The 288,358-nt window shown below is 42.2% G+C and overlaps 2 protein-coding genes across 5 annotated transcripts in view; both read right to left on the reverse strand.

The window, feature by feature from the left end:
* Positions 1–25,023: 25,023 nt before the first annotated feature.
* Positions 25,024–195,538, reverse strand: OCA2 (OCA2 melanosomal transmembrane protein; the record flags this gene model as incomplete). Of its 2 annotated transcripts, XM_082630807.1 has the most annotated exons (24): positions 25,024–25,745; positions 26,486–26,579; positions 40,393–40,486; positions 64,713–64,817; positions 65,455–65,514; positions 79,986–80,113; positions 109,743–109,851; positions 112,253–112,310; positions 115,045–115,192; positions 123,619–123,751; positions 133,191–133,329; positions 136,102–136,226; positions 139,384–139,440; positions 142,052–142,117; positions 143,353–143,424; positions 155,378–155,531; positions 156,988–157,070; positions 158,846–159,006; positions 160,375–160,447; positions 162,512–162,569; positions 165,788–165,976; positions 167,365–167,463; positions 169,042–169,128; positions 195,291–195,538. In XM_082630807.1, 24 exons carry the CDS (start codon positions 195,536–195,538, stop codon positions 25,661–25,663), a joined length of 2,625 nt encoding a protein of 874 aa, XP_082486933.1. In that variant the 3' UTR covers positions 25,024–25,660. The 2 variants fall into 2 exon arrangements, with proteins under 2 accessions (XP_082486933.1, XP_082486934.1); XM_082630808.1 differs by lacking the exon at positions 169,042–169,128.
* Positions 195,539–231,210: 35,672 nt separating this feature from the next.
* Positions 231,211–288,358, reverse strand: part of HERC2 (HECT and RLD domain containing E3 ubiquitin protein ligase 2) — a 226,554-nt gene continuing 169,406 nt past the window's right edge. For all 3 annotated transcript variants that reach the window (XM_082630800.1, XM_082630799.1, XM_082630798.1), the window contains 28 exons: positions 285,999–286,170; positions 284,952–285,141; positions 283,780–283,920; positions 279,627–279,818; positions 276,832–276,985; positions 269,545–269,652; positions 267,924–268,055; positions 267,324–267,482; positions 267,124–267,239; positions 266,401–266,526; positions 265,795–265,950; positions 265,273–265,388; positions 264,982–265,180; positions 258,725–258,939; positions 249,998–250,175; positions 249,317–249,478; positions 247,183–247,274; positions 246,831–246,970; positions 243,316–243,503; positions 242,379–242,576; positions 240,042–240,125; positions 236,404–236,545; positions 236,080–236,274; positions 235,313–235,425; positions 234,488–234,678; positions 233,528–233,633; positions 232,995–233,207; positions 231,211–231,858 (listed from right to left, as the gene is read on the reverse strand). In XM_082630800.1, coding sequence (XP_082486926.1) covers positions 231,586–231,858; positions 232,995–233,207; positions 233,528–233,633; positions 234,488–234,678; positions 235,313–235,425; positions 236,080–236,274; positions 236,404–236,545; positions 240,042–240,125; positions 242,379–242,576; positions 243,316–243,503; positions 246,831–246,970; positions 247,183–247,274; positions 249,317–249,478; positions 249,998–250,175; positions 258,725–258,939; positions 264,982–265,180; positions 265,273–265,388; positions 265,795–265,950; positions 266,401–266,526; positions 267,124–267,239; positions 267,324–267,482; positions 267,924–268,055; positions 269,545–269,652; positions 276,832–276,985; positions 279,627–279,818; positions 283,780–283,920; positions 284,952–285,141; positions 285,999–286,170 — 4,451 coding nt within the window. In that variant the 3' untranslated portion in view covers positions 231,211–231,585. The remainder of the gene's footprint in view (positions 231,859–232,994; positions 233,208–233,527; positions 233,634–234,487; positions 234,679–235,312; positions 235,426–236,079; positions 236,275–236,403; positions 236,546–240,041; positions 240,126–242,378; positions 242,577–243,315; positions 243,504–246,830; positions 246,971–247,182; positions 247,275–249,316; positions 249,479–249,997; positions 250,176–258,724; positions 258,940–264,981; positions 265,181–265,272; positions 265,389–265,794; positions 265,951–266,400; positions 266,527–267,123; positions 267,240–267,323; positions 267,483–267,923; positions 268,056–269,544; positions 269,653–276,831; positions 276,986–279,626; positions 279,819–283,779; positions 283,921–284,951; positions 285,142–285,998; positions 286,171–288,358) is intronic.

Consider the following 288,358-nt stretch of genomic DNA (forward strand, 5'->3'; position numbering starts at 1 on the left):
TTAGTTATATTTTTATATATAGTAATGGGTATATGTCAATCCCAATCTCCCAATTTATCTCTCCCCCCCTTACTCCCTGGTAACCATAAGTTTGTTTTCTACATCTGTGACTCTGCTTCATAAATAACTTCATTTGTACCATTTTTTTTAGATTCCACATATGAGCAATATCATACTGTATTTGTCTTTATCTATCTGACTTAACTTCATTCAGTATGACAGTTGCTAGGCCCATCCATGTTGCTGCAAATGGCATTTTTTTGTTCTTTTTTATGAGTGGGTAATATTTCATTGTATATATGTATCACATTTTTATTCACCTGTCGATGAACATTTAGTTTGCTTCCATGTCTTGGCTATTGTAAACAGTGTGGCAATGAATATCAGGGTGCATGTATCCTTTCAAACCATGTTTTTCTCTGGATATATACCCAGGGGTGGGGTTGCTAAAGAATATGGGATCTCATTTTTAGATTCTTAAGGAAACTCCATACTGTTATCCCTATTAGCTGTATCAATTTACATTCCCACCAACAGTGTAGGAGGGTTCACTTTTCTCCACACCCTCTCCAGCCTTTATTGTTTGTAGGCTTTTTGATGATGGCCATTCTGACTGGTGTGAGGTAATATCTCATTGTAGTTTTGATTTGCATTTCTCCAATAATTAGTGATGTTAAGAATCTTTTCATGTGCCTCTTGGTCATCTGTATGTCTTCTTTGGAGAGATGTTTATTTAGTTCTTCTGCCCATTTTTTGATTGTGTTGTTTGTTTGTTTGTTTGATACTGAGCCACATGAGCTCTTTGTAAATTTTGGAGACTAATCCCTTGTTGGTCTCATTTTTTGCATATATTTTCTCCCATTCTGTGTGTTGTCTTTTCATTTTGATTATGGTTTCCTTTTGCTGTGCAAAAGCTTTTGAGTTTAATTAGTTCCCATTTACTTGTTTTTCTATTTCCATTACTTTAGGAGAAGGCTCATAAAAGATATTTCTGCAATTTCTGTCAAAGAGTGTTCTGCCTGTGTTTTACTCTAAGTGTTTTATAGTATCTGGTCTTACATTTAGGTCTTTAATCCATTTTGAGTTTATTTTTGTGTATGGCATTAAAGAATGTTCTAATTTCATTTTTTTTACTTGTAGCTGTCCACTTTCGCCAACAACATTTATTGAAGAGACTGTCTTTCCTCACTTGTATAGAAAAGAAGATATGGGTGGCATGCACAGAGAAAATGGCCATCTGCAATCCAAGGCAAGAGCTCTCAACAGAGACCAATCCTGCTGGCCCAGGGGTCTTGGACTTCTTGTCTCCACAACTGTGAGAAGATATTTCATAGAAATGGAATCATAAGAGGAACCAAGATGGCGGAATAGAAGGACGTGCTCTCACTCCCTCTTGCGAGAACACCAGAATCACGCTAGCTGCTGGACAATCATCGACAGGAAGACACTGGAACTCACCAAAAAGATACCCCATATCCAAAGACAAAGGAGAAGCCACAATGAGATGGTAGGAGGGACGCAAACACAGTAAAATCAAATCCCATAACTGGTGGCTGGGTGACTCACAGACTGGAGAACACTTATACCACAGAAGTCCACCCACTGGCGTGAAGGTTCTGAGCCCTATTTCAGGCTGCCCAACCTGGGGGTCCGGCAATGGGAGGAGGAATTCCTAGAGAAACAGACTTTGAAGCCTAGTGTGAATTTATTGCAGAACTTCAACAGGACTGGGAGAAACAGGGACTCCACTCGTGAAGGGAACACACAAAGTAGTGTGTGCACTGGGACCCAGGGAAAGGAGCAGTGGCCCCAGGGGAGACTGAACCAGACCTAACTGCTAGTGTTTGAGGGTCTCCTGCAGAGGTGGGGGGTGGCTCTGTTTCACTGGGGACAAGGACACTGGCAGCAGAAGTTCTGGGAAATACTCCTTGGCATAAGCCCTCTCAGAGTTTGTCATTAGCCCCACCAAAGAGGCCAGGTAAGCTCCAGTGCTGGGTTGCCTCAGGCCAAACAACCAATAGGGAGGAAACCCAGCCCCACCCATCAACAGTCAAGTGGATTAAAGTTTTACTGAGCTCTGCCCACCAGAGCAACAGTCAGCTCTACTCACCACCAGTCCCTCCCATCAAGCCTCTTAGATAGTCTCATCCACCAGAGGGCAGACAGCAGAAGCAAGAAGAACTACAATCCTGCAGCCCGTGGAATAAAAACCACATTCACAGAAAGATAGACAAGATGAAAAGGCAGAGAGCTATACACCAGATGAAGGAACAAGATAAAGCCCCAGAAAAACAACTAAGTGAAATGGAGATAGGCAACCTTCCAGAAAAAGAATTCAGAATAATGATAGTGAAGATGATCCAGGACCTCAGAAAAAGAATGGAGGCAAAGATCGAGAAGGTGCAAGAAATGTTTAGCAAATATCTAGAAGAATTAATGAACAAACAAACAGAGATGAACAATACAATAACTGAAATGAAAACTACACTAGAAGGAATCAATAGAAGAATAACTGAGGCAGAAGAATGGATAAGTGACCTGAAAGACAGAATGTTGGAATTCACTGCTGCAGAACAGAATAAAGAAAAAGACTGAAAAGAAATGAAGACAGCCTAAGAGACCTCTGGGACAACATTAAATGAAACAATATTCATATTATAGGGGTCCCAGAAGGAGAAGAGAGAGAGAAAAGACCCCAGAAAATCTTTGAAGAGATTATAGTCAAATATTTCCCTAACATGGGAAAGGAAATAGCCACCCAAGTCCAGGAAGCACAGAGAGTCCCATACACGATAAACCCAAGGAGAAACACACTGAGACACATAGTAATCAAATTGGCAAAAACTAAAGACAAAGAAAACTTATTGAAAGCAGCAAGGGAAAAATGACAAATAACACACAAAGGAACTCCCATAAGGTTAATGGCTGATTTCTCAGCAGAAACTCTACAAGCCAGAAGGGAGTGCCATGATATACTTAAAGTAATGAAAGGGAAGAACCTACAACCAAGATTATTCTACCCAGCAAGGATCTCATTCAGATTTGATGGAGAAATCAAAAACTTTACAGACAAGCAAAAGCTAAGAGAATTCAGCACCACAAGATCAGTTTTGCAACAAATGCTAAAAGAACTTCTCTAGGCAGGAAACACAAGAGAAGAAAAAGACCTACAATAACAAACCCAAAAGAATTAAGAAAATGGTAATAGGAACATACATATCAATAATTACCTTAAATGTAAATGGATTAAATGCTCCAACCAAAAGACACAGACAGGCTGATGGATACCAAAACAAGACCTGTATATAAGTTGTCTACAAGAGACCCATTTCAGACCTAGGGACAAGTACAGACTGAAAGTGAGGGGATGGAAAAATATATTCCATGCAAATGGAAATCAAAAGAAAGCTGGAGGGCCTCCCTGGTGGCGCAGTGGTTGAGAGTCCGCCTGCCGATGCAGGGGATACGGGTTCGTGCCCCGGTCTGGGAGGATCCCATATGCCGCGGAGCGGCTGGGCCCGTGAGCCATGGCCGCTGGGCCTGCGCATCCGGAGCCTGTGCTCCGCAACGGGAGAGGCCACAACAGTGAGAGGCCCGCATACCGCAAAAAGAAAAAAAAAAAAAAAAAAAAAAAAGAAAGCTGGAGTAGCAATTCTCATATCAGACATAATAGACTTTAAAATAAAGACTATTACAAGAGACAAAGAAGGAAACTACATAATGATCAAGGGATCAATCCAAGAAGAAGATAGAACAATTTAAATATTTACACACCCAACATAGGAGCACCTCAATACATAAGGCAAATACTAACAGCCATAAAAGGGGAAATCGACAGTAACACAATCATAGTAGGGGACTTTAACACCACACTTTCACCAATGGACAGATCATCCAAAATGAAAATAAATAAGGAAACACAAGCTTTAAATGATACAGTAAACAAGATGGACTTAATTGATATTTATAGGACATTCCATCCAAAAACAGAATACACATTCTTCTCAAGTGCTCATGGAACATTCTACAGGATAGATCATATCTTGTGTCACACATCAAGCCTTGGTAAATTTAAGAAAATTGAAATCATATCAAGTATCTTTTCCGACCACAACGCTATGAGACTAGATATCAATTACAGGAAAAGACCTGTAAAAAATACAAATACATGGAGGCTAAACAATACAATACTTAATAACCAAGTGATCAATGGAGAAATCAAAGAGGAAATCAAAAAATACCTAGAAACAAATGACAATGGAGACACGAGGACCCAAAACCTATGGGATGCAGCAAAAGCAGTTCTAAGAGGGAAGTTTATAGCAATATAATCCTACCTTAGGAAACAAGAAACATCTCAAATAAACAACCTAACCTCCCACCTAAAGCAATTAGAGAAAGAACAGCAAAAAAAAACCCCAAAGTTAGCAGAAGGAAAGTAATCATAAAGATCAGACCAGAAATAAATGAAAAAGAAATGAAGGAAATGAGAGCAAAGATCAATAAAACTAAAAGCTGCTTCTTTGAGAAGGTAAACAAAATTGACAAACCATTAGCCAGACTCATCAAGAAAAAAAAAGAAGACTCAAATCAATAGAATTAGAAATGAAAAAGAAGTAACAACTGACACTGCAGAAATACAATGGATCATGAGAGATTACTACAGGCAACTCTATGCCAATAAAATGAGCAACATGGAAGAAATGGACAAATTCTTAGAAATGCACAATGTGCTGAGACTGAACCTGGAAGAAATAGGAAATATGAACAGACCAATCACAAGCACTGAAATTGAAACTGTGATTAAAAATCTTCCAACAAACAAAAGCCCAGGACCAGATGGCTTCACAGGCGAATTCTATCAAGCATTTAGAGAAGAGCTAACACCTATCCTTCTCAAACTCTTCCAAAATATAGCAGAGGGAGGAACACTCCCAAACTCATTCTATGAGGCCACCATCACCCTGATACCAAAACCAGACAAAGATGTCACAAAAAAAGAAAACTACAGGCCTTTATCACTGATGAACATAGATACAGAAATCCTCAACAAAATACTAGCAAACAGAATCCAACAGCACATTAAAAGGATCATACACCATGATCAAGTGGGGTTTATTCCAGGAATGCAAGGATTCTTCAATATATGCAAATCAATCAATGTGATACACCATATTAACAAATTGAAAGAGAAAAACCATATGATCATCTCAATCGATGTAGGAAAAGCTTTTGACATAATTCAACAGCCATTTATGATAAAAATCCTGCAGAGAGTAGGCATAGAGGGAACTTTCCTGAACATAATGAAGGCCGTATATGACAAACTCACAGCTAACATCTTCATGGTGAAAAACTGAAAATATTTCCACTAAGATCAGGAACAAGACAAGGTTGCCCAATCTCACCACTATTATTCAACATAGTTTTGGAACTTTTAGCCACAGCAATCAGAGAAGAAAAAGATATAAAAGGAATCCAAATTGGAAAAGAAGAAGTAAAGCTGTCACTGTTTACAGATGACATGATACTATACATAGAGAATCCTAAAGATGCTACCAGAAAACTACCAGAGCTAATCAATGAATTTGGTAAAGTAGCAGGATAAAAAATTAATTCACAGAAATCTCTTGCATTCCTATATACTAATGATGAAAAATCTGAGAGTAAAATTATGAAAACATTCCCATTTACCATTGCAACAAATAGAATAAAATATCTAGGAATAAACCTACCTAAGGAGACAACAGACCTGTATGCAGAAAATTATAAGACACTGATGAAAGAAATTAAAGATGATACAAATAGATGGAGAGATATACCATGTTCTTGGATTGGAAGAATCAACATTGTGAAAATGACTCTACTGCCCAAAGCAATCTACAGATTCAATGCAATCCCTATCAAACTACCACTGACATTTTTCACAGAACTAGAACAAAAAATTTCACAATTTGTATGGAAATGCAAAAGACCCTGAATAGCCAAAACAATCTTGAGAACGAAAAATGGAGCTGGAGGAATCAGGCTCCCTGTCTTTAGACTATATTACAAAGCTACAGTAATCAAGACAGTATGGTACTGGCACAAAAACAGAAAGATAGATCAATGGAACAGGATAGAAGGTCCAGACGTAAACCCACGCACATATGGTCAACTTATCTTTGATAAAGGAGGCAGGAATATACAGTGCAGAGAAGACAGCCTCTTCAATAAGTGGTGCTTGGAAAACTGGACAGGTACATGTACAAGTATGAAATAAGAACACTCCCTAACATCATACACAAAAATAAACTCAAAATGAATTAATGACCTAAATATAAGGCCAGACACTATCAAACTCTTAGAGGAAAACATAGGCAGAACACTCTATGACATAAATCACAGCAAGATCCTTTTTGACCCACCTCCTAGACAAATGGAAATAAAAACAAAAATAAACAAATGGGACCTAATGAAACTTCAAAGCTTTTGCACAGCAAAGGAAACCATAAACAAGACCAAAAGACAACCCTGAGAATGAGAGAAAGTATTTGCAAATGAAGCAACTGACAAAGGATTAATCTCCAATGTTTACAAGCAGCTCATGCAGCTCAATATCAAAGAAACAAACAACTCAATCCAAAAATAGGCAGAAGACCTAAATAGACATTTCTCCAGAGAAGATATACAGATTGCCAACAAACACATGAAAGCATGTTCAACATTATTAATCAGTAGAGAAATGCAAATCAAAATGACAATGAGATATCATCTCACACTGGTCAGAATGGCCATCATCAAAAAATCTAGAAACAATAAATGCTGGAGAGGGTGTGGAGAGAAGGGAACACTCTTGCACTGTTGGTGGGAATGTAATGTGATACAGCCACTATGGAGAACAGTATGGAGGTTCCTTAAAAAACTAAAAATAGAACTATCATACGACCCAGCAATCCCACTACTGGGCATATACCCTGAGAAAACCATAATTCAAAAAGAGTCATGTACCAAAATGTTCATTGCAGCTCCATTTACAATAGCCAGCACATGAAAGCAGCCTAAGTGTCCATCAATAGATGAATGGATAAAGAAGATGTGGAACATATATACAATGGAATATTACTCAGCCATAAAAAGAAACGAAATTGAGTTATTTGTAGTGAGGTGGATGGACCTAGAATCTGCCATACAGAGTGAAGTAAGTCAGAAAGAGAAAAACAAATACCGTTTGCTAACACATATGTATGGAATCTAAGAGAAAAAAAAAAAAGGTCATGAAGAACCTAGGGGCAAGACGGGAATAATGACACAGACCTACTAGAAAATGGACTTGAGGATATGGGGGGGGAAGGGTAAGCTGTGACAAAGTGAGTGAGTGGCATGGACATATATACAGTACCAAACGTAAAATAGATAGCTAGTGGGAAGCAGCTGCATAGCACAGGGAGATCAGCTCCATGCTTTTTGACCACCTAGAGGGGTGGGATCGGGAGGGTGGGAGGGAGGGAGATGCAAGAGGGAAGAGATATGGGAACATATGTATATGTATAACTGATAACTGATTCACTTTGTTATAAAGCAACACCATTGTAAAACAGTTATACTCCAATAAAGATGTTAAAAAAATGCAAAGGAAGAGAAATCTGTTGGTTAAAAGAACAAAAAAAAATAAGGATTGGAAACAAAGCAATGTAAAGTGCTGGGGTTTTTTTTGTTAATGGCATAGTTATTATGTAGAAAATACAATAGTTCATTCAGATACTTCATTGGTATGAGCTGACTTTACAGCAAGGTTGCTGGGTAGAGGGACAATATTCATAAATAAGTTACTTCTTTTTTTATCAGCAATATTTAATTAGAAAAGGTAAATTTGATAATGATTTTGATTCTCCCCAAATTTATTTGTAGATTCAATACAAATTCAAATAAAATCACAGCAGGTATTTTTGAGGGAAACTGATGAACAATGTATAAAATTTATATGAAAATGGAGAAGGCAAATAGTCAAGACAATCTTGAGAAAGAACAATGTCTGAAGACATCCTTCATCACATCTACACTAATTTTAAATCTACAGTGATTACAACAGAGAGTGTTAGTTCAAAGATAGCAAAGTATATCAATGGCACTGAATAGACCACAAACAGAGAAAAGATAGTTTTTCAATAAAAAGTGCTTTGTCAACTGAATACTCAGGCAGAAAATCATGTCTCTTACTCCTACTCATACCATCATAGAAGATCTATCCTAAACGAGCTAAATATGAAAAATACAACAAAATTTCTAGAAAATATTATGGGAAAATATGTTTTGGGGTTGGCAAACATTACTTGTTTAAGGCACAAAAGGCACTAGCTATAGGGAAAAGATTCATAAATTGGACTGCCTTAAATTAGGAACATGTGCTACATTCAAATATGTCATTTAGAAAAGTAATAAAGCAGTCACAGAGAGGACCAGATGGTCTCTCCATGTGCCCAACAGAGGACTCAGATCCAGAATACATAAGCAACTTCTACAAAAACGCAGGCAACATAATAGGAGAAAGAACAAAAGGGGGATGTGCTCAACATTGCCAGAAAAGTGCAAATTAAAACCACAGAGAAGCACCAATATACACTCACCAGAATGTCTAATAAAAATACCCTAAAGGGGGGCCTCCCTGGTGGCGCAGTCGTTGAGAGTCCGCCTGCCGATGCAGGGGATACGGGTTCGTGCCCTGGTCTGGGAGGATCCCATATGCCGCGGAGCGGCTGGGCCCGTGAGCCATGGCCGCTGGGCCTGCGCATCCGGAGCCTGTGCTCCGCAACGGGAGAGGCCACAACAGTGAGAGGCCCGCATACCACAAAAAAAAAAAAAAAAAAAAAAAAAAGAAAAATACCCTAAAGATACCATGTACTGATGAGGACGGGGAGCAACTGGAATCTAATATTCTGCTGGTGGGAGTGTAAAGGAACATAATCACTTTGGAAAATTATCTACTAATGTTGAACATTAGGACTAAGAAAGTTCATCCCTAGGTGTATATCAGTCAGAAATATGTATTTATGTACACCAAAAACAAAACCAGGAACTATGTACAAGAATTTTCCTAGCATAGTTATTAATAATTATTATTATTAGGAAATTACTTTTCAGTCCAAATGTCCATCAGCAGTAGAATGGGTACATGAACTGTGGCACAGTCACATAATGATACTCGCAGGAACAAAGTGAGCAAATTTTGCTACTTACAACACCATGGTTGGGTCACAGAGTATAATGTTGGGAAAAACAAGACAGGCAGACTCACAAAAATCACATGATGTGTTTCTACTTAAGAAAAGTTCAAAAGCAAACAAAACTGTCTATGGTGTTAGAAGTCAGTGGCTTCCAGAGGGCATGGAAGAGATTCGGCTTCTGGGTAGTGCGATTGTTGTGAAAATTCATCAGGCTATGTATTATGATTTATGACATATTTGCATATGTGTCTATACAAATGTTTATTTTAAAATATGAAGTTGCCAAGGTTAAACATTGTAGCTATAATATTTAGCATCTGGAGGAACAGTTCAGAAGCATCTTATTCAAAGGTGCTGTTCTAGGGGTTGGACACTAAAATGCAGTGACTAAATGGAATGTCTGTGGTTGAATCCATGACAGAACTGGAGTGGAACAAGGTCCCTGGGGTTTTCCAGTACATGGAGCACCTTTCAGCTTTCCCTGTCAACTTAAACCACTTGTGCTCTCTTCAGTTTTAAATGCCTTTTCCATAAATGATGAGAGGTAAGAAGTCCCAGCAATTGATATAGAAAGGTAATTCCTTAAAGAAACTTGCTAGCCTGTGCTGTCATTTATGGAAAAGACTAAAAGAAAATCCTCTCATGATTCATTCAACTCCGACACTCTGAAGTGTGATCCCCTGATACACATTCATCCTACCTATGTGGGAGATGAGCAGCACAAACATATTATCTCGAGGTTTACATTGTTCCTCAGAGAAGCAGTGATGATGTGACTGCACATTGATCCTTATACTTACTAATAATAACATTAATGATTTCTAAGTATGTGAATCTCACATCTTTCAGTTGGAGGCTTTCTCATGCATAAAACCTGAATTTTCTTGTATCAATCCAGCAGTGATGAAGAGCTCAACTAAGGGAGCCATTTCTCCCAGACAGTTGGTGAGTGCCCAGAAATCACTGCCTGCAGAGGATATGATTCAGGAGAGTGAAGGTATAGGAGAGATTTGCATTTCAGGTAGTTTTTCTTAGCATGTTAATATTTAAGGTATATGTTTAATTACATTCTCATTATCTTTTGTGGTTGAGTAATGAGATGATGAATTGCTATTTTGAGAACCATTTTGTTGATAGATAGCATTTCTATTTATGTCTGCTTTTACTAATGTGATTCACACTACCCAGGTTTTTGCACTACACATTTCTTTCAGTTATTTCAGAACAAAATGTCATTAAGAGTGGAATTTACTGAACTCTGTGACCAGTGCTGTGCTTGGGCATGACCCATGCCCATTTCCAGCAGGACCAGCTGAGAGTGTTCCTGGGCCTCAGGGGACAGGAAAAAGGATAAGGAGCTTCAGTTGTCTTCCCCATATTCCAGCCCCCACGCCTAATTTCCCAATGCAGACTACCCAGGAGTCTTCCTGACCTTCACCATTGTGTAGGAAGATGAAGAGTTTCCAAATGGCCCTGAGCCCACCAGTCCAGGTGGTCTTGTCTTCTCATAAGTCCACATGACAGCCAGGCTGCCACCTTGCTGCCTTTTCCCTAGGAGAGAGGAAGGAGAAGTAGAAGGTAATTTAATCTATTCATCAATTGAGTCAACAAAAACATTCAGTGCTAGCTATGGACTGGGCATTTCACCATGTGCAGGAGACGCAAAGTTAAGTCATAATAGTACTTGCTTTCTAGATCCACAGCTCATGGAGAGGACATATGGAGAAACAAGGGCTTACCAAATATTTAATCATGATGAGTGGAATCAATAGATTATTTCAGATCCCACCTGATCAAGCTGAAGTCCTCCTCCTGAGTGCAGCGGAGCTCAGCACAGAACAGAGGCTGGTGCCAGACCATGGTCAGCCATCGTCTTCCCAGGTGGGCATGCACCCCTCACTCTCTGCCCCCTACATGAAGCATGAACCCCAGCCTGAACTCAGTCAGCAGTTCACATACAAACTCTTGCCCTCATCCTGAGGGTTTCCAGTCTCCTGAAATAGGTTCTGTTTCTCCTCATCCAGTCCCACTAGCAATCTCCAAGCAGAGGAACTGTAGGAGGCCTTGGAGCTCACCAAGTCACATAACCCTAGCAATGGAGGAAATGGTCCTCTAAAGGCTAAAGGGCATTGCCAGAACGGTGGTTACCAACAGAGTCAGAGTAAGAAGTGAAGATTTCCAGGTTTGTTATTTACAGCACAGCTGTTCTCTTTTACTTATTTGTGTCTGACTGTCACCAAGACAACACATTCTCTATTTTAGATTATGGAAAATATAACTTCTGCCTCATCAGCGGGACCCTTCAAAATGGAGGGCATTTTGTACACAGCATATAAGATTTCTATAGTCAAACAAAAAACACACCCACGTTTAGGTGAGGAGAGACTTCATTCAAAAGGAGTATTGCAATTAGTGTTTCTGAACCCAAGTTCATGTGGTCAATGCACAGTGAGACCAAATAAACCAGAACGTCAGCAATTAGAACAGAAAAATGTTTATTGATCAAGAGGGCACCAACTGAGAAGATGGGAGACTTAAGCTTGTCTCAGATTCATCTTGCTGGCTGGCCAGGGCTTAAGGTTTTTAAAGGCAAAAGTGGAAAAAAGGGAAGGTGGGTCTCGGAGTGCATGATCAGCTCATTCACAATTCTCCAACTGGTGCATGATGAGGTAACAGGTTGATGTTTCAGGAGTCAACATCATCAGCCTTCTGATCCCAACAGGTCTGGGGTCTCCCTACATGCTTGTGGTCAGCAGTTTCCATCTGGTAGGAGTCTTGTTTCTTTTCCTTTTTTTTCCCCCAACATTTTGTATCCTTAATAACATACACAATGGTTACCAGCCATATTCATAACAAAAGTTATTCATAAAATGTATCTATAAATAACATTTTTTCCTTTTTGGTGTGAAAAGCTTGAGAATGTCCCAGTGGAGGAAGGATTGAGGGGGACGGGGGCTGGAATAGAGAATCTGGCTTCCCCAAAGCCTAAACCCCCAAATCCCCTCACTCCACCTTGGCCCCAGCACAACCCCTCAGTAGGAACAGGGATCAGAGGGTCTGTATGACTCTGGGGCTGGGACGAATCTCTGGCTTATGATATAGTGTTCCACTTAAGTGAAGTCATGACAGAATGGGGGAGTGGGTGTAGATTAATGGTGAAAGAAAAGGGGATAGGGGTGGGGAAAGAAACCAAAAACCATCCCCTTTCCTTTATTCCTTACCCTCAAGTCTTTCAGCAACCAGACCTGGGAGTGGAGAAGGGTTTGTGTCGGTGGAGGAAGGAGACGTTAAGGCAACAGACTTCCTGACCTCACTGGCTGCCCTGGCTCCCAGCCTTCAACCTCTGCATCTGGGGAGTCAGGGCTGGGGGGGAGTCGGGGGAGGGCTAGAGGGGTCTGGAGGAGGAGGCTCTGCCCTCTCCCCTCGTAAAATTCAGGCTCCCCCTGCCACTTTCTTGGCCCAGAGAGAGGTCTGGGGATTCTAAAAATGAGAGGGAATGATCAGAGAGAAAAACAGTTAAGAACTACGTAAATATGTATCTTAAATAGGCCTAAGGAATTAATTGCAGAGAACCTCTGATAAACAGGGCAAAAGGAGGTGAGGGAGAGGAGAGTGGCTCCTGTCCTCGGGGAATGATGGGAATGGGGAAGGAGAAGAAGGCGACAAGGAGGTGACGGGGTGGGGAGGAGAGAGAGAGAGAGAGACAGAGAGCATGCCAAGACAGACACGCTCCTCTCCTCACCCGCCTTTATCTCAACTCCTCTCAACGTTCAGGAGAGCAGATTATCTACCTCACTCATCTCTCCCCAAATGTCAGATGGTTCTGAGCAGGCCCAACAAGATAGTGGGTCAGGGAGTCTCTGTTTCCTTGGGAGAGGCAGGTGGCCGGCAGTCTGGAGGAGGCAGGGGTGGGACGGGGCCAGGTGGGGGATGAAGGAGGGAAGGAGGGGGCAGGCAGGCTGGCCAATCCCTGCCCCCTTTATCCTGGCTGCCCCCTACCTCCCTGGGCCTCAGCAGAGATCCCTCGACGGGCCCGGGAGTGAGCAAGGCGTGTGCCAACGTTAAACAAAAGTTAAAAGGGTGAGAGAGTAGAAAAATATTAGAATGTATAGCTGAGCCAGCCCACCCTCTCATTGTCGCGGAGAAGCCCATTGGGGGTTACGGATTACGGATTATGGATCCATTAATGGGCCACTCTTTCCCTGAATCTGGGTAGTATTGCAGCCAGGCTGTATTACAAAGGAAAATCATCTTTTTACATTTCATTTGTTTGCAATTGGAAGTATTCCAATTCTGGAAAATGCACCTCAAAGGGCTGCACTGAGGAAATGAATTCGAGTTTCCCATAGCTGGCACACTTACACACAAGACAAATACACACGTACACACAAAGAACAAAATACAACTCCTGCAGGACAGAAACAAAAGAATGAAGTCTAACAATTCCCTTAAGTCTCCCAAATGATGGTCTCTCTTTTCAACAATGAACAAAATGCAAATGAAAAGATAGGGAATCATGACCCATGTGTTGTGGCAACTCACCTGGCAAATGCAAAACTGAAAATAAAAGTTGGAATAAATTAAGTTTACTCACTTGAGTTTAAAAGTTTTTCTTTTTGTTTTAGGTTCTACTAATTAAGCCAAGGCTGTAGTCTCAGGCAATGTGGGCTGTGTTTGCATCTCAAGGACACATTAAGAGTTGTAACTTCAAGCTTTATCCTAGGAATGCTTTTGTTCTCTCAGGGTTAGAATTTTGAAAAAAAAAAATTATCAAACCAAGTCTCTCTAACTGCATATGCCAAAAGAACCAGTTCTGGAATGTCAAGAGAGTTTCATCTTGGTATCTTTCTCCAGAGTCTAAAGAATATTGTGGCCATGTCGTGTTATTTTTTTAAAAAAACATCTTTTGTCTTTTCATGGGAGCATAGCTTAAGATTTCCTAATTTTGTAAAATACACCCTAGGGGACTACAAGATGGAATAGAGCCCTGACTTCCCATTTTGTCAAAATACAAGTACTTACAAACACACACACACACACACACACACACACATAAACAGCAGTTATGGCCACACAGTTAAGATCAAACAATTCCAATCTCCTTCACAAATGGAGGCCTCCAGAAAAACCAAACTGGCCTGATTCCCAGAAGAGAATCAAACCCGAATCAGCTCAATTCTCAAAGAAGAATGAGCCCAGACGGAGGTGGAGGGGGGTATTCCTAGCTTCTGTACCCCAGAGCAATCTACCCAAAAACAAAACCAAAGGCTTGCTGAGGTGGCTGGCTCCTGTTGGGAATAGTGCCTCTAAGTTCCCCGTGGCAAAGTGGGGCCCTGGAAGCTGCTAGGGACTCAAGAAAGAGCTGCCCCCTGGTCAGGGTCAGTTCGCCATGGGCACAGACTCCTGGCTGGCTCACCAGAAAGTGTTGTCAAACCCATGTTCATGTGCCTGATTCACTGTGAAGCCAAACAAACTGAAACATTTGAGTATGGAGCAGAGAAAGGTTTATTGATGGAGATGGCACCAACCAAGAGGATGGAAGACCTAGGTTTGTCTCAGATCCATCTTGCTGTCTGGCTGGGGCTGATCTATTGTTTAAATTGTTACCAGTTCTCCTGGACCAACTGCTATTCTTTGTTACTATGTGTTCACATTCTTCCAATCATTAACTCTTGATCCAGCCTTTTGAGACTCAGGGGAGGCCTAGGAGACTAAAGCAAAAGCTTTTTACTTCGGAAGATGGGGACATTGGGGCTTGAATATGGTTCCATTAGGAGGAAGTGACTTTGCAGTAGAAAAAAGGGTTAGTGCAATAGTAGGAGCACTTTGACTGTCAGATCTCAAGACTCTCAAAAGTCAGTCAGAAGAGGATTTTCTGTCACAAGGAGGGGTGACCAAGGCTAGAAAGAATAGGGTCAGGGAGACGGGTGAGTGGGTGGCATAATCCCATAGTTGAGCAGGAAATATTCCCAGGTGGGTGTTAAGGAGGGCTGTTTTGTGTTGCAGTGCTCATGGTGGGCCCATATTGAGGGGTCTTGGAGGAAGGCATTTTGTCTGGATTGATGAGTGAATACAGTTAGTTCAGCTGATCATTTATGAGGCAAAGAATGGGAATTTGGAAGGTCCATGTCTGGCCTTATTCTAGATAAACAATGGGAGCATCCATGAGTCTTGTCTAAGTCACATGGGGCGGGTAGGGGGGTGTTTCAGGAAGTCATTTCTAGGAACATAAAGGAAGTTTATTAACCTCCACTCTTTCCAGGAACACTGACTCAGGGAAAGTTTAACATCATCACTATGAATTGCTTCAAATTACATTTATTCAAACTTCTTACACAAATTGTTTTGAATAGCATATTGCTCATTATTGTTACATGATACACATTTATCATCATGTGGAACAGCTCAGAGCCACATAAGCAGCATCTGGACCAAGCTACATTTTCCAAGGGACTGGACATTCAGCGATGATTTAAACTTGTTTTTATTGACCATTTCTTTTGCCAAAAATAATGATTTTAATAAATACACACCAAAGACTTACCTGAGTTGCCTGTGTATAATAAATTCTGCAATGATGTATTAATCCACAAACATTTATTTTTTTTCTTTTTTGAGGTCAGGCCACATGCAAGGGCCTCTGAGTAGTCTGGTTGTATTAAAGAGCTCGCCAACACTTAGTAGCAGCCTCAGGGAGAGATTGAGTAGGGAGGAAGTGATGCAATATGGGTTTCTCTGTGAAAGCTCCTGGAGGGCAGGGGCTGACCATCTCCTGTTTCTTCTGTACACACTTCATGGGGCTGTGTATTAGATTAGGCACTTAATTAGAAAGCTTCGTTTTAATTCATCCACAGCATAAAATGTCCTCAAAATTGACATTCCGAAAGAATTCATTTGGCCACCTCTTAGTTCTGTTTCTTCCAGTTGGCAGGAAGAAATCCATACTGCACACACACCCGGTCTTGATGGGCTGCAAGTGGTGTGCAAGGTGAGGACTGTGCTGCTGGTTGCTGCAGAGGCTAACAAGAGGAATTAACATTCTGCCACATTCTTGAGAAAGAGGCAGGAGCAGACTTTATTCCAGTTGACTTCAGGCCACCTTGAAAAACATCAACTATAATCCAACAAAATAATGTGCTTATCAATCATACCTGTTCCCTGTGTCCTGAGCACCAGAGCAGAGGGCCTTTTGAAGGACTTAGTTGAAGTTTCAGCTTCTGTCCTCCTCTGTCTTTCCACAAAGCTAATTTCGGAGCAGGAGCAATAGGTCTAGGACAAGCCTATATATGTCACAAATGGTCTGCCTTTGTGTCAGGTCTAAAAGCACTGCAGGCTCTAGAGGCCTATGAATTGGCGAGTTCAGCAGCTAAAAGACTGCTGTTCATAGGCAAAGACCAGGAGTTCTATCACCATACAGGCAATGGATTTCAATCAAAAACCCTTGTTCTTCAGGCCCACTTTATGTCCTGATAGTGCCTGGTAAATGAATTCCATTGACCACAGCAGGGGAAGGAGGCTTCGTCCGTTTGGTCTTGGTAGGACTCCTTCCCAACACCAGCACCCCTCTCCCCCTCTAGACCTATCAGCCTCTCTCTCTACAGCCAGCCCACTGATGCTGCCTTTCCACCTGCACACAGATGAGGTCTCTGTTTTTATCTTTTACTAGCTTCTTCCCCTTTCACAAATGCTTCCCTGGAACCATTTCCCCCATGAAAGTTTTCATTGATTTCCTATGACTGTAGGATCCATAAAAGACCTTTTCACTGAAGGTCAGTGAAAAGCCAGTACCCCTGCAGCTGGCTGAGCCCATTCACAATACAATGTCTGTGCCTTATTTTAGTGTCCCTTAGTACTAAAGAAATGCTGGTGTAATGGGAGAAAAAAATAAAAACAGTGATTAAAATCTAGTGTTCTAGCCCTCTTCCTACCTCACTCTGGGCACCTGAGACTGTTTGCATCTCTGAGAGAGGGACCACCAGGGAGGGAGAAGGTGGTCTTTTCATAATTTTACATAAATAAGGTGTAAAAAAAAGAGCAACATTTAAAGGAAGTAAAGGCAGGATTGTGGGAATTTTACATTGAAAATGTAAGACTGGCAGGGGCTAGAAGATGAATCCAGGGAGGCTGGAGGTGGGTGGGGAAGGGATGGGCTGAGGGCGGGGCATTTGGGAGCCTTAGAGGAAGACAGAGCTCAAGGGCCAGCCGGTGATAAAGACAGGGAGAAGGATGGAGAAAAAAGGATTTGCTTCTTACAAGTTCTGCTGTGGATTTTGCACTAGCTCTTTTTTTCTCTTAAGAAGCTGGTTGGGGAAGCAATTATTGTGGGACATGTCGCCTCTCCCTGGGATTGCACCTCCAATGCCATAGGTTGGGAACATTGTCCTGGCCCTAAAGGCTTCTTCCTCATTAGAATAAAGCTTTCTCTGTCCTGGGGTGCATTTTGTGTGGATGAAGTTTGCAATGAACTTCCTTGCTCTGTTTAAGCGTGTGTGTCATAACACACCTGGCCAGGCTGCTAGCTTATCTGCCTCTGTGGGAAGGGGACAGGGTCTTTGCCTGCAGCAGGAGAGGGGATCATTCAGTCTGTCTCCCATTGTTGCTATCTGGAGAGACCCACTGGCCTGGGAGACCATTTCACACCACAGACCAGACCTAGATCTTGCTGAGTCTCTTCTCCATGAGTAAAGTGTTGTTCCAACAAGTGCTTAGCTTTTTGAGCTCTCTTTAGCAACTCCAACCCCACAGGAGAGGCAGTGGGTGTGGCCTGCAGTGGGGAGATCACTACTGGTGGTGGGCAGCCTTGTACTCCTCACCTCCACGAAATGGGGCCCTCTCCAGGGCTCGGCAGCTGGAGCTTCCTGTGGGACAATGCAGGTAAAGATTTATATCTTGTATTCAGATATTTGTATTTATATTGAGATATTCTCAGTTGCAAGATGTGTTTTACTTGAATGTTTTTCTATTTAAAACAAGGTGACCTGAGGCCCTGTGGTTATACGATTGCAATTTCCAAGGGCAAACACAGACCCTCCAACTTCTTGTTCTTCATCTCATGATTGATTAGCAAAGATTAAAGCTGTTTCTCATGACAGATCAATTAAAATGATAACTGAGACTTCCACTTTCATCAAACAAGTCTAATTGCAAATCACTCCATCTGCGGCTTGTTTACTCCTCACTAAAAACAGCAAGTCCACCGTTATGAGACACGCTGATCTGTGGATCTGGGGTGGTCTTCCCATTGCAATAGCCTAAATAAAATCAGTCTCCCTACTTGCCCAACTTTTGTCTTTGACACAGCGAAGGAGATAGAAACATGTTTCTAGGACAGCTGGGATGTGACCTTCTCCCTTCAACATTCCATTCATCCATCTAGCTTTATCTTCTGATGAACCAATATCTGAAGTCCTCCCCTTGGCCTACAATCCTTCAGCATCAGACCCAGTGTTCCTCTTCCCGTAGCTCACTCTGCTGTGACAAGAACACACCAACATACCCTTGCCTGGGGGGTCCACTTCCTGAACACTTGGCTGCTCCTTCCTTCTCCAGACATCTCGACATCTGGTCCCTCACTGTGTTTCTGCCCAGATGCCCCCTCCCCAACCGATCTATCTAGAACTGCTGACTGCATTTTTCTTACCACCACTGCCTGAACATATCTATTTAATCTGTTCTCTGCCTCCCTTGAAGATAAACACCTTTAGGGCAGGTGCCTAGAAAATTGTCCAGCACAAAGAACAGACTCAGTAAGTACCTGTCACTCACCTGCAGAGAGGAGGACACCCCCAGTGCAGCTAATGCACCAGCACAGGTAAGGAATGGTGTTGACAATGACATAGGGTCAAGACCCGGTAATGACATGGGAGATTTTGATTTTATAAAGTAGAGCAAAACCATCAAATCTGTGCTTACAGTTACCTCTAGTGGTGGTGGGGGGATATTATTGGGAAGATAGAGAGTAGTCTTGGGTTATATGCAGTATTTTTTTCAAGTAAACTGGGTAGGGCATACACGGATATTCATTATATTTTCCAATTTTTCTATGCCTGAATTATTTATAGTAATAAAAAGAGAGTAAATTGGAAAAGAGAAGATGTAAATGACACAGAAGAAAACTGTTTCAAAAAGTTTTAGGAATAGGGTAGTGGCTAGAGGAAGATGATGATTTTTAAGATGGGACTAAATGGAAGTTCCATAAAATTAAAGTCTTTTGTTTCTGTGTTTTTACTTTCCCACCTTTAGAACCTAGAAACTTTGCCTACAACATAAAAAACATTAAATACCTTTAACTGAATGAATGAGTAAATGAATGGGTGAATGAATGAAGCCTATCAAAACATGTCTATTTGAGGGTGGAAGTGGTGTGGTAGATGATGCAGAGGAGAGCAGTTTCTTATTAGAAAAAGTGAAGCTTATGAGAAAATGAGGGATCAAGATTCAGAGCATACATGGAGGCCTTTGAGAAAGCCAGAGGCACTGAGTTTATTCTGTAAGACAGGAACTTGGATCTGGCTGCAGAGAAATTTGTAAAGTTACTAATGACAATGTTCTTCTTTGAAGGTTTCCATGTACTTAGTGAAGTAAAATTGGGAGTGGGGGTTGATAAATTGTGAGGGCTTAGAGGAGAGAAGGCCTGGAATCTTCCCAGAGCAAAGGAACATGAACTTCCTAGGTGAGCCGTAGCTCTTCCCTCTGACTCAGTGGCTGACCCCTCCTTTCTCCATCCTGCTTTCAGCCCAGAAGCTGGCTGACAGGCAACATAAATGGTTTCCCACAACATGAATTCTGGTTGGGGTTGGCCAATGGAGATTGCTGGCAGGAGCTAGAAGAAAAGGAGATTGATATTGGTATTTCTTTTCCTCTTTCCTGCAGACTGGCAGGCTGGCTGCAGCGCTTGGCCACAGGTTGTCTAGAGACCCTCTCCACATAGCTTTAGGGGTGATAATGCTGTTTCATTTTTACTAACTCTAGGCACTTCTCTCCCCTTTGTAGTTTCTTAATACTGTGCCCATACTTTGCAAAGTCCATCTTCATCAAACTCTTCTCATATTTTGCAGTTTGATTGTGCTCTCTGTTCCCTGTCTAATCCATAACCTAAATGGCCCCAGGAAATAAACTCCTATATGAGAATTGGAATTGTTTTCCTCACATCTCTGAGGGAGGCAGGGATAACCTCCATTCTGGGGGGGGGGGAATAGAACTAAGACCACTCATGTGGTCTTAGCAGCATCACTATCCTTGAAGGTCATCGGGAGGGCAAGACATTGGACCCCCAGTTGTCATTGTGTCTGGGATATGCTGGCTTCTCCTGACAGCTTGGGAGACCATAAACAAGACACAGGACAGGAACTGAAAGTCATGGGTATTTGTTCAACTGAGAACATGAGGGGTTGATCAGAAAGCTTTGAAGGCAGCTTGGAAGGAGCCAGCAGATTTGGGTGAGGCCCAGGCCCAGAAGCTGACTGTTAGGATTGGCAAGGATGCTGGTGGGGAAGTAGGACACTGATGGTGGGCCACAGATATGTGATCAGACTCAGACCCAGCTGAGAACTCTCAACCAAAAAGTCCTGCCTGGGCCTCCCTCGGGAGTATGCAGGAGAGCGGCCTTCTCGTGTAACAACCATTTTGTGGCTGTACTTGGGTCAGTTGCCTCCCAAGATGATATGAATTTGCCTCAAGACTCATCCCTAATACCCCTCATTTCTCCAGGGATCTAACAAACTAGTATGTGCCAGATAGAGACGTATAAAGTCTACTTCAAGAAAAACTATCTTGCCCGTTGAAAAAGTTACCACTCTGTGTAGGGAGAACATAGGGGATTGGCGTCTACAGATACCACAACAAGCAGGATGAAATATATGGCTACAGCAAGCCAAACCCTGAGTCGTTGCACTCACCTGGAATTTGAGATTCCATGTGATGGCTTGAGCACTTGGAAGAGGTGTTAATTCTGGGTACAGCTGGTTAGTTCTTGGCATATAGGAATCCAATGGCTCAGAATGATTGTGTGTGACCTACTCCATTGCCCCATGCATTCTCTGCAAGAGAATCCAGAGGCCTCCTCCTTCATGGAGGCATCAGGAAGTGCAGGGTGTGGAGGAGGGCACAGTGTCCTTGGAAACACTTGTGATGGCTGTCCTCTGGAGACTGTTGATGAGAGTAGGGGACACAGTAATAGAATTGAGTCCTCTTTCCCCAATGGTAATAATAGGATCCCGAGGCAGGAGAGGCCAGGGAAGCAGTTCCTTGCCACAGTCAAGGTGGGCACATTGACCACAGTGAGCTTCAGAGACCTATGTCAAACAGCAAGTTGATTGCAGACTTCATAGTAGTGAATTATATGGGCAGCTTCACATATAAAACTAGAAGGAATCTGGATCTGATAAGACGTATCAAGGGTCTTAAGAAGGACTAACAACCTCAGCCACTTCCCAGACCTAAATGTGTTCTTTGAAGGGAGGCCACATCCCTTTGAGAAAGAATCTTGCAACACGTCTGAGGACGGGCTTATTCTCTCCCCTCACACCGTCTTCAGAGGCAGGTGCAGTGAAACAGCACAAGCCATTTGCAGCCATTTAATAGGAAACTTGTACATTGGTGAAAAGAAATTTTCTTTTCTGGTGTTAATTTTCTGCAATTCTCGGTGACCCAAAAATACCCTATGGTTCACTTAGATGCTCATGTAATAGCTGATCCCATGGAACAGTGGACCCAGCCTGAGGTTATTTCCCCAGCCCCAGAATGAGTCCTGGGATAGATAATATGTTGAATAATGTCAGAATCTCCAAGTTTATTCTCTACTCTATTAAGAAGTTTCTCATTCCATACCAAGATTGTAAAACAAAAGAAATACAATATCCTAATGGACATTTTAGGGGCTAGTGTTAATTGGTGACTTAAAATTACCCTACAAAGTGAAAGATAGGTTGTTGAACTAATCACACACAAAAACAAACAGGTACTATTCTTGGTGGTCCACTTTCAACCTTGCAGGCAACATATAACACATTGAAGAAGCTACTACAACCCATTATCAGGTGACCTCCTGAAGCTGCAAGGTTTGAGGGTCACTGAAGCAAGTAAAGGCCCTTCAGCAGGCCCGGGCTGTCCTGCATGTTGCCCTGCCACTTGGGCCTTCTGCAACATTACAGAAGTCCCCAGTGTCTGTGGCAGACCTCAATGGGAAAACCACAGTACAGACCATGAACGGTTGGATAAGGTCCATGCCCTCCCATTCTACTAGTCTCCATTTTAAAAGCAGCTCTTGGCTCCCACTGGGCCCTGTTACAAATTGAGGACCCTATTGTGGGAAACAGTGTCATCAGGCAAGTTGAACTGCATGTCGTAAGTCAAGTATCATCTAACCAACTGATCCATAAAGTTAGACATGTGCACTGGTCTTGTGTTATGTGGCGTTTAGGTCTTGTGTTATGTGGGCTTGAGCCCAAGCAGGTCTAGAAGGCACACATATATTACAGGAGGAAGTGGTTCCAATTCCCATAGTAGCTCTGTCTGCTGCTTTGTCACCTGTTCCTCCACGCTTGCCTACACATGGCCTTATCTGGGGTGCATGGCCTTTATTTTGATGTGCCTGTCAAAGCTGTACGCAGCTACTAATGCAACTCAGGAAGGACAGGATTGTCATGTGCAACAGAAGAGCAAACAGACTCTTCATGTTGAATTCAGACTGTAAAAGTGTGTCCTCACGGTCCCTGTGAACTTTCGGGGTTTACGCATGAGGTGCCAGAACAATGCCTAACCGTGGTAGTTCAATATTCATAGCAAAGCTACCATTTGTTCCTTCAGTGTGGTCTTTTTCTATCATCATGAAACAGGATTTAGTAAGCACTGGGTTGTTTACCTACTAATTCTGGAGACAGTATCAGGAGACAGAATTGACAAATTTGACAGAAACTCTGATGGCACTTTCATTGTTTCCTTTACTGCAGATATGAACCTTTTTTCATCTGCTGAAAATGGTGGACAGAGCTGAGTATCTTCCATCTGCCCATCAGATCCACTCTCCTTCTACTTGTCCTGCTCAGTGTCCACAGGAGCTTACCTACACGGACATCAACATTTCCTCTCACCCTTGCCTTCTGGCTGGCTTCAGACAATGGGAAGGACAGTGAAAATCAGAGGGAGGAAAAGGAGTGAAGTCAGACAATTCTCACAGCCCCTTCCCTGCAGAGTGATTCTTGATGACCGCAACTCTCCACAGAAGCTCCTGTCATGGGTCCCTTTCCATACTGCTCCCTGCATCTGCAGGTCCTGGGGACCCTCACCCTCAGGCCTACAAGTGCCTCCTCTGACTAGTTCCAAGGACTGCACCATCCCTGATTAAATTCCCTGTAAGCTACCCTAATCGGACAGCCATCTGCTCAGCCAGGGCTCTGACTGCTGCACTAGGGAAATGTAATAAATGAGCCAGGCAGCCTTGAGTGCTTTTTTGATGTTTGTAATCTTTATTTTAAAGTAAAACAAGTCATCCCAGTCAAATGATTTACCTCAGTAACATTTAGGTGTTTAGGCGCCAGAAAAGGTAGAACAGTGCCAGTTTATCAACAGAGTTTTGAAGTTAAGAGCAGAAATAGAAAACTGAGCTAGGAGGGAACTGGTGTGGGAAGTCAGAGAAAGGGATGAGTTGGAGGCGTCGCTGGAGGGCTCTGTTGAGGTGATAATCTGGAGGAGAAAGCTGGGAGTATCGGAAGTATCAGAGAGAGACATTTGAGATGAAGAATTAAAGGTGCAGTTACTGGTGATCCAGGCAGGGTGTAATGAGGCCTGAGTGTCAAATCTTAGGGAATTCTGAGAAGGTTGAAGGGGTGAGGGAGAGAGGAAGAAATGAGCCAGGAGCTCAGGTATTTAAGAATGAGATGTGGTAACTGAGGAGCTGAGATGGGAGGAGGAGAAGTTGTGCACCACAGGGGAAGAGATACTGTGGGAGAAGAGAACAGACATGAATGAGGAGCAGCATCTGGGCACAAGGAAGGCACCAACACCACCTCCAGGCATGGAAACATGTGGGAAAAGAGAAAACAAAGCCTTTTGGTAGAAGGACTCAGGGCATCTAAGCTTCAGTGAGGCAACATGAAAAGGGAGCAGAGATGGAATGCTGGCAGCGCTCCTTTCCTGGAAAGACCGGGGAGCGAGGGCTTCACTCGAGCAGTGACTCAGGTGCACATGCAGTTTCTGTGACTTCCTCAACCCAGATTTTAAAACAAAAATGGGGTTTTTTGTCACTTTTGCTGACAAGGAATTCAAAGATAGCTCGTGAAGCTAAAGGACATATTTTCATAAACTTTCTCCTCACCTTTCTGGTTGTCACTTTACAAATATAGACTCTAAACTGTAGAAAGGGTACACCTACTCTGAGGGTTCCAGGGACAGAAATGGGATCTCCTACGTTTTAGTTCCTGCTGCCCTGAGGATCTTAAATCTTTCGAAATCAGAAACTTTATGCAACTACTGCTTCTGAGCAGAGTCCCCAGTAAACATCTTTTTCTTCATTTCATCTCAAGGTATCACACACAGTAGACCGAAACTGAAGAAGAGGTTTGTTGTCTGAGGTATAGCCGTGGTATTGACCAAGCAGAGCAGATGAGACCTCAGCTGCAGCCCAGCTCCCTCTTGCTCTTTGCTCTCATTGTCCTTGCTTCGTGTTTAATGTTCCACAATAGAATAGCCTTTAGTAAGCGTTGACTGCACCACTGGAGTCCAGCAGGTGTGCAGAGCTGAATGTATTGACCACACTTTGGGGTAATTGATAGAAGTAGCATACACCATCTTTAAAACTGAAGATTATTATTCCAGGTCGGTAAATATTTAAAATGTTATTTTTAGAAAGCACTTACGATTTCTGCAAGTCAAATATATGGACTTTTAATTGATGACTTAAAAACTCCAGAGAAAAACATGAATGAATAAAATGCAATTTTATATAATGTAAACTACTAAAAAGTAAGAGACTAACAAATTCTAAGACCCTTTGTCAAGGGGCAGTATTTTTTTTTAATACGTACAATGTTTCCTTACAAATTGTATGCCCTTCCCAAGAAAAGTGTGCATTAAGAGGGTATACAATTTGAATGCTCATTATTTTAACATGAAAAGTGATTACATGAAGAAAAACTATTGATAGCCTCAGGAGAAGTGATATTTAAACAACACAAGCCATTTGGAGTAAATTATTGAATTTGTGTCTTTTCCTACAGAGCATAGCTAGATATATTTTGAGATATACAGATTTTCCTGTAGTCGAATCTTGTGTAAGTTATCTTGCATTTACCACAATTTGCCAGCTTCACCCAAATTAGAGTGTGGATAGCAAAGGTGTCCATTCCAGAGCACCCCCATGGTAAGCACCTTTTCTTCTCCAAAGAGTGGTTTTGGGGTAGTATTCTACTGATGTTGGTGATGGGTCAAGTTCCCCTCAGTCTTCACACATTGTATATCTACTAATTCCATCCTATCACAACATGAGCAACAAGGAGGTAACACATCCCAACCATGCAGGAGACAACCATCATTGGGAAGCCCAACCTGAAACACAAAGAGAAGTGGATTATGGTGTCTGGTGTCTGCAGAGTACTGTGAGATCTGGACTCATTATTATATTATGTTATTGCAAAAGAATGTAGCCTTACAAGCTTTATATATCCATAAAGGTAACTGTCTTTTATTTCTAGAAATCAAAAGTTGGGTTCAGCCTAGATGATATGGATGTGTGCCTCCATTAGATATCCCCCATTGTATCCCCCAAATGAGTGTCAGTTCATTTTGGCAGCAACATTTTACAGGCACCACCAATGTCTATTCTGCCCAGTTCCTGCATCCAAAATGCAGTGGTGCCATATGAACACAAGCACATAGGGGCCAGGACCCCAGAGTGGACTCGGCTCCCTCAGAGCAGGTCCTCCTTTGCAGGAGCTGGCATCAGCTGCTCTCGCCCATCCAGGGCCTCCTCTCTGCACTGTCCTCCTGAGAGGTGCCTGCTCCCAGGCTGCCCCCAGTCTGCAATATTCCTGGGTCCCTTCCGTCATAAAATTTTTTGCTGGGCAATCCCGTAGGGGGCTGTCAGACTCTCATTATGTACCCTCATCATGGGTAGTCAAGGCACAAATCCCCACTGGAATTTTCAAGGGAACAACAACATAAAACATCAACGTCTCTCTAATTATTAAAACATGCTTATATTAGTGCTTAGCGGTATGTGTGGCTGATTTTTTAAATTAAGTTTAGGGACAATATAAACAGAAATTTTAAATGAGTTTTTAAAGTACCTGAAAAATTCCATGAAAGAGAATCCATATCCATGCTGCTCTGCAATTCCTGAACAAACCACATTTGCTGATGCTCCAATCAGGGTCCCATTACCTAGAATCAAAATTCAAAAAGTAAAATAAAATCTCAGTTTATCTTGGTGGTAGGCTCCTGTTCTCTTTTGTTCTATGATACTTTGATCATCTCACAGGCTTTTGATTGATGATTACTTTACTGTTCACTACCAAAGTGATTGCTGTGCAAATATCTGCAGGAACAAAAAAAAAAAAAAACACTGGCAAACAGAAAATAAATTCACTGCTTGTATATATAGTAATTCATTTATGAATAGGGCTACTTCTGTTGGATGTGATAGGGAAGAAGAAATGTTAAGGAGAATTGGCAAGTCACTGTGGGACGTGGTGACATATATCTTTCAGAGGAAAATGTAAGTAGGGTCAACATCCACAGGAGAGACCATGTGTCTTCAGAGCAGTAGGATCTCAGATGAGAACCACCATCCTTAGGACTCTAGGTCTGGACACCTACCAGCAAATCCTTCGTGTGGATGGAAAGATGGATATAAACAACCAGGATAATAAAATGCCTCTTCGGTTGGGCCTTTTTGACAGCACACATGATCTGCAGGGAAACTATATGCATACACGTACACAAGTGCGGCCTCACAGTGAAGGATGTGACTCAAACCCAGCCCCCAACAGAGAGATAGGTTCAGGGAAGGGTAAATTTACTTGGTGAAGCCCATTGGCATCTTTCAGCCCCCACCCGCAGAGGTCAGTGTTTGGGGATGGGTGCACGACCCAGGCTCAGCCAAGTTAGTTCAGTTCTGGCATTGTGCGTCGCTGAGGACTATGAACTGTGAGACACAAACCTGTAGCTTCCAACAGCCCTCACGGGCCTGAGGGGCTGGCCTTTCTAAGACTCGACAGCAGAGCAGGAGGGCAAGGACTAAGGAAGCTGTGCCCTTCAGTGCTACACTGGCCCAGAACTCCATGCTGGAAAACTGAGGACAGAGAGAAGTAAGGAATAAATAACCTCAGAGCCGTGTGACCTATGAGGTTTCTCCATGGAGGAGGACCATGGCACCCATTCCGTTACCCATGAAAGGCCTTTGCAGGTGTGGTGTGAGTGCTCAGCTGCACACATGTCCCCCCTCCACTCAGTCCTTACACTCTCCTGAAACACACAGGCATCCAATCCGGTAGGGGGATGTCAGACTCATTATGCACCAGGCCCACAGGCTGCCAGCACAAAGCATCACGAAGAGCCTCATCTCACTCTCCCTGCCTTTACTCCATGTAAAAGTTTGACTAGGGGGGTTTCGGTGAAAACTTCTGAAATAGCACGACACATCCACTTACATGCTTTCTCTAAGAATGAAATATATTTGACATGTCAATAATATGAATTTAGGGCTTCCCTGGTGGCGCAGTGGTTGAGACTCCACCTGCCAATGCAGGGGACATGGGTTCATGCTCTGGTCCAGGAAGATCCCACATGCTGCGGAGCGGCTGGGCCCGTGAGCCATGGCCGCTGAGCCTGCACGTCTGGAGCCTGTGCTCTTCAACGGGAGCAGCCACAACAGTGAGAGGCCCGCGTAACACACACACACACACACACACAAAAAAGGAGGTAATAAAAATGCTAAGACTTAAGAAAGATTATCGATAGAAATGCAGATCAGTGCAACAAGGAAATGGAAACTATAAAGATGAAACATTCAAATAAGACAACACAATTGCCAAGATAAAAGTCAATCTAGAAGCAATGAAGAGCAGACTAAATAATGCAGAAGAACAAATAAGTGATCCAGAAGACAGAATAATGGCAATCGCCCAATCAGAACAGCAGACAGAAAGACAAATTAAAATATGAAAGCAACATACAAGATCTAGAACTAAAGAACAAAAAAACAGAGATGAACAATACAATAACTGAAATGAAAAATACACTAGAAGGAATCAATAGCAGAATAACTGAGGCAGAAGAGCAGATAAGTAAGCTGGAAGATAGCATGGTGGAAATAACTGCCATGGAGCAGAATAAAGAAAAAAGAATGAAAAGAAATGAGGACAGTCTCAGAGACATTGGACACAACATTAAAAGCATCAACATTCAAATAAGTCCCAGAAGAAGAAAAGAAAGAGAAAGGGCCTGAGAAAATATTGAAGAGATTATAGTCAAAAAATTCCCTAACATGGGAAAGGAAATAGTCATCCAAGATCAAGAAAGGAAGAGAGCCCCATACGGGATAAAACCAAGGAGGAACACGACAAGACACATATTAATCAAACTAATAGAAACTAAATACAAAGGAAAAATATTAAAAGCAAAAAAGGGGAAATCAAGAGAAATTAAGGAAACACTCCCATTTACCATTGCAACAAAAAGAATAAAATACCTAGTAATAAATCTACCTAAGGAGACAAAAGACCTGCATGCAGAAAACTATAAGACACTGATGAAAGAAATTAAAGATGATACAAACACATGGAGAGATATACCATGTTCTTGGATTGGAAGAATCAACATTGTGAAAATGATTATACTACCCAAAGCAATCTACAGATTCAGTGCAATCCCTATCAAGCTACCAATGGCATTTTTCACAGAGCTAGAACAAAAAAATTCACAATTTGTATGGAAACACAAACAAAGCAATCTTCAGAAAGAAAAATGGAGCTGGAGGAATCAGGTTCCTTGACTTCAGACTATACTAAAAAGCTACAGTAACCAAGACAGTATGGTACTGGCACAAAAACAGAAATATAGATCAATGGAACAGGATAGAAACCCCAGAGATAAACCCACGCACATATGGTCACCTTATCTTTGATAAAGGATGCAATAATATACAATGGAGAAAAGAGATCCTCTTCAATAAGTGGTGCTGGGAAAACTGGACAGCTACATGTAAAAGAATGAAATTAAAACACTCCCTAACACCATACACAAAAATAAACTCAAAAGGGATTACAGACTTAAATGTAAGACTAGACACTATAAAACTCTTAGAGGAAAACATAGGCAGAACACTCCATTACAAATCACAGCAAGATCCTTTTTGACTCACCTCCTAGAGGAATGGAAATAAAAACAAAAATAAACAAGTGGGACCTAATAAAACTTAGTAGCTTTTGCACAGCAAAGGAAACCATAAACAAGACGAAGAGACAACCCTCAGAATGGGAGAAAATATTTGCAAATGAAGCAACTGACAAAGGATTATCTCCAAAATATACAAGCAGCTCATGCAGCTCAATATCAAAAAAACAAAAACCCAAGCCAAAAATGGGCAGAAGACCTAAATAGACATTTCTCCAAAGAAGATATACAGATTGCCAACAAACATGTGAAAGGATGCCCAACATCACTAATCATTAGAGAAATGCAAAACAAAACCACAATGAGGTATCACCTCACACCAGTCAGAATGGCCATCATCAAAAAATCTACAAACAATAAATGCTGGAGAGGGTGTGGAGAAAAGGGAACCCTCTTGCACTGTTGGTGGGAATGTAAATTGATACAGCCACTATGGAGAACAGTATGCAGGTCTTTAAAAAACAAAAAATAGAACTACCATATGACCCAGCAATCCCACTACTGGGCATATACCCTGAGAAAACCATAATTCAAAAAGAGTCATGTATCACAATGTTCACTGCAACTCTATTTACAATATCCAGGACATAGAAGCAACCTAAGTGTCCATCATCGGATGAATGGATAAAGAAGATGTGGCACTTATATACAATGGAATACTACTCAGCCATAAAAAGAAATGAAATTGAGTTATTTGTAGTGAGGTGGATGGACCTAGAATCTGTCATACAGAGTGAAGTAAGTCAGAAGGAGAAAGACAAATACCGTATGCTAACACATATATATGGAATCTAAAACAAAAAAAGAAAATGGTTCTGAAGAAGCTAGAGGCAGGACAGGAATAACAACACAGCTGTAGAGAATGGATTTGAAGACACGGGGAGGAGGAAGGGTAAGCTGGGATGAAGTGAGAGAGTGGCATGGTCATATATACACTACCAAATGTAAAATAGATAGCTAGTGGGAAGCAGCTGCATAGCACAGGGAGATCAGCTCGGTGCTTTGTATCCACCTAGAGGGGTGGGACAGGGAGGGTGGGAGGGAGATGCAAGAGGGAGGAGATATGTGGATATTTGTATATGTACAGATGATTCACTTTGTTATACAGCAGAAACTAACACACCACTGTAAAGCAATTATACTACAATAAAGATGTTAAAGAAAAAAAATCCAATCCCAAAAGTTACACCTTGTAAGATTCCATTTATATAATATACTTGAAATGACAAAGTTGTAGAAATGTAGAATAGGTAAGTGGTTGCCAGGGGTTAAGTAGGGGGTGGGGATGGAAGGAAGTGGGTGTGGCTATAAAAGGGCAATGTGAGGGATTTTTTTAGTGATGAAAATGTTTTGTGTCTTGACTGCTTCAATGTCAATATCCTGACTGTGATACTGTAGTATGGTTTCACTATATATTACCATTGAGGGAAACTGGATAAATGGTACATAGGATCTTTTCATATTATTCCTTACAACTGCATGTGAATATACAACTATCTCAAATTAAAAGCTTAATTAAAGTAATAAAAAAGGGAAAACCAGAGGGAAAAATGTTCTCATGACTAAATCCATAATTACTAAACTAAATAAATGTATATAGATAGACAGGTTGACTGAAAAATAAAGTTGAGGAAATATCCCCGAGTCTGGAGGCAAAAGTCAAAGAAGAAAATGCAGAGGAAAAATAATATACACATAAGTTCAATATGGGAAACCCCAAATTCCACTACTAGAAAAATTTCAGAAAAGACAGAATGAAATGGAAGGCAGCAATTTATCAAATAAATGATAGGAGTGGATTCTCCAGAATAGAAGCAGCACATGAGTAAATACATACCTAATCCTATGTTTATGAAATTTTAGAACCCCAGGGAGCCTTAGAAACTTTCCCAGTGTCATACAACTAGAAAATCCCACAGCTGGGAATCAAATTCCTGCAGTCCAGCTCCAGAGTTTCTCCTCCTTAGCTCTCTTTACGTTGAAAACAAGTAACTAGAAATACTAGGTTCAACAAAAGTGGTATGAAATTGTCACCAAATTTGAAGTAAATTAAAATGACGTGATTTTAAGCAGATGACGAAACATAAGAAAGAAGCCTTGATTGGACCTTGATCCTGGTGCACATCTTAGCCCTGCAGTGTGGCATTTACATAGTCAGGGTAGCATAAATGTTGCTGATGGGTTTTCCCAGCTGGAGTGAACCTATGACCAACCCGGTAGTCTCTGTTGCTTGTAGAACACATTGTGGTTGTTAATTTCCTTGACAAATCCGAGCTGTTTTATTTTACTTGTTGCCAAATCCACGTATTAGTTGGATAAAAACAAACCAAAAATAATTTAAATATCTACCTGTAGGACACAGAAAACAAATAAAAATGAAGACTGCTTTAGGTCCAGGTATGCATGGCGTCCTTGACAAAGTTGTCTAGAGATTGTGGGTGATCCAGGCAGCACATGGCTACATTAAAACCTGTTGCTTCCTTTTGGTTAAGTTCATATCCTGAGTGGCAGGTACTTCTATTAACATTTTCCAAAGGGAATGCCAGTGCATAAGATTAATTTTTATGTTTTCTGTCAAATGAAAAATTACTTTCCAAAGGGAATGCCAGTGCATAAGATTAATTTTTATGTTTTCTGTCAAATGAAAAATTACCACTGGTCTGAGAGCATGGTTTATTTAACTCAGATTGGATTGGTTGACATAGGACATTAGATTGAAGATTCTTTATAAACATTTAAAATGGTCATCAAGAGCATGGCAGAGAATCGTTTTGGAAAATGTTCTTGTTCTGCCTCTAGATCCATACATTCGTTTTCATGTAGGATTACCCAGACATGCCAAGACAGGCAGCAGCTCTTCGTGTGCACAGCCCAACTTCTAATTCACCCCTCTGTAAATGGAAACCGGCCAGGTGGTCTGAGCCAGAGTAGTGACACCTAGGACTTCTTTCTCCCCACCACACGGAACCAATGCCATGTGGGGTACGATCAAAAGCCTGTTAGCATCTTATTAAACTACTGAAACAACCATTGACATCTGAATGGTACTCTCACATTCATAATCTTAAGTGAACCTCAGGACTATTGGGTGAGATGCCCAGGGAAAGTTATCATTTAACACAGATGTAGCTGACTCCCCTATACCTCCTCCCTACCAATGATGGGGCAGGGAAAGTCAGATGGATTCCTGCCCCTTGCCAGTGACCAACATGAGTGGGCCAGCCAAAGCTATTTGGTGTCAAGGAGACATTGTGAGGTGTCTTCCTGGGGGAGAGGCAACTTCTGGTAATGATTTCCCTGATTTTGAGAAAAAACTTTACAAAAGAGAGTAGTCCTGCTGCTTTTTCTGGATACCATCCATTGTTGTGTGGTGAGGAGATGCCTGGAGCTGTTTCCAGCCTGAGTGTGGGGCCAGCTCTAAGTGTCGTTGATGGGTGGGAGAGCATGTAGATGGAGACACCAAGAAGCACTGTGACACCTCTAGACTTGCTTCACTACTGACTGCCTGTCACAGGAGATACTCTTCCTGGTGCTGACACCATCTTGTTTTGTATCTTCCTTTCCTTATAACCCAAACCATCCTAATCAATATGATAGAAATGTTCAGTGGTTTGCTCATGGTTTGCTCATGGTTTTCTGCACACAGATCTTTTGTCTCCTTAGGTAGGTTTATTCTTAGGTATTTTATTCTTTTTGTTGCAATGGTAAATGGGAGTGTTTCCGTAATTTCTCTTTCAGATTTTTCATCATTAGTGTATAGGAATGCAAGGGATTTCTGCGCATTACTTTTGTATCCTGCTACTTTACCAAATTCATTGATTAGCTCTAGTAGTTTTCTGGTAGCATCTTTAGGATTTTCTATGTATAGTATCATGTCATATGCAAACAGTGACGATTTTACTTCTGCTTTTCTGATTAGGATTCCTTTTATTTCTTTTTCTTCTATGATTGCTGTGGCTAAAACTTCCAAAGCTACGTTGAATAATAGTGGTGAGAGTGGGCAGCATTGTATTGTTCCTGCTCTAGGTGGAAATGGTTTCAGTTTTTCACCATTGAGCACAATGTTGGCTGTGGGTTTGTCATATATGGCCTTCCTGATGTTGAGGTAAGTTCCCTCAATGCCTATGTTCTGGAGGGTTTTTTTCTTTTATCATAAATGGGTGTTGAAGTATGTCAAAAGCTTTTTCGGCATCTATTGTGATGATCATATAATTTTTCTCCTTCAATTTGCTAATATGGTGTATCACATTGATTGATTTGCTTATATTGAAGAATCCTTGCATTTCTGGGATAAACCCAACTTGATCATGGTTTATGATCCATTTAATGTGCCGTTGGCTTCTATTTGCTAGTATTTTGTTGAGGATTTTTGCATCTATGTTCATCAGTGATATTGCCCTGTAGTTTTCTTTTTTTGTGACATCTTTGTCTGGTTTTGGTATCAAGGTGATGGTGGCCTCGTAGAATGAGTTTGGGAGTGTTCCTCCCTCTGCTATATTTTTGAAGAGTTTGAGAAGGATGGATGTTAGCTCTTCTCTAAATGTTTGTTAGAATTCGCCTGTGAAGCCATCTGGTCCTGGGCTTTTGTTTGTTGGAAGATTTTTAATCACAGTCTGAATTTCTGTGCTTGTGATTGGTTAGTTTGTATTTTCTATTTCTTCCTGGTTCAGTCTCAGAAGGTTGTGCATTTCTAAGAATTTGTCCATTTCTTCCAGGTTGTCCATTTTTTTGGCATATAGGGAAGTTTTCAGCTATAACCTCTTCAAATATTTTCTCAGTCCCTTTTTATTTCTCTTCTTCTTCTGGGACCCTTATAGTTTGAATGTTGGTGCATTTAATGTTGTCCCAGAGGTCTCTGAGACTGTCCTCAATTCTTTTCATTGTTTTTTCTATATTCTGTCCTGCAGTAGTTATTTCCACTATTTTATCTTCCAGGTCACTTATCCATTCTTCTGCCTCAGTTATTCTACTAATAATTCCTTCTAGAGAACTTTAAATTTTATTTATTGTGCTGTTCATCATTGTTTGTTTGCTCTTTAGTTCTTCTAAGTCCTTGTTAAAAGTTTCTTGTATTTTCTCCATTCTATTTCCAAGATTTTGGATCATCTTTACTCTCACTACTCTGAATTCTTTTTCGGGTAGACTGCCTATTTCCTCTTCATTTGCTTGGTCTGGTAAGGTTTTTGCCTTGCCCCTTCATCTGCTGTGTATTTCTCTGTCTTCTCATTTTGCTTAACTTACTGTGTTTGGGGTCTCCTTTTCACAGGCTGCAGGTTTGTAGTTCCCGTTGTTTTTGGTGTCTGCTCTCAGTGAGTAAGTTTGGTTCAGTGTGTTCTGTAGGCTTCCTGATGGTGGGGACTGGTGCCTGTGTTCTGGTGGATGAGGCTGGATCTTCTCTTTCTGATGGGCAGGACCATGTCCAGTCATGTGTTTTGGGGTGTCTGTGAACTTATTATGATTTTAGGCAGCCTCTCTGCTAATGGGTGGGCTTATGTTCCTGTCTTTCTAGTTGTTTGCCATAGGGTGTCCAGCACTGTAGCTTGCTTGTCATTGAGTGGAGCTGGGTCTTAACGTTGAGATGGAGATCTCTGGGAGAGCTTTCACCGTTTGATATTACATGGGGCTGGGAGGTCTCTGGTGGGCCAATGTCCTGTACTCAGCTCTCCCTCCTCTGAGGCTCAGGTCTGGCACCCAGCCGGAGCACCAAGACTCTGTCAGCTACTCAGCTCAGAAGAAAAGGGGAAAGAAAAGAAAAGAAAAGAAAAGAAAGAAAGAAAGAAAGGAAGGAAGGAAGAAAAGAAGGAAGGAAGGAGGGAAGGGAGGAAAAGACTGTTATTAAAATAAAAAATTATCAAAAAGTTAAAAAATTATCAAAAGTAATTTAAAGAAAGAGAGAAGAAAGCAACCAAACCAAAAAACAAATCCACCAATGATAACAAGCACTAAAAACTATACTAAAAACAAAAACAAAGAAGGACAGTCAGGGGCTTCCCGGGTGGTGCGGTGGCTGAGAGTCTGCCTGCCGATGCAGGGGACACGGGTTCGTGCCCTGGTCTGGGAAGATCTCACATGCCGCGGAGTGGCTGGGCCCGTGAGCCATGGCTGCTGAGCCTGCGTGTCCGGAGCCTGTGCTCTGCAATGGGAGAGGCCACAACAGTGAGAGGCCCGCATACCGCAAAAAAAAAAAAAAAAAAAAAAAAAAGACAGTCAGAACCCTAGGACAAATGGCAAAAGCAAAGCTATATAGACAAAATCACACAAAGAAGTATACACATACACACTCACAAAAAGAGAAAAAGGAAAAAAGATATATATATTTATATAAAGGAAGGGAACAACCAAATCAATAAACAAATCTACCAATGATAATAAGCTCTAAATACTAAACTAAGATAAACATAAAACCAGAAACAAATTAGATGCAGAAAGTAAACCCCAAGTCTACAGTTGCTCCCAAAGTCCACCTCCTCAATTTGGGATGATTCGTTGTCTATTCAGGTATTCCACAGATGCAGGGTACATCAAGTTGACTGTGAAGATTTAATCCGCTGCTCCTGAGGCTACTGGGATAAATGCCCTTTTCTCTTCTTTTGCTCGCAGAGCTCCTGGGGTTCAGCATTGGATTTGACCCCGCCTCGGCCTGTAGGTTGCCTGAGGGTGTCTTTTGGGAGGTCTGAGTCTTCTGCCAGCATTCAGTAGGTGTTCTGTAGGAGTTGTTCCACATGTAGATGTAGTTGTGATGTACTTGTTGGGAGGAAGGTGATCTCCATGTCCCACTCCTCTGCCATCTTGAAGGAGTCTCCTCTGGATTGACTTTTTCTTCACTCCACATAATTCTCTGGAAATTCATCAAGGTTGTCACTTGTATCAATAGCTCATTTATTTTTTATTGCTGAGTAGCTTTCCCTGGTATGGATGTATTGTATCACAATTTGTTTAACCATTTATTGTTGAAGGACATCATATCTGTTTCTACTTTTTGGCTATTACATATAAAGCTTCCATAAACATTTGTGTACAGGTTTGGGGGTGAACATAAGTTTTTATTTTTCTAGAATAAATTCCTAGTAGTGTGATTGCTGAGTTTTATGGCAGTTGCAGGTTTAGTTTTTTAAGACATTGCCAAACTGTTTTCCAGAGTGTTGGCCATTTTACATTTCCAACAACAATGTCTGAGTGATCCATTTTTCCCACATTCTGTTCAGCATTTGGTGTTTTCACTATTTTTTATTTTAGCCATTCTTATAGGTGTGTGATGATATCTTATCATGGTTTTAAGATTTTTTTTTGATGTGGACCATTTATAAAGTCTTTGTTGAATTTGTTGCAATATTGCTTCTCTTTTATGTTTTGATTGTTTGGCTGCCAGGCATGTGGGATCTTAGGTTCCCGACCAGGAATCAAACCTGCACCCCCCTGCCATTGGAAGGCAAAGTCTTAACCACTGGACTGCCAAGGAATTCCCTTATCATGGTTTTAATTTGCGTTTTCCTAATGGTTAATAATGTTGAACATCTTTTCATGCGCTTATTTACAATTTATATGTCCTCCATTCCATATGTATATTTATAAATTCTATAGATATAAACAAAAAATCTTACTAAGATTTTGGTAGGAATTGCATTAAACCTAAATATTAATTTGGGGACAGTTTATATCTTTACTATGTGGAGCCTTCCAATCCATGAACACTGTATGTCTTCCCAATTATTTGGATCTTCATTAATTTCTTTTATAAGCATATTGTAATTTCAGCTTCAGTATTTAATTATTTGACTGATTCTAAATAGTATTGTGTATTTAATTGTGGTATCCATGTGTTCATTGCTAAAATTGATTTTTGTATGTCTATCTTTTATCCAGTGACCTTGTTGAGCTCACAAATTAGTTATATGGTTTTCTGACTTTTTAAAAAATAGATTCCTTGGTATCCACCAGGACAATCATGTCATCTATAGTAGGAACCATTTTATTTCTTCCTTTATAATCTGTATACCTTTTATTTCCTTTTCTTGCTTTATTGCACTAGGTAGATTTTCCAGCACTATGCTGAATAAGAGAGATGAGAGCAGACATCCTTGCCTTGTTCCCAATCTTAGGGGACAAACGTTCAGTATTTCAACAGTAAGTATGAGGTTATCTGCAGGGTTTTTGTAGGTGTTCTTCACCAAGGTAGTGGTATGCTGAACAATTTATGTAAAGAACTACTGAGACAAAAGTATAATATTTGCACATACACACACACACTGAAGAGCACATCCCCATTTGTGCCAGGCTGTCAGTGAAGGGCATGGAGCCAATCTAATCTGTTGCTGAGCTGGACCTGGCTTTGTTTCACCTTAAGGTGAATTCAATTTCCCACCAGCTACAAATGTTTTGAGGGTGGGATGAGGAGTTCTCTGAAACAGAGATATGAGCAAAGGAAGATTCTGGGTTTCTGGCTATCTAGCTGAGTTATCCATTTTCTAACAGGTTTATAACCTGCTGATTGCTGAAGATTCTCTCTGATGTTCTGTCCTGGCTGTCTACCCTTCAAAAGGTGGCTCTCTGCCCTGTCCCCACTTCAGTGTAGTCTGCAAAGGGCCAGCATGTCTCTGAAGCTTTTCTCTCATTCGTTCTGCAGCATAACCCACTTTACTGCACACTCTACAAAGGCACTAAGAGATTTCACTTAGCTTTTCTGTTCTTCAGGAACCATCTAGAACATGTCCCATCCCCACCTAACTAAAAATTGGCTTTGATTTCTTTTGAAGCTGTTACTAGCTTTGTAATGTACCATGTATTTGCTTTCTCTCCTTCACTGCCTTACATCACTTCCTCCTACAGTCTTCCTGCCCTAGGAGTACATGTCCCAATAAATCTTCAGCATGCAAACTTGCCTCAACCTCTGCCTTCTGGGACACCCAGGCTGAGGCAGGTTTTTCTTAAGACTTATTTGAATTGTTCTTAGCTCTTAGTAAAAAGAGCAACCAAAAGGTACTGAGAGCAGACCAGGAAAGACTTTTTGTTTCAAACTATTTAGTGAGTCACACCCAATTTATAGAACAAATGACATTTCTCAAACCAACTGAAAATTTCTATTTAAAATGGTCTTCAAAATGTCAAACCCTGTGCGACTGGGGAGTTATGGTTTAATGGGTACAAAGTTTCAGTTTGGGATGATGAAAAAGTTCTGGAGATGGGTAGTGGTGATGATTGCACAATATGAGTGCACTTAACGTCACTGAACTGTACACTTAAAATTGGTTAAAATTGTAAACTTTATGCTATGTACATTTTACCAGAATTTTTTAAATTGTCAAACTCTGAGTTAATGAGAGAAGGTCCCCCAACAGAATAAATGTAGAGCTAACACCCAGCACAAGTAGGCATCCACTGTACCAGGAAAAAGTACCATTCAATGACCAGAGCTACTAGGTTAAAAAGATCCCATGGCTTACTACTTTTATTGTTCACTATAGCTATACCCCTGTTTACAAAAGGGGCTCAGTCAAAAAATGTTTAATCATATTTTAAGTTATTAGCCATACAAATGGTCCACATTAACTTCTCTCCTTGATAATCCCCTCCATATTCATTCTACATGTTTTGGGGGAATCTGAACTAGCCCAGGAGGCTTCTCATCCTTTGAGACCCAGCTCAAAACTTCCCCCCTGGAGAGCCATTCCTGACTTTCCCCCAGTCTCCCTGGTACCCCCTGAGCACTCTATGCACGTGGCCATGAGAGGATATGTTTATGTTATAATCTTAGCTTAGGTGACTGTCTCCCCACTCTGAAGGACAATGCCAGGGTATAGAAGATGCTCAATAAGGTTTAATGAACAAAATTCCACACAGAGGACACATCTCCAGGTGTCTTTGGGTTCTCTTTCTACCACTGATATTAAATGTAGCTGTGAATGCAGTTATTGCTTTCCCTGGGGCTGATCTCAGATGGGGGCCATTTTAACAACCCTGCACTCAGAACGTGAGGCCTCAGTTGCTGGATTAGGTGAATTAACTCTCCAGAAATCACCGCAACTTCACTGAATGACATTAATCCCCCTTTACACACAAGAAGATAAACTAAAAAGAAGGCTGTTGATCTAATAGTTGAGACAAATCAAAGAACAGAGAAAGCTAGACTATCTAAGAATATCTGGATGTAAAAATAAAAACTTAAAAGGTATCCAGTGTGTTTATCTAAGACTCTCACAATCCTCTTGTGTTCCCAAAGGTGATTAGGCCTCTTTCCAAATACAATCACATCCAAAGCCTTTGTGTTTACTCATGAGAGGTTAGTCTCTCCCAACATTTTTCTAATTGGCTTTTCAATGACTCCACAGGACAACACACTCCTTCAGCCAAAAAGAATTTTTAAAAATCTTCTTCTTACTCTTAGGTTAGAGTCTCTACTTCTTAGCTTTCTCATTAATCACTTCACCCCCCCAACACACACTCCTTAAAAAGGGAATAAGAAGCTGCCACTGAGGATGGTTTCTGATTCAATATCTGTTTCTAAACCTAAGCCACATCTGCATGCAGTGTGGGAGCAGGTTAACTTTGAGATGTCATAATGATCATCCTCAGGCCACAGACTTAGAATGTCAGGGGCAGTTCTGCATAGAGTAAGAAGTGACAGGCCTTGCAGAGGAACTGAGTATGCCTAGAACTGCTCCAGTCAAAGGTGAAGATGGGTTTCCACTCAGGAAATCATCTGGACTATTCTTACTTTATTTTCAATTTGGCATGCATTAATCATCACTTCAGGCTCACCACAGTGTCAGGGGGCCCTCCCTCAAATGCATTAACACCCCCTTACCTCCCAGACAGGCACCGAGGGCAAGGGCATACATGAGCGGTGGCACAGGCAGGCTGACCTCAGGGTCTCTGCTCAGGTTCAGGAGCACAGGAATCTGTGGAGGAAAAGGACACTGATATCAGGTCCATGGAAGCCCAGAGGAGTTGCTCATTCTATGACCAACTTGCAAAATCCAAAGCACTATTTTAGCAGTCAAACTGTATGGAGCACAGGATGTTCAAAAGGAAACCAAAGCAAACTTTGGAATCCACAAAACCTTGAGTTTGAGCCCATCAGTAAGTCTTTGTTTCCAGCCACATGACCAACTGGTCCCCCTTCTCCTCAGCTCCTTCTCCAGCTGCTGTTGTGGATTCCTAAATGGGGTGAAGTCGCATAGAATCTAACACAGTGCTTGGGACCACAACCATCTAAGCAGCATTTATTAGCCCTGCAGTGGATCAAGTCTTACACTATCTCCATGCATACATCATCTTATTTAATCCTCAAACTTCCTCCAGGTGTGTATGCTATACCCTCAATGGATAGATAAGGATATCAAGACATGGAGAGACACAGATCTTGTAAGTGGCCAAGCCAGAATCAGTTCTCTGATTCCAAACTGCATGCAGGTAAACCGGTGCTAAACCATTTCTCACCACTGCCTCTGTGCAGCCATCCCACACCTGCTGATGCTCATGATGTAACAAGCATCAGATTCAATGACTAGGAAGTAGTATTCTCTAGTAAATCATGTCAACATCCAGTGCATCTTTCTAATACGGATAAATTTCACATTATAGTAATCAGTGAAACACGTAGCAGTTGTGACGTTTCTGTGAGAAATTTGTGTTCCCAAAACATGCCCCCTTGTGACTTATGCTGCTAATGAAGGACAGAAGAAGATGTAGTCACTGAACCTGCTTCCAGCACATGCTCAGGAGAAGTTAGTCCATGTTATCACTGTTAGGTACCTCAGAGCAGCCCATTAGATGTTAAGGAGGGATCCCTGGACCTGCTTCCAGCATGCTCAGGGGATGTTAGTCCATGTTATCACTGTTAGGTACCTCAGAGCAGCCCATTAGAGGTTAAGGAGGGACCCCTGGACCTGTTGCCTTGGAGCAGTTGCCTTGTGTGAACCTCTGTGAAGAGCAGGAAGAGGAGGGCTCCAACAGTAACCCATCCGGAAAGGACTACCCAAAATCGCAGACAGAAAGATAAAAACAATGCGGAGATATGTAAATGACATGTGATTTCATTTGCTATAGAGAATTAGGGGACAACAGAGCTACGCTCTACTGGACACCAGGTTTCCTGATGTCATAAAAGCAACACCTCATTGCTTATTTGGGGAGATTGGATCACTCCCCATCCTTTTATCTCTGCAATAGGACTTCACTTGCATGCCTTCTGCAGTGGTCTCCAGTGAAACAGACAGATCTACTTCCCTACCCCACTGACTCTGGGCTTGGCCAGTGGTTTGTTTGACCAGTGGGTGGACTAGACAGAAGCACCCCATGTTACTGTAAGCCCCTCTGAAGCTTCAGGTTCGGCTATGAGAAGAGAAAATCCCAGGAAGTATTGCCACCTCTTGGTGTCCCCAGAGGGAAGACATGTGGAAGAGCCCCATAAGGCCCAGCAGAGTCCTCACCAATGGCCTGTGGCCAACCCACAGACCTACGCACCTACGGTACACACTCCTCTTCCAGTCCTGCCAAAAGCTCTTCAGAGTTGCCTTGTAGGGTCTGAGAAAGAGCCCTTCCTATTAGCTGGGTCCAAGGAGAATTTCAGTTCACTTTTTCATTCTCCGTAGCCCCAAATATTTACTGGAAGAGAAATGAGTAATATCCTGGGACGTCTACTTCACAAAGAAACAGAAATTCCTGTCAGAAGGGGCCCCTGAGCAGTCCCCATGGCACATTTCAATCCTTCCTTCTGTTGTCTCATGATGAACCCAATTATTGTCACAGAGGCAACTTCAGACTTGAAGTCTTGGTTCTTTGGAGAAACGAGGAAAGTAGGGCTTCTCCCAGCACCCAGTCATCAATGAGCAGAGCAAACACACACACAGTGTGGCCACCAGGCACCATACACACCAAGCAGCATGCTGTCAGAAAAGGCCAACCTCCACCCTAAAGGACTTCATGTGCTAGTTGGCTCGAAGAAACAGACTTGGAACAACTAAGCACAGGATGCTGGGCCCTTGTCAGGGGTACTGAGGTGTAAAAGTTGGAAGGGGTCCTTGACCCTAGTGCTACTAAAAATCAAGACAACTGTTCCTGTGCACATGTTCCAAACCATATAATTACAAGCACCAGATTCTGTTATAGGCTGATGGCTGCAAAAATCTATCCACCAAAAAAAGCCCTGGGAGAGATCTAGAGTCCTCTGAAGAAACTTCAGCAACATAGTGGAACAAAAAACTTGAGAATAACCACACAAAAACGAAGGAAAACAACATTGGTCAGGTCCCCATTCCACACCCTACAAGAATGGGTGTTGTCTCACTGGCTTCATACCAAGTCCCAGGAAGCTTCATTTTGCCTGCATCATCCCATTCCCCAAGCCAACACTGCTCAGCACCAAGTGGGAACTTCCTATTTAGAAACAATTTCCTTCACTGGGCAACAGAAAGCAGGATGAGCAAACCTACTTCCCCAGCCTTTCAGGGAACTGCACCAAAGACCCACTTTTGCTTCACCCCAACCAGAAACTGTCAAACCTGAGTTGTATAGAAGCAGTTAAGAACAAGGAAGAAAAGCAGGGGCTACCAGTGTCAGCCTCACACTAGGAGTTACTATGGTTTCCAGTGACCTGCTCTATAGATGATTCTGGTAGCTTTCATCACTGAAGAAACCAATGACCAGCACAGCTGCTGCAAACCTCCTGAAGATTTTAATGGTTTATGCCCCACAAGTATTTGTGTTCACTGACACAAGCCATCTGAGTCCCTTCCCAGTCCTTCACGCAAGGCCCCACCATAGCCTGAGACCAGGACCAGTAGCCGGCCCACACCAGCAGCTGTGAAAATGCAAGATACCAGCCTAGAGTTCTGCAGGTGACCACCCTCATGGTAGCTCCTCCAGCTGTGCTCTTATGCACCACTGGACTGACACCAGTCACTGACTTCGACTTCCCACTCCTGTGGCAAGATCTTGCAGCCACCGGACTGTACCACAATAGCCAAGGCCCTCACAGTTGCTTGTGGGCCCTGGTTCAGTTCTATGTCCTGTCACTGGCTTATACTACTCTACTCACCTGTAGCTAGCCCCTCCAACTGTACACCTGCATGACCCCAGTCTGATTCCCAAAACTAGCCTCCACTGCCATGTACCCATGGCAAGAACCAGCAGCTATGGAAGTATACACCAAGAGCAGGGCCCCTGCAGCTTCCAGTGCAACTACAGGTGGCCTCAGCCCTTGCTGCTTCACCAGAACCCCATCAGTATATGCGTGTTTGTAACTGGCCCTTGCCACCACACAGGCACCTGCTGCTGGCCCCTGCAGCCAAGTGTATGTACACCACCAGCTCTGATCACCACTTTCATCAACCCTGGTCCCTAGCTGCAGGAACTGGAGGCACCACTGAGGACCACAACAGTCCTTGTAGTCTCTGTGGACCATCCACACCACTCACCAAGGACCACACAGTATCAATGATGTGGACTCCAGCATGCTGAGCCAACAAATCACCATGCACCCTGGAACTAGAGCTGCCACATGCCCTCACAATTGGTGCCCTGTTCTCAGGTCATGGTACTCTCAAGCATGTCCCCAACTGCAGGTGAAGATATTTTCCATAAAGACTGGAAGAGATGGCTGCTTCTCCACATGTGCAGGCACTTGTGCCAGGCTACAGGGAACAAGAAGAATCAGGGAAACATGACTCCACCAAAGAAAGAGTGTAAACTTCCAATGATTGACCCCAAAGAAATGGAGATTCAGGAATTGTCAGACACAGAATTCAAAATAATTGTTCTAAAGATGCTCAGAGAGCTACAAGAGAACTCAAGTAAACAAGTTAGAAAAAATAGGAAAACAAAACAAGAACAAAATGAGAAGTTCAACGAAGAGACAGAAAACATTAAAAAGAACCAAACAGAAATTTTGGAGCTGAAGAATACAATGACTGAACTGAAAAATTCAAGAGAGAGCTTCAACAGCAGACTGGATTAAGCAGAAGAATCAGTGAGCTCAAAGACAAGTCATTTGAAATTATCCAATCAGAGGAGGAAAAAGAAAAGAGAATGAAGAGAAATGAAGAAAGCCTACAATAAAAAACCTATGTATCATTGTAGTCCCAGAAGGGGAAGAGAGGAAAGGAGGCAGAAAGCTTACTTAAAAGAAATAATGGCTAAGAACTCCCAAATCTGGGGGAAGATTTTTATAATCCAAGTTCATGAAGCTAATAAATCACCCCAAAATTTCAATCTAAAATATTCTTCTCTAAGACACATTATAATAAAAGTGTCTAAAATCAAAGACAAAGAGAATTTTAAAAGCAGCAAGAGAAAATAAATTTCTCTCATACAAAGGAATCCCCCACAAGGCTATCAGTGGATTTCTCAGTAGAAACCTTAACAATTCACAAGAGAATGGGATGATATAGTCAAAGTGATGGAAGAAAAAAACCCTGCCAACCAAAAACACTTTACCTAGCAAAGCTGTCCTTCAGAAATGAAGGAAAGATAAAGACTTTCCCAAACAAACAGAAGCTGAGGGAGTTCATTACCACTAGACCAGCCTTGCAAGAAATGCTGAAGAAAATCCTTCAAGCTGAAATGAAAACATGCTAATTAATAACATGAAAAAAGGAAAGTATAAAATTTACTGGTAAGTATACAGTCAAATTCAGAATACTCTAACACTGTAATGGTGATGTGTGAATCACTTAACCCTAGTATAAAGGTTAAAAGATGAAAGTATTAAAATAATTATAGTTACAGTCACTTGTTAATGAAAACACAAGATTAAAAGATGTACATTGTGACACCAAAAACATTAAATGTAGTGTGAAGTAAAACAATAGATTTTTTGTATGCAATTAAAGTTGAGTCATTAGTTAAAATAGACTGTTATAAGATATTTTATTAAGGCTTCAGGTTAACCACACTACAAAAACCTATAGCATATACACACAAGATAAAGAGAAGAGAATGAAAACATACCACTACAGAAGATTATCAATTTACAAAGGAAGACAACAAGAAAGATACAAAGGAACTACAAAATAGCCAGAAAACAATAATTAACAAGACAGCAATAGTAAGTCTTTACCTATCAACAATTACTTTAAATGTAAATGGATTAAATTCTCCAATCAAAAGGCACAGAGTGGCTGAATGGATTTAAAAAAAGAAAAAAGAAAAACAAATGAGAAAAAACAAGTCCCAACTATATGCTGCCACAGGATACACACAGGCTCAAAGTGGAGTGATGGAAAAAGATATTCCATGCAAATGAAAACCAAAAGAGAGAAGTAGATTTTTTATGTCAGAAAAAATAGACTTTAAGTCAAAAACTATTAAGAGACAAAAAAGTCACTATATAAAAATAAAGGAGTCAATTCATTGATAGCTTTTACAATTGTGAATATATGTGCATTATACATCAGAACACCTAACTATATTAAGCAACTATTAACAGATCAGTGGATTTCAATGTCCTATGTAAAGAAAGATCATCCAGATAGAAAATCAATGAAGAAATATTGTGTTTAAACTACACTTTAAAAGAAATAGTCCTAACAGTCATATACAGAACATTCCATCCAATAGTAGCAAAATGCACATTCTTCTCAAGCACACACTGAGCATTCTGCAGGATAGATCATATGTTAAGTCACAAAACAAGTCTTAAGAAATTTAAGAAGAAAGAAATCATATCAATGATCTTTTACAATTACAATGGTGTGAAACTAGACATCAATAACAAGAAGAAAGCTGGACAACTTACAAATATATGGAAATGAAACCACATGCTCCTGAAGAATCAGTGGGTCAAAGAAGAAATGAAAAAGTATCTAGACAGACCTTCAAGATGGTGAAAGAGTAAGACGTGGAGATAATCTTCCTCCCCACAAATACATCAGAGATACACCTACGTGTGGAACAACTCCTACAGAACACCTACTGAACGCAGGCAGAAGACCGCAGACCTCCCAAAAGGCAAGAATGTACCTGTGTAGGGCAAAAGAAAAAAGAAAAAACAGAGACAAAAGAATAGGGACAGGACCTGCACCTCTGGGAGGGAGCTGTGAAGGAGGAAAAGTTTCCCCACACTAGGAGCCCCTTCGCAGGCAGAGACTGTGGGTGGTGGAGGGGGGAAGCTTTGGCGCCACAGAGGAGAGCACAGCAATAGGGGTGCAGAGGGCAAAGTGAAGAGATCCCCACAAAGAGGATTGGTGCCAAACAGCAATCACAAGCCTGAGACATTTGTCTGCTCAGCCACTGGGGCAAATGGGGGCTGGGAGCTGAGGCTCGGGATTCAGAGGTCAGATCCCAGGGAGAGGACTTGGGTTGGCTGTGTGAACACAGCCTAAATGGGGCTAGTGCACCACAGCTAGCCAGGAGGGAGTCCTGGAAAAAGTCTGGAACTGTCTAAGAGGCAAAGGACCATTTTTGGGGTGTGTGTGAGGAGAGGGGATTCAGAGCACTGCCTAAACAAGCTCCAGAGATGGGCGAGAGCTGGGGGTATCAGCGTGGACACCAGAGATGGGCATGAAATGCTAAGGCTGCTGCTGCAGCCACCAAGAATCCTGTGTGCAGGCACAGGTCACTATCCACACTTCCCCTCCCAGGAGCCTGTGCAGCCCGCCACTGCCAGGGTCCCATGATCCACAGACAACTTCCCTGAGAGAACACACGGCACACCTCAGGCTGCTGCAACATCACACCAGCCTCTGCCACCACAGGCTCACACTACATTCCGTACCCCTATCTCCCCCCCAGCCTCAGTGAGCTGGAGCCCCATAAGCAGCTGCTATTTTAACTCCATCATGTCTGGGCAGGGAACAGACGCTCTCAGGTGATGTACACACAGAGGCAGGGCAAAATCCAAAGCTGAACCCCAGGAGCTGTGCAAACAAAGAAGAGAAAGGGGAATTTCTCCCAGCAGCCTCAGGAGCAGCAGATTAAATCTTCACAATCAACTTGATGTACCTGCATCTGTGGAATACCTGAATAGACAACGAATCATCCCAAAATTGAGGTGGTGGACTTTGGGAGCAACTGTAGACTTGGAGTTTGCTTTCTGCATCTATTTTGTTTTTGGTTTTATGTTTATCTTAGTTTAGTAATTAGAGTTTATTATCATTGGTAGATTTGTTTATTGATTTGTTTGTTATCTTCCTTTTTTATATAAAGATATATATATTTTTTTCCTTTTTCTTTTTGTGAGTGTGTATGTGTATGCTTCTTTCTGTGATTTTGTCTGTATAGCTTTGCTTTTACCATTTGTCCTAGAGTTCTGTCAGTCCAGTTATTTTTTTTAGTACAGTTTTTAGTGCTTGTTATCATTGGCGGATTTGTTTTTTCATTTGATTGCTCTCTTTTTCTTTCTTTCATTTTTAATTACTTTTAAATACTTTATTTTTAATAATTTTTTATTTTAGTAACCTTTTTCTTTCTTTCTCTCTCTCTCTCTCTCTCTCTCTCTCTCTCTCTCTCTCTCTCTCTCTCTCTCTTTCTTTCTGGGTTTTCATGCTCTGGCCAGATGTCAGACCTGAGCCTCAGAGGAGGGAGAGCTGAGTTCAGGACACTGGTCAAACAGAGACCTCCTAGCTCCATGTAATATCAAATGGTGAAAGCTCTCCCAGAGATCTCCATATCAGCTCTAAGACCCAGCTCCACTCAACGACCAGCAAGCTACAGTGTTGGACACCCTATGGCAAACAACTACCAAGAGAGGAACACAACCCCACCCATTAGCAGAGAGGCTGACTAAAATCATAATAAGGTCACAGAACTCCAAAACAGACCATCGGATGAAGTCCTGCCCACCAGAAAGACAATATCGAGCCTCATCCACCAGAGCACAGGCACCAGTCACCTCTACCAGGAAGCCTACACAACCCAGTGAACAAACCTTACCCACTGGGGGCAGAAACCAAAAACAACGGAACTACAAACCTGCAGCCTGTGAAAAGTAGGTTAAGCACAGTAGGTTAAGCAAAATGAGAAGACAGAGAAATACACAGCAGATGAAGGCGCAAGCTATAAACCCACCAGACCAAACAAATGAAGAGGAAATAGGCAGTCTACCTGAAAAAGAATTCAGAGTAATGATAGTAAAGATGATCCAAAATCTTGGAAATAGAAAGGAGAAAATATAAGAAACTTTTAACAAGGACTTAGAAGAACTAAAGAGCAACCAGACAATGATGAACAAAACAATAAATGAAATTTAAAATTTTCTAGAAGGAATCAATAGAAGCATAACTGAGGCAGAAGAACGAATAAGTGACCTGGAAGATAAAATAGTGGAAATAAGTACCGCAAAGTAGAATAAAGAATAAAGAATGAAAAGAATTGAGGACAGTCTTAGAGACTTCTGGGAAAACATTAAATGCACAAACATTCGAATTATAGGGGTCCCAAAGGAGAAGAAGAGAAAAAGAAAGGGATTGAGAAAATATTCGAAGAGATTATAGTTGAAAACTTCCCTAATATGGGTAAGGAAATAGTTAATCAAGCCCAGGAAGTGCAGAGAATGCCATACAGGATAAATCCAAGGAGAAACATGCCAAGACACATATTAATCAAACTATCAAAAATTAAATACATAGAAAAAATATTAAAAGCAGCAAGGGAAAAGCAACAAATAACATACAAGGGAATCCCCATAAGGTTAACAACTGATCTTTCAGCAGAAACTCTGTAAGCCACAAGGGAGTGGCAGGACATATTTAAAGTGATGAAGGAGAAAAACATTACTCTACCCAGAAGGATCTCATTCAGATTCAACGGAGAAATTAAAATCTTTACAGACAAGCAAAAGCTAAGAGAATTCAGCACCACCAAACCAGCTTTACAACAAATGCTAAAGGAACTTCTCTAGGCAGGAAACACAAAAGAAGGGAAAGACCTATAATAACAAACCCAAAACAATTAAGAAAACGGTAATAGGAACATATATATCGATAATTACTTTAAATGTAAATGGATTAAGTGCTCCAACAAAAAGACATAGGCTGGTTGAATGTATAAAAAAACAAGATCTGTATATATGCTGCCTACCAGAGACCCACTTCAGACTTAGGGAAACATACAGACTGAAAGTGAGGGGATGGAAAAAGATATTCCAGGCAAATGGAAATCAAAAGGAAGCTGGAGTAGCAATTCTCATATCAGAAAAAATAGACTTTAAAATAAAGACTATTACAAGAGACAAAGAACGATACTACATAATGATCAAGGGATCAATCTAAGAAGAAGATAGAACAATTTTAAATATTTACACACCCAACATAGGAGCACCTCAATACATAAGGCAAATACTAACAGCCATAAAAGGGGAAATCGACAGTAACACAATCATAGTAAGGGACTTTAACACCCCACTTTCACCAATGGACAGATCATCCAAAATGCAAATAGAGAAGGAAACACAAGCTTTAAATGATACAATAATCAAGATGGACTTAAGTGATATTTATAGGACATTCCATCCAAAAACAGCAGATTACACTTTCTTCTCAAGTGCTCATGGAACAATCTCCAGGATAGATCATATCTTGGATCACAAATCAAGCCTTGGTAAATTTAAGAAAATTGAAATCATATCAAGTATCTTCTCCAACCACAATGCTATGAGACTAGATACCAAGTACAGGAAAAAAATCTGAAAAAAATACCAAAAAATGGAGGCTAATCAATACACTACAAAATAAGCAAGAGCTAACTGAAGAAAGCAAAGAGGAAATTAAAAAAAAACTAGAAACAAATGGCAATGAAAACACGATGACCCAAAACCTATGTGATGCAGCAAAAGCAGTTCTAAGAGGGAAGTTTATAGCAATACAATTGTACCTCAAGAAAAAGAAACATCTCAGATAAACAACCGAACTTTACACCTAAAGCAATTAGAGAAAGAACAAAAAACCCTCAAAGTTAGCAGAAGGAAAGCAATCATAAAGATCAGATTAGAAATAAATGAAAAAGAAATGAAGAAACAATAGCACAGATCAATAAAACTAAAAGCTGATTCTTGAGAAGATAAACAAAATTGATAAACCATTAGCCAGACTCATCAAGAAAAAAGGAGAGATGACTCAAATCAATAGAATTAGATATGAAAAAGGAGAAGTAACAACTGACACTGCCAAAATACAAAGAATCATGAGAGATTACTAGAAGCAATTAGATGTCAAAAAAAGGGACAACCTGGAAGAAATGGACAAATTCTTAGAAATGCACAACCTTCTGAGACTGAACCAGGAAGAAATAGAAAATACAAACTAACCAATCACAAGCACTGAAATTCAGACTGTGATTAAAAATCTTCCAAGAAAGAAAAGCTCAGGACCAGATGGCTTCACAGGCGAATTCTAACAAACATTTAGAGAAGAGCTAACAACTATCCTTCTCAAACCCTTCCAAAATATAGCAGAGGGAGGAACACTCCCAAACTCATTCGACAAGGCCACCATCACCCTGATACCAAAACCAGACAAAGATGTCACAAAAAATGAAAACTATAGGCCAATATCACTGATGAACATAAATGCAAAATCCTCAACAAAATACTTGCAAACAGAATCCAACAGCACATTAAAAGGATCCGACACCGTGAACAAGTCAGGTTTATCACAGGAATGCAAGGATTCTTCAATATACACAAATCAATCAATGTGATACACCATATTAACAAATTGAAGGAGAAAAAACATATGACCATCTCAATAGATACAGAGAAAGCTTTTGACAAAATTCAACACCCATTTATGATAAAAACCCTCCAGAAAGTAAGCATAGAGGGAACTTACCTCGACATAATATAGACCACCTATGACAAACCCACAGCCTATATTGTTCTCAATGGTGAAAAACTGAAAACCTTTCCTCAAAGATCAGAAGCAAGACAAGGTTGTCCACTCTCACCACTATTACTCAACATAGTCTTGGAGGTTTTAGCCACAGCAATCAGAGAAGAAAAAGAAATAAAAGGAATACAGATCAGAAAAGAAGAAATAAAACTGCCACTGCTTGCAGAGCACATGATACTATACACAGAAAATCCTGAAGATGCTACCAGAAAACTACTAGAGCTAATCAATGAATGTCATAGAGTAGCAGGATACAAAGTTAATGCACAGATATCTCTTGCATTCCTATACACTAATGATGAAAAATCTGGAAGAGAAATTAAGGAAACACTCCCATTTACCATTGCAACACAAAGAATAAAATACCTAGGAATAAACCTACCTAAGGAGAAAAAAGACCTCTATGCAGAAAACTATGACACTGATGATAGAAATTAAAGATGATAAAAACAGATGGAGAGATATACCATGTTCTTGGATTGGAAGAATTAACATTGTGAAAATGACTATACTACCCAAAGCAATCTACAGATTCAGTGCAATCCCTATTAAACTACCACTGGCATTTTTCACAGAACTAGAACAAAAAATTTCAGCTTGTATGGAAACACAAAAGACCCCGAATATCTAAAGCAATCTTGAGAAAGAAAAACGAGCTTGAAGAATCAGGCTCCCTGACTTCCGACTACACTACAAAGATATAGTAATCAAGACAGTGTGGTATTGGCACAGCAACAGAAATATAGATCAATGTAACTTGATAGAAAGTCCAGAGATAAACCCATGCACATATGGTCACCTTATCTTTGATAAAGGAGGCAATAATATACAATAGAGAAAAGAGAGCCTCTTCAATAAGTGGTGTTGGGAAAACTGGACAGCTACATGTAAAAGAATGAAATTAGAACACTCCCTAACACTATACACAAATATAAACTCAAAATGGATTAAAGGCCTAAATGTAATGGCATATACTATAAAACTCTTAGAGGAAAACATAGGAAGAACACTCTATGACATAAATCACAGCAAGATAATTTTTGACCCACCTTCTAGAGAAATGGAAATAAAATCAAAAATAAACAAATGGGAACTAATGAAACTTAAAAGCTTTTGCACAGCAAAGGAAACCATAAACAAGATGAAAAGAAAACCCTGAGAATGGGAGAAAATATTTGCAAATGAAGCAACTGACAAAGGATTAATCTCCAAATTTTACAAGCAGTTCAATATCAAAAAGACAAACAACCCAATCCAAAATTGGCAGAAGACCTACATAGACATTCCTTCAAAGAAGATATACAGATGGCCAAAAAGCACATGAAAAGAAGCTCAATATTACTTATTAGAGAAATGCAAATCAAAACTACAATGAGGTATCACCTCACAGCAGTCAGAATGGCCGTCATAAAAATGTCTACAAACAATAAATGCTGGAAAGGGTTTGAGGAAAAGGGAACCCTTTTACACTGTTGTTGGGAATGTAAATTGGTACAATCACTATGGAGAACAGTATGGAGGTTCCTTAAAAAACTAAAAATAGAACTACCATATGATCCACCAATCCCACTTCTGGGCATATACCCTGAGAAAACCATAGTTTGGAACGACAAGTGCACCCCCAATGTTCTTTGCTGCACTATTTACAACATCCAAGACATGGAAGTAACTCAAATGTCCATTGACAGATGAATGGATAAAGAAGTTGTGGTGTGTGTGTGTGTGTGTGTGTATATATATATATATATATATACACACATTATATATATATAATGGAATATATATATATAATGGAATATATATATATTAGAATATGGAATATATATATATGGAATATTACTCAGCCATTAAAAAGAATGAAATAATTCCATTTGCAGCAACATGGATGGACCTAAAGATTATCATACTAAGTGAAGTAAAGAAGACAGAGAAAGACAAATATCATATGACACCAATTAAATGTGGAATCTTAAAATAATGATATAAATGAGATAATTTATTAAACAGAAACAGAGTCACAGACTTCAAAAACAAACTTATGGTTACCACAGAGGAAAGATTGGGGGCAAGGACTAATTATGAGGTTGGGATCAACATATACACAGTAATATATATAAAATAGATAATCAACAATGACCTACTGTATAACACAGGAACTCTACTCAATACTCAGTAATAACCTATAGGGGAAGAGAAACTGGAAAATAATATATATATGCTACATACCTGAAACAAACCCAACATTGTAAATCAACTATACTCCAATATAAAATTTTAAGAAAACAAGCAGGAAGAAGCAGTGGTTCTGGGAGTTGGAGAGAGTGCGTTGGGGCACAGGGTGCCACCCAGGCAACCCTGCAAGGGCAGGCACAGGACTTCTAGATTGATGGCTATCCTGGGACCATAATGAGTAATACCAGACAGTGAGCCCTAAGAGTAGAGGCTCCTCTGGAAAAGAAAATGTAAAGAGCAGAAGCCAGAAGGGTCTGTTTTGAATTTTTAATTTATTGACAACATTTGGAGTTGAAATTTTTAATAGAAAATGGTGCTATCCACCTTTCATTGAAAAATCTGAGAAGCTCACAGGCTATACCCACTTACCTACAGAGAAAATATGCAGTAGCCTTTTACAAGCAAAGACAGATATTAACCTCCCCCTACAGCCACCACACCTGCTCCCCTGCACCCACCACACCTGTCCTCCCTGCACCTGCCATATATATCCTGTCTGCACCCACCACATCTGCCCTCTGTAGCCACCACACCTGTCCTCCCTGCACCTGCCATATATATCCTGTCTGCACCCACCACATCTGCCCTCTGTAGCCACCACACCTGTCCTCCCTGCACCTGCCATATATATCCTGTCTGCACCCACCACATCTGCCCTCTGTAGCCACCACACCTGTCCTCCCTGCACCTGCCATATATATCCTGTCTGCACCCACCACACCTGCTCCCCTGCACCCACCACACCTGTCCTCCCTGCACCTGCCATATATATCCTGTCTGCACCCACCACATCTGCCCTCTGTAGCCACCACACCTGTCCTCCCTGCACCTGCCATATATATCCTGTCTGCACCCACCACATCTGCCCTCTGTAGCCACCACACCTGTCCTCCCTGCACCTGCCATATATATCCTGTCTGCACCCACCACACCTGCTCCCCTGCACCCACCACACCTGTCCTCCCTGCACCTGCCATATATATCCTGTCTGCACCCACCACACCTGCTCCCCTGCACCCACCACACCTGTCCTCCCTGCACCTGCCATATATATCCTGTCTGCACCCACCACATCTGCCCTCTGTAGCCACCACACCTGTCCTCCCTGCACCTGCCATATATATCCTGTCTGCACCCACCACACCTGCTCCCCTGCACCCACCACACCTGTCCTCCCTGCACCTGCCATATATATCCTGTCTGCACCCACCACACCTGCTCCCCTGCACCCACCACACCTGTCCTCCCTGCACCTGCCATATATATCCTGTCTGCACCCACCACACCTGCTCCCCTGCACCCACCACACCTGTCCTCCCTGCACCTGCCATATATATCCTGTCTGCACCCACCACACCTGCTCCCCTGCACCCACCACACCTGTCCTCCCTGCACCTGCCATATATATCCTGTCTGCACCCACCACACCTGCTCCCCTGCACCCACCACACCTGTCCTCCCTGCACCTGCCATATATATCCTGTCTGCACCCACCACATCTGCCCTCTGTAGCCACCACACCTGTCCTCCCTGCACATACCACCACTGGTGTCATTGTGCACTTGTCTCTGTCTTGCTCTCTTACTGGTTGCCATTCTGTTGTTGATATCTGCTGGCTGTCCCCAGGTCAGACATTTAAGTTTGGGCACTCAGTCTATATGTAGAATTGCCCCATCCATTTCTGATAAATGAGTAAGCACTTGGGTCTCTGAGGAATACTCCACTCCTGGTCTGATACCTTTGTGTAGGATTTAATAAGTGCCTCAGACAAGCAGTAGGGACAGCTTTCATCTTCATAGGACATGGGAGTGGAGAGAGTAAGACTGCAGTAATGCATTGGCAGGCTTATTTATAGTGGATCAGTGCACCTCCAATGTACATGTGCAGACAACCACCTGGCATCTTTTCCAAATGCAGGTTCTGGCTTGGCATGTCTGGGTGGCCAAGCCCTCATTTCCATAACCTCCAGGGCTGCTGATGCCCAGACCCCACTTGAGGATGAAGGGCCATGCATTGTCAATACAATGTATTCCTTTCCTTCCTTCTGGGATGCCTGTCATTACCGTGCTAGTTTTACTGGTCTCATCAAAATCTTACCTTTTTTCATGTTTCTGTTTCTTTGTACTTTTGCTCTGTACTTTTTAGATACCTCTCTCACTGGCTTCAAACCCACTAACTCAAGCCTAACACTGACTTTTTTCTTCTTCAATTCATTATTCAATATTTTTAGCTTAAAAGTTATGGGTTTTAGTTCCAGAAGCTATTTTGTTTGTTTGTTTAGTGCTTAAATCTCTGAGTATTCTTATAATTTATTGTTTGTTGTCCTACGTCTATGGGACGTGCTGTGATCAGTTTTCTCTCAGCCTGTTGGAACCCCACCCAAACGTGCCACTTGTTTTTGTGGGGTGCCGTGGAGCTAGGATCCGGAGGTGTAGTGGACAGGTCTTGGGAATGGAAGGTGAATAACTCTCAGCCTGGGCACTGCGGGGCCCCCAAGGCCACCCTCCCCCACCAGAGAGGTTGGGCATAGACCCCAAGTGGGCAAAACTGCAACTAACACAGCTTGCCAAGACCACAGAGAACGAGCTGCTGCAGTCCTGCCCGTTTATTGTTCTGCTGTCGCTTCTCCTTCTCTGATTCTGACCTCCTTGGTTTGCACAATGGTGCAGCTGGAATTCAAGCCCAGACCCACCTCCTCCAGACCTGAGCCGTCAATTCCTACATACGCTCATGTTATTAAACCTAGCTGCAATTCACTGGACCAGATTCAAGCCTCCACATTATTTTGTTCCTGGATATTGTAGGAAAGGATGAGCTGAAGTAGAAATGAGATTACATAAAAGCTAAAGTGAATGTGAAATACTTCTCGCTTTTACTACCCTAAAGGGTGCTTTTGTTTGTCAGGGGTTACAGCAGTCTGCCCTCTGCCCTAACACTTCCTGTGGGGCAGGTGGTGGGGAGGAGACTACAAAGAAACCCAGAGAAAAAGGATGCATGAGAACAAACCAGCCATGAAAAATGACTTCCACATAGAGGCTGAATGATAATACAGATAATGATGAAGAAGTCAGTGAGAGAAAACCCACAAAATTATATGCATAAATGACCATTCTTTGAATTGAACATCCTGGACAGGACTAATCATATTTTAACTTGAAAATTGTCTGAGAATTCTTCCTGTTTAATCAAATGAGGCTGAAAAGATACGTTTAAATGGAGAAAGACTGTCAGGGAATTCTCAGTAATCAGCAGTGCATTTTAGTTTTCCAGTACAGTCTCTAGGGTGGTGTACTGGGAAGCCTAAAATAGCTGCCCACAAAAGCAGATCTGGGGTCACCTGTAGCTTCCACAGCTCCCTGTCAACTGCAGATGGGAGAAGAGGAAAGAAGGAGAGGTGGGCAGACATCAGAGGGATTTCCTTACATGGAAATATTTGTTAAAATATCGGAATATTTCCACACCAATGGACGAAGAGCCACCGTCCACCATACCAGTTACTTCCTCTGCCTCTGCTCCAGATAAGTACGGAATTAACACGGGCACATGGGGCGAGGGGGGAGAGAAGGCTTCAGGCTTCCTGCTTCAACGTCTCCCTCTCTGTCCTGCCTCCACTGATGGAATATTCATGGATGGAATATAAATATTAAATTGATTTAATAGTGTGTTTAGCAGTGTCACCATTTAAGATATGAAAGCTCAAAATGAAGGGGAGGACCCAGGCAGGGGGATTAGGAAAATTTTTATTTTTATTTTTTTTGCGGTACGCGGGCCTCTCACTGTTGTGGCCTCTCCCGTTGCGGAGCACAGGCTCCGGACGTGCAGGCTCAGCGGCCATGGCTCACGGGCCCAGCCGCTCCGCGGCATGTGGGATCTTCCCGGACTGGGGCACGAACCCGCGTCCCCTGCATCGGCAGGCGGACTCGCAGCCACTGCGCCACCAGGGAAGCCCAGGAAAATTTTAAAGAGCAAATCTAATTTCAAAAAAGCCATGGGATGCTCTCCCATAATCTGCCCATGCTCATGTTGGAATTTTCATTGAAGCCCTGTCCAGATGACTTGGATAGATAAACTCATCCATTCTAGTTCTTTCCACCCTGGACATTATAAGATAAGCAAAAGTTCAAGAAAATGATCCTGACAGTTATAAACCAAGTCTCTGGCATTTCCTGAATGATTCGGTGTTCTTCTCTGATCACTGGAAGAAAAATATCATGAACAAATGGGAAGTGCTTCCTACCTGCTATTCTCGGCTCACCGTTGACAATGTGAATACCAGAGGAACACCCCCAAACTAAAGGCACGCCCTGGAGAGAAGACACCACCCAAGAAGACATGAACGTTTGTCTCTCTAACTCACTTCCTTAGAATAATGCTCATAATTTTTTAACAAAAAGAACTTTCTGAGTAGGTGCTTCACAACCTTTTCAGGCGCAGCCTCAGTCTCCCACTGAGGCACTGGCCAGCACTTCTAGTCATTGGAACTGATGACAGCATCTGGCAGTTTTCTAACCTTTTAAATAAGGTTTCAACGCTGTTAAATCTCATGAATTTTTGCCCTGTTGACCTGGAGGACGACACTGTCCAGAGCTGTGTTCTTACAGCAGAATGGGGTTGAGCTCAAACACAGGCAGCTCTGCAAGCCTGGCAGCAAGGACCCCAGTCACTGTTCCTGTGTTTTCTCTTCATGTCTGATGGCCACGGGCAGGCAAACCTACCTCTACCCTTGGATTGACCTGACAGTATTTCTACAGGATGTGCTTGGGTCTCCTTGTTTAGTCCCCCAGGAAAATAGGAAAACTGAGAATACGGGAATCTCACCAAAGTAAAAATACACACAGCAGACAAACCCTGAGAAGCCCTCCCCAGGAGTGTACAGTGAGGAGCAGGTACTCTAAGGGACATTTGGTTGGAGCTGGCCTCAGAAACAGTCCAAGAAACTAGACCTCATAGAGTAGAAGGGGCACTACCTTTCTAGAAACGCCCAAACTCTGTAGGTCCATGCAAGCCAGGCCAGACCACAAAGATTCTGGAATGCAAAGCATGAGGCCAGAGGTGCAGAGGGACACAAATGACTGCCGAGACCTCAGACAAGAGCCAGAGTCCCCCTCCCTTCCACACACTCCAAGTTTAGAGGGCTTCTTGGGCGTGCAGAGTGAGGATGCTCCTGGTTGGGAGAAGGGCTGTGAAATGTGCAGGAGTTATCCTATCTAGGCAGGAAACCTAAATCACTTCCCCAGGACCCATTCATGTCATTGCATCTGTCAGAGGCCAGAATCAGGGGAGATATCTATATACATATGGATTTTTTATGAGGACAGTTGTGGGGCTGAAATTGAGGAAGCCCCGTATCCACAGGGCAGGCAGCAAGGAAGGAAAGATTATGAACACCTGCAGCCCACAGGCTGGTGGTCAGGAAGGAAGGTCCAAGGGAAACAGAACATCTGAAACTCAGCAGAACCCTGTGGGGCTCCTGGGGAGACAAAAGCCTTTCTGTGTCCCCTTTCCTGAGTTCCAAAGGGCAGGTTCAAACAGCTGCTAATCAGGGAAGGGAGGGGATGCAGAGACAAGGGAGGAGCAGCCAAGAAACAACAGTGCAGCCTTGAGGCAGGGTCCTGGTTCCCCCTCAAGGGATACACATGCAATATCTTTGAGCTCTTCTGCCAAACTAAAACCCCCACCAAATGGAAGATGTTAACTACTTGGTGAAGCACTCTTCATTCCAGAGAAGGTCACAATTCACCCATCATTACCTGATGCCAGATGATCTCTGGATTGAAGGAATGTGGTCCCTGCACGCAACCTGATCCTTATCAGCAACCCCACCCTGGACTATAAAACTCCTCACAAACCACCCCTCCCCCCAGGTTGGACACACAGTTTTGAGGGCATTAGCCTGCTGTGGCCCCCTTCGCCTGGCAAGTCAATAAAGCTTTTCTTTTCCACTTCACCCAAAACTCTGTCTCTAGATTTCATTTGGGGTTGGAATACGGAGGCCAGATTTGGCTTCACATCTGCCAACTTTGGCAGTGTCTCCAACGCTAATGCATTCATAATATCCATCTATTCCCAGGGCCTTCTCAGGGCACACCAGAGATTCCCAGTGCTGATGCATTCGACCAGCATCTGGTGTCTCCAGCCAGCAGTGATAGTAGCTGCCACAGGGAAGGAGAATACAGAGAAGGGACAACCTCCCACGGGGGGAACACAGAGGGCTCCATGTCGGTGAGACCAGCTCTCAGGAAAAGGGAGGAGAGAGTCGAGGGGAATGGCTGTTACCAGCAGCAAAGAATATTGTAGGTAAAGGCACAAGAAAGATGCCCGGTGTCATGCTAAGGAAAGTGGCACCAGCCCAACTGGAGAGGAGGGTGTGTCTCAGATGGCAGGGAGATCTGGTAGACAGATGGTGCAGCAATATTGTCTGTGACTCTCAGAAACACAGCGAGCACTGAGGTGCCCAATTCTCTCAGTGAGAGTAACAGAATGTTGCCGGAGGATGATAAGCCAAGGGTGATGTGAAGGAAGAGCTACTTTGGAAAAATTAATCTACTGTGGTGTATTTACTACTTTATTCATACAAACACTTGTTAACTATCTTCTTTGTACCAGGCACAATGCTAGTAAATAAGGGAATGCAGCTGCAGACATGTCTTGACAATCAGTTTAATGACTACCTTAGTGGAGTTATGTGTAAAGTGTTATAGGACCCCAGAGGACAATCAAGCCCTTGCACGGAAAGTACAGAAAGCATTGCAGAGAAGGCATTTAAGTAAGTATTGAAGCAGGCTCTGAGGAACTCTATTTCATGAGCTCTGGCTCCCCAAGGCAGAAGCCGGAAACTCACTTTCCCCATCCCCTTTGTAGCTAGAACAGGCATGTGACATGGGCTCCTCCAATCAGACACTTCTATGTGAGAATCAGGCTTGGAGAATTTGGAGAAATGTGACAAGGTGTGCTCAAGGCAGAGTGGCAAAGGCCCAGGTACTCAGCATCCAGCATTGGGAGAGGGAGCCCAGGCAAAGCAACATAAGTTGGGGGCTTCATGGGGCAAACCTCACCAAGGGTGTCCTTCAGAAAATCCATGAACTGTACACTATTCTTATATAAACTCCTAATCCTCTTAAACTAACTAAAGTAGGTTCTGTTTGTCGACTGAAAAAAATTACACAACCTAAAAGTTGAGAGTTATGTTTTATTTGGTGGATATTCTTAGGAATTCAAGCCCAGGAGGCAGGATCTCAAGTAACCCTGAGAAAACTGCTCCAAAGAGGCAAAGGGCGGGGTGGGGGTGGGGGGGAACCAGGATATATAGGAGTTTTACAACAAAGGGCAGGTAGTCTGAATGTCTAAAAATTATTGCTAATGAAAGAACACCAGATATCTCAAGTTAAGGAATTTAGCGCTTTTCCATGTATGGGGAGGTGCAAGAGTCTGGGCTCACTGAAATCATTCCTTTGATATGCACCTCAGGTATTTGGGGCTAGTATCCTGTGTTTTCACATCCTGAAAGGGCTCACCGTTGTGCAGCCTGATGGCTGCTAGATGGCAGGTATTCTTTGTTTCCTTCCTGAGTCCCCTCAGGACTCACTGGCTCACCACTGGATGTGGTGGCAATTGCTGATGACTGTGACATCCTTTGTTTACTGATATTTGGCGGGCAATATTTTATTTCTCATGTTGATTGCAACTGTTGTTTGAAATGCAGATACAACTATGTGCATTACAAATAGAAAGAACCCCACTAAAAGACTTAGGAATAAAATCAGCACCATCCAAGCCAGTTGGAGGATGAGATTTATCGATCAAAGAGAAATCAGAAAATAACAGGGAAAAAAGAATCAGAAAAGAAAAAGCATAATAAATGCAAAAACATAATAGTAGAAATAAACTCAAGTCTCTCAGTCAACACAATACATTTAAACATGTTAACCAAAAGGGAAAGAGTAAAGGGACAATGTAGGTAATTAAATAGTTAATCCTACTAAGGAATTGTCAGTAAAGAAAAAGTATGGGAGACTTCTGTAAATTAATGATCACTCAAGAAAGCAGGTTTGCTTAACCACAAAACCAAGCTTAGCAACAAAACCACACAACGGAAACATGAGACATGCCCCAAAACAATAAAGCAATGGTGGCATGAGACCCACATCCTGCCCAGTGAACTCAGTAAGTTAAGAATTCCTAGGACATTCTCCTTTGCACACAGTATAAACAAAAATATAAGGAAAAGGTGACATTATGCTAAAACCTGAGATGATTTACAATTTTTAATGTATGTTACTGCCTTTTTGCTCATTTCCATTGCACCATGACAGTCCTGGCCTGACCATGTAGGGACAAGAAAACTCCCCTGCCCAACCTGGAGGAAGAGCTGATGATGGAAGCTTGATGTCTACTCAAGAACGAGGAAGAAGGTGGTCTTGTCCCCCTTCCCACGTTTCCTTTAATTATAAAACTGGAGCCCACTAAGTTCTTGGGTGCAGCACCCTCTTGTAAGCATCACAAGCATCCTATTCTAATAAATCACTTTTCATCTATCACTTTATCTCTTGCTGAATTCTTTCTGTGCTGAAACGTAAAAAACTAGAGCTCCTCAGAGCCCCCTGAAACGCCACCTAGCAGTTTCAAAACTATTCTCTTAACAGAGATGATCTGCTTGGAATTTTAAAAATCCATTTGCATGTTGTTTTAAAAAATACAACTAAAAAACACAATTAAAACACAATTTAAAAAAGGTTGGAAATAAAGAATTGGAAAAAGATAAACCAAGCAGAGGTTCAGAGCAGAGATGAAGAGAGACCTTACACAGTGTGAAAGAAACCACCATCCCTAAGAGATACAGATAATGAACCTCTAATGCCTAATCCGACTTCATAGTACTCAGAAACGTGTATTGAATTGTCAGTTGAAATAGATAAATCAGTAAAGTGATTTGCTCTATCAGAATTGATTGATTAGAGAAAGGATGAGTGAATCTAAAGAAGCTCTAACAGTACAGTCAATGTGCTTGTACATGTGGGCATGTGCAGAACTCTGCTCTCACATGGGGCAAGCTGGCCACATGCTAGGTCAAAGGGCATTTCAGGGGTGTCTAAGTATGAAATCCTACAGACCACATCCCCTGACCGCCACAAAAAATGAGAAAGAAGTGGCGAAAAAGACAGCCAAGTGAAAAGGAGGGGGGAAGGGAGCAAGGGACAGTGGTGCAGACCTAACTGCCTGCCCAGCTCTCTGTGCTGCATATTTCCCAGGACCCTGCATCTGGGCAGGGCCATGTGTCCACTTCCCACCCAAGGACTGTGACAGGTCACTTCAGATGCCACTTCCAGACTAAGGCAGAAACCCAAGTGGCCCTCCTCTGATGCAGCCATAGTGGATACCATGTGTTGACATGGTAAATTCAGGTGGCAGAGATCTGTGGGCTGCAGGAAGCTCCATGCCATGCAGCTGCTGCTTTGGTTTCTCAGGAGTTACTTTCCATACCATGTTGACTCACACAAACTACGATCTTTCTTTTAATCCTTTCCATAGTGATATGCCCCAGATTTATGAAGGTAGTTCCCTCAGGAAAGGTAAGGACATTGGGGTTGAGGGAAGGAACAGAGAATGTTACATTCCTCTATAATGTTTTATTTCTTAAAAACAAAACAAACAAGAAAACCCGAGGCAGAGGGAATAAAACTTTCCTCATTTTGGGTGGTAAGTGTACTGATATTTGTTATCCTACCCTCTATGATTCCTTTGATGTATTTTTTAAATTTAAATTTTAAGTAATTATTAATATTTGGGGAAGAAAAATACCAAAATTGTCATATTTTTAGAAAGTAGAGGAATCTAAATTTTCAACAGTAGGGACCATTTTGTTCAGTCCAAGAGAGAGTGTGGGTCCTGAAACCTGGAAGCCCCCGAGAAGGTAGAGTGCATCAGCTGTGAGCATGCGGGGCCTCGAGGAAGCACAGAAAGGTTTGCTGATGAAATTCTCTGGGCTGCGGCTACATAGAGTTCAGATGCACGGGGTCTTCTACAGAATCTATTTCAACTAAGAAAGGGATTCACACGCAAGCTGACCTGGCATCTCAGAAGCCCAGGGCTCTGCCGCTTTAGCCTGCCTGAGAGGTTCTGCTGCCCCTGGCCCTCTGCAGGACCACAGTAATGACGGCACCCACTGAGCAGTAACAGCACATTCAACAACATCCAGATGACTCTTCTAACTCAGGGCTTCATGAAGAAATAATAATAGCCACAGAATTAACTCAGAATTACCAAACACAGACCCTGGAAGAACAATAGCTAGGTAACTGGAGCATCAACGCAGCAGACACTGTGATTCCAGGCAATGCACAGTGACATAGAGTCCCAGTCACCCTAACGTCCTGTGTGAGAGGAGTGGCCCTCAAGGTCACAAGAACAAGAGATAAGTCTCCTCTATCGAGAATCCAGCCATGAGGAGTGTTCATGCATGCCCAGCACACCTGGGACACCAGGTGCTGTGACAGGACCCAAGGTTCCTGTTCCCACCTTTATGCTGTCATACCAGGCATTCACAATTCTGCCCTAAGTTGAGCAATCAGTGACGTCAGAAGACACAGCAGGAACAGCCCTGTAAAAGTCCTCTAGTATGGACCCCCTAATCTTGACTTGGGTCAAGATCACACAGAGAATTCAAAATCTTATCCAGGCCATAGCACCAGAAGCTACCCCAGCCAGTTAGAATAGCTTCTGCATTTGTCGGGAATAAAGGATGAACCTTCAACCAGCCTCTGTCTTTGGTGTCTTCTAATTTTCTTTGAAAAAAGAAAGAAAGAAAGAAAGACTGTCTTTTCCATGAGAGGTGGCAGCTCCCAGTCAGACTGACCTTGAAACAACCAGCCATCCTGGGATTCACTGCCCACAGCAGCTGTAGGCCTCAGCTCCCAGCTGCTGCCTTGGATCCATCACATCTGTCCCCTTAAACTGTGAGTGCAGTAAGGGGACAGGGCTCATTCTCTGCTTCCTCTGCAAGGAAGGGTGAATCCAGGTTGTGTGCAGGTGAAACCTGGGCCCTCATCACATGGAGGAGACTGTGACTCACCATGGTAGCAGTGAATGGTATGTTGTCAATCAGGGACGATGCGATGGCTGAGACCCAGACCACCAAGATGATGGCAGCTGCAAGGCGCTGATCTTCTGGGACCATCTGGAAGGAACAGATAAGAGCAGGGCAGTGTACCATAGCTACATAGATCACACGCACTGAGGATCTGATGCTAGGACATGTGAGACTCAGAAGGGACCACAGGGCTCTTGGTCCTTCCTCTTCCACACAAGGAGAGCAAGGGAGACCCAGTTATGCAAACAGGACCAACTGGGCTTTCCCAACCCCTACCAGGAGCCTGGGCCAGGGTCTACAAGTAACTGACAGGAGTGACTCCCAATCGTGCTCAAGCCAACCAACCCTTGGGGGCCGGGACGGGGTGGGGGTCAGCAGGTCCAGTGTTCCCATTCCTGGTGGGACACCAGGTGACACACTGGTCACAGTGACCTCACTTCCCATGTGGTGACCCTAGGCTGCGACCTCTGTGCATCACTTACTGAGACTGCTGCTCTCAATGTTCTCCTTCCCAGAAAGGTTTTAACTAAAGGCTAATAGCAAAATTGCAGGCATCTCTAATTATATATTCTTTAAAAAAGGCTATTTTCATCTCTTAGCTACACAGGATAAAATAGGTTCCCTGATATACTTTTTTATATAATTAATGTGACCTATTCTTGCCAATTAAAAAAAATCAAAGGAATAGTGGCTGGAGCACATTATATTGCAGTATTTAATGTACCTTTATTAGCAAAGCAGTCTGTTCTCCAACATACTCTATTAAGTGGAGATGTGCCAATGCCTAGAGGAAATAGAGGTATGATAAGAATCAGTTTAAAACTGAGAATATATCAAATTTTTAAAAACATGTCTTTAAAATGAACATAAGTGAACATGGCACTCTCATTTTTTTATAAAAGATCAAACACATCGTCTATAAATAATTTACTATCTTATATGCACACTGAAGATTCATTGAGAAGAGAGCAAAGTAGCAGAGGCAGGAACTTCTCATTAATTTGAGTTAATATCCATGCTAAATTTACATTTGGATGGAAGGCCATTTCTTTATTTTAAGATTACTGTATAGGAGTACTGTTCACCTGTACATAATGAAATATCTTTCCATATAGAATGTCTTGCAAGTAAGTTGCATTTCAAATTCCTCTTTAAAGTTAAGCATCACAGAGTTTTAGAAGAATATAAAGAAAATGCATGGTTTTCATAACTTTCAAAGAAACATCTATTTAACTGAAGCATGTACTATTTTCGTAGTACTAGACAGATTCAGAAAATTGTGTCCAGAGAAAGGTAGGAAAGAAGATTAGATGGAGACGTAAGTTCAGGAGCCATTCTGCTCTGTCTGCCCACTTTGTCCCAGCTGAGAAGGAGATCTGCTGCTGTCCATGACAGATCCCAGACAGGAAGCACCGAGAGGGAACCAGACATGGGGGTGACATAGCTACCTAGCACCTCTCAAATGTGGCCCTTTCACTGTGGTGTCATCATGGTGAATGATTACAAATACTGAAAACATCAGCTTGACTATGTTTAAAAAAGAAAGTCAACATATGAGGAAAATACAAATAGCCAATAGATACTCCTTTATAAAATGACAAATGAGATAACTATGTAACACCTAATTCTATCAAATCTAAAGTTGTAAATATATAATATATACTCTATACTTCAGCAAACTAAAGTTTATGTATAGCTGAAGACTATATGCATCACTTGTCTCCTCCATCAATTTATATAGCAAAACGATGATTGTATAATATGATGTAAATCCCTCACAATATGAAACATAATTATCCTTCTGTTGCAGTGACTAGTTACAAAAAGCTAGTTCAGCAATGATCTGACATCCCTGTTCCATTGAAATTAGACAAAATAAATCACTGCCACTACTTTTTTCAAAATGAGGGACTAGGAGGTCTTAAGGTCCCTTCTGCAGCTAAATAAATAGACCCTGGATAAACCACACTTTTAGGGCATTACTGGATTAGCAAGACAATGTAATGTTTTCTAAGGAATCTCCCTTCCCATGAAAATATTTCTTGAAGCTGACTGGGAGCTGCAGACTTGAATGGCAAGGAAGGATGAAATTGCCTTGAGCTTGATGCCAACCAAGGGCTGAAGTCAGAGCACTGAGATGTGAGCAGCAGCAAGGTTGTAGGCTGAAACAGGGCTTCTCACACTGCACTGACAGCCTCGAAACAGGCTGAAAAAATTATCCCCTGGCGTCCAACAGAGGCAAACAAAAGAAGTTTCTGGAAGAAAGCACCCCAAATGTAGCCTCTCAAGAGTCCCACAGATTAAGATCAAGTAACAAAATTATAATCTAGGGTCATCAAGAATACAAGAAGACAAGTAACAAGAACAAGAGCAGAAATAACCAAAACAGATTTGGATATACCACCAACATGCAAGAATGAGAATCCACAGGTACTGGATATAGTAGAGGAATTTTGTTTAAAGAAAAGAGAGTTGAAGAGTGTAATAGTAACAATTAACGTTTGCCCTTGATGAGTTAAGAATATAAACTGTCATCTCTAGAGTAAACCACTAAAAGAGAATGTAACTGTCAAAAAGTGGGAAATCAAATTTTACATAACCCTTAATCAACTCAGATTAAAGGAGAAAAAAAAGATTGAAGATAAAAATATACAAGGTCGGGGAGGCCTTCAAGATGGTGGAGAAGTAAGACGTGGAGATCACCTTACTCCCCACAAATACATCCACACGTGGAACAACTCCTACAGAACACCTACTGAACTCTGGCAGAAGACCTCAGACTTCCCAAAAGGCAAGAAACTCCCCATGTACCTGGGTAGGGCAAAAGAGAAAAGAAAAAACAGAAACAAAAGAACATGGATGGGACCCAAACCTCTGGGAGGGAGCTGTGAAGGAGGAAAAGTTTCTACACACTACAAAGCCCCTTCACTGGTGGAGACGGGGGGTGGGCGGGGGGGGGGCGATTCCGAGCCAGGGAGGAGAGCGCAGCAACAGGGGTGCAGAGGGCAGAGTGGAGAGATTCCTGCACAGAGGATCGTTGCCGACCAGCACTCACCAGCCCAAGAGGCTTGTCTGCTCACCCGCCGGCCAGGGCAGATGGGGGCTGGGAGCTGAGGCTCGGGCTTTGGAGGTCAGATCCCAGGGAGAGGACTGGGGTTGGCTGTGTGAACACAGCCTGAAGGGGGCTAGTGCGCCACAGCTAGCTGGGAGGGAGTCCGGGAAAAAGTCTGGACCTGCCTAAGAGGCAAGAGACAATTGTTCGGGGTGCATGAGGAGAGGGGATTCAGAGCACCCCTGATACAACCTCCAGAGACTGGCGCAAGCCATGGCTATCAGCACAGACACCACAGACAGGCTGGAACACTAAGGCTGCTGCTGCAGGCACCAAGAAGCCTGTGTGCAGGCACAGGTCACTATCCACACATCCCCTCCCGGGAGCCTGTGCAGCCTGCCACTGCCAGGGTCCCGTGATCCAGGGACAACTTCCCTGGGAGAACACACAGCACGCCTCAGGCTGTTGCAACGTCATGCCGTCCTCTACCACCACGGGCTCGCCGTGCATTCCATACCCCTCCCTCCCCCCAAGCCTGAATGAGCCAGAGCCACCTAATCAGATGCTACTTTAACCCCTCCTGTCTGGGCAGGGAACAGACACCCTCAGATGACCTACATGCAAAGGTGGGGCCAAATCGAAAGCTGAACCCCAGGAGCTGTGTGAACAAAGAAGAGAAAGGGAAATCTCTCTCAGCAGCTTCAGGAACAGCAGATTAAATCTCCACAACCAACTCTATGTACCCTGCCTCTCTGGAACACCTGAATAGACAACAAGTCATCCCAAAATTGAGGCAGTGGATTTTGGGAGCAACTGTAGACTTGGGGTTTGCTCTCTGCATCTAATTTGTTTCTGGTTTTATGTTTATCTTAGTTTAGTATTTAAAGTTTATTCTCACTGGTAGATTTGTTTAATGATTGGGTTGCTCTCTTCTTTGTACATATATATATATATATACACACACACACACACACACACACATATTTTTTTTTCTCCGTTTTCTTTTTTAGACAGTGTGCATGTGTATGCTTCTTTGTGTGATTTTGTCTGTATAGCTTTGCTTCTGCATTTGTCCTAAGCTTCTGTCTGTCTTTTTTTTCTTTTTTTTTTGTATAGTTTTTAGCACTTGTGATCATTGGTGGATTTGTTTTTTGGTTTGGTTGCTCTCTTCTTTCATTCTTTTTTACTACTTTTTAATTTTTAAAATATTTTTTAATTTTAATAACTTTAATTAATTTATTTTTTATTCTCTCTTTACTTCTGAGCCTGGTGGCTAACAGGGTTTAGGTGCTCCGGCCAGGTAACAGGCCTGAGCCTCTGAGGTGGGAGAGCCAAGTTCAGGACATTGGTCCACCAGAGACCTCCCAGGCCCATTAAATATCAAATGGCAAAAACTCTACCAGAGATCTCCACCTCAATGTTAAAACCCAGCTCCACTCAATGACCAGCAAGCTACAGTGCTGGACACCCTATGCCAAACAACTACCAAGACAGGAACACAAACCCACCCATTAGCAGAGAGGCTGCCTAAAATCATAATAAATTCACAGACACCCCCAAAAATACCACCAGACATGGTCCTACCCACCCAAAAGGCAATATCCAGCCTCATCCACCAGAACACAGGAACCAATCTCCTCCACCAGGAAGCCTATACAATCAACTGAACCAACCTTATGCACTGGGGGCAGACACAAAAACAACAGGAACTATGAACCTGCAGCCTGTGAGAAGGAGACCCCAAACACAGTAAGTTAAGCAAAATGAGAAGACAGAGAAATAACACAGCAGATGAAGGAGAAAAGTAAAAACCCACCAGTCCAAACAAATGAAGAGGTAATAGGCAGTTTACCTGAAAAAAAATTTAGAGTAATGACAGTAAAGATTATCAAAAATATTGGAAATAGAATGGAGAAAATACAAGAAACGTTTAACAAGGAACTAGAAGAATTAAAGAGCAAATAAAAAATGGTGAACATCACAAAAAATGAAATTAAAAATTCTCTGGAAGGAATCAATAGCAGAATAACTGAGACAGAAGAACGGATAAGTGACCTGGAAGATAAAATAGTGGAAATAACTACCACAGAGCAGAATAAAGAAAAAAGAATGAAAAGAATTGGGGACAGTCTCAGAGACATCTCAGACAACATTAAATGCACCAACAAATGAATTATAGGGTTCCCAGAAGAAGAGGAAGAAAAAGGGACTGAGAAAATATTTGAAGAGATTATAGTGGAAAACGTCCTTAATATGGGAAAAGAAATAATCAAGAAAGTCCAGGAAGCACACAGAGTCTCCCATACAGGATAAACCCAAGGAGAAATACGCCAAGAAACATATTAATCAAACTATAAAAAATAAAATACAAAGAAAAAATATTAAAAGCAGCAAGAGAAAAGCAACAAATAACATAAAAGGGAATCCCCATAAGGTTAACAACTGATCGTTCAGCAGAAATTCTGCAAGCGAGAAGGGAATGGCAGGACATATTTAAAGTGATGAAAGGGAAAAACCTACAACCAAGATTACTCTACCCAGCAAGGATCTCATTTAGATTCAACAGAGAAATTAAAACATTTACAGACAAGCAAAAGCTAAGAGAATTCAGCACCACCAAAACAGCTTTGCAACAAATGCTAAAGGAATATCTCTAGGCAGGAAACACAAAAGAAGGAAAAGACCTACAATAACAAACCCAAACCAACTAAGAAAAAGGTAATAGGAACATACATATTGATTATTATCTTAAATGTAAATGGATTAAATGCTCTAATCAAAAGACATAGACTGGCTGAATGGATACAAAAACAGGACCCATATACATGCTGTCTACAACAGACCCACTTCAGACCTAGGGAAATATACAGCCTGAAAGTGAGGGCATGGAAAAATATGTTCCATGCAAATGGAAATCAAAAGAAAGTTGGAGTAGCAATTCTCATATCAGACAAAATAGACTTTAAAATAAAGACTATGATGAGACAAAGAAGGACACTACAAAATGATCGAGGGATCAATCCAAGAAGAAGATATAACAACTGTAAACATTTATGGACCCAACATAGAAGTACTTCAGTACATAAGGCAAATGCTAACGGCCATAAGAGGGGAAACTGACAGTGACACAATCATAGTAGGGGACTTTAACAACCCACTTTCACCAATGGACAGACCATCCAATATGAAAATAAATAAGGAAATGCAAGATTTAAATTATACATTAAACCAAATGGACTTAATAGATATTTATAGGACATTCCATCCAAAAACAACAGAATACAATTTCTTCTCAAGGGCTCATGGAGCATTCTCAAGGCTAGATCATATCTTGGGTCACAGATCAAGCCTTGGTATATATAAGAAAATTGAAATTGTATCCAATATCTTTTCCAACCACAATACTGAGACTAGATATCAATTACAGGAAAAAAAAACCTGTAAAAAATACAAACACATGGAGGCTAAACAATACACTAATAAATAACCAAGAGATAACTGAAGAAATCAAAGAGGAAATCAGAAAATACCTAGAAACAAATGACTTTGAAAACATGACGACCAAAAACCTATGGGATGCAGCAAAAGCGGTTTTAAGAGGGAAGTTTATAGCAATACAATCCTACCTGAAGAAACAAGATGCATCTCAAAAAACAACCTAACCTTACACCTAAAGCAATTAGAGAAAGAAAAACAAAAACCCCAAAGTTAGCAGAAGGAAAGAAATCATAAACATCAGATCAGAAATACATGAAAAAGAAATGAATGAAATGATAGCAAAGGTCAATAAAACTAAAAGCTGGTTCTTGAGAAGATAAACAAAATTGATAAACCATTAGCCAGACTCATCAAGAAAAAAAGGGAGAAGACTCAAATCAATGAATTACAAATGAAAAAGAAGTAATAACTGACACTGCAGAAATACAAAGGACCATGAGAGATTACTACAAGCAACTATATGCCAATAAAATGGACAGCCTGGAAGAAATGGACAAGTTCTTAGAAAAGCACAACCTTCTGAGACTGACCCAGGAAGAAATAGAAAATATAAAGACACCAATCCCAAGCATGGAAATTGAAACAGTGATTAAAAATCTTCCCAGAACCAGATGGATTCATAGGCAAATTCTACCAAATATTTAGAGAAGAGGTAACACCCATCCTTGTCAAACTCTTCCAAAATATAGCAGAAGGAGGAATGCTCCCAAACTCATTATACAAGGCCACCATCACCCTGATACAAAAACCAGACAAAGATGTTAAAAAAAAAAAAACTACAGGCCAATACCACTGATGAACATAGCTGAAAAATCCTCAACAAAATACTAGCAAACAGAATCAAACAGCATATTAAAAGGATCATATACCATGATCATGTGGGGTTTATCTGTGGAATGCAAGGATTCTTCAATGTATGCAAATCAATCAATGTGATACACCATATTAACAAATTGAAGGATAAAAACCATATGATAATCTCAATAGATGCAGAAAAAGATTTCGACAAAACTCAACACCCATTTATGATAAAAATGCTCCAGAAAGTAGGCATAGAGGGAACTTACCTCAACATAATAAAGGCCATATACGACAAACCCACAGCCAACATCATTCTCAATGGTGAAAAACTGAAACCATTTCCACTAAGATCAGGAAAAAGACAACGTTGCCCAATCTCACGACTATTAGTGAACATAGCATTGGAAGTTTTAGCCACAGAAATCAGAGAAGAAAAAGAACTAAAAGGAATCCAAATCAGAAAAGAAGTAAAGCTGTCACTGTTTGCTAATGACATGATACTATACGTAGAGAATCCTGAAGATGCTACCAGAAAACTACTAGAGCAAATCAATGAATTTGGTAAAGTAGCAGGATACAAAATTAATGCATAGAAATCTCTTGCATTCCTATATACTAATGATGAAAAATCTGAAAGAGAAATTAAGGAAACACTCCCATTTACCATTGCAACAAAAAGAATAAAATACCTAGGAATAAACCTACCTAAGGAGACAAAAGAACTGTATGCAGAAAACTATAAGACACTGATGAAAGAAATTAAAGATGATACAAACAGATGGACAGATATACCATGTTCTTGAGTTGGAAGAATCAGCATTGTGAAAAATGACTATACTACCCAAAGCAATCTACAGATTCCATGTCATCCCTATCAAACTACCAAGAGCCTTTTTCACAGAACTAGAACAGAATATTTCACAATTTGTATGAAAACACAAAAGACTGCTAATATCAAAACCAATCTTGAGAAAGAAAAATGGAGCTGGAGTAATCTGGCTCCCTCACTTCAGACTATACAACAAATCTACAGTAAACAAAACAGTATGGTACTGGCACAAAAACAGAAATATAGGTCAATGGAACAGGATAGAAAGCCCAGATATAAACCCATGCACATATGGTCACCTTATTTTGATAAAGGATGCAGGAATATACAATGGAGAAAAGACAGCCTCTTCAATAAGTGGTGCTGGGAAAACTGGGCAGCTACACGTAAAAGAATGAAATTAGAACACTCCCTAACACCATGCACAAAAAATAAACTCAAAATGGAATAAAGACCTAAATATAAGGCCAGACAGTATAAAAACTTTTAGAGGAAAACATAGGCAGAACACTCTACGACATAGATCACAGCAAGATCCTTTTTGACCCACCTCCTAGAGAAATGGAAATAAAAACATAAATAAACAAATGGGACCTAATGAAACTTAAAAGCTTTTGCACAGCAAAGGAAACCATAAACAGGAAAACCCAGAGATGGGAGAAAGTATTTGTAAATGAAGCAACTGACAAAGGATTAATCTCCAGAATTTACAAGCAGCTCATGCAGCTCAATATCAAAAAAAAAACAAAAAAAACAATCAACTCAATCCAAAAATGGGCAGAAGACCTAAATAGACATTTCTCCAAAGAAGATATACAGATTGCCAACAAATACATGAAAGGATGCTCAACATCACTAAACATTAGAGAAATTGAAATCAAAATTACAATGTGGTATCACCTCACACCAGTCAGAATGGCCATCATCAAGAAATCTAGAAACAATAAATACTGGAGAGGGTGTGGAGAAGAGGGAAGACTCTTGCACTGTTGGTGGGAATGTAAATTGATACAGCCACTATGGAGAACAGTATAGAGGTTCCTTAAAAAACTAAAAATAGAACTACCATATGACCCAGCAATCCCACTACTGGGCATATACCCTGAGAAAACCATAATTCAAAAAGAGTCATGTACCACAATGCTCAATGCAGCTCTATTTACATTGGGCAGGACATGGAAGCAACCTAAATGTCCATCGACAGATGAATGGATAAAGAAGATGTGGCACATATATACAATGAAATATTACTCAGCCATAAAAAGAAATGAAATTGAGTTATTTGTAATGAAGTGGATGGACCTAAATTCTGTCATAGAGTGAAATAAGTCAGAAAGAGAAAAATAAGTACAGTGTACTAACATATATATATATATATATATATATATATATATATATATATATAGAATCTAAAAAAAAAAAAAAACAGGTTCTGAAGAACCTAGGGACAGGACAGGAATAAAGACGCAGACATAGAGAATGAGCTTGAGGGCACGGGGAGAGGGATGTGTAAGCTGGGATGAAGTGAGAGAGTGGCATGGACATATATACACTACCAAATGTAAAATAGATAGCTAGTGCGAAGCAGCCACATAGCACAGGGAGATCAGCTCGGTGCTTTGTGACCACCTAGAGGGGTGGGAAAGGGAGGATGGGAGGGAGACACAAGAGGGAGGCAATATGGGGCTATATGTAAATGCATAGCTGCTTCATTTTGTTATAAAACAGAAACTAACACACCATTTAAAAGCAATTATACTCCAATATAGATGTTAAAAATAATAATAATAAAATAAAATAGGAAGACCTAGGTGTCAAAGGGAGCAAGAAGAAACCAGGAACCGAGAATTCAGTAAAAAGAAGCTTGTTGGAAATTGATTTTCTTCTGGCTAGTTGAGTAACCTGAGAAAGTTTTTAAAGGCTGGGAATTTTAAGGACATACACTTCTATAAGGGAAGAAGAGGATGATAATGAAAACAAAATATCTTTGTCACTGAGAGAATAGACATTTTTACATGAAATGCAGTACAAACTAAATCTTAGAAACCAGGGTCTATAAGGATTCCCAGCTTAAAAAAAATAATAACATATTTCCAATGTAAGAGTTTATCCAATGCTTTAATATGGAAAAAAAGGAAAATTAATGAAATTAAAATTTCCTTTTTTTAAAGTCAAAAAAATTTTCTAACTTTACCTAGACTAATGAAGAAAGCAGACAGAAGACACAAATCATCAAAATCAGAAATGGAAAAGGGAATATCACTAATGACTTCACAGAAATAAAAAGTATTAGAGGTAATATTATAAACAACTTATACCAAAAATTAAGAAAACTTGGATGAAATAGTTCATAGAAGACAAAAATTGGTAAAAATTTACTCAAGAAGAAATATTATACCTGAGTAGGCTGAAGAAATGGAATTAGTAAAATCAAACACAAAACCTTCCCATAATTTAAATTCCAGGCCCAGATGGCTTCACTGGAAACTTTTATTGAATATTTAAAAACAGCCCTTCACAAATTCTTCTACAAAGAATACTTCTGAACTCATTCTGTTATATTCATTCAGTGTTATGCTCATACCAAATCCAGACAAAACATCACATAAAAATAATAATGTAGACCAATATCCCACATGAATGTAGATGCAAAAATTCTCAACAAAATAATAGTAATCTGAACTCAACAACTTATTATACACCATGACCAAGTGAGATTTACTTCAGGAATGCAAAGTAGTAGATTTAACAGCTGAAAATCAGTTAATGTAGTATACCATATTAATAGATTCAAATTGATAGATTCAATGTTAAAAATCATATAGTCATCTTAATAGATACAGATAAAACATTTGACAAAATCCAATATACATTACTGATAAAATTTCACAACAAACTAGGAATATATACTAACTTTATCAACCTAATAAAGGATATCTAGTTAAAAAAACCCTATAACTAACATTATGCATAATGGTGAAAAACTGAATACATTTCCCCTAAGATCAGAAATAAGGTATGAACATCAATACTCATCACTTCAACATTAAACTAGAAGTTCTGGCCAAAAAGACAGGAAAAAAAGAAAAAGAAGGGAAAAGGAGGGTATTTGGAGGAGAGAGAGGAGGAGAGTGTGAGCTAGTTAAAGGCATTCCAATCAGAAAAGAAATTAAAATGTCTTTATTTGCAGATGACATGAAAGAAAATTCTAAACAGCTACTAGACTAATAAATGGGTTCAGCAAGGTCACAGGACACAATGTTAATATTAAATACTTAATCGTATCTCTATGTAATGTTAACATACAATCAGAATAAAGTTAAGAAAACAATTGTATTCAAAATAGCATCAAAAAATATAACACACATTTATAACCTTTATATACTACCTAAGGAGGCAAAATACCTGTACTCCAAAAACTGTAAGACGCTGATGAAAGAAGTTGAAGATGATAAACAGATGGAACGATATACCATGCTCTTTGGTTGGAAGAATCAATATTGTCAAAATGACTACGCTACCCAATGCAATCCCTATCAAATTACCAATGGCATTTTTCACAGAACTAGAACAAACATTTTCTAAATTTGTATGGAGACACAAAAGACCCCAAATAGCCAAAGCAATCTTGAGAAAGGAAAACAGAGCTGAAGGAATCAGACTATACTACAGACTTCAGACTATACTACAAAGCAACAGTCATGAAAACAGTATAGTACTGGCACAAAAACAGAAATATAGATCAATGGAACAGGATAGAAAGCCCAGAGCTAAACCCATGCACATATGGTGTATGGTCACCTTATCTTGGACAAAGGAGGCAAGAATATACAATGGAGAAAAGATAGCCCCTCCAAATAAAGACACAGACCTACTAGAGAATGGACTTGAGGATATGGGGAGGGGGAAGAGTAAGCTGTGACAAAGCAAAAGAGAGGCATGGACATATATACACTACCAAACGTAAGGTAGATAGCTAGTGGGAAGCAGCCGCATAGCACAGGGAGATCAGCTCAGTGCTTTGTGACCGCCTGGAGGGGTGGGATAGGGAGGGTGGGAGGGAGATGCAAGAGGGAGGGGATATGGAAACATATGTATATGTATAACTGATTCACTTTGTTATAAAGCAGAAACTAACACACCATTGTTAAGCAATTATACTCCAATAAAGATGTAAAAAAAAAAAAAGATAGCCTCTCCAATAAGTGGTGCTGGGAAAACTGGACAGCTACAGGTAAAAGAATGAAATTAGAACACTTCCTAACACCATACACAAAAATAAATCAAAGACCTAAACATAAAGCCAGACACTATAAAACTCTTAGAGGAAAACATAGGCAGAACACTCTATGACATAAATCACAGTAAGATCCTTTATGAGCCACCTCCTAGAGTAATGGAAATAAAATAAAAAATAAACAAATGGGACCTAATGAAACTTAAAATTTTTTGCACAGCAAAGCTTTTCTCCCATTCTGTGAGACAACCCACAGAATGGGAGAAAATATTTGCAAATGATGCAACAGACAAGGGAATAATCTCCAAAATTTACAAACAGCTCATGTGGCTCAATATCAGAAAAACAAATGACCCACTGAAAAAATGGGCAGAAGACCTAAAGAGACATTTCTCCAAAGAAGACATACAGATGGCCAAGAGACACATGAAAAGATGCTCAACATAGCTAATTATTAGAGAAATGCAAATCAAAATTGTGAGATATCACCTTGCACCAGTCAGAATGGCCATCCTCAAGAAGTCTACAAAAAATAAATGCTGGAGAGGGTGTGGAGAAAAGGGAACCCTCCTACACTGTTGGTGTAAACTGGTGCAGCTACTATGGAGAAGAGTATGGAGGCTCCTTAAAAAACTAAAAATAGAATTACTATATGATCCAGCAATCCCACTACTGGGCATATATCCAGAGAAAACCATGGTTCAAAAGGACTTTTCCCCATATTTGCTTTTTAAAAAATTAAATACCTTTTCACACCTACTAAAACGTCTATAATCAAAAAGAATGGCATTATGTGACAGGGAGGATATAAAGAAACTGGAATCTACTACATTACTGATAGGAATGTAAAAATGGTACAGCCACTGTGAAAAACATTTTGGCAGTTTTTTAAAAACAATTATTTATTTATTATTTGGCTGCATCGAGTCTTAGCTGCAACACGTGGGATCTTCATTGCGGCATGCGGGATCTGTCACTGCAGCATGCAGGCTCTTTGTTGCAGTGCAGGGGCTTCTCTCTAGTTGTGGTATGCAGGCTCTACAGCACGCAGCCTCAGTAGTTGAGGCGCACAGCCTCTCTAGTTGTGATACGCAGGCTTCAGAGCATGCAGGCTCAGGAGTTGTAGCATGCGGGCTCAGTAGTTGTGGTGCATGGGCTTTAGAGTGCTTGGGCTCAGTAGTTGTGGTGCTTGGGCTTAGTTGCTCTGCAGCATGTGGGATCTTAGTTCCCCGACCAGGGACTGAACCTACGTCCCCTTCATTGGAAGACAGATTCTTAACCACTGAACCACCAGGGAAGTCCAAGGCAGTTTCTTAAGAAGCTAAACTTATGATAAGACCTAACATCTACCTAAAAGAAATGAAAATATGTCCACATAAAGACATACACAAATATACACAAATGTTTATGAAAATAGGTAAATAAAATATGGTATATCCATATAGTGGAATGCTATTCAGCAATGAAACAAAATGAGACTAAGATATATACCAGAACATGGATGAACCTCAACATCATTATTCTAATTTAAAGAAACCAGACAGAAAATGGTACACAGTATAGTATTCCTTTTAGATGAAATGTACAGAAAAGGCACATCAATAGATAGAAAAAAGATTAGTGATTGCCTAGAGCTGGAGTTAAGAGCTAGAATTGACTATAAATTGGTGTTAGGGTCATAGGGATAAAACGTTCAAAATTTACTAAAAATCATTAAACTGTAAAGTTAAAATGAGTGAAATTTATGGTATATAAATTATATCTTAAGTTGCTTTAAAAATTCCAGTGTTTATCCCATCAAGACAAAGAGAAGTATATGCCATAGAGAAGTATATGCCATTGAGAACAATACACCAAAACCCCAGATGAGATAGCAATTTACACCTTGAATAAACATGTAATTGAGGCAGGGACTCTCAAAAGCCAATCATGAAACAGTAACCAGCATTTTCCCCCCAGTAGTCCTCATATTCTGTGTGTAAAGAAGACTCAGAATAGAAAAGGTGACGTTTTTGAGTAGGAAACTGATGAAGTAGAATATGATACATGAGTCCCTGACATATTTGGAGGGCCTATGTGAGTCATTTGATTACATCTATGCAATCCATTATGAGTTAAAGACATAGATTTCAATGATTCAAGGGACCTGTTTTTAAAAAATTAGGGAAAAAAAGCCAAAGTCTGAATCAAGAGAATAATGAATATTGAATGGGTCTGTCATCAGTAAATTAATGTAGTTAATTAAGGTAATTAATGTGAACCATTTGGATCCTTTGGGGAGTAGTAGTCTTGTACATCAGTAAAGCTTTGCATTTGAGGAGGACAGAAGTTTATAAATCAAGTCTCAGATTAAAAAGTATTGTGAATAATTTTGTAACAACAATTATAACTAAATAAAACAATACATATTATTCATTCTTTTCTCTGATGTAGCCTTTTCCATCATAACAGAATATTTACTTATATATTACACAAAATGGAATAGATCATCAAGATAACATTTCCCTGTAAACTTTCTGTAACAAGTCATTTTGCCCCCAAATTGGAGTAAATTCTATTGTACTTTGTAACAAATGAAATTAGTACAAGTTTACAAACCACAAACATTATTCAAGAAAAAAACCAGCAACCAAACAAATCAATTTATTAAATAATATTTAGGTGCCTGAGATAAAAATTGGTTTAACTTAAAATAGTCTAATTTCAACCCCCATAAGTTTCCACTTAGTGAATATATAGAAAGACTTACAGACTTTGGGCTTTCTTCATTCACTAAATAAAATGTGAAATCTAAAAATCAGACAAGATCATACTGCAAAAGTTCAACTAAAGTCTTACCTCCATCAGAACAAAGAGTGCTGCAAAGAATAGAAGGGTTGCCCATTCTACTCTGTGTAGAATTATCTCAAAATCATGGATATCAGCTAAAATTAGCAACCAGATGGCACCCAGAATAGCAATCCACCCTGAAAAACAAATAAACAGAGTTACAGATGTAGTTCAATTGTTAAAACACTAATTCTTCATCTTCAGATTGCTTTCTTAAATTGAAGATAATTGATATTCTGCAAACTGAACATGCTTAAAACGTACAATTTGTATTTTGGATAATGTGTATACCAAAGAAACCAACACAACGGGCAGGATAATGAATATATCCACCACCCCAGCAGTTTACTCATGCCATGTTCTTTTCTCCCTCTCCCGCCTACTGTCACCAGGCCCCACCCCCAGGAAACCATTCATCTCTTTTCTTAAATGCAATCATATAGTATGTATTTTTTATCGGACTGCTTCCATTCAGCACAATTATTTTAAGATACTTCAGTGTTGGTGTGTGGACCAATAGTCATTCTTCTTTATTGTTTAGTATGGCATAGTATGGCTATGCCACAATGTACATACTCATTCACCTTGATGGGCATTTGCACTGCTTCCAGTGTTTGGCTATTACAAATGAATGTGCGATGAACTTTCATATAAATTATCTATATGTACATTATGCTTTCAGTTCCCTTGGGTCAATATCTAGGAATGGAATGGTTGGATCATATAATAGGCTAGTACTATGGAATATTTATGTTTTAAGAAACTGTGAGGCTGTTTCCCAAAATGGTTGTGACATTTTACAATCCCACCACTAGTATATGAGAATTCCAGTTTCTCCATATTTTCAACACTTAGCTTTTTTGATTTTTGACATTACGGTGGGTATGAAATGGTATCTCATTGTGATTTCAAATTGTATTTCTCTAGTGACTAATAATGTTCAGCATCTTTTCGTGTACTTATCTGTCATCCATATATGTTCTTTTGCGAAGTTTTTGTTCAAATAGGCTGAATAAATTTTTTTCTGAGTAGAGCAAATAAAACTCAAAATAAGTAGAATAAAAATGTGCTGGATCAGAAATAAATGAAATAGAAAATAGAAAAATATTAGAGAAAAGCAATGATACCAAAACTTGGTTCTTTTAGAAGATCAAGAAGATTGATAAAACTTAGCCAGTCTAAATAGGACAAAAAGACAAAGGGGAAAAATGCTAATATCAAGAATAAGATCAGTGATATGGCTATAGATTATACAGGCATAAAAAGAGTACTAGTTTTCTAAGTAGGCATAGAGGGAACTTTCCTCAACATAATAAAGGCCATATATGACAAACCCACAGCCAGCATCGTCCTCAATGGTGAAAAACTGAAACCATTTCCACTAAGATCAGGAACAAGACAAGGCTGCCCACTCTCACCACTCTTATTCAACCTAGTTTTGGAAGTTTTAGCCACAGCAATCAGAGAAGAAAAGGAAATAAAAGGAATCCAAATCGGAAAAGAAGAAGGAAAGCTGTCACTGTTTGCAGATGACATGATACTATACATAGAGAATCCTAAAGATGCTACCAGAAAACTACTAGAGCTAATCAATGAATTTGGTAAAGTAGCAGGATACAAAATTAATGCACAGAAATCTCTGGCATTCCTGTACACTAATGATGAAAAATCTGAAAATGAAATCAAGAAAACACTCCCATTTACCATTGCAACAAAAAGAATAAAATATCTAGGAATAAACCTACCTAAGGAGACAAAAGACCTGTATGCAGAAAATTATAAGACACTGATGAAAGAAATTAAAGATGATACAAATAGATGGAGAGATATACCATGCTCCTGGATTGGAAGAATCAATATTGTGAAAATGACTCTACTACCCAAAGCAATCTACAGATTCAATGCAATCCCTATCAAACTACCACTGGCATTTTTCACAACCAAATTTTAAAAAATTGTATATGCAGTATTTTTTGGTCTGACTTCTTTCATTCAGCATAATTATTATGAGATTTATCCATGTGGCAGTGTACATAAGTAGTCCATCCTTTTTATTGCTGAGTAGTATTCTATGGTTTGACTATGCCACAATTTATACATCCATTCACCTATTGATGAACACTGAATAGTTTGACTTGACTATGACAATGAAAACTGCAGTGAATATTTGTGTTCAATTGTTTGTATCATCATATACTTTAATTTCTCTTGGGATAATACCTAAAAGTGTAATGGTTGGAACATGTAGTAGATTTATGAATAACGTTTTTGAAAACTGCCAAACTGTTTCCCAAAGTGGTTATACCATCTTACAATTCTACCGGCGGTGTATGAGATTTCCAGTTCCTCCATATCCTTGTCAACACTTAGTTTGGTTGATCTTTTTGACTTTATACATTCTAAGGTACATAGTGAAATGTCATGTGGTTTTACTTTGCATTTCCCTGGTGACTAGTGATATTCAGCATCTTTTCATGTGCTTGTTGCCATCCTTTTATCTTCTTTGGTGAGGTGTCTGTTCAAAATGTTCCCCATTTTAATTGGGTTGTTTACTCATTTTTGAGTTTTGAGAATTCAGAAAATGCATTCTAGATATGAGTCCTAGATGATTTACAGATATTTTCTCCTAGTTCATGGCTTGTCTGCTTTTTCTTAACAGTTACTTGAAAAGCAGGAATTTATTATTTTGATAAAGTCCAATTTATGAAAATTTTCTTTTATGGATACATGCTTTTAGTGTATCTAAGAAAACTCCCCCAAGATCAAAGAAGTTTTTGCCTATGTTTATTCTAGAAGTTTTAAAGTTATAAATTTTACATTTAGTCTTATTGTCCATGTAGCTGACTTTTGTGTCAGCTCTTCTATATGCCACTCGTGGATGCCTGTTATGTGCCAGGCTCTGAACTTAAGGGTTATGGATGGAAATGTAAGCAAGATACCATGTGGATTTCAAAAGGCTTACCAACCAGTGGAGAACACACATCTATAGGTAAACAGTTATACTGGATGTAACAGTGTGTGTACATACAAACAATTAGGGAGCAGCCAGAGAGAGTAACAATGTGGTGGCTGAAATAAAGTTTCACAAAGAAGGTGATATTCAGGCAATATCTTAGAGGTTGAATGTAACTTTCCAGGTAAAGAGGGAAGGGGCATTCAAGACAAAGGTAAAAGTACATCCAAGGACAGAACACTTAAGAAGGAAGATGTCCGAGTGACATCAGCAAAATGGTGGATAGGCAGTTCTAAGCCCTCATCCTCTATAGAAATATCCCCAAACAAGCAGAAACTATTAAAGCTGAGATCTAGCTTTTGCTATTGTTGTACTTATCTATTTATCTTGATTTTTAGCTTCTGACTTTCAAGGAAGTCTCTGTAAAAACACTAGCTAAACACACTAAGGAACACAGAATTCAGTGACCATGCATGACAAGAAATATAGCCTATGCAAAAATAGTTTCGGAAAGTCACAAAACAAATGGACTACTACAGCCTTCAGCAATAAAAATTAAAAACAGCAAACTCTGGGAAAAGGGCCAAGGAACAATTACCATATTATAATATTCAAATGTCCCATTTTCAACAACACAAGGCACACAAAGAAATAGGCATGGAGGTGGTGCCCCAGGAGCATGCAGAGGTTTGTCTCCCAGTGAGAGGGCCCTGGTTCCACCAAATCCACACCTCAATTTAGCACTGGATCTGGGGCAGACAGGTCCTGGGAGAAGACAATCACAGAGAAAGTCTAGGTCTCAGGCAGCAATGCAGCCACCTCAAATCCTGCAGCCACAGTGCCCTGATCCACCCAGCCCCAGCCTACTCTACACCAGTCTTGCATTAGGTCTGGGATGAACACAATAGGGGAATGGATGGTACCTTGGGCTGTTTCTGAGCAGAACCATGGCTTCCTACACATGTGGCACATAGATCCTCTGTGACTGCAAGGGCCTTACTTGCTTCAGCAATTACCTCCTTTGGAGCAGGCCATGTCCTCAAGGGCAACAGAACCTGATTGAGCTGACCCTCAGGGCTTCTACTCCAACACTGGGGAGCAGACCCCACCCAGGACAGGGGAGCAACAGGCACAGAGCAGAGAGGAAGTCCCACCTCACATCCTATACAGGCTTTACATCCCCCAACACCAACCACACACCCTATCAAGGGAATACTGGCTAGCACACCCTGAGGAAAAACAAAGCTTGCATCCATATCAAAACAAGACCTCCCACCAAAGACATTGGACATATACAGTCTACACAGGGAAACTCCCACACAAAAACACCCATTCAAGACCAGAGTAGGTAACTATTTCTCCTAAATTCATATAGACAGAGAAAGTAAAAAGTCAGAGGAAGTACTCCAAATTAAAGGAGAAAGAGAAATCCCCTGAAAAAATAAATAATGATACAAAGTTCATCAGCCTACCAGGTCCCAAGTTCAAAAAGGTGGTAAGAAAAATGCTAACTGAATTAAGAAATAGTTTCAAGAGAATGCAGATCACTGTAACAAGGAGCTAGAAACTATAAAGATGAACTAGTCAAAAATAGACAATTCAGTTACTGAGATAAAAACCAATCTAGAAACAATGAATAGCAGACTAAATGACACAGAAGAACAAATAAGTGATCTGAAAGATAGAATAATGGAATTCATCCAATCAGAACAGCAGACAGAAAGACTAATTTAAAAAGTGAAAGCAACATACAAGATCTATGGGATAATATAAACCATGCCAAGCTATGCATAATAAGAATTCAAGAAGAATGAGAGAGAGAGAAAGGGATTGAATGTATTTGAAGAAATTATGGCTAAAAACTTCCCAAACCTTAAGAAGAAAATGGATATCCAGTTACAGGATGCACAGAAGGTCCCAAACAAGATGAACCCAAACAGACACACACCAAGACATATCACAATTAAAATGGCAAAAATTAAAGACAAAGAGAGGATTCTAAGGCAACAAGAGATAAACAGTCAGTTACAAGGGAACCCCTATAAGATTATCAGCTGATTTCTCTGGAGAAACTTTGTAGGCCAGAAAGGAGCGGCATGATATATTTAAAGTCCTGCCAGGGAAAAACTTGCAACCTAGGATACTCTACCCAGCAACCTTATCATTTAGATTAGAAGAAGAAACTAAGAATTTCTCAGACAAGCAAAAACTAAAAGAACTCATCAATACTAAACCTATCCAAAAAGAAATATTGAAATATCTTCTCTAAATAGAAAAGAAGCAAGAATCCATAGGAAAGGGAAAATTCCAATAGGAAAGGCAAATATATAGTAAGGATCTTTTCTGACCAAAACACTATGAGATTAGAAAACACTTAGAGAAAAATGGTTAAAACACATACACATGGAGGCTAAACAATATGTTACTAAACAACCAATGTATCACTGAAGAAGTCAAAGAGAAAATAAAAAAAATACCTAGAGACAAATGACAATGAAAATACAATGACCTAAAACCTATGGGATGCAGCAAAAGCAGTTACAAGAGGGAAGTTTATAGCAATACAATCTTACCTCAGGAAAAGAGAAAAATCTCAAATAAACAACATAATTAAAGGAACTAGAGAAAGAAGAACAAACAAACCCAAAGTTACTAGAATGAAAGAAATAAAGATCAGAGCAGAAATAAATAAAACAGGGATGAAGGAAAAACTGGAAAAGATGATTGAAACTAAAAGCTGGATCTTTGAGAAGATAAACAAAATTGATAAAACTTTAGCCAGACTCATCAAGAAAAAAAAGGAGAGAACTCAAATCAATAAAATTAGAAATGAAAAAGGAGAAGTTACAACAGACACCACAGAAATACAAAGGACCATAAGAGACTACTACAGGTAAATATATGCCAATAAATTGGACAACCTAGAAGAAACAAATTCTTAGAAAGGTACAATCTTCCAAGCCTGAACCAGGAAGAAACAGAAAATATGAACAGACTAATCACAAGTACTGAAATTGAAACTGTGATTTAAAAAACTCTCAACAACCAAAGTCCAGGGCCAGATGAAGTCACAAGAGAATTCTATCAAACATTTGAGGAAGAGTTAACACCTATCCTTCTGAAATTATTCCAAAAAAATTGCAGAGGAAGGACCACTCCCAAACTCATTCTATGAGGCCACCATCACCCTGATACCACAACTAGAAAAAGATATCACAAAAAAAATTACAGGCCAATACCACTGATGAACATAGATGAAAATATCCTCAACAAATTACTAGCAAATCGAATCCAACAGCACATTAAAAGGATCATACACCATGATCAGGTGGGATTTATCTCAGGGATGCAAGGATTTTTCAGTATCTACAAATCAAGCACTGTGATACACTGCAACAAATTAAAGGATACAAAGCATATGGTCATCTCAATAGCTGTAGAAAAAGGTTTTAAAAAATTCAACACCCATTTATGATGAAAACTTTTCCAGAAAGTGGCCATAGTAGTAGCCTACTTCAACATAACAAAGGCCATATATGTATGACAAACCCACAGCAAAAATCATTCTCAGTGGTGAAAAACTGAAAGCATTTCTTCTAAGATTAGGAACAAGACAAGGAGGTCCACTCTCACCACTTTTATTCAACAAAGTTTTGGATGTGCTAGCCATGGCAAATCAGAGAATAAAAAGAAATAAAAGGAATCCAAATCAGAAAAGAAGTAAAACTCCCCTGTTTGCAGATGACATGATATTATACACAGAAAATCCTAAAGATACTACCAGAAAGCTACTAGAGCTCATCAATGAACTCGGTAAAGTTGCAGGATACAAAATTAATACACAGAAATCTCTTGCATTCCTACACACTAACAATGAAAGATCAGAAAGAGAAATTAAGGAAACAATCCCATTTACCATCACATCAAAAAGAATAAAATACCTAGGAATAAACCACCCAAAGGAGGCAAAAGATCTGTACCCAGAAAACTATAAGATACTGATGAAAGAAATCAAAGATGACACAAACAGATGGAGAGATATACCATGTTGTTGGATTGGAAGAACCAATATTGTCAAAATGACTATACCACCCAAAGCAATCTACAGATTCAATGCAATCCCTATTAAATTACCAATGGCATTTTTCACATAATTAGAACAAAAATTTAACAATTTGTACGGAAACAAAAAAGACCCCAAATGGCCAAAGCAATCTTGAGAAAGAAAAATGGAGCGGGAGGAATCAGGCTCCCTGACTTCAGATTATAGTACATAGCTACAGTCATCAAAACAGTATGGTATTGCCGTAAAAACAGAAATACGGGTAAATGGAACAGGATAGAAAGTCCAGAGATAAACCCAAGCAACTATGGTCACATAATCTATGATAACAGAGACAAGAATATACAGTGGAGAAAAGACAGCCTCTTCAATAAGTGGTGTTGAGAAAACTGGACAACTACATGTAAAAGGATGAAATTAGAACACTCCCTAACACTATACACAGAAATAAACTCAAAATGGAGAAAAGACATAAATTTAAGGCCAGATACTATAGAACACTCTCTGACATAAATCGCAGTAATATCTTTTTTGACCCACCTCCTAGAGTAATGAAAGTAAAAACAAAATAAACAAATGGGAGCTAATTAAACTTAACAGCTTTTGCACAGCAAAGGAAACCCTAAACCAAACAGAAAGCCCACAGAATGGGAGAAAATATTTGCAAATGAGGCAACCGGCAAGGGATTAATCTCAAAAATATAAAAACAGCTTGTGCAACTCAATAGGAAAAAAGAAACATCCCAATCAAAAAATGAGTGGCAGTTCTCCAAAGAAGACATAGAGATGGCCAAAAAGAACACGAAAAGATGTCACTAATTATTAGAGAAATGTAAATCAAAACTACAATGAGGTATTACCTCACACCAGTCAAAATGGCCATCATCAAAATGTCTACAAAGAATAAATGCTGGAGAGGGTGTGGAGAAAAGGGAACCCTCCTACACTGTTGGTGGGGATGTAAATTGGTACAGCCACTATGGAGGACAGTATGGAGGTTCCTTAAAAAACTAAAAATAGTGCTACCATATGATACTGCAATCCCACTCCTGGGCATATACCCTGAGAAAACCATAATTCAAAAAGAGTCATGTACCACAATGCTCAATGCAGCTCTATTTACATTGGGCAGGACATGGAAGCAACCTAAATGTCCATCGACAGATGAATGGATAAAGAAGATGTGGCACATATATACAATGAAATATTACTCAGCCATAAAAAAGAATGAAATAATGCCATTTACAGCAACATGGATGGACCTAGAGATTGTCATACTGAGTGAAGTAAGTCAGACAGAGAAAGACCAATATTATGTGATATCACTTATCTGTGGGATCTTAAAAAATGGTACAAATGATCTTATTTACAAAACAGAAATAGAGTCATAGATGTAGAAAACAAACTTATGGTTACTGGAGGGAAGTGGAGGGCGGGGGAGGGATAAATTGGGAGATTGGGATTGACACATACACACTACTATATATATAATTGATAACTAATAAGGACTCACTGTATAGCACAGGGATCCCTTTTCAATACCCTGTAATGACCTACATGGGCAAAGAATCTAAAAAAAAGAGTGGATATATGTACACGTATAACTGATTCACTTTGGTGTACAGCAGAAACCAACACAACATTGTAAATTAACTATACTCCAATAAAATAAAAAAAAACACGAAGTGGTGTAGGAAAGCTGAACAGCTGCATGTAAAAGAATGAGTTTAGAACATTTCGCACACCATATACAAAATATATACTCTCAAAATTGTTTAAAGACCTAAATGTAAGACATGACACCATAAAACTATTAGAAGAGAACACAGGTGAAACATTCTTTTTTTATGTTATTGAGTATAGTTGATTTACAATGTTAATTTTTGCTGTGCAGCAAATTGATCCACTTATACATATTTTTCATATTCTCTTCCATTACGGTTTATCATAGGATATTGAATATAATACCTTGTGCTATATGGTAGGACTCTGTTGTTCATCCATCCCATATATAATAATTTGCATTTGCTAACCCCAAACTCCCAATCCTTCCCTCCCCCACTTCTGCCCCTTTGGCAACCACAAGTCTGCTCTCTATATCTGTGAGTCTGTTTCTGTTTCATAGATAAGGTGAAACATTCTTTGTCATAAATTGAAGCATTATTTTCTTAGATCAGTCCCCCAAGGCAAAAGAAATAAAAGCAAAGATAAACAACTGGGACATAACCAAACTTAAAAGCTTTTGCTGTCCTTTGCTGTTCATATGGAATGGGAGAAAATATTTGCAAACAATGTGACTGACAAGAGGTTAATACCCAAAATATTCAAACAGCTCATACACTCAATATCAAAAAAATCAAACAACACAATCAAAAATGGGCAGAAGACCTAAATAGACATTTTTCCAAAGAGAACATGTGGGTGGCCAACAGGCATATGAAATGATGTTCAACATTGCTAATCATCAGGGAAATGCAAATCAAAATCACAGTGAGATATCACCTCACACCTGTCAGAATGGCTACCATCAAAGAACACAAATAAGGAATGCTGGCAAGGATGTGGAGAAAAGGGAGCTGATGGTGTGAATGTAAATTGGTGTTGCCACTGTAGAAAACAGTACAAAGATTCCTCAAAAAACTAAAAATAGAACTACAATATGACCCAGAAATTCCATTCCTAAGTATACATCTGAAAAAACAAAACTACTAATTTGAAATGATACATGCACCCCAATATTCATAGTAACATTATTTACAATAGCCAGGATATAGAAGCAACCTAAGTGTCCATCATCAGATGAATGGATAAGGAAGATGTGGTATATATATACAGAGAAATACTACTCAGCCATAAAAAATAATGAAATTTTGCCATTTACAGCAATATAGATGGACCTAGAGAATATTATGCTTCGTAACATAACTCAGACAGAGAAGACAATTGCTATATGATATCAGTTATATGTTGAATCTAAAAGAATAGTACAAATGAATCTACATAGAGAACAGGAACAGACTCACAGACATAGAAAATAAACTTATGGTAAACAAAGGGAAGAGAGAGAGGGGAGGGACAAATTAGGGGTATAAGATTAAAAGATACAAATTACTATATATAAAATAGCATAAGCAAAATCCTTAAGGAACAAGGATTTACTGTATAGCACAGGAAATTATAGCCAATATCTTGTAATAACCTATAATGGAATATAATCTGCAAGAAACAAACAAACCAAAAAAAAAAAAAACCCGAATTACTATGCTGTACACCAGAAACTAATGAAATACTGTAAATCAAGTATACGTCAATAAAAAGAAAGGAAGGAAGGAAGGAAGGGGCCAATGGACTAGAATAGAGAGCCCTGAAGTTAACTCTTGCAAATATGGACAAGTGCTCTTCAGCAAAGGTGCCAAGCCCACTCAGTGGAGAAAGGACAGTCTCTTCAACAAATGGTGTTGGAAAACTGAATATTCACATGCAAAAGGATGAAGTTAGAACCTTATATTACACCATATACAAAAATTAACCGAAAACAAATTAAAGACTTAAATGTAAGACCAAAAACTATAGAACTCCTAAAGGAAAACTTAAGGGAAGGGCTTCCCTGGTGGTGCAGTGGTTAAGAGTCCGCCTACCGATGCAGGGGACACGGGTTTGTGCCCTGGTCTGGGAAGATCCCACATGCCGCAGAGCGGCTGGGCCCGTGAGCCATGGCTGCTGAGCCTGCGCGTCCAGAGTCTGTGCTCCGCAACGGGAGAGGCCACAACAGTGAGAGGCCCACATACAGCAAAAAAAAAAAAAAAAAAAAAAACTTAAGGGAAAACCTTCATGACATTGAACTTGGCAATGTTTTCTTGGCTATGACACCAAAAGCCAAGGCAACAAAAGCAAAAATAGACATATGGGACTACATGAAACTTTAAAACTTTTGTGCATCAAAGGACACAATCAACAGAGTGAAAAGGCAACCCATGGAATGGGAGAAAATATCTGGAAATCATATATCTGACAAGGGGTTAATATCCAATATATATAAAGAACTCCTATAACTCAGCAACAAAAAGTCAAATAACCTAATTTTAAAATAGACATAGGACCTGAACAGACATTTCTCCAAAGATGATATACAAATGGACAACAAACATGTGAAAAGCTTTCTCAACATCACTAATCATTAGAGAAATGTATATCAAAATGACAATGAGAAATCATCTTTCACCTGTTAGGATGACTACTATCAAAAAAGCAGAAAAAAAAAGTGTCGGTGGGGATGTGTAGAAATTGGAACACTTACTCACTGTTGGTGTTTGTAAAGTGATTCAACCACTATGGAAAATGGTATGGAGGTTCCTCAAAATACTTAAAGTGTAACAACCGTATGATCCAGCAATCCCTCTTCAGGGTATATATCCAAAAGAATTGAAGCAGGGTCTCAAAGAGATATTTTCATACCCTTGTTCACAGCAACATTATTCACAACAGCCAAGAGGTAGAAGCAACCCAAATATTTATTGATGGATGAATGGATAAACAAATTTGGTATATTCATACAATAGAATATAATTCAGACTTAAAAAGGAAAGAAATTCTATCTCATTCTACAGCATGGATGAACCTTGAGGACTTTATGCTAAGTGAAATAAGCCAGTCACTAAAAGATAAAGACTGTATCATTCCACTTATACGAGGTATCTAAAGTAGTCAAATTCATAAAAACAGAAAGTAGAATAGTGGTTACCAAGGCATTTAATGAATAAAGGTTTCAGATTTGCAAGATAAAAAATTTTGCAGATCTGTGTCACAGCAATGTGAATATACTTAAAGCTACTAAACTGTACACTTTAAAATGGTTAATATGGTGAAGAAGAAGAAGAAAAAGAAGGAGGAGAAGGGGAGAGAGGGAGAGGGGAGGGAGAGGGGAGGAGGAGGAGGAAAGAGAGGAGGAGGAAGTGGAGGAGGAGAAGGTAGGGGAGGAAGAGGAAAAGAAATCAAACAAATTCTTAAGCTGAAAAGTACAATAACTGAAACAAAGATTCACTAGAGTTCAAAAGAAAACTTGAGCAAGTAGTAGAAAGAAGTAATGAACTTAAAAATAGGACAATTGGAAGTATTGAGTCTGAGGAGCAGAAAGAGTAAAGAAAAGTGAACACAGACCATCAAATGGACCAACATACACATAATGGGAGTTCCAGAAGGACAAGAGAAAGGGGCAGAGAGAATATTTGGAGAAATAATGGCTAGAACTTCCCAAATAAGAGAACAGAAATAAAATAGAGAATATCAACAAAACTAAAAGTTGATTCTTTCTAAAGATCAACTAACTTGACAAACTGTTAGCTAGACTCACAAAGAAAAAAGAGAGAAGGAAACAAACTAAAATCAGAAATTAAAGTGGGGACATTACAACTGACCTTACAGAAATTTAAAAAATTATGAGATTATTATTAATAGTTGTATATCAACAAATTAGATAACCAGGTGAAATTGACAAATTTATATAAATACACAAATTGCCTAAATTGACTCAGAAATAAATATAAATCTCAACAGACCTAAAACAAGTAAAGAGATTGAATCATTAGTCAAAAACCTCCCAACAGAGAGTAGTGCAGAAGCAGATGGCTTCACTGGTGAATTCTACCAAACATTTAAAGAAGAGTTAAGCCAAATCTTCTCAAATGCTTCCAAAAATAGAAGAGGAGGGAATACTTCCTAATTCATTCTAAGAGGCCATCATTACCCTAATACCAGAGCCAAATAAAGACATCAAAAGAAAAGAACATTACAGACCACTATCCCCTATGAATACAGATTCAAAAATCCTCAAAAAATACTAACAAGTGGAATCCAACAGCATATTAAAAGGATTTATCCCAAGAATGTGGTCAACATAGGAAAAATCAATGTCATACACCATATTAATAGGATGAAGGGGAAAAAAGAATATGCTTAACTCAATTGACATAGGAAAGGTATTTGACAAAATCCAACATCCCTTCATGATTAAAAATACTCAGAAAACTAGGAATAGAAGGGAAGTTACTTCATCAACACAATAAAGGAACTTTATGAAAAACCTACAGCTAACATCATACTCATTGGTGAAAGGAAGAAAGCTTTTTGCTTAAGATCAAGGACAAGATAAGTATGTCCACTTTTACCACTTCTATTCAACATTAAACAGGAACCTCAGTGCAGAGCAATTAAGCAAGAGAAAGAAACAAAAGCTACCTGATTGGAAAGGAAGAAGTAAAATTAACTATTAACAGGTTACATGACCCTCTACATAGAAAATCTCAAAGAATCCAGAAGAAAGCTGCGAACACAGGCAATTTGCAGTGTATAAGATCAACACACAAATATCAGTTGTGTTTCTATACACCTGCAATAAACAACCTGGAAAAAATTTAAGAAAGCAACTGCATTTCAAGAGCATCTAAAAGAATAGAGTACCTGGGAATAAATAAACGAAGAAAGCGAAAGACTTGTACACTGAAAACTACAAAACATTGCTAAAAGAAACTAACAAAGACAAATAATTGGAAACATATCCCATCTTCATGAGTAGAAAGACTTAATATTTCTAAGATGTTAATACTACCAAAGAGATCTACACATTAAGAGCAATTCCTAACAAAATGCCTTTCTTGCATAAATGGAAAATCCAACTTCTAAAATCATATGGATTGCAAGGGGTCCCAAACAGCCAAAAACATTTGAAAAAGAATAAAGTCAGAGAACTCACACTTTCCAATTTCAAAACACTACAGAAAAGCAGTGTGCTACTGGAAGAGAATTTAGAGTCCATAAATAAACCCATATCTCTATGACCAATTGATTTTTGACAAGGCTGTCACATCCATTCAATGGGGAAAGAATCAGCTCTTCAACAAACAGAGTTGGGACAACTGAATTTCCACATGCAAAAGAATAAAGTTGGACCCCTACATCACAACATATACAAAAATTAACTCCAAATGAATCAATGACTTAAATATAAGTGCTAAAGCCATAAAACTCTTAGAAGAAAACATAAAGGTAAATCTTCAATGCCTTGAATTTGGCAATGGATTCTTAGATATGACACTAAAACAAAATCAACATATGAAAAATTAGATAAATTGGACTTCATCAAATTAAAACTTTTGTGGTCATGAAGAACCCAGGGGTAAAACAGGAATAAAGACACAGACCTACTTGAGAATGGACTTGAGGATATGGGGAGGGGGAAGGATAAGCTGTGACAAAGCGAGAGAGAGGCATGGACATATATACACTACCAAACATAAGGTAGATAGCTAGTGGGAAGCAGCCGCATAGCACAGGGAGATCAGCTCGGTGCTTTGTGACCTCCTGGAGGGGTGGGATAGGGAGGGTGGGAGGGAGGGAAATGCAAGAGGGAAGGGATATGGGAACAGATGTATATGTATAACTGATTCACTTTGTTATAAAGCAGAAACTAATACACCATTGTGAAGCAATTATACTCCAATAAAGTTGTAAAAAAAACTTTGTGTATCAAAAGACATTATCAAGAAAGTGAAAATACAAACTATAGAATATAAGACAATATTTGCAAATAATATATATGATAATGGTTTAATAAGGAGAATATAAAAATACATAAAAATCAGGGACAAAAAGACAAACAACCCAATTTAAAAATGGGCAATAGACTTGAACAGACATTTCTCTAAAGATCTACAAAGAGCCAATGAGCATATGAAAAGATGCTCATCATCATTAGTCATTAGGAAAATGCAAACCAAAGCCACAGTAAGGTACCATTTCACACCTACTGCGATGGTTATAATTAGGAAAAATAAGAGAAAATAACAAGTATTGGAGAGGAGGTGGAGTAACTGGAAACTTTATATATTTCTGGTAAGAATACAAAATAGTGAAACTGCTGTGGAAAATAGTTTTCCAAGTTCTCAAAAGCTAAACACAGAGTTACCATATGACCCAGCAATTCTACTCTCAGGCATATACTCAAAAGAACTGAAATTGAGGATCAAACAGATAATTGTACACTGATGTTCACAGCATCATTATTCACAACAGCCAAAATTTGGAACAATCCAAGTGTCCATCAACAGATGAATGTATAAACAAAACATGGTATATACATACAATGTAATATTCATCCATAAAAGAAGTGTAGTATTGATACATGTTATAACATAGATGAACCATGAAAAATTCTAATTGAGATGAGTTAGACACGAAAGGACAAATTTTTTATGATTCCACTTATATGAAATATCTAGAATAGACAAATTCATAGAAAAAAAGGCAGATTAGAGGGTACCAGGAGCTGAGGGTAAAGGTGAAGAGAATGAGGAATTACTGCTTAATGATTACAAAGTTTCTGTTTGGGGTGATGAAAAGTTTTAAAAATAATCAGTGGTAATGGTTCTATAACATTGTGAATGTGATTAGTACTACTGAACTGTACACTTAAAACAGATAAAACTATAGGAAGCATGTGCTCAGCTTCCTGAGATATACCTTTCCCCTTCGTGAGGAGAGCCTGGGTACAGAATGTCACCATCCTTTGCCTGATTTCATCAAACAAGCATTCTGGCAAGTCTCCAATCCTCTAGCTTTCTCCTGGCTTCACTCCATCTTCTCCAGGATGACCCAGGGTCTTGGTGCTCTGGCCAGATGTCAGGCCTGAGCCTCTGAGGTGGGAGAGCTGAGTTCAGGACATTGGTCCACCAGAGACTTCCCAGCACCTCGTAATATCAATCTGCGAGAGCTCTCCCAGAGATCTCCATCTCAACGCTAAGACGCAGCTCCACTCAATGACCAGCAAGCTGCATTGCTGCATACCCCATGCCAAACAACTAGCAAGACAAGAACACAACCCCACCCATTAGCAGAGGTGCTGGCTAAAATCATAAAAAGTTCACAGACACCCCAAAACACACAACTGGATGTGGTCCTGTCCACCAGAATGACAAGATCCAGCCTCATCCATCAGAACACAGGCACCAGTGCCCTCCACCAGGAAGCCTACACAACCCACTGAACCAAACTTACACACTGGGGGCAGACAACAAAAAACAATGGGAAATACTAACCTGCAGCCTGTGAAAAGGAGACCCCAAACACAGTAAGTTAAACAAAATGAGCAGACAGAGAAATACACAGCAGAGGAAGGAGCAAGGTGAAAACCCACCAGACCAAACAAATGAAGAGAAAATAGGCAGTCTACCTGAAAAAGAATTCAGAGTAATGATAGTAAAGATGATCCAAAATCTTGGAAATAGAATGGAGAAAATACAAGAAACGTTTAACAAGGACCCAGAAGAACTAAAGAGCAAACAAACAATGATGAACAACACAATAAATGAAATTAAAAACTCTCTAGAAGGAATAAATAGAAGAATGACTGAGGCAGAAGAAAGGATAAGTGACCTGGAAGATAAAAGAGTGGAAATAACTAAAGCAGAGCAGAAAAAAGAATGAAAAGAATTGAGGACAGTCTCAGAGACCTCTGGGACAACATTAAATGCACCAACATTCGAATTATAGGGGTCCCAGAAGAAGAAGAAAAGAAAAAAGGACTGAGAAAATGTTTGAAAAGATTATAGCTGAAAATTTCCCTACCACAGGAAAGGAAATAGTCAATCAAGTCCAGGAAGTGCAGAGTCGCATACAGGATAAATCCAAGGAGAAACACAGCAAGACACATATTAATCAAATATCAAAAATTAAATACAAAGAAAAAATATTACAATCAGCAAGGGAAAAGCAACAAATAACATACAAGGGAATACGCATAAGGTTAACAGCTGATCTTTCAGCAGAAACTCTGCAACCCAGAAGGGTGTGGTGGGATATATTCAAAGTGATGAAAGGGAAAAACCTACAACCAAGATTACTCTACCCAGTAAGGATCTCATTCAGATTCAACAGAGAAATTAAAATCTTTACAGACAAGCAAAAGCTAAGGGAATTCAGTACCACCAAACCAGCTTTACAACAAATGCCAAAGGAACTTCTCTGGGCAGGAAACACAAGACAAGGAAAAGACCTACAATAACAAAACCCAAAACAATTAAGAAAATGGTAATAGGAACATACATATCGAAAATTAACTTAAATGTAAATGGATTAAATGCTCCAACCAAAAGACATACACTGGCTGAATGGATACAAAACAAGACCTGTATATACGCTGTCTACAAGAGACCCACTTCAGACCTAGGGACACATACAGACTGAAAGTGAGGCGATGGAAAAAGATATTTCATGCAAATGAAAATCAGAAGAAAGCTTGAGTAGCAACTCTCATATTAGACAGAAAAGACTTTAAAATAAAGACTACTACAAGACACTTAGAGTACACTACATAATGATCAAGGCAGCAATCCAAGAAGAAGATATAACAATTATAAACATTTATGGACTCAACATAGGAGAACCTCAATACATAAGGCAAATGCTAAAAGCCATAAAAGGGGAAATTGACAGTAAAACAATCATATAGGGGACTTTAACACCCTACATTCACCAATGGAGAGATCATCCAAAATGAAAATAAATAAGGAAACACAAACTATAAATGACACATTAAACAATGTGGACTTAATTGATATTTATAGGATATTGCATTCAAAAACAACAGAATACACTTTCTTCTAAAGTGCTCATGGAACATTCTCCAGGAATCATATCTTGGGTAACAAATCAAGTCTTTATAAATTTAAGAAAATTGAAATCATATCAAGTATCTTTTCCAACTACAATGCTATAAGACTAGATGTCAATTACAGGAAAAATCTGTAAAAATACAAACACTTGGAGGCTAAACAATACACTAATAAATAACCAACAGATCACTGAAGAAATCAAAGAAGAAATCAAAAAATACCTAGAAACAAAAGACAATGAACACACGACGACCAAAACCTATGGGATGCAGCAAAACCAGTTCTAACAGGGAAGTTTCTAGCAATACAATCCTACCTCAAGAAACAAGAAAAATCTCAAATAAACCACCTAACCTTACACCTAAAGCAATTAGAGAAAGAATAACAAAAAAAAAAAAAAACCAAAGTTAGCAGAAGGAAAGAAATCATAAAGATCAGATCAGAAATACATGAAAAACAAATGAAGAAAATGATAGCAAAGATCAATAGAAGTATAAGCCAGTTCTTTGAGAAGATAAACAAAATTGATAAACCACTATCCAGACTCATCAAGAAAAAAATGGAGAAGACTCAAATCAATAGAATTAGAAATGAAAAAGGAGAAGTAACAACTGACACTGCAGAAATACAAGGGATCATGAGAGATTACTACAAGCAAATATATGCCAATAAAATGGACAACCTGGAAGAAATAGACAAATCCTTAGAAAAGCACAACCTTCCGAGACTGAACCAGGAAGAAATAGAAAATATAAACAGACCAATCACAAGCAGTGATATTGAAACTGTGAGTAAAAATATTCCAACAAACAAAAGCCAAGGACCAGATGTCTTTAGAACCCTATTCTATCAAATATTTAGAGAAAAGCTAACACCTATCCTTCTCAAACTCTTCCAAAATATACCAGAGGGAGGAACACTCCCAAACTCATTCTAGGAGGTCACCATCACCCTGATACCAAAACCAGACAAAGATGTCACAAAAAAAGAAAACTACAGGCCAATATCACTGATGAACATAGATGCAGAAATCCTCAACAAAATACTAGCGAACAGAATCCAACAGCACAGTAAAAGGATCATACACCATGATCAAGTGGGGTTTATCCTAGGAATGCAGGATTCTTCAATATATGCAAATCAATCAACGTGATACACCATATCAACAAATTGAAGAATAAAAACCATATGATAATCTCAATAGATGCAGAAAAAGATTTCAACAAAACTTAACACTCATTTATGATAAAAACCCTCCAGAAAGTAGGCATAGAGGGAACTTACCTCAACATAATAAAGGCCATATATGACACACCCACAGCCAACATCATTCTCAATGGAGAAAAACTGAAACCATTTTCTTTAAGATCAGGAACAAGACAAGGTTGCCCACTCTCACCACTGTTATTCAACATAGTTCTGGAAGTTTTAGCCACAGCAATCAGAGAAGAAAAAGAAATAAAAGGAATCCAAATCAGAAAAGAAGGAGTAAAACTGTCACTGTTTGCAGATGACATGATACTATACATAGAGAATCCTAAAGGTGCTACCAGAAAACTACTAGAGCTAATCAATGAATTTGGTAAAGTTGCAGGGTACAAAATTAATGCACAGAAATCTCTTGCATTCCTATACACTAATGATGAAAAATCTGAAAGGGAAATAAAGGAAACACTTCCATTTACTATTGAAGCAAAAAGAATAAAATACCTAGGAATAAACATACCTAAGGAAAAAAAAAGACCTGTATGCAGAAAACTATAAGACACTGATGAAAGAAATTAAAGATGATACAAACAGATGAAGAGATATACCATGTTCTTGGATAGGAAGAATCAACACTGTGAAAATGACTATACCACCCAAAGCAATCTACAGATTCAATGCCATCCCTATCAACTACCAATGGCCTTTTTCACAGAACTAGAACAAAAAATTTTACAATTTGTATGGAAACACCAAAGACCCCGAATATCCAAAGCAATCTTGAGAAAGAAAAATGGAGCTGGAGGAATCAGGCTCCCAGACTTCAGACTATATTACAAAACTACAGTAATCAAGACAGTATGGTACTGGCACAAAAACAGAAATATAGATCAATAGAACAGAATAGAAAGCCCAGAGATAAACCCATGCACATATGATCACCTTATCTTTGATAAAGGAGGCAAGAGTATATAATGGAGAAAAGATAGCCTCTTCAATAATTGGTGCTGGGAAAACTGGACAGCTACATGTAAAACAATGAAATTAGAACACTCCATAACACGATACACAAAAAAACTTACAATGGAGAAAAGACCTACATGTAAGGCCAGACACTATAAAACTCTTAGAGGAAAACATAGGCAGAACACTCTATGAGATAAATCACAGCAAGATCCTTTTTGACCCACCTGCTAGAGAAATGGAAATAAAAACAACAATAAACAAATGAGACCTAATGAAACTTAAAAGCTTTTGCACAACCAAGGAAACCATAAACAAGATGAAAAGACCACTCTCAGAATGGGAGAAAATATTTGCAAATGAAGCAACTGACAAAGGATTAATCTCCAAAATATACAAGCAGCTCATGCAGCTCAATATCAAAAAAACAAACAACCCAATCCTAAAATGGGCAGAAGACCTAAACAGACATTTCTCCAAAGAAGATATAGAGTGCCAACAAACATATGAAAGGTCAACATGACTAATCATTAGAGACATGCAAATCAAAACTACAGTGACGGGGGCTTCCCTGGTGGCACAGTGGTTGAGAGTCCGCCTGCCGATGCAGGGGACACGGGTTCATGCCCTGGTCCGGGAAGATCCCACATGCCACGGAGCGGCTGGGCCCGTGAGCTATGGCTGCTGAGCCTGCGCGTCCGGAGCCTGTGCTCCGCAATGGGAGAGGCCACAACAGTGAGAGGACCGCGTAGTGAAAAAAACAAACAAAAAAACAACAACAACAACAAAAAAAAACATGCAATTGAATGAAGTTTTCCTTGTCCCTGGCAAAACCTCACTTTCTCCCTTACCTTTAATCACACTGCCTGCAGAAACCAGTGGCACTAATCAAACTGCCTGTGCATAAGTACATCTGCTTGGCAATGCCTGGTGCCTTCACTGAGGAGTCCCAGCAGTACCTTCTAATGTGTCCCCCCAGGTCACTGCCAATAACATTCCATTCTATTCTCACTCAGTGCTGGCTCCTCAATGACACACAGCGATAAAGGATGAAGTGGTATTTCTTTTATAGCATGCTGGAAGAAAAGGCTGCTGATAGGAACAATACAGTTTCCAGCTTCACATTCTATTACAAATTCTAACAACGTGCCATTGAGACTCTTCTAAAAATTAAAATTTCAGTTGGGTGGAGATGGATAAAGATAAAAAGTAACATTTACCTGCGCTGTCTTTATCCTGTGACACTCCTATCAACCCCCTCTTGGGGTATTAATCTCTCACCAAAAGCTCTGCCATTCCTTAAAGCAAAACCTATGATAGGTGGCTCTGTACTTTCTCACTCAAATCTCCAACAGGGCCAAGTTTCAATGCAAAACAAAGAGCTAAATAGGTCATTTTACCTCCATTCCTAAAATATTTAGAGAAGAGCTAATGCCCTGGCAATACGATTCAGAGAAAAGCAGAACAAGGACTTCTACCATTTGTTAAGCAGCCTCCTTGGCAAGGAGCTCTGGTCACCTTGCAGCAACCCCTCCCATGAGGAAACTCTGAGGCTCCCAATGATTAACTGGCTTTCTTCAGGCTACACAGCTTGTTGGGGGCAAAACCAAGATTCAGCCCCCAGTCTGTGAGAGTGTTTTTCCATTGCACCAAGGTGGGCTCCTCTCATGTGCTCAGTCTTCAAACGGGATGGTTTCACTACTTAAAAACATATCTGGTAACTCCACGTGAGAAACCTCTCCCCAAAAGGCGATCTGTCTCATGTGCTCAGAGATACAACTTGACTGTGTTCTATTTGAAACCTTGCAGTCTTTTTATAAAGAACATATCGTACCTGGTCCTGCTCTGGATATTTTTCAGGTGCCTTTGACCAAAAGCAATACTGTCCTGATGAATCCACTACCTGAAGTTAAGATGAGATAACCTATATGTCTTAAGCCACACAGGATGCGTCTCTAGAGAATATCTCAACAGTTACAAACTTCATATTCATCCTTCAAACAAGAAAAACTCATGAATAGCTTGTGCATACTGGATGGAGTAGAAACTACCCTGCCTGTCTCCTTTGGTGAGGTGTCTAATGTGTGTTGGCCATCGACTACCTAAAATAGGCCACATGAGATTTATCACAAATAAGACTTTCTGTTGCAAAGAAATACTGTGGGTGTCCAGGGGGTAGTTTTAAATCTACCACTGAACCTGTCATTCACCCAAGCATTGAGCTTTCAGGGTACCAGCTTAAGCCTGCTCTTGGGGAGCTCCCAGTCCACAATTGGGGGGGTCAAGTAGGACAGGCAGCATTGGATGAGTTAGATTTGAAGGTAACAATGAGCAGAGTCACCAAGGGGTTAACTTCTACTAACCACACATAGGGCAACTCCCTGGGACCAAAAGGAGGGAGCATCTCATTACCTGTGCAACTACTATATTGTCCGCAAGGTGTCCTCTCATGAGAAAAGTCCTATTCTTTCTAGTTTCCTTTTTTTTTTTTTTTTTTTTTTTTTTTGCGGTACTCGGGCCTCTCACTGTTGTGGCCTCTCCCGTTGCAGAGCACAGGCTCCGGACACGCAGGCTCAGCGGCCATGGCTCACGGGCCTAGCCTCTCCGCGGCATGTGGGATCTTCCCGGACTGGGGCATGAACCCGTGTCCCCTACATCGGCAGGCGGACTCTCGACCACTGCGCCACCAGGGAAGACCTCTAGTTTCCTTTTTAAATCCAGCAAAAGCAAGGCCATTTTTCATCATCCTGTATTTTCCTGAGTTGTTTAGCAATCAGCATAAACTGTCCATTCACATCACACTCAATCTGGCACCAGGTGCTGTTTCTGAGACCTCTGCCTGTATGAGGTGATTCAGTCCTCACAACCTCCTTACAGGGAGCACTGAGGCATGCTGCAGGTGTCCACAAGCATCAAGCAACTGAGTACTGGAGCTTTGCTTTGAACCAGGGCAATCTGGCCTCCGATCTTCCCTAACTCTACTCGATCCAGGGATGTGGCTGCAAACATCCAGCAGCAGCTTTGACATCAAAGCTCAGAGTGAAGCTCATAGCTCCGTTTCAACACCTAGAAGCTCTGTGTTCTTCCAATCAGACTTAGGAAACACCATGATTACATCAAGTCAGTAGTTTTTAAATAATTGAGGTTGAAAAAAGGTAATTAAAAAATAAGTGATCCTATTTCTAGGCATTTTGCTGCAACTAAAGCTTTCCACCAATACTGACGGGAGAATGTAGGTGAACAGGAACCTGCTGAGTTGCCCATCCCTCTCCATTTCTCCTCCATCCCCTCCCACACTCTGCCTGTGTGGACCACATCAAGAGGTTCTCATACCCAGGATTCCAGCTGTGCTCTGCAAGGGGAGGCCCAGAAGGAGATGGAGTCTGGGTGCAAGAGCTCACAGCATTCATTATTTTGGACTCCTCCCTACAGGGTCCTTTCACTGAAGGTCACACAGCTCTTGTCAAGGTGACCTTGTCATTACATCCTTCTAGTTCTTAGAAAGGACTCTCTCTCTCTCTCTCTCTCTCTCTCTCTCTCACACACACACACACACACACACACGCACACTGGCTCTGGGATACCACTCTACCCCTTGTGGATTCCTCCATCTTGCTCAATAGTAAATTCATTCAAATTACCAAGTTTGAGTATGTCATCTGTTTTCTTGCAGAAGCCTGAATGATGCAGTAAATATATTCATTAAATCATTTAATAAACATTTTAATTGAACTATGGCATACACACAGAAAAGTGCATTGATTTTAAATAAACCATATAGCTCAGTTACAAAGGAAACTCAACCAGGGCAAGAAACAGGACATTATCAACAACAGCCCAATTAGATCTCCTTCTATTCCTTACACTCTCCCTTCAACCACTGACTCCTAACACCATAAAGTGGATTTGCCCGTTTCTGAGTCTTCATACCTGGAATCATATACTATGTATTATGTGAGCTTCAATCAGACTTCTCTTTTGCTCAACATGTTTGTGAGATTCAGTCACATCGTTACAGTTTCAGGAATACATTTATTTTTATTTCTGTATAGTATTCCACTGTATGATTATCTCACAATTTATTAGTTCTAGAGTTGATAGATTTGGAATGGCTTCCAGATTGGGGCTACTATAAATAATGCTGTTATGAGCATTTTAAGACATGTCTTTTGGTGTGCAGACATACACTTTTCTGTTGGGAATATAACTAAGAACAAACTTTCTGGGCTATAGATATGCATTGTCCTAAACTTTGGTAATACTACCAAATCATTTTCAAAAGTCTGTACAAATTTACAGTCTTATCAGCAGTGTATGACACTTCCTGTTGCTCTATATTCTCTAATATTTGGTGTTGTCAGCCTTTAATTTTAGCCATTTAGGTGTGGATATAGCCGTATCTTGTTGTGGTTCAGATTCACATTTTACTGGTGACTTATAAGGTTAAGCACCTTTTCATATGCTTAGTGGTAATTTCAGTCATTTTAATACCTTCTTTTGTGAAGAGTCTATTCAGGATTCCTGTCCAGTTTGTATCTTTCACTTCATTTATAGGTATTTTTAATATTTTAGTTATATTTTCCTTTTAAATTGATTGGCCATGTTTTCCATGTGGCCCTGTTATCCTGGTCATAATTTCTGGGTTAGGAAAGGAAATTAACCCAACCTGGGTCAATCAAATTCTTCTCCAAGGAATTTGGGATTCAAAATAGTCATTTCTCTTTGTGTGGCTGAAATTGAGATCCTATAAATTGGGAAACTAATGAGACCATCTCTATTCTGCCATGAGCAGAAAAAAGACAAGAAAATGGTCCATGGAGAAGCACGAGGCAATTAGAAGAGAACAAAAGGTGTCTGGGAGACAGGAGTATGCCCTCTGTCTGGATGCCTTTCTCCTTCCTAAGTCTGCTTTCCCCGATCCACTCCAACCCCTCTCTCCCATAGCCCACTGTCCCTTGGAGTCTGCAGGTTAGTCCAGTATCATTCTAATAATCCCCTATTTTGCTTGATATCAAGTAGATCGTTTTACTGGTAGCTAAAAATACTTTAACAAAGACAATAAAATTTCTCAACAAAGGACACCAAAGGACACTGACAACACCAGTTTCCTTGAAACCATATCAAGGAAATAATTACAGAAATATCTCCAGAACTGAAATCTAATCAAACTTATTGTGAGAGAACCTAGGGGGACATCCTGAGCTAATTATCAAAGAACGAGACCTAGAAAATTGCTCATCAAGGTTTTAAATTTTAAAGACAAAGATAACATTTTGAATCCAGATTGCTGATTCTTATAGTTTTCATAATCAGTTATCCACGATTCTAAAATCTTAAAGTTTGGAAAAGCAAATTTTTTATGTTTTATGTCAAAATTCAACAAAACCTGATTTGAACTGAAATGAGGCTACCTGTGGTCATAATTTGTCCCACCTTGTAGAAAATATTCAGGTTTCACTGTAGAATTACTAATGTTCGGAGGACAGGGTGCTGGGCCTGAACCCCTCGGGGTTGTTCCATTATATAAAATTGTGTGTGTACTTAATTGTCTTCGTAAAATATAAACAAAAATATCTGAATTTTGAAACATATCTGGCACCAAGAATTTCATGTGGAGACTATGGACCTGTCTGTACGTAACAGCTTGAGCAATATGGAGTTAATTCCAGTGTACATTTTAGATAAAGATCCTTGCACATCGGGGAACTATCTCTCTGCCAGATGCATACGAATTGTGACCATAGCCCTTATTCACTTTTCTTTCTTCACTGTTGTGCCACCTCTTGCACTTGGGTCCTTCAGGGTTCTCCAGTCACTCACCAGAAGTTTATGGCAGTGGCCAGCTCTGTGTAAACATGCCCTCATACAGGTGCACCCTGACCAAATCTGCCTTTGAGCCCATGAACCAACAGCTGCTTCCCAGCTGGGGCTCCTCTGTTGTGTGGCCTTCATGCGTTTATTAGCTGGATGCACCTGCAAGTTGGCATTCCATGGGGAAGAACTTGGACCAATGGATAAATGTTCCCTCTTTCTCCCTGAAACCCCATGGACAGTCCTGAGACACATCTCATGTTTCTTCTCAGACAATCCTACTGTATGGAGTGACCAGTGGCCCATAATGTAGCCAGATAGTGATTCAGCCTTGTTTTGACTCACTCCCTTCACCACTCTTCTTCTCTGTCCCTTACTTCTCTTTCCTGGGATCATACTCTCCAATGAAGAACACCCACACAAGGCTTTGCTCTCTAGAAAACACAGGCTGAGTCATCCACACATGATATTCTCACAATAATGAAATAAATTGGAATCTATAAGAACCAATAAGAAGTTTGTTCATGCATTCCATTAACGTATACATTGTATCTACTAATGTGTCAGTCATTAACACAAGGCACTGAGTAGAGAAAAGCCTAGAAGGCATGGACCATGCCCTTGAATCTAGCTGGGGAGGAGGATACCAGGGGACAGAGAGGTAAACAAAGGATTATAATAGCACGTGAGTTCTAGATTTAAGGCATAGTCTAATCACGCCAAGTGCTGGTGAGATGTAGAGCTGCTGGAGCTCCCATACACTACTGTGGAAGTGCAAAGTGCTACAGTCACTCTGAAAAGTGGTGCAGCAGCTTCTTTTAAAGCTAAACACACACTCACAATATGATCCAGCAGTCCCACTCTTTGGTAATTACCCAAGAGAAATAAAAACCTAAGTTCACACAAAACCATGTACACAAATGTTTGGAGTAGCTCTACTCACAATCACCAAAGACTGGAAACAACCCAAATGTCCTTCAATGGGCCAATGGATAAACAAAATGTGGTATATCCATACTATGGAAGACTACTCAGCAACAAAAAGAATGAATTATTGATACCTGCAACAACTTGGATGAATCTGAGTGAGAGACGTCAGTCCCAAAGGTTGTCTGATTCCATGCATATGACATTCTCCAAAAGACAAAACTATAGTGATGGAGAACATATCAGGAGTCACCAGGATTAAGGCAGAGGGTGATACAAAAGAATAACACAAAGAAATTTTGGGAGGGGTGATGGAACTATTCTGTATTCTGATTATAGTGGCAGTTACATAAACATATATCTTTGTTAAAGTTCATAGAATTTTGAATTTGAAAAGAAAAATCAGTTTTGCTCTATAATAATTTTAAAAGTAAAGTAAGAAGGAAAAAGAATGATAATCATTGCTGTGCTTAGATTATGATGTTTAAATAAAGGAATGAATTATATGATGTCATGTTTTGTTACATGACATGACATGGTGTTATATGACACCACATTGTATTATGTGATGTCACATTGTGTTACATGGTGCACCTTATATGATACCACCTTGTCATGTGGCATCACATTGTGTTATATGATGTCACATGTTCTGTGATGCACATTGTGTAATGTGACATCACCTCATGTTATATGGCATTACATTGTATTATGCTCAACTTACCCAGTATGTCATATTCAAAACAACATTTCACCAAAGACAAATGACCATATCTCTATCCGCTGAAGCCCTGGGAAGATCTTGCATTAAATTTGCCCCTGTTCCCATTAAGAGAGTTACTGTAACTCTAAGGAAACTGTATTCCATTTAACATATATGCTAATCAAGCCTTTCTCTTTGTCAACCTAACTCTTTCCCATCACAGTGAATATGCAAATATACAGATTACGTGTTCTAGGATCCCCAGATAAAATCATTTGTACACAATCCTAACTGAAAACACGAGATTTAAAAGCAGAGACAAAATAAGCCTTTCAATCCCAGATGCAACAACCACACAAAAAGAGATGTGACATCTTAGTAAAAAGTGTAGACTTCTCAGGCTAAAATAAAAAGTTTCATGGTAATCAAGATTTTTTAAAGTCCATAGATAGGGTAAAAGATGTGACTTTAAGTTTTAAAAGTATTGTCATTTCTACAAACACCACTGCCAAATGCTAACATAATTGCATGCAAACTCCAATACGTTTCTTCAGTCTTTAAAATGTGTGACGTGTTCTTTTAAAGTAGAATCTCAAATAAAATTAGAAACAAAATAACAAGGTCCTACTGTATAGCACAGGGGACTATATTCAATAAACCTCAATGGAAAAGAATATGAAAAAGAATGTATATATATATATGTATAACTGAGTCACTTTGCTGTATAGCAGTAAGTAACACAACATTGTAATTCAACTATACTTCAATTTTAAAAAGTTGTAAGCAGAACAATTGTAAGTATCATGGTGAAGTTTAAATACAATTTTATGACCTGTTTCTCATAAAGTAGCTGCCAGTGAAATATTATAGATTTGAAAGCTCCTGTAGCTGAGACGGTAACTTTCCTTCAAGCTTAATAACCTTTGCCAACATGGAGAAAAAAAAAAGAAAACAAACAGAGTATGTGGTGTGCTCCAAGGACAGAGAACAAGATAACACAAAGGGCCGATATTGCCAGAAAAAGGAGTTACAGGACTCCCATCACTCTGTCACAATGCAACCATTGCAGTGACCCAGAGTCCTCCCAAGCACCATGCCCTGTCCCTTTCCCATCCCATATAAGGAAAGACATTTGCCCTCTTTTTCTCTCACTCAGCACACTACAAGTATACATACTCTGCCCAGTCAGCAGATGATTTACAGGTTCCCTGACTATAAAAACAGACAAGCAACCCATGCTCATTGTCGACTTTCCCTGACTACCGGGAAGTCAGTCCACCGTTCTTGCAGTAACACTTCTTTTTAATAAACCCTGTCTTCCTTACATTCTGCCTTGTGTCTGGAAATTCTTTTCCAACCACGCTCGGACCATGACAAAATAATCTGTGAACACCCAAAAGAATTAGCTAACGGAACCCATCTGCCCACAAAATACCAGTTTTATTGTACTTGTTTAATCTTTAGAGATATAAAGATTCCTAGTGGTAGCCAAGAACTAAAGGAGCAATGCTGTGCTTCGAATAACTAAGCCTGCCCATGTTATACATCTATTTTACACAGTTAAGAAGCTTTGCTTTCTACAGAAGTTATATGCTTCAAATGTTGCAGTAAGTCAAATTTTTATAAAGAACATCTTAGCAGAGCTCACTTTTGAAGGAAAACCATAGGTAAAGATTTTGTTTAAAGAAAATACTCCTTGACACTTCCTCAAATTTAACTTTATATCTATACTTTCATGTGAGGTGGGTTTGGAAGTGGTTTTATTTTGTTTTAAATAATGACACCAATAGAGATAACTATTAAGTCAACTAGAAAGATCTAAGAAACATGGAAATGTTGATGGAGAGTAGAAGAATGCCAGGGTAAACACGATATCTGGTGAACTCATTCTGCAAGATGGCCATGTGTCAGGTGGGGATGGGCCATGCAACCTAGACCTTGGGAAAGTACAAAGTGAGAGCCATAAGACTGTGAAAGCAAGAGAAGAGAAATCCATGGGAGCAGGTGGGAGAATGGAGTTCTGTTGCATAGGGAAAATGGATGCACCATTGGGTAAGGAGAAGGACCAGCGTAGACTTCTTGTAATTCTCTGGCCCTTTCACTAACGTCTCTCTTCTCATCGTCAGGTTGGGTTGCACAAACTGCAGGAATGTGGCCTTGCTGATATGACCTCTTATCTCTTCTAGAGGTGCTTCTCAGGTAACAGTTTGAAGATCTGATTATTAAGTATGATAGAGATGATGCCATCCACCCTGTTCTCTATCCCTTCTAATGTTAAACCTGGAGGGGCTGAGGACCCATGGCACTGAGATGTATCTCTGTCTCTCCCTCTCCGTCCTCCTCCTGCTCTCCTCCAGAAAACTATCCCTCTCAGCCCTCACCAGCATCTGGGAACAAGCTTTGAAACATTCCCTTCCAGACTGTGATGTCACTTGAAAAGCCTATCAACAAAAGCTACCCCCAAAATTAGACTCACCAATATCAAGATGAACACCAGGGACAAATGAATTGAGAAAGAACATGACGATAACAAATCCCAACACTGTCAGGCATTTGGCGAGCAGAATCTTGTCTGATATCCTGTGCTGTGAGAGAGGAAAACACAACTCATTTACTCAGTGTAATCTGATTTCTGCAATGTGTCCACAATCCTACGTGATTTGAATCACTACAAATTTCTCCTTATGATGAACAATATAGCAACTTGAACTTGAAAGATAAGATCATGTGTTACAAGGAAAACTGTACAGATTCAAGATTAGAGCATTCAAAATCTTGAAATCAAAATCTATGAAAAATAAACATAAAAAATTTTAAATATAGTACAATCCTTTTATATGACACCTGACTGAATACATTTTCAATATGACACAGAGATGCTAAGCTGTTCGCAGCCCCACTGCCAGTATCAGATAAGATAAAGCCATTGGAGAGCCAACACATTAACCTCCAGGGACCTGGCCCTTCAAGACACATGCATTTCCACGTGTGTTAATAGCCTTTTAGTTTAACTTTCCCTCTATTATGCAAATCTCTGCTCATGTGCTACTGAGGTTAAAATGTTCTTCCAATAACAGGACTTCTGCTGAATGCACTTAGCAGTCCCCTAGTCACCAGATGACACATATGGGATCCTGCCCCAGGCATTCAGGGGGTGAGGGGAGGTACTCTGCAGCACCTTCCTTAACCTTGGAGTTGCAGACCTCTTTCCAGTGGGCCTGAGCCACAGGGAAAGATAGGGCAAGGTCCCCAAAGGGTGCTGTGCTGTGTGGGACTGGGGCAGGGAGTGAGGTCCCAAGAAGCAACACATCTAACTAGGCCCCTGTGTGAATCACACTCCACGGTGTGAACCAACAACTGCACTATGTCCTTTCCTCAGTGTGGTCCCACCAGCACCTCTGTTCGTCTATGCCTAGGATATCCAGGTCTAGATGTAAATATAGATAAGGCTATATAAATATAGATCTAGGTGTAGGTATGGGTAGATATAGACAGAGTTATGGGTAAGATATGGGTGTAGATCAAGATATAGATGTAGACATAGAGACAGATGTAGACATAGATAAGGGTATAGACAGGGGTATAGACATGGACATGGACATAGACACAGACATGAGTATGGGTGTAGGTGTAGGTAGAGTTAGAGATAGGTTTTCTCTCTTGATTTCTCTGGTCACACAGTTAAAGCTGCTGCCATAAAAACCACAAGCATATCCCTCTGTGTCACAGGGACTCTGGCAGCAGCCCCTGGCCCCCTGCTCACACGCTGTGGAGGCTGCCTTGGGAGCTCCCGTCTTCCTTCCCCACCCACTGCCAAGGCTTGGCCGGCCCCCACTCATTTTCCCCTTCCCCTTCCCCCACCAAGGAAGCCAATTTTGCTAGATGAGTCTGTGATGGAGAATCAGGAAGAAAGGGGCATGGCACCTCCCTGGGCCAGGCTAACCACATAAACTGGGTATTACCATGGCCGACTCCAGGATTGGACATGCAGGGAGCATGGAGGTCAAAGAATATTCCAGTGTCGCTCGGCTGGTGTAAGAGGATCGAAGTTTGTACTTTGCTATTTTGGGGTGTCTGTCAAAGTTTATCCTTTGGTTATCTGAGGTCATCAAAGTGAGAAGTCTGAGAAACAATGTGGGGGTAGTTCCCAGCTCCCCAGTCCTTGTCCACCAGGTACACAGAGAGGTACACAGTCTCATCCCTAACTTGCAGCCAGAACTACTAGAAAAGGTGGGCAGGGTCCATTTAAGCCTGAAGCCAGAAAAATGTCATAGCCACACCCGTCTTCCCTAACCCTGACCACCTGAGTGGGACAGATGCTGGGAGGACAGACTCAAAGGACATGTTACCTACCGGGTCCCAGTGTCTCAATTTCTTTTAGCGAAGGACAAGATGCTCCTATCATAATCAGAGAGTGGGTATTCAACCTCTCCCTAGAAAGAAACTACCTGGATTTGAAATTTCATGAAGATATAAATGACTTCCAGCAGATCTTGAGCTGGGAGAGGGGCACTATGTGTCCTCAGGTGGGCTGAGAAATTCCACCAAGGTGGGAAAGTGAGCAAAAGAGCCCCAAATGAGCTTTGCCTCCCAATGTCAGAGCTGTACAACAGAAGATATACACCCCATCTCTGCCCCATCTCAAGCAGCACGCCTCCCTTGTCTTGGCCTCCATCTCCTCACCCACACAATGGGAACCACAGACTTGCCTTTCAGAGTCAGGGGGAGCTGAGAGCCGGCCAACCACAGAAAGTGCTGCCCTATCTTAAAAGGAACATAAAAAGGTTACCTTTTAACTTCCTGGACAAAGTAAGCCTACCATGTCTGGAAAATTATCTTTCCCATTAATTCCTGGAAATAACTTATGTCTTGTATACAACTACAAGAATAAAAGAAAGATGACTTTCAGTTGCAACTTCACATGAAGCAAGGAAAGGGAATCTACTCTGTTCTTCAAGAAATCCCTGAGAAAAGAAACCACAATACCTTTCTTTGTAGCTCCTGGATATTGGTCTCCCAATTTTTATCTTCCTGTGAGATCTGTCTAAAAGAGAAAAGGGCAGACATCATTTTCCTGGTGGCATCGAGCGGTGAGGCCGGCAAGGTGGCATTCAGCAGTGGCACACAGCATGGTCCCCTGGCCTGGACACCGTCCACAGTGTGACGCCAGGTGCGGCCACAGAACGGGGCAGGCCTCGTGGTGTAAGGAGCCCGGTAGAACTGGGTTCATGAATTGGAAAAGATGCTCACTCTAGATTCCCAAGGAAAAAGTAATACGTGAAATGACCGGACTGTTCAATGAGGCATGTGCGAGCATAGCACAGGAAACGTGAGAAGAACACTGGCCAGAATGTCAACAGGGGAATGAGAGACTAAGCCACCTTGGTTTTCCTCTTTTTACTTCTTAATTTTCTGAATTTTTTTTCAAAATGAGGATGTGTTATATTTATAATTTTTTTTTTTTTTTTTTTTTTTTTTTCTGTATGCGGGCCTCTCACTGCTGTGGCCTCTCCCGTTGCGGAGCACAGGCTCCGGATGCACAGGCTCCGCGGCCATGGCTCGCGGGCCCAGCCGCTCCGCGGCACGTGGGATCCTCCGGGATCGGGGCACGAACCCGTGTCCCCTGCATCGGCAGGCGGACTCTCAACCACTGCGCCACCAGGGAAGCCCTATATTTATAATTTAATTAACGGAAAAAGCAGTAAAAGAAATGCCACTTGCTTTACTGGTGATTTTTATCAATTGGAAATCTACTTTGAAGCACTATGTCTGCTTCCTTCCCTCTCTGGTCATGGTACCCGCCCATCTCTATTTCTTTCTTTTTTTTTTTTTTTCAGTACGCGGGCCTCTCACTGCTGTGGCCTCTCCCGTTGCGGAGCACAGGCTCCAGACGTGCAGGCCCAGCGGCCATGGCTCACGGGTCCAGCCGCTCCGCGGCGTGTGGGATCTTCCTGGACCGGGGCACAAACCCGTGTCCCCTGCATCGGCAGGTGGAGTCTTAACCACTGCGCCACCAGGGAAGCCCCCCGCCCATCTCTGTTTCCATTTCAGTCACCTCTATTTGTTCCAACTTGCCTTTCTTTTGTAACCTTTCCTATCAACTCATCTTTTCTTTTCTGCTTTATTTCCTCCCTCACCAGTTAGGAAAAAGAAGCTGTGTGGTGGAGAATTTAGTCTTCATGAGCACTCACGTGTCAGAGTGTCAGTGGAGGTCGACCACACAGCCAGTGTGGTCCTCATTCCTATCTGCTTCCAGTGACTGTGTGGCCTTACAAAGCCACTGCCCTCTCTGGGCCTCAGTTTCCCTTTCTGTGATCAAAACAGGATGAGTTGATGGAAACTTGGTGAATTCTTCACATTTTAACCCTGAGATACACTGACTGTGCCTTAACATCCACACCAGATGGAACACGTTGAAACTTGAAGGCCAGTAGATTAAATACATTCAGGGCAATTTACTCCTGCATCTTTAATTTACAAAGTTTTTCCTTTTAAGATCCATGCCTGTTGTTAAAGTTGGTCACTCTGTCCCCAGCCTGCAACTCAGGGCCTTCCAGCAGCCTGGGGATACCAGGTCCTGCTTCTCCAGCATCACAGGATACAGGTAGGTCCTGAGATGAGATGGAGCGGAGGATGCTGAGACAATGCTTCACACTGGGCTGCATCTCTAGACAGAGTGAGTCTCTACGTACTCGCCTGTGGCCTTCTCCCCCCACTCTCAGACCAGGCTGCAGCCACACTAGACGGCCCTCAGAGGTTGGCACTGGCACTGTGCCCAGCTCCTGTCCTCCGTCTGCTTGCCTGCTCTCTGGGAACACAGGGCTGGTCTCAGCAAACTGCAACATGTAAGATCATTCTCACTACGTTCACAAGGACCCACATTTCCCCTTGCCGTGACAGACTTCTCATCTCCACCCAGTTCTCAACCCTACTGCAGGAAGGCTTCCACATCCCAGAGGAGTGAGCAGGCCCTCGCTCTTTCTGTCAGGACTTCCAGCGTAAAGACAGGTTGGAACTCAGCACCTCATCCGAGTGGGGAGGAAAAACTCAGCACCTCACTCTTACTGTTAGGTCTCAGCTTTGATTAAAAACAAACTCAAGGGACTTCTCTGGTGGTCCAGTAGTTAAGATTCTGCGCTTCCAATGCAGGGCGCCCTGGTTCAATCCCTAGTCAGGGAACTAATTTCCCACATGCCATAAGGTGGCCAAAAAAAAAAACTCCAAGAAATGAATTGAGTAGGAATTAGGTATTCTTTAAGCTCCTGGAAAATCAACTACTGGGAGAATATTTTGTTAGATTAGTTTGTTATATTAATTGTTTTTTATTTTTATTATGCAACGTGTTAGGTGTGAAATGTGACAGGCAGTAGTTGAGTGTGAACCCAATCCCTGGCATCACTCTTTCCTAGACGCATAACCCTGGGCAAGTTGCTCAAATTCTCTGAGCCTCAGTTTTCTCATCCTTAAGCTGGGGCTAATATCAGCACAGATTCCAGAGAGCTAAGTGAGGGTTAAATAAAATACTGCATCATAGCAGGCTTAGCACAGTGTATGGCACCCAAAACTTACTTAGCAGCATGCAGCTAGTGTTACTCTTTTGCAGTACCCTGGGGTACTCTTCACAATCACTTTAGCTCACATTTTGCTCATGACATTTGGACACTCTTAGGGTGGTCATAAGTAGGTTGTTGATACAATCCAACCATTGAGTATAACTGGTAAAGATAAGAACCACTGCTGTAAACCAAGAGTGGTCTGAGCAGGGCCTGGCTTGATACCTGTGGAAGCTGTGCAGCCTTCGGGCCAGCAAGCGCTCCAGCGCCAGCACCTTCCCCAGGAGCAGACCTCGAACCGCTGTCTCCTCACGGCTGGCTGGGCTGATGCGCTGTGCAGTAAGGCGCCAGACATGGATCTCATGCTTCAGTTCTGCAGGAAAGAAAGCCGAGGCTTCATTCTCCTGCAGTCTCAGACGTCAGCACCTACTCCCCTCAGCACCCTCCAAGAACAGAAAACACACACCCGTGATGCAGATCTCCAAGGGCCAAACCAAAGCAGTGGCTTCTTAGCTTTCATGTTATTATGAGAGAACCAGAAGACAAAGCTGACTTTTAAAAATTACAGTAGATGCAAAGATAATTTCAACTCTTTGGGTGAAGAATAAATTCTTGAATAGGCATATGAAAGCTAGCACCCAACAAACTTTTTCCCTCCCAAGAAATTACTTCTTGGAACCAGTAGTTCAGATCTCAGTTCAAAATCCAGACATTGCCCAATCTTTGAAACAGATCGAGTACACATCGGAAATACAACTGTAGTAGGTGGTGCCTGGTCTCCCCAGTAGGGCATTTGGTAATAGCAGGAGATGGGGAGAGCCCTCCCTCCTGACCAGGCCCCCAAGTTGAGCCTGTGTCTACAAAAGGACACAGAGGAGAGAAATGTAGACAACTCTATGCACTTCTGACATTAAAAGAATGAGGCAAATTTTCACCCATCAATGAATTTAAACCCCTTCTGATAGAGAAGAGAAAAATGAATTGCCAATTCATTGGCTCCTAAAATACTATAATATCTTATGAAATTTTACTTTTAACCTCTAGTTTACTGTTAAAGATACTACATAAGTTTCTCAAAATATCCACTAAAAGAATATAAGGAAGCACAGTATTTTCATGAATCACCTCTCATGTACAATGCACTATACTACATATCTTAAAAATTCAAGATGAAATTAAAAGAACACACACTTTCAAGCAGGATTAGATCAGTGGACACTAGCTCAGAGCAGAGTCAAGGCAGGGCAATTCTCCCAAGGCCTGTGAAGCAGTGTGCAAGTCTGGGCTCAATAACAAGGAAAATGCCACCATGGTTTTCTCTAAAGGGTCAGCCTTTCAAAGATGAAAACTTTTTAGAATGAAGATAAGTAAAGTACTTCCATTCAGTACATATTGATTCTTTGTAGCTTGCTAAAACAGAAGAAATTTGGGTATAACCTGAAAGCCTCTACAGAGAAACAGATCCATAATTCCCTCAATAAACATAATTCACACCTCATTAAACAACCTGTGAGGTTATGATAATATAAAAAGGAGGAAGAGGAGGAGGAAGAGGACAAAAACATATGAACTAGGCTTCTGAAATGCTGAACACACACACACACACACACACACAAATGCCGCACTGGGACAGGAATGGGGGGACAAGGTGGTGCAGCAGCTTCAGAGAAAGTACAGAGAGTGCCATTATTTCGTCCAGTGCTCTGAGCTTCATTATATAGTGGATATCATTCAAAGCCCATCCCTAAAGTATCGGAGACTTTCTAGCCATTCTTTCAAGCCATACTAGTGACTGCCACTCTCTCAAGCAGCTGACCAACTTTGAAGAGCTACACAGGAGCATTGCTCAGCTCAGCTCCCGGACCAGCCTGTGGGAGCCTCCCCACCTCTGTGTTTGGAGAAGCAGGAACTGTGAATCTGGCCTTCCAGGTCCCCAGGGCTCCTTTCTGCAGGTGTCTTCTCCAGCGTCACCCTCAGCCCCTCACGCACACCCAGAGCCTAGCTGCCTTCTAGCCCATCAAATCAAACAGGACGGGCTACTCTCCTCAGATCAACCCACGGGTTAATGCTCAAGTAGTGCACTTTCATTCTTCTAGTTGTGGATGAAATAAATATATCATCGATCATGGGAAATTTTGGTTGAGAGCGATTTTGTCCAAGAGAAGGGAGTTCACTGCCTGCACCCAGAGCTCAGTTTAGCCAAGCATCCACTCCTCGGCTCCCAGGCTTCCTCTGTACCTCCTCTGCCATTTCCGCACCCTGTCTCTGTTGAGCTCTAAGACTGTGAACCCAATCAGCTACTTGATATTGCCCTCTGAACCTTGTGCTACAAGATTCACAGATAAACATTCCATCTTCCCCCACAGAACTCTCTCTTCCCTCACTGTCTTAGTTCTTATATGACATCATTAATCTTCCAGGTACATGAACCTGAAATGTCATTTTGGTCTTATCAATGTCATTCTCCTCTACATTTCTGCACTGAACATGTAATAGGTGCCAGACACCATGCTAGATGTTAAAGGAGAAGAATAAATTGACAAGTTAGAAGGCAGGCCTCCAACAAGCTAGACAGAGAAATAAGATACATCATAAATGAACATGAGCTAAGGCAGTATTAGGCCACAAGAGCAGTGCAGGATATGATGGTGTGGGTCTTGCAGGATCCACCTGTTCCTGACTCAGGTCACCAGCTTATCCAGGCTTCATCTCCTCACATTTGCCTAATTCTGATTGCTGCTCCTCAGTAACCTTTGACTGAAGCCACTTCCTGACAACCCAACCCTGTTTAATTATAAACACTGTTTGCCCTATCTATCTATTTATCTATCTATCATCTATAGAAACTATCTATATATCTATTTATCTATCTATAGATAAATAGTTAGATATATGGAAACAAGGAATCTATGTTCCTATTTACCTATCTCCTACCTATCTAGGCTGACCCATCTAAGAAAACAGATGATAGATAGATAGATAGATAGATAGATAGATAGATGATAGATAGCTTCCTTCTTTCAAATAGCCCATTGTTCCCCATGACCTGCAAAGATCTTTAGGGAAGACTCAAGATCCTCAAATGGTAAGTGCCATTGTGAGCTCTGATCCCACTGTATAAGTTTTAGCTCTTGCTTTGCCTGACTAGCCCTGACCAGGACACATCATCAGATGTCTCATCTCTAACTCTCTGATTATCACCAGCCCCTATCTTTCCAAGCTTCTCAACCACCCTCTTGTGGCATTACTTGTGGTTGCCGTATACCTGTTACAAACAGGCAAAGACATTACCATGTGGGATGTGTTCTCTCAAAGGAGGTGGTGGCTGCCAGGAGCCTAGAGGAGGGTCACCTGGCTCTAATTCAGGAGTCTCAGGGGAAGACACCTAGGCCAGGAGTTGAGAAATGGAATTATACTACTGTAAGAGTCTTATATTTTATGTTAAGTGGTATAATATCACTTGAAGTTAGTGATATAATTATAACTAAAATCACAATTAGAAAATGTGACATGATGATATACTTAAATTCAACCATATCACTAATCAAGTTAAATATCAATGATCTAAACATATCAATTAAAAGACAGATTATTAGCTTGGATAAAAAAGCAAGACCCAACTATAAGCTATTTGCAAGAAATGCACTTTAAATATAAAGACACAAAAAGGTTAAAACTAAAAGGATGATAAAAATATACCACACTAACAGTAGTCAAGAGAAAGCTGGAATCGCTACATTAAGATCAAATTAGTTTTCAGAACAAGAATATTATTATGGATAGGGAAGGGTACTTCATAATGATAAAGGTGTTAATTCTTCAAGAGGACATAATAACCCTAAATGTTTATGTACCCTAGTAACAAAAGTTTGAAATATGTAAAGCAAAAGATCATAGAATTGCAAAGATAAATAGACAAATCCACAGTCTTAATCAGAGATTTCTATATCCACCTCTCAATAATTGATAGACAAGTGGGCAGAAAATCAGCAAGAATATGGATGACCTGAATAACGCTATCAGTCAACTTGACCTAATTGTTCATATTGACATAACTCCAACCAACAACAGCAGAATACATATTCTTTTCTAGTGCAAATAGAATATTTATGAGAATAGGCCACATTCTACCATAAAACAGGTTTCAATCAATTCAAAAGGATTCAAGTTTTACAAAATATGTTCTCTGGCCACTGTGAAATTAAATTTGGTAACTGAAAAATCTCCAAATTTGGTGTAGGTAAATACAACTAAAATATCCAAGGATCAAAGAATAAATCAAAATGGAAATCAGAAAGTAATTTGAGTTGAAGGGAAATAAAACAAAACATATCAAAATTGGTGGAAGACCACTACTTAGAAGGAAATTTAGAGCACTGAATACCTATACTAGAATATAAGATATATATAAAACCAATAACCTCAACCCTCGCATTAAGAAACTAGTAAAAGAAGAATAAATAAATAAACCCAAAGTAAGCAGGAGAAAATAAATAATAAATATCAGAGTATAAATCATTAAAAGAGAAAAAATGTAGAAAAAATCTATATAATCAAAAGCTGGTTAAGATCAATAACATTGATAAACCTCTAGACAGACCAATCAAAAAAAGTTAAGACATAAGTCCAATATCAGGAATGAGAGAGGTTCCTTTACCAAAAATTCTATAGCCATTACATAACCCTCCCAGACTTCAGACAATACTACAAAGCTACAGTAATCAAAACAGCATGATATTGGCACAAAAACAGACATATAGATCAATGGAACAGAATAGAGAGCCCAGAAATAAGCCCAAACACCTATGATCAGTTAATCTACAACAAAAGAGGCAAGAATATACAATGGAGAAAAGACAGTCTCTTCAGCAAGTGACGTTGGGAAAGCTGGACTGCCTCATGTAAATCAATGAAATTAGAACACTTCTTCACACCATACACAAAAATAAACTCAAAATGGTTTAAAGACCTAAATATAAGACATGACACTGTAAACTCCTAGAAGAGAACATAGGTGAAACTTCTTGGACATAAATCATAGCAATATTTTCTTAAATCAGTTTCCCAAGGAAAAGAAATAAAAGCAAAGATAAACAAATGGGACCTAACCAAACAAAAGCTTTTGCACAGCAAAGGAAACGATCAACAAAATGAAAGACAACCTACAGAATGGGGGAAAATATTTGCAAATGATGCAACTGACAAGAGATATTAATCCAAAATATACAAACAGCTCATACAACCCAATATCAAAAAACAAACAACCCAATCAAAAAACTGGCAGAAGACCTAAATAGGTATTTCTCCAAAGAAGACACACAGATGGCCATCAGGCACATGAAATGATGCTCAGTATCACTAATTATTAGAGAAATGCAAATCAAAACTACAATGAGGTTCCACCTCACACCAGTCAGAATGGCTATCATTAAAAAGTCTACAAATAATAAATGCTGGAGAGGGTGTGGAGAAAAGGGAACTCTCCTACACTGTTGGTGGGAATGTAAATTGGTGCAGCCACTATGGAGAACATTATGGACGTTCCTTGAAAAACCAAAAATAAGGTTACCATATGATCCAGCAATTCCACGCTTTGGCACATATTCAGAAAAGATGAAAATTCTAATTAAAAAAGATACATGCAGTCAAATGTTCACAGGAACTCTGTTTACAATAACCAAGACTTGGAAACAATCCAAGTGCCCATCAAAAGATGATTGGTTGAAAGATGTGGTGTATATATACAATGGAATATTACTCAGCCATAAAAAGAATGAAATATTGCCATTAGCAGCAACATGCAACATGGACGTAGAGAATATCATACTGAGTGAAGTAAGTCAGACAAAGAAAGACGAGTATTATAGGATACCACTTATACTTGGAATCTAAAAAATAACACAAATTAATCTATATACAAAACAGAAACAGACTCACAGACATAGAAAATAAACTTATGTTTACCAAAGGGGAAAAGGAAGGGGAGGCATAAATCAGGAGGATGGGATTAATGGATATAAACTATGATGCATAAAACAGATAAGCAACAAGGATTTACTGTGTAACACAGGGAACTATACTCAATATCTTATAATAACCTAATAGAAAATAATCTGAAAAATATATATATATATAACTGAATCACTTTGTTGTACACCTAAAACTAACACAATATTGTAAATCAACTATACTTCAACTTTAAAAGTTCTATAGCCATTAAAAGGATAATGAAAAACTATTATGAACAATTTTAGAATAATTCTTTCAACAGTTGAGGTATGATGGACAAATTTGTTTAAAGACATAAACCACAAGTGAGCACTCAAGAAGAAATGGACAACCTTAATAGCTAGTCCTATATCTATTAAGGAATTTGAACATGTAGTTAAAAACTAGAAGGAAGGAAAGAAAGGAAGGGAGGGAGGGAGGGAGGTCCAAGCCTTTAAATGCCCTGGCAAACATTTAAGGAAAAAAGTAGTAGCAATTTTACACCATCTCTTCCCAAAAACTGAAGAGGAGGGTATACTTCTATATTCATCCTTTGAGGACAGCAAAAAGTAGACATTTCAAGAGAAGACACTACACACCAATATCCCTATTGTACAAAGATATAAAAATTCTATATAAAATATTAGGAAGAAGAAGCATGAGTTGATATTTGGTGACCAGAGGGGCAGGCTCTGGTTATTATTTGTGCTTTTCAACAAATAAGTCAAATTCTCTCCCATTCTGATCACTTGGCAGGCTGACTCATCCTGGCCCCTGCAACTGGTGAGGCCTGGTGACAGTCAGGATGAGCTGTGTCATTCAGTGGTAGAGAGGAACATGTGGTTCTCTCTGTACGATGACCAGCAGCTCAGGGCTCTGAGAACTATTGACCAGGAAGGCACTGCCAGCCCACAGTGGGCATGAGGCCAAAGTGAGGAAGAGTCACTGAGATTTCAGGGTTGCTTTTTACTGCAGCATAACCAAGCATCTGACTGATGCTCTCTACACACCAAAGACCTGCTGAACCCAAATCTCTGGGGTAGGGCTTAGTAATCTGTAGTTATACCAAGCAACCCAAAATTGGAGACCCCTATACCCAACAGTGGCTCAGAGTGATTGCTCTGGCTCTGCACAGCTCGCCATGTGCTGATTTACAGCCTGTCTTGGCATTGCCATAGGGTTTCAGCATTATCCATGTCCCAACCATCCCCTCCCTCTTCCCTCGAAGTTTTCCTCAGCTCCTTACTCTGGAAGAGCAGAGGAGTCAATTCCACGGATTTGTTTCTATACTTCCAAATCAGTATATCTAAATTAATCTCAAGATAAGACTCTCCAGAAGAGCTTATACACAGCATAGATTGCCTGGGGGTGGGCCTGGTAACCTGTATATATAACAGTCATTCCCGAGTCATTCTGATCACCAGGGCGGTTGAGGGATGTTGGGGAGAGGTGCGGCTGTGCCCACACAAGCTTCTAGAGACAGATTAGCCATTGTAATTGATTATAGTCTCCTTAGCTATCCATTGGAATGATCCTTTCCATTAGAAAACTAAACCTAAATATTGTTACCGCACTTTACATATACTAGTTGATGGTAAAACATTTTGAACGCCTCTAACTGGTTGCTATGGGTTGAGTAGTGTCCCCTCAAAGTTCATGTGTTGAAGTCTTAACCCCCAGTACATCAGAATGTGACCTTATTTGAAAATAGAGTCATTGTAGATGTAATTAGCTAAGGTGAGGTCATTAGAATGGCCCCAAATCCAAGATGACTGGTGTGCTTACAAATGGAGAAATGTGGACACAGAGACACACGGGGAGAATGCCATGTGAACATGAACACAGCCATCTAAAAGCTAAGGAGACAGGCCTGGAACAGGTCCCTCCTCACAGCCAGACAATCCATGATTTTGGACTTCCAGCCTCCAGAACTATGAGGTAATAAGCCACAATAGGTGACTTATTAAGCCACCTTAACTTCTATGGAAATAAACCATCTTTTGTTTAAGCCACCCAGTCTGTGGTACTTTGTTGTAGCAGCCCTAGCAAATTAATACACTGGTCAATGAGAAACGTGGATCAAGGTACCTCATTGCAAGAAATATCTATTTTAAAATAAACAGCAAACATTGATTAAAATTTTCTTCAAAACAGAGAAGTAATGGAATCGTTTGCAGTGGTCCCCTCTGTTACCAAGGCAACCTGCACAGTGTCTTGCACAGGGCCTGGCCAAGAAGATGCTGGCTGTTTCCCCAATACTCTATTGCTTCTAATCTATCCTGACCAGTAATGCTCTCAATAAAACATCTAATAAAAATTTTAAGTGAGGAAAATGCAAAACCATAAGATGGCCATGAGCCCTCTTCCTCCTGGTCACTGCCTCACCAATATGATCTTGATGGACACAGTATTATATCCCCTGTGCTGGATTATGTTGCCATTTTTGTAATCACATTTAGTTTCAAACTACAACATATTAGAACAGTACAGTCTATATGTTATGCTATTTGTATCGTATACACGTGGTTTAATGCTGTCATGACATGCAAACTGTATACAGTGGACATTGCTTCCCACGTTTCACTCTATAGAAAACTAAAGAGGCACAGCTCATGGATTTAAAGCCCCTGAAAGCACACTGCGTACCAGGAGGCAGACAGGGACATGCTAGCGTGCAGCATCCCAACGACTGACGCTTCCCTGATATTCTACAGGTGATTAACCTCTTAACTTTTCATGGCAACTTCCCCCAGAAACAATAGTATCGTGGCAGTAAACTCTGAGGCTATATGAGGAGGTACTTCCACTCACCGACAATCTCACTGGGCTCCTTGTTATACAGCTTTTTGTTCCAGTAAAGCAGTCTGAGGAGTGGAAAGGAAAACAAGAGAACGAAGCAAATCCCAGCAAACATGTGTGCGGTGAACCCAGCGAAGTCCAGGCCCTAGAAAGAGGAAAGAGAAGTGAAACCACAGGCGGGCCTTCCCGCAGCACAGGTGCAGCCCCATGGCAGGGTCCAGGGAGGGCGGAGCCCGAGGGCCGTGGAACCCAGCAAAAAGCCCACAGAACAGGTACTCTTCACCATGCTGTTGAAAACATTCAGGATTTGTTTCTTTCACATTGAAAAACCAATTATTACCTGAATGTCAAGCAAACTTGGGAGGAAACAAAAAACAGGTCATCACATCTAATCCCAACCTTAGCTGTGTCTACTTCACCACTGGACTAACTCGTCCCCCAGGATCCGGTGAAACAGGACTGATGGGGACAAAACATACAACTATCACTACCATAGAGAAAATAGATAACCAACAAGAAACTACTGTTATAGTACAGGGAACTATACTCAATATTTTGTAATAACCTATAAGGGAAAAGAATCTGAAAAAAATAGATATACATGTAAGTATAACTGAATCACTTTGCTGTACACCTGAAACTAACACAACGTTGTAAACGAACTATGCTTCAATTAAAAAAAAAGACTATGGGGCAACATTCTCCCATTTGAAGGTAAGTTGACTTTTTAAAATATTTCACTTAAGTCATTGCCATCAGTTTGAAAGAGCACTGCCATGCCTGGAAAGCACTGTCCTCCACAGATCACCCAGTGGCCATCAGGACTGAAGCCCCCCAGGGTGTCCCAACCAGCCTCAAGGGTCCTAGGCAGGAGCCCTCTCCTTCCCCTCACACTTCCTTTGCCTGTCTGTGGGCTATTTTCCACGGTCAGCCGCTGAGAACATCTTTGTTGTTGGATGAAATCCCCGCTAGGTTAATTTGTTAGGGAATATGTCACCAACAATATTAGTCAGTTTTGTCCTTTTGTTTACACTGTGCTTCAACCTTCAGCAAATACGTGCCCTCTGAGCTCCTCGCAGGACAGATGAGGCTGCTGTCCCCACGAAGCAGGCTGTGAGAATCAGCTTCTTACTGGCAAGGACTCCAAGTCTTTTCTGTAGTGTTCGTGGACTACTGATGCCACAAAAAGGGGTCAGGGGCACAATGACAAAGCATTGGGGGTGACCCCCAGGCAGGAGGGACCATGGGGGTAGGGAGAGTAGGTCCAGGGGTCATTAGTGACCACCTTCAGAGACCATGCCCAAGGCAGCAGTCAGAAAGACCACCTTCTAAAGGCCTGAGCTGGAAGGAGTGATTTCAATTATATTAGTTGTTGTTTATTAAAATTTACTTATGTGTCCCCCTCATTTCTGGAAAAGATCTGAAACCACTTATAACATTGCTAAAGATAGGACACAACTTAGAAGCCGTTATCACTAAGTTGTGTCAAAATTTAGCCTTGCCAGTGTGCCATGGTCTGAAGTTCTTATTCTCTTGCAGTTTATCTGCACATCCAAAGGTTGCCCTTGAAAACAGCATATGAATAACATATAAGGTTATATGAGGTTAATCACATACAGACAGCACGGAGACCTACCAAGATGTGGGACTCATGGCTTTTAATGGCCATATAAGAATTCACCACTTTTCTAGTAGTTCTTCAACAAGTATATTACCTTGGACTTTGTGTTTATCTATAGAATGCATGTCCCAAATATCTGGTTTAAAAAAGGTCCAAGACACTTTTAGGGGCCCCTGAAAATCATTTAGTTTCTTCTAAAATCAGAAACAAAACAGAAAACCTTTTGAGTCAAAGAAGATGGCTTAAAATATAATATTAATATAACATTAACGTATTTTTCTGTATATGAATTGTCATGAATGTAATGTAATTGTAATTAATATTACAAGTAATGTAATAACATAATTAATGTAAATGTAATTAAGGTTTTTTGGAGGGAGGAGCGCATGAAGGCAGAAGTACTTACATCCTGAGTAATTCTGGGTCCCTTTGGGACACAATACAGGTATCCCCCACTTTTTCAGATTTCGCTTTATGTCACTTTGTTTTTACAAAAGACCTACATTAGCACCTGTTTTCACTAAGAAAGAAATCTGAGGAGGATTTCCACTTTTATGAAAACAGGTGATTGCTCTTTTAACTTTATGCCATTTTGGCTTCCAAAAGGTTTCATAGGAAAGCTCTATTTCCGGATAGTGGGGAAAACCTGTAACAAAGCTATAAAGTAACAAAACCACCCACTATCATGCTTACATCAGTGCAGTGCTTAAATGCAGCCCTTTCTTGCAAGGTGCTGGTTCTGTTTCTTCCCTCTCAGCCTTGTTTCTTACTGTTTTGGTTTTGAAGCGTGCCCCAAGGGCACAGCACCCTGGTGGGAGAGCCACGAGGAAGGTCCCAGTGGTGCACGGCACAGGGGACTGATGGGAAAGGCCTGAAGAATGTCCTAGTGCACACATCTCTGGGGCACAGTAGAATGCCTTCCAATGATGTGTGAGATGCCATTCAGAAGCAGACGGTCCATGGTTCCCCTAAAGAAACTTCTCTAGGGCTGTTTAATATGTGGTTGAGGGAGGAGCTTCAAGATGGCAGAAGATTAAGACACGGAGATCACCTTCCTCCCCACAGATACACCAGAAATACATCTACACGTGGAACAACTCCTACAGAACACCTACTGAACGCTGACAGAAGACCTCAGACCCCCCAAAAGGCAAGGAAGTCCCCACGTACCTGGGTAGGGCAAAAGAAAAAAGAATAAACAGAGACAAAAGGATAGGGACGGGACCTGCACCAGTGGGAGGGAGCTGTGAAGGAGGAAAGGTTTCCACACACTAGGAGCCCCTTCGCGGGCGGAGACTGCGGGGGGCGGAGGGGAAGCTTCAGAGCCACGGAGGAGAGCACAGCCACAGGGGTGCGGAGGACAAAGCGGAGAGATTCCCGCACAGAGGATCGGTGCCGCCCAGCACTCACCAGCCCGAGAGGCTTGTCTGCTCACCCGCCGGGGTGGGCGGGGCTGGGAGCTGAGGCTCGGGCTTCGGTCGGAGCGCAGGGAGAGGACTCGGGCTGGCGGCGTGAACACAGCCTGAAGGGAGTTAGTGCACCACGGCTGGCCGGGAGCGAGTCCGGGGAACAGTCTGGAGCTGCCGAAGAGGCAAGAGACTTTTCCTTCCCTCTTTGTTTCCTGCTGCGCGAGGAGAGGGGATTCAGAGCGCTGCTTAAAGGAGCTCCAGAGACGGGTGCGAGCCGCGGCTAAAAGCGCGGAGCCCAGAGACGGGCGTGGAACGCTGGGGCTGCTGCTGCCGCCACCAAGAAGCCTGTGTGCAAGCGCAGGTCACTGTCCACGCCCCCTTTCCGGGGAGCCTGTGCAGCCCGCCGCTGCCGGGGTCCCGTGATCCAGGGACAACTTCCCCGCCGCGCCTCGGGCTGGTGCAACATCACGCCAGCCTCTGCCGCCGCAGGCTCGCCCCGCACTCCGTACCCCTCCCTTCCCCCGGCCTGAGTGAGCCAGAGTCCTGGAAGCAGCTGCTCCTTTAACCCCGTCCTGTCTGAGCGAAGAACAGACACCCTCAGGAAACCCAAACGCAGAGGCGGGGCCAGATCCAAAGCTGAGCCCCGGGAGCTGTGCGAACAAAGAAGAGGAAGGGAAATCTCTCCCAGCAGCCTCAGAAGCAGCGGATTAAATCCCCACAATCGACTTGATGTACCCTGCATCTGCGGAATACCTGACTAGACAACGAATCATCCCAAATTGAGGAGGTGGACTTTGGGAGCAACGATATAAATATTTTTTCCCCTTTTTTCTCTTTTTGTCAGTGTGTATGCGTATGCTTCTGTGTGAGATTTTGTCTGTATAGCTTTGCTTTTACCATTTGTCCTAGGGTTCTGTCTGTCCGTTTGTTTGTTTGTTTGTTTTTTAAGTATAGTTTTCAGCACTTGTTACCATTGGTGGATTTGTTTTTCGGTTTGGTTCTCTTCTTTCCTTCTTTCTTATTAATTACTTTAAAATATTTTAATAATTATTTTGTTTTTTATTTTAATAACTTTTTAATTTTATATAATTTTATTTTATCTTTTTCTTTCTTTTTTCTCCCTTTTTTTCTGAGCCATGTGGATGACAGCCTCTTGGTGCTCCAGCCAGGCATCAGAGCTGTGCCTCTGAGGTGGGAGAGCCAAGTTCAGGACATTGGTCCACCAGAGACCTCCCAGCTCCACATAATATGAAACAGCGAAAATCTCCCAGAGATCTCCATCTCAACGTCAAGACCCAGCTCCACTCAATGACCAGCAAGCCACAGTGCTGGACACCCTATGCCAAAAAACTAGCAAGACAGGACCACAACCCCACCCATTAGCAGAGAGGCTGCCTAAAATCATCATTAGGTCACAGACACCCCAAAACACATCACCAGAAAGACAAGATCCAGCTTTATCCACCAGAACACAGGCACAAGTCCTTCCACCAGGAAGCCTACACAACCCACTGAACCAAAGTTAGCCACTGGGACAGACACCAAAAACAATGGGAACTACAAACCTGCAGCCTGCAAAAAGGAGACCCAAAACACAGTAAGTTAAGCAAAATGAGAAGACAGAAACACACAGCAGATGAAGGAGTAAGGTAAAAACCCACCAGACCAAACAAATGAAAAGGAAATAGGCAGTCTACCTGAAAAAGAAATCAGAATAATGACAGTAAAGATGATCCAAAATCTTGGAAATAGAATGGAGAAAATAAAAGAAACATTTAACAAGGACCTAGAAGAACTAAAGAGCAAACAAACAATCATGAACAACACAATAAATGCACTTAAAAATTCTCTACAAGGAATCAATAGCAGAATAACTGAGGCATAAGAATGGATAGATGACTTGGAAGATAATATAGTGGAAATAACTACTGCAGAGCAGAATAAAGAAAAAGGAATGAAAAGAATTGAGGACAGTCTCAGAGACCTCTGGGACAATATGAAACACACCAACATTCGAATTATAGGGGTCCCAGAAGAAGAAGAGAAAAAGAAAGGGACTGAGAAAATATTTGAAGAGATTATAGTTGAAAACTTCCCTAATATGGGTATGGAAATAGTTAATCAAGTCCAAGAAGCACAGAGAGACCCATACAGGATAAATCCAAGGAGAAACACGCCAAGACACATATTAATCAAACTATCAAAAATTAAACACGAAGAAAAAATATTAAAAGAAGCAAGGGAAAAACAACAAATAACATTCAAGGGAATCCCCATAAGGTTAACAGCTGATCCTTCAGCAGAAACTCTGCAAGCCAAAAGAGAGTGGCAGGACATATTTAAAGTGATGAAAGGGAAAATTCTACAACCAAGATTACTCTATCCAGCAACAATCTCATTCAGATTTGCCAGAGAAATTAAAATCTTAACAGACAAGCAAAAGCTAAGAGAATTCATCACCACCAAACCAGGTTTACAACAAATGCCAAAGGAACTTCCCTAGGCAGGAAACAGAAGAGAAGGAAAAGACCTACAATAACAAATCCAAAACAATTAAGAAAATGGTAATAGGAACATACATATTGATAATTACCTTAAATGTAAATGGATTAAATGCTCCAACCAAAAGACATAGACGGGCTGAATGGATACAAAAACAAGACCCGTATATATGCTGTCTACAAGAGACCCACTTCAGATCTAGGGAAACATACAGACTGAAAGTGAAGGGATGGAAAAAGATATTCCATGCAAATGAAAATCAAAAGAAAGTTGGAGTAGCAATTCTCACATCAGACAGAACAGACTTTACAATAAAGACTATTACAAGAGACAAAGAAGGAAACTACATAATGATCAAGGGATCAATCCAAGAAGAAGATATAACAATTGTAAATATTTATGCACCCTACATAGGAGCACCTCAATACATAAGGCAGATGTTAGCAGCCATAAAAGGTGAAATCGATTGGAACACAATAATAATAGGGGACTTTAACACCCCACTTTCACCAATGGACAGATCATCCAAAATGAAAATATATAAGGAAACACAAGCTTTAAATGACACATTAAACAAGATGGACTCAATTGATATTTATAGGACATTCCATCCAAAAACAACAAAATACACTTTCTTCTCAAGTGCTCATGGAACATTCTCCAGGATAGATCATATCTTGGTTCACAAATCAAGCCTTGGTAAATTTAAGAAAATGGAAATCGTATCAAGCATCTTTTCTGATCACAATGCTATGAGAATAGATATCAATTACAGGAAAAATCTGTAAAAAATACACACACAGAGACTAACCAATACACTACTTAATAACCAAGAGATCACTGAAGAAATCAAAGAGGAAATCAAAAAATGCCTAGAAACAATTGACCATGAAAACATGATGACCAAAACCCTATGGGATGCAGCAAAAGCAGTTCTAAGAGGGAAGTTTATAGCAATACAATCCTACCTCAAGAAACAAAATAACCTCAAATAAACAACCTAACTTTAAACCTAAAGCAATTAGAGAAAGAAAGACAAAAGAACCACAAAGTTAGCAGAAGGAAAGAAATCATGAAATTCAGATCAGAAATAAATAAAAAGAAATGAAGGAAATGATAGCAAAGATAAATAAACCTCAAAGCCCGTTCTTTGAAAATATAAACAAATTTGATAAATCATTAGCCAGACTCATCAAGAAAAAAAGGGAGACTCAAATCAGTAGAATTAGAAATGAAAAAGGAGAAGTAACAACTGACACTGCAGAAATACAAAGGATCATGAGAGATTACTACAAGCAACTATATGCCAATAAAATGGACAACCTGGAAGAAATGGACAAATTCTAAGAAAAGCACAACCTTCTGAGACTGATCCAGGAAGAAATAGAAAAAATAAACAGACCAATCACAAGCACTGAAATTGAAACTGTGATTTAAAATCTTCCAACAAACAAAAGCCCAGGACCAGATGGCTTCACAGACAAATTCTATCAAACATTTAGAGAAGAGCTAACTCCTACATTTCTCAAATGCTTCCAAAATATAGCAGAGGGAGGAACACTCCCAAACCCATTCTATGAGGCCACCATCACTCTGATACCAAAACCAGACAAAGATACCAGAAGAAAAGAAATCTACAGGCCAATATCACTGATGAATATAGATGCAAAAATCCTCAACAAAATACTAGTAAACAGAATCCAACAGCACATAAGAAGAATCATACACCATGATCAAGTGGGTTTTATCTCAGGAATGTAAGGATTCTTCAATATATGCAAATCAATCAATGTGATAAACATTAACAAATTGAAGGAGAAAAACCATATGATCATCTCAATAGATGCAGAAAAAGCTTTTGAAAAAATTCAACACCCATTTATGATAAAAACTCTCCAGAAAGTAGGCATAGAGGGAACTTATATCATCATAATAAAGGCCATGTATGACAAACCCACAGCCAACATCATTCTCAGTGATGAAAAACTGAAAGCATTTCCTCTAAGATCAGGAACAAGACAAAGTTGCCCACTCTCACCACTATTATTCAACATAGTTTTGGAAGTTTTAGTCACAGCAGTCAGAGAAGAAAAAGAAATAAAAGGAATACAAGTTGGAAAAGAAGAAGTAAAATTCCCACTATTTGCAGATGACATGATACTATACATAGAGAATCCTAAAGATGCTACCAGAAAACTACTAGAGCTAATCAATGAATTTGGTAAAGTAGCAGGATACAAAATTAATGCACAAAAATCTCTTGCATTCCTATACACTAATGATGAAAAATCTGAAAGAAAAATTAAGGAAACACTCCCATTTACCATTGCAACAAAAAGAATAAAATAGCTAGGAATAAACCTACCTAGGGAGACAAAAGATCTGTATGCAGAAAACTATAAGACACTGTTGAAACAAATTAAAGATGATATTAACAGATGGAGAGATATACCATGTTCCTGGATTGGAAGAATCAACATAGTGAAAATGACTATACTACTCAAAGCCATCTCCAGATCCAATGCAATCCCTATCAAACTACCAATGGCATTATTCAGAGACCTAGCACAAAAAATCTCAGAATCTGTATGGAAACACAAAAGACCCCGAATAGCCAAAGCAATCTTGAGTAAGAAAAATAGAGCTGGAGGAATCAGGCTCCCTGACTTCTGACTATACTACAAAGCTACAGTAATTAAGACAGTACGGCAATGAAACTTAAAAGCTTTTGCACAGAAAAGGAAACCATAAACAAGATGAAAAGACAACCCTCAGAATGGGAGAAAATATTTGCAAATGAAGCAATGGACAAAGGATTAATCTCCAAAATATACAAGTAGCTCATGCATCTCAATATCAAAAGAACAATTAACTCAATCCAAAAATGGGCAGAAGACCTAAACAGACATTTCTGCAATGAAGATATACAGATTGCCAACAAACATATGAAAGGATTCTCAACATCACTAATCATTAGAGAAATGCAAATCAGAACTACAATGAGGTATCACCTGACACCAGTCAGAATGGCCATCATCAAAAAATCTACAAACAATTAATGCTGGAGAGGGTGTGGAGAAAAGGGAACCCTCTTGTACTGTTGGTGGGAATGTAAATTGATACAACCACTATGGAGAACAGCATGGAGGTTCCTTAAAAAACTAAAAATAGAACTACCATATGAAACAGAAATCCCACTACTGGGCATATGCCCTGAGAAAGCCATAATTTAAAAAGTGTCATGTACCACACTGTTCATTGCAGCTCTATTTACAATAGCCAGGACATTGAAGCAACCTAAGTGTCCATCAACAGATGAATGGATAAAGAAGATGTGGCATATATATACAATAGAATATTACCCAGCCATAAAAAGAAATGAAATTGAGTTATTTGTAGTGAGGTGGATGGACCTAGAATCTGTCATATGGAATGAAGTAAGTCATAAAGAGAAAAACAAATACCGTATATTAACACATATATATGGAATCTAAAAAACAAAAATAAACAGGTTCTGAAGAACCTGGGGCAGGACAGGAATAAAGATGCAGACGTAGAGAATGGACTTGAGGACACGGGGATGTGGAAGGATAAGCTGGGACAAAGTGAGGGAGTGGCATTAACATGTATGAACTACCAAATGTAAAATAGATAGCTAGTGGGAAGCAGCCACATAGCACAGGGAGATCAGCTCGGTGCTTTGTGTCCACCTAGACGGGTGGGATAGGGAGTGTGGGAGGGAGATGCAAGAGAGAGGAGATATGGGGATATATGTGTATGTATAGCTGATTCACTTTGTTATACAGCAGAAACTAACACACCATTGTAAAGCAATTATACTCCAATAAAGATGTTTAAAAAAAAAGAATGAAATCAATTCAGACCACTTAACTCTAAATTAGAGGATCAGTCACCTAACTTCCCACTCTCAAGATGTCCAAGAGCACTTCATATGAAGAAGTGACATCCATTTAGGGTAAAATTTTATTAAGTGTGCAGGTAAGCTGCACACTTCTATTTATTGGAAGCAACCCTGTTATACTGATACATACCATCTTCCTCAACTCCTCGTTGGAAACAATAATGACGTTTGGTGGGTCCCCAATGGCAGTGGCAGCTCCTCCAATGTTTGTGAAGATCACTTCTGCAATCAGGACTTGTCTTGGATCAAGATTGAGCACCTCACACAATCTGTCATGAATGGAGGAAGATGAAAACAGTCCCGCTATTCACATTGTGAATGGCCCATGTGAGACTTAAAATTTTTTAAAGCATTTGCTTGTACAAGGGAGGCATGTGTGTGCACGTGCTCGTGCACATGCACACGCACACACACACCTGTGAGAAGGGCAATGCTGAGGGGTAAAAAATGACAACAATGCTACAGAGCTACTGGATAAAGTTGACTCTCAGCATTAGATTTCTCTGAAAGTTAACATACAACCCATCTGAACCATCCATGTGAAAATATACTCCTGCCTTGCCCCCACAGGTCTGGAGGAAGCGCTCAGGGTGCAGGACCCTGTGCAGGGCAGGCCCTGGCACAGATGAATGAGTCTTTGCCACCAGACCCCTCTGAGTAGGATGAGGCTAGAGCAGAAACCACCGCCACCCAGTGGCTCACACCATGCCTGCCAACCTAGCTCCGTACCCACCTTACACTTTTCAAATGCTGAGGCCCTAAGCTTAATATTAACAAGGAGCACACACTCTACAGCAGTGGTTCTCCACCTTGGCTACACACTAGATATGTCTGGGAATCTTGACAGTCTTGCTGCCCAGCTCACGACAGATCAACCCCTGGGCCTGGGCCTGGGCAGCAGCGTTTAGAGCTCCGCAAGTGGGTCCACTGAGCACACAGTTGAGAAAAGGCTACTCTAAAGAAAGTTTAGGAAATACCTCATGGTATTTCCTCCTCCACCTGCCCATCACATTGCCCACTTCCTTACAGAAGCCAGGCCTGGGTGTGGAAGTTGGCAGAGAGGGGGGTCCCTGCTACATTCAAGGGTTCTTTTTTTTTTTTTTTTTTTGGCCACTCCACGGCATGCAGGATCTTAGTTCCTTGACCAGGGATTGAACCCACACCCCCTGCGATGGAAGCGCAGAGTCTGGGAAGCCCCTCAAGGGTCCTTTCTACCACCTCCCAGCTCAGAGCACAGCCAGCAGCTCTTCTGAGGGGGGCTGGCCTACAGAACCGTGTGGAAGCTGAGAAGGGAGCAGTGTCCAGGGACCAGGGACAGGGATGAATCCAAAAAAGAGGATCAGACCCCAATCAGCAGCAGGAGCTGTCAGGCTAAGAGGCCCCAGCTCTGCTTCTAGCAAGAAAAGGATTAGTGCGTGCTGATCAACAATGCCAGATCTGGCTGTTTAACTGTAAAGACTAGCGCTACTCAATCCAGACAAAGGCGGAAGAAATGCGATTAAGCTTATAGAGTCATGAAGAATATGGTAGTTTAAACAGTGAATCTGAGCACACCAACATTTCGATCTTGAAAGAAGTAATTTTTAGACCAATAAGTGGAATTGCTATTCTCACATAAAATTACAAAGCCAGTTCCTAGAACACTAAGGATATAAACAAATCCCAGCAAGGCTGAGACAACCCTCAGCTGCCCAGGTTATACAGGGATACTGAGAACGTGGGTGCCATCATCAGAGAGTGCAGTGACATGCTGGAATCTGGCACATTGTGAGATGATTTTCAAACCAGTGTCAGCAGCAGAGTTGCCCTGGTTGAAGTGGGGTGGGTGTGAACTGCCTCTTGCCCCCTGAGGTGTCCTAGGGGCAGGGTTGGTTTTAGCATGTGCTACAGTCTACAACGCCCTCCATCCCCCATTTACCCTCAAAAGAACCCTGGGTACTGGGAGGTGCTATGCCCCCTGTGCAGGAATGCTGAGTTCAGCGTCCCTCCCCTCAAATCTATATTTGCACGTGGGCCATGACAGTGTAGTCAAGCTTGCAGAAGCCTGAGCAACAGACTGACTTGTGACACTGCAGGCCAATCCGTGGGCTGCTGCCTGCTCTCTGTTCCTCTCTAGCCATCTTTCTCCTCTCCCCAACCCACACTCCAACTCCCACCTCCTCTGAGGGTCACTACTCTTCCAACAGCAAAGGCATTGCCCAGAATTAGTCCTGAGCTCTGGAAGTAGCCCCTCGCTGGTGACAGTGAACTTGCTGTGTCTCATGCCTCAAGTGCAGCAGAATCTCTTATCTGGCAGAATCCTCAGAACACTAGTTTGGGTTAATCTCTTTGATGGTACAACCCAGATCAGTGCAGCTGAAGTGACTTGTCTAAAGGTCCTCACTACCTAGCTTCCCAGAAACCACCGGCCATACCTGTGTCCCCTCAGTCTCCCCAGGACCAGCCAGCACCAGCACATGATGGGTCTAAGCAGGGGAAGACCATGATATGCTGGGAACCATCTTTAAAGTAAAGAACATAAAGTCTAGATACAAGTGTACATCCATGACCTTGCAAGGGGCTGCACAAGGACAGGCTGAAGCCCAAGCCCCAGGAGGCTCCAGGAGATCAGCCTGTGGTGCTCGGTGAATGTCAAACAAAGGAAGTGGATGGAATTAAAGGGAGTAACATAGAATCAAACTGAATTTCTCTTTCCCAAAGTTGCCTTGCAAGGCCTTGCCAGGTCCTATCCTCCCACAAGGAGCCTGCCAGAGCGGGACGGCAGCCCCACCTCCCACCCTCTGGCTGAGTGCCCCATGGAGCCCATGGACCCGAACTCCTGGCCCCTGACGGTCTGTCCCACAGGACACAAAGGCCCATGTGTGCTGACTCCTGCAGCGTTTCTGCAACCACCACTGCCACTGTCACAGCCATGCACACAGAGCCACAGTCCCAGTGGGTGTGCAGGCCGGACCCAAGCACACGAGTGGAGGGCGAGGTCAGCAGCCAGCGTGCGCTGCCGTGAGCCTGGCCTGATGCCCACACGGTGCCACTCTGCCTACCTTATGGTCACGGGAGTGAAGAGGAGCACTGTGGTGACGTTGTCCAGGAAGGCAGAAAGGACTGCGACAATGAGACACAGCATGATGATCATGGCCCATACTCTTCCCCGGGACAGTTTGTATGCCTGCAGCGCAATAAAGAACAAGCCAGGATTAGCAGGGTCAAAGAACAGATGCAACATTTCATTAGGGTCTCTAAAACTAAGGGTCTAAATAAACACTGCATGGAGGATTAAAACTTAGACCCACAAACTCCTAAATCTGCTGAGATGAGGTAGTAATGGCTGGACCTGGACGTTCTAAGTCCACCCTGGCCTATGTTCCTTCCCTCAGATTCTCCTTCTCGGTGCCCTGTGGTGGTCAATCTGTCACAAGGTGACGGCCTGTCACCCCTGTATCCCCTAGTCTTTTACACACTCCTTTTGGTTGGACAGCTTGGGCTGTGACGTTGGGATCCACCTGACCCTAGAGTCTGCTGATCTTTGGGGATCTAGGGGTTACTTTCAGTACCAAGGTATTGTGAGGAAGAGGCCAGATAGTACCTGGGAGGTGCAAGATGGTGCACAAAGATGGCAAAAATCACAGAATTGTTCTATCATTCAAGGTTTGGAAAGGGCTTTGTAAAGTAAATAATTTTTTTTTTTTTTTCGGTACGTGGGCCTCTCACTGTTGTGGCCTCTCCCTTTGTGGAGCACAGGCTCTGAACGCGCAGGCCCAGTGGCCATGGCTCACGGGTGCAGCTGCTCCACGGCATGTGGGATCTTCCCAGACTGGGGCACGAACCCGTGTCCCCTGCATCGGCAGGCAGACTCCCAACAACTGTGCCAACAGGTAAGCCCCGTAATAGTCTTTATTTTAAAGTCTATTTCATCTGATATGAGTATTGCTACTCCAGCTTCCTTTTGATTTGCATTTGCATGGAATATGTTTTTCCATCCCCTCACTTTCAGTCTGTATGTGTCCCTAGGTCTGAAGTGGGTCTCTTGTAGACAGCATATATATGGACCTTTTTTTTATCTCCATTCAGGCAGCCTATGTCTTTTGGTTAGAACATTTAATCCATTTACCTTTAAGGTAATTATCAATATATATGTTCCTATTACCATTTTCTTAATTGTTTTGGGGTTGTTATTGTAGGTCTTTTCCTTCTCTTTTGTTTCTTGTCTAAAGAAGTTCCTTTAGCATTTGTTGTAAAGCTGGTTTGGTGGTGCTGAATTTCTTTACTTTTGCTTGTCTGTAAACGTTTTCATTTCTCCATCGAATCTGAATGAGATCCTTGCTGGGTAAAGTAATCTTGCTTGTAGGTTCTTCCCTTTCATCACTTCAAGTATGTCCTGCCACTCCTTTCTGGCTTGCAGTTTCTGCTGAAAGATCAGCTGTTCACCTTATGGGGAGTCCCTTGTATGTTATGTGTTTCTCCTCCCTTGCTGCTTATAATATTTTTTCTTTTTATTTAATTTTTGATAGTTTGATTAATATCTGTCTTGACATGTTTCTCCTTGGATTGATCCTGTATGGGACTCTCTGAGCTTCCTGGACTTGACTATTTCCTTTCCCATGGTGCGGAAGTTTTCAACTATAATCTCTCAAATATTTTCTCAGCCCCTTTCTTTTTCTCTTCTTCTTCTGGGATCCCTATAATTTGAATGCTGGTGGGATTAATGTTGTTCCAGAAGTCTCTGAGACGGTCCTCAATTCTTTTCATTCTTTTTTCTTTATTCTCCTCTGTGGTATTTAGTTCCACTATTTTATCTTCTAGGTCACTTATCCATTCTTCTGCCTCAGTTATTCTGCTATTGATTCCTTCTAGAGAATTTGTAATATCATGTTTTGTGTTGTTCATCAATGCTTGTTTGCTCTTTAGTTCTTCTAGGTCCTTGTCAAACATTTCTTGTATTTTCTCCATTCTATTTCCGATATTTTGGATCATCTTTACTATCATTACTCTGAATTCTTTTTCAGGTAGACTGCCTATTTAGTCTTCATTTGTTTGGTCTGGTGGGTTTTTACCTTGCTCCTTCATCTGCTGCATATTTCTCTGTCGTCTCATTTTGTTTAACTTACTGTGTTTGGTGTCTCCTTTTTGCAGGCTGCAGGTTCATAGTTCCTATTGTTTTTAGTGTCTGCCTCCAGTTGGTGAGGATGGTTCAGTGACTTGTGTAGGCTTCCTGGTGGAGGGGACTGGTGCTTGTGTTTTTGTGGGTGGGGTGGATCTTGTCTCTCTGGTGGGCAGGACTGCTTCTGGTGGTCTGTTTTGGGTTGTCTGTGAACTTAGTATGATTTTAGGCAGCCCCTCTGCTAATGTGTGGGGTTGTGTTCCTGTCTTGCCAGTTGTTTGGTATGGGGTGTCCAGCACTGGAGATTGTTGGCTGTTGGTGGAGCTGGGCCTTCACATTGAGATGGAGAGATCTGGAAGAGCTCTCGCCATTTGATATTACATGTGGCTGGGAGGTCTCTGCTGGTCCAATGTCCTGAACTTGGCACTCCCACTTCGGAGGCTCAGGCCTGACACCAGGCCGGAGCACCAAGACCCCGTCACCCACATGGCTGGGGTCACGTGAAAGAGGCCCTAAACCATCAAAAGCTATATCAAATATCCAGCTGGGAGATCTGAGTGGCCTGGACATGGGCTCATCTGTGGTATGGCTGCTGGGCTCAGGCTAGGTTTTCAGCCAGGACCAGTACAAATTCTGCCAGTCAAAACTTGCTGGTGGATTCCTCAGGGTATATGGGGATATATGTATACGTATAGCTGATTCACTTCGTTATACAGCAGAAACTAACACAACAATGTAAAGCAATTATACTCCAATACAGTTGTTTTTTTAAAATAAATAAACAATTAATTAAATGCAATAAAGAAAAAAAGGAATGTTTATATGCTCAATGTTTACAAAGTAATCATTGAAATTATTTCACCAAAAAGTGGAGTAATCAGAAGCTGATGACTTAAAATATTTGGATACTCTGAAGTGCAAAGCAGTTTTGGTGCATAGCTCTCAACCTGCCAGTTTGAACCCTGTCATACAAACACTCAACTCGAGTACACTTCTCCTTGATCCTCTTCTTTGGTTATTTGTTGAGAAGCTGAAAGTGTTGCTCAGAGGCACCTAACTTAGCACAGCAACTCTATCCATCTTTTCAGCAGTGATTTTGAAAAGGAGGACAGAATTTTAAAATATTTGCTTTAAGTGGTAGTTTTATTCACTAAATATGTAATGGTGGGAAAATAAATACGTCAATTAACTAATACATAACTATTAAATGCCACATCAAACTTACCTTTACAGCACAATAATCAAAAAATCCAGTATCTGAAAATATGGCGACTAAGATCATCTGTGGGGAAAAGAGAAAAAGGAGACACGGAGAATGTTTCAGCATTCAGCACCATCCTGAAATGACACCAGAGTGATCACTTTCAAATCTGATCTCTGGCCTCTGCGTGAAAGCTACCACCTCATCAAGCTTCTCACTCTCTTGCTGAGTGTGCTTCACTTACTAACTCCCTGAATCAAGCCCCTTGCTAGTGGGTTTGCACCACTATATGTGTCCAAGGATATGTGCCCAAGGTACATTATCATTCCATCTGATTCCATCTGATCTTGACAGTGAACACTGTGTTATAATTCCTCTCTGTCTTATAGACCAGGAAACTGGCGAGCAGAGATGGAAGGTGACTCACTCACAGTCACAAAGCTAGGAACAGGGAAGGAACTGGGACAGAATGTGGCCTTCTGCACCTAAGTGTCCACATGAGCAACAATTCAATGTTCTAAGACTTTTAAACTGGCTTAAATTTTGTTTCCTAAAATAATTTGAGTTTTGTCACCAATTTGATCAAGACAAGCAAATAAGAGTAGTTACATTGAAATGATTATTCTCTGGGTTCTATATGAACCCAGAAGGCCTACTCACTTGCGTTTTTCCACTGATGACACTGAGTTGGTGAGAATAGATAGGCTAGATAGTAACAAAAAGTAATGTCCCATTTATTCTAAGTCTAATCAACCAGACATTTCAACCAGCCTGAACTTTCTGGAAGATTCTCTATTCTACCTCCTTAGATGGTGACGTACCATGTGCTGAACTTGGAGTGAGAAGATGCAGGTTCAAATATCAATGCTGCCACTTAGGAGTCATTTAACTTTGAGCAAAAAATTTATTTAATTCTCTGTACTTTGGTTTTCTCACTTCATCTCTGAATGTCTGTTCCTTGTAAGGTTGTTGTGAAAATTCAATAGCGTTATGTAAACTAAAGTACTTAGAAAAGAGTGGGCCCAATACTGTCTTTCAAGTAGACAGTGCAAAACAAAAAATGTCCAAAAATTAATTTAGACTCAGTACAAATATCTACCTTGTCTAGCATGACCAACAATATTCATCCTAACCCAAATGGCCACTGTGAGGCCATTTATAGAATGCGGAGCTTCACACACCAATGGAAGCTTCACATGAACGTGGATGGGTAGGTCCTGTGTGGTCTTCCACTGTCATGGTGAAGCTGTTCCACACGTCGGCTGCCAGAACCACCCAAGAGGTGCTGGAACTCAGGGACTGGGTAAGTGGCCACACGGGTGGTTGGCTGGCATGCAACAGGGTGGAAAAGGCAGGGGCCTAGTTATATAGACTGTCTCTGCACCCCGCAAAGTTCTACCAATTCCATTTGAGAAAAAAAATTAAACCACTCATTTTTAAAAATCCTAACCACCCCCAGTAGCTCCAAATGTAACTATATTAAGAAGGTAATTAAAGTGAAGCCCTAACCCACTATGACTGGTGACCTTATAAGAAGAAGAGCTGAGGACACAGATATGCCCAGAGGGACAATCATGTGAGGACACAGGGAGAAGATGATCATCTACAAGTCAAGGAGAGAAGCCTCAGAGGAAACCAACCCTGCCAACACCTTGATCTCAGACTTCCAGCCTCCAGAACTGTGAGGAAATACAGTTCTGTTGTTTAAGCCACCCAGTGTGTGGTACTTCATTATGGCAGCCCCAGAAGACTAATACACCAATCATTTAAATTTTCTTAAAAACCTATTTTATAAGCCATCTGGTATGCCTTCCTTCTTCCTTCCATAGGCCCAAACCCTATACACTTCAGGACCCAATACATTCGTCCCTCTATGAAGCCTGAGTTCAGAGCACTGACCTGCCCCCCACTCCACCCACAGAGTAGGCAGCCACTTTGGGTCACACCGAAGCCTAGAGCAGCAGGGCCCTCCACGGTGCTAGGGCAGAAAGAATATTAGCAAGGAGGTGAGGGCATGTGGTGACCTGCTTTACACAGTGTGAGTCTTCTAGCCCTGAGAGGAAACACCCTCCTCAAATCACTCAGCAGCTGTGGGTCTGTTCAAGAGCGCAATAGCCGTTCCCACTGCTGTCCAGACCCCTGTCAAATTCCACTTATTCCAATTAAATTTGTTTATAAGTCATGTACCACACGAGCCCACTAGTGTGTCTTAAAGTTCCCTTCCTACAAGTTCATTTGGTGACACTCTTCATAGCACACAGTAGAGGGGCCACTTGAAAAATGTCTGTTTAACAGCAAATATACAAACTATTACTTAGGGACAATTTCTTCATTTCTTCCTTTATCCATATAATTAAAGGTACTTTTCTAATCACTGAAAAATTTAAATCTGTTTAGGATATTCTATTTTATATTTTAAATACAGTAACATTTAAAAATTTCTAAATTTTCTGAATGGCAAGATTATTTCATTGTCAGACAGGCCTTAGGCTGAAATTTTACAGCTAACTAATCAGAGCACCAATCACTCCATGCCTCCTCAGGAGAAATCAGCTAGACCTGCACAAACACTTCTCAATCAAGCCCTAATTGTCAAGCAGCACAGTGTCTTTAAGAGTCAGCAATGGCAAAAGAGAAGGTCCAAGGTTACAGCAAGCTTGGGGCCCTGTCCCACTGGGAGGACTGTCATTACCATGCCAAACAGCAGGGCCAGGGTCTCGAAATCAATCCACTCCACCACGTGGGTCAGGCTAGGTCTCTGCAATCAAAGCACAAATTTGCCAATTAGTCCTGGGCATCATCCTCCTGGTGATAAACTGTAAATATGTGCTACCCTTTACAGAAAACCCACTCATTGGACCAGAGTCGAAAGTCACACCATCTGCTTGCCTTTGAAATCAGATTATATCATCACTGAAAAACATCCGTGACCCAAAGCTTAATAACGTCAAACCTATGCACTTGACAATAAAAACAAAAGCAGATTTCTTAAGCCCCATCCATGTCCTTAAGGGAAGGTAGAATCATGGGGGACTGGGAACCCAGACTGGGAAGTGAGGGCACTTGGAGAGCCTGGTTGTTGGAAAGGGACTGCACAGTGGTCCAGGGAGGTTCCTGCAGCACAAGCCATGTGCCACGTCAATGATTTCTAGAATTAAATAACTACTACTACACTACTCCTTAACAATTAATAAAAATAACAGTGGTTTATGTGTAAGTTTTAGGATTCTGGGACATTTTACCCTTAGAGTTAGTGTTTGTTTATACCAACTCTAGCCAAGAAAAAGAAAATAAAAAAACAATAAATAACTAACTGAACATAGCCCCACATAGCCCCAGTTATTATTCTTTGGTTGACTGATTGCCCTTTAGTAGCACTTTTCAGAACAATCCCTGGAATTCTCAGAGTTGCTTTCAAGCCTAAGTTCTGTATGTTGCCACCTTGGTCAGCTCCAGCACTACTCCTCAAGATGGAGGCTCCACAGGCCTCCATCTCTAGTGGGCACTTGGCCTCTCTTGCTTCCCTACATTCATTCCAATGTCCCTGCAGGATGGACCATGCTCAGACCCTGAGGGGGTGCTATTCCCCCCAGACTTGCACATCCAGGGACCTCCTGATGTCTGCAGGACAGAACCCCAACCTCACTGTCTCCCACCTCTCTGCTCCAGCCAGGATGGCCTCCTCTACTTTCCATGGGCTGACAGTACATAGGGCCAGCTCTAACATAACTCAGCTGCATGACCTGGGCAAATGCTTGACCACCATGAGTCAAGCGTTTCCTCAGCTAGGGTGGAGAATAACACTACTGGGATGTGTGTGATAAAGTCAAATGTTAATTACCCATCAATGCTGTAATGTTCATGCCACTAATGGGAAATGTGAAAGAGTATAGTAAAAACTTAAAATCACCAGCTAATGCCTAATTCTTGGACTGTCTTTGAATCTGACATTCTACTGAGTGCTAAGCCTTTGACTCAAAATGATACACTTACATCTCCAATCACAGCTAGCGTTGCTAATGCCGCAAGGGAACCCAACATGGCTGCCAGTGTTCTGTGAACAATCTGGAAAGAAACAGAAAATTACTGCATTCTAATCCACAGGACGTTAAAGCACACAGAAGGGGACTTCCCTGGTGGTCCAGTGGCTAAGAATCTACCTTCCAATGCAGGGCAAGTGGGTTTGATCCCTGGTCGGGAATTAAGATCCCACATGCCACAGGAAAACTAAGCCCACACGCCACAACTAGAGAGCCCATGTGTTGCAACTACAGAGCCCACGCACTCTGGAGCCCGCACACCACAACTACTGAGCTTACGCACTCTGGAGCCTGCGCACCACAACTAGAGAGAAGCTTGTGCACCACAACTGGAAAGAAGCCTACACGCCACAATAAAGAGCCCACAGACTGCAATGAAAGATCCCACGTGCCGCAACCAAGACCCAATGCAGCCAAAAATAAATAAATAAATAATTTTAAAAAATAAATAAAACACACAGAAGCCTCTATCGGTATAAGTATTTGTGAAGATTGGCCATTTTATACCATACCTATTAGGACAATAAATAAATCATGGGTTTCTTTGTTTCAGAGTCTGGATGCCCTAGAGACACACACAACCATCACCAGTCTGCTCTCTAAAGAAAGATTCCTTGCATAATTAGATGACTCTGAAGTAGAAGCTCAATAAAGTATGTTCTATAAGGAAGCCTGCAGTAAATTATCATTAATTATTTACCATATAATACATAGGCAATTGGAGAATTAGTTCCACAATATAAATCAATTCTGCCCAATTACTGAAGCTGTTATAAAATGCTTAATCTAACTGAAACTTCAGTATTACCACTGAACCACGAAAATACTTTTTCTATTTAATTATAATTCAAGTGAGCATGGAATTTCTAAGGCAAAATATACAGAAAGGCAAGGATGCAGAGAATTTGAAAGCCTCAAACATTGCTGGTGCGAATGTAAAATGGTGCACCCTGAGCCGCAGCTGTTACCTTGGACCCCAGAGACTGCCGCCACTGCCGCTAAGGGTCCTGTGTGCAAGGCAGGTCTCTTCCTACACCTTCCCGGCAGCCTCTGCAGCCAACCACTGCCTTCCAACTTCCCTGGAAGAACACATGGCATGCCTTGGGCTCTTGCAACATCATGCCAGCCTCTGTGGCCCACAGGCACTCCCCACACATCCCAATTATGACTGCTGTATCCCTCCCTCAGCCCCAACCTGAGTGAGCAAGGGAGCCCTAATCAGCCACTGCTTTTGCCTCCTCTTGCTTGGGTGGGGAACAGATGTCTGAGGGAAGCCACACGCAGAGGTGGGGCCAAAACCAAGGCTGAAACCCAGGAGCAGTGTGACCAAAGAAGAGAAAGGGAAATATCCCTGTGCAGCTGCAGGAGCTGTGGATTAAGTCCCCACAATCAGCTGGGTAAACCCTGCAACTGTGGAATACCTGAATAGACAACGAGGGTTCCCACAACTGAGGCTGCAGACTTTGTGGGCAAATGTGGACTTTGGGGGCAAGTACACATGGGTCAAGATCAGAGTCTGAGCTAGCCCCACAGTGCCCACAGCAGGTCTAGAGAACTACCTAGGAGTATTGGAGGACTTCCTGGGTAGGCAGGGATTGGCTGTGGCTCACTGTGGAGGCAAGGACACTGACAGCTAAGGCCACAGGAAAATATCACTACTTTTCTTTTGTTATTCTTTTTGGTTCTGTTGTTCTTTTTCTTTATTATTATTATTCTTTAATTTTACCTTTTTCTTTAATTTTTCTTTTCTTTTATGCTTTTATTTTTAACATATTTTTATTTATTTTTTCCTAATTCTACTGTACTTTTTCATTATATTGCGTTTTTTCCTTGTGTTTGCTTTTTTTCTTTGCTTTGTTTTCATTTTATTTTTAACTATATTTTAGATTTTTCTATTTTTACTTTACTAGTTTGTTGTTTTGTATTTTTTCCTTCTGCTTTCATCTTTCTTTGGCTTTACATTTTTGGGGATAGCTTTTGTGTGTTTGTTTTATGCTTTCATTGTCTTTTTTTTTTAATTTATTTATTTATTTTTGGCTGTGTTGGGTCTTCGTTTCCGTGGGAGGGCTTTCTCTAGTTGCGGCGAGCGGGGGCCACTCCTCATCGTGGTGCGCGGGCCTCTCACTCTCTCGGCCTCTCTTGTTGCGGAGCACAGGCTCCAGGCGCGCAGGCTCAGTAGCTGTGGCTCACGGGCCCAGCCGCTCCGCGGCATGTGGGATCCTCCCAGACCAGGGCTCGAACCTGTGTCCCCTGCATTGGCAGGCAGACTCTCAACCACTGCGCCACCAGGGAAGCCCCTCATTGTCTTTTTTAATTTGCTTTCTGCATTTGATATGTTTCTAGTTTTATGTTTCTGTTAGTTTAGTTTTTAGTGTTTGTTTTCATTTTTGAAATTGTTTACTGGTTTGGTTACTCTCTTCTTTCTTTTCTCTTTTTTCTTTTTTTTCTTTTTGTGAGTGTGTGTATATATGTTTGTGTGATTTTTGTCTGTTTAGTTTGCTTTTACCATTTGTCTTGGGGTCTCATCTGTTCGTTTTGGGGGGATCTTTTTTAGTTTTGTTTTTGTTTTGTTTTGTTTTTACTTCTTATTTTTCTTGTGCACCTTGTGGCTTGCAGGGTATTGGTTTGCTGGTCGGGGGTCAGGCCTGAGCATCTGAGGTGGGAGGGCCAAGTATAGGACATTGGACCACCAGAGAACACCTGGTCCCATGGAATATTTATTGGTGAGATCTCTCCCAGAGGTCTCCATCTCAAAACTAAGACCCAGCTCCACCCAATGGCCAGCAAGCTGCAGTGATGACTGCCTCACACCAAACAACTAGCAAGACAGGAACAAAACCCCACCCATTAGCAGGCAGGCTACCTAAAGTCATACCAAGCTCACAGACACTGCACAACAGACCAATGGACATAGCCCTTCCAATCAGAGGGATAAGATCCAGCTCTACCCACCAGAACAGAGGCGCCAGTCCCCCCCGCCCCCGCCACCAGGAAGCCTACACAAGTCGCTGGACCAACCTCACCAACTGGGCACAGACAACAGAATTAAAAGGAACTACAACTCTGCAGCTTGCAGAAGGAGACCGAAAACACAGTAAGTTAAATAAAATTAGGAGACAGAGAAATGTGCAACAGATGAAGAAACAAGGTAAAAACCCACCAGACCAAACAAATGAAGAGGAGATGGGCAGTCTAACAGAAAAAGAATTCAGAGTAATGATAGTAAAGATGATTCAAAATCACAGAAATAGAATGGAAAAAATAAAATAAACATTTAACAAGTACCTAGAAGAACTAAAGAACAAATAAACAGTGATGAACAACACAATAACTGAAATATAAAATACCCTAGAAAGAACCAATAGCAGAATAACTGAGGCAGAAGAATGGATAAGTGACCTAAAAGATAGAATGGTGGAAATAACTGCCAAGGAGCAGAAAAAGAAAAAAGAATGAAAAGAATTGAGGACAGTTTCAGAGAACTCTGGGACAACATTAAACACACCAACATTCAAATTATAGGGGTCCCAGAAGAAGAAGAGTAAAAGAAAGGGGCTGAGAAAATATTTGAGAGATTATAGTTGAAAACTTCCCTACAATGGGAAAGGAAATAGTCAATCAAGTCCAGGAAGTTCAGAGAGTCCCATACAGGATCAGTCCAAGGAGAAACATGCCAAGACACATATTAACCAAACTATCAAAAATTAAATACAAAGAAAAAATATTAAAAGCAGCAAAGGAAAAGCAAGAAATAACATACAAGGAAATCCCCATATGGTTAACAGCTGATCTTTCAGCAAAAACTCTGCAAGCCAGAAGGGAGCAGCAGGATGTATTTTAATTGATGAAAGGGAAAAACCTACAAACAAGATTACTCTACCCAAAAAGGATCTCATTTAGATTGGACTGGAGAAATTACAACCTTTACAGACAAGCAAAGTTAAGACAACTCAGCACCACCCAACCAGCTTAACAACAAATGATAATGGAACTTCCCTATGTGGGAAACAAAAGAGAAGGAAAAGACCTATAAAAACAAACCCAAAACAATTTTTAAAATGGTAATAGGAACATATATATCAATAATTACCTTAAATGTAAATGGATTAAATGCTCCAACCAAAAGACACAGACTGTCTGAATGGATATAAAAACAAGACCCATATATATGCTATCTACAAGAGATCTACTTCAGATCTAGGGACACATACAGACTGAAAGTGAAGGGATGGAAGAAGATATTCCATGCAAACGGAAATCAAAAGGAAGCAAAAGTAGCAATACTCATATCAGACAAAATAGACTTTAAAATAAAGACCATTACAAGAGACAAGGAAGGACACTAAATAATGATCAACGGATCAATGCAAGAAGAAGATATAACAATTGTAAATATTTATGCACCCAAAATAGGAGCTCTACAATACTTAAGGCAAATGTTAACAGCCATAAAAAGAAAACTCAACAGTAACACAATAATAGTAGAGGACTTTAAAACCCCACTTACACCAATGGAGAGATCATCCAAACAGAAAATAAATAAGAAAACACAAGCTTTAAATAACACATTGGATCAGATGGACTTAATTTATATTTATAGGACATTCCATCCAAAAACAACAGCATACACATTGCTCTCAAATACACACAGACTATTCTCCAGGATAGATAACATCTTGGGTCACAAATTAAGTGTAGGTAAATTTAAGAAAATTGAAATCATATCAAGCGTCATTTCAGACCACAACACTATGAGACTAGATATCAATTACAGGAAAAAATCTGTAAAATATACAAACACGTGGAGGCTAAACAATATGCTACTAAATAACCAAGAGATCACTGAAGAAATCGAAGAGGAAAACAAAAAACACTTATGAACAAGTGACAATGAAAACACGACAACCCAAAACCTATGGGATACAGCAAAAGCAGTTCTAAGACAGAAGTTTATAGCAATACAATTTGTATAGCAATACAAATCCTACATCTGAGACACAAGAAAAATCTCAAATAACAACCTAAACTTACACCTAAAGCAATTAGAGAAGGAAGACTAAAAAACCTCAAAGTTAGAAGAAGGAAAGAAATCATAAAGATCAGATCAGAAATAAATACAAAAGAAAAGAAAACAATAGCAAAGATCAATAAAACTAAAAGCTGGTTCTTTGAGAAGATAAACAAAATTGATAAACCATTAGCCAGACTCATCAAGAAAAAAAGGGAGAAGACTCAATTCAATAGAGTTAGAAATGAAAAAGGGGAAGTAACAACTGACACTGCAGAAATACAAAAGATCATGAGAGATTACTACAAGCAACTCTACACCAATAAAATGGACAACCTGGAAGAAATGGACAAATTCTTAGAAATGCACAACCTGCCAAGACTGAATCAGGAAGAAATAGAATATATGAACAGACCAATCACAAGCAATGAACTTGAAATTGTGATTTTAAAATCTGCCAGCAAACAAAAGCTCAGGACCAGATGGCTTCACAGGCGAATTCTATCAAATATTTAGAGAAGAGCTAACACCTATCCTTCTCAAACTCTTCCAAAATATAGCAGAGGGAGGAACATTCCCAAACACATTCTATGAGGCCACCATCACTCTGATACCAAAACCAGACAAACATGTCAAAAAAAGAAAACTACAGACCAATAGCACTGATGAACATAGATGAAAAACTCCTCAACAAAATACTTGCAAACAGAATCCAACAGCACATTAAAACGATCACACACCATGATCAAGTGGGGTTTATCCCAGGAATGCAACGATTCTTCAATATATGCAAATCAATCAACGTGATACACCATATTAACAAATTGAATGATAAAAACCATATGATCATCTCAATAGATGCAGAGAAAGCTTTTGACAAAATTCAACACCCATTTATGATAAAAACTCTCCAGAAAGTGGGCAGAGAGGGAACCTATCTCAACATGATAAAGGCCACATATGACAAACACACGGCCAACATCATTCTCAGTGGTGAAAAACTGAAAGCATTTCCTCTAAGATCAGAAACAAGAAAAGGGTGCCCACTCTCACCACTATTATTCAACATAGTTTTGGAAGTTTTAGTCACAGCAATCAGAGAAGAAAAGGAAATAAAAAGAATCCAAATTGGAAAAGAAGAAGTAACGCTGTCACTGTTTGCAGATGACAGGATACTATACATAGAAAATCCTAAAGATGCTACCAGAAAGCTACTAGAGCTAATCAATTAATTTGGTAAAGTAGCAGGATACAAAATTAATGCACAGAAATCTCTTGCATTCCTATATACTAATGATGAAAAATCTGAAAGTGAAATCAAGGAAACACTCCCATTTACCATTGCAACAAAAAGAATAAAATAGCTAGGAATAAACCTACCTAAGGAGACAACAGACCTGTATGCAGAAAATTATAAGACAGTGATGAAAGAAATTAAAGATGATAGAAATAGATGGAGAGATATACCATGTTCTTGGATTGGAAGAATCAATATTGTGAAAATGACTCTACTACCCAAAGCAATCTACAGATTCAATGCAATCCCTATCAAACTACCACTGGCATTTTTCACAGAACTAGAACAAAAAATTTCACAATTTCTATGGAAACACAAAAGACCCCGAATAGCCAAAACAATCTTGAGAAAGAAAAACGGAGCTGGAGGAATCAGGCTCCCTGACTTCAGACTATACTACAAAGCTACAGTAATCAAGACAGTATGGTACTGGCACAAAAACAGAAATAAAGATCAATGGAACAGGAGGGAAAGGCCAGAGATAAACCCATGCACATATGGTCACCTTATCTTTGATAAAGGAGGCAAGAATATACAGTAGAGAAAAGATAGCCTCTTCAATAAGTGGTGCTGGGAAAACTAGACAGTACATGTAAAAGAATGAAATTAGAACACTCCCTAACACCATACACAAAAATAAACTCAAAATGGATTAAAAACCTAAATGTAAGGCCAGACAGTATCAAACTCTTAGAGGAAAACATAGGCAGAACACTCTGTGACATAAATCACAGCAAGATCCTCTTTGACCCACCTTCTAGAGAAATGGAAATAAAAACAAAAATAAACTAATGGGACCTAATGAAACTTAAAAGCTTTTGCACAGCAAAGGAAACCATAAAGAAGATGAAAAGACAACCCTCAGAATGGGAGAAAATATTTGCAAATGAAGAAACTGACAAAGGATTAATCTCCAAAATTTACAACAGCTCATGCAGCTCAACATTAAAAAAACAAACAACGCAATCCAAAAATGGGCAGAAGATCTAAATAAACATTTCTCCAAAGAAGATATACAGATTGCCAACAAACACATGAAAGAATGCTCAACATCATTAATCATTAGAGAAATGCAAATCAAAACTACAATGAGATATCATCTCACACCGGTCAGAATGGCCATCATAACAAAACCTACAAACAATAAATGCTGGAGAGGGTGTGGAGAAAAGGGAACCCTCTTGCACTGTTGGTGGGAATGTAAATTGATACGGCCACTATGGAGAACAGTATGGAGGTTCCTTAAAAAACTAAAAATAGAACTAACATACGACCCAGCAATCCCACTACTGGGCATATACCCTGAGAAAACCATAATTCAAAAAGAGTCATGTACCACAATGTTCATTGCAGCTCTATTTACTATAGCCAGGACATGGAAGCAACCTAAGTGTCCATCAACAGATGAATAGATAAAGAAGATGTGGCACATATATACAATGGAATATTACTCAGCCATAAAAAGAAACGAAATTGAGTTATTTGTGGTGAGGTGGATGGACCTAGAGTCTGTCATAGAGAGTGAAGTAAGTCAGAAAGAGAAAAACAAATACTGTATGCTAACACATACATATGGAATCTAAGAAAAAAAAAAAAGGTCATGAAGAACCTAGGGGTTAGATGGGAATAAAGACACAGACCTACTACAGCATGGGTTTGAGGATATGGGATGGGGAGTGGTAGGCTGTGACGAGGTGAGAGAGTGGCATGGACATATATACAGTACCAAACGTAAAGTTGATAGCTAGTGGGAAGCAGCCGCATAGCACAGGGAGATCAGCTAGGTGGTTTGTGACCGCCTAGAGGGGTGGGATAGGGAGGGTGGGAGGGAGGGAGATGCAGGAGGGAAGAGATATGGGAACATGTGTATATGTATAACTGATTCACTTTGTTATAAAGCAGAAACTAACACACCATTGTAAAGCAATTACACTCCAATAAAGATGTTTAAAAGAAAAAGGAAAAGAAAAGAATACAAGATGATAAATTTAAATAAATAAATAAATAAAAATAAACTCAAAATGGATTAAAGACCTAAATGTAAGCATGGACACTACAAATCTCTTAGAGGAAAACGTAGGAATAACACTATTTGACATAAATCACAGCAAGATCTTTTTGACCCACCACCTAGAGTAATGGAAATAAAAACAGAAATAAACAAATGGGACCTAATGAAACTTAAAAGCTTTTGCACAGCAAAGGAAGCTATAAACAAGACAAAAAGACAGCCCTCAGAATGGGAGAAAATATTTGCAAATGAATCAACAGACAAAGGATTAGTCTCCAAACTATATAAACAGCTCATGCAGTTCAATATTAAAAGAACAAACAACCCAATGAAAAAATGGGCAGAAGACCTAAATAGACATTTCTCCAAAGAAGACTTACAGATGGCTAAGAAGCACATGAAAAGCTGCTCAACATCACTAATTATTAGAGAAATGCAAATCAAAACTACAATGAGGTATCACATCACCCTAGTTAGAATGGGCATCATGAGACAATCTACAAACAACAAATGCTGGAGAGGGTGTGGAGAAAAGGGAATCCTCCTTCACTATTGGTGGGAATGTAAATTGATACAGCCACTATGGAGAACAGTATGGAGGTTCCTTAAAAAACTGAGAATAGAATTACCATATGACCCAGCAATCCCACTACTGGGCATATACCCAGAGAAAACCATAATTCAACAAGACACATGCACCTCAATGTTCATTGCAGCACTATTTACAATAGCCAGGTCATGGAAGCAACCTAAATGCCCATCAACAGATGAATGGATAAAGATGTGGTACATATATACAATGAATATTACCCTGCCATAAAAAGGAATGAAACTGGGTCATTTGTAGAGACATGGATGGACCTAGAGACTGTCATATAGAGTGAAGTAAGGCAGAAAGAGAAAAACATATATCGTATGTTAACATGTGTGTGTGGAATCTACAAAAATGGTACATATGAACCAGTTTGCAAGGCAGAAATAGAGACACAGATGTAGAGAACAAAATGTGGACACCAGAGGAGGAAAGTGGGGGGTGGTGGTGGTGGGATGAATTGGGAGATTGGGATTGAGATATATACACTAATATGTATAAAACAGGTAACTAATAAGAACCTGCTGTATTAAAAAATACAATAAAATAAAATTCAAAAATAAATAAATTGGCACTGGACTGTATTTTTTTAATTACTAGTGACTGTGATTGATTAAAGCACACTGAATCTATTGTATCCATAAGTTCAAAATGATATTCAGAAAAATCTAAGAGGGCTTCCCTGGTGGCGCAGTGGTTTAGAGTCCGCCTGCCGATGCAGAGGACACGGGTTCGTGCCCCAGTCCGGGAGGATCCCACATGCCGCGGAGCGGCTGGGCCCGTGAGCCATGGCCGCTGATCCTGCGTGTCCGGAGCCTGTGCTCAGCAACGGGAGAGGCCACAGCAGTGAGAGGCCCGCGTACCGCAAAAAAAAAAAAAATGTAAGAGACACAAAATAACTCAGTGGATACCACTGTACGTTGCTAAGGCAACAATTCACTTCTATGAAAACCATTAATTAAAGAAAATTAATCTTGTGTCTCTGGCATGAAGTGTGTTTCACAGTAACGAAATTGGGTGGGAGAAAGTTCTTCAATACAGAATGAATCGTTTATAAACGCAGAATGAAGACCAGAAAGTTTACTGTAAACGCTAATGAAACCACTGAGTCAGGCAACGGTCCCTGGTGGATATTAAAGCCATTAAGAACACAGGTAGCAGCAGGGAGCGTGACAGCAAACAGGCTGGGCTGCTACTACCTAAACTCACTGGGCGATCTCAGCGTCCCTGAAAGGAGGGCACCCGGATGCCTTCTCCTCCATACAACTCAAACTCCCAGCACCCCTGTGAAGCATATGGGCCCCGTAATTCAACCTGAAGGCTTCAGATCTAAATTGTAGTCTGTTGGAGATAGAGGGACTAGAGTAACAATCCAGGGTGCGGGATATTCTACAGAAAAACAGAATAGGATTTTTCAACCAGATGGTGGTGCAGTAAAGACCTGGCAAGCCTGAGGCAGCCATCATTAGAAGGGCCTTTAGAAGAGCCTGCTCCAGGGTTGGCCTTGGCTGACGTCTGAGTACTTGGCTTTTGAAATGTTCCCTGTGTTACCAAGTGATAAGGTTGCTCTGTGAGCCTGGAGTACTGCATTCTGCTGTACCAGTATGCCTAAACTGTTGGTATAAAAATGTGATTAGTGGGCTTCCCTGGTGGCGCAGTGGTTGAGAGTCCACCTGCCGATGCAGGGGACACGGGTTCGTGCCCTGGTCCGGGAGGATCTCACATGCTGCAGGGCGGCTGGGCCCGTGAGCCATGGCCGCTGAGCCTGCGCGTCCGGACCCTGTGCTCCACAACGGAAGAGGCCACAACAGTGAGAGGCCCACGTACCGCAAAAAAAAAAAAAAAAAAAAAAAAAAAATGTGACTTATTATGTGAACATCTGCCTTACTTCTGGGAGCCTGGGACTTTGGTGGGCTGAGGGTGCCTATGCGACAAGCCCCCAACAACAGCCTTGGGCTCTGAATCTCAGGCATCCTGCCCTTGGCAGAAACACTGCCACGGAGGGCGGAGTGTGTTCTCTGTGGCCTCTCGGGGAGAAAACTGCTCAACAACCCGCTCCTGGACCCCTCTGGACTCTGCCGGATCACAGAGTGTGTGTGTGGCCATAGGAACTCTGAAACAATGATAATATTGATTGAAAAGAAAATAGAGAAAGAATGGAGAGAATAGAGCTGCCCCAGAATAAAAGAGACATTAAGAGAAAGAGCAACTAAACCAGTGAGTGGACCTTGCTGGACAGCTAGGGGCTCAACTTGCTGGAGCCAGGCAGACCAGACAGCCGCAGGGGACTTCAGGGACTATCCTGGTGACTCCTCCCTCAGCTCACCCCCTTGAAGTTCCACGGCACTTCTCATACCTCGGGAAGAAACACCTCTTCACAGTCACACCCTCTCCTGACCCTCCAGGCTCAGCCCACTGGAGTCAACATTCCCATCAACATGTTGTTGTAAATGTGGTTTCACAACCAAACCAACAATGGACCTGCCCAGCCCAGGCAGTGTCTGTACTTTGTTCCATGCTATTGAAGGTATAGCCACACTTAAAGTTTCCCAGAAAAATTGAATTTATGGGACATGAGATCACTTGTGAAAAGGCTCATTAGCTGAGTTGATAAGCATAAAAGATAATAATGCTTCCCCACATGTAGCCCAAGGTCTCCCAGGTCCCCATCATGCACACAATCCTATGAAGCAGCTAGGGGGCATTTTAACATGCTCATCTTACAGAAGAAGACCCTGAGTCTCAGAGAGGTTCAACATTTGTCCCCTCACTCTGTGTGAGCAGCAAAGTGAGGGTGAGAAAATCACATGCATATTCAGTTTTCTCAATAAACGTTTGCTGGTGCCTGGCAAAACTTATCTTACATATGTCAATTGCCAAGATTCAGCAGATATTCCAGTACAGAGCAATTTTCTACGTAGAATGAGGGAAGTGTTACTTTTTAGGAAAGACGCTCTTTCAATTTGATTAAGATGCAAGACTGAGCCCATCCCTAAGCACCCAACAAGCAAGTGTCAAAATACACGTGTGGGCGCACAGATAAACCCAGGAGAGCAGGCATGCAAGTTACCTCAAATATAATCAGCACGTAGACCCCAGCAAGAATGACCGCCGCCATGGTCACTTGGGCTTCAACGCTTGTGCGGAGGTACTGATGAGCCATCAAAAGAGGAACAACCTGGGTCTTCTGGAGGGAGGCTCGAACGCTGATGGAAACAGGCTCTCTGCAGAACGAAGCAAAGATCTTACCACTGACAAGGGAAACGGACCAGCCATCAGCCATTAGTGCTGCTCCCTCGGTGTCTTTCCCGACATGTCATCCATGACCATAACCAGAGCCTGAACTGATCTCAGAGTGACTCACACAATGCCTGACCTGGCAGATGAGGAGCCCTGAGCACAGGCAAGCTGTGTGCGATGCATGCACAGCCTCCCCACGGCCACGCCCCTCTGACATCGCGACTCAGCCGCCTTCAGGCAGCGCCTTCTGTGCCGCAGCTGCCACTCCAGCAATGACCAGTGGGCAGGGAAGTTCACAGCGGTTCTAGCCATTGAATTTTCCCTCTTCCTCCTCATCACATACCTGATTGCTCTACCTGCTAACAAATAGCATAGCCGACTATTCTCCCAGGTGAGAGAGTTGGAAAAGGATGTGCAACCTGAGAACAGGTAGACAGGTTGTCGCCAATGGTGTGAAAGTACCAGGAACAAGAAGCATGTAAGTCATCAACAGCACGTGGCATGGTGAAGCTAAAGCACTTTCTAAAATTTCAGTAACTGGGCTTCCCTGGTGGCGCAGTGGTTGAGAGTCCGCCTGCCGATGCAGGGGACACGGGTTCGTGCCCCGGTCCGGGAGGATCCCACATGCCGCGGAGCGGCTGAGCCCGTGAGCCATGGCCGCTGGGCTTGCGCGTCCGGAGCCTGTGCTCCGCAACGGGAGAGGCCACAGCAGTGAGAGGCCCGCGCACCGCAAAAAAAATAAATAAGTGAATAAAATTTCAGTAACTGTTCTGAGCTGGATTGCGTCCCTTCAACATGTGGACTTCCTAACCCCACTTCAGAACGTGATTTGGAGATAAGATCTTTACAAAGGTGATTAAGTCAAAAATAGTGACGCCAATATGACTGGTGTCCTTATAAGAAAAGGAGTTTGGGGCACAGACATGCACAGAGGGACAAGCACGTGAGGACACAGGGGGAAGATGGTGTCTCCACACCAAGGAGAGGGGCCTCAGGAGAGACACACCTTGCTGACAACTTGAGGAAATAAATTTGTACTGTTTAAGCCACCCATCTGTGGTATTTGTTATAGCAGGCCTAGCAAACTCATACAGTAACCAAGAGTACAGACTTAATATGGAGTGGCAGTAAAGAAAAAAAGAATCCTAAGATTTTCTGGAATTCCCCATTGCATAGCTTCATGATATTAATGAATTTAAAGCATCAGCCATAAAACACCATTTGCTTCAAAATGGGGCCTGTAATCAATCCTCTTACTTCCTGATACGTGTGGTTTTGACGCCCGGCCACAGCCTCATGTTCACTGTCCACACAAAAGGAACATCTCGTCCAAGCCCGTAACTGGCCTGGCTATTCATAACTGGAGTCCCAAGGGTCACACTTCTCTAGGTGAGCGTGTCCCAGAGGAGCTTCCCCAAGACCTCAGTCACCAAGACCCACCTGCTCAGAACCTCAAAGGTCCTGCTCAGCACCGTGCGCTCACTTCTGCTTGGATTTAAAAACACCGTCCAGTTATGAGTGACCTGTAAAAGTCAAAGCATGAAATCCTGGTAAGGCTTTGAACCTGGGTCATCACCTGGGGTCCCGCGCTGTTCAATGTAGGTTCTTGTCTAGAATAAGAAAAGGAGAAAGAGAGGAGCATGAAGCCTTTTCGCACGGAGACACTAGAGATGGCCAGGTGGTGTGCCGCTGGAAATGTCCACAACTGGAGGGCTGTGTTTAAGAAAAATACAGAAGTACAAATACAGAATTCATGTACAAAGACACAAAGATATAGAAGTAAATACGATTTATTAAGAGAAAAAGAAATCATTGCACATTACTGGAGACTTGCAGTCTTCTGAACCCACTGAGGCAACTGACGAGAAAGGCTGGCTTAGAACTGCTTCCTGTTTGCAAACTGAAGGCAGGAAACTCTCCACACCCAGGTCACAGGAGCCTGTGGGAGGGAGGGCCAGAGGATGAGCTGCCTTTGCTGCGGTCCAAAGTGCCTGTACGTTCTTGTCAGGAGGAGAGGAGTGGAGAAGCCAGTGGAGAGGGGCCAGATGTGAGCAGAGATGGAGGTGTGCCCGGGCAGAGGCAGGCAGCCTGACTGAGGTTGCCAGGGAACTTTCAATGGGAGGGCAGGAGTCTTGCCGCCCACAAATCATAAAGAAAATTGAAAATAGGAACTCTGAAATCGGTCAAAGCATGAATGAGAGATCAAAAGTTCTCTTAAACACTTCCGTGTTTGGAAAGAGTGTATCAGAAAACAAGCCTTCAGTAAAGATCTCCTGTGTTGTGTTTCTGGAACAGGCAGCTATGTCAGCAGGCTGCAAAAGGTCACGCCCTCCTCCACACAAGGTCACAAAAGGAGCCCACAGCAGATGAAATGTGCCTACCTCGTCTTTACCGAGGAGCCAGTGAGCTGTGGGCTGCAAACAGGGAAGCCAAGTTCATGCCCTAAGACCACAGCCAGAGCCACCGGTTTGGAACTTCGGTGCAACATCAGCCATTGCCCGTGAAACCGCAGCCTTCTTCATAACGAGACATTGGCTCTGGGGACACTTCTCTGCATGGCAGAAAAATGTGATGGGTGCAGTAACCCACCGTTACTCCAGTGACACTCCATTTTGGATGACACAGCCTTGTGTACCAGCAGGGTTTCCTTCTATTCGTTATAATAGGGAAAACCCATGAACTAGGGATACGACTTCATATAGAAGTCATCATGATAATCCAGGGGAGTCACTGAGGCCAGGACTTGGGGCACAAGTCAGGGTGTACAGAGAGGGGCCAGGCCTTGTCTGGGCTCTGGGACATGGTGACAACGCCCCTGCTGGCTCTCCTAGCCTTCACAGGATGTGAACTGAAGGCTTTGGCTTAGACGCTGAGCACAGGGTCCTATTGCTATAGAAGCAGAAGCTCGGGGAAACCAGACACAGTCTTAGCCAAGTGTCCACAAAGTCAAGGGAACCGTGGTATTGGAGTACCTCATGGTACAGAAGGAAACATTATATATTTGAAGGCTCAGGTTTAACTGCACTTTCAAATATACAATATTTCCCTGAATTGCCCAGTAAAATCACTCTAAATTAAAAAAAAAAAACCCTCAAAAGCCTGAGTTTACTGAAAGGTGAGAGTTTTATAACTGTCTTAGAGAAAAGAGAATTTCAAAGACAAAGCAAAAGATAAGGGCTTGCCTAATAATGGTGTCATTGCCTTATGGCTCCCATCAAATCTACTAGAGAGGAAACTCAATTTATAAAGAGGTGAAATGAATTTTTACAATTCCTTTCAAATAACTTATGAGTGTCACCTGCTGTGGCCGCCACCGTCTGGAGCCTGGAGCATTAGCCTGGGTCACCTCCACCACCACGTGCTCTTCTCTCCCGAGATGACTTGGGCCACTGGCCACCAGGGCCCCTGCCAGGTCCACTTGGAGCAGCATGGAGTCTGCATGGTTGCTGAGGTTCACAGCTGGGGGGCTGTCAAGGTGAACTACAAAGCAAGGAGGAGAGGCCTGGAGGGTCCCCCCCCACCGACCTTTCCCACCTTCCCAGGGAACACCCATCTTGGAAAGCGCACAAGGAAATGTATGTCCAGGCCGTCCCTTCCACCTGTGCCGCTGCCCTGACTGCTCCTACCTCTTCAGCCCCTCACCCCTGACACGCACAATTGGTTTTGCTTTGTTTAGTTGTGTTTTGGATCCTCTGGTTTAACGTTTAGGGGGTGTCTCCCATCCTACTATCATCTCTGCTTCTACTCTTTGCAGCCAGCATAAAACGCCTACCCCAGTTCCTGGACGCATGATGAACAGTGGACAGATGGAAAGAGGCCGAGAAATTCCAAGTGTCTGGGGCACTGAAGGTTACCATGGCAACTACAAACCACAACACAGCCAACCTCTAACTAGATTTACACAACTCCCCCCACCCCAAAACTAAGGCCCATAGAAGTTAAGGTGTGATCATCTCCAAGCTTAAAACTTTACCTCAGTGCTGTGGACTGAATGTCCAGTCCCCATATTCGTATGTTGAAGCCCTGAGCACCTGTGTGGCTATACTTGGAGATGGGGCCTCTAAGGAAGTAACTGAGGTTAAATGGGGTCATAAGGTGAGGCCCCGATCTGATAGGATTAGTGTCCTTGTAAGAAGAGATACCAGAGAGCTCTCACTCTCTCTACATACACACTCATAAACACACACACACACACAGGAAAGGAAAGGCCCTGTGAAGACATAGCAGGAAGGTGACCACCTGCAAGCCAGAAAGAGAGCCCTCATTAGAAATCAAATCAGCCCACCCTGACCTTGGATGTCCAGCCTCCAGAACTGTGAGAAATAAATGTCTGTTGTTTAAGCCACCCAGGCTGTGGTATTCTGTTATGGTAGCTGAGGCCTACAAAAAGGCAAGAGAGCCCATAGTGTAAGAAACCAAGCAATCATCAAACTCAGATGACACAGCCAAGGAAAGAACCAATGAACTTAAAGATAGGTCAAGAGGAACCACCCAAGCCAAAACACAAGAGGGTGGGGGCAAGGAACAGAACAGAGCATCCAAGACCCACAGGAAGCCGGGCCTTAACTAAAACACACAGTTTGGCTGCCGTCACCATTCCGTGGGGAACCTCACCACCACCCACCCATCGCAGTCTCACTAGTGCCCCTCCCCTTCTGTTCTGAAGCCTCATCTTTCACCAAACGTCCTGGAGAAACAAAACACACACAGGGAGGAACGGTAATTGCTTAGGCTGTGACCTTGGGCAACAGTCATGATAGTTTTCGGATCTCTTCACTTTGTGACTCAACCATGGGCGACTGTCCATCTCAGTACAGGTTTGGATACAGTAGCTTTCCAGCGGTGACACAGCCAGCAACTGCCATAACTTTCCTTGATCTGGATACAGGCTAAATAAAATCTGTAACAATCAGAAACATTTAATGATAGATTCGTGGTGTGAGAGCAATAGGATTTAAGTAACTTTGATAAGAGCTGAAAATACGGGTAGGATAATGGTGCTGCTTGATGTATCCAAAATTCACCAGCTTACTCTAAATAGCTTTTCTGAGATATTAAAAGATAAACTTCTGATCCATTATACTATTTTCTGCTACAATGGGCCTTGATTATTGATATTTGCCAGTTTTAAGGATTAAATATCCAGCCATAAAATTAAATCATGAGAGGAGGGTAAACGTGGTTTTCCCACACTGGAGAGAAGGAAATACAGCCCATATGATGGTGGGAGCACATGCTTGTGGAATTTGCAGAGTATCTTATACTTCATCAAAAAGTAAAAGCGATGATGAGATAACAGATTACAGACGTTCAAAACAAATTCCTCAAATTCTGTTTTGGACTGTGTCCACAAATCACCAAAATTTCAGTTACCAGAAGAAGGATGAAGAACAGCCACAGAGCTCAGGTCAGCTCTCAGGGGTCAGGGGAGACTTGGGCCACCCATACCTCCTCCTTGGATACCCCAGTATACCCACCCACCACGCTATGCTAAGCAGCTGGGGTTTCAGAACCACACAACTGTGTGAATAGGAAGTAGAAAGGCAAACTGGTAGCCAAAAAAGTAAACTCTTGAAGTTTTCAGAGTTCAATGCAATTGGTTTTTTGTTCTGTGCTTAGATTTCCTTTCTCTGTGCCACTGCTCTCCTCCCATGTGGATTATTAAAGAAGCCTGTACTCATTTCAATTCAGCCAGTATTGACTTCATGCACCCTTGCTGTCTGAAATGCAACCTTGTTCCCTATATGTCACACTGAGAAGAGGAGGCTCTTGTCATGTACAATCCTGCACACACATAGAGCCCCAACCCTCATGCCCACACACACAGATAATGAAGATCATGTATTCACAGCTACCCGTGGTCACATACACAGCTTCCAGTCACAAAGGGCAGCCAGCATGGCTGTCACCACAGGCTGCCTTCAGAGAAAAGCCACAGCCACACCAGTCCTGGAGTCCACAGGGCACACGTATGGAAACACCACTCACCCACCCCTTCCTTGCTCACAGTTTCATACCCTGTCACAGTGGCACATACCAACCACCTACTGGCGTCTCCCAAAACTGGCCCACACAAACTACCCTATGCCAATGCTAAAAATAGGTAACTATTAACTCTAGCAATAACTCCCTAGGCACACACACAACCTCAAAATGCTCACACACCGCAAAAGACCCACACGTCCCACAGAGGCATGCACACACACAAACACACAGCCAGGCACTTGGTACCTCACACCTATGTGCACACACACAGACACACAGGCAGACATGGGGGCCTCACACCCACATGCACACACACAAATGGGGGGCCTCACACTCACTCATTCAGCAAATATATTTTGAGTGCCTACAACGTGATCTCGGCTAGGGCCACACCAGGGCACACACCACCCAAATGCTGGCAGTGAAACTCGTGACCCCTCAAGTCAGAGGGAACACTTAGGTCACCTCCAGGGCCCTGGCTCTGCAGCCCTCCCTGGGGATGTATGGGCAAGTCAAATCAGAGCAGCCTCCAGGGAAGAGGAAAACATAGAACTTCACTCTCTCCCAAACAGGGTGGTTCAGCTGGGAGCCATCCCAAAGGGGCACTGAGACATTCCTGGGGGCACCCATGATGGCTGGACATGTCCCAACACAACTAAAGAGTGTTTACTGCATGTGGTTGAAAAGAGAATTTGGTAAGCCACTTAAGGTGGGCATTGAGACCTGCGGGCAAGCTAACTGCCTTCCACAGAGCAAAGCCAGGTCCTCAGGGCTTCCATTGTATGACTGGGGACAACACAGAGGAGCACTGCTAAGGGCAGGCCTCCCTAGCCACCCCCAGGCTGCCATCCCACACACCCTCAGGAACTCCTCCAAAGAAATGTGTGAGCCCCACACCTCAGGTGCCCTGCTACCCAGCACGATGCACCCGGGGGCTCTGCTGAGCAGACAGCAGAGCTCAGGGTGCCATGGTACTCACAGAGCACAGCACCACAAAGACAAATAAGCCCGTGACTTTCAGCCACCGCACACAGCACCTGCAAGAGAAAAGACAGGCCCCAGGTCACAGTGACAGTAGTCCTGCTTGCATGTGCCCCGAACTGTCAAACCTCAGGTGCCTGCTGAAGCCTTGGGTAATGCTTGTCTCAAAGCACATGTGTGAAATTCTTTCCGTAACATGGTATGAAGGAGGATACTGCTGAGGACACCAGCAGATCGGTGGAGGTTATAGAGGGGAACAAACTTAACCCTGAGTGTCTGAACACTGCTTCTTAGCAGAGATGCTGAAGTTCAAGATTGGAGCCTCTTCACTAGCCTTTTAAAGGCTCTGGTTTCCTGGAAACAAGCTTTATCTCAGCTCTCAGATTCATATTTATCAATTAGTTCCCCCTGTGTTTTCTGGAAGGTAGGCATATGGATTTGATCATCGAATAAACATCGACTGAGACATAGCCAAACAATTCAAGAAAGAAATTGCAATGCTATAACCGGTTGTACCAGCAGAGTCCTTTAAGAATTCCTTAGGAGATAATTCAATAGACATTCAGGCCCTCTTAGGACTCCTGATGGCACCCTGGTCCAGTCATCATTACACACTTCTTAATTGTGGCCCTCAGGTCCTTGGCGAATGTGGGCCTGGCAGCCACTCCAGGCTTATCTCTGCTCCTGTCACCTCCCCAGGGCCCACCAGATCCTACCTCCTGAAGACACAATCACTGCCTAGTGCTGGGGGGAACTCTCCCCTGGCCACTCCTTGAGGGCAAGCCCTGGGGTATTTGTGCTCTGCCCTGCAAAAGGAAGGGTGCTGGTACACAGCCTGTGCTTGACACATGTCTGTAGAACAAAGGAATAAAGTCTATATAGGGATATCTTTTTCAAAACCTTTCTGATCCTTTCAAAATGGTAAAACCCTGTTTTGCATTCTCTCAGATTTCATGAATTTGATGAGTAATATTTCACCCTTCCAAATTATGATCAATAGCTCCTATTCAAATGGGAATCAAAAAAATATTTCCTCTTAAAGCATGAAGCATTAATTGAACTATTTTTAATACATTTTTGAAACATCTTTATTAGAGTATAATTGCTTTACAATGGTGTGTCAGTTTCTGCTTTATAACAAAGTGAATCAGCCATACATATACACACGTCCCCACATCTCCTCCCTCCTGCATCTCCCTCCCTCCCACCCTCCCTATCCCACCCCTCTAGGTGGTCACAGAGCACCGAGCTGATCTCCCTGTGCTATGCGGCTGCTTCCCACTAGCTACCTACCTTACATTTGGTAGTGTATATATGTCCATGCCACTCGCTCACTCTGTCCCAGCTTACCTTTCCCCCTCCCCGTATCCTCAAGTCCATTCTCTAGTAGGTCTGCATCTTTATTCCTGTCTTGCCCCAGTTGAACTATTTTAAATACTAATTTCTTTCTACATAACTGATATATACAGCAGAGCTGACCATCCAAAATAATTTTTACAAGTTTCTTCAACAAACATGTGTAGTACTTTCTAGACATGTTAAGAATGGCGCTAAGTCTTCCAGTTAAGTGGCAAGTTTGAGGCAACCATTCTATGAATCGTAGAAGATAAAACCACCACTGAATGTAAAGGCTTAAATGTACTTGGTTCTATTTTCCATGGGATGGGACCTTTGAGGAAGCTCGCATCCTCTGGAGTTGTGAGGCAGCCAGCTGGAGAAGGGTGTTAACAGTGTCAGCGCTTACCATCATGGTGACCTATGGGGCCAGGTCCCTGTTCACACACTTTCACATGATTCAAGTAATTTTATAGCACATTAATTGGCCAATATTTGTCACACCTATGAGAAGAGCTAAGACCAGTCAAGGTGAAGAAACTACACATGGCTGGGAGGCATGGTGGGAAAAGACATCTCCATGGACAAGCACTGGTGGGGGACCTGGGGTCGCATTCCTCCCCCCACCCCTTTGCTCCTCTCACAACCTGCATGACCTCAGGCAAAACCCTTACCCTCTCTGAAGTACCTCACCTACCTCTCAGGATTGCCTGAAAGATCAGTAGGACACCTGAGAGTGGGCCTCTCTAGGTAAAGACAGATACACTTTGGGATGCAGGTAGGTACACTTCTTTTTTTTTTTTTTTGGCGGTACGCGGGCCTCTCACTGCTGTGGCCTCTCCCGTGGCGGAGCACAGGCTCCGGATGCGCAGGCTCAGCGGCCATGGCTCACGGGCCCAGCCGCTCCGCGGCATGTGGGATCTTCCCGGACCGGGACACGAACCCGTGTCCCTTGCATCGGCAGGCGGACTCTCAACCACTGCGCCACCAGGGAAGCCCCGTAGGTACACTTCTAATCAGCCCTTCAAACAGCTTCAGAAAAGCTGGGCCCCCCTAATGTAGAGAAATAATAACACTAATATTTGATAGCTTCATGGTGTCTTCTCACCTATCCATGGGTTTTCACATAGACCATTTTAGTGGAAGCCCACGGAAGGCTGTGGAGGGAGGGGAATGCCAGGCGACAAGGAGAAAGCTGCACGGACATGCCCGGCCCTGCTGGTTCCTCAGCTACCTCGGAGCAGATACATAGTGGGGGCCTTGGTGGTCCTGGTATTGTATCCCTGGAAATGCCACTTTCAAATGTGTGGCTCTCAACAGAACCCCTCCTTCGAGTAAACGCTCACGCAGAAGCCTCAACAGACAAACAAGGGAGAGATCTCTCGTGCTCCGACCCACGCGGGGGTGCTGCAAAATTCCCTCAGATCCTCAGCGCATGCGCGGAGAACTCGGCCTCTCTCGGCCCCACCTGCAGCTGCATCACCCCTAAAAACCCTCTTTCTGCTTCCTGTGCAGAGCCCTTCTAATAACGTGCTTCATCACTGACTACAAATGATAATATCAGCTTGTAATACACCACGGGGACTACTTCATCCACAAAGCCTCATGGGCTTGAAGACCCCAGCCACACAAGAGAAAGGACAGGTGTGTGGGGTGTTAGTCATTTAGGTCTCTAATTGGGTTTTCCTGTAGCCTTAAAGGCTTCATGCTGGTTTGAACGTCGCTTTATCTGTCTTCCAGGGCCTGGAGGAAAGGAAGGAAGATTACCTCCCAGGAAAGTGTCGCCTAGCCTTCTTCCTCACCTCCACCCTGTCCTCGGGAAGGATGTCGCGAGGGCAATACCCACACTGCGCCCCACTCCCCAGCCCAGTCCCAGGTGGGCGGCGTGCACTGTGCGACCAACACCCTGTGCCAGTGCTGGCACTCCAAGTCTTCCTACCTCAACTTGGAAAGACGGAACCTGATGTGAGCGCTGTCCAGAAGCTCCCCCTTCTCTGAGGAGGCGGATCCAGAGGAACCTACCAAGTCTCTGCTCAGCAGGGATCCGCCCTCCCACTCAGCTGAGCTGTTCTCCCAAGATTCTTCAGCAGTGATGAACTCTGGGTGGTAAACGGGCACGCACCGTGACCTGGAAATCGAGGCTTTGTGGTTATTTTCACGGAAGTAGGAGCATCTCCAAAGCAACACTTCATCTCAGGGGTGAGTGTGAAATGTATAATCAGTACTCGTTTTTAAAAGGACCATCGATATTGTAGTGCTGTCAGACTGGTGGGAATGGGTCTTTCTTGACATCACAGACCCTGGAATGGAGGGAAATCGTCTGGGGTCACACAGTCTTCAAAATAAATTGTGGACCTTTAAGAAACATCGGCTTGTTCTGAGTTTGGAACTTTCCAGTAAAGCTTTTTCTGGCTCAGACCAGCTCCAGCTCATTTCAGTTTCTGCTTTCTCTTTGATTGTGCTGGAGTTCTCAATACCTGGTCCTGTTATACTCATCCTGAAGCACAGTGAGTGGCGTAAGCCTTTTCTCCTCTTTGTAGGTATCTATCTGTAATGGAGCTGTAGGGGAGATGGTCTACCTAGCTTTCCCACCCAACATCTACATGAGCATGAGCAGGAGTGGGGAACATCAGTACTGCACTAGATAGGCCCAAGAATGGGACCTATATCTAGAAGGATGAATCAAGGGGTATCATAAACTTTTATCAAAATTACATGTGGATATATCCATTTAATTTTGGTTGAATCCCTGAACAACTGAGCAACTCATTCAGTACAGATTCTCAGTCAGCACTTGACTCTAGTGAGGCTTCACCAAGCCCAGAATTTTCCTGTGGAGATACATGAAATACTTGTGGGGTGGCACTATTGACACAAGAGCCACAGTCTATTACGTTAGGCCTCTCCATCTACGCCTTTCGAACCGAGTTAGCTGAACAGGACATTGTCATTCTCCTGAACTCTTATCACTGCTTTAGGACTGGTTCACAACAAGAAAAAGGAACTTCAAACTTACAGGAAGTAAAGTTTTCTTTTAAATCATACATTTTTCAACTTCATAACTATTGATATTTGAGCCAGATAATTCTTTGTTGTGGGGAGGTGTCCTGTGCAATGCAGGATGTTTAGCAGCATCCCTGTCCTCTACCCTAAATGCCAGTAGTACCCCTCCCCCATTAGTGACAACAAAAAATGTCTCCTGACAGTGCCAACCTCAACCCTGGTTGAGAAGCCCTGGCCTGGCAAGATGGCCTTTCCCAGCTGTGTGCATGCATGAGTGTGTACATGTGCTATTCAGTCACTGCAAGGTTATGCTCAAGGTTACTTGGCAATTCATAAGGCACAGAATACAACCGCTAGAATCATGAACACACATTGAATCGACAAGGATCTAGCAGAGACTATACATGTCAGGTAAAAATTCATATCTCAGGAAGAAATTCTCCAGCATAAGTGCAAAGGATAATGCTCAGAGATTTCTTAATTTTATAAGAAAGAAAGAAAAAAACACCTCACCCTTTCTCTTGTGAGAAATTCCTCAGCAAAGGTGTGTTTTCTGTAAAGCAGGGGTCTTTAGAACTGGAGCTGAAGAACTGGGGGAAAGGAGGGTGAGACCTGAAAAACACAGGGAAGGAAAGGGATCAACACAACATGATGGCTGTGCTCACTGATGGTTGTGGCTAGATTCAAGAACGTGCCCCAAGAGTCAGTGGTACATCTTCTTTATCCATTCATCCGTTGATGGACACTTAGGTGATGTGGCACATATATACAATGGAATATTACTCAGCCATAAAAGGGAATGAAACTGAGTTATTTGTAGTGAGGTGGATGGACCTAGAGACTGTCATACAGAATGAAGTAAGTCAGGAAGAGAAAAACAAATACTGTATGCTAACACATATATATGGAATCTAAAAAAAAAAAGAAAGAAAGAAAAAAAATGGTCAGAAGAACCTAGAGGCAAGATGGGAATAAAGATGCAGACCTACTAGAGACTGGACTTGAGGATACGGGGAGGGGGAAGGGTAAGCTGGGACAAAGTGAGAGAGTGGCATGGACATGTATACACTACCAAATGTAAAATAGATAGCTAGTGGGAAGCAGCCGCATAGCACAGGGAGATCAGCTCGGTGCTTTGTGACCACCTAGAGGGGTGGGATAGGGAGAGTGGGAGGGAGGGAGATGCAAGAGGGAAGAGATATGGGAGCATATGTATATGTATAACTGATTCACTTTGTTATAAAGCAGAAACTAACACCCCATTGTAAAGCAATTATACTCCAATAAAGATGTAAAAAAAAAAAAAATAGAATCCGCCTGCCAATTCAGGGGACACAGGTTCAATCCCTGGTCCGAGAAGATCCCACATGCCGCGGAGCAACCAAGCCCGTGAGCCACAACTTCTGAGCCCATGTGCCACAACTACGGAAGCCCATATGCCTAGAGGCCGTGCTCCACAACAAGAGAAGCCACCACAATAAAAGCCCACGCACTGCAATGAAGAATAGTAGCCCCCACTCGCTGCAACTAGAGAAAGCCCGCAAGCAGCAACAAAGACCCAACACAGCCAAAAATTAATTAATTTTTTTAATGTAATAACCTAAAATGGCAAAGAATCTGAGAAAGAATAGATATATATGTATATATATAACTGAATCACTTTGCTGTACACCTGAAACTAACACAACATTGTAGATCAACTATACTTCAATAAAAAATAAATATCATTAAGGAAAAATTTTTTCTAAATTAAAAAACAAATATGTGTAAAGAACCAAAGGAAACCATATCTCAAGAACTATATGAAAGTATAGGGATGATGTCTCACAAAATAAAGAATATTGCCAAAGAAAAAGTATAAAGAAAGAACAAACAGAAATGCTATAATTGTAAAGTACAATAAATGAAATGAAAATTTCACTAGAGCAGCTCAACAGCATGTGCAGAAAGAACACCTGTCAACCAAGAATTTTACAGACAGCAGAACAATACTTCAAAAGAAGGAGATAGCAAATGGCAAACTAGGAAGCTCCAAGCTTCCTAATGAGAATTTGTCCATAGAAACATCACACAAACCAGAAGCTGCTTGAACCAACTTTGTAGGAGCTCTGGAAAACAAAGGTTTACAGCAATCAAGAGAGAAAAGGCCATCTTCAAAATGATAGGAGAGTTTGGGGGCATTTTATTTGCCTTTGCCCCAGTCCGTGCCTGGTGTGGAGGTGGTCTTGGTCTTGAGCAGGTGGCAGTCTGGTTCCCAGTTCCCCACAATCCTTCAAACTAGAGGGAGCAGAAATGACCTTATTTGAAAATGGTTGTGTATGTCTATTCTAAGTTGTCCTGGGGATACTTGAAGGGTTAATGCGTGATGAAAGGTGCTCATCTCTATCTCATATACCTCAGAATGCAGATGGGAAAATCAGCAAGCAGTGCTCATAAAAGCTACAAGGGGACAACAAACCCACAAGCACCTAGGGCAAGAGATTATGGGTGGAGATACACAATAGAACATCTAAGACCAGAAAAGAGATTGGCATGAGAGTCTGGGAAATTAGGATGTTCAAAACTAGGCATGTATACAAAGGAATTTAGAAAGCCACACACATATGCTCAGGAAATTCCTGAGAAGAACTTAAAATTTCACCTCAAGCTGATCCCTAACTCAGAGGAAATCTAGCTAAGTGGTGAAGGAAGGAAAGAGGGAATTAAGATTGAATTCAGTCACCAATGGCCAGTGATTTAATCAATCACGCCTACATAATGAAATCTCCATTAAAAAAAATCCTATAAGACAGTTTGGGAGAGCGTACAGGTGGGTGAATGCACCAAAGTTCTGGGAGGGTGGTACACCTGGAGAAGGCATGGGAGCTCTGTGCTTCCCCCACCTTCACAGTTTGCCCTATGCATCTTTTCCATTTGGCTCTTGCTGCGTTGTATCCTTTGTAATAAATTAGTAAACATAAGTAAAGATTGCTCCTGAGTTCTGTGAGCTATTCTAGCAAATTATCAAAACTGAGGAGGGGGTCATGGGAACTCCAAATTAATAGCCAGTTAGATAGACATACAGGAGGCCCAGGAATTGTGACTGGCATCTGAAGCGGGAAGAGTTTTGTGGGACTGAGCCCTTGACTAGTGGGATCTGACTCTAACTCCAGGTAGACAGTGTCAGAATTGAATTTAATTGAATTGTTAAACATCCAGTTGGTGTTTGCAGAGAATCAGAGAATTGATTGGTATCAATCTCTGGAGGGAAATAAGCCTCTCATTTGGTATCAGAAGTGTTATGAGTAATAACAACACAGTTGATGTCATTTCAGTTTAGATTGCTGTAACTTCAGGATGTTAGATGGAATCTTGATAGTAACCACAAAGAAAATATCTATAAAATATATTAAAATGGAAATGAGAAGGGAATCAAAATATGTCACTACAAAAAATAAAGAGAAGAAGCAGTAATGGAGGAAATAAGGGGAAAAAATTACATAAGACACAAAAGATACAAAATATATTATGTCTTTGATAATAGCCATCCTGATTGATGTGAAGTGATATCTCATTGTAGCTTTGATTTACATTTCCCTGATGATTACTGATGTTGAGCATTTTTTCATGTGTCTGTTGCCCATCTGTATGTCTTCTTTGGAAAAATGTCTGTTCAGGTACTCTGCCCATTTTTTAATCAGGTTATTTTGGTTTGGGGTTTCTTTTGATGTTGAGAATTGTGCACAAATTGTATGGTATGTAAACTATATCTCAATAAAGTTGTTTTTTAAAAAAAAACTTACTACATTTGCTAGGGACATGGAAAGTTCATCCTTAGTTGGAGGAGAAAAAAACAGCTTGTATGTGCACAGATTCAGATAGGTAGGTATGTGTAACAGAGTTTTCTTCTAGTTGCTCTTTTTGCCTCAGTGCATGTAAGAAATGTAGAGAATAGGAAACAAAGAGGTCCTCAACCTATAGGTCCCAGCATGTGATGTAGTAAGAAGCTACTAGTCTCCTAACGTTATACACAGCATTAAAAAATTCACCCTGAGATTTTAAATGAAACTGTATCCAAGTCCTCCAAAACTTCATTCACACTAACTTTGTCAACCCAATATAAGGCAGTTGTCCCAGCATTTTCCCCTTGCTTACCGTCAACTCTGGCTAGCTCCTGGCACCATTAAAAAGTGCCCCTTTCTTAAGGGCACTGCCATCTTCCTCAATCTGGCTTGAGCCAAGAGAAAAGGAAACCCCACTGGGAATTACCTCTATACTCTCTGCCCCTTAGGCTCTGGCTTGGGAATGAAAGTAAGGGCTTTACCCGATTGTTGACTTACTGACATGCTCTAAGTAAAATGACCTCAATGGAGCTTATTAAACTGCAGTTTATGCTAATAATCTGTTAAGTCAATTACTCCCAAATGTGCATTCAGACATTTTAAATCAAGGAGGAACTTAGGGATAACTCCCATATCTAGCACAGAGCCCAATAAATAGTCACTTAAGAAATATTTGGTAAATAAATGGGGAGTTTTAAAAGCAAGAGCTAATCATAGTTGGAAGAATAAATATAAACCCAGAATATTTGATAGTTATTTTTGTCAGACTGATTTAAAAATAACCTCCCATAAAAATAAAATCAATGGGAGACTAATAATACATAAAACAACAATATGACTAATAAGTTTAGTTTTTACATTTCTTTAAAAAAGAAACAGAAAAGAGAAATACGTCTTCTGAAACAAAAGTACAAGTCACTTCCACGGTACGCTACCAGCAGTAGATTCAATACACATGTAATCCACTCCCTTGTTCAGTGGTTCTGGTATTTAAAATAATTTGGTTCAAGTAAGAGTTTTTCTCTTTCAGTTGCAAAGCTGAATCACTTGACACTGATGATAACAGTCACATAAGTAACAACTACAAGAAATTTAAATTTCTGTAACTATGTACATTTTACATTCCAGAAGTTAGCATGTGAAGCATTATATCCCTAAAAGCACTACTACTTTAATGTATAATCTTCAAATTATTCTAGATTTTAGGATACTGTATTAAAAATTTCAAAAGGTTTTTATGTATCATGTAAATTAGAGAACAGAATGTTACATTGCCATATAATGGTATGTATTAAACACACTTCAAACAAATTTCAGTGTAATGGAAAGAAAGTGTGTTGGCTATATGGAAATGATAAAATTCCGAATCAACCTACTCAGTAAAGATTTGGAAATTTAAAAAAAAACCTGGGAATTCCCTGGCAGTCCAGTGGTTAGGACTCTGTGCTTCCATTGCAGGGGGCACAGGTTCCACCCCTGTTCAGGGAACTAAGATTCCATTTGCCACTTAGTGCAGCCAAAAATAAATAAATAAATAAATAAATAAATAAAAACTTAACTACAATGCTACAGTAATCAAGACAGTGTGATACTGACCTAAGTATACACATATAGAGCAATGGAACAGAACTGAGAGTCCAGGGGGAAAAAACTTACATTTATTTTGATTTTGATTTTCTAAAAATAGCCAAGTTGATTTTCTAAAAATAGCCAAGGCAACTTAATTTGGCAAAAAGACTTTTCAACAAATGATGCTGGGACAATTAGATATCCACATGCAAAAGATTAAATTAGATCCTACCCCACACCATGCACAAAGATGTATCCAACCCTGTCTCCCACCCTGTCCCCAGCCTTTCTCTTAAGTGCCCATTGAAAGTTGCTGGAGAAGACCCTGCAAGGGGTGTGTGCACACACCCCTTGCATCTGTGGTACACAGGGGTCCTATATTCTCATGCTAGCCCACACTCAGGCTTTAGAAATTCATTTTTTTTAATTCAGCTGTTTTTTTCTTACTATTTTTACTATGTCCCCATATTCATCCTGTACTCTGCCTATAGTTAGAAAATGCCAGTGTTCCACTTCTCATTGGAGGTACTTACCTTTTCCTAGATTTATGGCTAGTTAGTAGGCCTGTGACATAAGTTCTCTGATATGTTCCCCAAAAATTGTGATTTGGGGGATTATCTGTTTTTTCTCATTTTTGGAGTGTGAATGACAGCCTTAGAGCCAGATGTCAACATTGCTATTTATAATGTCCATGATATTTATTTTCATTAAATCTATGGATTATATTAATCTCTATATTAATTTATCTTCTTTATACTTAGCCTTCTTTTCTAAGCATATGAACCTATCTTTCCATGCGACTCTCCTTTGATAGTTCTGCTAATTTTATATTTTGATTAATAAATGTCATACATCTCATTCAGTATTTCTGGATATTTTTGTTTATTATGAATGAGATGCATCTTAAGAGAAAATTTTCTGGATAGAAAATTTTATTTCTAGTACATTCTGTTACTTTACTGTAACTATAGTTTTTCAGTTAATTCCTGTAGACCCTTTGCAGTAGTAGTTACAAATAATGATGATTGCATGGCCACTGTCTTAGTCGGTTTGGGGCTGTTATAACAAAGTACCATAGACTGAGTGGTTCATGAACAACAGAAATTTATTGTCACAGTTCTGGAGACTGGAAGTCTGAGATCAAGGTGCCAGCATGGTCAGGCTCTGGCAAGGAAGCTCTTTCAAGTTGTAGACTGCCAACTCCTCACTGAATCCTCACATGGCAGAAGGAGAGTGAGAGAACTCTCTGGGGTCCCCTTTATAAGAGCATTAATCCATTCATGAGGGTAGAACTTCCTGTAATATTGTGATTTATAATAAATATATATATAGTTTGGTCTTCATCCACAGTTTCTGGCTTATAGCTCCCAAGACCCTTTCTAAGTAATAAGAGCATTGGGAGCATCTTTTGTTGTAGTATTTGGTCTTTTGTCTTCAGTTCCTGAAATCACTTCAGAACCAAAAAGGTGAAATGGGTGCCTTATTATTCATATCAAGCCCCTTTCAACCCCAAATGAGTTTATTTTAATGACATGACTTTTGGAAATCCCATAGCGATGGTTGGGGGGACTTGTTGCCAGGGGAAGCAACCTTGATCATAGGGTTGGAACTTTCAATCCCACCCCTGAACTCAAAGGAGGGGAGAAGAGCTGGAGGTTGAATCAATAATCAATGACCAATGATTTAATCACTGGCCTATGTATTGAATCATGCATATGTACTGAAGCTTCCATTAAAAACCAAAAGAACGGGGTTTGGAAAGTTTCCAGGTTGGTGAAACAGAATGCATCTACATTGGGAGTCCCCAAACTCTACAAGGACAAAATCTGCATGCAGGACCTTGCCCTAGGTATTTCTTAACCTAGCTGTTCATTTATATCTTTAATATCCTTTGTAATAAACCAGTAATCAGATAAGTAAATGGGTTTCCTGAGTTCTGTGAGCTGCTTTAGCAAATTGATCAAACCTGAACAGGGGGTTGCGGGAACCCCCCACTTACAGCCAGTTGGGCAGAAGCACAGGTAGCAAACTGGTTTGCAACTGACACTTGGAAGAGTCTCAGTAGTCCTGTGGGACTGAGCCCTTAACCTGTAGGATCTGTTGCTATCTCCACATAGTGTCAGAACTGAGTTAAATTTCTGGGACACAGAGTCAGTGTCTCTGAAGAATTGGAGAACTGCTTGGTTGTGTTTAAAAATATATATCGTGCCTCCCAAAGGCCCCACCTCCTAACACCAACACACTGGATGTAGGATTTCAATCGCTTTGGTCACAATGGTAGTGAACAATACTAACCTACCCTGAATTCTTCCCATTATTTCCAAGATCAGATATCATACCCCCTTGCTTTTTTTAGGGTACAATTCAGTGGTTTGCAGTCTATTCACAAAGTATTGTAAACATCACTACTATCTAACTCTAGAATGTTATCATTACCCCCAAAAGAAACCTCATACCCATTAACAGTCACTCCCCATTCCTCCCTCCTCTCAGTCCTAGTATCCAGTAACTACTCTCTGTCTCTATGACATTTCATATAAATGGAATCATGCAACTTATTGTCTTTTGTGATGTATATGTGCATATGTTTATAATTTATATATCTTCTTGATGGAATGACCCTTTTATTATCATAAAATCTTCTTTGTCTCATGTAACAATTTTTGTCTTAAAGATTGTTTTTGTCTAATATTAGTGTAGCCTCTCTACCTCTCTTTTGATTACTGTTTCCAAGGTATATTTTTTTCCTTTCCTTTACTTTCAACTTATTTGTGTCTTTGATTTTAAAGGGCGTCTCATAGATAGTAAGTATATCATTGAAATATTTATTTTATGCCTTCTGCCAATTTTTGCCTTTTGATTAGTGTTTAATTCATTTACATTTAATATAATATGAGTCAAATAGATGTTTTCAATTGTACCATTTTTATTTCCCTCTTGTTTCTTTTACCATTTATTATTTTAGCTTTTTTCTTAGTGGTTGCTGTGGGGATTATGATTATCATCTTAATTTAAAACAATCTAGTTAGAATTAATATCAATGTAATTTCAGTTAAAACAAAAATTTTCCTTCTATATAACTGTTCCTTCTAACCTATTTTGTACTATTATTGGATAATATTACATTTTATATGCTGTAGACCATTCAACACAGATTTATAATTACTGCTTTATGCAATTTTCATTTAAAGCAGATGGAAGCTAGAAAGGGTTACACACACACACAAAAAAAAATACATTTGTACTGTGTTTTATATTTTCCTATGTAGGTTCCTTTATCAGTGCTCTTTTTCCTTTAGGTGGATTCAAGTAACTGTCAAGTGTGCTTTCATTTCAGCTTGAAGGACTCCTTTTAGCATTTCTTGTAGGACAGGAGTAATGAACTCCCTTAGCTTTTGTTATCTGGGAATGTCTTAATTTCGTCCTCATTTTTGAAGGACAGTTTTGCCAGCTATAGAATTCCTGGTTGACAGGTTTTTTTCTTTCAACTCTTTAAATATGTCTTCCTACTGCCTTCTGACCTCCATGGTTTCTGATGAGAAATCAGCTGTGGATTTTATGGAAGATCAATTGAATGTGATGTCATTTCTCTCTTGCTGCTTTCAAAATGCTCTTTCTCTTTTGCTTTTGACAGTTTGATTATAAGGTATCTTGGTATGGGTCTTTTTCAGTTTTCTTGGATTGTAGATTCATGCATTTCAGCAAATTGGGGATTTTTCAGCCATTATTTCTTAAAATATTTCTTCTGGACTTTCTTGTCTCCCTCTTCTCTGTCTTGAAACCCAATAATATGTATGTTGTTCTGGTTTGTGGTTTCCTACAGGACCTTTAGGCTCTTATTCACATTACTTCATTCTTTCTTCTTTCTGCTTCTCAGACTGGGCAATTTCTACTGTCCTATCTTCAAGTTCACTGGCTCTTTCTTCCACCTTTTAAAATCTACTATTGAACCCCTCTAATGGGTTTTTCATTTCAGTTATTGTACTTCACAGCCTCAGAATTTCTGTTTTATTCCTTTTTGTAAATTCTATCCTTTTGTTGATATTCACATTTTGTTCATATGGTGTTTTCCTTATCTCCTTTAGTTATTTGTCCATTTTTTTCCTTTAGCTCCTTGAGAAATTTAAGACAGTTATTTTAAAGTCTTTTTCTAATAGGTCTGATGTCTCGGCTTCCTCAGGGATAGTTTCTGTCAATTTCTTTTGTTCAGTTGAATGGGCCATACTTTCCTGTTTCTTTGTATGACTTGTGGTTCTTTTGGTGAAAATGGCATTTTTGTGCTATAATGTGGTAATTCTGAAAATCAGAGTCTTCCTTCTCTCTACAGTTTGCTGGGGTTTTTTTGTTTTGTTTTGTTTTCTGATATCTGATGGCTATAGTAATCCATTTGCTTAGGTACTTTTCCAAACTATTTTCCCAAAGACCGTATTCCCACTACTTGTATGTGACCATTGAAGACTCTGTTCCTTTTGCTCATGTTCAGCTAATGTTTTGACAGAGATTTCCTTGAATGCAAGGAGCTTTAAAAAATCAAGAAAAATTTTAAATACACACAGAAAAAGCAAACACTTCTCCCTGTCTTTACAGATTGGCTCTGTGCTGGGGCACTCCATCAACACTTGTTAGTCTTTTACTGGAATGAGGGCTAAGCTTGAAGTGAAAGTTCAAACTTCTCCAGTCTTTTCTCATCATGCATTTTTATCTGACCCTGTGTGGCCTTCTAAATTCTCCCATACAGATAGGTACTTTTGAATATCCTAGTTACCCAAAGAATCTCTTCAATTTTTGAAACTGGGCCTTAGACAGTCTTTGTATGTCTCAACCAGTAAGCTTCTGTCCCAGACATCTGCAGTTTTCTAGATCCCCTTACAGTGTTTTAAAGCAATTCCCAACATTTTTATAGCCTGTGTTCCAAGTTAGACAAAACAGGGATGAGAGTCTTTTGTCAGTCCTTCAGTTAACGGCAGATAGGTTAAAACAGACACACACAATAATTTGCAAGTAAGGTCCGCTCTTCTCCCTCTGGAACCAAGGACCAGGTTTTAAGAATGGTCTGTCATGGCTTAAAGACCACCATCATGATAGGGAGGGGGTAGGGTAAAGGCAAGTAAAAATGCCACAAAACTCTCTTACCATTTTCAAGTTGACTTTTCCTTGGCTCAGAATCTTGGTTGCTGTAAAGTTTTGACTGGTTTCTAGAGTTCTGACAATGTTGGTTATGAGAGTTTCTGCTGGGTTTTCAATGTTTCTATGAAATAACAAGAGCTAGGAAATCTCTACTCTGCCACTCATTCTTCTGAAGTTTTAAATCAAGGAGGAAAAAAGGCTATGAACTTTGTTTTATGTTTTGAAGACTGTTTTACTGCTAAGGATACTTTGCCTTTTCTTTTAAACTTTAGGATCAGCTTATCAACTTCTGCACCTCAAGAAAACCCTGCTGGGATTGTTTTAAGAATTGTGTTGAATTTATAAATCAATTGGGGAGAAAATGTCACTTTAATAATAGTGTTTTCTACACCATGAACGTTGAACATCTCTTCATTTATCTAAATTTACTTTAACTTTTCTCAGCACTATTTTGTAGTATTCAGTGTATGAGTCTTGCACTTCTTTTGTTAAATATAATCCTAAGAATTTTATTCTTCTTGATGCTTTTTTTTTTTTTTTTTTTTTTTGGCTGTGTTATGTCTTCATTGCTGTGCACGGGCTTTCTCTAGTTGCATCAAGTGGGGGTTACTCTTCTTAGCAGTGCATGGGCTTCTCATTTCAGCGGCTTCTCTTGTTGTGGATCATGGGCTCTAGGTGCATGGGCTTCAGTAGTTGTGGCATGTGGGCTCAGTATTTGTGGCTCACAGGCTCTAGAACACAGGCTCAGTAGTTGTGGTTCACGGGCTTAGTTTCTCCACGGCATGTGGGATCTTCCCAGACCAGGGCTCAAACCCATGTCCCTTGCACTGGCAGGCAGATTCTTAACCACTGCACCACCAGGGAAGCCACTTTCTTGATGCTTTTGTCAGTGGAATTGTTTTCTTAATCTTATTTTTAGATTATTCATTACTAGTGTATAGAAAGACAGTTCATTTTTGTTGTTGATTTATAAAACTGTCTTTATTCACACATATGATTACCTACTTAGAAAATCTAAGGAAAAACGTCTACAAACAAAAATATTACTAGAAGTAATAGGTGAATTTAGCAAGGATACAAGATCAATGCACAAAAATCAATTAAATGTATATATTAACAATGAGCAAGTGTAAATTAATGTTTAAAAACACCATATAAAATAACATTAAAAAGTCTGGAGAAAAATCTAACAAAATATGTCCAGCACTTGCTCCCTGAACTCTACAAAATACTGCTGAGAAAATAAATAAGAACAAAATTAATAGAAAGATATACTACTTTCCTGGATAAGAAGATTCAATATTATTAAGATATCAGTTCTTCTTAAACTCATGATATAGATTCAGTGCAGTTCTAATTAAAATGCCAACAGAAATTTTTTTTTGGAAATTGCAAATTGATGGTAGAATTTACATGAAAAGGCAAAGAACATAGAATAGCCAAAACAATTTTGAGAAAGAACAAATTTGGAAGACTCACACTATTTGATTTCATAACTTTCTATAAAGCTACAGGAAAAAAGACAGTGTGATATTAATGACATGTTAGTCACTAGATCAATGGAACAGAATAGAGAGTTCAGAAACAAACCCACAGATATGTGGTCAAATTATTTTTGACAAAAGTGTAAGAGTAATTCAATGAAGAAAGGGTAGTCTTTTCAACAAATTGTGCTGGGACAATTGGATGTCCATAAGCAAGATGTAATCTACACCTTTCTGCATATGCAAAGATTAACTCAAAATGGATCTTAGACCTAAATATAAAACCTAAAACTACAAAACTTCTAGAATAAAAAACAAAAGAAAATCTTGGTGACCTTGGGTTAGGCAAAAATTTCTTAGCTATAACAACAAAAGCATAAATCCATAAAAGAAAAATTGATGAATTGGACTACATGGAATTTTTAAATTTCTGCTCTAAAAGATGCTATTATAAAAATGCAAATACAATCCACAAACTATTACAAAATTTAAGAAAACATATTTGATGAGACTTGTACTGAGAATATATAATGAATCACAAATAGTAATAAGAAAACAAACTCCAATCATAAGAAGTATAAAACCACAATAAGATACATATACACACCTATTAGAATGACTAAAATTTTAAATAAAGTCAATATTAAGTGCCAGCAAGGATGCAGAGCATTGGAATACTTATACCTTGCTGATGGAAATTGACAAAATGGCACCGCTTCTTTAGAAAGTAATTTGCCAATTCTTTTTTTAAAATAAATGTATTTATTTATTTGTTTGTGTATTTATTTATTTACTTATTTATTATTTCTTTTTGGCTGCATTGGGTCCTGGTTGCTGCACGTGGGCCAATTCTTGATACAGTTAGACATGTAATTATCAAATGATTCAGCATCTCACTCCTAGGCATTCCTATGTACTCAGCCCATTCCTAGGCATTTATCCAAGAGAAATTAAAACTTATATTCACACAAAAACCCTATATGCACATGCGTATAGTAGTTTTACTCATAATTACTAAAACTTGGAAACAACCCAAAATCTTTCAACAGGTGAAAGGATAAACAAAGTATACAACTCCATTCAGCAATGAAAAGGAACACTCATCTTGAATGAATCTCAAATGCATTATGCTAAGTGAAAGAAGCCAGACTCAATGATTCCATTTGTATGACATACTTGAAAAGGCAAAAGTAGAAGGACAGGAAACAGATCAGTGATTACCAGGTGCCGGTGGGGAGAGGCAGAGACTGAAGGAATTTTTGTGGGTGATATATTGATTGTGGTGATGGTTATATGACTACATATATTTGTCAAAACTCATAGATCTAGGCATCATTTTTTGTGAAATTATACCTCAATTTCAAATGTATAAAAACTATGTAAGGTGACCAATATTAACTAGAATTATTGTGGTGATCATTTTACAATGTATACAACTATCAAAGTATTATGTTGTACAATTGACACTAACATAATGTTATACGTCAATTATCCCTCAATTTTTAACAAATAGGGAGGGGAATCAAGATGGTGGAGTAAGAGGACAAATAATCTACATATGGAAAAATTCTCATGAAAAACTAACTGGAAACTGGCAGAAGAAATCCTGTACAGCCAAGGTTGCAAGAAGGATCCCCACATAGCAGGTAGGAGGGGAAGAAAATCATCAGGTTGGTACTTGTGCCCCTGGAAGGGGGCTAAGAGGAAAAAGGAGATCACAGAGGCAGACACTCACCTCAGGGAGTGAGAGGGTTGAGCCACATAATGGGTGTCCTAGTCCTGGGGTCCTATGTGGAGAAGACAAGCCCCCTAGGCTTCTGGGAGAACCAGTGGGACAGATAGAAAGTATGAAAATCCTAGGCTCCACTCGTGAGTAGTGTCTGCCCGTGTGGTGCTGGCTTGCCTCCAGGAAGGATGGCGAGAGCTCTGCACTGGTGGCAGCCACCTTGCCAGGATCCCCAATCCGAGCTGGGCAAACACCCCAGCCACACTCACTCCATGACACAGCTTGGCACGTGACCTAGAAAAGGTGGGTCCTGGAAAAGACTCAGTCAAGCAATGTAGAGATGGCCATGGAGCCTGGGGTCTGATCCAGGTGGGGCAGCAGCAGGCACCCTTGGCACTTGCACAAACAGCATCATAGAGGCAGCCCAGACCTTTAGCAGCAACGCAGGTGCTTGAATCCCTGCGACCCCCCAATCCCAGCCAAGTGAACACTCCAGCCCCACCCACTCCACGAAACAGCTTGGCACTGGATCTGGGGCTGCCAGATCATGGGAGATGACTCAATATAGGACCAGAGGAGCAGTCCAGGGGCCTGGGGTATGGTCTGGGTGGAGAGGTGGCAGCCAGTGTTGGCACTTGCTCAAACAGTGCCCCAGAAGCAATCCAGACCTCTGATGTCAGTGTAGCTCCTTCAATTCTTACAGCCACAATGCCCCAAGCCCCCAGTCCCACCCTAGCAAATGCTGCCCACTCCATGCCACAACCTTGCACTAGATCTGGGACAACCAAAACAGGGGAAAGGACAAGACTAAGGTTGCATCTAAACAGAGCCCCAGACACCTTTACAGGCAGCACATCAGACCTCAGTAAGCACACAAACCTCAAGTACTTCACCACTCCCATTCTTTGGGGCAAAACCCCAGTGAGAGGAGAAGGAAAAACACACACTTAAAGGGAAAAGAGCCAGCTTGAACTTGATCCTCAGGGCTTCTGCACCAGCAACTGGGGAGCAGACCCTGCCCTTGACAGGGCAGTGACAGCCAAGAGTAGAGAGGAAGTCCTGCCTCATACCCTATACATGCTTTAACTCCTCCAACACCAATGACACCAACTATCAAAGAGATAGTGCCCAGCACACCCTGAGGAAAGATGTAACTGGTGTCCACATCATATCCAGCCCTTGCACCAAATACATTGGGAACACACAATCTACATAGGGATGCTCTCACATAAAAACACCCCTTCAAGACCAAAATAGATAACTGTTTCACCTAAATTCATGGAGAGAGAGAACGTTAAGTAAAATGAAAAGGCAGAGGATCTACTCCCAATTGAAATAGCAAGAGAACCCCCCACACAAAAACAAGTAAGTAATGGAACAGAGATAATTAGTCTACCAGACACTGAGTTCAAAAAGTTGGTAATAAAAAGTGCTAACTGAATTAAGAAAGAGTATCAATATAAACTCAGATCATTTTAGCAAGAAACTAGAAACTATAAAGACAACCCAATGAAAAATAGGTAATTCAATCTGGAGATAAAAAGCACTGTAGAAGCAAGGAATAGCAGACAAAGTGACATAGAAAATGCATAATGATCTGGAAGATAGAATAATAGAAATCACCCAGTCAGAATAGCAAATAGAATGACAAGTTAAAAAAACATATGAGATCTATGGGATAATATAAAGCATACAAATCTATGCATAATGGGGGTCCCAGGAGAAGAAAGAGAAAAGGGGTCTAAAATATATTTGAAGAAATTATGGCTTCAAACTTCCCAAACCTAAAGAAGAAAACAGATATCCAGGTATAGGAAGCACAGAAGGTCCCAAACAAGAGGAACCCAAACAGACCCACACCAAGATATATAATAATTAAAATAGCAAAAGTTAAAGTTAAAGATAAAGAGAGGATCCTGAAAGCAACAAGAGAAAAACAAAGAGTTGGTTACAAGGGAATCAGCAACTCCCCCTCCCATATTAGGCTCTCAGCTGATTTCTTTACAGAAGGTTTGCAGGCCAGAAGGGAGTGGCATGATATATTTAAAGTCCAGAAAGGGGAAAACCTAGGATACTCTACCCCTACAAGATTATCATCTAAATATTTATTTATTTATTTATTTATTTATTTATTTATTTATTTGGTTGTGCCACGTCTTTGTTGCGGCAGGTGGGTTCATCAGTTGCAGCTCACAGGCTCCTTAGTTGTGGCTCACCAGCTCCTTAGCTGCAGCATGCAAGTGGGATCTAGTTCCCTGACCAGGGATCGAACCCAGACCCCCTGCATTGGGAACACAGAGTCTTCACCACTGTGCTATCAGGGAAGTTCCAAGATTATCATCTAGAATAGGTGGAGAAACTAAGAATTTCTTAGACAAACAAACACTAAAAGAATTCAGAAATACTAAACCTACACTAAAAGAAATATTAAAAGGTCTTCCCTAAATAGAAAAAGAGCAAAAATCTATAGGAAAGGGAAAAACACAATAGGAAAGGCAAATATATAAAAGGATAGAAGATCACTTAAGCAAGTCAGTACATAGATAAAAAACACTCACAAAATTTTTGTAAAAGTGATTGTAACTGTAATTAACAGCAAAAGAATAAACATGAAGATGTAAAATAGGATATCAAAATCACAAAATGTGGGAGAGGGGAGTAAAAAAATGTAGGTCAATTCAATGCAATCCCTATCAAACTACCCCTGGCATTTTTCACAAACTAGAACAAAAAATTTCACAATGTATGGAAACACAAAAGACCCCAAATAGCCAAAGCAATCTTGAGAAAGAAAAATGGAGTTGGAGGAATCAGGCTCCCTGACTTCAGACTATACTACAAAGCTACAGTAATCAAGGCAGTGTGGTACTGGCACAAAAACAGAAATATAGATCAATGGAACAGGAGGGAAAGCCCAGATATAAACCCACGCACATATGGTCACCTTATCTTTGATAAAGGAGGCAAGAATATACAGTGGAGAAAAGACAGCCTCTTCAATAAGTGATGCTGGGAAAACTGGACAGTATGAAATTAAAGCACTCCCTAACACCATACAAAAAAATAAACTCAAAATGGATTAAAGACCTAAATGTAAGGCCAGACACTATCAAACTCTTAGAGGAAAACATAGGCAGACCACTCTATGACATAAATCACAGCAAGATCCTTTTGTACCCACCTCTTAAAGAAAGGGAAATAAAAACAAAAATAAACAAATGGGACCTAATGAAACTTAAAAGTTTTTGCACAGCAAAGGAAACCATAAACAAGATGAAAAGACAACCCTGAGAATGGGGAAAAATATTTGCAAATGAAGCAACTGACAAAGGATTAATCTCCAAAATATACAAGCAGCTCATGCAACTCATTATCAAAAAAAACAAACAACCCAATCCAAAAATGGGCAGAAGACCTAAATAGACATTTAACCAGAGAAGATATACAGATTGCCAACAAACACATGAAAGGATGCTCAATATCACTAATCATTAGAGCAATGCAATCAAAAACCACAATGAGGTATCACCTCACACTGGTCAGAATGGACATCATCAAAAATTCTACAAACAATAAATGCTGGAGAGGGTGTGGAGAAAAGGGAACCCTCTTGCACTGTTGGTGGGAATGTAAACTGATACAGCCACTATGGAGAACAGTATGGAGGTTCCTTAAAAAATTAAAAATAGAACTACCATATGACCCAGCAATCCCACTACTGGGCATATACCCTGAAAATACCATAATTCAAAAAGTGTCATGTACCACAATGTTCATTGCAGCTCTATTTACAATAGCCAGGACATGGAAGCAACCTAAGTGTCCATCAACAGATGAATGGATAAAGAAGATGTGGCACATATATACAGTGGAATATTACTCAGCCATAAAAAGAAACGAAACTGAGTTATTTGTAGTGAGGTGGATGGACCTAGAGTCTGTCTTACAGAGTGTAGTAAGTCAGAAAGAGAAAAACAAATACTGTATGCTAACACACATATATGGAATCTAAAAAAAAAAAAAAAAAAAAAAAAAAGAATGGTTGTTTAGAACCTAGGGCCAGGACAGGAATAAAGATGCAGATGTAGAGAATGGACATGAGGACATGGGGAGTGGGACATGTAAGCTGGGATGAACTGAGAGAGTGGCATGGGCATATATACACTACCAAATGTAAAATAGATAGCTAGTGGGAAGCAGCTGCAGAGCACAGGGAGATCAGCTCAGTGCTTTCTGACCACCTAGAGGGGTGGGATAGGGAGGGTGGGAGGGAGTGAGATGGAAGAGGTAGGGAATATGGGGATATATATATATACATATAGCTGATTCACTTTGTTATACATCCGCAACTAACACAACAACGTAAAGCAATTATACCTCAATAAAGATTTTTAAAAGAACACTCATCAAAGTGGTTATAAAGGTAACACATCTCAACATAATAAAGGCCACTTACGACAAACCCACATTCAGCCTAATGATCAATGGTGAAAAGCCAGATGCCTTCCTGCTAAATTCAGGACAAAGACAAACATGATTCTATTTAACATAGTATTGGAAGTCCTAGCCACAGCAATCAGAAAAGAAAAAGAAATAAAAGGTATCCAAATTAGAAGGAGAGAGGTAAAACTGTCACTATTTGCAGATGACATGATATTTTATTTAGAGAACTCTAAAGTTTACACCCCAAAACTATTAGACCTAATAAAGGAATTCATCAAGGTTGCAGGATACAAGATTAAGATACAGAAATCTATTGCATTTTTAAACACTAATGATGAAATATCAGGAAGAGAAAGTTAAAAAAAAAAAAACCTTGTTAAAAGTCTCATCTAAAAAGAAACCTAGTAATAAACTTAACTAAGGGAGGTGAAAGACCTATATAATGAAAACTATAAAAATTAATGAAGGAAATTGATGTTGGTTCAAAGAAATTGAAAGATATTCTGTGCTCTTGGATTGGAAGAATTAATATTATTAAAATGGCCATACTACTGAAAGCAACCTACAGACTTAATACAACCCCTATCAAAATACCCATGATATTTTTCACAGAATTAGAACAAATAATTCTAAAATTTATATGGAACCACAAAAGACCCCAAGTTGCCAAAGCAATCTTGAGAAAAAGGAACAAAATTGGAGGTATAACCCTACCAGACTTCAAACTACACTACAAAACTACAGTAATCAAAACAGTGTGATACTGGCACAAAAACAGACACATAGATCAATGGAACTGACTAGAAGCCCCAGAGATAAACCTACTCACCTACAGTCAATTTATGACAAAGGAGGCAAGAATATACAATGGAGAAAAGACAGTCTCTTCAACAAGTGATGCTGGGAAAACTGGACAGCCACATGTGAAACAATGAAATTAGAGCACTCCCTCACACCATATATAAAAATGAACTTAAAATGGTTTAAAGACCTAAATGTAAGACATGACACCATAAAACTCCTAGAAGAGAACATAGGCAAAACATTTTCACACATAAATCATAGTAATATTTTCTTAAATCAGTCTCCCAAGACAAAAATAAATAAATTAATAAAAACAAAAATAGGGCTTCCCTGGTGGAGCAGTGGTTGAGAGTCCACCTGCTGATGCAGGGGACGTGGGTTCGTGTCCTGGTCCAGGAGGATCCCACATGCCGCGGAGCAGCTGGGCCCGTGAGCCATGGCCACTGAGCCTGCGTATCCGGAGCCTGTGCTCCACAACGGGAGAGGCCACAACAGTGAGAGGCCCGTGTACCACAAAAAATAATAATAAATTAAATAAATAAATAAATAAATAAATAAATAGGACCTAATCAAACTTAAAAGCTTTTGCACAACAAAATGAAAAGACAACCTACAGAATGGGAGAAAATATTTACAAATGATGGCACTACAAGGGATTAATATCCAAAATACACAAACAGCTCGTACAACTCAATATTAAAAAAAACCAAACAATCCAATCAAAAAATTGGCAGAAGACTCAAATAGACATTTTTCCAAAGAAGACATACAGATAGCTAACACGCACATGGAAAGAAACTCAATATCACTAACTATTAGAGAAATGCAAATCAAAACCACAATGAAATATCATTTCACACCTGCCAGAATGGCTGTCATGAAGAAGTCTACAAATAACAAATGTTGGCCAGGATGTGGAGAAAAGGGAACCCTTGTACACTGTCAGTGGGAATATAAAATGGTGCAGCTACAACCTACTCCTGTATAGCACAGGGAATTATACCCATTATTTGTAATAACCTATAATGGAATATAATCTGTAAAGATATTGAATCTCTAAGTTGTACTCCTGAAACTAACACAATACTCTAAAACAACTATATTTCAATGAAATACATATATATAAAATAATAGCTTTGGACAGTATAACAATACTGATAGTATTTATAATATACAATTACATAAAAGAAATATAAAATGACGTTTACTATGAGCACAAAAATGTAAAAATACATATTACGTATGGGAGAAGGCCAGAAGGGAATACAGGTAAATGCCAGTAGATAGTAATCATTGTTGTAAAATCATTTTTCCCCTTCAATTTCCAAATCTTTAACAATTTATTTACTTTGGCTTGTTAATAGTAAAAACAGTAATCAATTCATGACAGATGAACTGGTCATGTCAGACAATTCAGTCTGACAATATACTATATTTAATCCATATCAGATCTTATGTGCTATTTTATTATAAAAGAAAGGAGCATTCATTCAAAGCTTTCTGGGATTTGAGATTCAAAACTATGCTATATTTAGATAAGGGAATGAGAAAGGGAGAGAAGAAATGGGAGAGGCTGTGTGAAACATAGTTTACTTTTTCTATGAAGAAAACTAGCATATTAGAAAAATTCATTCATCTTTAACTTGGCAGTTTTGTTTGTTCTATGTCATTTAAAATGTATAAACAATTTATTCCTCTCACTTGGAGGCCTCAAGTAGCGAAGGGGTGGAATTCCTCAGTGAGGACAGGGGGAAAGCAGCATCAAGAAGTATCCTGCAGAGTTCCAGGGCTGCAGCTACAAGAGGAGGCTCAGAATCCCAAACATAAGGGTCAGGGTGCCACCAGAATGAAGTCTGCTTTCTCTATTTTTTGTTGTTTATTCCCTCTGTTATAGGATTATTGTTAAAAGAGAGCAAAGTCAGATCTGGGGAGGGTGGCATAGTAGGAAAACTCTAAGCTCACCTCCTCCCACGGAAACACCAAAATTATAACAATTTACAGAGCAACTATCAGTAAGAAAGAATTGAAGGCAGAAAAGATCTTCTACAACTAAAGATATGAAAAAGCAACCACAAGATGGATAGGAAGGGTGGAGATGCAGTATCCCCTGAGTGGGCAGCCACAAATGGAGGATAATTACAATTGCAGTGGTTCCCCCCCAAAGAACAAGGGGTCTGAGCCCCACATCAGGCCCCCCAGCTGCACCAGGAAGATGAGTCCCCAGAAGGCCAGTGGGGCTTACCTTCAGGAGAGTCAGAGAGCTGTGGAAAATAGAGTCTCCACTCTTAAAGAGCATGCACAAAATCTCACATGCTCCAGGATCCAGGGCAGAAGCAGTAATTTGAAAGGAGCCTGTGTCAGACAGACCTGCAGATTTTGGAGAGCCTCCTGGAGAGGAAGGAGGTAACTGGAGCTCACCCTGGGGACATAGGTGTGGGTGGAAGCGCTTTTGGGGAGCTCACTCTACCATGAGGACATTGGTGTTGCAAGCATCACTTTGGAATCCTCCTTCCAGCTTATAAGCACCAGGACCCAGTCTCACCCACCAGCCTATTGACACCAGTACTGGGACACCTCAGGCCAAGCAACCAGCTGGGTGGGGACACATCCCTACCCACCAGCAGGCCCACTGCCTTAGGACATTCCAGCCACCCAAAGACACAACCCCACCCACTAGAGGGCACAGAACATGGACCCACCCATCAGCATACCAGCACTAGCCCCAAGACCACTGTGGACTGTTGGGACACAGCCCCACTCACCAGCAGGCCAACACCAGCACCAGGACACCAAGGCCTTAGAGCCAGAGACATTGGTAAGCAGCTCCACCAAAAAAAGTGAGAGCCAGCACTTACCCCAGAATGCCCAGGGCCCTGTCCTTGCCCACCAATAAGCCGACACCAGCTTTGGAACAGCTTGGGCCCCTCAGCTAGCCACACCAGGATTTGGACCCACCTACCAAAGAGCTGACACCAGCTCCAGAACCCCCTGGGCTCTGTAGCCAGAGACCCCAGGACACAGCTTGGCCAACCAGCAGCCTGAAAGCAACTCTGGGACCCCCAGGGTCCTGAAGCCAGAGACTCCAGCACCCTGGTATACCCACCAGCAGTCTGGCACCAGCCCTGGGACACGCCCTCCCACCCTAAGCCCCACCCACCAGCAGGATGATACCAGCTCCAGGAGCCTCACAGGCCCAGCCCAGCCCACCAATAGGCTGACACTAGATCCAGGACCCTTGACCTTTTTTTTTTTTAAAGAGAAGTAAGCCTCTATTTTCTTGTTTCACAAATAAACTGGCTGAGTTGGTTGCTTTTTGGTGATTAGTCAAAGAGAACAATTCCTATATCTTCATCTGGCTCCTCTGACCCACCATTTGCTTCAACTTTGGCTGTGGCTGTGGCAGCGGTAGGAGCAGCAGTGGTTGAAGCACTAGCCCTGCAACCATTTGGGCTCCGCAGCGAGTCACCTTGTGACACAGCCCCACCCATCAGCTGCCAGAATCCTTTGCAAAAGGCAGGGTCTGGCAACCAGCCGGACCAGGGACCAGCCACCCCAGCAGACCACCCACAGTAGTCAGCCCATCACAACAGAAGGACCCACACAGCCCACATAGGGGGCAACCCTAGAGTAGTTAGCTCTGGTGACCAGATGGCAGTGCCCTGCTGAGACATATAGAACATTTCCTCCATAAGGCCACTTCTCCAAGATACAAAAATGTAACCATTCTACCTAATGCATAGAAATAAAAATAGAGAATTAGGTAAAATGAGGTCACAGAGGAACATCTTCCAAATGATGGAATAAAATAAAACACCAGAAGAACAAAGCAAAGTGGAGATAAACAATCTACCTGATAGAGTTTCCATGGCAATGACCAAAAAGATGCTCAACAAATTCAGAAGAATGGATAAACACGGTGAGAAGTTTACCAAACACTTAGAAAATATAAAGAAAAACCAAACAGAGCTGAAGGATACAATAACTTAAATAAAAAATACACCAGAAGGAGTTTTGCAGCAGATTAGATGAGACAGAGGAACAGATCAGTGAACTGGAAAAGTAATGAGAATCATGCAAGCTGAACAGAAAAAAAAAAAATTTAATGGAACAGTTTAAGATACTTCTGGGACAACATCAAGCATACTAACAAACATTCACATTATAGGGGTCCCAGAAGAAGAAGGAAAGAGAAAGGGGCAGAGATCTTATTTGAAGACATAACTGCTGAAAACATTTCTAACCTGGGAAAGGAAACAGACATCCAGGTTCAGGAAGCACAGAAAGTTCCAAATAGGATCAACCCAAAGAGATCTACACCAAGATACATTATAATTAAAATTATAAAAATTAAAGATAAGGAGAGAGTAATAAAAACAGCGAAGGAAAAATGTTAGTAATGTACGAGGAAACTCCCATAAGGCTATCAGCTGATTTTTCAGCAGAAACTCTGCAGTCCAGAAGGGAGTGACTTGATATATTCAAAGTCATGAAAGGGAAAAGCCTACAACCAACTATACTCTACCTGGCAAGGCTTTCATTCATATTTCATGAAGAGATCAAAAGATTTACAGACAAGCAAAATCTAAAAGAGTTTAGTACCAGCAAACTACCTTTAAGGGACTTCTCTAAGCAAAAAAGAAAAGTCCACAACTAGAAATATAAAAATTACCAAAGGAAAAATCTTATTGGCAAAGGCAAGTATACAGTTAAGGTAGTAGATCAACCACTTATAAAGATAGTAGGAGTTTACAAAAGCAGTAAAATCATCTATGTCTGCAGTAAGTAGTTAAGGGGTACACAAAACAAAAGGATGTAAAATCTGATGTCAAAAACAGTAAATGTTGGGCTTCCCTGGTGGCACAGTTGTTGAGAGTCTGCCTGCCAATGCAGGGGACACGGGTTCGTGTCCCGGTCCGGGAAGATCCCACATGCCACGGAGCGGCTGGGCCCGTGAGCCATGGCCACTGAGCCTGCACGTCCAGAGCCTGTGCTCCGCAACAGGAGAGGCCACAACAGTGAGAGGCCCATGTACCAAAAAAAAAAAAAAAAAAAAAGAAAGAAAAGATCATAAGAGATTACTACAAACAGTGAAATGGGCAACCTGGAAGAAATGGACAAATTCCTATAAATGTACAACCTCTAAAGACTAAATCAGGAAGAAATAAAAAATATGAACAGATAAATTATCAGTAATGAAACTGAATTAGCAATTTTAAAAAACTCCCAACAAACAATGGTCCATGACCAGATGGCTTCATGGGTCAATTCTACCAAACATTTAAAGAAGCATTAACATCTATTCTTCTCAAACTATTCTTAAAAACTGCGGAGGAAGGAACACTTCTGAACTCTTTCTACAAAGCCAGCATCACCCTAATACCAAAACTAGACAAAGATAGCTTCTTTTTTTAAAAAGAGAAAATTACAAGACAATATCACTGATGAACATAGATCCAAAAATCCTCAACAGAATATTACAAACAGAATTCAACAATACATTAAAAGGATCATACATGATGATCAAATGAGTTTTATCCCAGGGGTGCAAGGATGGCCCATTATCCACAAATCAAAGTGATATACCACATTAACAAATTGTAAAACAAAAATCATATTGTCACCTTGATAGATGCAGAAAAAAGCTTTTGACAAAATTCAACATCTATTCATGATAAAAAAAAACTCTGAAAAAAGTGAGTACAGAGGGAACATACATCAACATAATAAAGGCCACATATGACAAGCCCACCATTAACATCATACTCAATGGTGAAAAGTTGAGAGCTTTTCAGGAACAAGATAAGGATGTCCATTCTAGCCTCTTTTATTCAGAAAAATATTGGAAGTCATAGCTACAGCAATTAGACAAGAAAAAGAAATAAAAGAAATCCAAATTGGAAAGGAAGAAGGAAAACTGTCACTGCAGATGATGTGATACAATACATAGAAAATCCTAAATACACCACCAAAAAACTATTTGTACTCATCAATGAATTTGGTAAAGTTGCAGGATATAAAATTACTATATAGAAATCTGTTCATTTCTTTATGCTAACAGCAAACTATCAGAAAGAGAAAGCAAGAAAACAATCCCATTTACAATTGCATCAAAAAGAATAAAATATCTAGGAATAACTCTAAACAAGAAGGTAAAACTATAAGATGTTGATGAAAGATATTCAAGGTGACAAAAACAAATGGAAAGGTATATTGTGCTCAGAGACTGGAAGAATTAATATTGTTAAAATGACCATACTACCCAAAGCAATCTACAGATTCAGTGCAATCCCTATCAAAATACCAATAGTATTTTTCATAGAACTTGAACAAATAATTCTAAAATTTGTATGGAAACATAAAAGACCCCAAATAGCCAAAGCAATCTTTAAAAAGAGCAAAACTGTAGGTATCACACTCCCTGATTTCAAACTATACTACAAATCTACAGCAATCAAAACAGCATGGTACTGGCACACACAAAAAATATACATAGCTCAAAGAAGCAGAAGAGATAGCCTAGAATGAAACCACACTTACATGGGCAATTAATCTATGACAAAAGAGTCAAGAATATACAACAGGGAAAAGATAGGCTCTTCAATAAATAGTATTGGGAAAACTGGACAGCTACCTGCAGAAGAATCAAACTAGACTACTTTCTCACAACATATACAAAAACAAATTCAAAATGAATTAAAGGCTAAATGTAAGACACAAAATCATAAAACTTCTAGAAGAAAACATAGGCAGTATGCTCTTTGACATCCGTCTTACCAATATTTGGGGGGATATATCTCCTCAGAGAAGGGAAACAAAAGCAAAAAGAAAATGTACACATCAAACTAAAAACCATTTGCACAGTGAAGGAATCTATCAGCAAAACAAAAAGTTCACCTACTTAATGGGAGAAGATATTTGCAAATGGTATATAAAAATAAGGGGTTAATATCCAAAATATAGAAAGAACTCATACAGCTCAACATCCAAAAAAAAAAAAAAAAACAGCCAATTAAAAACATGGGCAGAGTACCTGAATAGACAATTTTACAAATAAGACATATAGATGGTCAATAGACACATGAAAAGATGCTTAGCATCACTCATCATCAGGGAAATGTAAATCAAAACCACAATGAGATATCACCTCAGACCTGTCAGAATGGCTATCATCAAAAAGTCTATAAATAACAAATCTTGGCAAGGATGTAGAGAAAAGGGAACCCTCATACACTGTTGGTGGGAATGTAAAATGATGCAGACGCTATGGAAAACAGTATGGACGCTCCTTTAAAAACTAAAAATAGAACTACTATATGATAATGCAATTCCACTCTTGGGAATATATCTGGAAAAAATGAAAACACTAATTTGAAAAGATATATGCACTCCTATGTTCATTGCAGCATTAGTTACAATAGCCAATATATGGAAGCAACCTCAGTGCCCAAAAATAGATGACTGAAAAAAGAAGATGTGGTGTATATGTATATATACACACATACACATACAATGGAATATTACTCAGCCATAAAAAAGAATGAAGAGCTGCCAATTGCAGCAACATGGATGGACCTAGAGGGTATTATGTTAAGTGAACTAAGTCAGACAGAGAAAGACAAATACTGTACGATTTCACTTATATGTGGAGTCTAAAAAAGAAAACAAATGAACAAATATAACTAAACAGAAACAGAGTCACAGAGAGAACAAACTGGTAGTTGCCAGAAGGAGGGGTGTGGAGAGAAGAGAGAAACAGGTGACAGAGATTAAGAGGTACAGCTTCCGCTTACAAAATAAATGAGTCACAGTATTAAATGTACAACATGGGGAATACAGTCAATAACTAAGTAATATCTTTGTATGGTGACAGATTGTAACTAGACTTGTGGTGATCATTTTGAAATAGATAGAAATATTGAATCACTATGTTGTGGATGAGGAACTAACGTGGTATAGTAGGTCAACTATACTTCAAAAAATAAACAAACTCAGAAAAGATCAGATTTGTGGTTACCAGAGTCAAGGGCTTAGGGAGGGGGACTTGGATGAAGATAGTCAAAAGGTATGAACTTCCAGTTACAAGATAAATAAGTGCTAGGGATGTAATATACAACACAATGACTATAGTTAACACTGCTGCATGTTGTATATGAAAGTTGTTGGGAGTGAATCCTAAGAGCTCTCATCACAAGGACAACAACTTTTTTCTATTTATTTAATGTTGTATCTAAATGAGATGACAGGTGTTCACTAAACTTATTGTGGTAATCATTTCATGATGTATGTAAGTCAAATTATCATGTTGTACACCTTTAACCTGCACAGTTTTATGTGTTAATTATAGCTCAATAAAACTGTAAGTAAAAAAAGAAGATAAAATCATGACTGCCATATAGATGTGACATGAACACATATCAAATATTTTATTTAACTCATTAATTACAGGAAACCAATAAGAAAAAGAAACCACACATATATGGGCAATTAGAAATGTTGAACTGAATTGAAAAATCAGTGTAAAACTGGACAATTCATTCCATCAGACACACTTCAAATTTATTTCTTGGGATGAGACTCATTTGCATTGTCATCAGTTTTCAGATCAGTTGTAAACAATGAGAAGATATAGATAACCTAGGAGGGCTCCATACATAGTTTTCTATAGAAAACACCAGTCATCTTTTTGGTCCATTTAGCCTTTCACAATTTTTCTCTCCTCCTCTCGTCTACCTTTGTGGCAGGTAGCCTCTGACACACCCCCAGTGATCCACTCCAGGTGTTCACACCTTTGTGTGATCCCATCCCCTTCAGTATGGGCCCACACAGCAAAAGTGATGGGGAGTTACGTCTGTGATTAGGTTACAAAGAACTGTCTCTCATGCTTGCCCTGATGGAGCAGGACTCCTGGCAAGGGACTGAGAACCTCAGTCCTTTTCCCCGGGGGGAACTGAGCTCAGCCAACAATCACACCTTGCCCACTTGAACCGTGGTCCACCAGCCCCAGCTGACCACTTCTTCTCAGCCTGTAAAAGACCCTGAGCAGAGGATCCAGCTAAGCCATGCCCAGATTCCGGACTCACAAAACTGTGAGAAAATAAACAGCTGTTTTAAGATGCTGAATTTTGGAGTTTGTTGCATGGCACTAGATAACCTAACACACGCTTCCTTCCTGCTTTCTGTGTACCTACCCTGATTTTAATAGCTCTAAGAAAATACTTACGAACCAGTTTGTACACAGGTGATGTAACTGATCTGATTTCTATTTTTATTATCTTTTGGATTTACATTAGCCACATTTTAGAAGTAGCATTCATTCAAAACAGGCCAGGAAAGTGATCTAATGCCGGAAAGATTCTTGCAGAGTATCTGGAAATTTTTCCCACAAAAAATATGAGAGAACTATGCTCAAGAAAACCCAGTATTTGTGAATTCCACATTCACAAGATAAAATTGTTTTAAACTCACCTCCACTCTGCGAGGAATGAGCCAAAATTCTGGTCCACAGGAGCCCAGCAGCTCTGCCCAGCTGCCCCGCTGGGGTAGGGGTTCAGGGAGTCTGCCTTGCTGTCTCCCTGCTGTGGCCTATGGTTGCTGGTGTTGAGTCCCACCAGCCCCGGCCCTCCCAGGCCAGCACTCGTGGGAGCTGATGTCTGATGTATCTCCATCTCCAGCACACCAGAGGTCAGCCTGCCATCTTTGTTCTCTAGGTACATGTTTCTGTTGCCTCTCTTCTCACTAGAGTCAGCCAGAAAGAAACCACTGTTGATAAAAAGCAAACTGTGAATATCATTTTTATCTTGAGGAAGTCATACTACTGAATGGTACAGTAGAAACACTTCTTATAACAAGGCCCTTCCCATGTCTCAGCATCTAATATCATATGGTAAAAAGTGTATGTTCATCTCCAAGAATGAATATTTTAGCACATTTCACACTAGCAGTGACCTAACTATTCAAGAACAGAGCATTAGTTAGGTAAATTGTGATAAGTGCTTAGTAAGAAATACTATGCAAACATAAACATCCTCTAGAGATACTGACATTGGGAAATGTTTAAAATACGGTAAACACCATTGATACACTGGGATATGTCTCTTGAAATAAATATGTATGTAGAATATACATAGAACAGAAAACCAAAAAGACACAGCCTCTAAAGTATGGCTACCTTTGTGTGAAGGAGGTACAGATAATTCAGGCTTTTTTTTTTTGTCTTTGTCTAGGCTACAGCTTTAATGATTTTTGCATCTAGAAAATTAATACTCTTGCAATGAGAAAATAATAATATCTATTACAAAAATGAGAAAAGTCACTATACTTGCAAGGTTATGGTATCCTGCTTTTGGGATTATGTTTTAACCCATTACCATTTTATTTGTTTACAGTTGGGTGAGGTGAGTACAATTCATGGGTCCACCACTCCTTGTCACCCAATTCACAGAGGCTCGCAATGCCCCATGATCACAAATTCTGGAGGACCCAGGATGTGTGGTAGTCCAAGCAGGTACAAGGTCAGCGTGTTATGTCTACAACTGAGTAAGTGGGGACGGGGAGTGCTCACAGCCCAAAAGCCCACACTTTCTGATGGAACAAGAATTTACTTTAAATACAGAAAGGCAACAGCTTTTGAAGAAACCCAAATGACCAAGGAAGTCCTACTATTTTCTTATTGCTATGATTTCCCTACTTTAACCCACCACTTACATTGAAAAGATGACTTAATCATCAGTAAGCAGACAGCAGAGAGTGTTGATAGAATGTATCAAAAGACAAAACAAAAATATTAGAGTTAGTTTCACGCAACGTTTCCATTACCTGGTAAGAATAAACTCCATATGCACATTTGAACTACACAAAAATACAACTTGTGTGACTTCCGTGATTCCACCTACAAGTTAAATGCTCTCATATTTGTATCTTAAACTGATGTTGCACAATATACAGATGAACAATAAAATGTATGCTAATAATTTAACTTTTTAAATTTTCTTTACTTAGAATAGCAATTTAAAACACCATGACAAGTCAAGAGACTGTGGAAGAAAAGAAAATCCTTTATATTGTAGGACTGTTAACGGCACTTTTTCCTGCTTTTTGAACAAGGGACCCCACATTTTCATCACACACTGGGTCCCACTCTCTCCCTTTAACAGAGTTATCCTCTTAGTTCTCCACTGCCATCTTCTCCCCTCCCTAATGTACTCCAGCTGCCATTGGAATACACCACCCAACCTTTACTACACTGACTACTGTCTTCCTGGCCAGGTCCCAACTTCATTCTTCGAAGATTTGGGCCCCAGCTTATGGTCTCTCTCTCTCTCCCCATCCCTCCCACCCACTGCTACACTTGCTGTTATTTTTTGGCTTCACCATCTACACCCTGGGCTCTCAGTTTTGTGAGTGCCTCTCCTGCACTTGCCTGCTCCCATGTCAGCCAACACGTCCTCACTCCCCTTTCCCAGCTGAGACTCTGTGGTCCAGCAAACACCCTCCTTTTACTTGCCTCCTCTTACATTCTGTCAAGTTCACTAGGTATATGAGTTTTCTATTACTGCATAATAAATTACCACAAAATAAGTAGCTTAAAATAATACACATTTATAATCTCAGAGTTTGGGTGGCTCAGGGGTCGCTGGGGCAGGCTTAGGTGGGTCTTCTGCTTAGGCTTTCAAGTGTCATTGGGCTGGGAATCAGCTTCCAAGATTACTCAGTGCTGACAGAATTCACCTCCCAGTGCCTGCAGGACTGAGGACCCAGCTGCTTGCTGGTTGTCGGCTGGAGGCCACCCTCACTTCCTACAGGCTTCCTGCAGCTCTTTGCCATGTGAACCCCAACAGGTCTGTTCACTTCATCAAGGAACAGCAAGAGTCTCCAGAGCGAGTCAACTAACAAGGAAGAATTTCATGTAATGTAGCCGTCAACGAGTAACATCTCATCCATCACCCTTGCCATATTCTATTGGTTGGAAGCCAGTTAAAGGTCTCACCCTCACTCCAGGGCAGGGGATCATCACACAAGAGTGTGAACACCAGACAGTGGGGATCATGGGGGCCACCCTGGAGTCTATCTGCCACGTGGCAAGACCCCAGATCTGACTTGCTCACTCTGAGCCTCCACTTAAGTGGCTGAATGTGGCCACGGAGAACCCTGGGTGCTGCAGCTGGTCTCACCTGGCCTCCACATGCAGGGTTCTCAGTGGGCCCCAGCACTGCCCAGCAATCCTACTGCATCTCCCAAGTCAATTTTCACTCCTGCTCTCCTCCACCTCCCTCCTTAAATCCCTATATACCTTCCCTCCTTTCTAGTCTCAGCTACTGACTTTGCCTCTTCCTTCCTTCACTAATGGAATCAGCCAGGGTCCAAGAAGGAAATGGAAGCTGCTCTGAGTACATAACCACAGGAGCTGGTTACATGGGAGGTAGACATGCTGAGAAGCTAACCAGAGGCTGAAGTACCCAGCCTTCCACGGACATGCTTGTACCCTACTGGGTACAGTGGAGCCCACCCACTCTCACCTGTTCAGACTGCTATGTTACGTTTTTTTCCTCTTTCTCTCCTAAGTCATTCAGGCTAGCATGCAAACATACTATCAACACTAAAAAAGTACATCTCAGGACTTGTGCTCCCAGGAACATAGAGTAGAATTCCTTTTCCCTCTTCTTCCTGCTAAGTACAATAAAAAACCTGACATTTTATATAAAACAACCATAAGAAGGCTCTGAAAGGTGGACAGAAGGTGGCACACAAGTTAGGGACCCAAGAAATGACACAGCAGTGAGGCTGTGTCCTTGGATTTTTATCATGTCTCATATATCCCAGACAGGGTGCTGAAGATGTCAGCAACCTGGAAACACCAACAGATGTAGACCAAAAAAGCCCCAAGGGGCTTCCCTCGTGGCGCAGTGGTTGAGAGTCCGCCTGCCGATGCAGGGGACGTGGGTTCGTGCCCCGGTCCGGGAGGATCCCGCATGCCGCGGAGCGGCTGGGCCCGTGAGCCATGGCCGGTGTACCTGCGCGTCCGGAGCCTGTGCTCCGCAACGGGGGAGGCCACAACAGTGAGAGGCCCGCGTACTGCAAAAAAAAAAAAAAGAATGGAGAGGGACATGGGACCTTCAAGATGACAGAGGAGTAAGACGTGGAGATCACCTTCCTCCACACAAATACATCTACATGTGGAACAACTCCTACAGAACACCTACTGAATGCCGGCAGAAGACCTCAGACTCCCCAAAAGGCAAGAAAATCCTCAAGTACCTGGGTAGGGCAAAAGAAGAAAGAAAAAACACAGAAGAATAGGGATGGAACCTGCACCTCTGGGAGGGAGCTGTGAAGGAGGAAAAGTTTCCACACACCTGGAAGCCCCTTCACTGGTAGAGACGGGAGGGGGATGGGGGAAGCTTCGGAGCCGCGGAGGACAGCACGGCAACAGGGGTGCAGGGGGCAAAGTGGAGAGATTTCCGCACAAAGGATCGGTGCTAACCAGTACTCACCAGCTTGAGAGGCTTGTCTGCTCACCCGCCAGGGCAGGTGGGGCTGGGAGCTGAGGCTCAGAAGTCAGACCCCAGGGAGATGACTGGGGTTGGCTGCGGGAACAGAGCCTGAATGGGGCTAATGCACTACAGCTAGCCGGGAGGGATTCTGAGAAAAAGTCAGGACCTGCCTAAGCATCAAGAGACCATTATTTTGGGGTGACCAAGGAGAGGGGATTCAGAGCATCACCTAAACAAGCTCCAGAGATGGACATGAGCCACGGCTATCAGCGCAGACAACAGAGACGGGCATGAAATGCTAAAGCTGCTGCTGTAGCCACCAAGAAGCCTGTGTACAAGCTCAGGTCACTATCCACACCTCCCCTCCCAGGAGCCTGTGCAGCCCGCCACTGCCACGGTCCCATGATCAAGGGACAAGTTCCCCAGGAGAACATACAGTGCGCCTCAGGCTGTTGCAAAGTCACAGTAGCTTCTGCCACCACAGGCTTGCCCTGCATTCCAATTATAAATACCGTAGCCCTCCCCACTCCAGCATGAGTGACCAGAGCCCCCTAATCAGCTGCTACTTTAACCCCATTCTGTCTGGGTGGGAACAGAAGCCTGAGGACAACCTACATGGAGAGGTGGGGCCAAAACCAAAGCTGAACCCCAGGAGCTGTGCGAACAAAGAAGAGTAAGGGAAATCTCTCCCAGCAGCCTCAGGAGCAGGAGCCCCACAATCAACTTGAGATGTGCTGCATCTGTGGAATACCTGAATAGACAATGAATCAACCCAAAATTGATGCAGTGGACATTGGGAGCAACTGTAGACTTGGGGTTTGCTGTCTAAAACTGACTTGTTACTGATTTTTATGTTTGTCTTAGTAGAGTTTTTAGCACCTGTTATCAGTGTTGGATTTGTTTATTGGTTTGGTTGCTCTCTTCATTTTTTTAACTTTTTTTTAAATTATTTTTTTTATTTTTTCATTTTAGTTTATTTTTTCTTTCTTTATTTCCCTTTTCTTCTGAGCTGTGTGTCTTACAGGATCTTGGTGCTCCAGCCTGGTGTCAGGCCTGAGCCTCTGGGTGGGAGAGCCAAGTTCAGGACATTGGACCACCAGAGACCTCCCAGCCCCACATAATATCAATTGGCAAGAGCTCTCCCAGAGAGAGAGATCTCAGTCTCAATGCTAAGACCCAGCTCCACCTAATGGCCAGCAAGCCACAGTGTTGGACGCCCCATGTCAAACAAGTAGCAAGACAGGAACATAACCACACCCATTAGCAGAGAGGCTGCCTAAAATCATACTAAGTTCACAGACACCCCAAAAATCACCACCCAATGTGGTACTGGCCACCAGAAAGACAAAATCCAGCCTCATCCACCAGAACGCAGGCACCAGTTCCCTCCACCAGGAAGCCTACACAACCCACTGAACCAACCTTACCCACTGGGGGCAGACACCAAAAACAACAAGAACTACAAACCTGCAGCCTGCAAAAATGAAACCCCCAAACACAGTAAGTTAAACAAAATGGGAAGACAGAGAAATACACAGCAGATGAAGGAGCAAGGTAAAAACCCAGCAGACCAGAGAAATGAAGAGGAAATAGGCAGTGTATCTGAAAAAGAATTCAGAGTAATGATAGTAAACATGATCCAAAATCGTGGAAATAGAATGGAGGAAATACAAGAAATGTTTAACAAGGACCTAAAAGAACTAAAGAGCAAACAAATGATGAACAACACAATAAATGAAATTAAAAATTCTCTAGAAGGAATCAATAGCAGAATAACTGAGGCAGAAGAATGGATAAGTCACCTGGAAGATAAAACAGTGGAAATAAGTCCCACAGAGCGAATAAGGAAAAAAGAATCAAAAGAATTGTGGAGAGTCTCAGAGACATCTGGGACAACATTAAATGCACCGATATTCGAATTATAGGGGTCCCAGAAGAAGAAGAGAAAAAGAAAGTGTCTGAGAAAACATTTGAAGATATTATAGTGGAAAACTTCCTTAACATGGGAAAGGAAATCTCAGTCAAGTCCAGGAAGTGCAGAGAGTCCCATACAGGACAAATCCAAGAAGAAACTTACCAAGACACATATTAACCAAACTATCAAAAATTAAATACAAAGAAAAAATATTAAAAGCAGCAAGGGAAAAGCAACAAATAACATACAAGGGAATCCCAATAAGGTTAACAGCTGACTTGTCAGCAGAAACTCTGCAAGCCAGAAAGGACTGGCAGGACCTATTTAAAGTGATGAAAGGGAGAAACCTACAACCAAGATTACTCTACCCAACAAGGATCTCATTTAGATTCAGTGGAGAAATTAAAACCTTAACAGACAAGCAAAAGCTAAGATAATTCAGCATCACCAAAGCAGCTGTACAACAAATGCTAAAGGAACGTCTCTAGGCAGAAACACAAGAGAAGGAAAAGACCAACAAAAGCAAACCCAAAACCATTAAGAAAATGGTAATAGGAAAATACATATCGATAATTACCGTAAATGTAAATGGATTAAATGCTCCAACCAAAAGACACAAATGAGCTGAACGGATAGAAAACCAAGAACTGCATATATGCTGTCTACAAGAGACCCACCTCAGACCTAGGGATACATACAGACTGAAAGTAAGGGGATGGACAAAGACATTCCATGCAAATGGAAATCAAAAGAAAGTTGGGTTAGCAATTCTCATATCAGACAAAATAGACTTTAAAATAAGACTATTACAAGAGACAAAGAAGGACACAACATAATGATCAAGGGATGAATCCAAGAAGAAGATATAACAATTGTAATTATTTATGCACCCAACATAGGAGTACCTCAATACATAAGGCAAATGTTAAAAGCCATAAAAGAGGAAATTCGGTAACAATAATAATAGGGCACTTTAACACCCCACGTTCACCAATGGAGAGATCATCCAAAATCAAAATAAATAAGCAAAAACAAGCTTTAAATGACACATGAAACAAGAGGGACTTAATTGATATTTATAGGACATTCCATCCAAAAACAACAGAATACACTTTCTTCTAAAGTGCTCATGGAACATTCTCTACAATAGATCATATCTTGGGTCACAAATCAAGCCTTGGTAAATTTAAGAAAATTGAAGTCGTATCAAGTATCTTTTCCGACCACAATGCTATGAGACTAGATATCAATTACAGGGAAAAATACAAATACATGGAGGCTAAACAATACACTACTAAATAACCAAGAGATCACTGAAGAAATCAAAGAGAAAATAAAAAAATACCTAGAAAGAAATGACAATGAAAACACGACGACCCAAAACCTATGAGAGGCAGCAAAACCAGTTCTAACAGGGAAGTTCATAGCAATAAAATCCTACCTCTAGAAGCAAGAAACATCTCAAATAAACAACCTTACCTTACACCTAAAGCAATTAGAGAAAGAAGAACAAAAAAATCACAAAGTTAGCAGAAGGAAAGAAATCATAAAGATCAGGTCAGAAATAAATGAAAAAGAAATGAAGGAAACAATAGGAAAGAGCAATAAAACTAAAAGCCGGTTCTTTGAGAAGATAAATAAAATAGGTAAACCATTAGCCAGACTCGTCAGTAAAAAAAAGGGAGAAGACTCAAATCAATAGAATTAGAAATGAAAGAGGAGAAGTAACAACTGACACTGCGAAATACAAAGAATCATGAGAGATTACTACAAGCAACAATATGCCAATAAAATGGACAACCTGGAAGAAATCAACAAATTTTAGAAAGGCACAACCTTCTGAGACTGAAGCAGGAAGAAACAGAAAATATGAACAGACCAATCACAAGCACTGAAATTGAAAGTGTGATTAAAAATCTTCCAACAAATAAAAGCCCAGGACCAGATGGCTTCACAGACGAATTCTATCAAACATTTAGAGAAGAGCTAACACCTATCCTTCTCAAACTCTTCCAAAATATAGCAGAGGGAGGAACACTCCCAAACTCATTCTACGAGGCCACCATCACCTTGATACCAAAACCAGACAAGGATGTCACAAAGAAAGAAAACTACAGGCCAATATCACTGATGAACATAGATGCAAAAATCCTCAACAAAATACTAGCAAACAGAATCCAACAGCACATTAAAAGGATCATACACCATGATCAAGTGGGGTTTATCCCAGGAATGCAAGGATTCTTCAATATATGGAAATCAATCAATGTGATACACCGTGTTAACAAACTGAAGGATAAAACCATATGATAATCTCAGTGAAGAAAAAGCTTTCAACAAAATTCAACACCCAATTTATGATAAAAACTCTCCAGAAAGTAGGCATACAGGGAACTTATCTCAACATAATAAAGGCCATATATGACAAACCCACAGCCAACATCTTTCTCAATGGTGAAAAATAGAAACCATTTGCTCTAAAATCAGGAACAAGACAATGTTGCCCACTCTCACCACTATCATTCAACATAGCTTTGGAAGATTTAGCCATGGCAATCAGAGAAGAAAAAGGAATAAAAAGAATCCAAATCAGAAAAAAGGAAGTAAAATTGTCACTGTTTGCAGATGACATGATACTATACATAGAGAATCCTAAAGATGCTACCAGAAAACTACTAGAGCTAATCAATGAATTTGGTAAAGCAACCAGATACAACATTAATGCACAGAAGTCTCTTGCATTCCTATACACTAATAGTGAAAAATCTGAAAGTGAAATTAAGGAAACACTCCCATTTACCATTGCAACAGAAGGAATATAATACCTAGGAATAAACCTACCTAAGGAGACAAAAGACCTGTATGCAGAAAACTATAAGACACTGATGAAAGAAATTAAAGATGATACAAACAGATGGAGAGATGTACTGTGTTCTTGGATTGGAAGAATCAACATTGTGAAAATGACTATACTTCCCAAAGCCATCTACAGATTCAATGAATCCCTATCAAACCTTCAATGGCATTTTTCACAGAACTAAAACAAAAAATTTCACAATTTGTATGGAAACACAAAAGACCCCAAATAGCCAAAGCAATCTTGAGAAAGAAAAACTGAGCTGGAGGAATCAGGCGCCCTGATTTCAGACTATACTACAAAGCTATAGTTATCAAGACAGTATGGTACTGGCACATAAACAGAAATATACATAAATAGAATGAGATAGAAAGCCCAGAGATAAACCCACACACATATGGTCACCTTATCCTTGATAAAGAAGGCCTCTTCAAAAAGTGGTGCTGGGAAAACTGGACAGCTACATGTAAAAGAATGAAATTAGAACACTTCCTAACACCATACACAAAAATAAACTCAAAATGGATTAAAGATGTAAATGTAAGGTCAGACACTATAAAACTTTTAGAGGAAAACATAGGAAGAACACCCTTTGACACAAATCACAGCAAGATCCTTTTTGAACCACCTTCTAGAGAAATGGAAATAAAAACAAAAATAAACAAATGGGACCTAATGAAACTTAAAAGCTTTTGCACAAAAAGGAAACCATAAACAAGATGAAAAGCCATCCCTCAGAATGGAAGAAAATATTTGCAAGTGAAGCAACTGACGAAGGATTAATCTCCAAAATACAAGCAGCTCATGCAACTCAATAACAGAAAAACAAACAACGCAATCCAAAAATGGGCAGAAGACCTAAATAGACATTTCTCCAGAGAAGATATACAGAGTGCCAACAAACCCATGAAAGGATGCTCAGCATCAATAATCATTAGAGAAATGCAAATCAAAACTACAATGAGGTATCACCTCACACTGGTCAGAATGGCCATCATCAAAAAATCTAGAAACAACAAATGCTGGAGAGGGTGTGGAGAAAAGGGAACCCTCTTGCACTGTTGGTGGGAATGTAAATTGGTACAGCCACTATGGAGAATAGTATGGAGGTTCCTTATAAAACTAAAAAAAAAACTACCATATGACCCAGCAATCCCACTACTGGACACATACCCTGAGAAAACCATAATTCAAAAAGAGTCATGTACCACACTGTTCATTGCAGCTCTATTTGCAATAGCCAGGACATGGAAGCAAACTAAGTGTCCATTGACAGATGAATGGATAAAGAAGACGTGGCACATATATACAATGGAATGTTACTCAGCCATAAAAAAAAACCGAAATTGAGTTATTTGTAGTGAGGTGGATGGACCTAAAATCTGTCAAACAGAGTGAAGTAAGTCAGAAAGAGAAAAAAAAAATACTGCATGCTAACACATATATATGGAATCTAAAAAAATGGTTCTGAATAACCTAGGGGCAGGACAGGAATAAAGATGCAGACATAGAGAATAGACTTGACACGGAGAGGGAGAAGGGTAAGAGTAAGCTGGGACGAAGTGAGAGAGTGGCATGGACATATATACACTACTAAATATAAAATAGATAGCTAGTGGGAAACAGCCATGTAGCACAGGGAGATCACCTCGGTGCTTTGTGACCACCTAGAGGGGTGGGATAGGGAGGGTGTGAGAGAGACCCAAGAGGGAGGGGATATGGGGATATATGTATACATATAGCTGATTCACAAAGTTTTACAGCACAACATTATAAAGCAATTTTACTCCGATAAAGATGTTAAAAAAAAAAACTTATGATTACCAGGGGGTAAAGGGAGGAGTGATAAATTGGTAAATTGGGATTGATATATACACACTACTATATATAAAATAGGTAACTAATATTGACCTACGGTAGAGCACAGGGAACTCTACTCAATAATCTGTAATGGCCTAAAAGGGAAAAGAATATAAAAAAGAGTGGATATATGTATATGTATAACTGATTCCCTGTTCTGGACACCTGAAATTAACGCAACACTGTAAATCCACTATACTCCAATGAAAATTTTTTTTAAATCATAAAAAACAGTACCCCAACCATAAAATTTATATGTGCCTCTCCACTCTAATACACCTATTTACAAGATGATTATATATATATATATATATTTTTTTTTTTTTTTTTCTTTTTGTGGTACGCGGGCCTCTCACTGCCACGGCCCCTCCCGCTGTGGAGCACAGGCTCTGGACGCGCAGGCCCAGCGGCCATGGCCCACGGGCCCAGCTGCTCAGTGGCATGCGGAATCCTCCCAGACCGGGGCACAAACCCACATCCCCTGCATCATCAGGTGGACTCCCAACCACTGTGCCACCAGGGAAGCCCTGATGATTATCTGTTATAATTATTATCCAGGCTTAAAAAAAAAAAAAAGAGTGGAGAGGGAGCTAAGCTTTCTAGCTTTTACTCAAAATGATAAAATAATGACAATAGTACTGTGACATGTAATGTATACTTAAATTAATATGTAGAGCAACCACTTTGAAAAGCTATAAAAGATACATTCAAAAATACTATAAATCAAAATGGGATTATAAAATATATTTAAGTAACCCACAGCCCTAACATGTCAAAATTACATTGAATATAAGGGGTCTGAATACAAAAATTAATGCAGAGGTTGGCAGAGTAGATTAAAAAACACAACTCAATTATGTGCAGTCTACAAGAAATTCACTTCAAAAATAACAAGATAGGTGGGCTAAAAGTAAAAAGATGGATAACAGATATATCGTTCAAGCATTAATCCAAAAAAAAGCATGAGTGGCTGTATTGGTACAAGATACAGTAAACTTCATATCAAAGAAAATTACTAGGGAGAGACAGAGATATTGTATAATAATAAATGGGTCAGTTTACCAAGAAAACATAGAAATATGAAATGTGTATGAACCAAAAAACAGAGCTTCAAAATATGTGATGGAAAACTGACAGAATTGAAAGGAGAAACAGACATGTACAGTTATAGCATTGGATATTTTGTTTCTCTATCAGCAATCAATAGAACAACAAGACAGAAAATTGGCAAGGATACAGAAGAACTGAACAACACCATCAACAAATGGGATCTAATTGATATCTATTGAATAATCCACCCAACAACAGCAAAACATTTTTTAAATGCCCACAGAACATATATCAAGACCATATACACCTTGAGCCATTAAAAAATACTCAACAAATTCAAAAGAATTGAAATATACAGTGTGTTTTCCAGACAAAATGGAACCAAATTAGAGATTAATAACAGAAACCCCAAAATTTGCACACTTGGAAATTAAAAAACACACTTCTAAATAATCCAGGAGCCAAAGACAAAGTCTCAAGGTAAACCAAAATTATACTGAACTGAATTAAAATGAAAATATAACATCAAAATTTGTGGAACACAGCTAAAGCAGATGAGATGAGAGGGAAACTTATAGTACTAATTGCTCAAATTAGAAAGGAGAAAGAGTCTCATCAATAATCTAAGCTCCCCTCTCAATATCCTAGAAAAAAAAAAGAGCAAGACAAACCCAAAGCAAACAAAAATAAGAAAATAATAGGTATAAAAACAACTAAATAGAAAACAGAAAAACAGCAGAGAAATCGAAACAAAAACAAGTTCTTCAAAAACGTCAGTAGAATTGATAAACCTCTAGCACAACTGACAAAGAAAAAAGAGAATACAAATTACCAATACAAGGAATGAAATGGGGAATAACACCACAGACCACCAGCCATCAAAAGGATAATAATCGAACACTATGAACAACTCTACACACATAAATTTGACTAAATGAAAAGGACCAATTCTTCAAAAAAGCACAAATTAGTATAACTCACCCAGTACAAAATAATTTGAATATCCTATAACTATTAAGTAAATTGAGTTTGAATTTTTTTTTTTTTTTTTGCGGTACGCCGCCCTCTCACTGCTGTGGCCTCTCCCGTTGCGGAGCACAGGCTCCAGACATGCCGGCTCAGCGGCCATGGCTCACGGGCCTTGCCGCTCCATGGCATGTGGGATCTTCCCGGACCAGGGCACAAACCCACGTCCCCTGCATCGGCAGGCAGACTCTCAACCACTGCACCACCAGGGAAGCTCTGAATTTGAATTTTTAAGTTCCCCCCCCAAAAATTCCAGGCCAAGATGATTTCACTGAAAATTCTACCCCACAATGAAAGAAGAATTAACACCAATCCTACCCAATGTCTTGCAGATAACAGATGAGGTACACTTCCCAATTAATTTTATGAGGCCAGTATTACCTGATACCAAAATCAGATAAAGACAGTACGAAGAAAAGAAAACTACAGGCCAGTATGTTACATGACTATGATGCAAAAAACCGTGACAAAACATTAGCACAGGAAATTCCACAATATGTAAAAAGAATTATATACCATGACTAAGTAGGGTTTTTTCCAGGGACTCAGGCTGGTTCAATATTCACAGGTTGACCAATGTTAAATATGAACCAGTAATTCCACTTCTAGATATATACTCAAGAGAAATGAAAACATATGTTCACACAAAACCTTGTACATTAATATTCATAAAAGCATTTTTAATACTCAAAATGAATTATGCATACTCTTTGTAAAAGTATTATGAATACTTTTTTGTATTGTTTTGGAAACAACCCAAATGTTGATCACTGATTAAGGATAAATAAAATGTGGAATGGAATATTATTTAATGATAAAAAAGGAAGAGTATACCAATGCATGCTACAGCACGGATGAACTTTGAAAACATTATGTTAAGTGAAAGAATGTAGTCACAAAAGTGCACATATTGCCCAATTCCATTTACATATGAAATCTTCCAAATAGGCAAATCTATAGAGACAGGGAGTAGATTAGTGTTTGCCTAGGATGGACGGAGGAGGGCACTGTTGGAGGAAAGTGAGGAGTGACTGCTAATGTGTATAGGGTTCATTTTGGGTTGTGAAAATGTTCTAAAATTGACTGTGGTGATGGTCATACAATTCAGTGAATATACTAAAAACCACTGAATTGTACCATTTAAATTGATGAATTGTATGGTATGTTGTTATACCTCAGTAAAGCTAATAAAAACATCAATCAATATTATCTACCATATTAACAGGCTAAAGAAGAAAAATCACATGATCATATTAACTGATGCAGAAAAAAGCATTTGACAAAATTCCACACCCTTCATGATAAAAACTCCAAGAAAAACAGTAATAGAGAGTAACTTCCTCAACCTGATAAAGATTATCTACCAAAAACCTATAGCTAACATCATACTTAATGGTGAGAAACTTGAAGATTTCCTGCTAAGATCAGGAACAAGGCAAGGATGTCCAATCCTACCACTCCCACTCAACATAGTACTGGAATTCTAGCTAGGCTAATAGGACAAGAAAAGGAAGTAAAGGCATACAGAGTAGAAAGGAAGAGATAAACCTGTCTCAATTGGCAGATGGTATGATTTTCTACACAAAAAAATCCCAAGGAACCTACAAGAATCTCATAGAACTAATAAGTGAGTTCAGCAAGGTTATAGAATACAAGATAAACATTTCAAAATCTAATATTTCTACATACTATCAATGAACAGGTCGACCTCAAAATTAAAAACATAATACCATTTACAACTGGTAAAAAATATAAATAGGTATACATCTAACAAAACATTTACTGACTCATATGCTGGAAACTACACAATGCTGATGAAAGAAATAAAAGAAGTCTAAATAAATGGAGAGATAAATCAAGCTTATGGATTGGATGACTCAATATAGTGAAGATGTCAATGTTCCCCAAATTGGGATTTAATGCAATGTCTATCAGAATTCCAGAAAGATTCTTTATAGATATAAATAAGATTATTCTAAAATTTATATGGAAAAGCAAATAATTGAGAATAACTAAAACAATTTAGAAAAAGTAGATTTAAGTGGGAGGAGCCAATCTATTCAATCACCAGATTTACTCTAGAGCTAAGAGTGTGTGGTGTGGGCAGAGATATACACACAAGGATCAATGCAACAGAACAGAGGCCCACACAAATATGCTCAATGGATCTTGACAAAGGTGCAAAAGCAATTCAATGCAAGAAATACAGCCTGTTCAACAAATGGTTCTGGAGCAAGTGGACATCCATAGGCAAAAAAAGAGAGAGAAGAACTTTTAGCTCTGTCTTACATCTTATATGAAAGTTTATCCAAAATGGACCACGGACTTAAATGTAAATTGTAAAACTATACAAGCTTAAGAAATAAACATAGGAAAACACCTTCAGGATCTGGGGATTGGCAAAGAGCCTTAAACTTGGCACCAAAAGCACAATCCATAAAACAAAAAATTTTTTGATAAATTGAAATTCTTAAGAATTAAAAAATTTTGCTCTGTGAAAACTTAAGAGGATGAAAAGACAAATTTCAGGCTGGAGAAAATATTTGCCAATCACATATGCAGAAAGGGACTAATATCCCAATATATAAAGAACCCTCAACACTCAACAGTAAAGAAACAACCCAATTAGAAAATGGACAGAGGGCTTCCCTGGTGGCGCAGTGGTTGAGAGTCTGCCTGCCGATGCAGGGGACGCGGGTTCGTGCCCCGGTCTGGGAAGATCCCACATGCCGCGGAGCGGCTGGGCCGGTAAGCTATGGTCGCTGAGCCTGCGTGTCTGGAGCCTGTGCTCCGCAACGGGAGAGGCCACAACAGTGAGAGGCCCGCGTACCGCAAAAAAAAAAAAAAAAAGAAAATGGACAGATATGAGTCACTTCACTGAAGAGTATATATAGATGGCAAACAAGCACATGAGAAGATGTTTGACATCATTAGCCATTAGGGAAATGCAAATTAAAATTACGATGACATATCACTGGCATACCTAAAATTTTAAAATAGAGACCACCAAATGCTGGTAAGCAGGCAGAGACTGGACCCCTCACACACTGCTTGTGGGAATGCAACATGTCATACACAGTCTGGAAAGCAGTTTGACCGTTTCTTATAAAAGAACTATCAGGGCTTCCCTGGTGGCGCAGTGGTTGAGAGTCCGCCTGCCGATGCAGGGGACACGGGTTCATGCCCCAGTCCGGGAAGATCCCACATGCCGCGGAGTGGCTGGGCCCGTGAGCCATGGCTGCTGAGCCTGCGCATCCGGAGCCTGTGCTCCGCAATGGGAGAGGCCAGAACAGTGAGAGGCCGCATACCGCAAAACAAACAAACAAACAAAAAAAACTATCATATGCCCCAGCAATTGCACTCCTGGACAGTTATCCTAGATGAATGAAACTTACTCTTACACAAAAACCTATATACAAATATTCATAGCAGCTCTATCCATAATAGGCCAAAACTGGAAACAACCCAGCTGTCTGTCAACACCAGTCAATATCCGTCCGAGTGGTTAGGAGGCAGGAACAGATGGTGGGAGAGGAGGACCCTGAGCTCACCTCCCCCCATGAACACGTCAAAACTCTAACTACATATAGAGCAACTCTTGCTGAGAATGACCTGAAGACTAGCAGAGCAGCTCATCTACAGCCAAGGCTCTAAAGAGACAAGCACACAGAGTCTGGTAGGAGGGGAGGCGAAGCGATCTAGTTGGGACCCACATACCTAGCAAGGGACCCAGAAGAGGAAGGGGATATCACAGGCTAAGGGATCTTCCCTAGGCAATGACGGGTTCAAGCCATATATTAGGCACCCCAACCCTGGGATCTGACACTAGGGGGATGAGCCCACTTAGCTGATTTGAAAACCAGTGGGGCTGACCAGAGGGCTGCAGGAAATCAAGACTCCGCTTGAAGAGCGCATGCACTTGCTTCCTCCAGTCCCAGCTCACAGGCAGCAGACTGAAAATTACCTGAGGCTCTGGCTGGTATCCCAGGACTGCCACAACACGCTCCCCGCTCGCCTGGGCCCCTTCCTGCTGATGCTTAGCAGCCCGGCTCCAGGCCACGCTACTCCGGCCTCACTGCTGCTCCAGAGGATGTGCTCAGAGTGTGGTAGAGGGGCTCATCAGATGACAGCACTGGGTGCGAGGGTGCCCAGGGGACAGTGCACATGGGGGGGGACACTGGTCATGCCCTGCTGGGGAAGACAGGCAGTTCTACCCCTGTGCCGTCCCCAACCTGGCCCAGCAGCTGTTGTTCACTGCTGTGGGCCAGAGGGGAAGCTCAATAACGGAGGTGTTGAGAAAAGGGGATCAATAGAGCCGTGCTCCCCATGCTCCAGCCAGAGCCAGGCACCTGCAGCCCTTCCCGATGGCTCTGACAGCAGAACTTGGCCGGGGCTTTGTGGGCATGATGGAATTTCTTTGCATTTACAGAGGAGAGCTCAGGTTTGGTGCAAACGAGGCAGAAGGGACCTGAGGGACCGGAAGTGGAAGGCGAGAAGTCCTAGGTACCTGCCCTCAGGGGCCTTCAGCCCAGCGAGACCGCACCTAAACAAGCATCTCCTTGGTGCACTGCGTGCGTTGTGGTGCTGTCCTGGCTGTCCTGAGAATGTGGTGCCCCCTCCTGCACAGGCATGCCAATTAAATAGAGTGTATTACTGAATACAGTGCCAGCGTCGTGGTCTTACGGTGGTGCATAAATTAGCAGCAATACGCATCAGATGGAAAATGGTTTCTTTGTAAATTTTAAGAGCACCTTTCTCCAAGTTCTTTAATCATTTGACATAATGCAATAATGAAAAGAGAAGACGGAAGAAAAGCATACTAGCTGCTGCGAAAACTTTATTACTAAAAAGAAATCACTCTACAGGCAATTCCCTCCTCCCATGGACAATGTCTAAGTGCTGAGAAGACACCCCAGTCATGGAATGTCCCTCTCCACGTAACACACCCTTCAGGACCCAAGCTTCCATCTTGGTGGAGAACTGTCCAGGTGGCGGCAACCTCGGGACTGTGGCTGGGTCCACTGAATTCGGTGCACTCTTTCTAGGTGACGCAGCCCAGGGACGGTGCAGGTGTAGCCTCTGGGGCCGTGGAGGCCACCGGGAGTCAGCCTCCTCTCAGCCCAGCCTGTGCACAGAGACAGACATTTCCCAGCAAGGGCAGTGCAGGGGCCTTTGCCCTTATCCCACTCCAGGCCAGGACACAGACTGTGGAGTCTGATCCTTGATCCCTTCGGATGGCTCTTGCTATGAACGAACTTGGTTAAAAGCCTCCCTTTATGTTCTCGTTTTAAAGTGTGGACCACGAATGTTGCCTGCCATGTCAGTAAGCAAAGGATATTGTGGCCATCGAGCAATCAGCCTCTGCAGCCACTTCTGACCGTGCACCCTGAGAAGATTCAGGATGGAGAAAAGCAAGCAGGATGCCGGCCCTAGATAGCTGACGTGCATATCAAAGGAATGATTTCAATGAGCCCAGATTCTAGTATCTTCCCATATATAGAAAAGCACTAAATTCCTTAACTTGAGATGTCCGGTTCTTTTTAATTAACAGTAATCTTTTGATGTTCCGACTACCTGGGTTTTGTGGCAAAAACTCCTATAGATCCAGGCTCCCCCCTTACTTCTTTTTTTTTTTTTTTTTAATTTATTTTTGGCTGCACTGGGTCTCCACTGAGGTGCACGGGCTTCTCACTGCGGTGGCCTCTCTTGTTGCGGTGCGTGGGCTTTCAGTAGTTGTGGCACATGAGCTCAGCAGTTGTGGCTCACAGGCTCAGTAGTTGTGGCCCACGGGCCCAGTTGCTCCGCGGCATGTGGGATTCTCCCGGACCAGGGCCCGAACCCGTGTCCCCTGCATTGGCAGGCGGACTCCCAACCACTGCGCCACCAGAGAAGCCCCCCCCTTACTTCTTCGAAGCAGTCCCTCAGAGCTATTCTTCTGGGGCATGAGTCCTCAGAAAGTCTACTGAATAAAGCATAATTCTCAACTTATAGGTTGTGCTTTTTTTTTTTTTTTCCGTGGACAAGAGTGGCCTTCCTCTGAGCTTGGAGGCTCGGAGAGTTGCCCTCCCACTCAGTGCTCCGGGAAGTGGGCTTTGCCAGCCCAGCTGCAGGCTCTCTTCTCTCTTTTCTCTCTCTCTCTCTCTTCTTCTCCCCATTGGAGACGTTAGATCTGAGGTAGGAGGTAGATGGGCCCCTGAGCCGGACACCTGGGGTTTGTCAAGTGGAGCAACACTGAAGCTCTGGTCTCACCCAGACACTCCAAGGACAAAGCTGGCGGCAGAAGCTGAGCTCTGCTAAAGTAAGGAGCTAAGATGACTACTCCTGAGGTCAAGGAAAACTTCCCTGTCTGCACACGCGTAGGAAGGCTCCTTGGGGGTCAGAAAGGGAGGGGCCGCCACCCCATGGTGTGTGTGGACACGCACCCACAGGCCTCTGGGGTGAGATCCAGCTTAGCAAAAAGTTGCGCACGCATGTGGGGAGGGTCCTGGGACCAGTCAGGTGTGGAAAAAGAAACGAGATAATTGGTCAAAGGTAAACAAAGACCTGGAAGGACTGTCCTATAGAAGGGATTTAAATCGCCTCTGTACTGCGCTCCGCTCGCGGGGCGCCCGCCCTCCTCCCCCGGTGTGTATTTCTGCCTCGTTTCTGACTTTTACACCGCGTTCCTCCTCGTTAGAGAGGACGTTCATACCCCTTCTCTCCGGCTGTGTATTTCTGCCCTGCTCTGTCTAAAGTAAACAAATTGCTTCTCTGTGTGCGTCGTGCTGTGTCTTTAATAATAAACTTTGTACCTGTTTTTACAGTTTTTGCCTCCTTGAAACGTTCTTGCTTTCAAATGGGGGAAAGAGCTAGGGCCCCTTGGCTTCTAGCCTCTAGCCTTTGGTGGTCTAGCGGCTAGGATTCCTGGTTTTCATCCAGGTTCCCCAGGTTCAATTCCCGGGCAGGGAACTAAGATCTCTCTTCAGGACCGATCTCGGCTGTCCCTCCGAGATCAGATCCTGCTACCTGAAAAGAGACCTGCGCTGGGCGGAGTCCTGCACCGACCCCTGAAGAGTGCGTTTCCTGTGGGCTGGGGGTCTCGGGGGCCCTGCACATGTGCGACCTGCGCAGGTGCACGGCTCCCTGAGGAGCAGGCAAGCGCCTCCGCGCACCCCGCGGCAAAATCCGGAATCAAACCTCTGTAAAATCCAACCAGCAAATGAGGTTCTCACCGGCGGACGGGTGACTCCCCAGTTCCCCTCTGCAGCCCGGACCGCTGTGTCCAGCTGCCTTTTTGTCTACCCCGATGTCTCCAAGGTGCCCAAACACCCCCATTGAAGTCCTGAGGCCTGGCCCTTCCCCCGGGGCCCTGCGACCATTCGGGTGCACATATCACAAACCAGGAGCGCCTCTGACGACTCCCTCTGACCCTGCAGACCCCTCACCTAGGCAGTGTCCCCCTGACCTGACTGCGCAGCCACCTCTCAGCTGGCAGGACTCAGCGGTGGCTTTCTAGAGCCCCCCAGCTGCCCCCCACCACTTAACCACAGCGATCTCTCCAAAACACACGTGATGCCCTGGACTCAGGCTTAAAACCTTTCTCAGGCATCTAGGCTGCTGAGGCTCCAGCAGCAGCTAGGATCTCCCCCTCCCCCATGATTCCTGATGATCTCAGACCTCAGCTAACCCCAAGGGTGTCATGTCTTCTCAAAGAACGAGAATAGTATCAGCATTTGCTTTTCATCAGTGCAGTAAAACTTTAGGAATTTATGTTCCTAAATCACTCCCACATTACACCTGATTTGAACAACTGCATTCAAGGGTTTGTAAGCTGAATTTGCAATTAGAAGCAGTTTTCATGCAATCCTTTACGGTTTACCTAGAGGTTTCACCTCTGTCGTTTCTAATGAGATTTCATCCTTATTAGCAATTATAATAAGTGCGAGTAGGTATCCCCAGGTGCATTCAAGCTCCCAGGCCCTCCAAGACCTGGCAAGCCTTGCACCAGGGGCCTGGACAGCAGACCTCATGCCCACCTCTAACAAGCAAACCCCAGGGATGGCATTTCCTAGATGATGTAGGTTACAGTGGACTGCCTTGTATTTAGGCTATAGAAACAGCCTACCCTGCTCACAGCCTCCTGTTGGCTCTTCTCAGAATCGCTGCACCTTGTAGAATTGTCACATCCCTTAAATCAGTGCTCAGCAGGGCCAGTGTGGTGGGAGCCCCAGACACCTGCCCTGACACCCTGGCCCAGGCCTGGGTGTGCAAACCCAAACACATCCACACCCAGGGATGCCTGTGCTTAATATCCGTGTCCTCGGAAAGAACTGGCGACATTAAATCCATTTACTCCACTGTGTGTGGCCAGAGCGCAGAGAAGCATCTCGGAGGCATTCGATGTTTTCACCCTGGCACATTCCATTCCACAGGAACGCCTGACTAGCGCTCACGTGGGTTAAGCCAGCAGTGGGAGCAGACGCCACCCAGCAGTTCAGGCAGAACATTTGCTGCCTGAACACTTCCAAATTCTCCTCCCCCTCATCCCCATGGCCCACCCGGGCTCGGGCGCCCTTTGTCCTGGGAACTTGTCTCCCAGTGAGCTATTAAACCCCGGAAATGCCTGGCGTGGCGGTGAGCCTGTGTTCTCACACCAGCTACTCAGCCTTCAACTTCGCGCATTTTCCCTTAGAGGAGCTCTCCTTGCTGCTTAAAGCAACAGCTCAGCACAGGCTTATGAGAACCTCGCCCGTTCCCTGGAACAGGTTAGCCCCTCACCTCCTCTCTCCCAACTAACCTGAAGACTTGATCTTCCTCCAGGAGTGAGTTTACGGTCCAAGGTGAGAGCTCTGAACGGTGACGGAGGCAGTCCCAGGAGTCAGGCGCTCCCAGCCCGCTCCGCAGTCCTCCTGCCCGGCTGGCCACGCCCACAGACATCAAGACAGGCAGCCCTCCCCCCCCAAGTCCCCGCTCCCGCCCCTGCTCCCTCACCCCAGCAGCTGCAGGAGACAGTCAGGAAATGAAGACAGGAGGCTCCTGGCCAGAGGCCAGAGCCCTCTCCGAACTCCGGGTGCAACCTGCACTCCCTGTACCCTTGTCAAGCTCTACTTGTAGAAGGTAGCCAAGTATTGATACTTGTAACGGGTTTTTCCCTGTGAACAGGAATTGGGAAAATGCAAAATGAGTGAATATTCTGCCAACTTTTTTCTGTCCTGCGTTTTAAGGGTTCTCTGCTAGAGCTAATCAACCTGACCAGCGTTCCTCTTATTTTTTCATGCCCTTTCCCGCCTCCAGCCTAGGGCTGCGGCCAAGGTTACGCTTGTGGAAAGCACTGTCTCATACAACACACAGACACACAGACACACACAACACACAGACGCACCCATATACAGATGCACATATGGACACACACACCGACACATAAACCACACAAACATATACAGATGCACACATGGACACACACACATAAACACACAAGGAAATACAAACAGACACAGAGACAGGTAAGCTATACACAGACACACACACACACCACAGACACTACACACCCACAGATGCAGAAACACACAGAAATATAAACAGGCACACAGAGCGACACATAACTATACACACTCCAACACACAGACATATATGCGTAGACACATTAACTACACAGACACAGACACACAGGCCTGCAGTGAACTGGGCAGCCCCACTGGAGCTTAGCCTACTGGGCACTGCCCAGATATTGGCAGGAAGTCCAAGGCCCTTGGCTCATCAACAGTGGAACAGGCAGAACCCAAAAGGGTGTCCTTATGAGAGGTTCCTCTCCAAGCCTCTCTGGGAGAACCATTTATTCATGCAGCCCACCTGCACTAGGTGTTTGGAGGCACAGACTTAAAACAAGCATGTTGTACAAGGCAGGGGGCTGCCCAGGAGCAAGGACCAAGGATGCAGGGTCTCTGGGTCCCCCAGAGCACGGTGGGCACTGCCACAGCACAGTACCACTGCTGGCAGGAAGGCCCAGCCTCTCCAAGAGGAGGCCCAGTGCCATGTTTGTAGACGTCTCTATTCAGATTGCCACAGGCAGCCAGTGTGGACACAGCAGTGACCCCAAACACATGGAATGGGGGCCACACACAGCCTGTGGCCACCCCAGGAATGTCAGCACATCTGCACTCAACCATAGCCAAGTCTTCCTCCAGCACCTCAAGTCTTCCGCCACAGGGCAGAAAGTGGCAAGGGGGCCCCAGGGCATGAATATGCAGGCATCTGGGGCAGACAGAAGGTTCCAGTCTGCTCTGCCCTTACAGAATGGCCTCCACACATTGGGAGCCTTACTGTGAGGGCCAATCTGTCCGAAGGAGGATCATGAAGCATCAGCAGGACAATTGTGGCCACTGCATGGCTCTCCGTGCCTACTGCCCATGTCCCTAGCATCCATGTGCAGACCCCAAGCCTAGCCCATGTCTTTTGTGTAGTTGCTAAATATTTGCAGGTGAATCAACCCTATCCCTGCTCCAGGGGTGGGCTTGCATGGCCCAAATTATGGAGGAGATCTCAACCCTGCCAGGAATTGGCATTTGCCATGTCCAAACCCACATGGCAGTGCAGCCCCCTCAGAGCAGGGCAGAGTCTCCGAGACCAAGCACCACACTGGACCAAACCATGAGCTCTCCATCTCTGGGCTTCTGAGTGACTGCCAACCCTCCCTCCTGGTTGTTGAAGCCAGGTCCAGGCGGGGGTTCCCTTCTTGGCAGCTGAGAACAAGGATTGGCTACAGCAGCATCACTAGAAGCCTGTAGTATACTTCAGGTGGCCCTATTACCCCCTGAATGGGGACGGGATTTCTTCAGTCAGAAGTGATCGGGGGCAGTCTTAGGAATGACGTGGTAATTTGACCAAGATATCATAGAGTCATATTTTCTTGGATGGCTCAGGAAGTTTCTGAAGGAAATTCCAAAATAGAAGTTCTCTAAGTGTTCTCAGCAAAGAGCATCATCACTGGAATCAGACATAAAGGCCAGGGTGACTATTTTGAAGTACATGTTGACCCTGGCACCATATGGGTTTGAACTGCATGGGTCGATTTACACGTGGATTTTCAATTGTGCAGAGGGTGGGCATCCCTAACCCCCACATTGGTCAAGGGTCAACTGTACTTAATGTATAAATTCCAGCATATCCGTAATAAAACCTCTTTTCTTACATTATATGTAGTGGTGGGTTTTGTGTGAATGTGTGTATATGCATATTCTATGTTTGCGGGTGATCCCATGAAGGTGACCCTGGCCTCTGACTCTCAATTGGTAGGTGTGACTCAGAGTGACCCCCTTCCCAGTCCTCCAGCCACCTCTTCACTGGAAACCTGCCTGCAGCTTCCCTTTATGAACCCCACCCACCCCCAAGGATCCCTGTAACCACTCACTCTCCAGGCTTCTGTGGTCCCCAGACTTTGCCTGCTCTGACTGCACAGCCCATGTGTCCTGCTCACCCACTGGTGCTCATAGGTGGTCAGCTCAGCCAAGCCTCTGCACTGACCCTTAATAGATATGGGAAAAGAGAGGACGCTGGGGCAGAAAGCCAGAGCAGCTTCCTTCTGCCTCATGGCCCAGATCAGAGAGTGAAACCAGAAAGAGGAAAAATCAAATGCAGACTCACACGGGTCTTTATCTACTGCTGTAACAAACCACCCCAAGTTTAGTAACAAAAATAGCAACCATTTATCATGCTCCCAGATTCTTTGGGTCTGGAATTCAAAAAGGCACAGTGGAAACAACTCCTCTGTGTCCCAAAACAGTCAGGGTGGCACAAAGGCATGAAGCAACTTGAGTCTGGGGGCTGGAAACATCTGGAGGTGCTCTAGCTTACCTCTGGGGTGGGTCTGCTGGCCTTGCCACATGGCCTGTGCCTTGACACTTGGACTGCCTCACAGCATGGCGGCCAGGTGACAAGAGTCAGGAAGTGGAAGCCAACAGGTCCATGAGGCCTGACCCAGGACTGGCAGGTGTCACTTCTGCCATATCCCATTAAACAAGCAGTCACAGAGGCCAGGTCCAAGGGGAAGGACACAGCCCCCAGTTCTTGATGTGAGGAATGTCAAAGAATATTATAGCCATGTTTTAAATTGCCACAGACTGCTCTCTAGCCAAGGATACAGCAACTGAACAGGGAAAGCTTCATGCAAGCAATGTGAGGAATTCTGGATTAAATTCTGTAGTTTAAAGGCATTTAGTGGGGATGAGACAAGACGGCAGAGTAGAAGGACATGAATTCACCCCTTCTTACAGAAACGCCTAAATCACAACTAACTACTGAACAACCAATGATCAAAAAAAAAAAAAAAAAAAAAAAAACCGGAACCTACCAAAAAAATACCCTACATCCAAAGATAAAGAAGCCACAATTAGATGGCAGGAGGAGTGCAATTGCAATAAAATCAAATCCCATACATGACAAGTGGGAAACCCCCAAACTGGAAAACAATTATACCACAGACTTTCTCCCATAGGAGTAAAAGTTCTGAGCCCCACGTGAGATTCACCAGCCTGGAGGTCTGGCAATAGGAGGAGGAAGCCCTGAGTATCTGGCTTTGAAGGCCAGGGGATTCGATCACAGGAATTCCACAGGACTGGAGGAAACAGAAACTCCACTCCTGGAGGGTGTGCACACAGGGTCTTGTGTACACCAGGACCCAGGGGAAAAAATCAGTGACATCATAAGAGACTGGGCCAGACTTACCTGCTAATATTGGAGGGTGTCCTGCAGAGGAGGGGGGCAGCTGTGGCTTGCTGCAGGGACAAGAACACTGGCAGTGGCAGTTCTGGTGAGCTCATTGGTATGAGCCCTCTTGGAGGCCACCATTTTCTCACCAAGACCTGGCCCAACCCAACAGCTTGTAGGTTCCTGTGCTGGGATGCCTCAGACCAAATAACCAACAGGGTGGGAACACAGCCCCACCCATCAGACAGGCTGCTTAAAGTCCTCTTGAATAAATAGCTGCCTGATAAACAAACCCCTGACACAGCCCTGCCCACCAGAGGGACGAGACCCAGCTCCACCCACCAGTGGGCAGGCACCATTCCCTCCCATCAAGATGCCTGCACAAGCCTCTTAGACCAGCATCACCCACCAGTGGGCAGACACCAAAAGCAAGAGGAACTACAACCCTGTAGCCTGCAGAACAGAAAACATAATCACAGAAATTTAGACAAAATGGGACAGTGGAGGAATATGTTTCAGATGAAGGACAAGAAAAAAACCCGGAAGAATAACTAAGAGAAGTGGGATAGGCAATCTACCCAAAAAGGAATTCAGAATAATGACAGTAAGATGATCCAAAATCTTGGAAAAAGAATGGAGGCACAGATCAAGAAGATACAAGAAATGTTTAACAAAGACCTAGAAAAACTAAAGAACAAACAGAGATGAACAATACAATAACTCAAATGAAAAATACACTAGAAGAAATCAATAGCAGAATAACTGAGGCAGAAGAATGGATAAGTGACCTGGGAGACAGAATGGTGGAAATCACTGCCACAGAACACAATAAAGAAAAAAAGAATGAAAAGAAATGAGGACAGACTAAGAGACCTAGGAGACAACATTAAACACACCAACATTTGCATTATAGGGTCCCAGAAGGAGAAGAGAAATAGAAAGGGCTGGAGAAAATATTTGAAGAGATAATAGCTGAAAACTTCCCTAACATTGGAAAGAAAACAGTCACCCAAGTCCAAGAAGCGTAGAGAGTCCCAGGCAGGATAAACCCAAGGAGGAACATGCTGAGACACATAGTAATCAAACTGACAAAAATTAAAGACAAAGAAAAAATATTAAAGCAATGAGGGATAAGCAACAAATAATGTACAAGGGAATCCCCATAAGGTTATCAGCTGATTTTTCAGCAGAAACTGTGAAGGCAAGAAGGGAGTGTCGCAATATATTTAAAGTGTTGAAAGGGAAGAACCTACAACCAAGAATACTCTATGCAGCAAGGCTCTCATTCAGATTTGACGGAGAAATGAAAAGCTTTACAGACAAGAACAGCTAATAGAATTCAGCATCACAAGACCAGCTTTACAACAAATGCTAAAGGAACGTATCTGGGCAGAAAAGAAAAGCCACACTTAGAAACAAAATTATGAATGGAAAATCTCACCAGTAAAGGCAAACATATAGTAAAGGTAGGAAATCATCCCCCCAAAAATATGATACCAAAACCAGCAATTGTGAGAAGAGGAGAGCACAAATTCAGGATATTGGAAATGCATTTGAAATTAAAAGACCAGTAACTTAAAATAATCTTACATATATATAGACTGGTATATCAAAACCTCATGGTGGGGCTTACCTGGTGGTGCAGTGGTTGAGAGTCTGCCTGGCGATGCAGGGGATACGTGTTCGTGCCCCGGTCCAGGAAGATCACACATGCCACGGAGCGGCTAGGCCCATGAGACATGGACGCTGAGCCTGCGCGTCTGGGGCCTGTTGTTCCTCAACGGGAGAGGCCACAGCAGTGAGAGGCCCGCGTACTGCAAAAAAAACCCAAAAAACCTCATGGTAACCACAAACTGAAAATCTATATTAGAAACACACACACAAAAGAAAAAGGAATCCAAACACAACACTAAAGTTAGTCATCAAACCACAAGAGAAGACAACAAAAGAGGAAGGGAAGGGGCTTCCCTGGTGGCGCAGTGGTTGAGAGTCCGCCTGCCGATGCAGGGGACACGCACGGGTTTGTGCCCCGGTCTGGGAAGATCCCACATGCCGTGGAGCGGCTAGGCCCATGAGCCATGGCCGCTGAGCCTGCGTGTCCGGAGCCTGTGCTCCGCAACGGGAGAGGCCACAACAGTGAGAGGCCCGCATACCACACACACAAAAAAAAGATAAAGAGGGAGACGGTTCAAACCAATAAAATTAGAAATGAAACAGAAGTTACAACAGACACCACAGAGATACAAAGCATCATAAGAGACTACTACAAACAACTATATGCCAATAAAATAGACAACCTAGAAGAAGTGGACAAATTCTTAGAAAGATACAATCTCCCAAGACTGAACTAGGATGAAATAGAAAATATGAACAGACCAATAACAAGTACTGAAATTGAATCTGTGATTTTAAAACTTGCAACAAACAAAAGTCCAGGACCAGATGGCTTCACAGGTGAATTCTACCAAACATTCAGAGAATAGTTAACACCTACCCTTCTGAAACTATTCCAAAAAATTGCAGAGGAAGGAACACTCCCAAACTCATTCTATTAGGCCACCATCACCCTGATACCAAAACGAAAGATACCACAAAGAAAGAAAATTACAGACCAATATCACTGATGAACATAGACACAAAAATCCTCAACAAAATACTACCAAACTGAAAGCAACAATACGTTAAAGGGATTATACACCATCATCAAGTGAGATTATCCCAGGATGCAAGGATTTTTCAATATCCAGAAATCAATCAGCATGATACACCACATTAACAAACTGAAGAATAAAAACCATATGATCATCTCAATAGCTACACAAAAAGCTTTTGACAAAACTCAACACCGATTTATGATAAAATCTCTCAAGAAAGTGGGCATAGAGGGAAAATACCTCAACATAATAAAGGCTATATATGACAAACTTACAGCTAACATCATACTCGATAGTGAAAAGCTGAAAGCATTTCCTCTAAGGTCAGGAACATGTCCGCTCTCACCACTTTTATTCAACATAGTTTTGGACATCTTACCCAAGACAATCAGAGAAGAAAAAGAAATAATGGGAATCCAAAGTGGAAAAGAAGAAGTGAAACAGTCACTGTTTGCAGATGACATGATACTGTATATAGAAAATCCTAAGGATGCTACCAGAAAACTACTAGAGCTCATCAATGAATTTGGTAAAGTTGCAGGATACAAAATAAATACACAGAAATCTGTTGCATTTCTATACACTAACAATGAAAGATCATAAAGAGAAATTAAAGAAACAATCCCATTTATCATAGCATCAAAAAGAATAAAATACCTAGGAATATACCTACCTAAGGAGACAAAAGACCTGTACTCCAAAAACTATAAGATGCTGATGAAAAAAACCGAAGATGACACAAACAGATGGAAAGGTATACCAGGTTCCTGGATAGGAAGAATCAACATTGTGAAAATGACTATACTACCCAAAACAATCTACAGATTCAATTCAATCCCTATCAAATTAACAATGGCATTTTTCCCAAAACTGGAACAAAAACTTTTAAAATTTGTATGGCGACACAAAAGACCCCAAATAGCCAAAGTAATCTTGAGAAAGAAAAACGGAACTGGAGGAATCAGGTTCTCTGACTTCAGACTATACAATAAAGGTACAGTCATCAAAACAGTACAGTATTGGCACAAAACCAGAAATATAGATCAATGGAAAAGGATAGAAAGCCCAGAAATAAACACACACACCTATGGTCAATTAATCTACAACAATGAGGCAAGACTATACAATGGAGAAAAGGCTCTTCAATAACTGGTGCTGGGAAAACTGGACAGCTACATGTAAATGAATGAAGTTAGAACACTCCCTAACACCATACACAGAAATAAACTCAAAATGGATTAGAGACCTAAATGTAAGACCGGACACTATAAAACTCTTAGAGGAAAACATAGGAAGAACACTCTTTGACATAAATCACAACAAGAGCATTTTTCATCCACCTCCTAGTGTAATGGAAATAGAAACAAAAATAAACAAATGAGACCTAATGAAACTTAAAAGTTTTTGTGCAGCAAAGGAAACCATAAACAAAACGAAAAGACAACCTTCAGAATGGGAGAAAATATTTGCAAACAAATCAATGGACAAAGGATTAATCTCCATAATATATAAACAGCTCATGCAGCTCAATATTAAAAAAACAAACAACCCAATCCAAAAATGGGCAGAAGACCTAAATAGACATTTCTCCAAAGAAGACATACAGATGGCCAAGAAGCACACGAAAAGCTGCTCAACATCACTAATTATTAGAGAAATGCAACTCAAAATTAAAATGAGGTATCACCTCACACCAGTTAGAATGGGCATCATCAGAAAATCTAGAAACAATAAATGCTGGAGAGGGTGTGGAGAAAAGGGAACACTCTTGCACTGTTGATGGGAATGTAAATTGATACAGCCACTATGGAGAACAGTATGGAGGTTCCTTAAAGAACTAAAAAAAACAAAACAAACAAACAAAAAAACTAAAAATAGAATTACCATATGACCCAGCAATCCCAGTACTGGGCATATACCCAGAGAAATCCATAATTCAAAAAGACACATGCACTCCAGTGTTCACTGCAGCACTATTTACAATAGCCAGGTCGTGGAAGCAACCTAAATGCCTATCGACAGATGAATGGATAAAGAAAATGTGGCACATATATACAGTGGAATATTACTCAGCCATAAAAAGGAACGAAACTGTGTCATTTGTTGAGATGTGGATGGATCTAGAGACTGTCATACAGAGTGAAGTAAGTCAGAAAGAGAAAAACAAATATTGTATATTAACACATATATGTGGAACCTAGAAAAATGAAGGTTGATGAACCAGTTTGCAGGGCAGAAATTGAGACACAAATGTAGAGAACAAACATATGGACACCAAAGGGGGAAAGCGGTGGGGGGTGTGGGCATGGTGGTGGGATGAATTGGGCGATTGGGATTGACATATATACACTGATGTGTATAAAACTGATGACTAATAAGAACCTGCTGTATAAAAAAAAAATAAAATGAAAGCTTAAAAAAAAAAAGAAAAGAAAAACAGGGAACTCCCTGGTGGTCCAGTGGTTAAGAATCTGCCTTCCAATGCAGGGGACATTGTTTCGATCCCTGGTTGGGGAAGTAAGATTCCACATGCCATGTGGCAACTAAGCCCACGTGCCACAACTACAGAAGCCACACCCTGTGGAACCCATGCACCACAACTACAGAGCCCACACACTCTGGAGCCCGTGTGCCACGACTAGAGAGAAGCCCACATGCCACGACAAAGAGCCTGCACACTGCAACGAAAGATCCCGCATGCCACAACTAAGACTCAATGCAGCCAAAAATAATTAATAAATAAATATCTTTTAAAAACTAAAATAAGATAGCCTTTGAAAAATATGAAAATAAAAACAAAAATAAACAAATGGGATCTAATTAAACTCAAAAGCGTTTGCAGAGCAAAGGAAACCATAAACAAAATGAACAGACAACCACAGAATGGGAGAAAATATTGCGACTGACAAGGAATTAATCTCCAAAATTTACAAACAGCTCATGTGGCTCAATATCAAAAAACAAACAACCTGATCAAAAGGGAAAAGGGAACCCTCTTGCACTGTTGGTGGGAATGTAAATTGATACAGCCACTATGGAGAACAGTATGGAGGTTCCTTAAAAAACTAAAAATAGAACTACCATACAACACAGCAATCCCATTACTGGGCATATATCCGGAGAAAAACACGGTTTGAAAGGATACATGCACCCCAATGTTCATTGCAGCACTGTTTACAAGAGCAAAGACATGGAAGCCACCTAAATGTCCATCGACAGATGAACAGATAAAGAAGATGTGGTACATATATACAGTGGAATATTACTCAGCCATTAAAAAGAATGAAATAATGCCATTCGCAGCAATATGGATGGACCTGGACACTGTCATACTGAGTGAAATAAGTCAGACAGAGAAAGGCAAATATTGTATGATATCACTTATATGTGGAATCTAAAGAAAATGATACAAATGAACTTATTTAGAAAACAGAAACAGACTCACAGACTTAGAGAACAAACCTATGGTTACCAGGGGGAGGGGTGGGGGAGAGGGATAGATTGGGAGTTTGGGACTGACATGTACACGCTGCTCTATTTAAAATACATAATCAACAAGGACCTACTGTATAGCACAGGGAACTTTGCTCAGTACTCTGTAATAACCTAAATGGGAAAAGAATTTGAAAAAGAATAGATACACGTAAATGTATAACTGAATCACTTTGCTGTACACCTGAAATTAAAAGAACATTGCGAATCAACTAGGCTCCAATATAAAATTAAAAAAATTTTTAAGGCATTTAGAAGCGTAATGACCTGTGGAGCTGCAGGAACTCTCATTCATTGCTGGTGGGAATGCAAAATGGGCAGCCAGTTTGAAAGATACTTTGGCAATTTCTTACAAAACTAAATACACTCTTACCATACCATTCAGCAACCGTGCTCCCTGGCGTTTATCCAAAAGGAGTTCACAACACATTCACACAAAAACTGGCACACGGATGTTTATGGCAGCTCTAATCATAGTGGCCAAAACTTGGAAGCAACCAAGATGTCCTTTAACAGGTGAATGGATAAACCGTGGTGTCTAGACAATGGAATATTATTCAGCACTAAAAAGAAATGAGCTCTCAAGCCATGAAAACACATGGAGGAACCTTAAATACATTAGTAAGTGAAAGAAGCCAATCTGAAAAGACTCCAAACTGCATGATGCCCACTATATGAGGTTCTGGAAAAGGCACAAGTGAAGATAATAAGAAATAAAAGAGGTTGGGGTGAGGGAGGAACAGAAAAACAGAACACAGAGGATATTGGGGGCAGTGAAACTATTCTGTGTGATACTAAAATGATGAAAACACTTCATTACATATTTGTCCAAATCCATAGAATGTAATACCTCCAGGAGTGAGCCCTAATGTGAACTATGGATTCTGGGGGACAGTGGTGAGTCGATGCAGGCTCGTCAATCCTAACAAATGCACCGCTCCGGTGGGGAGGTTGATAACGTGGGATGCTGTGCACGCTTGGGGGCAGGGGGCGTATGTGAATTCTCTGTACCTTCTGCTCCATTTTGCTGTGAGTCTAAAACTGCTTTAATAGTTTTTTTTTTCTTTAATGTAATGAGCTAGAGGAAAATTCATTGTTCAGAATTCCTCAGAGGAAAGTCTCATTTGTGTATAAAAAACAAACAAACAAACAAAAAAACGCTTGAAAAGTGGCTGGGGCGTGGCCCACCTGGCCCAGCTCCCTGCGCTGGGAAGGGCCTGGCCCTCACACCCCTCACCCAGGTGGAGGTGTCCCTGCGGCACGTCACCAGCACCACTCCAGCCATTAGAGAGCAGGGGCCTGGTCCCAGGACTAGGACATACAGTGCCCAGCATGCCCTCCTCTAGGACCTGCATGTCAACTACAGGTTTCCAGTGTCCCACACTGGGACTGGGTGTCACTGCTTCGAGAAATCATCATCCCTCCAAGGGGCTCTTGCCATCCAAGCCAACTACAGCAGAGTGAGAGCAGGGGACCAGGAGTTGGTGGCTTCCACTGGGTGTGCACTTGCACCATGGATGCAAAACCTGGGCCTGGGGTCATGGCAGTACCACAGCAGAAGGAAGAGGAAACAGAGAATATCCTCCAGGATTCCTGAAGTTAAACAAAAAAGGAGCTCACAGTGAGTGTGTCTTATGCAAATACTCATGGACAGGGCCATGACCCTGGCGTGAAGCTTGTGTGCGGGCAGCTGTCCCAGCATCTGCTCCTCCTGGGACCACCCTCTGCCAGAACCCTGCAGCTTCCCGCCTGAGAAGCAGCAGTTTTGGTCTCAGGACACTTTTTCACCCTTAAAGTCGCTTTAGGATCCTCAGTGATTTTTACCTGGATTTTATCTATCAGTAGTTACCATATTAGAAATTAAAACTGAAAAAAATTTTTTTAATAGTCCCACAAGGACCCTTAGATGGCAGGGGGTAGAGGGGAGAAACTAACACAGCAAAGATGTTAGTAGGTAAAACTGAAAAATTTTAGAATATTTATTCATCTTAAAAACAAGTCAATTACTTTTTTTTTTTTTTTTTTTTTTTTTTGCGGTATGCGGGCCTCTCACTGTTGTGGCCTCTCCCGTTGCAGACGGAGCACAGGCTCCGGATGCGCAGGCCCAGCGGCCATGGCTCACGGGCCCAGCCGCTCCGCAGCATATGGGATCCTCCCAGACCGGGGCACGAACCCGTATCCCCTGCATCGGCAGGTGGACTCTCAACCACTGCGCCACCAGGGAGGCCCCAAGCCAATTACTTATTAACACGGATACTGTTTTGAGAAATTATTTTTCAAAACAAAAAAATTTAGTGAGAATGGTATTTACATTTTTATCAGTCTCTTTACTCTGGCTTAAGATAGATGGATTCTCATTTCTGCCTCTGCAGTCCGCAAACTGCCATAGCCGGCCCTCCACTACTGTTCCACATTTGTGGATTCAGCTAAACCTCGGATCAAAAATATTCAGGAAAAGAAATTCTAGAAAGTTCCCAAAAGCAAAAGTTGAATTTGCTGACAAATATTTACGTAACATTTACATTGCATTAGGTATTATAAGTGATCTAGGGATGATTTAAAGTATATAGGAGGGGGCTTCACTGGTGGCGCAGTGGTTAAGAATCCGCCTGCCAATGCAGGGGACACGGGTTCGAGCCCTGGTCCGGGAAGATTCCCACATGCTGCGGAGCAACTGAGCCCGTGCGCCACAACTACTGAGCCTGCGCTCTAGAGCCCGTGAGCCACAACTACTGAAGCCCACGTGCCAAGAGCCCGTGCTCTGCAACAAGAGAAGCCACCGCAATGAGCAGCCCACACACCACAATGAAGAGTGGCCCCCGCTCGCCGCAACTAGAGAAAGCCCACGCGCAGCAACGAAGACCCAACGCAGCCAAAAATAAATAAATAAATAAATTTATATGGGAGGATGTCTCTAGGTTATATGCAAATGCTACACTATTTTACATAAGGGACTTGAGCATTCCCAGAGTTTGGTAGCCTTGGGGGTCCTGGAACCAATCTCCTGCAGATATCAAGGGACAACCATATGTTTTGATCGAAAGATATGAAGAAAATTTGGCCTTATGCAGATATGTAGTTTGGAAAAGGGAGGACGTCAGGGACACCTTGAAAGGGCCTCAGGAACCTCCAGGCTCCTGGAACAGGACTTTGAGAACACTGTTTGTAGAGGCGGTACCTTTGCCAGCCTGTTGATCCTGAGAGTGGAGGGGACAACACAGGCCTGAGCGCAGGCTGCACCTGTTCTCGCTTGCCCTCCCGCCCTGGGTCGTCGTCAGAAGGGCATGTGAAGCAGAGCCCTACCCAACCCCCAGTCCTGAGCCACGCGGCCAAAACTGGCCAACCCAGACGCACAAAGAGAGAAATAAATGCCTCTCGTGTGCCACCGACTTTGGGGGTAGTTTGTTATGCAGCCAAAGCTGACTAACAACAAAAGGGATGGTGATTTAAAAAACATCTCACAGCTTATGGAAATTTTAAGACAAGCTGAAAAAAGGGCTAATCTGAACGTTCACCAATTTGGTCACGAATAATTTCCCAGAAAAAACTTCTCTTTGGATCTTTTAATGCGACACACTGAATCCCCAAGGAAAGAAAGTCTCCCTTATGAAATACCTACCCCTTGCCTCCATCTGATACCGTTTACCCCAAGTTCCACTGCACTAGGCCTGCCGCCAATGTCCCTCCTGGGGTCTCAGTCCTTCACTTTGCAGAGCTTACCACACACATGATCCTGGAACAAGCAGCTCAAATCCTACTCCATGGCCGACTGGACCAGAGACACTCCCCTGCCCCCAGGCCCATGGCACAGGGAGGAACCAAGGCTGCAGAGGCAGACGGCGTGGAGGACAGGGGAGGGACGCTGAAGGCTCCTGACCCTAGCTGCTCCCCCGGAGCCCTTTCAGTCTCCTGGGGACCACTCCCTTTGTCACTGCAGCGAGTTTGGTTTTGTAACCAAAAACGTCGAACTAGGCTGGAATGGCTTTAACGAATGCTGCATCAAACACTAACCTATCTTGGGGTGGCAACATATCCACCAGTGCTACTCTAACCACGTAAGAAAGTTCAGCTACAGTTTTGTGACAGACGTTTTATTTATAGGGAATTAAAATGTAGGCATATACATGACACAAACATTATATATAGTGCTTCCCAGGATAGAAGTTCTGATACTGCTCACAGAAAGGCCTCAATTCAAGGCACACACCGCGTACGCTAGCATGTGCACCTGGGGAGGAAAGGGGGGGGTGATGGCCTTTTCGTTTTGATTTTGGTTTAAATAACCTCTGGATGCATTCAAGTAATACTGATCATTTAATGTTCAAAAAACTTTTAATAAACAAATTCCGAGGGAAATTAATTGAAATATTTATAATACGATTTAATTGTTACACAGTATTTCCAATGTACAATCAAGGCAATGCACGACACTTAAAAGGAAGGGAAAAAAAACCAATCTATTGCACCCACAGGGAAAAAGGCTTTTTATTCATTTTTGGGACGCTGCAATTCATTATTTATATTAAACATTTACACACTTTAGTAAACGCAGAAGTCCTACATGTAATGCAGCATCGTGGGTAGGAAGCCCCTTTTAAGTCTCCACGACCACGCTCCCGCACGTCAGAGGGCTAACCCGTCTCATGGCACACGTCACGCCCCGCAGCCTGCACCGCAGCACTCCGCCTCCTCGCTCAGTCGCGCGGTGTCTTGTGATGGGTGGCGTCTCTCCACCTCAGTGTCCTGTTAAATAATCCTGTGTAGAGTCTGAAGCAAATGAATCCGCATCCTCGTTCTCGGAGTCGTCACTGCTGTCGTCCGCAGCCGGCTCTCCCGTGAGGGCTATACGAGCGTAATCATCGGTGTCGATGGACTTGCAAAAGTGGATGGCATATTTCAGTTTCTCCTCTAGCACCTGCTTACAGGAATACCGGGGCAACTTCAACAAAAAGAAGCAGGTGTAGGATTCGGGAAGGAAGTGGTCGGGAGGGTTGTATTTATCCAATACCTGTTAATGAGAAATGTGAAATAATCAGAGACTGTGTACAAGGACAGGTAAACCTGCCATCTATTTTATTATGTTCATTAGACTCTTGACTCTCGTTCACATAAAGCATCATATTTTGTTGGCTAAAAATAACAAAATATCAGAAAACACAAAATCTAGCCAATTTCAGAAATAAAAAGGAGCAACTTATTATTTCCCAGGACTTTCAATTAAAAAATAGCAACTGGTTACGGTGACAATTGCCTTTTACAAACCAATGCTGTGAGATGAGTCAGATGGCTCCACCCACCCCCGGTCAACAAGGTGGGACCCCAGACCCGCTGACACAGGGTCCGGTGCAAAGGCACGGGCTTAGCCATCACCCATGTGGGGAAGCTCTCCCTGAATCTATCAGCCCGCTTTCAACCACAACAGATTAAGATGCTAGGAAGCCAGCAAGAACTGTGGACAAACCCCACAAATGACCTCCCTTCTGAGAGGAAAACTACACATGCTCTTAAAGGTGACTACTTCTGTAACCCTGGCCAGAGGCCCAGGACAGGCTGCACTGGGCAAGGAGCCGTCCCCGAATCCCCCCACCCAAACATGCAGGAGAGTGGACTTCCAATCTGTCTCTCTGCGGTCAACTCCACCCCTCAGCACTGCGACTGGCAAAGTCAGCTGAGAGCAGGCAGTGGGGAATCAGGTCATTTCACCCCCAGGGCCTGGCAGGTAGACAGAGCCTGTCTCTGACCATGGACCGCAGAGTCAGAACTCAAAGCAAAACTCCATCTGATGAGCGCTGATTTTTCTCAGTAAGCAGCATTACTCAGTGAATTCACCTAATTCAACCAGAGAATCAAATAAACGCTTTAAGTGATGTGTGTGCTCAACAATCTAGGATACGCTGACATAACGGCAGTGTATTCTGGTGGTGGCCAGATACACTTTTTAGAAGTAGGCAGTGGTACCCAAGACCTGTAGTCATAGAATTTTGAGCTGTCAAACCAAAGAAGTTACGTGTTTTTCATTTTTGTTTCCGGGGGGGAAGGAAAACCACGTCACAGGAGAGACCTGCTCGCCTTCCCAGCGGGGGCAGGGCTGCGTGCGAGGAACGCGACCCTCAGCTGACGGGGCGGGGTGTGTCAGGGCCGCACCTGGACGACGAAGTCTCTGCCCCGGAAGTCGGCGATGGTCCTGGGCAGCCTCGTGCGGCCCCACACGAAGCGAAGGAAGAGGGAGCGCTCGGTGTTGGAGAAGGACTCCATCACCTCCCAGAACCACTGGATCAGGGGCGCGGAAGGCTCCACGCCCTTGTACGTCGCCACCGACTTTAGAAGATGCAGGGGGATGTCTGGGCTGCCGCACACCTGCGGAGGGACACGCTTTGCATCAGCACAGGGTCCACCACTCCCTTCTCCCAGAACTGGTGTGGGGAGGCTCGGGCGTGGGAGGCCCGAGGGGATGGGTGGGAGGACAGGCGCTGTGGCCCACCGTGTGCGGGCCGGGGCTGGGCGGGGGAGGCGGGGGCTACTCGCTCCCTGGGCACGTCTTACTTCACCCAAAAGGCACAAGCGTTATCTCAGACCTCCAAGTGCAAGAGCTAACGGAGAGGTGAACTGGGGGCACTGACTCAGTGGATGGCCGTGAGGAGGCACTGCGGGGCGGCGGCACGAGGCAGCGGGCGTACCATTGTCTCCAGCTCATATCCGGTGAACAGAGAAAGAAGGGGCACGGGCACGACTCGGGCCATCCCCTCCCGAACAGCAGCCACCTGCTCGTCAAATTCGTGGAGTCTGAAAGAAAACACTCGCTTTGCACTTCTGTCTTTGGTGACATAGATCTTGTCCCGCTCATAGCAACCCAGCCTCGCCACACAGACGAGCCAGGTGTGTGCTGTGCAGACACAGAGTCTCAGAGCTTCTCCCGGAGTGGGGCCATCTCACTGGCACACAGAATGCGACCTCAAGAACTAGCTACGGCTATACGCGTTCCAAGACGCAATTCTCAATCCCCCCCGCCCCGCTTCCCAGGAAGGAGCCGGAGTCCAACAAGCAGAGGCAGCGAGCAGGCCTCACAGCACCCACAGTAAGAACCTCCCGGAAGCAGATGCTGCGTCCAAGGCCCTGGTGACTGGCGAGTTAGGGCACGAGACAGAAAGGACCACGGGTGGACGGCACAAGACGCTTGCCAGGACTGGCCTCAGGCAGAGCCCAGCAAGCAAAGCCCACCTGACGCCCAGGGCCTCATCCCAACACCCAGCCAGGTGCTTCTGGAAGGGAAGGCCCCCAAGGAGCACACTGAGCGGATGGCAGGTAGAGGCCATGCAGCAACCGCAACTGATGGTGGCACGAGGGCCAGGCAAGGGGTGGCGACGCCCCAAACACAGCCCTGCTCCTGGAGAGGTGGCGCACAGAGACCTGTGACCTCTGCTGGGACAGTCCCCAAACAGGGGGATTCTCTTCACCTTGGTGTTCTGATCAGAGCCAGGAATCTCGGGTGAGAATAATAAGTACTCCGACCCTGATCACAATGGAGCCAAGTCCATTAAATGTTACTTGTGGAAAGAACGCAGCCACCCAAGCAAACCATCTCCTGCTATTTTTGCTACTTATCGAGTTGAAATACTGGAGGGCAGACGACCACACACCTGTAGTTCATTGCGAGCCGGACATACTCGGCGCGGTTGTCCAGGGTGATGTGTGTGTACTTGGAGCTCAGCTGGATGTCCTGGCCGCTGGCGCTGGGCACCGTGAAGGGAAGGCTCATGGCCTCAAACTCCTCCGAGGTGGCCTCGTTGTCACGGATGTACATGAGCCCAGGGATAAAATCTTTATCGACCTTACAAGGGGGGAAGGGAGGCCGTTTGTTGGGTCGGGGTTGTTCCCGCACCCCAGGCCCCAGTTCACACCCGACACGCGGTCGCGCGAGGCCTCCACCTGCCTGGGGCGTACGGCAGGGCTCCCGCTGTACCGCGCGTGCCGGGAAATGAAAGAGGGGCAGCGGGGAAGCATGTTACCCGAGGAGCTGAAGAAAGAACGTGTGACAAGGAAGCCTTTAAAGCCACTCACGGAGAGCGCAGCAGGCGCGGCTCCCAGAGGGTCCCAACCTCACTCGTGGCCCCAAGGGAACCACACCTAGGGAGGCCCCGGGAGCCTCAGCTTCCCCCCAGCTGCCCATGGCCTCAGCTGTGCCACAGGAAAGACAGAGGGCCTTCTTATCGGACGAGACCGTACAAGTGGCAAAGCCCGCAAGCAGCTGGTGCATCAAGCTCTAGAAGCGGACTGGCCTTGTGTCCACGCCCTGACTCTGCTACGAGAAGGCGGCCGACGGCCAGCAGCCTGACCACCTGCGAGTATGTCGACACCTCGGGACAGCCGGTGCCTCTTAACCAGACCCCAGGGGACGCCCCCCACGCCCTGTGCGGGGCACACAAGGTGTCACGTCTCCCGGCCCTCTCCCTCCTGGAGGTTACCTCGCTGAGGTCTGCAATGGTGAGGCTCATCCCAGCCAGCTGCTTCCAGACAGGTTCGGCGAGGCTCAGACTCAGAGGACTCCCGGTCCGGATGGCGATACCCAGTAGCACGCCTGCTCGTTCAAAGCACAAGAGACAGGAGATACTTGGAACGGATGACAGAACGTCCAGTCCATTCGGCAGCACAGCGGAGACTAACTAGCTCTTCACTGGGGCCTCAGTGCCTTCTAAGCCAACGTTACCCCAATTCACAGAGACTTAGGTCTGTCCTTCAAACCTTATATCCTACTCTGAATTCATCACTCCCTTCTGCTCCTACGGCTGAGTCTATAACTCTTCTGGTCTTTCCACCAGCAGCTGTAGCCACAGTGGCCCATCCTTTGACGGCAAAGCCAACAGCTAGAGCTTCTCAAGGAGGCGGTCGCAGTGCCTGGAGAGGTGCGGGCAGTGCCGTGAGTTAATGGGCACAGACCTCAACGAACAGGTGGCCAGGTATCAAGACATCCTACGATCTGACCCCAGGTTTCAGATACGTTTAAGACGCAGACACGTGCTATCTCAGATCCTCTGAGGGCCAAAGGCACCTTCTGGTCCTCAGCACACAGCGGCTAACGGTCCAGCTCTGCATGTCCCTGCAGCTACACGCTGAGAAAGCTAAAAGGAGATATTTAAAACAGCTACACCACTCCCAAGACACAGCAGCCATTAAGCTAACAGGGCACACACAGCTGAACGGCCGCAGCACTGCACCCACGCAAGAGGCCCACCCAAGAAGCGGAACATGTTGGTGTGCACGGGCGCCCTGGCAGCCGGGCTGAACAGGTAGCAGTCGCGGTTGGCCCCCGACTCGTCCCTCCCGTTGGGTGTCACGATCAGAAGTGGGGTGAGTCCATTCTGCAGCTCTTCACAGATCTCAGCTATGGACTCACTGTAGCCACCACCACAGTCATCCACAGATTCACCTGGGGGGAGAGGAGGGTCGGCAGCTCACGGTCACTGCGCCAGAGCCCCCTGGGGAGCGGCTGGGGGCCGCTCACTTCTCCTCGCACCACCCATCACACCACCGCCCCTCAGCGCACACAAGCTCTCACCCACGAACTTGACCTTCCAGACGCGGTGTGGGAGGAGGAGGCTGTCAGGACTAAATGAGCTCATCTTAGCGCACATCTGCCCGAAGACAGACTTGGTCCCATCAGGGCCCGCGAGGCCACCTTTACTCCTTGAACGCTTGACCTAGAGAGGGAGACAAAGAACATACAGAGCAGGGGCCACAGCAGAAAGCACACAGGAGCCATCTTCGGCAGCCGACCGGCCCTGGAACCCCTGCATCCAAAGCAGGGCCCTGCGGCCGGTCACCCCTCCCATTACCCTCGCCTGTCCTGTCCTGGTCACCAGCGGGGGGCGGGGGCAGGAGACCCTACAGACAGCAAGCAGCACCCAGACGTGCGGCATGGCCCCTACAACCTCAAGCCACCGCGAGCGCCCAGGAAGCTCAAGCACAACCCCCCGAGCACACCTGTGCGCGCGTGAAGGGCTGCTGGGCCTCCCGGGACTGACCCGTGTCCTCGCCTCCTCCCCCACGCCTGCTGAGGACCCCGAAGACCAGCCTTGAGCTCCTCTTTTTCCCTCCCCTGATGCAGGCTGCCTGCTGGACAGCTGTGCTCACGGGGCCGGGGTGCGCTCGCCAGCACACGCAGCAAGGCAGGACGGTGGTGGCTAAGCAAACACGCCCTCAAAAAATCACAGACCACAGGAAGTACTGCAGCAGCAGCCTGGGCGGGTGGGAGCTGCAGCCTGGCTCACGCTCACGCCTTGTGACCTTGACCACGGTCTCCGTGAAGCGGCCAGGAGCCCTGAAAGCGCCCTCCGAGCAGACCATCAGCCCTGGCAGGGTCACCCCCAGGGGCTCTGAGACCAAACCTGGCCTGTAGTATCTGGGCCAGGACGGAGCCTTCCTCCCTTCCTTGCCTCACCTGCACGGACCCTGCTCAACTCTTGGGGTCACTGTGTCTCCCAGTATGATCACTTGTCCTACCTGTATTTCTCATCATAAGCTAAGATTCCCCAACAGATCGTAACTATGGCCCTCAAGCCCTCACTCAGTGTGGCCTCAGTAACCCTGCAGCTGCAGCCTAGGCTGTGCTTCAGAATCACCCAAGAAGCTCAGTCTGAAATGACTGCAAAATGAGAAGTTAAGGAGAACATGATTGTGAGAATGTACTTTCACTGGACTCTTCTGGCTCAACTCTCACCATCCTTAACTGCTTCGTGAGTTCTAGGTTGAGTTTGACAGCTAATTCTCCTCACTGCATAAATTATCATTCTCAAGACTAAAAATATAAGGACAAGGACAATAATAGTCGCTTCCTGTGGAGTGAGTTTTCCTGTGCACCACACAGTCAGCTGCACGTTCTCACAGGTCATTTCATTTGACCTTAACAGCAGCTCTCTAAGGCACACAGTGCCCCAGGGGAGAGGGAGCTACAGAAAGGAAGAAGGATGTGTTCCTACGTGAGGGGTAAGACACAGACCTGCTGCCCACCCGAAAGGCCACATCACCTCCGTGTACAGTGCCACTTAACACAGACTGATGCTCTCAGCTGCTGTGAAGGAACATGGCTCTGTGAACACAGCCAGGACACTGCAAGGACAGGGCTGTGTACCTGACACCTCTGGACAGCAGGAATATAGGTGGTTTTAATGGTCTCTAATTTGAATTTTCTAAATTTGCAGAAACGAGCAAGCATTATCTGCAATACATTTAAAGTTTTTAATGTACACAGATTTTTAGATCCTGTTACAAAACTAAATCAAATTCAAACACAGAGAAACCCTCCAAGAACATGGCCTACTTCTAGTGTCTCTATAGCACTTCCGACAGACAGTCAGAAAATGTCTCCAAGGGCATCCCCACGAGAGAAGGCCACAGCCTCGGGACAGCACAGGGAAGAGGATGCCCGCACCACCTTTCTGGGTCACTGCTGGTGTCTGCGCTCAACGTGGGGGTCACAGAATGTCCCCCCACCACTCTGCTCTACTTTATCTCCCTCTTTGTGGAGGACCTGCCCAATTTCAAGAGTGTGTTTGAAACCCTGAACTGAAGGGAACCTGGCTCTGGCACCTGAGGACCGCTGGGTGGCCCGGAGTGGCCCCTGTGACATCAATGAGCATTGCACGCTGTGTTGAAGGTTGTCTATACGCCCTTTAAAAAATGTGTAATATGAATTTGTTTGTCTCCTTGCCTATTCTGTTCTTTCAGACACGCACTGAGCATTTTCATAACTCACTGTGCTGGGGATGCCAAGGTGAGAAAAGAAGAGACATCGAGCACACAATGACTGAAAAATGTGCCTGGTGTGGACTCCAGGTTAGCCAGGTTCCCTGGTGCCAAGGCCCCTGGGCTTGGACCCCCACACTGGGCCACGGGCCCCAACGTGGTGCCTGTGCACAGCTGAGGCAGGCCTGCAATCCAGGAACACCCAACTGTCTGGATGAGATGGTCAGCTTTCCTCACTTATGAACTTTAGTATTTACGCCCTAATAATGTAGAGCAAACCAACATGATCCTCCAAGGTGGGGAAATAAAAGCTTTTTTATGACCCTAATTAAACAGCCCGTTTGTGTGTGGAATGGGCTGACTGACCTCCAGCTTCACATTAAACACTATGACGTCGGTGAAGGAACCACTTCCATCAGCATGGTCACATGTGTTCTCCGACAAAGGAAAAGAGCTTGATGCCTTAATTAAAAATGCCCCCAGGAACAGCTCTGGAAGAAAGTCTAGTCATACAAGCAACATCAGGGTAAACACCATGTGCTGACACCACGGCTCGGGAACAAAGCGTCTGCTCTTCAGGTTCTGCTCCTGCTCCAAGAGGTGGGGCCAACTTCGCTCGTGTGGGAAATGTCAAGTGCACACACGCCATCAGCAGTGCTGGGTTTCCTCTGGTTTTAATTAATTCTTTTAGCTCGAAGCTTATATACATTTGGCAGCAGTACAAATTCAGAGACAGTCTACTTTTCACTTCTTCGATGACTACTGTGACACAGTCTTAGTGTAAGTGATTCTGGCCGATTAAACTGGCAAAGTCAGCAGCCATCAGAGCCGGGGAAGGTATGAGGCTGGCGGGGACAGGGAACCTGCTCTGCCTGTCAAAACCTAACCCAAAGGGGTGACTGAAGACACACCCATAGCTGGAGCCACACCAACGGGCCCTGCTGTACCCTAGAAAAGCAGGCATAGCCTTCTAGCCCCCAGCAGAGAAATCAACGTGGGCAGCTGGTTGGCGTAAACAATCCCACGGCCCTACAGCATGGGACAGGGAGGTGCTTATTACAATGCATTCAGAGGAACAGACACCAAGTTGCAAAAGCGAGTCATCCAGTTCGGGTTACAACCAACAGATACACCCGCCCCCCCAAATGTTAGCAGCAGTTATCACTATGTGGTGGAAATATGGGTCATTTTTACTTTTCCCCTTTTGCTTATCTGGACTTGTGCTTCTGGGTTATCTGAAATAAGCCTTTCTTCTTTCTGTTATAAAGAAAACCACTAACATTGCCACCTGGCGGTCTCAGCACGGGACATCTCACACACGTGGCACCTTGCTCTCTAAAGCAGGGGCATGAGAGAAGGTTTTCTACGAGTACTTGCCCCCGGCTGAGGGGACAGGATTCACAACCACAAAGCCATCACATCTAAGAACAGAAAGCCATCTCCACTCGTTACCTGGATCCGGTTCAACTCCACCACGGGACCGTGCTGGCGGTCTCGCACCATAGTTGCTTGTACTACTTTTCGGAAAGCCGCCTCCTAGAACACGACAGACAAAATTTAGAATGTGATATAGAAAGTATTACCCACAGATATTCCACATCACAAAACTCCATTTGTCGGGTCATGGGCTGTCCCAGGGCGGTAGCCTGGCCTCAACACGCAAGCCCACGCAGAGGCTCAGGCAGCCGGCAGGGCCAGTGCTTAGCAGCACCCCCTGCCTGCCATCTGGAGGCACGGGGCACCCGGCAGGCACTGCACAGAGAGGAGCGAGGGCCAGAGCCCGGGGACCACCTGCTCCAACCCAGGGCTCAGGCCAGGCTCCGAGGGTTAAACAGAAAACTGAGGTTTCCCAGCCAAACCGCAAGTCCGCTAGCTGCAGGACTGAGGCACTAAGTATACAGCGTTGCTGTCCCAACAGAGACGCCGGCCACAAAGCCGCAGCAGGGCCGGGGAGCGGGCCATGGTTGGGACGGGGAGGGCGAAGCCAGCGAGGGAGGGGACTCATGGGCACCGGGCACTGAAAGAAACCTGGAAAACCCAGGGTGAGGACGGCAAGCAAAGGAAGCAGACCCCAACTTCACCCGGGGAGACGCGTGCCCAGGTGGGCCTGGGCGCGGGGGACACGTGCTCGCGTGCGCGCGTGTGAGGACGGGAGGAGGGTCCAGACCCCCGGAGGAGGCAGGACTGGTGGCAGCCCAGGTCCCTGCCGAGCGGACGACCGAGCTCTCTTCTGGAGGCAGGGCGGCTGGGGGAGGAGCGGAGGGCGGGCCCCGAGGTGCCGACAGCAAGGTCTGCAGCTCCCCCCCGCTTAGGTCAGAGCCTGAGAGCTCCAACCTGTGAAGATGGGAAGGGCAGAGGGGCTGCCACCACACGGGGGGCCCACAGACACACCCCCCGCGCCACAGAGGCAACGCAGAGGCAGGCCACTCCCCACGCACTCCTGCACGCCCTGCACCCCGAGGACCACCGCCCTCCCCGCTGCCCGGCCCTGCTCCAGGCACGCGCTGCCTTCCCCACGGAGCGCCCCGCCGGGCCCCGCCCTCCTGTGGCTCACTCTCTTCTGGGCCCTGGTAACAGTTCTCCACGGTCACCAACGAAACCCACTCCCTAGAACTTCCAGCAGGGGCGGTCCTTTCCAACGAGGACCAGAAGAGAGGCCGATACCCCCGCGGCTGAGGGTGCCTTTCAGCCTCCCCGGGCGTCCCCGCCCTGCGCTCCCAGCCTGCAGGACACTCACACACTCGGTGTGAGACACGTGCTACCTCTCGCTTTGTTTCCCCCCTACAAGGAGAGGCTTTTCCCCTTTTACTGCTTATTATCACCTCCGCTTTGAGGGATTAAAAAAAAACGGTGAAAGTAATCAAATTTGCCATTTCTATTACTGAAAAATGGTTGAAGTAAAGTCTCATATTGATTTTACTGCCCACAGTTTTTTCCTGCTCCGGGTCATCCGAGAGCTCTTACCATTACCACAGTCCTCATCACTGTCTACGTGTCTCTAAGCCACACATAAAAATAAAACGTGTGCACCAGTCTCCTTCGGCCAGGTATTTTAGGAAATAGAGCTAATCCCGAAAAAAAATCTGTTTGGACAGTACTCCAAAACATCTAAATTTTATTATCATTAAGAATAGACCAGGGGCTTCCCTGGTGGCGCAGTGGTTGAGAGTCCACCTGCCGATGCAGGGCACACGGGTTCCTGGCAAGCAGTCCATTCTAGAAAGCTCAAATTATCACAAACGTCAATGGGTCAAAATTTCTCTCATGACTTTCAGAAGCCTTCATTCATGATTCTTTTCAGAGGCTGTTAAACTACCCTTCGGCCAGGAATTTCTACATATCCTGGTACCGAACTTCTATCTAAGCGATCTGTAACGTCTGGGTTCCTCTGTTGGACATCCCCTGGGGAAGAAATTATCCCATTATTTTTCCTTCCTGCTGTCAGTAGGGATTTGCCATAAAGCCTCAAGGCCAGAACAGCAGAGAGCACTGCAAGAATGGAAGCTTAGTTCTGCCAACCTTCTGGGGAGGTGGGAAACAGAGATTACAGGGGGAAAAAGGCAGCACCACACTCTTCATTTTTAGCATAAGCTCCAAAAGAGAAGAGATTTTTGTCTGTTTCGATGCATTCTAAGTACCCAGGACAGGGCCTGGCAAATAGTAGGTGCTCAGTGAACGTTTGTTGAATGAGCTGTATTCAATATATTCCTAATTCAGGAATTTTTGTTGGATAAAGCTTACTGAAGATACCAGTATCACCTACAGTAAAAACTGCTACCAGAGCGGTACCTTTCCCTGGGATATCAGAACGCCTCGCAGAGTGCCGAAGCCCACAGAAGGCCCGAGTCCAGTTTCATCGAGGGAGCCCTCCAGGTCAAACATGGGGATGCAGGGGCAAAAGAGCTCTGAGATGTGATGCAACAGCAGCAGCCGGTTCCGCAGTGCTATGACGGGGATGTCCTGCAAATGATTGTACTCCATGGGGACCTGAAACATGGAAACTGCGTTAAGTCGACTTAGGTGCCAAACGCACGGATGAGCCACTGTATAGTACACAGATTCTGAAAATACTGTGTTTGAAAACAGAGAAGCACTATGACTTCTGAGTTTGGTTTAAAAATATCTGGCTGGTGGTTGAGAGTCCGCCTGCCGATGCAGGGGGACACGGGTTCGTGCCCCGGTCCGGGAAGATCCCACATGCCGCGGAGCGGCTGGGCCCGTGAGCCGTGGCCGCTGGGCCTGCGCGTCTGGAGCCTGTGCTCCGCAACGGGAGAGGCCACAACAGTGAGAGGCCCGCGTACCGCAAAAAAAAAAAAAAAAAAAAAAAATCTTGCTGTTTCTAAAATAATATTCTGGCCATTTTGCCTGAGCCAAGAAACGTAAACCAAGGGGAAGGTTAAAAAAAAATTAGCGTATAGAAATATATTTACTACAGAAAACATGCAGCCTGAACTACCAGAATGGTTTTATATAGTTTATCAAATGTTGAATAAAGGTGACACACTGATACACACAGAATGTCGACTGGCGTGAGTAATTAACGTTCTTAAAAATACTGTTCTTACCACTACCAATAATTATACATTATTGACAATAGAGCACCTCTGGAAATGCATAAGGGGAAAACCAAGTGTGCGCACGCTTGCACACGCGTAATTCAATACGCAGGCCGTAACTCTGTCACAACCTGCATGCCTGCTGGCCCACTCGCCCAACCGCCACTGACCTGGGCAGGGAGCTTCCCGGCACTGGCGGGCTTGCTGGTCGACCAGGCGAGGGTGTGTGCTGAGCCACAGGCCACGCGGTTGACCTTCTTGCCCTGAAGAGCAGCTACCAGCCGAGGCCTCTGGATGGCATTTGTCGTTCCATCTCCCAGCTGCCCCTCATCGTTGTCGCCCCACGTATACACTTCACCTGATGCAGTGGGTTTAGAACAAGGACTGGTATATTACCACCAGTGCACGCACGACCACCGCCGTCTTCCCGCACACAGTCCTCGCTGCCCTCCAGCTGGCTGTCGGCGGTCGTCTGTGCGATGTGAACCTTATGGTGATCCAGATGTCTCTAATCACAACACTCAAAGAGGGAGCAGGCTTCCCAGGACCCTTCCCCCGCTGCGCACACGGCTTTTCCAACCGTGTCTGCTCACAGGACTAAGCATGTAACTGGAGCAGTTCTTAATCAGAACAAGTAACGTCAGAACAGATGGTAAATACTTACAGTCCAAATGGATTGTGTATGTCAAAGGAAGAGAAAGTCAGTGTTTAACTAAACAGAACCCATGTTTTAAAGGAACATGCTGTTCTTCCAATGGTTACTCATGTCCTAAACGTGAGGTAGGAATCTCTCATTCATATCTCACTGATGAGAATCGTATTTTTCAGCACACCATACTAGATCCCAACCATGAAACACCACTGTATGGCTACGGTGGTGACTAGAACAGAAGTGAGTCTAGTTCTCTAGAAACATCACAAGCCTTGCAAATCCACAGAGTCCTCAGGATGCCATGAAGCCACAAGCACCGCCGTGCAAAGTGCAAGGCCCGCATGATCAAGGGCAGTGTGCTTGTGTCCTGCCCCTTTCTGCTCTGAAGAACTCAGTCCTAAAGCCACTGGGTAGGGGTCAGAGTGCAAGCAAGGGGAAGAGAGCCTCTCTGCAGAGGCGCAGCCGGGTGCAGGGAATCAAGAGTGCACGAGAGACAAGGACTTCCACACAGAGGGTAGCCAGGTGTGGGAAGTCAGCCGAAGCAGGGAGCAGTATACCCACGCGGGGACATGGTCCAGAGTGGGCAGTCACAGCCCAAGTGAGGTGAGGATCCACGCAGGGGAGAAGGCAAAGGCGACGATGGGACACCAGCCACTACAGGAAGAGCAAGTGAATCACTTCCTTACTCAGTAAGGGGATCCAGGTTTCTTACCAAAAGAGAAAGGAGGAACAAGTATGGAAATAGAGAAAAGTAGAATGAACCTGTGGTCCAGTGCCTTCGGGTACTGGTGTGAACAAGTGGTACTCTATGTACATATATACATAGAGAAATAAGCACAGATGTAATTCTGTGTATTATTTATATATATATTCCCTAGCTCTATCCACTGAGAAGGCCTGGGAGCAGTGACATCCCATAGCGATGAGCACACCTACAGACCTGACCTTGTCTTTCAAACACCATTTTCCTCTAAAGGCACCAGGGCTCCTTGGGGAAACAGACAGTTCTGAGCTTGAGACACGGAGAGTCAAGACAAGGATAGAAGGTCTTTTTGTGCCAGAAAGCGAGGAAGTACCCAATGAATGACGGGGTGGAAACTTCAGGAGATGAAGCCAGCCACACAGGGCACAATTTGAACATCAAGGTAAGTAAAAGCAACAGCTTATATGTAACTCATTAGATAAATCAGGAAACCACGAGCCCGACAAGATGAAAACAAACCAACAAAAATTTAAATATCTGATGAGAATAAATAAAATGTTCAGTGAAAAAGGAATGTTTATATAGTTTCAAACACCCTCCCAAATACTTATTAGTTACAAAGGATGTTCACAGGGGAACAGGCTGGCTACACCTCCTTTATCAAGTGACTGATATTAACACCATTAGTAATGGGACAAAGAGAACATGCATGTCCCCTGATGAACTGAGGATGAATTAGGAATGCAGGATAAATTAAGATCAAAGACATGCAACCTGCATCTACTGAGGAAACATCAAACTCAAATTGAGAAATGTTCTACAAAATAACCAGCCTGTAACCAGTGTGAAAAGTGTCAAGGTCCAAAAAGTCCAAGAAGACTGAAGAAGACTGACAAGGATGACCCTGAGGGGTGACTGAGGGTCGTCTCAGAATAGAGATAAGAGCAGCACGGCTGACAGAGCCCGTGTTGTGAGGGGAGAGAGAGGGAGGTCAGGTGGAGTGACGACTGTGTGTATTTTCTCCCTGAAGGCCATGTTGTGATTAGGTAGCCCAGGGCCCATCACTGTAGGAAATACACACTTGTTCAGGGTCATGGGGCACCACGGCATCACCTATCTCTCACATGGAAAAAGAAAAAGTTCTTTGTACTACACTTGCAACTGTTCTCTAAGTGTGTTATATATATGTTTCAAAATTTTTTAAATTATAATAAAGGAAATAAAAGTGTGTTGTAATTTCTTCATCAAGAACTACATCAGTCCCACCACAAGCCACAGAAGTTGCATATTCATATATGAAACTCATGCATCGAAACTAATTAAAGGGCACGTGTTCATATAATTCACCGAAGCCTTTTAAAGGGAGCAAACTTGGGGGAATGGCAGTTTTCCAGCAGCCACCCATGCTCCCCGGCCCCTTCACGCCACCGTCAATGCCAGCGATGCAAGCTGAGACCCTCTCGTAACTGGAAAATCTCTCCGTCCTCTCCTTCCACCACGTCTCTCTCACTGATCTTCTGCCTCCTTTTCTCCACTGAAGGGTGTGTGCGATTTTACTAGGCTCACCTAATGACTCAGAACATTTCCATACTGTAAAGTCAGCTGATTTGGCAATCTTAACTGCATCCGTAATTCCCTTTTGCCATTCTCTTGGGGTTCCCAAGACCACCCTCCGTTTTGATGATTCACTAGGAGAACTCCAGGACTCAGCATATACCAGACTCAGAGCTATCATTCATTACAGTGAAAGGACACAAAGCAAAATCACCAAAGGGAAAAGGCACGTGGGTGACGTGCAGAGAAAACCAGGAGCCAGCTTCCAAGGGTCCCCGCCCAGTGGAGTCACACAGACACACTTAGTTCCTTCAGTAACAAGTTGTGGCCCCTTGGGACGTGCCGTCCAGCAGGGACATAAGGGACTCGGTGCCAGGGTGCTGACTGGGGCAGGTCAGGCAGGCACTCTGCCTGGCACGTACCCAAGTTCCAGACCCCCAGCAGGACGCAGGTTTCGGCAGAGACCACGCTCTTTGCAAACATTCTAACAAAGCCTCCTTCAATCGGGGCTGGTGGGAGCCCTCCTGAAGTCCAGGCTCCCAGGAGCCAGCCGAAGGCCAACCTTGCAGGCGAGTGTTTCTAACAACGGCCGCGTCAGGCCGGCTCTGTTAGCCATGAGACACAGCAGGTTCACCGGTGTTCCCACCAGGGGCTGAAGCTTTCGAGCGTGGTGTGGCTCTCCCCGTCCCGCCTCCACCTCAGGGCCGCGCGTGTCAGCCCTGAGCCGGCCCCTCCGATCGGACGCCTCCGCGTTGCGAGGCCGGGCCTCCACCTACCGTCCTCGGTGCAGCATGCACAGTGCAGGGACCCGGTGGCGATGGCGGTGACCTTCTTCCCCTGCAGCCCTTGGACCTGCCGCGGCCGTCTAACGTGGTCGTCAGACCCATGGCCCAGCCTGTGATAATCACCTTTGCCCCTGCACACAAGGAAACGCGGGACTCGTGAGTGCAAAGCCATCTTGGTGACCACCCTGCGCCACCCTCCGGGAGCAGACACCACGCTGACACTGCAAGACACAAACCACAGCCTGCCCCAGAAGCCACATTGCTACCTACAAAACGGCAGCTAAAGCGACTTCTAATGAACAATCCGGATTTGGTGGACTTAAATAAATAGAATCTTGCATACCAAGTATAGACAGCACCAGATTTGGTCAGGGCGACAGAAAACTGGGACCCGCATTCCACTTTAACCACTCCAAGGCCTGTCAGAGAATCGATCTAGAAGGGAAAAGGCTCAGTTAGACTGATTCAATCAAGGTTTCTGCTGACGGCTGCACCCAGATAGAGACCGCAGTGACGCCAACAGAGAACTCGGAAAGCCCTTTTACTCCTACGCCAAACGGTTATTACGACGTAAAACCCTACTCCACACAGCCAAGTGTTCGCAGAAGGAGCAGGAAGCCTGGCTCTGAGGGCACACAGGCCACAGGCGGCCAGGCGCCCGCGCCACCACCCGTGAGATGCACCGCATACCACGGGAAATGAACACGTCACTACTGAAGGTCTATGATCGCTTTCCCCAGCATCCGCTCTCCCAACTCCGTTTCTCTTTGTGATGTGGTGGCCCCATTCTCCGGCAAGCCCTGCACTTCCCATCTGCCCTCCAGCCCTCTCAGATGCACAGGCCCACGGGGAAGAAGCAGGTAATGGGGGACGGATGGCCAAGACAACCAGGGTTCTGACTTCAGACACGAGCAATCCATCTGCCCAGGTTATTCCAATTACACACGACGTTGGTCAGGTCCGTGTTGGACCCCACTTCCAGCCCTGCATGCTCAACGGTGCAGACCCTTCACAGCTAGCGCCCAGAGCTCTTACTGGGGTTCATTTACCTGGCTGACGTCTTTCCTCACCTAGCAAACTATGCTCCTTATTACCTGTGACTGTTTCCAGACTCAAGTTCTCAAACTTAAATTTAAATTCATTAGCCCCTAATTCTCTTAGTTTTCTCCTCACCCTACCCCCAACACAATGATAGCAGTAATGGCCTCCACCCCCCAACACCCCCCAACGCTCGGCATCTCAACCCTGAAAGGTGCAAAGCCTTTGTCTAATGCCTTCTTGACATACGAAAGCCCACAACAACTTTTTCATAAATGTGGAAACCATGAGTAACCTGTAACGTGGTTAAGATACCGTATACCTGTGAGGGAAAAGAGCAAGTGGTGGTAAAGACAAGAAGGCAGGCTTGAGTCCCAGGTCTTCCAGCAGCACCTGCCAAGGAGGCCCCAAAGAAGAGGGGTGTCTCCTTGCGGCCAGCCTCATGGCACAGAGGGGCAGGTGCCTCAGGTGACATGCTCTTCATCAGGCCCTGGCTCTAGCCGGCACCCGCCAATACCACTCGACGTGGTAACGGAAGCTTGCTGTGCCCACACTGCCCAGCATGGCAGCACACGCAGCTGCTGAGCACGTGAAATGTGGGCAGTTCAAGCGAGGGAGTGAACTGTGATGTCACTCACTCTTAACTGATTTACGTCAAAACTTAAGTAGTTATGCGTGGCCAGCGGCTGCTTTGCTGAGCAGCGCGGCTCTGAGAAGAACAGCTCGGCAGCCCCAGCTCAGGCTCCTATTCTGACAGCCCCCAGTGGCTCCCCACCCCCTCCCCAGGCCGCACATGCACCACGTGGGTCTCTACTCTGCACGCGCAGTCTCAGAGCCCCAACAAGAGACGATGCCAAGCAGAGACAACTTCTAGCTTTCCTTCACGGCACCGACACTCCCAAGTCCACAGCAGATCACCTCAGGTGAACAGCCCTGCTGTGTTCTTGTCCCGCAGGCCGCTAGGTGGTCAGCATGTGACCCAAACACACCGATGGACGTAACCTCCGCCAACTCCCTATTCACGAGGGCAAAACACAGCCGTGATCACAAACGTCGATAAACCGCCCAGAGCCGCTCGGCTCAGGCGGAGGCTCTTCTCTTGGCTTCTCACAGATGTCCATCCAGCAGCCTCCGGCTAAGCCAGATGCAGCCTTTCAGCGAATACTAGTGCAGTGCGTGGCTACAGACCTCTGTGAACTGCAGAGTGGGAACAAGTCGTCCTCCTCAAACAGGTCCGCAGGCTAAATAAAACCACGGGCTGCGCGATGCCCCGCTGACCACAGACATTCCCGAGAGAGCGCGAAACGGAGCTTAAAACTATCGTCATACCTCTGGGTCTTTCACTCCCTTTTCACCCAGTGACCCATCGTGTGTTTTGCAAAGAAGCTAAAGATGAAGCGAGGCTACTCCTGAGACGCAGGCGGCGGCGGGCAGCGTACCTTCACGGGCGCCTTGCAGCCGTCGCTGCCCCCTCTGCCCAGCTTGCCGTAGTCCCCGTCCCCCCAGGACCAGACGGTGTCGTCCTCCGTCAGGCAGAGGGTCTGGGCGTCCCCACTGCCACAGGCGACGTCGACCACGCGGTGGCCCTGCAGCACCTCCACCTGCAGAGAGAGGGACACTGAGGACATCCGACCGCATCAGAAGGGAGGCTCTCCCCGGAGGGGCTAACGTGCTGGGACTTGCGGCGGGGAGGGTGGCTGTCTTAACTCTTTACAAAGACCAGGGAATCTTAACGGTCCTGCGGGCCAGGACAGAAGACACCCTCGCATGTCTGGACTATGAGCATCCCAGCGGGAGGAGCAGGGCCCAGTGTCCAGTGCTCAGTCCTGCCGCTCACCCCACAGTCTCACCTGAATCACAGCGGACCTCCCAGAAGACAAAGCCTCTAGCTAGATGCCAAGTAATATTTACTAGTGTAGATAAAAGGGTATTTCAAACGCTCTCCTGTTTAAACGACCCACGGAATATATACCAAGGTGGTTTTTATTCCCACCAAAAAAACCCACTGTTAACTCTGAAACTAAAAAGAATCTGGAACAGGAAATACTGTGGATTTTTAAAAAGCATAACGACAACGGCAAGCTGTCCCTCCAGGCCTCCCGAGCACAGCTCCTCCTCACCAGCTTTGGCTTCAACTGGTCCTCACTGTCACTGTGCCCCAGGCGGCCATACCGGCCTTTGCCCCACGTGTAGAGGTCCCCGGCTGCAGTGACACAGGCGCTGTGGGCTCCACCAGCAGCGACATCAACCACCTCTATTCCTCTCAGAGACTCAATGACACGAGGACGGTCACACGGACTGCAAAAGAGGTCCCCAAAGATAACTGAAATAGTTTCATTCTTAAATATTCTTAAATTATTAAATATAGGCTATTGGTTTGTTGCTCATTTATTCAATGTACACCTCTCAACCTACATACATCTGTCAAGTCAATCATTCAATCAATCTGGAAGAATCATTCAGGCCTGAACTCAAAATCACGTAATTCCCTACCTACCTCCTTTTATACAAGCTGCCCAAATGCCAGAGAGGAGATGTACAGTCTAAATCAGGGGCTGGAAGACCAGCACTTACAGATGGGCCATGTCTTGCCTATGACCTGTTTTTGAAAGGCCAGTGAGCTGAGAATGGGCTTTGCATTTTTTAAGGGTTGTAAAACAAACAAACGAAAACCACAAAAGAAGGATATACAACAAAAACTGTATGTGGCTGGCGTAAAATATTTATGACTATCTGGCCTTTTGCAGAAACAGCCTGTCTACCCTTGCTATAAATCAACATTTCATTTAAGGAGTCAACTGGTCTATATATAACATGGCAAGCCTGACGACAAACTTCTTTTTCTTATTACTGAGTTTTGAAAGCTATTTATAATGATCTTGGATATAAGACCTGAGTCAGATATAGGATGTGGTAAATATGCTTTCCCAGTCTGTGGCATGTGATTTCCATCCCTTAACAGTGTCTCTCAAAGAGAAGTTCACAAGTTTTATAAAGTCCAATTTATCCTAGTTTTCTTTACTGGATTGTGCTTTTGGAGTTCTATCTAAAAATCTTCATCTGACCTAAGCTCACAAAAGTTTTCTCTCATGTTTTCTTCTAGAAGTTTTTAGTTGTAGCCTTTAGATTTATGAGTTAATTTTGGATACGATGCAAGATAAGAATTCAAGTACAAAGATCGAGGTGTTCCCTTAGGCAAGGCTGAAGATTTTAGTCTGTGGTATTTGGAATTTAGGCTGCAGTCCTTGTTTTTGGATGGATCGCTGGGTCTGTGGCACAGTCCATGCTTTAAACCAGATCTGAACAGAAGAATGGCTACTTGGCCCAGGTAGAAGTAGATGAAGTATTTGGTTGAATTTTGGATATTAATGGCGCAAGATAAGAATTTAAGTTCACTGTTTACCATACGGTTGTCCAATTGTTCAAAACCATCTGTTGAAAAGACTATCTTTTCTCCAGTAAATTGTCTTTGCACTTTCGTATTATGCACTGCAAACTGTGAGGGAGGAATCAAGTTTCATTTTTCCACACTCACTGTATCCGTATTTGTGGGTACGTTTTTGGACTTCCTCTCCTATCCTGCTCCACTGATATATTTCTCACTTGTTACAATAATACCACACTGTCTTGATTACTGTATCTTTAAAATGAGACTGGAAGTTAAATAGTGTCAGTCCTCCAACTCTGGCTCCTCATTTGCAAAGCTGTCTTGACTATTGTAGGTACTCTTCACTTCCACGTGAATTTTATAATCAGCTTGTCAATTTCTACCGAAATTTTGATTGGGAAGGGGTTGAATCAATAGGTTAATTTGGGGAAAACCAAGAAATCAACAATACTGAGTCTTCCAATCCATGAACACAGCATACTCCTCCATTAGTTTAGGTCTTTAAAAATTTCTCTCAGCAATATTTTACAGTTTTTTTGTCTGTAAGTTATCCATATCTTTGGGTCAAATTTATTCCTTACTATTTCGATTTTAGGGGCAGGGTACCATAAATGGTATTTTAAAATTTCAATTTCTGATTGCATATGTATATGTATAAAGACACACAGTTGACTTTTTTTAATGCAGAAATGTTTCCTTTATTTGCCTGCAATCGACTTTTATTTACTGATCTTCTCTCCTGCAACCTTGCTAATCACACTGATTCTAGTAGCTGTTTTGTAGACACCGTCAGATTTTCTACATAAATAATCATATGATGTGTAAATGGACAGCTTTAATTCTCCTTCCAATCTGAATGCCTTTTACCTCTTTGCATTGTTGTGCTGCACTTGCTAAACCTGCTAAACAACGCTGAGTACAACTGGTGACAGACAGCAGCAGACGTCCTGTCTTGTTCCTGGAGATAGGGAAAGTGTTCAGCCTGTCACCATCATGTACCACATTAGCCCTAGCTTTCTTTTCTTTCTTTCTTTTCTTTCCTTCCTTCCTTTCTTTCCCTCTCTCTCTCTCTCTCTCTCTCTCCCTCCCTCCCTCCCTCTCTCTCTCTTTCATTCATTTATGGCTGTGTTGGGTCTTCGTTGCTGTGCGTGGGCTTTCTCTAGTTGTGGCGAGCGGGGGCTACTCTTCATTGCGGTGCGTGGGCTTCTAATTGTGGTGGCTTCTCTTGTTGTGGAGCATGGGCTCTAGGCACTCAGTAGTTGTGGCTCGCGGGCTCTAGAGCACAGGCTCAGTAGTTGTGGTGCATGGGCTTAGTTGCTCCGCGGTATGTGGGATCTTCCCGGACCAGGGCTCTGAACCCGTGTCCCCTGCATTGGCAGGCGGATTCTTAACCACTGAGCCACCAGGGAAGTCAAGCCCTAGCTTTAACAGAGATGCCCTTTACCAAGCTGAGGAAGTTTTCTCTCATTCCCAGATTGCTGAAAGTTTTTATCAGAAACAAATGTTAGTTTGCCAAATGCTTTTCCGCCTTTCATCTACTGAGATAATCTATATAGTTTTTCTTTTTTACACTGATCAATTTTCTAATGTTAAAACAATTATTCAATACTGGCAAAAACATCATTTGGCCTTACTGCTTTATCCTTTTACATATTGTTGGATTCAACTTTCTAAAATATTAAGAATTTTTACATCTATGCTCATGAAGGATATTGGTCTATATTTTCCTAATAACATCTGAGTCTGGTTTTGATATAAGAATAAAGCTGTCCTCAAAAAAGTAAGTTGGCGAGAATTCCCTCCTCAATTTTCTGAAACTGACTGTGAAGAACTGGTATTATCTGTTACTTACATGCGTGGTAGAAATCACCAGTCATATATCTGGTCCTGAGGATTTATTTGTGGGAAAATCAATTTCTTAAATAGACACAGGGCCATTCAAGTCATCTAATTTTTCTTGAGTGAGCATTAAAGAATGTGTGTCCTTTGAGGAATTTGTCCATTTCGTCTAAAAAGTTCAATCTGTTGGCATAAAGTTATTTAATATACTTCATCTTTCAATAACTACAAACGCCCTCATTCCTGATATTGCTATAATTTGTGTGTGTGTGTGTATATAGATAGATAGATTAGTCTAGATGGAGGTTTTATTGATGATGCTAACTTTCTCAAAGAACCAACTTCTGTTTTAATTTTTCTCTACTTCTCTGTTTTCTATTTCATGGATTCTTGCTCTGATCTTTCTTAGTTCCTTCAATCTGCTCACTTTGTCTTTCTTATTCTAGTTCCTTAAAGTAGAAGCTGAGGTTATTGTTTAGAGATCATTTTTCTTTTATAAAAAGGCATTTCATGCTATAAATCTCCTTCTAAGTACTGCTTCTGCTGGATCCCACACATTTTTATATATTGTTTTCATTTTCACCCAGATCAAAATTCTTTCTAATTTCGCACTGATTCCTTCTTTGACCCATCAGTTATTTTTTTTACATTTTAGTTATTTTTACATTTTATTTACTTTCCAAATATATGGAGGATTTTCCATACTTTATAGTAATTGATTTCTAATTAATTCCATTGTGGTCAGAGAAAATCTTTTATATAACTTGAATCTTTTTGATTTATGAGATTTGTTTTCTGGCCCAAATTACGGTCTATATTGGCAGCTGTTCCACGTGTACTTGAAAAGAATGTGCTTTTGTTAAGTAGTGTTGTATAGTGGTAATTAGATCAAATTGGTGGATAAAGTTGTTCAAGTCTTCTGACACATCTTCTACCCACCTATCAGTTATTGAGGGAGGGATATTAAAATCTACAACTGTAAATTTGTTTCTCCTTACAGCTCTGTCATTTTGTTTAATTTCATATATTTGGAAGATCTATTATTGTTGTGTAAACATTTAGGATTATTATGTCCTCTTGATGAACTGACCACATCATCATCATAAAATGACCCTTTTTATGATATTCTCTGATGTTACATCTGGTTTGTATAATATTAATATAGGCATTCCAGGTTTCTTTTAATCTGTGTTAGCATATTTTCCCACTCTTTTATTTTTAATCGATTTATGTGTTTAAATATAGACATGTTAAATACAAAGTTTGTTCTATGTAGCATATTGTTTGATCTTGCTTTGATATGCATTCTGACAATGACTTTTAACTGTGGTGTTTAGATCATTTAACATTTGATGTGATTGTTAATATATTTTGGTTTAGATCTATACCTTACTATTTGTTTTCTATTTGTCTCATCTGTTTACTCCATTTTTTTTCTTTTTTCTGGTTTCTTTCAAGTATGTTTTTTGATTCACTTTAACTCCCTTGTTGGCTCATCAGATAAAACTTTTTGTTGCGTTCTTTTCGGGGCTGCTTTGGCGGGTGTAGACTGCATCTCTAACGGTTAGAGTTTAGTCTGGGGTCATGTACTACATCGTGTGTGGTGTCAGAACTTCACAACAGCATTATGTCCATTTCCTGCCTCTAACCCCAGCCTCTGTGCTACCGCTGTCATTTATTTTACTCCTACGTATGTTTTAAGCATCTCAGTTCATTTTTACCATATCCTGAAAACATTCAATTATCTCTTAAAGGAATTTATATAATAAGGGAAAACATCATGATATTAACCCATGTAGTAATTTCCTCATTCATTTGTATAGATCCCTGATCCCATCTGGTATAATCTTCCTCTAGTTTGAAGTAATTCCTTTAAATTTTTAGTTGTACAGATCTGGAGGTGGTGAATTATTTCAGCTTTTGTATGCCTGCGTAAGTCTACTTCAAATTCATTCCTGAAAAAATAATTTCATTGAGTAAAAAAATCTAGGCTGACAGTTATTTTTACTTTCAGTATCTCCCACTGTATTCTAGCTTACATTATTTCTTATCAGAAATTCACCATCACCCTTTACTTTTTATTCTGTACATAACTGGTATTATTCCCTCTGGCTGCTTTAAAATATTTTGCTCCTTATCAATGGCCTTGAGCAATTTGATTATAATGTGCTTTGGTGTCGTTTCCTTCATGTTTCTCCTGCTTAGGGTTCTCTGAGCTTCTTGAATGTGTGGGTTTATAATTTTCATCAAATTTGAAATTTTTTCAGCCATTACTTCTTCAAAATCCCCATCTTCATCACTTTTGGTAACTCCAATTATGCATGTATTGGGCCATTTGAGGTTGTCCACAGCTCACTGATACTATGGTCTTTTAATATATTCTTTTTTTTTTCTGTTTCATTTGGATAGTTTCTACTCTTATATATTCAAGTTCACTGACCTTTTCTTCTGCAATGTTTAATCTGCCATTAATCCCATGCACTGTATTTTTCATCTTAAACATTGTATTTTTCTTGGACATTGTATTTCTTTAGGACTTTGATTTGGGCATTTAAATATCTTTCAGTCTCTACCTAACATGTTCAAGTTTTTCCTCTACCTTACTGAAGATAGAACTGTTACAGTGTTCTTGTCTAGTAATTCTATCACTTGTGTCACTTCTGGGTCAGTTTCAATCAACTGACTTTTCTCCTTATATGGGTTGTATTTTCCTTCTCTTTTGTGTGCCTGATAATTTTTTTATAGCTTTATTGAGATAAAATTGACATATAATATTGTGTAAGTTTAAGGTGCACAATATGATTTGATAGATGTATATATTGTGAAATGGTTACTACAATAAGGTTAGTTAACAAATCCTTCACCTCACATGTTTACTTTTGTATGTGTGTAGTAAGAACATTTAAGATGTACGCTCTTAGCAACTTGCATATGTACAATACAGTATTGTTAACTATAGTCACCATGCTGTACATTAAATCCCCGCAACTTATTGATCTCATAACGAAGTTTGTACTCTTTTAGCAACATCTCCCCATTTCCTCCACCCCCAACCCCTGGCAACCACCAATCTGCTCTCTACTTCTATGAGTTCAGCTTTTTTAAGATTCCACATATAAGTGAGATCATACAGTTTTTTGTCTTTCTCTGACACATTTCACTTAGCATAAAGTCCTCGAAGTTCATCCATATTGCTGCAAATGGCAGGATTTCCTTTTTCATGGTTGAGTAATATTCACATACACACACACCCCACACACACACAACACATTTTTCTTTCTCCATTTGTCTGTCAATGAACACTCAGGGGTTGTTTCTTTATCTTGGCTATTGTAAATAATGCTGCAGTGAACATGGGGGTGCAGATATCTTTTTGAAATAGTGGTTTCATTTCCTTTGGCTATATACCCAGAAGTGAGATCATTGGATCATATGCTAATTCAATTTTAAATTTTATGAGGAACCTCCACACTGTTTCACACAGTGGCTGCACCAGTTTACATTCCCACCAACAACGTACAAGGGCTCCCTTTTCTCCACACCCTCGCAAGTACCTGTTACCTCTGGTCTTCTTGATGATAACACTTGGGAGGTGATGTCTTATTGTGGTTTTGATTTGCATTTCCCTGATGATTTAGTGACCCTGAGCAATTTTTCACGTGCCTGTTGGCCATTTGTAGGCCTCTTGGAACCATGCTTATTCAGGTCCTCTGCCCATTTGTTCATTGGGGTATTTGGTTTTCGTTGGCTATTCAGTTGTATGAGTTTCTTATGTATTCTGGATCTTAACCCCCAACCAGTTGTATGATTTGCAACTCGTTTCTCTCATTCCACAGTTTGCCTTTTCACTGTGTTGTTTCTTGTGCTGTGAAGAAGCTTTTGGTTCGACGGAGCCCCACGTGTTGATTCTGGATCTTAACCCCCGACCAGTTGTATGATTTGCAACTCGTTTCTCTCATTCCACAGTTTGCCTTTTCACTGTGTTGTTTCTTGTGCTGTGAAGAAGCTTTTGGTTCGACGGAGCCCCACGTGTTGATTCTGGATCTTAACCCCCGACCAGTTGTATGATTTGCAACTCGTTTCTCTCATTCCACAGTTTGCCTTTTCACTGTGTTGTTTCTTGTGCTGTGAAGAAGCTTTTGGTTCGACGGAGCCCCACGTGTTGATTCTGGATCTTAACCCCCGACCAGCTGTATGATTTGCAGCTCGTTTCTCTCATTCCACAGTTTGCCTTTTCACTGTGTTGTTTCTTGTGCTGTGAAGAAGCTTTTGGTTCGACGGAGCCCCACGTGTTGATTCTGGATCTTAACCCCCGACCAGTTGTATGATTTGCAACTCGTTTCTCTCATTCCACAGTTTGCCTTTTCACTGTGTTGTTTCTTGTGCTGTGAAGAAGCTTTTGGTTTGACGGAGCCCCACTTGTTGATTCTTGCCTTTGTTGCTTGTGCTTTTCGTGTCATAGCCAAAAAATCATGGCCAAGACCAATGTCAAAGAGCTTCTTCCCTATGTCTTCTTCTAGGAGTTTTATCATTTCGGGTCTTAAAGCCAAGTCTTTACTCCATTTTGAGTTAAGTTTTGTGAGTGGTGTAGAAGAGTGGTCCAATTTCATTCTTTTGCATTTGAATATCCAGTTTTCCCGACACTACTGGAGAGACATGTGCCTGATCATTTCTGACTGGATGAACAACACTGTGAATATCATCTTGCTGGCTGTTTGATATGTTTGTATCCATAAAAACATTCTTGAGCTTTGATCTCTACAACATGGTTAAGTTACCTGTCAACAGGTTAATCCTTTCAGGTCTTGCTTTTTAGCTTTGTTGGGGGGATCAGAACAACCCTTAGTCTGTGGTTCACTTCCTTCCCCTCTGGGTGCACCACCACTTTTAGTCCTCTACTCAGCGCCCTGCGAATTATGAGGTCTGGGGAGTCGGCCCTACCCTCTGCCCTCTGTGAGCTCTGGGAATGTTCCTCCTAATCTTTTCAGGTGGTCTGTGCCTTGGCCTCTCAGATATTCCCCTCACACATGATTGTCAGTATTCACCTCTGGAGATCACTGACCGTACTTTACTTCCTGTTATCCAATGTCTTTAGGGCTGCTGTTTCATATATTTTGTCTGGTGTTTTAGTTATTTCAGATGCAAAGGGCCCTGTCACTCCAATTTGGCAGGTGGTTCCCATTACTTTTTAAAAATTTAGTGGGTTTGGGTTGCTTTGTTTGAAAAACCATATCATTTGTGTGTCCCTTTCCCCTACTGCCATTTCCTCTGTATTTACAGTTTTAGCATCTGCATATTAACAAAAGGCCAACTGTGATTCAGTGGATGACTCGGGGACGAGGGGAAGGGGACCTGGGGGAAAAGGACAAGATGAAGCTCACCATACTTAGTAATCAGAAATCAAAATTCAGAACTGATTTCCCCCCAACAGAGGGGTCATGTAGGCAAGCCTACATAATGTCACATGAACTTATTTCTGCTAAATGAGTCATTAACATTAACTTTGAGTAGATTATTACAAATGTCGTCTTAAAAAACAAACTGCCAATACACCATACAAGCATTAACACAGACAAGAAGAGGAAAACATAACATTAAAAATGATGGTTTCACATAATACCTTCTGTTGCCGTGCCCCAACTTCCCGTCTTCTGCCTCACCCCAAGAGTAAACTTCTCCTTCTGAAGAGAGGGCAAGACAGTGTTTTCCTCCTGAGTTCACAGCTACTTTCTTAATAAACACATGCTGAATGGATTCAAGTAATGTTGGGGTAGATACCGACTCTGTCCCTCCAATTCCTAGTCTGCCGCCGGCACCATACCCAGTGGCATACAGCTAAGACAAGAAAAAGTAATATAAACATCAGATTTTCAGTAAATAATAAACCAATTAGTTCATTTTAGTAATTAATAACCTATATTTTAGTAATTAATAAACCAAATCAATGCTCTAGATATTTTTACCACAGAAAAATAAAATTAAAAATCACAGGAATGTTTAAGACTTTATTTTTGCTTTATCAGATCTCTAAAAATTAAAGAAAACATTATAATTAATAGAAACCCCAAATTCAGACAATGTATTTTGAAAACATGGTCTTATCCCTGGAAGCATTTCTATTTTTGTCTAGAATAGCAACTACAATTAATACCAAGAAAAACAAAAACGATTTAATTAGCTACTATATGCAAATCCCATTTAACACCTACAGAAACACCCATATGAAAATTATACATATACTTAGTACTTCAGCAAGGCAGCATACAAATCACACAGCAGAATATACTACTTTTCTTTCATTCTAAGTGGGTAATTGATTGGGACATAAAACATCTTTACCATAAAAAAAAATCAAGATTGCCATTTCCAGATGCATGTCAAACACCCCTCCTATAACAATTTAAACGCTGTTTCATATTGTTTCAAATGCTCTGCTGCATCGACACAACAGTAAGGAAACTTCAAGGACTAAAACAGGAAGTGAAACCAAGAATTCAGATTGGATAAATGAACCCAAAGTCAGCCTCCCCTGGGAAGGTTTTAAGGCTCTCGAGTGCACCGGGTGTGGGCGGTGAGGCGCCAAGCCTAAAGGGAGACTCTGTAGAAAGGCGAGGCTCTGAAGCGCTTCCCCTCACTCAGACTGTGAATGAGAACTAAGAAGAAAACAAAGAGGGTTGCCTTTCTCAAAACTTAGGACTGGGGGGCTTCCCTGGTGGCGCAGTGGTTGAGAGTCCACCTGCCGATGCAGGGGACGCGGGTTCGTGCCCCGGTCCGGGAGGATCCCACATGCCGTGGAGCGGCTGGGCCCGTGAGCCATGGCCGCTGGGCCTGCGCGTCCGGAGCCTGTGCTCCGCAACGGGAGAGGCCACAACAGTGAGAGGCCCGCGTACCGCACAAAAAAAAAAAACAAAAAAACAAAAAACTTAGGACTGAAGGAGAGGCTGGAAAATCTCTCCTGAGAATTCATAACGACAAAAGCTGGTCCTTGAGTTGGTTTTCAGTCTGAATTAATGCTACCTGTGGTCTAAATTCCGTAGGCAGAGAATTTAATTTACAGCGGCTTACAGTTGGTAGTACCCAGGGTCACAAATTCTTGTTTGATTAGTGACTTCAAACTAGGCCTCTGACACCACAAACTTCTTAACCGGCACAGGCAGGAGACAACACTATGAAAAAGTGAAAATGTGCTGCCTTCTTCTTTCACTTTCTCTTCATTTAGACACTGCCTGGTCCCTCCTCAGTCTTCTGTCTGGAACTCCTCCTCTCAGATGCCTTTCGTGGAGCTATTTCCCAGCAGTTTTCCATGCTTCAAGATCGTCCCATCCTATCAGACCTTTATTGTTCACGGTCCCATTTCTGTGAGATATTTAGCTTTCTAAGATGCTAATAGATTCTGATACTTTAGGATATCATCTTTTTAAATGGGTCCATTAAATGCATGGACCCTGTCATAAAATACCTTAGCTGAGAGAAATCAAAAACGAAACAAAATGAAACATACAAAAAACAAACAAACAAAAACTAGGCCTCAAAGAATTTCTACATCAAATTTTCCAAGGAAAATGGTTAGCTCATAGTTTTAAAAATTCCCATTATCTAAAAGGAAGGAAGACACCATGAGAATCAGAAAAAAAAAAAAAAGCCCAATATTATGTTTAAAGAAATAAAAGCTTGAAAGTATCCCCAAGGAATAAGAGACCAGAAGGTAACCCAAAGCAGAACTTCCAGAAATTAATAAAACATAGTTGAAACAAAAAACCAAGAAGTAGTAAACAGAAGATTATAAACAGGTAAAGAAATCAGACAACTAGAAAATGGATCTAAGGAAATTATCCAGCATATGGCACAGAAACACAAAGAGAAGAGGAAGTTGAAAAGAAGAGAGAATGTGGGATAGAACTCCTCATCTGAACGTCGATCAGAACTCAGAGTTTTAGGTACAGATCATACAGAGAATATGGGAGAGGCAATACTGGAAAAAATAATGTCTGAGAATTTACCAGAGTTGTTAAAAGGCCACTTCTCAGAGCCAGGAAGCCCACCCCTTATCCCTCACCACCTGGCAGAAACAAAACAACACAAAAATGGGCAGGAAAAGTAAAAAGAAATTGACATCTAAATATATTCTAGTGAAACTGTAGATCCCTTAAGAAAGACCTTGAAAGCAGCTACAAAGAAAAGATTTCTTACCTTCATTTGGGTAAAAATTAATCTGACTGCTGACATCCCATTAGCAACAACCAATGCCAAAAACCAGAAGAATAAAACCTTTAATAGGCTGACTGAAAATAATGGTCAACTGAAAATGTTATACTCTAGAACAGGGCTTGGCAAATCACGCCCACCACCTGATTTCGCCACACCCATTCATTTACATATTCTCCACAAGCTGCTTTCATAACTGCAACAGAGACCAGACTATATGATTCCCATAGCCAAAAATACTATCCTTTACCTAGAAAAAGGACAAAACTAAGATATTTTTAAATAAACAACAAAAACAATCAGGAGATTAACCAACAGTAGACCCTCACAAAAGGAAACTGAAAATATACGCTTAAAGTAGAAGAAAAATGAGTGCAGATCTAAGATCTGAGACATACGAAATAACTGGTGACCAAAGATGTGTATAACATTTGGGTAAATCCAGAAAACATATGGTCTATATAAAACAACAACAATAATAATGCCTATAATTTGGGGAACAGATTAGTGCCAAAACACAGGATAACAAAGGATCAGCCTTTTTAATTTGAGAGGAGTATAGAAATACTAATTAACTTTAGATTTTAAATATACAGGTTAAAATCACCAGGAAACAACTGAAAGACAGAATTCTCCAGAAAACAGAAAACGAGAGCTACACTTCAACCCTCGCTATGAGGCTAGCACGACCTTGATACTTCTGGCGGGCGGCCTCTGACGTGGTTCCCAAGAGTCCCTGCTTGCAGGGATTCCCGCCCCTGTGTAATCCCTTCTTGGATGTGGGCTAGGCCTAATGACTCTCTTCTGATGGACAGAATACAGCAACAGGGATGGAGTGTCACTTCTGGATTAGCTCACACAAGACTGTGACTTCTGTCTTGCTCTCACGCTCTCCTGCCCTCTCCCTTGCTCGCTCTGATGAAGCCAGCTGCCACGTAGTGAGATAGCAAAGAGCTGAGGGCAACCTTAGCCAACAGGTCATGGGGAGCTGGATTTTCCTCAGGACAGCAACTGCAGCCTGATGAGAGATTCTGGGCTGGAGGCCCAAGCTAAGCCACCCAGAGAAACTGCGAAATAATAAATGTGTATTGTTTTACGCCAACTGTTGTAAGTTACACAGATACCTAATATATTGGGTGGGCCAAAAGGCTCTTTCGTTTTTTCCCGTGAGACCGCTCTAGTAGTGTTTAGCTGTCTTTAACTTCATTGGAAACAATTTTGTTACACTGTATCGAGACAGCTGTCGTATCAGCGTGCATTAAAAAAAAAAACATCAAAATTGGTGCATTTTTGTGTAGCCATTCTAATACTGAAGATAGAGGGGGGGAAAAGCAACATTTTTGGCACATTACGCTTTATTATTCCAAGAAAGGTAAAAACGCAACTGAAATGCAAAAAAAAGATTTGTGCATGGACAATGCAAAAAAAAATTTGTGCACAACATTTGTGCATGTTGCTACTTTGTGTATGGAAAAGGTGCTGTGACTGACTGAACATGTCAAAAGTGGTTTGCAAAGTTTCATGCTGGAGATTTCTTGCTGGACGATGCTCCACGGTCGGGTAGACCCGTTGAAGTTGACAGCGATCAAATCAAGACATTCACTGAGAACAATCAACATTGTACCACATGGGAGATAGCCGACATACTCAAAATATCCAAAACAAGCACTGAAAATCATTTGCAGCAGCTTGGCTATGTTAATCACTTTGATGTTTGGGTTCCGCATTAGTTAAGCAAAAAAAAAAAAACCTTTTTGACCGTATTTCCGCATGAGATTCTCTACTGAAATGTAACAAAAATGTTGTTTTTAAAACAAATTGTGTTGAGCGATGAAAAGTGGATACTGTACAACAATGTGGAACGGAAGAGATCGTGGGGCAAACGAAATAAACCACCACCAACCACACCAAAGGCCGGTCTTCATCCAAAGAAGGTGATGTTGTGTGTATGGTGGGATTGGAAGGGAGTCCGCTATTATGAGCTCCTTCTGGAAAACCGAACGATTAATTCCAACAAGTACCACTCCCAATTAGACCAACTGTCAGCAGGACTCAACAAAAGGCGTCCAGAATTAGTCAACAGAAAACGCATAATCTTCCATCAGGATAATGTGAGACCACATGTTTCTTTGATGACCAGGCAAAAACTGTTACAGCTTGGCTGGGAAGTTCTGATTCATACGCCGTATTCACCAGACATTGAGCCTTCGGATTTCCATTTACTTTGGTTTTTACAAAATTCTCTTAATGGAAAAAATGTCAATTCCCTGAATACTGTAAAAGACACCTGGAACAGTTCTTTGCTCAAAAAGGTAAAAAGTTTTGGGAAGACAGAATCTCATGAAGTTGCCCGAAAAATGGCAGAAGGCAGTGGAACAAAACAGTGAATACACTGTTCAATAAAATTCTTGGTGAAAATGAAAAATGTGTCTCTTATTTTTAACCTAAAAACCGAAGGAACTTTCTGGCCAATCCAATAGTACCATAACCAGACATGGAGTGGGTAAGACAAGAATATTATGATGATTGCACTCATGATCCTGGATCTCCCCCAAATCCCAAACACAAACCAAAAAAATACAAAACAGAACCTGACCAAATAAGGTTTTTCCAAAGAATGCAAGACTATCTGATATAAGGAAAACAATTAATCCAACTCACTATATTAATCCACTAAAGGAGAAAAACATCTCTTTGATTATTTTTTAAACATAGGAAGAATGTTTGATGAAAGTCAGTACCTATTCCTAAATAGAAAAAAAGAAGGGAACTTCCTTAATCTGATACAGAGCATCTACCAAAACCCCACAGTCAGTGTGTAAAGCATTCCATCACAGTGTTTCCTTTGCAGCCTGGATCAAGCCAAGAATAGGCCCACTACCACCCCTGTTCAATACTGTACTGCAGCGCCCACCAGCCTGATGAGCTCCATTTCTCCCATGCAGAGGAGAAAAGTCAAAGTAAAAGACAGGTGAACTGGAAAGGAAGGAACAAAATTTATTTACAGAACATGGCTTTATAAAGAAGATACACAACCGTTTGAGATACTAAGAAAGAAAAGAGTATAATAAGGTCACTAGACATAACGTCAATATATAAATACTAACGATTTCCATGTATCAGTAGCAATTAATTTTTTAAAAGATAGCATTATGGGGCTTCCCTGGTGGCGCAGTGGTTGAGAGTCCGCCTGCCGATGCAGGGGACGCGGGTTCGTGCCCCGGTCCGGGAAGATCCCACATGCCGCGGGGCAGCTGGGCCCGTGAGCCATGGCCGCTGAGCCTGCACGTCCGGAGCCTGTGCTCCGCAACGGAAGAGGGCCCAACAGTGACAGGCCCGCGTACCGCAAAAAAAAAAAGATAGCATTATGATAGCAAACAAAAAAGGAATACGTACGTTTAACAAACTGATATGCCAACAATTATAACACGTTTTTTTATGTATGCTGCATCTCAAAATAAAAAATTCTAAAACCACAGGATACATTAAAGATTATACAGAGATACTTTAGAACGATAACTGCTTCCAGCACACCATAAGCACTGTGTACATAATCTTGAGATACTGTTTTAGCACAGAATCGTTGTACATGCTGTGAACCAAACAAATGCCCTCCAGCCACAGCTGTCTCAGTTTCAGCGTCAGTATGACACAGGAAATGCACCTTCTTACCTTCCCATCAGCTGTCACTGCAAAGAGCGTCTGCTCTCCTCCAATTAACTGCACGGGTCTGAGAGCTGCAAGGGCTTCACATGGAGTGGGGACTTTAACTTTTGCACCTTCGATGCCCCCAAGCTGACCCCTATGATTATGACCCCAACCATAAATTGTTCCACTGCCGCCAGCAGATAGAGTCCAGTCATCTGGTCGCCTGTAACAAACATTAAGAGAACAATTGACATGGGAAGGAACTGCACCATTCTCTCATACACAACATTATTTCTTGTTTCTGATATAGTAAACCTGTTCATCCACTGCACAAGCTGTTCATCTTGCTCTCTTCTAAAAATGCCGTGGCTCTCATGGAGAACATCCATGTTTTCGCCGTCTGCCATTAATTCACGAATTTTCTTAGCCACCTGGACAACATTATTATGAGATTATACATCAAACACTCATCTCTCAAGAATAAAACAAATAATACTAAGGGAAGAAGACAGGAGAGGAGGTCCCCCCACCCAAGAATATGAGGGAATGCCAACATCAACATTGGGACTTTACAGTTAATAAGAAAAATCAACATGATTATATCGCGTTGAAGATATTTTAAAATGTCTAGACAGTATCATTATATCTTTACTAAAAATAAACTGAAAAAAAATTAACTGAAATTTACAGTATCCGTTTATTCATTTTCACCTATGTGCTTTTTTCTTTATGATATTCCTCGGCAAGAGAAATGTTACTGTGTCTCATAATATTGGCATCTTTTTACACTATAAACACTGGGCATCCCCAAAGTGGTTCCAAAATAACTTGCAATACCTCATCGAGAAACAGACGGGGCAGTGGTGTTCTCTTGTCCAGGGCCACAGCAACACGGGAGGCCATGCAGTACCTTCGGAACCAAGCCCACTTGTGCGTCTCAGCACAGCAAGGGAGAGTGTCTAATTCCAGGTCACAAGCAAGAGCTACCAGTACCTGCAGCCACCACAAATGAACAACAGGGACACTCAGAGACACGGCGAACGTTCCACTCCACCAACACCGCCTGCCAAAGACGGCCCCCACGCAGGCCCCCTGTGGGTCCTCCTTCGGAATTCCTCAGGCCAGGCTGACTGCCACGTGCCCAGCAAGGGACTTAGCATCCCCAGTGCTGTGGATTATTCCTACCCAGTGACTAGCGATGCACCTGACAACAGGACCTCAGATCAGACCACTGCTACAACACTCGCCACCTCAATCAAGGCATCTGAAAGCACACTGATGCTTAAAGTACAAGGGCTTAGATCACACAGTTACTCCTGAAAGTTTTTCATATTCAGCTTCAGCAGGAGCTACACCTGTCCTCGGGGATGCCTGCTACTTGAGGCACGGCACGTGATGGCTCCCTGTGGCTCCCTCATCACTTCAGAACAAGTCAAGGATTACCTTGAAGAATGGGCTGTGGAGCAGTTGTTTGCCACCTCTCACGATAGGATCTTCATATTCAAACTGCCTTTGCAAAGCTTCTGGAAGGCCTTTCACCAGAGCAGCAAGAGCACTGCCTGAAAAACTCTTCAGAAAACAACCAAATTAAAACCTATCCCAGGAAACCAAATGCAGGGGAGTTGAGTGTTTTGTTCCTGTGAGTCAAATGCTTTATTACCTTGATACTGTTCTCCCCTAAAACATGTGATTGATACTTTCAAATAGGAAAACATCTAAAAGGACATGATGAACACGAAAATAAAAAAGAACATGAAAATTCACCTCAGAATGTTTGGTCTTAATTTCAGCACAGCAACCCCCAGGGAACCAGAAAGGAACTCTCTGGCCTACCAACCTCCATCTCCAACATGGTTAAGATCAAGAATTCTTTTCATAGTAACTGTTTCATCCAGCAAAACAGACAGGGTGTGGTGAGTCAGACTCATAAAGTCCAACAGACAATCCTATTCTCACAGCCATCGACATAGGGCTGTTCTTAAAATCAAAGCCCAGCCTGAACTCAATATAGTAGCAGTATAAGGGAGTCTGGATGCACAAAAAGCTGTCTATTCCTATGTGAAATTTCCCAACTCTTCCTGGTGATTTAGAAGTTTTACATTATTAAAGCAACACCTTAGTCCCAAAGGGTCCCACGACTAGAAACTGTAATGTGATGTTTCGTACCAAAGCTCTTGTCTCCCCGTCATCTCCAAGTAGCCTGTTTATGTTAATGGATTGCCCAAATTCAGTTGTAAGAAGCTTCCTTAATCTTTGAAGGGCCCACATTCTGTGACTGGCCGCTGAAATGAGAAGACAGAAAATGTCAGAAGATGACCATTTTTCTCACGGAGTGAGACAGACCTGACAACGGAGGTGCCGTTTACCTAAGGCACTCAGCTGTGCGCACGCTGCCAGAGAGGCTGCAAGGCGGGGGATGATGCTTCTGTTTGAGGCAAGGTTGAGCCGGAAGTCCAACAGACAGGTTACTAAGTCCATGGACGGACAGGAGAGGACGCAGCGATCAGAAAGGAGGTCTTTAGGGCCTGAAAAAAGAGCACTGTAAATGTCCCCTTGCTGGACAGGGCGAGAGCTACCCCACAAGGAGACCTGGACAGATTCAACCAACAATGAGTGGGCCTCATCCCCCCGGATGCCACGGTTAGAGGGGCGCCTGGGGTGCCGCCACTGTCTTGCACGTAACTACGTTCTGTACACTGACATTTTACCTGAAAAATCAAATGGCTTAACAACTGCAACCAGCAACAGCTGGGAAACTTTGGGTGAGGGTGGAGTGCAAACGCCCAACAGGCAGAGAGCTGAAGCAGCTCACTGCAGTTCTGATCTCTGCCACGGTGGGGCCCTGGGCAGTGCTGGCTCCCAGCACCACAGGAGAAGGCAGACCAGAAAGTACTAAATGAAAACGACATGTGTGTTTCCCTCGCGTGGGTCATCAAGCCTTGGTGGCCGTTAAGCCTCCTCCTCACCCGCAGCTGGCATGATGGGGTAGACTGTGAAGCGCCAGCCCCATCCGTTCACAGACCCGTCACTGATGAACTTCCACTTCAACTCATCCCCCGGGATGCGCAGCTCGCTGGACCAGTCAGACCACTCCCGGCCTGGAGGACAAAAGCACACTGGGGTTGGGTTCACCCATCATCAGACCAACATCAACTTCTTTAGATACAAAGCAAAGTCATTCACGCCATGCCTGAAGAAGAGCTGGCTCCTCCAGCCCACTCCCCATGTGCGTCCGTTCACACCATGCCCTTCGACTCACACTGTAGCAAGCAGTTGGGAAGTGGAGGGCAGGCAGGCACTGCCCCAACAGAGACACTCAGACACAACCACAAGGCTGTGTGAGAGGCCCGCAGAGACAGCCCGTGCTCACACCCAGGGTCGGGGCCGCAGGGAGGTCTCTTGGGGAAGGTCTGATACAATGGCTATTACCCAGGCAACAAAACAGAAAAGCCCCGGTCTTCCCCAAAGAGGGTGCAAATGTTCAAAGGCACAGGGGGCACCCCTGCAGCACGGGGGCAGGTCAGCAAGGAAGAGGCACCCTCAAGGGAGAGTGGAGCAGCCCAGCCAGAGCCCGAGGCCTGGGGTGCCACGGAGAGGAGCTGGAGAGACCGGCGTGTGGCGTGCTACCCCAAGCAGGCTTCTACTTTGAAGCGCCATCGGTCAGCGGCATGGCAGTAGCCTGGAGGGCATCTTGTGGGAAGCACAGAAGCCGGGGGGAACATCTCACAACACTACTGAAAACTACATCGACATGTGTCAAACTGCCGGAAAAAAATCCATGCTCATCTGTGACACCACTGCATCCGAAGTAACGTCTTGTGAGTAAAATTCTACTGGGTCACAGCCAGGCCCATCGTTTACATTCGGTCTGTGGCTGCCTTCGCTGCAAAGGCAGAGGGGAGTAGTTATGTCAGGGAACGTCCGCTGACCCTTGCTCCAGGTGAAGGATAAAGAAGTCTGGAGAGATTTACGCGCACACCTGTGCGCGCGCGTGCACACACACACACCCCTGCGCTGATGATTCTAAAAAGCCCAGTGAAGAGCAGTTAACAAGCCCCTAGACAGAGTGACGTGCTCTTGCTCAGCCTCCCGAAGCACATCAGCAGAGCAGAGAGAGGCCCAAAGGAGCCATCTCTCGTCCACTCCAGTGCCGTCCACCACACGCACAGAACGCTTCCTCCGTGTGGAGCCCAAGTCCTCACTGCAATCAATTACACACCAAACGTCTTTAAAGCCTTGTAGTTTGTCAACATTTACCTGGCGTGAGCCCGGCACTACCGCACACCTTACGGCACCGTCTCCACTGTCTGGCTGAGACTGGGCCCCCGACGGCCTGTGCTCCCAACAGGACCCGTGCTCACACCAGTCACCCAGTAATCCCACCCGTCAGCGGTTAGGGGCAAACGTCACTTGAATAATTATCTTACCAAAAGTACTGGGAAGAGGCGGATAGAACCTACTGTATTTTGCAGCTGGATCACTTACGGTCCCTTCCTGAAGTCTTACACGAGAGCGAAGCAGTGGTAACGTTCTGCTTAGTAATGCTAATGGTTCCGCTCTACAAAGCAAGCTCAACCGGCTTCCCACCTGACCGCACGGAGACAATCCTGTTGACGCCGTCCATGACTGTGAGAGGGTCGTGGCGCCTCTCCGTGGAGCACTGCCGGTCAAACTCCACCCTGAGTCCTTCTGCGCCTGGAGGACAAGCGAGCACAAAACACAAAGTAACAACTCCCACTCAACATACCACAGGCGAGGCCAAAAGCCACACAGAAGCAGTGAGACTAAAACGATGTGTAACAGCTAATGAAAAGCAGAAACTCGGGAAGAACTAACCTCAAAAAAATAAGAACCTAAGACCGAGCACCCCTCTCTCCCACCCTCCCTCCCACAAAAGAATTCACCTGTGATGGAAACGCCAGAAGACATTCTCACTTGGCCAACTGGTTTTGTGGTCTCACTTCTGGGCACATTTTCATGCTGCAGCCCCAGCTGTGAGACCACGCTTAATTATCCCGCCCACCCCCATATTTAAAAAGCCATATAAAATCACATGCACCAAGCATTTAGCATTAGATCTAGAGTCTTCTCTGGGACAAATTAGCTTACAAAAGAATCAGTAAAGGGTAGGACTGGGTTATGGTGGAGGGAAGAGGGTGGCAAAATAACTATAAAACCACTCAAAATGATTAAAAAAAAAAAAAAAAACAGTGATTCCAGGGCGCTTCAAATCAATTCACGGCAAGCAACAAGTTGAGAAGTGATTATTTACGGAAAAACCTGCCAAACTTGGGTAGGGACAGTGAGAGCCTGTGGTGTCCTCGCCTGGGGCTGCTCTACGCAAGCTGGGGCACAGCTCTACCAGGGCAGGACTCTACCTCCCGGGGCTTTATGCTCACTGTGTAGAGCAGGGCAAGTGCCCGGGCAGAGATGCTGGAAGTCAGAGAGTAGGGAGGGTGACTGAGGGAACACAGAAAAGTTTGCAGCTTTGCTGGCCCGGGGATGGGGGTGTGGCTGGGGGGGGCGGTGCCAGACCTGAGAACTAGCCAGCACTCTAACAGGAAGATCCTGGAAGTCAGAGAGCCAAGAAGGGCTCAGTGAGGACGCCATGGAGGCCTGGATGATGCGAGGCACGTGTACTCAGGAAAACTGGAAGAGGCGGGCGCACACACACGCACGGGGAAGCCTGTCAGAACACTGACTTCCATGCCCTCCTTGCTCCCACCCACACAGAGATCCACCCACAGAAGGGAACTCAGCAGGCTTGAGCGCCAAACCAAGCAGACACAGGGCAAACCCTAGAAGTCAGGCTAGAAAACAAAAATCAAAATAGAAAAGTGAGCAGGCACCCCGGTGGATATGTGATGTGGGGGAGAGATTTCAGAGAGTAATTCCAGGCATGTTACAAAACAAACACACAAAACAACCAAAGAAACCCAGTGACAATTATAAATCTTAAAAAAAAAAAGTCAGAATCCAGGGGACACAATACAATCTAAAATGTCCAGTTTTTAATAAAAAAAGAATGGGATATGCAAAAACACTGAAAAGTGTGAGCCATACTCAGGAAGAAAATCGGGCAACAGAAACTGACCCCGATGGCCAGATGCTGAACTGAGTAGACAACAACTTCAAAGCAGCTGTAATAAATATGTTCAAAGAGTTCAAGAAAACCAGAGAAAACACGATCACAAAGGAAAATATGAAAACAATGACTCGAAGAAAAAAGTACTAAGAGGAATTTTGGGGGTGGAAAAAAGTACAATGACCGAAATGAAACATTCACCAGCTGGACAAAACAGCAGATTTGAAATGGCAGAAAAAAAGAATCATTATACAACTTGAAGACTGTGTAATTTCTATTACTCTAACTGGAGAACAGAAGAAAAAAGATTGAAGATAAATAAAGTCTCATAAACCTGGGAGACAACATCAAGCATACAAATATATGCATAACGGGAATCCCACCCCCCAAAAAAAGAGGGAAGAGGGAAACAGGGGGCAGAAAAAGTACTTGCAACAGAGATAGCCCCAAATCTCCAGTCTGATGAAAAACATTAATCCACAGTTCCAAAAATTAATAACCCCAAGTAGGAAAACACAAAGAGATCCACAGACACATTATACTGAAACTGTTGAAAACTAAAGACAAGGAGAAAATCATGAAAGCAAGAGAAAAAGACACATAACATATAACATATAGGGGTACAAAATACAGTTAACTTTGACTTCTCTTGAGAAACAATGAACACAGGAAGCCAGTGGGATGACAAATTTAAAGTGATATGAGAGAAAAATGTCTAACAACTAAGAATTCTATCTCCAGCAAAACTATCCTTCAAAAGCGAAGGCAAAATAAAAACATTCCCAAATACACACACACTGAGAGAATCCACTGCCAGCAGACATGATTTAGAAAAACCACTTAAAGTATTTGAGGCTGAAATAAAATGATACTGGATAGTAACTTGAATCCACAGGAAGAAATAAAGAGCACTAAAAATGGGAAATACATGGATTGAGAAATAAGGGTTTTTTTCCCCTTTTCTTAATATTTTTACAAGGTGAAAGACTGTATAAGGGAGAGCTTAGGAAACTATAGTCCATGGGACAAATTTGTCCCACTCACCATTTTTACATAGCCTGTGAGCTAAGAACAGTCTGTACATTTTTTAATAGTTGGAGAAAATTCAAAATAGTATTTTGTGACATATGAAAGTTGACCAATCCCTGGCACAATGTGATAATTATTAAATCACATACATATATTTGTAATACATATAGTTACAAATATGTTGCACATAGGTCTGCAACATATACAGATACAGTATATACAACGATAACAGCAAAAATGAAGGAAGAGGAAATAGAACTATAAGAAGCAAAGTTGCTGCATTTTACCAGAACTAAAATATTAACCTGATGTAGACTGTGATAAATTAAAATATGTATTTTAATCATCAGAGCAAACACCAATAAAAGTGGTTTAAAATCAACAGAGGAATTTAAATGGTACACTAAAGAAAATTTTGTTTAATATAAAAGCAAGCACTGAGGAGGAACAAAAAAGGACACAAGGCACAGAGCACACACACAGCAAAATGGCAGATGTAAATCCAACCACATTGTCTATAACTAACTGCCTTCCTAATCCAGATGTAAATCCAACCACATCTATAATTACATTAGATATGAATGGCCTAAGCATTTCAATCAAAAGGCAAAGACTGTAAGGATGGTCCTTAAATATGTTCCAGGCCATTTGTCTTGCTTTGTACTTGCCATCTGCCTTTTCATACCCATGAAAAAGAAAAATGAAGCAAGGATGCAAACAAATACTACAAACTATAATGCAAAAAACTGTCTTGAAAGACAAGACCTGAAACTACATTTTAAAGGGGCACAACCCCTTATCTGAGAATATTGCCTATAACAACCAATATGAAAACATATTCTAGTAAAATCACAGAAAGAAAGCACAATTTATAAGGGGGGAAAATAGATGATCATTTTCCCACTTTCACAGGAGAAAAACATATTTAAGGACCAGCAAAGAAGATGACATGGAGGGGACAGGAGAGAGAGACGGGTAGACAGGAAGAGAATGTTGTTGGAGAGGTGAACAGGGCTCATGTAAAGTTGCACAGGCCACTATCAAGGGTTTACATCTTATTTTAAGGTTACAGGGGTGTACTGGTGGGTTTTAAGCAGAGTACCAGTATGTTCTGACTCGTTTAAGAGAATCTCTCCAGATGTCACGTAAGGAGTTGATTCTGGGGGACACAGGAGGTGAGAAGTAGAAGCAGAACATGTATATTATGCTAGTATATGACATCTAGTATAATAAACCAGGTGAGGCTAGATGGTTGGACCCAGAATGATCTGGAGTTGGTGATAAATGACCTCATTTGGAATATATTTTTAAAGTAGAAATGATAGGACTTGCTGGTAGACTGGTTATGAAGTAAAGAGAGAAACAGAAAAGAGGAAGAGGGATACCAGATTTTTGTCTTAGGCAACCGCTGAGTGGAATTATCATTTGTTTCATAAATTTCTATGAAAGAGTAAGAGCTCAAAGTTAAATAAGCTTTTCTGAATGCCATCTCATTCTAAAAGTTTAAGAAAACTAGTTTCACATAAAAATGATCAGGATAAAAGTATCAAGGTCAGAAATCCAAGAAAGAGGGGATATATGTATATGTATAGCTGATCCATTTTGTAGTACAGTAGAAACTAACACAATGCTGTAAAGCAACTACTCCAATAAAAATTAATTTTAAAAAAGTATCAAGGTCAAATGCAATAACAAGTTATTGTTATAAAAGAGAGAATAAGAACAGAATAACATTTTCCTACAGACAATGAAAGCAAGCCAGAAAGATATGCCCACAAAACACATGAAAATTATAATCTATTATTTCAAACCAAGCTAAAAGAAATTAGGAAAATGATACAAGATATGAAAGAACAACATAAATTAGAATTAGGACAACCAAAACACTAAATGAGAAAATAGAGTAAAGAATTTTTTTTAAATTCAGAAATGAAAATTAAACTAGAAAGAGCACAGGAGCAAATAAACACAATGAATAATGCTTTGAAACAAACAGAAGGACAAAAGGGAAAAAAAGAAAGAGATAAAAGGCACTTGAGGGATTTCCCTGGTGGTGCAGTGGTTAAGAATCCGCCTGCCAATGCAGGGGACACTGGTTTGAGCCCTGGTCCAGGAAGATCCCACATGCCGTGGAGCAACTAAGCCCGTGCACGACAACTACTGAGCCTGCACTCTAGAGCCCACGAGCCACAACTACTGAGCCCACGTGTTGCAACTATTATTGAAGCCCACCCACCTAGAGCCCATGCTTTACAACAAAAAGCCACCATAATGAAAAGGCTGTACACTGCAACGAGGAGTAGCCCCCGCTCACCACAACTAGAGAAAGCCTGCGCGCAGCAACGAAGACCCAACGCAGCCATAAATAAATAAATTAATTAATTAAACTGTTCCTCCAAAACTGTTTTAAAAAAAAGAAAAAAAAAGCACTTGAGAGGAAGTAGCCAACACTGACTCTAAAACAGCGGTCCCCAACCTTTTTGCACCAGGGACCGGTTTTGTGGAAGACAATTCCTCCATGGCCAGGGTTCCCAGCAGATGAAGCTTCACTTGCTCACCCACCACTCACCGGCTGTGCGCAGTTCCTAACAGGCCTCAGCCCAGGGGAACCTACCCCCACCCCTGGCTCTAAATGGCATCCAACACAAGAAAACGACCACACATCCATGAAAAAGAAAACTGAAGCTAGGATACAAACAAATGCTACAAAGTGTAATGCAAAAAAACTGTCTTGAAAGACAAGACCTGAAACTACATTTTAAAGGGGCACAACCCCTTATATGAGAATATCGCCTAGTAACAACCAATATGAAAACATATTCTAGTAAAATTAGGGAAAGAAAGCACAATTTATAAGGGGCAGGGGAATAGATTAGCATTTTCCCACTTTCACAGGAGAAAAACATGCTATCCAAAAAAGCTAAGTTTCAAATTTGGGCACAAACTCTTAGAACAAGCTGAACTCAGTCGGGATTGCCATCCTCTGAGCCCTGATGAGAAACTGATGAGAGAATGAGCTTCAGACACTCACAATAAGGAAGGAGACGACTAAAACTAAATGCAAATTAAAAGGAAGGAAGGAGAGTCTGTAACAGCTATTATGCTCTGGGATATACAGTATAATCATTTAAATAAAGTTACAACAATGAAGAGAGCAAGAAAAAAATTTTGTTAAGTATTTTCAGTAACTATGTGCATGTTTGGTAGTATTAGAATTGTATCCGTAGTCTTTTGTGCATGTAATGTGGCATAAAGCAAATAAGTAATTATGAGATATTCTAATTCTATCATCCCGTGTCTTAGAACCAGGACTTGGGGTATGGAACAGAAGAAACACTGACGTAACAGAAGAGGTTAAGTAGAAACCTTGTAGCTCTGAATCTGGCTCTATCTTATGAACTCAAAAGAAAGTCAGTGAGTCTGTCTGATTGTCCACTCATTCATCCTATGTCTGTCCACTGAAAAAATCTAGAAACAATGATAGTCCAGTGATCTGAAATGCTATCTCCACTAAAAGATACCAGGGCAGATTCCAGGTGGAGGGGAGAAACTACATGACAAGCCTAAAGCATCCTGTCATATCAGACTATATGGGAGTCACTGCAAGAGCCAAACTGAAGAGGTTCCCGATGTCCGGAGATGGGATAATTTGAGCTTCAGTAGGATAACAGTCACAATGGATTAAAGCCCATCATATATGTTTAAAACCATGAGTTCATAATGACATAAAAGAAAAAATAGGTAATTCCCTGGCTGTCCAGTGGTTAGGACTTGGCGATTTCACTGCCATGGGCCTGGGTTCAATCCCTGGTAGGGGAACTAAGATCCCATGAGCCGCGCGCACGAGGCGCAGCCAAGGAAAAAAAAAGAAAAAGTAACTGGTCACCTTCAAAGAACGATAGGTAACCAGTTCATTTTCTTGAAAATGTAAACAGAAGAAAAGAATCAAGCTTTTATCCTGCCTTTCGTACACAAACAACCAACCAAAGGAGGGGAGATGTCCCTATACAGAGTATTCTAGCAAATAAATAAGAAAGCAATGGAACGATTAGAATAGCACCATTCTGCAACCTCTAATGGATTTAATGGCCTCAGGCAATGAGCATCAGTAGCGGCTGCCATCACCAAAGGAGAGACAAGCAGATAGCAGGTGCTTCCAGATGCTGGATCATAAACACCAGTGGCCTCGCCAAAGGCTGGACTAATTGGGCCTCTGAATCAGGGGAAATCTGCAGAAAGACAGGGCTGGGGAGCAGGTGGAAGTGCAGCAGGAGTGGGCAGGTCAAAGGCCCAGGTTCCTCCATAGGTGAATTGTTGAGAAAAAAGGAAAAAACTGCAGGTTAAAAGAAACTTGAAAGATGGAAATTATTAATTAAGAGAGTTAAGATGACAATGCACGCTTGGGTAATAGAAACTGTCCAGAAGCACAAGCCAGGACAGCGTTACTTCAGGGGAGGACACAAGGAGGGCTTCTGTGGACAGGCACAAAATCTTTCGACCTGAGTTTTGGTGACTCAGGCATCCACCTCATAAGCATTAAGCTAAACATTTCCTCTGCGTGGTTTTCTGTATCATGCTTTACTTTGGGGTGCGGGGGGGAGTCGTTTTTCTAGAAAAGCTGGGAGAAGTGATTCCACAGCAATTCTGTAGCTTCTTTTCGATCCAACAGTGATGGCTGCTTCTACTGATGCAGTCGCAGGAATGACGCTGTTCCACAGGCGGGGACGCTCCCTTCCCGCCCTGGGGCCAGCCCTGGGTACCTGGTATCTTCACGGTACCGCTGGAGGAAGTATCATCAGTGTAGGGATGGCTACTCTCCACCACCACGGGCTGAGAGGACAGGCGGCCGCTCTGTGAGTCTGTGGCTACATCCTCCAACTCGGTGACACAGAGCTCCAACAACATATCTGCCACCTGCGGGCGGAAGCGGGGTACAAAGCAGAACGACGTCAGGATGCCGGCCCGACTCAGATCTTTCCGTAGGGACGGGGGCAGAGTGGAGGCCTTGGGAGTTTGAGAAATCTAGTTTGAGAAATTAGGGCTCGGTTTCCTCACCTATAAAATCAAGACAGCACAGAGCTCGCAGAGGTAGCAGCCAGGAGGTGCCTGACGCACCCATAACACCCAATACATGGCAGCTGATGAAATGAAATGCCTGTGATTACAACGGTTTCTCTTTACATCAAGACAAGGTTACTTCTGCCCCAGGGACAAAACTACCAAGCGACGGAGCAGAAGGTATAAAAAGGACCGAGATCCTAGAAGGCACTGGGGGTCAAGCAGGAGGGAAGCAGGAATGGAGAGGAACGACCGAGCCGTCCAGGTTGAACAGCAGCAGACGGCATCTGAAACGAGGGCTACAAATGTGAAGACAACTGGGGGTGTCTCTTGACCCAAGACGTCTAGGGTCAGCCTCCACACCACATTCTCCCAACAAACAATCCATAATGTTGCAATTTCACTTGAAAATTTTAGTGATTCACACCATTTAAATGGTCAATACCGGTGATTATAAACTCCTTGACTGCTATTTTTAGACAAACAAGAATATGCTGTTACAGGAATAACATATTAACCTCCAAATATTTTTAATTTAGAGAAAAATAATGAAACTATGCTCTATTCTGTACTTTTCAGAAATAAATGATTGTTTTTATCTATTTTTCCTCATACTTACATAATACACAGATTAGCTTAGCAAACAGCTTTATTAATGACAAACTAAGATCGCTGCCATTTAGGTGTTATCATTATAAATTCAAAAGTTTCTCTTTTTTTCTTAAAGAGTCTCAACTCTCAGGTCAGAGTAGGACACAGGAGTAGCATCTTGCCACTGGCCAGGAAAGTTTGAAGACAATCCCCACCTTTGTTTCTGTCTCCCCTTGAATCTGAGATGCTGACATCATCAGACTCCTAACGCACAGCCCGCCAGGGCTCTTCTGGGCTTCAGAACGTTCCTCTGCAAAGCCAGTCAGTCCCCCAGGAGAGGCCAATAAGCTCTGAGGCGAGGGTAACAGAGCGGTCACAGCTGCGGTACTGTCCTCAGAGCGCTCAGAGTCCACCACCATTTCTCCCACCCACCAGCAACCTGCGTGTCTTGGAGGTAGTAATGGCCTCTGAGAGCCTCAGTGTGCTTATCTGTGAACAAAGGGAAAGCCTATGCTCCGGACTGAGACACCGAGAACCAGGCCTGGCAGGTAATGTGTGCAAGAAATGCTGGGTATCATGACTTTAAATCCATGTTCTCATTCCATCCTTTCCTCTCACGAATACATTAAACTTGTGAAAACATTAATATTTTGCTGATGGCAATTCACCTTGATTTAACCTCTCAGAATTAGGCCAAGTAACTTGCCTCAAAAAAACTACAAAGTAGCAAACCTGTAACTTTTAGTTCTTCCTGAATACAATTAAGAAATAACAAGCCCCTAAATTAAGAAATTAACAAGTCCCTAAAATACCTACCAAACCATTTACTATGATTTCAAGACCACTTGACCATACTTAAGTACTTTATGGTTTTGGTGGTGGTGATATGGAACTTGGAGAAACACAGATGACACATCTGCACAGGGCCCATGGCATCAGACTCCCTGACACAGCCAGTTCTGAAAAGCCAGAGCAAGGCTGCTGATAAGTAAGGGTCCTTAAGGAAGCCCAAGGACTTTTAATATTTGGTAGCACTGGGTCCTAATCAATTCTACTTTTAAGATATATTGATATATTTTAAGATATATTGATATATTTTTAAGATATATTTTAAGATATACTGATACGATATTGACTTTACACCCTAGACTAGCCACATGTGGCTGTTCAAATTTAAAGTAATTAAAGTTAAATACAGTGAAAACTTCACTGCCTCAGGTGCACTGGCTACATTTCAAGTACTCAATGGCTACATATGGCTGGTGGTTACCACACTGGATGGCTCAGGTACAGAACATCGCCACGGCAGGAAGTCCCACAGGACCCAGTGCTACCAAATATTAAAATCTATTTTAAATAGTTAATACTTAAAATACTCTGGTATTGGAGCACAGGAACTAGATTAATGGAACAGAAGAAAGTCCATAAAAGTTTAGAATATGATAAAAGTGTTCTTCAAATCACTAGGGAAAAGACGGATTTATTCGATCAATGATGTGGGGGCAACATGTTCGCCATCTAGGAAAAAGTAAAGCTGAATCCTCACTTTATCCCTTACATCACGATACATCCCAGGTAGTTCAAAAAGGTAAACATAATAACAAATGAAAACGTAAAAATGATTAGAAGAAACGTGAGAGAGTTTTTTAAGCAATGTCATACCGGTAGCATATTTTCGGTATAATACAAAATCCAGAAGCCATAAATGAAAAAAATGGCAGATCTGACTTCGTCAAAACTAGAAATTTCTAAATTCTAAAATTCTAAAATATCAAAATTACATCAAAAGGCAAACTGGGGAGCAACTGCGGCACAGACGACAGAGAAGGGACTCATCTTTAGCAGGAGCCCTGCAGGCACGAGACAGCGTCAGCGCCTCCAGCCCGCCCACCCGCCTGCAGCTCACCTGTGGGTAGGCGGCGCCCATGCCAGACAGCACAGCCGAAAGCACGTCCCTGCCCTTGTCCCCGGCCCGGCCGCACACAGACAGCTTGAGCAGGTCCACCATGACGCGCGTGTCGTCCACAACCAACAGGCTGGTGAACTCATCCAAGGACTGAAGTTCCGGGCCGGACGCTTTATTTTGGCTTTCAACATCCTAAAAGGCCAAACAATTAAAATGAGGAATGATATGTTAAGAGATAAACAGTCATAAACTCAAAGGATACATGATTACCAATAATGAATAAGGGACTTTCCGAGACATTTAAGACCATGAAATACTAGAGTAAGAAATGACAAGCCCCTAAAATCTCCACCACCCTGCACTACGCTTTCAAGATCAATTACCTGTTTTAAAAATTACCAACGGCTGTCAAAAGGAATGCCTAAACTATAAAGAAATGACCATTTATACTGTGACCAAGTTCATAACACAGGTATTTTACAAGGGGAGACTTGGAATGAAATCACACCGTGTAAAATTACCCCCATAGGGTACGTTTGGGAGTTTTTCTATCAACTAAATTTGTACACTATGCTTTTACATATTTTGTCTAGATCCTCTCCATAATTCTTTCTTAGAATCTTATTTAATGGACTTATTGGCATGTAACAACATTGTCCATAATCTCTTGCCCCTGAGGTTCTTTTAAAAAGAAAATATACAAAGTAAGAGTCTTCTCAATATCCCCCTTGTACTTCCCATTCACAGTCTGTCAGTTAAAACAAACCACACCTGTGATCATTTAGCTCTCTTTCCACATTAGCAGAGGAAAGGAGACGCTTGTTTGCCTGTGGCTGCATCACTGACACCCCCAACCCCACGTGAGGGTGGGGGTGCCCCCCCGGGACAGCCACCCCACAGCCTGCCGCTCACCACAAAGGAGCCTCTCGGAGGCTGGCAGTGGGGTCCAGCTCACAGAGAGGAACAGGGAGCCGTCAGAGCTGGGAAATCCCACAGCTTGTGAGCATCACTGAGACCTGTGCTGAACAGGGGAGCAGTCGGGCCCTTCCCACTCCCCAAGCAGAGTCCAGCCCTCCAGGGGAAGAACAAGGTGCCCCAAGTGCCTCTTCTCTTCTCTCTTGCCTTCTGGATTTCAGTGAAACCAGTGCCAATGCTTTTCCGAAACAGAAATGAGCCAGGGGAAGCTCAAGCTCCACTTAGGAACCTTAAGGGGAACGTGACACATCCAATGCGCAAAGTCCATCAATGCTCCAGTTGGCCCTGGAGGCCACAGCTCTCTCGGGCAGGAGCACGGTTTCTCCCTTTAAAGAAACAGACCCTGCTCCTACCTCCGGATGAACACTCAGGGAATCAGTAAGTGAGATTCATCGGAAACGATGACATTCCAGAATCTCACTCACTGAAGACCAGCGAAAGCATCCAGTGGAATATATTAATCATATATAACATCTTTGGTCTTATTTGAAGCAGGATCAAACATTTTTTTGGTGGGGGTGTTTAAAAAAAAAATAGAGGACAAGTCCAAAGGAAGTGCTAGAAAAATAAAATCACTAGCTGCCTATCCTTGAATAAGCCCAAAACTAACATGAAAATTACTTTGCCATTATTTATGAATCAAACCAAAACTGAAATGATAGGAATTAAGGGCTATACTCTGGATAATGCCTATGTCTCATAAATAAATTGGTAAGAAAGAAATTATACCATCCCTCTTCTAGCTAAAAGCAAAAATTTTGCATAATTCAGATTAATTTCTGCATTAAACCCTCACCCTAGGAGACTGCCAAGTATCAGAAGTTGAGTCCAGACACCTAATTTATAAATAGCAACTTCCTCATCACCACAGACAGTTATGACGATTTTCCATAGGACGTATTTTCATCAGCAGTCAGAGCATAATATAAATCCAGAGTTCCAGATGTAACTGACAGCAACGTGTGTCTGCTCCCAGGGTGGGCCCGCAGGGAAGACGGTGGGAGCAGGCGTGATGGCCTGGCACGGGGGCACCCGGCGGGCTTGGGAGGGCATCCACGTTGGGGCGCCGCGTGTTAGAGCCAAGGGGAAGATGTCCCTGCTCTGGGCCAGCAGCACTGAGTGCAGGGGTGGGGGAGGGTCACAGGTCAAGCAGGGTGAGAGGTTATCCCTGCCGAGGGCAGGCTGGTTCTGAGTGCCAAAAGCTGTGCAGGCGACGGGGGGGTGTCCGTGTGGGAGAGGAAGGACAGAAAAAAATGGGAGGGTAGCTACCTAAGGGCAAGTTATTAAACGGTCACTAACAGGAGCCAGGTTTCTCCCTTTCAGAGAGGAGAGTTTTCAACACAGAAATGGAGAAAAGTAGAATGAATCCTGTGCAGTTATTAGAATTGATTGTATTGCTGCAGTTTCACTATATGTAGATATATAACAAAATAAATATTAATGTGTATAACTTATTGCATGGACGCGCACATGCGCGCGCACACACGCACATGCATGCACACACGCTTATTTCCTAGCTCTGCCCAGGAAGAGCGGTTGTGAACGGCAGCCCCCGCAACAGCAGTGAGCGCATGAAGGCCCAGATCTTGGCTTCTAAGTACCATTCTCCATTAAAAAGAACCAAGACCCCTTGGGGAAACATCTGATTTCTGTGCTGAAATATAAAACATCTTGTTGAACCTAGAATTTTGTGTTGTGCCAGGAAACAAGGAAATATAAGAATAATCAGAACATGTTAAGAACAGAGAAAATTCTACCAAATATTTAAAGAATTAACACCAAAATTTCACAAACTCTTCTAAAAAACAGAAGAGGAAGGAACACAGCCCAACTCATTCCAGGAGACCAGTATTACACTTTAACCCAAATCAGGAGAAGATATAGGTGCAAAATAGCAAAGCAATCCAACAACATATAAAAGGATTATATACCTAAAATATAGAAAGAGAGCAAGAATAAACCCTGTGGTGTTGGACTGAAAACTAAAGTATTGGTTTGAACCACTCAGGGTTTTCATTATATAGATAAGATGCCAAAGGAGAAATAAATGCTTGTGGGGGTGTGTGTCTGTTTGCTGAGAGGGCCTAAACCAAGGACACCCAGTAGCAATCAGCTTTCCAAGCTCCCAGATCTTGTTTCTAAATTCTCTGATCCACTAAAAGGAACCAGCGCTCCTTGGAGAAATGGCTGATTCCAGGGCGAGGGCAGGGTAGGTGCAAGATAAGTTTGGAACACTATTGTGCTAGAAAGTAAGGAAGTGCTCAGAGAATTATGGGGACACATCAGAAGGACAAACCAGCTGGAAAGGGCTCCCAATGGCCAAGTCTGGGGCAATCTGGGTGTCAAATGATGTATGTCATTATTTGAGTAAAACAGGATCCCATGAATCTGCACCAATAGACAGACAGACAGATGAGATGAGAAAGGAAAGTTCTCCCTTACAGAAGAACCGCAACAGTGATATTCCAAAAGGAATGATGAAATTTGAAAAATCACCACATGACGACTACCACAGTAATAATGGATCCAGCTAGAATCATCAAGATACTAAAAACTGGTAGGTGAAAATATGACAAGGGATAAGGTAGTAACACAGTCTCAAAGTATCTCCCCATGAATACTTACTAACACACTTTTATTAACTTCCAAGAGAGAAATCTGGCAGATACTTGTAACAAAATAGTAAGAATTAACATCACCTGTAATGCAGCAAATTAACAATGCACACATCCCAGTGGGATGCACTGAAAAGAACCCTGCATCATTCCTGTGGTGTTTCTGACAAAAACAGGAACTGAAGGATTGTTCCATATTGAAGACCAAAGACACAACACTCAACCCTGGGCTGGGTCCTAGACCTACAAAGGATACTACTGGGACAGTGAGCAAAATCTGAATAGGTCTATGGACAGAAAGTAATCCTGCATCAATGGTAATGTCCTGATACTCAGGAAATATGCACTGAAACATTAAGGAGAGTTGGGGATTGTGTCCTACAGCGCTCCCGCCAAGGTTTAGAAACACTAACGACTGGAGAACCTAGGTCGACGGTACCTAGGAGTATACCACGTAGTACACAGGCTTACACCATGTTCCATTTCTATGAACTACCTCTGCAACCTGTGTGGACACTTAAGATTATTTCAAACTGAACTGTTAAAGAAGAAAGCCCCTTGACCTCTTTGGTTTTGGTCATGGTTTCTGCAATGATGCTGGCAGCTCCTGGGTCATCTGTTACTGGGATAAATGGCCGAGAAGACGCTGAGGAAGCAGATGGGGTCACTGCGGAGGGGGTCACAGCATCCTCAGAAGAGACGATCTAAAATGAAGAAGAAAAGGAGAAACTTGGCAACATGGCACACTTCCCGTCCAACTCCAAAAGCCTTACCCCTTGGGCCATCTGGAATATACCAGATTTTATAGAGGTAACAAGGCACTGACACCACCAGCTACCATCTCCAGCGGGGTCTGGGACAGCCCTGCAAAATCAACCATATTCATATTCCCAGGAGAACCTATGAATAGTCACAACGGGTCACAAGAAAACAACTAAAATGAGCTCCCATCTCTTCAAGTTGGATTTTTCCCTGAAATAAGTTACAAAAATCTTTAGCTTTCGGAGCTTTCAGGTTTCAGAACTTCAGATAAACAACTGTGCACTTGCATTTAGCAACTTTTTAAAAGAATAATCTGTTTCCATCTACACACGAAAAAGGCTCTTTTTTTAAAAAATATTTATTTATTTGGCTGCGCCAGGACTTAGTTGCAGCACGCGGGATCTTTGTCGCCGCATGCGGGATCTCTCTTTTTTTTTTTTTTTTTTTTTTTTTTGCAGTACGCGGGCCTCTCACTGTTGTGGCCTCTCCCGTTGCGGAGCACAGGCTCCGGACGCGCAGGCTCAGTGGCCATGGCTCACGGGCCCAGCCGCTCCGCGGCACGTGGGATCTTCCCGGACCGGGGCACAAACCCGTGTCCCCTGCATCGGCAGGCGGACCCCCAACCACTGCGCCACCAGGGAAGCCCTGCGGGATCTCTTTAGTTGCGGCAGGCAGGTTGTGGCATGCAAGCTCTTGGTTGCAGCATGCGTGTGGGATCTAGTTCCCTGACCAGGGATCGAACCCAGGCCCCCCTGCATTGGGAGCATGGAGTCTTAGCCACTGGACCACCAGGGAAGTTCCAAGGCTCCTTTTGCAAACAGAATGTTTTCTAATTCAAGCCAAAAATCACAGCAGTAGGCACAAAAACACTCTGAATTAAGTGAAAGAATGACTTATACTTTACTAGATACAAATTAGCTACCTTTTCCTTTCTGATCAAGTATTGCTTTATTGCTTTACCATTTATTTTTACCTCTCCTCTCTTTTCTTGCCATGGATTTGGACTCAGTCTGTCTTCAATATCAACAGCCAGCACACACTCCTCTCCATTCATGGGACTGGCCATGGCAGACACGTCAGAAGCGGGTGCTGAGGAAGAGAACGAGGGACACTCCACCGGGGCAACCATGCCAGCTGGCATCAGGGCCCCGACCACGGCGTCTCTGTCAGGAGAGAAAGCCAGACCTGCAGTGAGCTGCCATTCACCTCTGCAGGAAGGAAGAGTCAGGGGGCAGGACAAGCGCTTATTGAAGGACCCCCTCATTTTTATAAGATAAGTATAAAAAGAGTTTTAGAAAAATACTGAATGTTATTACTATCCATCGACTAAAAGCTAACATATTTACTCCTGATCTTATTTATTGAATGACCACAGTGATGACAGGTGAAAAACTGCAGACATAAAAATCAGCCTCTGTATTTCCCTGAGAAATCTTCTTGGTTTGTTCAAGCCTGAGGGTAATTTTGTGTTTACTGATGGCCAAATACCAAAGGTGCCTCACACAAGACAGCAAGGACTAAATGTCCTCTCAACGACTAAGTCAGTCTTTGGTCTAAACTAATGTTCCTGTGTAAATATTAATTTCTATTCATCAGATCCATAACCACGATACACTGATGGATGGGGCACTTATTCATGTTGTGAGAAAACAGCAGCAAAACGGTGGAAAAGACAGCGCTACCAAAACTGCCTTATCCAAAGTGAAGGAGAGGACAGGTGTCTTAAACATCACTGTATAGTAGTAACAACTGATTCTTCCTCTCATCCCCCAAAATATGTTTAAAGTTTATTGGCCATAAAGAATAATGAAAATGTTCTTTAACTTGATTTTCTAATTCATATTTCAACCTCCATTAAAGAAAGCACAGATACCATCATTCACCATCAAAGGGTGTATGACCCAGAACTCACAGTATTTAAAAACAGTATTTAAAAAAAATGTGTATTTTCCATCAAAAAACTACAAAAACCCAAAGCTTACAGAGCTGTGGGATTTCAAAAGTTAGCAAACGAGCCTACCTGGCATACATGATTTGCAGTGCTGTAAGTATATGAGATAAGGCCTGCTGTTTGGCCAGATTTCCATCTAATGACAGGAGAATCTTGGCAAGAGAGGGGCGATTTGGTTTAGAATTATTTGCACCACTGACTTTATTACTGGCAGCAGAAGAGTCAGCATCAGAAGGCACACCTGAAAAAGGAAAATAAAATTTCGGTTCAATTTTTAAGATCACAGTTTTCTTTATTTCTATAATTTGACCTTTCAGTTTAGTTCCAAGACACACTGCAATCTTCATTTTGCTATTTCACAGATTAAATATTAGTTTCATTAATGGTCTTTCAGAGTTAAAAAAATTATCTATACTTACCTAAAGAAGCTATTTTCAGCAAAGGTTCACTGTAACTGCAAACAGATATAAATACTTTTGCAAAATACACTTACAACAATTTACGCTACACATAGGTAAGCTGTGAAAATACTACAATAACTATCTGTATTTTCTTATCATTGAAATGTAAAACAAAAAATAATCCAAAACAATGGTGAGAAGACAAGATGTTCACCATATACAGTCTTACTGGACACATGTTCCAGCTCACTGCCCTGAGACTTCCCAGGCCTCAACAGAGGGAGAGAACCAGGTGGAGCTCAGTGGTCTCTGTGAGCAGAGAAGGTAGAGCTCAGAGCCAGGGAGTCCAATGCGGCCAAAGTTCACAGGACAGGACGAGAGGAGAAAGTTGCCCAGAGAGTGCCCTGGAGATGTGCAGGTGCTCTCACTCACCCAGCTAAGGATGCAGCAGAAGCTGATGGGTGCCTACATAAAAGGGCACTGCCCAAAGCCAAAGAAAGAACTGCATGAAAGGACTGGAGACCCAGCACAGAGGCTGGGAGAAAATGGAGGGCCCAGCTAGTGCCTGCTCCCATCCGCCAAATGGGAAGACCTCATAATTCACAAGACACTGAGTCAGTGTGGGAATAATTAGCCCCAGGCAAATATCAGGTCTGAATCCACTTAACAAATCCAAAACCATGACCCAAAAGGATCAAACTGTTTGAGAGTAACTTAACTGTATCTAAGCTCAAGAAGATTTATACACATACAAAAATCCCCAGCAACACTCAGGTTAAAATTTACAAGGTACGGCATCCAACTAAAAGTTACCCAGTGGGCAGAAAGGCAGGAAAATATCACTCAATTTGGAAATAAGAAGAAAAACCAATTGAGCTAAACAATCCAGAACTAACACAGATATTACAATCAGCAGACAGGTTAAAACACTTATTATATCTCTATTCCATATGTTCAAAAGAGAACCAGAGACATGAAAGATATAAAAATGCCCAAATCAAATTTCGAGAGAGGTAGCTAGGATGTCTGAGATTTAAACAGCTTGGTAACATTAACAGCGCATTAGAAAATGAAGAAAAGACAAGTGAATTTGGAGACATAGCAATAGAAGCTATCCAAACTGAAACACAGAAAAAGGAAGTTAAAACATGAACAATGTCGTTTATCTGTGGAACAACTTCAAGAGACCTAATATACGTAGAAATAAACCTCCCAAAGAGGAGAAAGAAAGGTACAGGAAAGAAATTTTTTGTGAAGAATAGTAACTGAAAAACGTCCAACTTTGTTGAAAATTAGAAACCCAAAGATCCAAGAAGCACAATGACCCAGAAGCACAGGAACCATGAAGATAAAAACCATGGAAAGAAAGAGAAAATCCTAAAAGTAGTCTGAGATACAAGATGTGACGTACAAAAGAACAAAGATCAGAAGGACAGCAAAGTCTCAATGAAAACAATGTCAACCTAAAATTGTGTACCCAGCTAAAATATATTGCAAACATAAAAAGCTGAAAGGAGGAACCCCAGACCTGAGCGACATGACATAAAAAAGTCAGTCCTTCAAGCAGAAGGAGAATGGTGCCAGATGGAAATATGGATCTCCACAAAGGAATGAAGAACACCAGAAATGGGAATGACGTGAGTAAATATAGAGATATTCTTTTCTTTTTAATTCACTTAAATAGATAACCTAATGTTTAAAGAGAATTAATTTTAAAAACCGTCACATTTACAGCATACAAAGAAATGTGTAATGACGACAGCACAAAGACTAGGAGGGAAGAAAGAGAGATACACTGTGGTATAATTCGTATACTACACATGGAAGTGTAGAAGCACCTGAAGGTAGACTACGATAAACTAAAGGTGTATAATATATATCCTAAAGCAATCACTAAAATAACATAATACGTTAGAGCTCAAAGAAAACAAAGGAGAGAAAATAAAATCATAAAGAACAATTCATTCAAAGAAAGGCAAAAAAAAAAGAGAGGAAAAAGAAAAATGAACAGCTAGGACTAACAGAAAA

This window comes from Mesoplodon mirus, assembly GCF_964341445.2.
Source record: "Mesoplodon mirus genome assembly, chromosome: 8".
NCBI classification, from domain to species: Eukaryota; Metazoa; Chordata; class Mammalia; order Artiodactyla; family Ziphiidae; genus Mesoplodon; species Mesoplodon mirus.